This window comes from Lasioglossum baleicum, chromosome 4 (assembly GCF_051020765.1).
Source record: "Lasioglossum baleicum chromosome 4, iyLasBale1, whole genome shotgun sequence".
In the NCBI taxonomy this organism is placed as follows: Eukaryota; Metazoa; Arthropoda; class Insecta; order Hymenoptera; family Halictidae; genus Lasioglossum; species Lasioglossum baleicum.
Window position 1 is genome coordinate 12,108,636 of NC_134932.1, and position 204,311 is coordinate 12,312,946.

General features: G+C 39.2%; 10 protein-coding genes and 1 non-coding gene across 59 annotated transcripts; 7 read left to right on the forward strand and 4 right to left on the reverse strand.

The window, feature by feature from the left end:
* Positions 1–19,139: 19,139 nt before the first annotated feature.
* LOC143208305 (uncharacterized) lies at positions 19,140–38,234 on the forward strand. Its single transcript, XM_076422638.1, has 2 exons — positions 19,140–20,755; positions 37,111–38,234. The coding sequence occupies exons 1-2, from the start codon at positions 19,846–19,848 to the stop codon at positions 37,599–37,601; spliced, it is 1,401 nt and encodes a 466-aa protein (XP_076278753.1). The 5' UTR covers positions 19,140–19,845; the 3' UTR covers positions 37,602–38,234.
* A 650-nt stretch (positions 38,235–38,884) lies between these two features.
* Positions 38,885–39,847, forward strand: LOC143208310 (uncharacterized). The gene is made up of 2 exons (XM_076422645.1): positions 38,885–39,304; positions 39,421–39,847. The coding sequence occupies exons 1-2, from the start codon at positions 39,167–39,169 to the stop codon at positions 39,604–39,606; spliced, it is 324 nt and encodes a 107-aa protein (XP_076278760.1). The 5' UTR covers positions 38,885–39,166; the 3' UTR covers positions 39,607–39,847.
* Positions 39,584–42,304, reverse strand: LOC143208308 (mitochondrial import inner membrane translocase subunit Tim17-B). Of its 3 annotated transcripts, none has more exons than XM_076422643.1 (2): positions 42,158–42,304; positions 39,584–40,519 (listed from the first exon to the last, which is right to left on the reverse strand). In XM_076422643.1, the coding sequence occupies exon 2, from the start codon at positions 40,502–40,504 to the stop codon at positions 40,019–40,021; it is 486 nt and encodes a 161-aa protein (XP_076278758.1). In that variant the 5' UTR covers positions 40,505–40,519; positions 42,158–42,304; the 3' UTR covers positions 39,584–40,018. The 3 variants fall into 3 exon arrangements, with proteins under 3 accessions (XP_076278758.1, XP_076278757.1, XP_076278759.1); XM_076422642.1 differs by lacking the exon at positions 42,158–42,304 and adding an exon at positions 40,936–41,730; XM_076422644.1 differs by lacking the exon at positions 42,158–42,304 and adding an exon at positions 40,712–40,910.
* On the forward strand, positions 42,219–44,237 carry LOC143208307 (uncharacterized). The gene is made up of 4 exons (XM_076422641.1): positions 42,219–42,566; positions 43,174–43,386; positions 43,542–43,853; positions 43,934–44,237. The coding sequence occupies exons 1-4, from the start codon at positions 42,219–42,221 to the stop codon at positions 44,156–44,158; spliced, it is 1,098 nt and encodes a 365-aa protein (XP_076278756.1). The 3' UTR covers positions 44,159–44,237.
* A 335-nt stretch (positions 44,238–44,572) lies between these two features.
* Positions 44,573–44,645, forward strand: Trnav-aac (transfer RNA valine (anticodon AAC)). The gene has a single exon. It is a non-coding gene; the product is annotated as a tRNA-Val (tRNA).
* Positions 44,646–45,602: 957 nt separating this feature from the next.
* Positions 45,603–48,895, forward strand: Apid1 (apidaecin 1). 36 transcript variants are annotated; one of them, XM_076422595.1, is made up of 18 exons: positions 45,604–45,757; positions 45,889–46,023; positions 46,108–46,191; positions 46,271–46,354; positions 46,434–46,517; positions 46,597–46,698; positions 46,778–46,861; positions 46,941–47,042; positions 47,122–47,223; positions 47,303–47,386; positions 47,466–47,567; positions 47,647–47,748; positions 47,828–47,911; positions 47,990–48,091; positions 48,171–48,254; positions 48,334–48,438; positions 48,518–48,619; positions 48,696–48,895. In XM_076422595.1, exons 2-18 carry the CDS (start codon positions 45,910–45,912, stop codon positions 48,702–48,704), a joined length of 1,530 nt encoding a protein of 509 aa, XP_076278710.1. In that variant the 5' UTR covers positions 45,604–45,757; positions 45,889–45,909; the 3' UTR covers positions 48,705–48,895. The 36 variants fall into 36 exon arrangements, with proteins under 36 accessions (XP_076278747.1, XP_076278710.1, XP_076278721.1 ...); XM_076422606.1 differs by lacking the exon at positions 48,334–48,438; XM_076422600.1 differs by lacking the exon at positions 48,171–48,254.
* Positions 46,105–50,793, reverse strand: LOC143208306 (protein AAR2 homolog). 2 transcript variants are annotated; one of them, XM_076422640.1, is made up of 6 exons: positions 50,626–50,793; positions 50,255–50,533; positions 50,074–50,189; positions 49,795–49,948; positions 49,436–49,711; positions 46,105–49,361 (listed from the first exon to the last, which is right to left on the reverse strand). In XM_076422640.1, the coding sequence occupies exons 2-6, from the start codon at positions 50,440–50,442 to the stop codon at positions 48,953–48,955; spliced, it is 1,143 nt and encodes a 380-aa protein (XP_076278755.1). In that variant the 5' UTR covers positions 50,443–50,533; positions 50,626–50,793; the 3' UTR covers positions 46,105–48,952. The 2 variants fall into 2 exon arrangements, with proteins under 2 accessions (XP_076278755.1, XP_076278754.1); XM_076422639.1 differs by having other exon boundaries at positions 50,255–50,545.
* Positions 50,794–50,983: 190 nt separating this feature from the next.
* On the forward strand, positions 50,984–59,929 carry Ints1 (integrator complex subunit 1). Of its 3 annotated transcripts, XM_076422586.1 has the most exons (14): positions 50,984–51,303; positions 51,569–51,751; positions 51,834–52,315; positions 52,657–53,946; positions 54,017–54,192; positions 54,268–54,420; positions 54,616–55,293; positions 55,775–57,565; positions 57,701–58,015; positions 58,093–58,555; positions 58,612–58,736; positions 58,802–58,992; positions 59,321–59,593; positions 59,664–59,929. In XM_076422586.1, exons 2-14 carry the CDS (start codon positions 51,586–51,588, stop codon positions 59,777–59,779), a joined length of 6,219 nt encoding a protein of 2,072 aa, XP_076278701.1. In that variant the 5' UTR covers positions 50,984–51,303; positions 51,569–51,585; the 3' UTR covers positions 59,780–59,929. The 3 variants fall into 3 exon arrangements, 2 of the variants coding, with proteins under 2 accessions (XP_076278701.1, XP_076278702.1); XR_013008883.1 differs by lacking the exon at positions 59,664–59,929 and having other exon boundaries at positions 58,855–58,992; positions 59,321–59,461; XM_076422587.1 differs by lacking the exons at positions 59,321–59,593; positions 59,664–59,929 and having other exon boundaries at positions 58,812–58,968.
* LOC143208301 (nuclear RNA export factor 2) lies at positions 59,844–63,199 on the reverse strand. Its single transcript, XM_076422594.1, has 2 exons — positions 61,760–63,199; positions 59,844–61,677 (listed from the first exon to the last, which is right to left on the reverse strand). The coding sequence occupies exon 2, from the start codon at positions 61,633–61,635 to the stop codon at positions 60,019–60,021; it is 1,617 nt and encodes a 538-aa protein (XP_076278709.1). The 5' UTR covers positions 61,636–61,677; positions 61,760–63,199; the 3' UTR covers positions 59,844–60,018.
* Positions 62,362–113,962, forward strand: Cnn (phosphodiesterase 4D interacting protein centrosomin). 5 transcript variants are annotated; one of them, XM_076422589.1, is made up of 15 exons: positions 62,362–62,487; positions 77,318–77,373; positions 98,728–98,939; positions 99,888–100,059; positions 100,158–100,294; positions 101,019–101,429; positions 102,047–102,277; positions 102,967–103,275; positions 107,755–107,862; positions 109,129–110,370; positions 110,803–111,090; positions 111,381–111,605; positions 112,308–112,511; positions 112,927–113,158; positions 113,229–113,962. In XM_076422589.1, the coding sequence occupies exons 1-15, from the start codon at positions 62,438–62,440 to the stop codon at positions 113,438–113,440; spliced, it is 4,089 nt and encodes a 1,362-aa protein (XP_076278704.1). In that variant the 5' UTR covers positions 62,362–62,437; the 3' UTR covers positions 113,441–113,962. The 5 variants fall into 5 exon arrangements, with proteins under 5 accessions (XP_076278704.1, XP_076278707.1, XP_076278703.1 ...); XM_076422588.1 differs by lacking the exon at positions 62,362–62,487 and adding an exon at positions 66,449–67,511; XM_076422592.1 differs by lacking the exons at positions 62,362–62,487; positions 112,308–112,511 and adding an exon at positions 66,445–67,511.
* Positions 113,963–115,104: 1,142 nt separating this feature from the next.
* On the reverse strand, positions 115,105–200,264 carry Lim3 (Lim3 homeobox protein). 5 transcript variants are annotated; one of them, XM_076422633.1, is made up of 8 exons: positions 196,786–200,264; positions 184,547–184,591; positions 136,660–136,836; positions 131,088–131,294; positions 128,307–128,499; positions 124,998–125,164; positions 122,149–122,367; positions 115,105–121,471 (listed from the first exon to the last, which is right to left on the reverse strand). In XM_076422633.1, exons 1-8 carry the CDS (start codon positions 197,081–197,083, stop codon positions 121,290–121,292), a joined length of 1,488 nt encoding a protein of 495 aa, XP_076278748.1. In that variant the 5' UTR covers positions 197,084–200,264; the 3' UTR covers positions 115,105–121,289. The 5 variants fall into 5 exon arrangements, with proteins under 5 accessions (XP_076278748.1, XP_076278749.1, XP_076278750.1 ...); XM_076422634.1 differs by having other exon boundaries at positions 115,106–121,471; positions 131,088–131,287; positions 136,662–136,836; positions 196,786–200,263; XM_076422635.1 differs by lacking the exon at positions 184,547–184,591 and having other exon boundaries at positions 115,106–121,471; positions 196,786–200,263.
* Positions 200,265–204,311: the final 4,047 nt, after the last annotated feature.

Sequence of the window (204,311 nt, forward strand, 5' to 3'; positions counted from 1 at the left end):
TTCGCAGTCAACTAAACCTCGCTTTGAATTCAGAAACCTTATTAAATAAATGAGATTTAATCAAACGTCACTAACAGCTGAACCACCGGACGTGACATTGAACACTCTGTTATTTCGACGATTATCGAAAGAGTTAATGAATGTTCCATTATCAACGACAATTTCTGCTGTACATCGCCAATTAAATACATTAAATAAATTGATATGTATTTTTAACCTTATTTCTGATCTAATACGGTCATCGAGAACCTGCTCGAAGAAGAAACATCTTGTAAAATATTCATAAATAAGTTTTGAGCGCAGTACTAAAGACAGTACGCGTATATTATGCGTCCGTTCCAAGACGGGAAATAAAGCACAAGAAGAAGGTGTCTACAAGCGAAAGATACTAAAAGATAAACCACTTCACACCGCGGTTCATCCATTAGCTCTTTCATCATTTCGCTTGCGCATAAAATCCGTCTATTATAATTATTAAACCACGACCACTACTGTTTCCAATTAACAACACACCGATGGGACCGGAGTTACAGGAACGTGTTTACACCGTTCAGAATAGTAATAAATAACGCGAGACGCAAACGGGGTAACAAGCGTTAAATTAATTCCCATTCTAATCTCCGGATAATAAACTAATTCGAAGCGAAAGTGCTTGGTGCTCGCATAAATAGTGACCAAAGATTTATACAACGGATCCAGAATTAATGGCTGAGAGCTGTTGGGTCGCCGAGAATCGAGACGTTTAGCTCACAATGGAAGATCATGTTTTCTTCGTTTCGATACCGATCTGAACCGTCGCGTCGGTGCGGCTTTACAACATGCGAAACGATAAGATAGAAACGTGGTACGCGTGTATAAATCATAACACCGAGGGCCCGAGCGAAATCTACACCGAGGAATCGTAATGGCCGAATAAAATCGCGACGGAACACGTAAGCAACAATGAGAGAGAGAGCAACAACGAGTTTTCGTTATGCTAGTTGCTGCTAGCCACGCGGCCTATAGTTGCTTTATCGTCTGGCGATCGGCCGACACGCGTAAAGTGGCATGATTGATTCTCATTCACGGACAGCAGTCGTTACCATATTTACTAACGGCCGCGTTTGTCTTAATTAAAACATTACCGCTCGTACCCCACGGCCAGGAAACAAGAATGGCGTGTCGGCTCGCGGGTTTCCGTATTTTTTCCCCCGACCAGCTTCGCTTCCTCTTGGTCTCCCGTTTCGATGGGAATCGGGAAAGTTAATGCTCGAGCGAAGGGTGAAAAAATTTATTGAGAAAAACCGCGAGGAAGGTAAATGTTCGAAAGATTCGTATGGAGTTTTTAGCGTTCGAATCGCTGCGATCTTTCCTTTCACGAGTTTGATAGAATGTTGTTTCCGCCTGTGAACTTTCCCTTTCGTTCACGAGGACTTTCGTTCTAGTCGGGATGATCTTAAAATGTTCGTGAAAGGACATTTCTATGAGGATGTTGCTGAAAGAGAGTTCACTTAAAAAAGTTTTCGAAATGGATACTCTTAGACGAGTAAGGATATATTGTTCTTGTTTGAAGAACTCGTTTCGAGCCATCAAATTTAAATTCGAAAAGTTAAATATTGATTACAAACGAATCTAATTTTATTTCATAGATAAAGAAACGTGTAACGTTCACGTTTGTTAGACTTTGTTGAAGTCTTCGTCACGAATCTGACTAATGAAAATACAACACGGCGTTAAGGGCGACGTTCAATTATTTATTATAGGCAATTTCGTCGAGAATGTCAGAGTTCGGGGAACACGATCAAACATAACCGAAGTTGAGGAACACGTCCGACCGTCCGGTCCCCCGCCTGTTCCCAGAATGTAGGAAAAGCTGCGGAGGAAGGATATATCGAAAGCGAGGAAAAAACGAACGGCTAGACGACGACGGACGTACAGAATGGTAAAGGCAAAAGGAAGCAGTGGCAGCGCGAAGAATGTCATAGCTAGTTGTTTCTGGCCGAGGAGGGAGGCTGACACCTTCGTGATGGATGATCGCCGGCCGTCCGCTAAAGCTGCCGTTGCTGCCGTCGCCGGCGGAATGGCTGTTGCTGCTATTGCTTCTGTTGCTGGGAATACCGAACAAACCGTTCGGAAAGACTATATTCACCGCTCCTTTATTCCGTCTTTGTTTCTCGCTGCAATTGACCATTTGAAAATATAAATCGAACCGCGATATTGATCGCCGGCTATGTTATCTTCAATTGTTTCAGATTGCTTTGCCAGATTGAACCTAATTTGCAGCTGATGCTCGGCGAATGCCACTGTTATCTCACAACGCAAATATTTCTCTTTTTATACTGCAGACTCAAAGTTCATTCATAGTTTGTTCATATTGATAACAACGCTATACATAAAGGCGTCAATTCAAAACTCCTCGCTATATTCTTTGCAAAGAACTGGAGATTTTTAGTATCAATTTTTTATGTTAGGATTAGATATCGGTTAATTTAGTGGGGACACCTTCCCACATTATCTCACTAGCTTCACTTGCCGTTCTGCACCAAGGGGTCGGTGAGAAATAAACATAATCACTACAAACCTCTTAAAACATTCAATTGAGACATTTTCCAGAAAAGCAAACCCCTGAACAGTCGCTCCACATCATCCTACAAGCCTCGCCAGCCATGATGCAACAAAGGGTTGAGTAAAAATCAACATAACCACTACAAACGTCTTAAAACATTCAATTAAGACATTTTCCAGGAAAGCAACCCCTAAACAGTCGCTCCACATCATCCTACAAGCCTCGCCCGCCATGATGTAACGAAAGGTTGAGTAAGAATCAACATAACCACTACAAACGTCTTAAAACATTCAATTAAGACATTTTCCAGGAAAGCAACCCCTAAACAGTCGCTCCACATCATCCTACAAGCCTCGCCCGCCATGATGCAACGAAGGGTTGATTAAAAATCAACATAATCACTACAAACGCCTTAAAACATTCAATTAAGACATTTTCCAGGAATGCAACCCCTAAACAGTCGGTCCATGTCATCCCACAAACTCTACCCTCCATTATGCAACGAGAGGTTGATTAAAAAACCATGTGTTCGGAACACACCCTCTCCAAACATTCGAAAAACACTTTTCCCAGCGACGCGAACCTAGAAATCATCTCCGGAGGAGTTTTCCGCCGCGAGCATTTCGTAATTCGAGAGAAAGAAAATGTGCGCGAGGGATGTGTCGACTCGCAATCCCCCTCGCCCCGAAAAATCTTATTCCGAGGAGTCGTCAGCGAGAGGTAATAACGTTTCCCAGGCCGTCTTCCTGTTTGCCCGTGCATTTCCTCGGTGGTATCGCGGCGGTCTCGCATATTCCGCAGCCGCGGTGCGGTACAGAGGAGGAAGAGCGGTGCCCGATCCATCAAAACTGTGTGTCAGTAGCCATTAGCACGCTCCCAACGGCGCAGCATCGAGTGCCGCCGCCTATACACACCCCCAAAGCCCGCTGGATGCTCCCGGGCTTAGCGACCGACTCGTACTTTGCACGTACTTGCTCGCAGAAAAATCCGAAAAATTCGCTTCCACGTGGAAAACTGTCCGGAACACTTACCTCCGCGTTTTAACCCGTTGCGCGAATCTTCAGAGGATTTTAGGATGCTATCGCAACCCTGGGACGAGAACCATCTCCCATTTTCCGAAAGATTCTTGTGCTTCATCCATAGGGATTCGTTTTCAGGAGTTTGCATGTGATCACCTTGAGGACTACAGCAGCAACTTGTGAATTCCAACCTGAAAATAAAATGGGAAGATTAAATTTATCTGGGAGATTTGCTACATCGTTCCTCATCGAGTTTTCATAATCTCAGCAGGTAATTGTACGATATAATCGATCACGCGCGGCTGGCGGTAGTGTCGAACATGGTTAACAACCATCATCGACACACATTTCTAACATCGTGAATCGAAGCAAGACTAATAATCCAGCCAGAAACAGTCCAATATACATATTTATGTGCCTATAATTATGAAAGTGGCCTAAGTCATATATGTATTTCTTTCTTATTTCCATGTAACATTAAAACAAGAAGCACTACCTGAAGATTCATTTCTGACCACATGTAGTAAAAATTACATTGAATTAATTTAGTTTAAAATGATGTGATGTGAAATAACTCATTTTTTTTTAATTTTCACTTTAAGACAACTTTCATAATTATAAACACATATTCCCGGTGTTGAAACTTCTCGTTTTCACGTTTCAATGACACGCTGCTTAGGCTAGAGAGAGAGAGAGGGAGAGAGCAGTCGCCGGATGACGTATGAAAATAATAAAAGTTGGCAGCTCGGTGGTTCCGATGGGAGCGGACGTTCTCAAGAAAAAGGAGCAGTAGGAAGAGCGGAGGAGAGCGGGGCCGCGATAGGTAGATACGCTTTGGAAACGGATAGATACTAATTGGGCAAAGGAAAAGAAAAGAAAGGGCACCGCGGCGCGACGCGGGTTGAAGAAGGACACGGGTGCAGGAACGAACAGCGCGGCGACGGTATACGTTCGCGTTTGTCCGCGTTGTTCGCGGTGACGCATCTGTCCCCAAGGATACACAAGGATACACAAGGATACACAAGGATACACCCCTGATCCCGAGGCCTACAGGACCAGACGTCTGCGCACACCGTCGCCCAAAAATTCCCATTGACAACCTGTTCACCTCCGCACGCTCGACGTGCTCACCGCCACAAAGTATTCTGTGGAACCGCCGCGACGACACCGATACCCTAACCCGAGGACTTCCTGGGAGTCTAGGTCCTCCGTGGCACACCAGAAACCTGGGAACCTCGCCGAACACTCGGCCCAATTGACAGTGAAAGTCTTGATCTAGGTGCACAGTAGTGCACCAGCCAAGTTCTCGCACTATGTACCTCCTTTTACATGAAACAACTTAGCCGTTTTTGAGAGGCTTATAACTCGGCACTGGAGGCAGACGGAGAGATGTAATTTCATACACTTGTTAAATGCTATCATGTCTCAATATTGACAAAACATTAATCTTCCAACATTAATAGGTTCCGAGATATAGGACCTCAAAAATCGCTTTTGTCACTGACTGACTGACTGACAGATCATCAAAACTTTTTGAGTATGTACTTCCCATTGACCTACGAGCTTGAAATTTGGTACATAGGTCCACCATAACAAACACTCAAACGAATAATTATCAAAGTTTGAAATTTTACACCTTAAAAGGGTTGTATTGAAAAAAAAACATTTCGAAATAGGTACGTTGGATAGAACATAGCAGCATAACATACATAAGTATACGTTTTATTAGCTTCGAGGTCGCAACTAATACTGATGAAAAAATAATCGCTCTAACGTAAACAAAAGAAACTGCACCGAGCATCGTCTATAGCGGCGAGGGGCAATCGGATCCGAGCGTCGCGGCAGAGTGTTAATCTTCGATACATTGGATTTGGATTTTGTCTTGCAGATTAGAAAAGGATTTCTTTTCTTTGATACCTACTTGATAATTGATGAAATTTCAACAAAAATTGATGAAATCCCAACAAAAACATCCTGTAAACAGGAGATAACTTCCTATGGCCGTAAAAAGTTGTGAGATCAAACAAAATACGGCTAAGTCAGTTAGCTTAGAAATACCTCTTGCAATACTGAAAAAAGCGTTTGTCAAAATTAGTTTAAAAGAACGCTATTTAATTTTTAAAGAGTTACATGGAGGGCTAAATTATTCAAACTTGGCCGATACCTAACACCTTTTATTAACAAGAGGTATTTCTAAGCTAACGAACTTGGCCATATTTTGTTTGATCTCACAACTTTCTACGGCCATGGGAACTTGGCTCCTGTTTACAGGATGTTTTTGTTTGGGATCTCTCAGAACGGAAACAAAAGGCTGCGATTTTCGCCTAGGTGATCCTTCAAGTCTAAATTTTATCGAAGGCAGAAAAAGGGCTGCAATCTTGGAAAATGGTCCATCAGAAATTGAGTGGAGAGCAAAAGATCCTGATGCAATGATCGACAGTTTGTCATTTCGTACAATTTGAAAAATTTATCTGACGCGAAGTACAAATAACAATTTCAAAGTGACTTGTTCGATTATTAAACTAACTCCTATCCTTGAAATTGATACAAAGAATTTTTCTCGCGCACCACAATCTACGATCTAATAATGACTATCAGGTTTTGGTTGGTGGTCTCGTTTTTTTCGTTCGCTAGAATTTTTTTTGTCCGAGCACGAAACCAGCGAACTTTGGCCTCGGGTCTGAAAGGACAGCGAGCCGGTTGCATGTTTCGAGGGATTAAACGCGTGACTAGGAATACGAATCCTCGGGGACGTGACAAGAGGTCGCACAAAGTGTAGGATCATGTAGGTACCGCCGGTCTGGGTGTCTCCTGAGAGTTGCCCGTGTACCTGGCCTAACATGCCCACGGAACTGAAGAATTTCGGACAAGACTACAGCATTAAGAATCCATATTTCAGCGGCAGAAGCTGCCTGCCTTGGTCCGGGGTACGAGCGAACTTTATCTTCGAACAGGAGAACCGGAGAAACAATGATCTCGCTGATAATCCTGCGACTGTAATCTATAAATAAATCGAGGATTCATTTGAGCACTGTGCAACATTTCGATTTTTAATTTTCCTGATTCTTTCTATTTGCGGTATGGATTCCTGTTGGAAGATGAACGTTCGCCGCAGCCCACTTAAACCAAATGACGAATATTTTCATGCTGCCCGAAATAATAGATACGAAGACGTCGCACGCTAACAATTAAGGCAGAGCAACTCGTCGAATTTGGACGCTGATAGGATTCGAAGAACGCCAGGCACGCGAGACACAGCTCGTTCACCGATGACTCTCGAAAATTACGAACTTAAAGGTCCAAAACCGGATCATTATCTTCTCGACAGCACGGACGGTTTCTCGTGCAGCTTCAAGTGGGATTAATTAACATCTTAGATAATCATCTGGAAACGAGACCGAGGTCAGTTCGTCGATCCGATCAAGTTCTGTCTTCTCAAGATATACTCTAATCCCCCCTTTCTCTCTCTCTCTCTCTCTCTCTCTCTCTCTCTCTCTCTCTCTCTATTTTTAAACATCATCAATACTAGTTTCAAGCGTCGTTCAAATTTTTCTCCCTTCTCGAAAATGTGACGAACGTTCTGCAATTATCATTTTGCGATCGCGTGCACTCGAGGAACAACAAATTCAACGCTGATATCATAGATGATATCGTGTCAAGCGACTGTGCGTTGGTGTCCAAAGTTGTTTCACTATCTGAGAACAACAATCCGGATGGCTGAATAATAGCGTTTATATTTATCGTCCCCTTTGTACCGTACACACAAAGAAATGTTAATCTCGCTTAATCGCTATTTTGTCTGCTATTTTCGTCTGGTCAAAAATGACAGCGGAGAACAAAGTCTTCTTGAACTTTCTTCGAATGTTGCGAAGCATCTGATATTTCACTTCGTTCTGTATGTAGAAATAGCTCAATCCGAAACGATCTATGTGCAACACAATTTCTGGTACAACTCGTCAAGGACTTGTACAAGACTTTGCTCCTTTATTCTACGAATTACAAGATTGCATTTTCAATCATTAGCATCGTAAAAATGCTTCGATGAAAAATTGCAGAATCTTCGTTCTAAATAAATTCGTAGTAAAGTGAAAAATCTGAGACTGACTCAAATAGAGTAATCAATTCCCTAAATAATGAATAGATAATAATTGTTGAACAATTACTATAGCTTACTGTATTTTACAGACGCAAAATTTCTCTTGAAAATGGTCCACATTTGGATCGAAACGTCGAGAACAATTTAAATTGCAAAATTGCTTAGTGAGTAACATTTGATCGAATCTGTGGCGCCGAAATCATTAAATTGTTTATTTGCACTATCTACGATCGACATAAAGAAAAATTCATAATGAATAGACTGCGGATTTTGATGCATTTATGAAGAACTTGGCTGGGTGAAATATAAAACAGTGAGAAATTAGAACCATCGAAAAACCATCTGTTATGTTGTTGTCAGGTGTAAAAAACTGTTAGGGGATGAAATGAATTTGTATTTAACTCCTGCTGCCCACGATCGCTGCCGAACATTTACATTTTGTATAAAGATCCGCAGTCTAAATAATGAATAAAGTCTAGCAAAGAGTTGATTCGAAGAGCGGAGAGACGATACCTGTGGATCTGGTCCACAGGTATCCGGAGTTTTATCTCGAACGCGGGTCTAGTCGTATACATATCGAGTTGGCCGGATGCGTGCCGGTATCGTCGATCCCGTTGCCGGCACCGTGGCTAGTTAGAAGAAAGGGATCCGTGAAAGAGAGGAAGGGGCTGAATGACACGGTCACCGAAAATGACAGGTACACGGCTTCGAAGAGCCGTGGACGTGGGGCCGATATCGCAACCGCATCTGACACAAACCTTGGTCAGCCGGAGCCCCGTCTCTCGTCGTCGTCGTTGTCATCGTCGTCCTCTCGTCCCATCTCGTTTCCTGCCCGAGCCACTCTTTCCTCTCTACTATATCTTGGCTTCGCCTTTTTCTACGTCTCGTGTCTGCCTGCCAATATGCCTACCTGTCAACACACGCTGCATTCAATTAACTCGGGGACCTGTGCCACGCCTGTGTAATGACGCGGAAATCTAACTTTACCCACCCCCAAACCCTTCGTCCTCTTCGCGGAGGAGAACGACGACCTCTTCCTACGATGTGCGTTTCGACAACCACGCGCATACCCTCTTCGATCCTCCAAGAGATTTGCATCGTTCGACTACCCCTGCGGATGGATATCACATTTTCGGAAGGGGTTGTTGCCGAGGAGACTCACGAAGGTTCCATGGGGTTTCAGGAAATGGTGTTGATCTTCACGGAGTTGTTTTTCAATTTTTAGTACCGGCTTTTGCTGGTGAGAATCACTGGAGGACTCGTAGATCTGCGTCCTTCGCTTCTGAGCATAGAGATTCGAACATTTTCAGCAAGACCTCGCAGAGAAGGCTTCTGGATGTATGATATACGCTGCATACGTCGTCTACATTCATTTAGCCAGGTTACCCTCAGCTTTTATTGCGTGGATCGTCGTTTTCATCATTTCCTCAGCAATCCTGACACTAATTGACTTCTCAACACGGTGGCAACCACACGGTAGTAGACCCACCCTTTCCGTAATCTGTCACTGACTGATTGAACCAGAATATCTATTTCTATCGAGTCTCTCATTTCGAATTTTCTTCTATCTGTCGCGGTAATAGTCGACGAGCTGTAGGGTTTACAAGCTGTTAAGAATGCAATCTAACGTGGCTACGGGTTCTGTATTATCGGTAGAGTTTAATGAAGCCTCGCTCCGTCGCTCCTGTACACGTTTCAACGCAGTGAACATTTAAAAGGTAGTCATTAATTTCCAACCGCTTTGAGCCGAGTCCGTAATAAATTATTATCGTAAATATATTATTTGCTGACTCGAGAGCGAACGCTGTACGCACTATCGTTTCTGCGACAGACCTCCATGTCCTTTCAAGCCACCTGTTTAACCACTGTGAGACCAGGCATGAATATTCAGGATCGTTGCCCTGAAATTGTGTAGACAGTTCGAAATGATTCTTTGTCGCGAGATCATTTATCTACCTGAAGAATAAAATCAAAAGAGATCTTCCAATCTTCACGATGATTTTTATCCTGAAAGAAATTTGTCTGAAATCGATTGCCTTCATTCTATACAATAATTACACAACAGTGTACGATGTTCAACCATAATTTGAACGACAGTAAATGATTTTCTTGTTTATGTTTCACGGGACACGAAGAGCATCTTATTTCTGGAATTCGTTTCACACTAGTGCGGCCTGCAATCTTGGAGTAAATGTAAAAATAGAAGCAGTGCGCGGGTCGAAAACGACCCACTATGCAGATGGAGGGCCGGCAAAGTAACAGGAGAAGTTGCAACAAGGTTTTCAGAAGGGTTGAGGGTGTGTTTCCCATCGAACGAGGGGCTGCCCGCTCGATTTGCCCTATGACGCACGAGTATCATAGCACGGGCAAGGAGAGCGTGTATCCGCAGTAATAAAGTTAGCGCGGTAATTATGACAGGCTCGTTACCAGCACGTCGCAACGGGATATGAAGTGTTAATGAATGGACGCGTCGAACCAAGGGGTGGCTGGTACCGCCGTGTAATTTTCGTTCGGCCGTAAACAAGCCCCGAATATAAGCTGTTTGCCAGTTACCTGTCCGGCTAATAACAATTGCTAATCCTGTTAGCACATTTTCATTCGATTCACGCTGACTCACCCGAGAATCAAACACCTATCCTTTCAACACACGATACGCGCGACCTGAATCTTTAAAATTGATTCGTTCTCATTGAAACGTAACACAGAACAAACACTAGTCGCACGATTTAACGCTACACCTACCACTGCCGCTCGAGTGACCGGTTTTATATTTTTCATTTCACAATTGTTGAAATGATGAAGTTGCTCACGAGGAAATTGTTTCGATCAATTTCTTTATCCAAGCACATACTCGTACAGGATCTGCCCGAAAAGTAATGCAACCAAATTTTTTTTTTTAAATTTATTGAACATACGAGTACAAACCTTTAAAATTCTTCAAAGTAGGACCCTTGGCCGTCGACACATTTTTTCTAGCGCGATTTCCATGCTTCGTATGCTCCCTGGAAGGCGTTTTCTGGAACTTCTCGTAGTACCCTCGTCGCAGCCTCGTCGAACACTTCCAACTAAAATTTTTCCGTAGGCTACGGAGAAAACAGTAAACGCTACTTTTTAGGTGCAAATGCTCAAAAAGCTCAAACAAAGAGTCTATAAATCTCCTTTTGAGGCTAGACAAACAATAAATATTGTCATAGAAATGGCACAAACTCTAAATAAATATAGAACCTTGTCATTTTTCTAAACTAAAACATTTTAGTCGCTTTTAGTGCTCGGTAGGTATACTGTTAAAAAATACATGTTTTTGTTATACTTTGGAATTCGTGTTGGAGCACCAAATAACCAATTTTCAGTAACGATAATACTAGACGTAGATAAATAGCGTCGATTCAAAGATACACTAACAAAAATTTGTAAAAATCGTCGAAGTATCTTAAGATAGAAATAAAATGCGAAAGCGTCTATCTCAGGATAGGATAAAAACGATCAAATTTCCAAGGCATACACTATCAGAAAATATGTTCGGATTACCACAGTATAAAATTCGTTATTTGCTCTCGTAGCCAACCCATCTCAGAAGACAAATATCGAAGAATCGCACTCGAGAAGCTATCTGCCTCGAAAATCCAATTTTTCAAAGAGACGAGAACAGAGCGTCTGTCGGAAAGATAAATTTTCGAAAAATCCTCGGAATTCAGCGCAGTGTTGACCAATCGCGCGAGTCACGGTTAAGAAGTTCGCGGATTTCTTCGGGCAAACGTGCACACGTTATCGGTCAGCATCGAGAGATAACGGGAAAGTGCGCAGTGCCCTCGATAAAGACCGATTTTAATTTAATCTACGCGGGCTAAGCTTTCTCGATTCCTACGGTCGATAATAGGTGCAGAGATCCCGGAGTGTTTGCGGATAAGAGATAAACGCTATCTACGCTCGACCCGTAATCATCGGCGATCTGTTGATTTCGTGTTCCTCATGCTCGGTGCTCTCGGGATTATGTCTTCCGGGAACGACTGGGTTCTCTTCTCTTTTAACTATTTCATTCCTTTTCTTCAATCCTCTGCTCTGGTTCGGCTATAAACTGTGCAGCAAAAGTTACTTTCTTAAATTTTGCTAATCTTTTACTGTTCTATATCTCGCCCAGTCAATTTCTTCATAAAAAATCCGCAGTCTAGACATCGCAAATAAAGAAGACCCTGTACATTATTGCCTTGCTTCCAATAATGGCGCCTGTTAACACGTTCAATGCGGGTCAGTTCTGGAACTGACTTAAACTTGCAATTTGCAATGCATTTTTGATGATCTAAAAATCTAAATATTACCTCTGTGGAAATCACTTTTATGAAATAAATACATTTTTTTCTAAAAAATTTGGAGCGCAAATCGCTAGGTCCGTTTGTCAGTTCCAGAACTGACCCGCATCGAACGTGTTAAGTACCGCAACGTTAAGCATACGCTTCTTGCGGGAATACCTGGTTTATTATTTTCCGACCGATTAGGAATATGTATAATCGGAGTAAACGCCGACAGGAAATTGACTTCCTTTTTGCCGAGAGCGTCCGCTCGCGTTACAGAAAAAAGACAGTGTCGATGTATGATATAAAACGGTGCGCGTGTGTGTCGCGAAGGTGAGAAAATGTGCGCGCTGGAATCAGCAAAGGCGACGGACCCGTTCGTTCGATCGTGGAATGACGCTGCAATGCTCGATATGCCGTTTCATTCAACCTGACTCACGGCCCCGTGGGCTCCACGCTGATCCTATCACCGTAAATATTGAATAAATGTAATTAGCCATCGGGAGAGGCAGGAAAGCCCGAGGTCGGCCGAGAAACGGTAGCCAATGTTCGGGTCCCAATCCGATTAGAATTTCATTGTTCGTGCGCTGGCCCGACAAAGTGGACGCCTCCCGATCGCAAATTGCCTTTTTCGAGATCCCCGATACCGTCTAAAGTAGCTGCCCCTTTTTTCATGCCCCCGCGAAATTGCCGGCAATTTCGGAAAAAAAGCTTTGCGTGCCGCTTCGCGTTCCCCTTCCTCCTCGGCCGCAGCTTCGCTCGTCATTTCTTCGCGAATTTTTCGCTCAGATTCGTCGATTTCATTCGGGACTTCCTTTTCACCTAGAAATTGCTCCCTATGCAATTTTTTAAACAGAGAAGCGTGTACTACACTTCGTCTCCTTCTCTCCTCTGATGTTGCAAGTTCACTGAAAGAAAGAGAATGGTGTAATTCATACGTGTAACACGGGGTGAGGAATATTTCGTAGGGTACTATCGATTTGCCGGAGACAGAGGGAAGACAATGAAAAGATACAAAGGGCATTTGCAACGGGATCCCGGACGTATTCGTAAATACACTCGATTACGGCGGGCAAGAACCGGCACAGTTAGAGCAGCAATCGAGAAACTCTCATACGGAATGATCGATGACTCCATTGTGCGGGGTTTCCCATGTCCCCGGTACGATTCCCTGCGAGCCGCATACAAAAAGCCGAGCCGCCATTTCGAAAATGGGCGGAATTATGGAAAAATTCGGCCCCGGAAGATCGATCGGCAGACGACCCTGCTATACCACGAGCGCAGATTCTCCCTGCAATCCGATAGTTGTTGAATTTAGATCTCCTCACGTTCGATGACAGCCTCGGGAAACGCTGTCGAAAAGGAAACATCTGGATCACGATGGTACAGAGATCGGTGGAAAAGAGAAAAAGATGCGCGACGAATTTCGGAAATGGATTTGGGTGGCCGTGACCATTCCAGTGGAAAGTGAAGATTCTTCGAGGAACAACGTTGTCTCCGATTTTCTATCCGTCACATCGTACACGAACATCTTATAACAAAATTAAGGACGGGCTGTGAAAGTAGAGGTTCCAAGCTTTAAAATGAGCTCGAGCTCATCGTCGTACGATCATTTTTTTACGAAGTCATGGCATATTTCGAGTATCGACTACTTTTCGAAAATCGTTAATTCAGTAATTGAACGAGATACACTGGATTTACGACGAAATAGTGATTGATCTCCATCAAAATAGTTTCTCCTCCTCCGGAAATCAACCTTCAATTATTACGCATTCCACTTTCTACGTAACTGGTTATACATATAGAACATGACATCACTCCGACATAACTAAATTTTTGTTCAATGAAATACACTAACGAGCATAACTGATTCAACACACTTTAAATCAGAATAACTTTTTTATGAATGGACCAAACGACTTCAATTTCTCTGTAAGGCTAGAAGAATTAGTTTAGTGAATGACGTCTAAAAAATATTTTGAGCAAATGCATTTGGTTGGAATTGCGAAAAAAATAGTAAAAATTGATTTTTACTACTTTTTTAGCTGGGCCAATAACGAAAATTTAAAAGATGTGTTTGGTCAACTCGTATAAATTATATAAATTAGTTAATTGGTTTGCGAATTATAAACGATCAAAAGTGGTAATTTGTAGTGTACCATAAAGTGGCAAGTTTTACCACTTTTGATCGTTTATAGCTCGTAAACCAATTAACCAATTTCAATGGAATTTTCAGAGCGTATATCATCTATACGAGTTGACCAAACACATCTTTTGAATTTTCGTTATTGGCCCAACTAAAAAAGTAGAAATGTATTTTCTCAAAATATTTTTTAGACGTCATTTACTAAACTAATTCTTCTAGCCTTACAGAGAAACTGAAGTCGTTTGGTCCATTCATAAAAAAGTTATTCTGATTTAAAGTGTGTTGAATCAGTTATGCTCCTTACTAAGTAACTATTGACTTTAATGCAAAAGAGATATTTGCTAGCGTGGTCGACACCTTTGGTTATGCTTGAAACACTGAATTTCAAGTTTTGAGATTGGAAGTATTATGTGCGAGTAATTAAAAGTTAAACATCGATCACACGACATCCAGCCGGATCCATCTTCCGTTGAACTGCAGACAGTTTGAACGGAACGTCGCGTCGGATCGATTCCGACTTCCTGAAGGAACAAGGCCCTCTCCTGGATCCCGTTTCGGGCCGAGATTACAGGTTTAGAAGCGGGTCGCACGATTGTTACCCGATGAGCCGTGTGATTTCTCGTCCAAACAGTCCGGAGCGCGTTTTAATGGAATTTTCCGGGATCAGAGGAGTAAATTCGAGTTTAGCCGAGTCTAATGTCGGGATAAATATCAGCGATCCTCTCCTCCCTCGAAACCCCCCTCTGTTCGCGTCGGACACGCGTAAAGTTCGCCCCGTCGGCTAATCCTCTTAAACAATTACAAACCAGTCGATCGGTCTGGTACCTATCTTGTCGTGGCGCCACGCTGGGTTTTGACGTGGGATGAGGCACCTGCATTGTCATGCTAAGCCGCAGTCGCAGCTTGCTGCAGTTCCCTTTTATCTGCGACCAACAACATCCCGTCGACTTACTCCCGAACTGTCCCGTCCTCCTTCGTGAACTTTGCTTCTCGATTTTTCTTCCTTCGATCCGACGCCTCCACTCCTTTATTTAAAGTCTCGGATACTTCTCACACGAGCCTCGAAATGTGGGAACTCGCATCAATCCCTTGCACGGCAGATAGTTATTGCAGGAGTTACTTCGTCGATCTCGAGTACATACAGAAGTCATATTTTCTTCGGTGGCTATCAAATTTTATCAAGCAGTTTAATTCTGTAACGGTTCTGCGATCTTCTTACTTGTAAGACAATGCACCAGCCATAATACGTAGAAAATGGTGAACAGTCTGAATTTCGTGTCAGTGCCACAGCATAGAATAGTCATGTTTTCTTAGATGGCTATCGAATTTTATTGAGCAATTTCGTTCTCCGATCTTTTGACCCGGCGAGAATAGTTCGCTTCGAAAAACATGTAAGACAATGCACCGGCTATAATACGCAGAAAATGGTGAACAGTCTGAATTCGTGTAAAAGCCACAGCATAGAATAGTCATATTTTCTTTGAAGGCTATCGAATTTTATTCAGCAATTTCGTTCTCCGATCCCTTTATCCGGCGAGAATAGTTCGCTCCGAAAAACTTGTAAGACAATGCACCGGCTATAATACGCAGAAAATGGTGAACAGCCTGAATTTCGTGTAAGAGCGACATCACCGTAGGTGGTCAAAGTCAACATGAACGCAAGAATGATCGTAGCCGGTCGACCAACAAGACGTTTCATTTAAGCGAGCAACAATAATTGCGGTCGACAATGTCACGTTTTAAACATCGGCCACAGTGTCTGCCCTCTTGTCACTCAAACAACCAGTCACAACAATCCGGCGGGAGGTTGCTGACGAACGGACAGCTGTCTATTGAGAGGCTAGAGGTTGCTATTCTGTCAGAAAACGTGGTCTTCACAGCCGATAGCGACGTCTATAGAAGAGTCAACTCTATTCTGCGATGGAAAACGCAGAAAGTCGGGGAACCGCGTGAAATAAAGGGAGGAGAGGCGGAATACCAACGAGGCAGCGACGAGGATGGTCCCTGGAGAGATAGAGACCTCGAGAAACATTTCGGGTGTTCTGCTCCGCCCGAAATTTTTCAGAAAGTACCGCTTCTTTTTCGCGTCTCCCACGTTGACTGTACTCCCGACGTGCTCGTTGATAGTGGGCCGCGGATTTGTGACTTCTTTTGTCTTTGCTCGCGAGTCAATTGATTGTTAACCTTGAACCGGTGATGGGCGGGTCTCTGGATCTCCGTAGATCTCTTAAACGATCGATTGTCCAGCTGGTTTCGTCGCAAATTAAATGTGGTGTCATCAGATTCTTCGAAACTCTGCAGACTGCCTTAACAAGTAGACTGCGGATCTGCAATTGTCATATACGAGCGTTCAGTAAATGTTTCGTAAATCATTTTGTACAATCAAAGTTTTCAATTTCACTTCTTCATTCTTGTCACAAATTAATTGGTAACCGAGTGTTGTGTTTGACAAAGAATTTATTAAACCTTCCTCAAGGTTCACATTGTGCACTCGATAAATAAAAAATACTGGAACAATGCTCCGGAATTGTTTAAATGTTTTCTTCGCTGTTTCGCGTATCGGGCATGCTCATATTTTCGCGACAAAAGCAGCAAATCCACCGATAAGCGAAAGAGCAAAGTCCACGAAACCAGAGTTGCCCGCTAATAATAATTAGTAACATATCCTCTTAATCGTTGGATTAAAGCTGTGAAAGATGTACGGTATACACACGCATGAAATGTTATAAATCGTTAGGTAAGAGTGTTTATGTTCTTACGCGTCGTTTTTAGTGCTGTGACATTTCTATTTACAAAGTAATGGCACAAATTTTATTGCCCGTTTTACCGCAAGAAAATCGATCATAAATATTCAAGCTGGTTCCAGTTAATGTGCATTCATATTTAATATCCTTTTTCTACACTGTCGGACGCGCGTAGATGAAATCCTTGGAAAAAGTTCCTGTGGTTATTTATTTTATTTACGTAGTTAGATCTGTAAGACGATAGAAATGTTCCTGGCGGATATCTTGACCGACCAGTTCGCGGTAAAAAGTGAGTAATAAACGCGTGGAGACATTAATTTTCTTTTACGTTGACTTAACTGCTTGCGTGCCAAACAAAAATCTGCATTAACAAGACTGCTGAATAATAATAATTTGGTAAAAAATTGGCTTGCGATCAAATAGCTACAGTAGCCACAAATACTTGCTTATGTAAGAAAGCAATAATCGAGAACCAAAGTGGATCAGAACGGAGAAAGCTGCACGCGTTGGTAGCAAGCTCTCCAGCTGCCAATTAGTCACATTTTAATGCCGCATTAATTCGAGGGCGAGGAGCAAGTGTATCAACAGTGTGTAAACGGATCGTGCAAAGTGGGCCACGTCGCGGAAAGGTGCATTACGAACGGCACACACCGATTGGCCCAGGTGCCAATTAGCAACTTTATCGAAGTCAGAGGACATTGCAACCATAACGAGCACTGACGAATCAAAGGACCGAAAGGGACGGATGTAGGCCGGCCAGGTTAGGTACATGGGAAGAATATGTACGCGCGCGTTCAGGTGAAAAAGATTGGCCGACAGTGAGAATCAGAACTATGAAACTGTCAGGGAAGAGAGGAGTTCGATCAAGATGAAGATTTCCTGATCTTGATGCCACGGGGAACGGATGTCGCGGGTGGCCGCAGGTGGCGCCCTCGATATAAGCTCATCTGACTGAACCGCTGATACGGGGCCGCTCTCCTAAAACTTTCACGGCGGAATGTGTCATCCTGTCACTGAACCCACATGGGGTACCAGACGTCCCATGGGCCCGTCACGCGTCCTCCGGTCTGGCTCTTCCTCTCCGCCGTCCGTTCCATGGGATGCAGCCCTCCGACAGCACGGATCGCCTTTGCACGAGCCGCCCTTATGTAATGCTCGACAAATGCATCTTGCGAATGCAACTTCTGGGCTATCAGCGTCTGCACATGTTCGGGACGTCGGCGTCGGCGTCACCCTGTACATTAGATTATTGAGGGGGTAGATTCGTTCCCAGGAATGCAAGGGTGCGGGATATCAAAAGCGCTAGATGAAAGATCAATGTAGACCGCAGTCGCTCTCAAAAGTCCTATTTTTACATTTACGAGGCTTAATTGCTCCAATAGGGTACGTTTATGCGAAACGAACATTTTCTACCCGAATTGCGCCAAAATAGAAAGTGAAATAAAAAGTGATTTTCCTTTACAATATCGGTAATAAGCTGAAAATAAGAACGAAGCGTGAACCGCGAAACAAATTGTCGTTTCCCGAAATTCCCGCCGAAGCTCCATCAACCCCTAAACGGACGGCCCGGATCCAAGGCATCGATCCTGCTTTCAGGACTACAGATCACGCTGTTAATCCGCTCGGTACGATAGGTTGTCGGGTTACGAATGTATACTTGTCATCGGGACGCGGACCACGCGACCAACTTTCTCGGCGGCGGCGGCGCGGCGTTGAGCGCGCCGCGGCGTGGCTCGGCGGTCTCGCGTCCCGTAATTAACCCATCAACCGTCAGGGCTTAATGAAAGTGCAGGACGTCGCGTCGGTGCCCGTAGACAGGTGGGACACGCGTGTACACAGAGAGCGCGAGCTGCGACGACCGGTCGCCGGCTCGTTGAAAAAGGACTCGTAGGAAAAGAGGCTCGGTGGCAAAGCAGGCGAAAGCAGCAAGGCAGCCTGGTTAGCTGGTTCCACGGAGAAGAGGCGAGGTAGGTAGGAGGAAGAGGAGAAGGAGGGACGGTGATCCTGGAAGGTGGGTACGGAGATATAATACTCGACTACCTACCCGCCACGATAAGTGTCAACTGCAGCGTGCCAGATAAAAAGAACGAACGAAAAATAAAATTTCGCTCCGGTGATCCATCATGAGGCTACGGGCGCCGGACGCGCAGGCTCGTTCCTGATTGGCTGACTCCGCCCATAGAGAGTCACGTGTGCGCGGGGAGGTGCACGCCTACTCGACTGAAAGGCAGCGCCTTCCTCGGTTCGACGTACGGGGAGCAACGCTTCTGCATCGGAGGTTCAACGAGGATGGAGCGAGAGTGGTGTACAGGGGCAACGAAGACGAACAGAGAACTGGACACACGGTAGACCCCTGCGGCTCTCACCTGCGTGCAAGCCTTCGACCGTGCCGCCTTCTAGCTGCGAGTCTACCTAGCCAGTCCACTACAGCGACCCTCGTCGATCGGATCGACGGCCACGCGCGTCTCCGTTCTATCTCTCTTACCTTTTTCTCTCCGTCTTCGGTTTCCCATCTTCTTCTCTCCGTCATCCTCGCGAGTAACGGTCCGCGTCCACTGTCGCGACGCTGAGGTGCCTCGGGATAACTGGCGCCTGCGTCCGCGGATCGACACAAACCCACCTGACAGAGAACCCCTAACGTCCCATTGATAACGAGCACCGAGCTCCCGCCGCGTCGCGCGATCACCATGCCCACCGATCCATGGAACGAGGTTATCTGCTCGCGAAAGTGACTCGCTCGATCACACCTCTTGAACTTTGCTCAATTAAATAGTAGACAGCTGGATATAGCCTACAGGAGGAGTGCGTCAGTCTGTGATATCTGTGTTGCTTTTGGACTCGTTCGCGAAACCGCGTACATCGGACATTCGGTGGCGATGCCGATCGATGATCCTCTTTAGAAAGAAGTCCCACTCTTTTTATTTAAGATCGTCTCGGCAACGTAGTGATCAGTGAAGGACCCCGGTCGAAGGGACAATTTGATGTATCCGAACCACCGCCACGAGGATGATGATGATGGACATGGGCATGTACGGAACCTACGGCAAGCCTGACTCATACCCGAACTACGTGTGCACGGGACAGGGGAGTCATCATCATCACCAGCCCGTGTCCGTCGGCGGACACGTGCCCGTGCCACCTTCGCCGGAGCTAGCGCCGGCTCATTACTTTCCTCAAACAGCGGTCTCGCCGTATTCATCTTCCTCCTCGGAGAGTTTCCTTGCTGCTGAATCTGGAACACCTCCGCAAGGATTCTACTCGTCGTCCAGTGGGGTCCTGCAGGAGGATGGCACCACGACCGCCATCATCTCTTCGGAGAACGGGCTGAGCTACACGAACCTGGACTACGCGTCCTCTTCGTCCTCGTACGCCAGTCAGCCTCAAAACGGGACTCATGGCACAGTCGAACAAACCTACCATGTCCAGCAGGCAACTAGCTACAGGGACGAGCATCACCATCATCATCACCACGCGCCTTCAACCGGCAGCATCCACCAAAGCTCCATGGTGCCCGGCCACTCGAGGAACGAGCACGAGCTGCACCATCAGTCTTCTAGTCATCACCACCACCACCACCATCACCATCACGAGGCCGACTATCAGATCGCCGGCACCACCAACTATCTCCACCAACTGCCCCCCGCCGAAGAGTCCATACACTATCATTCTCAGATCCGGCAGAACGACTACTCGAATCATCCCGCTGGACATTATAAGGAAGAGACCCCAGACCCAGCTAATTACCACGTCCTGCAACAGCCAGGACATCCTCAACATCAACACCAGCACGCCCACGGACACCATCATCAACAACATCCACACGCGCATCATCCGCAACAACAACAACAACAGCAACAACCCCATGTTCCAACGTATAAGTGGATGCAGGTCAAGAGGAACGTGCCCAAGCCCGTCGGTATGTAGATTTCTCCGTGCGATGTATTCGGTGATGTATTCCGTGATGTATTCCCGGCCAACTACCGTGAAATTAGCATGCCGTGGGGGCGATCCGGTAGCCGCTCGTTAACTTCTGTTTAGCGGAGACTAGACGGCATAGATGCGGACGTCCACCGAGGCGATCGCTATCGCGCCGGGAATTAATGATCGATCGCAACGCCGGCGATCACGAGCGTGTGAACCGATCGAAACCGAACCGGTGATGAGTTCATTTCGGGACTTTCACAGGCCGTTCATTCTTCTTGCGGATGGACAGCACGGTCTTTGAATGATTCTTGGTGTCGATCTTCTTCGGTGGACAAGCTAGGAGTCGGTCTAAAATCAAATCCTGTTGTTTTGTGTCGCGTTGGTCAGACGTTCTTCGTTTTCCGCAAACTTCCGAAGCCGATCGGCGCCGGTAGCAATTCACGTGATCATAATTCGTCGCGACACGACCCAATTGTCGCTCGTTGAGGACACTTTACGCGATCTCCTCGAGCCACAGCGCCCCAATCGAAGTTCAGAGGTTTTCGCTTGGGTGGTGAATTCAATTAAGATTGACGGAGAACGTGAAATGTGACGTACCCGTTGGTCCGACGACCCGGTCGCTTCGAAACGAACGCCACATCGTAACAAGATTAATAAAACGTGACACGTAATTCCGGTCCGCGAGATCCACGATTCCCGCACGTGCTTTTCTGCCGATTAGGTGTCGCGGATCCATCTTCCCTCGCCATCTTGTTCCAGGTCTGATAAAATCGTTTGTTAAATATAGACGCGCTTCAAAATATTTTTACGGAACACTGTACTTTGAACGCGGAATCGCTCAATGGTCCAAGCTGGCGCGCTATAAGACCATTGATTAACGAACGACGATTGTAGCAGGATCATTATCGGGTAACCAGAATACCGGGGCGTGTTTCGCGAAATCTGGGGAATCGGTTTCGATAGATCTATCTAATTTTAAGATCAATAGTCTCTCTCTCTCTCTCACCCTCTACAATTTTAATCCAAAATTAACCTGATCTTCACCAGGATTATAAAAATGTGAGGATCTGCTTATCGTTTGATTGCAATTCCTTAATTGTTCAATCCCGAACAACTGTTAAATGATCAATTTACTCGAAGAATATTTGCTCAGACGTTCCCTTATCGGCAATATACACATTTGCAAACAGTGCACTTTATCGTGAAACGCGTCCCGAAGACAGCAGGGATAAACCGGTAACGGTAGCGAGGGAAAGCGGAAACGAGAGGCATTCAGGTACAAGCTGGTGGCAAGAAAGTTTTCGAAAATTAGGATTCGATGCACCGGCACGATAACGTTTCACGAGATAGAATGAACATTTATCGGTGTTTATACTTGTCCCCGGGGGAGTTGTTTGGCTTCTATTTACGCCTATGCGACAGTCGTAAACGCGACTGATAAGATTATGCACACGAAACCAGTGTAACGAAAGATACACGGGGGTTTCACGAGAATATCGTACGGGGGCGGCCATAAATCAACCTGGCCCTGCAACGTTGCTCTGCCATGTTGGTTATCTTTTGCCCGCGAACAACTCGATTACTTCACTCGATTAGGCATTCCGGAAATATTTCAATTTGGATCCGGAGATTCAATTGGAATCCGACGAGGAGTTCACTGATTCTCGAACACGTTTCGCCGATCGCTGGGATCACTGTTTCTGTCTTTGAATCATCTTTCTTGTTCGAGTCTTTCTTTTAAGACGAAATAAGATTTAATTATTTTGCAATCAATATAAAAATTTCCTGTTCTCACCGGTGAAACGATTAAACACGAAGAAGCTGTAATTATTGTTCCTTGAGGAAAGTAAAGATTGTTGTTCACCAAAGTATGCTTCCAGTGAAACATTTTCCAGACCTGATTCCAGTGACATATGTTTAATATTGCGCTGCGGCTATCTCCGATCAAATTTATTGCAATCCAGGAAAAATGTACTCTGCAGTCGCTCTACGAACATCGGCAAAATATAAATTCAGGATTTGAAGAAATTCATTTAGCTGAACGATACACATCAGCTTTATATTTCTAGAATAGTTGTGGCACGCCGCGCACCGAAAAATAGAAGTACATATACCGAAGAAATATCGAGTCTACCCGAAGGGGACGTTTCTCCCTTCGTAATAAAATAAGGAAGTTAATTGTCTCGAAAGTTTCGCACGCCACTATGTAAGCCGGAGGCGCAACGCTTTGATTATCTGGACAGCCGCGTTGAAATAGGACACGAATAGGTAGACGTGATACTACAAGTATTTAATTGTAACAAAAATTGAGCATGATCGCAAAAATTTTCGGGTTGGGCTGGAATCTGGTAAGTATCTGGAATTGTACACGAGATCAAAAGCTTCTCCCGATGTATCTCCGCCGTGTTTGAGTCGCGCTAATTATCTCTGATCGCAAACCGTACGAGAATGATTAAAATTCCACACGCATGTGTTCATCAACTGTTTCATTGATTTCTCCATGGGAAACTAGAAAAATATCTCGCTAATAGTGGATGCAAATTTTATCTGTCTGGTACATGTCATGCACGGCAGGCATAGGAAATATTTTCGCCAATGTCATTTTGATCGTGTGCGACGTCTGACATGCTATAAAGTCGATTCGAATCTGTCGATGTAAATTTATGAATTTGCAACGATTGAGAAATCGCTGGAGGAAGTTTACCAGGCTGAGATTTATATTCTATACGCCGGGGAATTCCAATATGGCGGACGCTGTTTCGCAAAGGTCGAGATATATTAATTTTATTGACCACTAGGAATTCAACAGGGGACCTTGGTTTGATTAGTATGTATCTGCCTCCAAAGAACATTGTAACTTTTGTCTTTCTTATAAGAGTCCTCGACAACATCCACAACTTAACAATTTTGAAACTCCCTGTACAATACTGAAGTGAGAAAATGATTAATAATGCTGAAGTATCTGCTAATAAATAATCAATTTATTTATTACTATGAATTATAGTGTCTGCTTCGATTCTGATAGTTTCAGTATTGTACAGGTAGTTTAAAGACTGTGAAAAGCGAGAATGTTTACAAATACAATGATCGAGAGTCGTGAAAAGGGAATATTGGTACGTTCAAACAAAATTTATCGGTCGGCGATCGGAATCAATGGTAGTTGCGAAGATATTGGTAAGCCCCGATAAGATTCGAGCTTAAGAACGAAATTTCTGCACTCGGAGTTATCAGATTATTTCGAGAGATTGTACGCTGATAGCGACGATAACGCGCCTTTGAGCTTTAATCGAAACGCGATGGACTCGCGAGACACGCGGCCGATCCCGAATCGAGCAAACATTAAAACCAACGTACGGTGCCTAATGTTAAACATTAACAATGTGACATACGTTAAATATTGTCTATTCACTGATAACATTCTGCATCGACCCGCATCATTCTTTTACATCGTTTCTAAAAAGTATTTCCGGATGCAAGATGTTAATTGGGTGATCGAGAAAATAAATTCGAATAACGAACATTTTGCCCCCGTTAAACATTACAAAAGTGGAGTCACATAAAAATTTATTTCCTTTCTTAATAGGTTCAATAGGTTGAAAATAATACAATGTGTGTTTTGAAAATTCTGACTCGTTTCCAAAATCTGAAGATCAATTAGGTCGCAGGAAGAGACTCGCTGGACTCAATAAACGAGCAAATAGCTGTCGACAGATGAGGAGAAGCTAATAGTTAGCGACACGGAAGAACATCAGTAGATTAGAGAACGTAATAGAGAAGCCGTGAACGTTTAGCAAAGGTAATTGCGGTTTGTAATTTCGTGGCGATTATGCGAACGACTCCGGACGCGTCGTCGTCTCGAAATTACACATTTGAGATCGGTAATCGTGGGCCGATTAGCATACGCGTATCTAGTTATTTGCGAGAGCTGGTTAAGCAAAAACAGAAAGAGAAAGAGAGAGAGAGAGATCGGTTCTCATCCGATAGGACAGGTTGATCGCGAACGAGTCCAGTTGTCGAACCGTTGAAAAAAATCTCATGAATAAGCAAGACGTCGATCGAAATCCGTTAATTTAGATGCGATTTCCGCGGAGGCCGAGCCAGTCATCGGGACATAAAGGCATTTTCCACGCGAACCGTCCCACCGCTGACAGAAATGTTCTACACACTGGTACACACCAGCTTAACGACCGTTTTACATAAAACGCGAATGTTATCGAGGCAGATTTTTCAATGATTAATTCATATACGATGGATACGCGATACGTTATCCGACCACAGGTGAACAGATATCATTTATTATTCATTTATGAATACGCATCGCGCTCGATGAAAATGGACGTGCCGGGAATTACGTTAATTCCCTGCGAAATGCCCTAATGTATTCTGCGCCCGTGATTCGTTCGACAGATTACCGTGTTTTTCGTTCGCACCGTTGTTCCCTTGTTTGTTCTAATTAGACAGCATTTATGACAAAAATGAATAGGTGAAATTCAAGATGGTATAAAAATATTAGAAGAATGTTAAAATAGTATAATATTATTTTCACTCCAGTTTGTTGCGATTTCGGTAAACAATTTTTATTTTGCTGTCAATTACTTCTCTTGGATTAATGGTTTGCGTAGGTGATACGTAAAAATTCATGTAAAATTAATATCAACCATTTGATAGATTACTGACAATGAGTAGCGTTCTTCCTAACAGCTGCACATTTGATCATTTTTAGCGAACCGAATTTCACCAGTTTCATCCCTTAAAATTGACAGGGAAAATGTCGATGAAATGCAGTGCGGATTTCACGGGAAAACAGGAATCTCAATTACACTCTCGTGTATCCAGAGCGTCGGAATTCGCGAGGTTTCTGCACGCGAATAAAAAACTCGGATGTCGCAGAGACTTGGTAAAGGGTTGATCGGCGGGGGCGAAACGACTCCGTTTGCATGTCTCGATGTAATAAGCGTCACCCTCCGTTACGTCTCGACTGGTGTTATTAATTTGATTATAATGAGCTATTAAGTGAAACGCTGGTAATCCTGACAAGCTTCATTCAACGGGCTAGGCTTTCGAGCCGCTCTCGGAACCCGGCGATTGCCTCGAGCCCCGTCGCTGTTAGGCAAATTACCACCGTGAGAGCTGGGGGAACACTCTTCACGCTGCCATTAAATACTTTCCTTTTCAACTACAGTGCTTCAATCATTTTGACCAGTGTATATCGTCCAATTACTAAATTTGCGATTTTCGAAAAATAGTCGATACTCGAAATGCTATGACTTCGTAATAAATGATCGTACGACAATGATACCCAGCTCATTTTAAAGCTTGGAACCTCCACTTTCAAAGTCCGTGCTTCATTTTTTTATAAGATACTTTGTACGATGTGGCAGATGGAAAATCGGAGACCACGTTTTTTCTATAAACTAATTTGAAGATTGAAGCTGAATGTATCATTTTCTACTCACAGAGGGTTGAAAGCTTGAAGAAATCGTTGCAGAAATCCAAAAATCGCCATTAAATTCCGTGACGTGAAAGAACGAAGCTGCGCAGTAGGTTTGAATCGAAATAACAAGATGGGCGGGGCGGTGTAGAGGGGCGATTTCGGTAGATTTTGGTTGGTTAGGTTTTTTGGTTGGCCGGGATCTGACAATAGCCCCCGTGCTTTTTCCCTTCGTGCCTCCATAATGTGCTCCATGGGGTCCAGAGTCCGGAGGGTCTCTATGGGGACGGACCACCCTTCTCTCTGGAACCAGAAGAGAAAAATAGGGGATGAAGAGGGGTGGTAGGTGGAGGGGTTTGACGGTAGTCGCGACGCTGTCAGCCCTCCCGATTTATCATACCAGACTCGATTTCTTCTCTATATAATCAATAGCGGGATTGCCGATAGAGCGGCGACGGAAAAAGGGCGGAACAAACAAGCAACCCTTATACCTCCGGTGGCAATCGTAATTCCAGGCATTCACGCCGGCGTCCACGGGAAAAAACGCCCTCTTGTCGCTTTGGAAATCTGTATACACCTTTTTCGATCGCATCCCAGACGAAAAACCGAAGCAATTGGAAAAATCACCTTGCGGAGAGTTGATCGATTAGAGATTAGCGCCCTTAGTTATCGTGAAATACGTGAAGAAACCATCAAAATCAATAGTGACAACTATTAGTTAGGGTCTATTAGTATAGAGTCAGACTCGTGATGAACACTTGAAATGTAATCTACTAAACACGAATGTTATGTCTTTCTTTTAAGACGAAATCATCAGTGAAATGATTAAAGGCAAAGAAGTTGTAATTATTGTAACCACGAAGAAAATACTGCGGCAAGAGGTTAACCACGGAATTTTCATTTAATTCCTCCGAAGCAGTGACCATGTTTGAAGATCACACGGAAAATCTGGAACACGAAGACGGTTCGTCAGGACACGCATTCCTCCAGATTCTAAAGTCGACATCAGAAACAGCGTCAACATCTTCAGTGGCAACGCGTTCGTAAAACAGCGTCAGGAAACACGGAATCGCGTCTAAGACGATCGTTAAACTTGATTTACAGCAGCGGCCGCGTCAAGATACCGTCACAATCCGGTCAAACATCATTCAACGCTCGTGAAATTGATTAACAACGTCTCCATACATTCAATAAACGGTCGACCGGTAATAAAGTCCGTTTAGCGTAAATTAAGGCGCACGCGAACGCATATACGAGACCAGTTATGACGAATTATGCTGGCCGTGTCCCGCAGGGTATTTGCGCCGCGCCGTTTCGCCAGTTTTACGGCATATTTCACGTTACTTATGAATAGAGCAAAGCAGAACCACCGTCTTGATTGCACGAGCAATCTTTCTCTCTCACTCTCTCTCTTTCGTTCTGTCACCTGGTTCGCGAAATGTTCGTTTTATACTCGAGCGTGTAAAGCCGCTTTACGGCATCGCGTCACGTATCCGTCGACTACAGAGTCGACCGTATCAATTCCGACGATTCTTTCCGCGATTTCTGTCCCATGGGATCGGAATTCGCTCGACACATCATGTCAAATATTCTATCACACTACGCTACACATATACATACATATATAATCCAGTACTATAAATTGTATTAGCTCTTCCGTGATCGCTACCGACTTAGCAATTCAATAAATACCTTAATAACGACCTTAATAAATAAATAAATAATTACAACCGGTCATCTTGTGACCCGAGCGTTAATAATGGAAGATAGGCAGCGAAGAAAATGATGCTAGCTACCATCTTGAATAAACAACGACGTCCAGCCGTGAAATCCGCGAGCAGCGTCCGTGTTTTCGGGTAAACGGAGTGGCAATAGGGTCGGGTGACTTGCGGGCCGGGTCGGGCTTTTTTCCCGAGGCGTCGCGCGGCGATATATCGTTCGGTGAAGTGCCGCGGAAATGAAAATCACCGTGAGCGAGACACGTGGACAGGGTCGGTGATTGTCGGAGCTGTTGGGGGTGAGTCTCGGGGGTGAATCGAGGGGGTTCAGGTCGCGCTAGCAGGCAAGCAGGGCTAGCTACCCAGCAGGCAAGCAAGCAAGCTAGCTAGGAAAGGCTGGCTAGTTGCTGGCGAGTCTGCAGCCTCGGGGGTAGCCAGCAGGGGAGAGTCAGTTACTTAGGGTTGTTGCGGGAGTTGCGGGATCCGGGGTTCGCCGTGGTTCGGCGGGTGGCAGCCCGGGTGGAAACACGCGAACGATCCTCTGATCCCCTCGCGAGATATCGGCCACTCACTCACGCGTCCGCCGACGGCCCTAGCCGAGCCGCAACACGCTGCTGCCTTGCTTTGCCTTTGCCGAGCTCTGCCTTGCCTTACCTTGCCTGCCTGCCTGCCTGCCTGACTGCCTGGCTGACTGGCTGCCTGGCTGACACGGCTCGGCTGGTCAGTTGCTCCGTTCTACCTACGCTCGCAAAACCGACCGACCTACCTCTTTCTCGCGCGAGCTCCTTCTTTCTCTCTCTCTCTCTCTCTCTCTCTCTCTCTCTCTCTCTCGCTCTCTATTCTCCGCACGTTTTATTTTCACTCCTCGATTCTTCTTTTTCAACCTGGCTCCTTACCTCACGCTCATTTTCACTACGCTTTTTGCCTGCCTCCTTCTAGATCCTACCACTTCGATCGCCTCGAATCGAGGTGATCCACCCCGCTATACGAATCTTTGCTACCACCTGATCGGTCTCCTACGCGAAGCCATCTTTTGGAGCAGTTCCGTTCTCTCAGTCCTGGGGATACATTGGAAGTCTTATTTATTTATAGATTGTTTTAATGTGGTCGCATCAACAGCGACGTCATTAGCGACCACGTGGTTTGCAATTGATTGTAACATATCTTGCACGTATAATAGCTTGCGAAGAGGGCTACGGTTAATGTTGACATTGGGATGAGAGACAACAACTCAAACTTACTAATTTAGAAAAGGAGGATGTGTGTTCCTGATGTTGTCCTCATCTAGATTCGACTTGAGGTCATTTTCGATGGAGAATCTGGGACGTTCGAGATTGGAAGTCTTGCTCAAGCTTTTGACTGGGGATCACGTGGAAATCGTACCCGGTAGATAATGAAATTAGACTTTCGAGTGCCGCGTACTCGCACAGACGGTCGCTTCGCTGAAAATGAAAACGGCGTGCGTAATACGGCGTTCGAGGCCAATCAAAATGAAATCGTTAATATGCCAAATCGACTGACCTCGAGTCCATAAATAAAGTTGACTGCACGCAATCGTTCGGGGTACGTGGTACACGTGTACGTTTGTCATGGCTGGAAATTCAAATTTCCGAGCAATTCTCCATGGAACGAAGAAAAAGTGAAATCAAAACGAAGGTTACACGTCCCGACAGGCGTGTGTGCGTTTTATCCGGGAGCTATTTTTACGGCTACGGAATTATATTCAGCCGGAGTTTTCTTTCATCGCAAGAAGTCTCTCGTGCAAGAGGGGTAGAGAGAATTGAAGAAAAAAGGAATCGCGGCAGGCAAATTCGCGGGAAGGAAGGCTGCAGAGGTTATCGACAAGCCGAATGCAAAGCGTGCCATGCCTAATTTCAGCGGGAAACGCTTCTAGTGCTGCTATGTCACGCACGTTGCCTTTTACACGTTCTCGAACACTGGCTGTGTGGATCCCTGCTGGTCTGCACGCAGACCTCTGTGCCGTACAATGTTGGTTTTTCATTGAATTTCCTCAGCTTCGGAATTCCTCATACAAGAACTCGACGAAACTTCGCAAGAAATACTAAGGAAAATAGTTTATATGTGCAAAATGACGAGCAACGAACGGAAGAATTTTGGCATCTTCAGCGTTGGCTCGTCAATGACGATCAATTTTCCATTATTGTCACGGCAAACCAGATTGGGATCTTGTTTGTCAAAGTCCGCTGACACTGACTCAGGATATTAGCTATCTCACCACTGAAATCTACATAGTTAATGGCGCGCCCTATCAGAGGGGTGGCAGTGACAGAAATTGGGCCAATAATTCCTACTCAATATTTCAAGCACCTGACTTCTCCCTGTAGTATCAAAATGTCGGGCGAAGTCGTTTCTTTCAGGACGTAATTCTATGGATTTTCGAACGAAAAAACCACAAATCTACCTCGAGCTTCTAACTACTGTGACATCGTCGAAAATGCAGTTCAGACCAATTAGCATCTTCAATGAAAATACTCAATCATTGAAAATCATTTTACAGCGACCCCCGACTAACTCTTTCGCTCTAATTCACCCCAGAACTTTCTCCGGGCCAATCACGTTCGGCGATGAAAGTTCGCACTTGTTCCTCGAACGTTCAGAAAAGCGCAGTCGAAAATAATTAGTGTGAGCCCATATTTTTCACAGCGGAAGAGAGTGAATGGACCATTAGCGCATCCTTGTCGGCCGAAACAGTATTTCAAAACCCGCTTCACGATGAAAATCGTGTTCACTGGTGGCGAAACAGGTTCGATTCTCGTTCGTTAGGCGTATCGCAATTTACTGGCCGTACACCGTGGCCAGCGTTTCCGCGAGGAGCGCGTACGAGCGCGCGGCGAAACTTTATTACGACGAACGTAAGTAACAGTAAAACACGATAGCGCCTATTGATGCCGTTCGAGTAACAATAACGGTTTTACGAGGCTCGTTAAACGTCCCGATATTCCTTATTACCGTTCACCGGAGGCTTGTTAGGCCTGCGAAACGCTTCCGCTCGCAGCGCAACGCGCCCCTGCTCGCTCGTACGTTTAATCATTTGAATATCGTCCGCGCGCGTGCTCCGCGAATTCCTGGATCCGCGGATCGCGGAAAAGAACTCTACCCGGCCGGGCCCTGGACGCTGTTTATGGTGTCGTTATCGTTCACGGTAGGCGTCGGAGGGTAGAGAAATTGTCGATGATTAAAGCCTATAAATCGACAATGTTATTACCGGACGCCGGACATAAACAACGCCAAACCTGAACCTCGGCCTGCGAACGTAAACTAGCCAAAGGGGAAGCTGAAAGCTACTCTTCAGGCTCGTTTGCTGTACATTGTTTTCAACAGGAAGCTTCTGCACTTTCGATTCTAGAAGCTGCCTTTGAATTCTGAGAAATTGGTTTCAGAATTTGTGCTCCGTTCCGAGCCATTTTGTGAAAAATGTTCGCTTTAATTCGCAAATAAAAACGTCGAGTAATTTCCGTAATTTGAGAGAAGGATCTAATCTATTGATATCGTTTTGAGGAATTGCCAGGGGAATTTCGTCGATGATAGACCAGTCACTCTGAATAGTTTGAATAAAATATGTTGCCCACGCTTTTCATGAGGGTCCACTTTCATCGACTTTTCTTGCGTTCATAAAAACTCCATGATCTACACTTACGACTCAAATATTTATCCACAAGAGAAGCTAGATCGCTCGGCGTTGTAGCGTGTAATCGGATGTGGAAATCAGATACCTTCAAATACAGCTGGATCCTGGCCAGCCGACATTTTTTCCCCGCTGAAAGGTGTCCTGGCGAGGTGACTGTACAACTTTTCGGTCGGTGGTGACAACAATAGTCTGATTAAACGTTCCCGTAAAACACGAAAATGTTCGTATGCCCGTATATGTGGTTGTACAACATTTTTTACAAATTATTCAAGACTTATTTCTGCGTATTTTCGTCATAAATGCATAAAATCCGCTGTCTGTTAAGAAGATTGCATTTGAAGTTTTCGAAAATTTGGATAATTAGAACCGGTATAAAAGTGGTGCCCCTATAGAGGACCGTCTTTCCTGTAACACTATACCGAAGGACTTGCTGCCCCCGCAAACACATTCACCCCCTATCCCCGTTACGTCATCTGCACCCTGTTGCCCCCTGGCTTTTAGCCTTTGAATAATATTTGAATTGCGTAATGTTCGTCTAAAAGGGGATCGTTACCGCATAAGGGGCAGATGATCCCGTGTGATCATCGGATTAGTTTCTCCGGAGATGCGATTTGAGAAACCCAAAGAACCACTATTAAACCACCGGGCCACCAAACCACTTTGCAATTGCTCAATAATTTACCAAATCAGCGCCGGTAATATCTGGTTTCGCAGCATCAGTGGTCCAAAAAATCCGTTTTCAAGCTTCTAATTATAGAAGTTTGTTTCCTTTTCGATGGACGAGCGTACGGAGAGCGGTTTCGAGTGTTCGGAAGGCATCCTATCTACAATGTGTTCCGCTCGAGTATTACAGGTTCTACCAGAAGCAATTTGTTGCTTCGTTTTATAGATTTTTCTGCAGTCCGGACTCTCTCGCACGAAGATTCTCTACCTCTCTCTCTCTCTCTCTCTCTCTCTCTCTCTCTCTCTCTCTCTCTCTCTCTCTCTCTCTCTCTCTCTCTCTCTCTCTTTCTTATTCTCTCGGTGTATCCTTTCTCGCAGGACGCATCGCGTCGAGCGATATCTCGTCCGGAAGAAAACGAGCAGAGAGACGGAATCGGAGGAGGATCGAAAACAGAAGAGGGAAAGATGAATCGAGATCGAGCCGTATGAAAACATTAAGGCTCGCCTGCCGGTGAGATAGAGTTCCTGCTCTCCCGATCCGGTTCTCGCGGGACGCGCTTATTAAACGCAGAACTCTAATTTATGCGCTCGCTCAAAAATACATATAACCGACTCGTGTACACCCGGTGCTCTGGTGCTTCGATGCCTCTCTTCTTCGATGTTCTCCTTCAGTGAGATTCCCTTGGAAAATTTACTTCAGTTCCGGGAAACACGGCCGTTCTTGCGGCAGTTTTCTTGCGAAGTTCAGCGCAATAGCTGAAATAGCGAAGTCATCGAGTCATACAGGACGGTGTATTGCAATTAAAAAGTGTTACTTGACGCAGTTTAGTATGATTACGATTATGTGTTTAGAATGACAATTTCATTCGTCTCCGGTTTCTTAGGAACGATGCAGACCATTTTTACTTTGCTGGTCTGGTTATAGTATTTTATGTTGTAGTTTATTCCGAATCGATCGAGTCAAGTGCTTCCCTGTGAATTAAAATGATCTCGTTGCATTTTATTTTGGACTGCTATGGTCGGATAAGCTTCTTCCTGGGAACAGTTTTAGTTCCAGGTCGGAATAGACGGTGGAAGCTCAGAAATCGTTCAAGTGGCTTCATTCGCTTTTATCCACGAGCATTATCTACGTTTTTCCCTCTCTTTCCAATTTCCGACCGGCCGTTCTAACTGGCAGGCGCCGCGTAAAATAATAATATTAAGCCAGGTGAGATTTAATCGGGGCTCTTTGAACGAGCCCGGTCTGGCATGCATGCTTCGAAACCCGGGCTATAGGTGTTGGTGGTGTTAACGCGAGCACATACGCCCACACCCGTCGTCGTACACCCTCGTTTGCAACCACCGGTGCACGACAATGTGTGCGGGAATTACATTCATGTTCGGCAGCGAGCTTAAGTGCACTTGGTCGATTCACGTTGACCCAGCAACTTGGGACACATTTCGCTTTTAATTACTTTTTCGGTGGACGCTGATCGCTTGACTAGCTGCTGTACTAGCATAATTCCCGTTGAAAAATCAACAGCTGACTTATTTCTGTAGGTGTGCCACTAATTTATTTTTATAGTTAATCTTTAAGGAAGTGGAATCACAAATAGAATGTTATTGTCAGTGACAATGGCCTTTGTGGGTACAAAATTAATAAAAATCGTACCAATTCTGTTGAAGTTTCTAGTCTAATATTTTATGAAAATTTTTAAGATTCGCAGTCTAATTATTAGAATACCTCCAGAAAATTTCGCAGAGAAAGAGATTTTCATTGAGATCGACTATTTTGAGTTTAGAGATTAAATCTTCACCGTTTAGAGATTAAATCATTAAATGTTATACATGTAATAAACAAATATTCGTAAGAGAAATTAACACATTACAGAAAATAATGATTCACATACTTGAGCGGTAACAGGAACGAACATTTGTCCAAATGTTTTACAATAATTACTAGAGTTTCATAGTTGTTCGAGCAACAAGAAAACCGTTAATGGATTTCCCGTATCGTAACGGAAGGGAACGGACATCAGCCTCTTTTCACCGAACCAGAAATGGCGCTGTAATTTACAAACTAGATGTAGAAGTCGTGTAATCCGCATTACTGTCTTGCCACTGAATAATCGATAAAACTCGCGCGATATACGTCGCGTACGGTCCGCCTCGCGATATAATCAGCCACGTCCGATTCCATTTCTGAAAAGACAAATCTCGAACACCGGCCGATCGGGGAAACGCTTACCCGAGCGGGAATCGGCGAATCACTTTCGATTAAACGGTACACCGGTCGCGCAGTAATTGGAGTTTCCTCCTCGAAGAATATGCGTAACAGTAATTAAAATCGTTTAGCCGACGATCTCTCCGAGCCGATACTATTTCCTTCGAACGAATGCTCAACTTGTCAAATTGAATGTTCACGATTGCACAAACCTTTGTCCACAATTTTTCAAGATAGAAATTTTCTTTACTATGTATGTACTTGTAATAAATTAAAGTCTTTTCATTTCTTCACTGCTTTAAATCTCCCCTGCTTGTCTTTGCCATAAATTTATAAAATGAGAAAAATTCAGTTGTGAAAATTGAGGAAAAATTAGTAGAAGCCCCATGACGAGTGGATGAGTTTCAAGAAAAATTAATTTCGAGGGCAGGACATTTCTGACACAGAGAAAATGACGTGTCTTTTAAGAGAAGAACGATGTTCCGGAATTATCTGATAGGTCAAGCAACTATCGATCGCATCGAACAATGAATCGTTCTGTCGCGGCGATGTATTTTTTGTTTTTGCCTCGAGATTGCTTTTTCTTCAAACTTGTTCATCATACCGACAAAGAAAAGAAGCTAAGATATTTCTTTGGACGGCAATCTTATCTCGATTCGACGATAAGAGGTTCGATCGCGAAACGCGAGTCTGCACGGAGACGGAGTGAAAGTCCTGGTGGCCGGAAATTATTTGTCCTGGAAGCAAATGAGAACAGGACGACGCGTCACGGGAGAGGGTAAGAGGTGACAGAATAAGGAATAGACAGATTAGGAAGGGTTAAAGACCGAGATAGCGTGGAATTAAGAGGGTCGTTCGAGATGTTAATTATTTTTCGCGAGCCCGGGACCCTGGAACACCATGATTCCTAAAGCCATTAAACAAATTTTAACCCATTCGATTTTGTACTTTTGCACTTCAAATTCACCCTTTTGCAACTCAAATACACCCTTTTGCACATCAATTCCAACCTTTTACAAATAACGTAATTTTACGTAAGTTTTTGTTAAAGAACCACTGGGTCGCCATTCGAGTTCTAAGGGTTAACCCTTTAATTCAAAAGACCTGTATCGAGCTAGAATTTCAGGGTGAACGGAGAGGGGGTCTATATTCCTTCTAATAAATACCATTTTTTAGAATCCTATTTTAACGGTAAAAACGTGCCGAGAAACGCGAAGGTGGTTTCGTCCAGCATTAACGACCGTCGGACGGAAACTTCGCAGCCCGGTGAAATGCAACGGTATAGAAAATCAGTCTGCGCGCTCTGTCCTCCCGTTAAGGCGCTAAATTGATGAATGAGTCGCGAAAACGAGAAACATTTCACTGTACCACGCCGGCCACGGCTAATAGAACTTGTCCAACTTGATTATTCGGGCTCGAAGATGTGCGGGCTTAATGGCCGCCGCGCCGGCCAAGTTCTGGGCCCCAGGATTTAAGTGACTGATGTTTCCGAATAATTCGGGAAAATTCGCCGAGTAACGTCCTCGCGTTTATTCGACGAATAGCGACCGACCGACTGGCAATGACCAATTGAAATATGAAAGCGAATAATCTAACGGGTAGAGCGGGGAGCAATACAGGCAAACACGGGTGAAAAAGAAGATGTGGCTCTAAGGCGGTGCCTCGAAGGGTTTCGTCCACCCTTCGCCATTAAGTAAATTGACTTCCACATGCCGGAGGACTAAATAACAATCTAATTTCCATAATGCGTAAACGACACCACCTTTTTTCCAGGAGAGCGCATCATTCTTTCCTCACTTCGCCGCGTTGTCTTCGAGTTCCACGAAGTATCGTGTGTCTGTTGACGGTCTCGATGCTAACAGGGATCGACCTCTACATTGACCTCTAGTTCTCTAGTCATCCCTTAAAAAAAGCACTATCTATCTCAAACCAGCGATTTTGGTAGTAGGAACCAGAGTCTCCCGTTTCTCGATTGATCGGGCACATGTCAATCATCGTCCATCTTGATCGCAGAGGTCAAATTAGACAAATTTTGCGGAGTGACCAACACGGAAGATCGATAGATACGGGCAAAGTAAAATGACGCAACTGCCCTTGACATTCGGCAACAGCTGATGCAATTTGATCCAGATTTAGGGCTCAACCCTATCGGTCCCGGACAGGTCCGTTTCTCGGGGCACTGACCAGCTGTGTTGGACAATAAACGGCTGCGGGCCGAAAGATTAAACTTAGGCTTAATTCGACGGATATTGCCTTTAACCTCCTGTGGACACGTCGGACACGTACCACGAGAATTAGAGGAAGAATCAGGGTTGTAAGGGACAGGGTGCAAACATGTGCCGCTTGGACAATTGAACTGGTTGGCCTTCTAAGCTCTAATTAGAGTATTTCGATATGTGTGATTAGTGGAGCTAATATAAGCTAAATATTTTTGTTTGCATCACACAGTTGTGCTTCTATTATATATAACTATATTTACTACATAATAATAATATTAATCGCAATCGCCAAGTTGAAAATGTGTATATAGGAATGACATCAACCCCCGAATTAAGTTTAGAAATCAGTAATAGTGGTGGAGAACTATCGATGTCACCTTACGTAACACGGGGAATCCCGATTCCCAGAATTTTGTACTGGAATAAAAGAAATTAATGGATGGTTAAATTTTGATTTGTTGCAGTAGCAAAGCCGAATCCAAATTTGGGAGAGTTCGGTGGCAACACGATCGGGGCCGGAAGTGCATCTACCTATACGAACGCGACGAACGGTCCAGTGAACTGCCTTACCGGCGGTCCGTTGGCCGGTATAGCAGGTGGCTTTAATAATACCGGACGAACAAACTTTACGAACAAGCAGCTTACAGAGCTCGAGAAAGAATTCCACTTCAACAAGTACCTGACCAGAGCAAGGCGCATCGAAATCGCGTCCGCGCTGCAGCTGAACGAGACGCAGGTGAAGATTTGGTTTCAGAACAGACGGATGAAGCAGAAGAAGAGGATGAAAGAGGGCCTGATACCGACCGAGAGCTCGACCGTGGCACAACTAGGAGGAGCGAGGAGTAACAGCAATTCGCCGACTAGTTCTTCGAGCCACGAAACCAGTGGACTCGGTTTGTCGAATTTTACCAGCGACAATAGTCGCGAATCGCCGCCAACCTCGTCGAAAGATTGACGGGTTCTTTGCTGCAGCAACGAACGAATTTTCGGCCTAAGATTCCACGACGATTGGTGAATTACGAGAGACACGAAAAACTGATTTCAAATCTCCCGCGCCTAGATGGCGCTACCAACCGAACCCCTTAGCTGCTGCAGCAAACCTTACACGATAGAACGAATGGGAAAATACTGTAAGACTTACAAAACCAATTATCAAAATTAATCGATTGTAGAATAGAGATTCGAAGGCGTTATTATACCTATTATGTACGAATTATTTATTTCGATTCCCGATTTTTGAATTCGTCTATGCCGCGACGGTAATATTCATAGAGTCGATCCGCAAGGTTACCATATACCTCAGTTTGTGTAAATGGTATAATGATATTTATATATGTAATTAGAAATACCAATGATTACATGCAGTATATCCTGTAAAAATAAACTGTGAAAATGCAACTTTCGACGCTGATCGCGTCCTAAGTGGTTACCCTTCTTTTTGGCGAGGACAATTATTGTTTAATGTTATCATCCTCGGTTTGTTTTTCTACAGGTTCGATCTTTAAATATATTTATGTGATACAAAGGAAATGATTGACACTTCTTTGTGAACCGCATGTTAGTGTGATAGTATTAACTAAGATTTAACGACCTTCGTAAATGTGGTGTTCATCATAACGAATTATATATAACTACTGTGTAATGATAGCATGATAACAGTAGTTGTGCTCCCAATTTGAATATCTTCTGTATGTATATGTACATAAAGTCTAACACAAATCTTACGTCAACGACAAATGTATATCGTGCATTATACAGTATATAATTAAAGATATATAACATTATAAGCGAAAGCTGGAGAACGTTCTAAACTTTTATAGATGTAGTCATTTGTAAAACGAAGAAATTGAATACTGTATAGTGAAACTGTGTTTGAATGCTAAGATTCGTGTTGATTCTATTTAACTTAACTCGACCACTCGAAAAATTTACAAATTAATATAATCATATAGTTCTATGGGTCGTAATGTGATCCATTCAAGAATCCTGTACCTAAATAAATTCAATTACGATACATTGTGATTAAACTGTAGTTTTACGTAGACTTCTGTAGAAAGAATAAAGTATTATTATATTACTTGTGGACCAGAGACTGGAGTTTCCGGTGTTCCCACATTTTCCTACAGCATCTTTATACATGGAACAGAACGCACATTCAAAAATCAAGTATTGACGGTATTGAAGTTAGGAACGAGTGAAGATGGCATGGATGGCAGCTGGTTTTGGTCGCGCATGCGCATGGAAAGCGCGCAATATGTCATCCTGACTGCGAACGTAACCTCAAGGCAATGTTTTGTAGATGTTGCACAATGAGTTCTTGCGAGTTTTTTGATTTTATATTGAATGACACTGGATAAGAATTGCGATTATAAAACAGAAGACTATCGTGTACAAAACAATTCTATAATAGGCGAACAGTTATGATTCACAAGAAACTATCGCGTCCTGTTGCATAGTGTGGCAGAAGTCAAAACACAACAGTAAGTCTTTACATAGAGATTGACAAAGAATTATAAAAAAATGGGCGACCATTCAGACATGCCTGAATTAAAAATCGGCGCGAACGAGTTGCTCGCTTTTCAAAGAGATCTGAAGCAGGAAAGGGAACTTCTGTTGAAGCTGTTGACGAAAATTGATAACCAAGTTCACAGACTGCAGGTAAGCACTCCGTTCCTAATGTTTACGTAAGTTAGAATCTATAAAATGAATTATTTCGTATATTCAGGCGAAATTCTTTTATTTTATAAAATTACTTTCATAACTAAATGTCCTAGGTGGAACAACTTAACTTGCTCGCGATAATGAACAAATCGTTGAAGGAACCAACAGACAAATCACCGTTGTACGAACCGGAACACGAAATGCCAGAAGACATGACAAACAAATCTTTGAACTTATCAATAGCTTCGGCTTTGCAGTACTTGGAAGAAGAGGATGATGATGATGAAGATGATATTTAATAGAATTAAGCGTTGTAGATAATACATTTTGTCTTATACTATCGACGATAATTTCATCAGCCCTGTCTTCGTTAGAGTTAATCTTTCTACAAGAGAACTAGATCGAAACATAATATATTGTCAATTTATTTTACCAATATATATATTATATATATATTATTAATACGTTTATATCGGCTGTGTCGTTTCATCTATTAACAGTTCAATAAAAATACAGAAAGGAACAACGTTGAATAGAAAATGAACTATTATTATTATTATTTCTTAATTCAAGGTGTTCCATTGTCTATACAAATTTCATGTACTGGCAATCGCATATCTTTCAACTACTATCGTTTCCGCGAATTACGAAACGTTTGTACTTAATTAGTCGAGTGTAATTTGAAATGTATCTAAAATATCATTACATTCTTTACGAAGGATTGCCGTGCGGTGGTGCTCCGAGATGTGGATCGTCTGAGAACGAGGAGGGTTTGAATTGTTCCGCGGACATACGTGTGAAAAATATTCCTACACCTTCGATTAAAGCCAACAATACACCGCCGATGATTGCGCTACCAGCCATAGCTGGTAAGCCATTTCTCGCTGCTAGTATACCACCAGTTGCTGCTCCACTGATAATAGAATTCCACGGGTCTTCCTTTTTCCTAATGTGAACCAATGTACAATCTATCGTCGAGAACATACCGCCCCACAGTGCGAAATTGCCTGCTATGATCGGAGAGCGTTGTTTAATAGCCATAAGACTTCCCAGAAGCCGTTTGTTAATTCCACTGGGTGCATTGCGGAAGCCTTTAATACTTTGAAAAACGCCACCACCGATTGCACCCATCGTGAATGCACCACCACAGTCATCTACTATACGCCATGGGCATGGTTCTCTTGTGTATTCTTCCATAACTTAATTGATTATCTGAAAAACATCAGAAATTAGATCGATCCGTATGACACAATGATAAATCCCGTGCACTTGCAACGGGTGTTTATGTAATAAATATTGGTTATCATTATCTTTAAAGAAACCGTGCAAAGCGTAACCTTTAACACCAATACATACATTAAAGTTGTAATTAAATATACCGATTATACAATTTCTTTTCCGTACCTACTTCGAACGATAAATCTATCGCATAAACGTCACCTTTTTTTTACGCGTCAATTAACAAAACGAGAAATATACGTGGAAAATAATATATACATCCGAATGAGGTTATGTACCGAATCCTCGTGCGAGATCGATCAACGTGTGCATAACAATTCGAAACGTTGGAAAATATTCGCCTATGAAAATCGTACTCGATCCGATAAACAGATTCTCTATTCACTTACCACAGAATTGATTGCGAATACCTCCTATACCGAGGTGCGAGATACCCCTTGCACGATACTGCGATCGGCGTGACTACGTTAATGAATTCTCAAACCGAATTTCGCATGATCCCGTCGAAAACGAAAAAAACTTTGTCGTGCAAATGAGAAGCAATATTTTCTAGACGGAACGCGAGCGATTCTTGCCGACGTTCCATACATTTATTTTCGCCGTAAACACTTTTATTGATCACGCCACAAAATTCGTTCGTATAATAAACGATGCATCGACTCGAAGCCCGCGTTGCGCGATATATGCATGCATGTATTTCCAAACGACAAAATCGTAGGCTCGACCATGCCCCTATTCGTGGGATTACATAATCGGTAACATCGTCGAATTCACCATAACCGAGCGGCAATTTATTAGAGATCGTGGTTTTGGACGTGTTATTTATACATGTGTAAATACTGAACTTGAAACTTGAAATTGAATTGAAATTGAAACTGAAACTTGAACTTGAAGAAACGTGAAATAGGGATCTCTAGAATTTAGGCATGGGGGTGGTTGCATATACGATGGGCATACGATTTTTAGCTTGTTCGTCGTTCGACTGGCGCACGTCTACGATAGTTTAAAATAGCATGAGCCGTAGAACGTCCAAAAATACACCAGACTTTCGGTTAGTACTGGATATCCAGTCGGCCCGCGTGAAAGTATCGATCGTGTTCTGAGAAAACATCGACGTGCGGTTCCTCTATCGAATCCCTCGGTAATTTCCAAATTCAATTCCTGGTGTTTGCACGGTTGCACATGGTGCGGGGTACGCGGAACTGTTTCCTACAATACGGGGCGATATAGGCTTGCCGAAATTCGCGAAGCGTTTAGTTTGTTGTTGAAGTATATGATACCGTAGCGAGGGAAGTTGTGTACATTTGCAGATGCTTTAGATTAGTCTTTGCTGATTAATAGACAGCGGATTTTATGCATTTGTGACAAAAATGAGCAGCTATAGCATAGAATTATATTGTATAATTCAAAACAGTAAAATGATTACAATTTAAAGGTACTACTGTATTAGTTTCAACTAGTTGGACATATTAAGAAAGAAAAGAAATTTCTGTTTCACTGCAGTTCGTTGCAATCTGGATAGAAAATTTTTCTTTTGCATAAAGATCCGCTGTCTACGTTGATTAATATTTGCGTATCGATAAAAATTGACACAGGGACATTTCCACGAACCGTTCTACAGCTCTTTTGTTTCTCCGTCATTGCAAAAGCTGACGTTTCTTCCAGTTAGAAAATGTCAGACGCGGAAATAGTGAAACAAGATGCGGATCAAGCTTCGAGCGAGCCAGCTAAATTGAATCAACCGGACAATGCGGAGAATGCAGTTCCGTGTTCCGCCGAAAATGCATCCGCCCCCGCGGTGCTCGAACAAATCTCCCCTCCTCTTGCTACGGAACCCGCGGTTCCAGAGGATGCAAAAGGTCAAGACGTACCTGAGAAAGAAGTAAAAACACCCGAGATCAGTAATGATACTGCGTCGACAAATGGGGTGGCGACGGAAAAAGAAATTGCGGTTGATTCTACGGAGAAAATCGTGGTGGAGGATGCCGCGATCGCTGAATGCAAACTGACCGAGCAATTGGTAAATTTTTAATTTCAAAAATAGCAATATGCTCTTGGATTTATTAAAATTCATCAACATGTTGAATGCCGCACTTGATCGCGAATACCACGCGATCATTTATTCATAAGTAGACAGTAGATTTTATGCATTTATGACAAAAATGACAAACATCTGTCTATTCATAAGCAATAAAATGGTGCCCGTTGCCGGTGACCACCATGACGTTTGACGTGTTAAACAACGTTGAAATGTAATAGGGTATCAAATTCATCGTGCGATCAAAATAAAATTAGTTGACCTTTCAAAGCTGTCTCACTGTGACTTTTAAGAGAAATTACAGTAGTGTATCATCTAGCTTCTAGTTCGAATTAAGAAGAAATTATTAATGAAGCGCATTCATTTAAAAAATGAAGTCTTTACGCAAAATAAAAATTTTCCACCTAAATTGCAACAAACTGGTGTGAAATAGTTGAAGATAATATAACAGTAGTCTTAAATTCTTCTAATGCGTGTAGTACATACTCGTATTTTAAATCACACCCACACATTTTTGTCATAAATGCATCAAATCCGCTATCTTGATTAACTTCATTTTTGTCTTTGAGTGTGATCGTTCTCTTTGCAGTTAACAGTAGCTGAAGTTACAGAACCAGCAACCGTAGGCGCCGGAGACACTTGTCTGTTGCCTAATCTAGACAAGAAAGATATCGAAGCTGAGAAGCCTACCAAGGACATCGGCGATCAATTGCCGCCGTCAGAAAATAAACCGCTTGTGGACGACAGTTTAAAAATCAGCGAGTACGAGCTTACAATAATGAAACTGAAGGACGAACTAAAGGTAATCAAGTCCTCTTCCAGGTGTGATTCAATTGGAAAGCTTCATGATTCTGATTTAATTTCAAGAAAACGACTGAGGAGCGTGCTTCGTGATTTTGGTATAATTTCCAGAAAACGAGCGTGGAGCGTGCTTCATGATTTTGATTTAATTTCAAGAAAACGACCGTGGAGCGTGATTGCAGTCAGAGGAAAGCGCAGATCATCGAGAAGAAGTTGTTCGAGTTGCAAACTTCGTACGATGCTCTGTTGAAAGGCGAAGGAAACGATGTTTTGCTGCGTCGTATGGTGGACCAGTTGAAGACCCAACTGGTGCAGACATCTTTGCAATTAGAAGATCGAAACCGAGTCGTTTCAAATCAAGAGAAACAGATCATTGCTTTGAATGGCCAAGTGTCTTCGTTGAAGGAAGTCGAATCTCTTACTAGGAGTCTGTTGAAGATTCGCAATTTGGAAGTGAATCAGCTTCAGGTATACCATCCGAATCGAATTAGTTTCAGAACAGCAATGATGATCGAAATATTTGTTAATGAATTTTTATGGAATTATAGACAGAGGTCACTGATATGGAGACAAGAATCGCCGAGGAACGCGAACGGAATACCACTATGATTAACAAAATGGAAGCTGCGATGAAACTGAACTCGGACTTGAAGAAGGAATACGAAACGCAGCTACATCTTTTCCAAGATCTTCGGGAGAAATACAAAGAGAAGGTGACTTTACTGTCCGAGGAGAAACGAGCTCTTGAAAATGTGCAGCCTGTTCCTGAATAAGCGAGCCTAACGAGAAACCGAATCGACTTTATAATTATCCTAATTTGTATAAAATAAAAAAAGTTTGGAAATAAAAGTATATACGCCTACGTTTTCACTTCTACCCGATGGTGTTTCCATGAAACACAGAAACTAATCGCGACAAAATTGATAGCCATTTTTGGAGCCGCTTTTATGGCAACAGAGAGGATATTCTCGGATAGCAGACTCCGTCGCCATTTTTAAAAATTTTTTAACAGTATATAATTTACTCACCAGCAGGCAACTTTCCTCGTAAGTAACCGAATCAACTGAAAATAAAACGAATAATATGAGTTACTTAATTTAGAAAAATGGAAAGTTAAACGTTTTTAGTGTTAAAAGTTAGTTAAAATCATCAGGTCTTCCAATTTTAAGAAGTTGCTAGTACAATCCGTTTCCGTGGTGTAGTGGTTATCACATCCGCCTAACACGCGGAAGGTCCCCGGTTCGATCCCGGGCGGAAACATTCTTTTTTTTCCTTGTTAGAATATTGACCTGGCAAATAAATAATGTAGATAAGAAATTCTGATGCAATAAAGTGCAATGCAAGATTTTTTATCGTTATAGCGTTATATGTGAGCTTGTAAAACGGAGCACACAAGTGTGTAAACAAAAGGATGAGTAAGTGGAACGCAGGTGGTGTGTCTTGCGAGTCGTCAATCCAAACATCTCAGGGGAATCCAAAGGAGGAAAACTCAGAGCATGCCATTTTTATTTTCTTTATCTGCGCGGTGATTCCCGGACGCGCGACGCACTTTCACATGGAAATGAGTTCTCGCTGACGACGCGCCGTTCTGCATGAATGAGCGATCTTTATGTATGTGTATAGAGAATGTTATCAGTATAGAATTTTCGCGCTCTGTTGCATAATAATTTGAATTTGGTGTGAAAATAATATTTGCATTCAAGCTTAAATTTGAATCTGAATTTAAATCTAAATTTGCACCTTTGTTTAATTTTGAATTGGAGTTTCTAACGAATGTGCTCCGCATTTTGTTCAATATACGTAGGATTAAATTTAATTGTGATTTGATTCAGCGTAACAGGGTTGACACAGTTGTCACTATAATGAATCTATAATCTTTTCAGTCCCCATAATCAATTTAATTAACGAAATTACATATCAATATTGTAAGATATTTATATATAGATGGTACCCCTACTGCGGTGACTAAAATATTAAAGATTTTCACTATTTCGTATGATTACTAAATACAATGAAGTATATGGAAACGATAAAAAATCTAAAAGTGTATGAAGAGATGCGATATTATTTTTATAATACGCAGTATTGAACAATAACAACGTATAGTAAATCATAATGTAATCACGGCAATATTTATTTTCACGTTAAATGATTCATCGATCACACTTTATTGAAAAACGACTAAAAAAGAAAGAACTTATCGAACATTTGTACTGCGTGCCCGGTGGTTCCCAGGCAAGCGGCCCAGAGCCTTGAACTCTCGCGCAGACACAGGCCATGTTGAACGTTTAGTATAAATACGGTGTGCTTCGATGTATCAGACATCAGTTCCTGCTAATCTGCAGCATCCACATATCGTGAAGAAGTGAGCGGTAAGTTACTACTAATTAATACCTTAACATTGTATACACAAGTTGCATATCAAAATTAACACTGTATTACCAAGAAGTAGTAATGTAACTTTCTCTCTTGCAAAGTAACAATTAATTCATTATTCCTTTAGAGGATCAAATATAACTGGTGAATGAAGTACACTTCAACAATGAAGACTTTCTTCATCCTGACAATTTTCGCCATCGCCTGTACGGCGATGGCAGCTAGCGAGGTTGTTGAGGGACCACCTGGCCCACCCCATACGGTAAAATTGCATATAAATCATAAAATTGACAATTTTATACCAGTACGGGTTCAAATATTTATGAAATTCTCGGGTGCATTGCAGCGTTTACGTCGTGAAGCCGACCCAGAAGCAGAACCCGGAAGACCTAAGCCAATATATGTCCCTCCTCCACGACCACCACACCCGGTAATTATTGAAATCTATACTGGTACTTATCAAATAACTTATGAATATTAAATTCACTGTTGTAATTTCTTTTGCTCAGCGTCTTCGTCGTGAAGCCGATCCAGAAGCAGAACCCGGAAGACCTATGCCAATATATGTCCCTCCTCCACGACCACCACACCCGGTAATTATTTAAATCTATACTGGTACTTATCAAATAACTTATGAATATTAAATTCACTGTTGTAATTTCTTTTGCTCAGCGTCTTCGTCGTGAAGCCGATCCAGAAGCAGAACCCGGAAGACCTATGCCAATATATGTCCCTCCTCCACGACCACCACACCCGGTAATTATTTAAATCTATACTTGTGCTTATTAAATAACTTGTGAGTATTAAATTAACTGTTACAATTTCTTTTTCTCAGCGTCTCCGCCGTGAAGCCGACCCAGAGCCTGAACCCGGTAAACCTATGCCAGTAAATGTACCAAGGCCAGTGTATATTCCTCCCCCCAGACCGCCACACCCGGTAATTATTTCAATCTATACTTGTACTTATCAAATAACTTATGAATATTAAATTCACTGTTGTAATTTCTTTTGCTCAGCGTCTTCGTCGTGAAGCTGACCCAGAGCCAGAACCCGAAGCATATAGGCCAGTGTATGTTCCTCCTCCGAGACCGCCACACCCGGTAATTGTTTAAAACAATAATTTTACTTGATAGATCACTCAAGAATATTAAATTAATTGTTGTATTTTATTTCCTTTAGCGTCTTCGTCGTGAAGCTGATCCAGAGCCTGAACCCGGTAACCCTCGGCCAGTAAATATACCTAAGCCAATATATGTCCCTCCTCCACGACCACCACACCCGGTGATTATTTAAATCTATACTTGTGCTTATTAAATAACTTGTGAGTATTAAATTAACTGTTACAATTTCTTTTTCTCAGCGTCTCCGCCGTGAAGCCGACCCAGAGCCTGAACCCGGTAAACCTATGCCAGTAAATGTACCAAGGCCAGTGTATATTCCTCCCCCCAGACCGCCACACCCGGTAATTATTTAAATCTATACTTGTACTTATCAAATAACTTATGAATATTAAATTCACTGTTGTAATTTCTTTTGCTCAGCGTCTTCGTCGTGAAGCTGACCCAGAGCCAGAACCCGAAGCATATAGGCCAGTGTATGTTCCTCCTCCGAGACCGCCACACCCGGTAATTGTTTAAAACAATAATTTTACTTGATAGATCACTCAAGAATATTAAATTAATTGTTGTATTTTATTTCCTTTAGCGTCTTCGTCGTGAAGCTGATCCAGAGCCTGAACCCGGTAACCCTCGGCCAGTAAATATACCTAAGCCAATATATGTCCCTCCTCCACGACCACCACACCCGGTGATTATTTAAATCTATACTTGTGCTTATTAAATAACTTGTGAGTATTAAATTAACTGTTACAATTTCTTTTTCTCAGCGTCTGCGCCGTGAAGCCGACCCAGAGCCTGAACCCGGTAAACCTATGCCAGTAAATGTACCAAGGCCAGTGTATATTCCTCCCCCCAGACCGCCACACCCGGTAATTATTTAAATCTATACTTGTGCTTATCAAATAACTTGTGTATATTAAACTAACTGTTACAATTTATTTTTCTCAGCGTCTCCGCCGTGAAGCCGACCCAGAGCCTGAACCCGAAGCATATAGGCCAGTGTATGTTCCTCCTCCGAGGCCGCCACACCCGGTAATTGTTTAAAACAGTAATTTTACTTGGTAGATCACTCAAGAATATTAAATTAATTGTTGCGTTTTTTTCCTTTAGCGTCTTCGTCGTGAAGCTGATCCAGAGCCTGAACCCGGTAACCCTAGACCAGTAAATGTACCAAAGCCAATATATGTCCCTCCTCCACGACCACCACACCCGGTAATTATTTAAATCTATACTTTTACTTATCAAATAACTTGTGAGTATTAAATTAACTGTTGTAATTTCTTTTGCTCAGCGTCTTCGACGTGAAGCTGATCCAGAGCCTGAGCCCGAAGCATATAGGACAGTGTATGTTCCTCCTCCGAGACCGCCACACCCGGTAATTGTTTAAAACAGTAATTTTACTTGGTAGATCACTCAAGAATATTAAATTAATTGTTGCGTTTTATTTCCTTTAGCGTCTTCGTCGTGAAGCCGACCCAGAGCCTGAACCCGGAAAACCTAAGCCACTAACTTTACCAAAGGAACAAGTATATGTCCCTCCTCCGCGACCACCACACCCGGTAATTATTTAAATCTATACTTGTACTTATCAAATAATTTGTGAGTATTAAATTAACTGTTATAATTTCTTTTTCTCAGCGTCTCCGCCGTGAAGCCGACCCAGAGCCTGAACCTGGTAAACCTAGGCCAGTAAATGTACCAAGGCCAGTGTATATTCCTCCCCCCAGACCGCCACACCCGGTAATTATTTCAATCTATACTTGTACTTATCAAATAACTTGTGAATATTAGATTAATTGTAATTTGTTTTGTTTAGCGTCTCTGAGCTGAAGCTTGAAGAACATTCTCTGGCAATGTTCACACGTTCTCGTGACCACTTCACAGTAACTAATCGTTGAGTGACTGTACTTAATAGCATAAGCAAACAATTGCATTTAATATTGTTATGTATCTTGTTTTAATTGTTCTCTGTTATATTATATACTTAATAAAAATCTAACTATTTACAAGCAACAAGTATGTACATTTGTGATTGATACCTTTAATCTCCTTCAAAAGTATATATCCTCTGTTTTATTCCAAAAACACGACTACAGGCGCTTCGTCGTCGTCTTCTTGTTGTAAATTAGAAAAGTCCCACGAGAACTTCGCCGTTAACCGATTACGAAACCTCACAGCGTACGTTTTCAAACGACCGTCTATATACGAATTCGCTTCGATATTCGCGAACAGTTTCCGAAGGCTTTGATAAACAAAATTATTATTAGCTACGATATCGCAGAGTACATCTTCAGGTACGTGAGTCAACTGGACCTCCAACGCTTTCATAAATTCCATAAAAATGCCGCGCCGCTCTGGGATTACAGAATCGGCGCCGCAAATCAGGCATACTAGCTGTTTCCAGTGTTCGAACGCGTCCAGACTTTGTCCGACGAGGAAACAAACAAACGCCAGTTGCATTTCACCAATAATGTCCATAGATCTGACGAAATTAAACCAATACATTTCTACCACATGCAAATATGTACGAATAGTGAAAACTACCATTATTCTTACTGTGTGAATTCCTTCAGAAACGTGTTGAGAGCATAGCTAGAGTCAAGAGAGTGTTTTGTTACTTCGCTTGGCGATGCTCCATCTGGATAATTTTTATCAGGCAACTTGGATAACCGAAGTTCTGTGCCTGGCTTAGGTTTCAAGTCGGGAAGTAGCTCTTTCTCCTTTTCTTCCACAGTAATTCCAGTTCTTTTTGTTCTTTCTGGGTTCAATGCTCCTCCTCTTGGTCTCATTGCGTCGCTACAGTGCTCTAACTCTAGAGCTGATCTTACAAAACTGAAATAAAGTAAGAAAAACTTTATAATATCATCCGATAAGTACAAATCAGTGAGATTCACTACTTTATTCTTCCTACAGACCCACATACAGGCGAACAACGCTCAACAAGGGAAGAGCTAATATGATTTGTTAATTCAATCCATTGTTTCCATGCATCGTAAGGATAACAGCCTAGATGTTTATCTAAATCCTTCAAGTTCTCCTTTATTCTTTGCACCATTTCTTCTGGCACAGCTAGATGAAAAGCATTTTGTTTTATTGTTAATATTATAAATGGGCCAAAAGTGAAAACCTAATATTATGCGCGAGCCGCAATGAACGCAATATTAAATACTTTGTTGTGTGTAATGTATACATACCTTCCGAACTAAGATCTTCTGCTTTGGCATCCCACTGTCTGACTAAAAATTCACATCTGTTAAATGTGTGAAGGAACCCAACTTTGGGTGCTGGTTCTCCGAACTCATTTACAGCACTACATGAAAAATTGATAAGTAAAAGGGCAATTACTATACAGAGAAGGGTATTACATATAATTACCTGTAATGTACATAATGAAATCCTGGTGGAATCATTTTAATACCCTTAAAACGATCTGCTGTGTTCCACGATTTTAAATCGATTCCCAGCTCAGTACCAATTGGAACATTTAACATAATTACTTTAGCACCCTCGACGAAAAGTCTTTGTGCTAAATCTTGGTCCATTTCTATACATTCAGTTGCCATGATTATTTCTTTATGAAACGGTAAATAATTAATTTTTGTCAAACGAGTTTACGATGTAAACACTTTTCCTCGCGATCTCGCGTTCCTTTGACTGTAAATTAACCTAAACATGTATAGGAATGTTTTGACATTTGTTGATAAAATTGCTTATAAATGTCGTAGGTGAATATAACATTATTTTACAATTGATAGTATGATTTATTCTTCCCAATCATTCCGCTGAGAATTATTATTTTATTGATGAATGAAAGATATATGAACAGAATATGAACAACTCATTTTGGGTCCATTCCGTTGCTGTCCGTTGCACGTTGCACGCATAATGCGCATACACTATACACTGGCATACACTGTATAGTGTAGTATAAGAGTCTCTATGCATACACTATACAGTGTATATACACTATACACGGAATGGACCCTTTGTATATTCTGTGCTGCTATTCAGCCAATCACAGCAGTGGTGGAGAACAGTGGAGAACCTTAGATGGTCTAAAATGGACACAGAGCTTCTTCCTTGCTTCTGCATAGTCCGTGGTTGGCAGTAATCGATTACCAACTTCATTCTATCGAATCTCGAAGTAGCGATATCGGGAGCGAATCAGAGCGAATCAGAGCGAATGGAGCACGAATGGAGCGATAATATGTTTGCTACTGCTCTGCTACCGATTACATAGGAATCACGAATCGAAACGCGCTGTTTATAAAACTATAATTTGTTGACATATGGAACGATTGTTGCATCTCCATTGTCAGCTGTATTAAGTCATTTATAGAACTGATGTCACCAACAATGTACCATGTTAGAAATACTTTTCAGAAGATCGCCTCCCGGGAATCGGCTTTATAAATGTTGAATAGGTTAGAACGTAATACAAACCATTTTTCGTTTCACCGTTTTACACGTAATCTTTCATATATTTAACCATCATGTAATTATTGAAACTAAAATTACTGAATCAAAATGACTGGTTCCAGACTCTTATTTCGCAATCACTGAAATTGTAAATACTCTTTCGAATTATTGCATTAATGCATTCAGATACACATTGTAATAAATATTTGACAAAATTGAAATAAATACAATATTGTCATGTTTACAATTATTTCTTATTTCTGAATTCAGGATAGATCGAAGTTATAATGGACCGTGGAAAAGCAGGAGTTGGTAGAGGCGCGAAGAGTAAAATAGCTCAACATCCTTCGGACTTGTTTGCGCTTGGATCTAAAGGATCCCGCAGCGAAAGCTCCGATGCTAAAAGACCAGGGGTTATTCATTCTAAACCGAGCACTAGCTCCTCTACTTCTGGTAAAAGATAGTGTACATTTAATATAACAATTCATCAAAAATTACACAACGAATTATTAGCACTGTTATTTAAAATTTATAGGTAATGATAGGAAGAAAGAAGCACCATCGGGATCGCTTCAGTCGTTTCAGTACATTCCACCGAAGAAACAGAAGCTTGCCACTCATGTTCCCCATCCGAGGCCACCATTCTCAAGCGCAGAAGCTTGGGAACTGGTAGCTATAGACAGCGATCCAGCCGATTTTGTTCCGATGGTTCTAGAAGCGAACGACAACGACGAGGGTGACAAAGTTATAGGCATCATTTGCGGCGCTATAAAGACTCTGAAGAACCAGAAATGGAAGCCAGACACGTTGATCTACATGGGATTATTGTATCTAGCGAAAATACGCGCGTCTATTTTTTCACACGACTGTATATTACACGCGCTATCGTCCTTGTTGAAACGAGACCAGGCACACAATTACAAATCCAAGGGTAACCCGTTAGTTCCTGTACTCGCTGCTAATTTATTAATGAAGGGATTCCACGAGAAGAGAAATTGGCCAGAGATTTTCGTTAAGGTTGTCATAAGAGAGTTATCTTATAACTAGACTGCGGATCTTTATGCATTTATGAAGAAATTGGTCGGGTGAAATATAAAACAGTAAAGGATTAGAAAAATTCAAGAATATCGTAATGGTGTTTTTAACGTAACAAAATCATTAACGGATGAAATCAATTTTTATGTTACTCCTGCTTCCCACAATCAATGCAAAACATTTTTATTTTGCATAAAGATTCACAGTCTACTTATTAAATTAAGTTGTTTTATTTCAATACGAAATCACGAACTTTTGCACTGACTCATACATTCAACTGAGACTTAGAAGTGAGTTTAAACTAATTCTTACTTCTCTCACAGTTGTACATCGAGGATGCCCTCGGGGAGAGAGTGTGGATCGACCACGAAGAGTGCAAAGGCTTCGTGGACAATATTCTAACGGGCTTCAACACGCGGCATCCACCGAAAAGCGTTCTGCAACCGGAACTATCCGTTTTAACACCACGCGATTGTCACAGTCCCTCCACGATAGACGACGAGGACCCAAACTCCTCATCGGCACAGTTTCCTGGTGACAAGGAGAAGATAGACTTTCCCGTGACTCCTAGATACGCTCTCTGTATAGAAAGTATAGAGTTCATCGTGCTCGAAGCTATAAAGGAACAGCTGAACAGAAGGCAACCGGAGTCGATCACGAAAAACTTTCTGAGGCTGTTGTCGTCAGCCTGCGGATTCGTGGAGATTCGAAACATAGCTGTCCCGAGACTGGAAATGTGGCTGCACAATCCTAAACTGATGAGACCCGCTCAGGAGTTGCTCAGCTACATCTGCTACAACTGCACTTCCCACACGCAGAGGGACGTGGAAGTTATAAGTCAATTAGTGAAGATGCGACTGAAGACCAAGGCTGTAATTAATTTGTACTTGAACGGCGTGAAAGAACTGATCGGTCTGCATCCGGAGAATCTGGCTACCATTTTGAAGCACACTATTTACAACGAATTGTCGAACGCGAGGAATCCGAACAACATGCCGATGCTGGGTGTAATGTTCCAAACTTTGCCGGAACAATCGGCGAAACTGCTCGCGGAGATATTCCAGGATTTATTGATGAACCGAGAGGACTATCTCAGGCCTCTGCGTGCCTTACTCAGGGAAATAGTACGCGTCTGCAGACACGATATCAATTTAATTACGTTCGCTCGCACCATGATGGCCGAGAGACAAGACATAGCGCAACAGTTGCTCAACTTCGAGTTCAAAGAACGAGTCTTCATGGCCATCGCGGACTTGTTATGCTTGTGCATGTTGCTAGCCATCAGTCCGCAAATCAAAGAAGCCGCGGCGCTCGCACAAAGAGGCGACAAGAAGGACGCGGCGTTGTTACATCAATTCCAGAACATGGTGGCGACCATACAATTCGAAGCCGTGATGTGGCTGCAGAATTTGGCGCCGCAGATGTACGCGATCGGTAGAAACGAACTTCTTCATGCTTTGCATAAGATATTAATGCTCGAGTCGCCGGAGCAATATTACAAATTGGACAATTGGCCACCCGAGTCCGATAGAGTGTTTTATTTGCGACTGATCTCTGATGTACCGCTCTTACAAAATACGTTATTGAGACTGCTGTTAATTGGTTACTCGAAAGTGGGTATCTAGAATGTTTAGATTTGATCTTTTCATAAGTACAGGGTGTTGTAGAGGTTTTACGTTTCAGGATAACGGTATTACTCATTCAGAAACGCTGGACTTGGTGGACCAACTGATACGGAGAGCGGCGGCCAATTCGTCTGAAAGTTTTCCAACTTTGCAATCGGATAAACTGGATGTAATCGAACTTATCTTCAATCTGTGCATCTACCAGCCTCCTGGAACTATAAACATACCGTCAAAGTACTCTTCACATTTTAAAATCCGATCATATGCGTACGCAACAGTTTCGTAAATTATTTGTTTCTGTTTTTACAGTTACGTGCCACCGACATTGGCAATATCGAATTTATACTGGAAAGGATGGATTATGTTGTTGGTACTAGCTGCTCACAATCCCTCGACTATCGGTGCTGTCGTGTGGAAGCGGTATCCTATTCTAAGAACTCTCATGGAAATGTGTATCACTAAGTAAGTTCGTAATTAAGGGAGTAGTCTCGTTTAATTTCTCGATAATGCAAAGATGGGGTTCCTCCCTTCGCAATCGCCCTCAAAAATCCTATTTTTAAAATCCATCTTTGCATTATCGAGAAATGAGAAGGCGCATCTCGCATCCTTGCAATCCTGAAAACAAGACTATCCCCTTGTTAACACTATATTTTACAGTCACTTCTCGTACCCTCCACCAACGATGGCTCTGCCAGAAGTGATAGAACAAGAGCGCTCGAAGGAACTGCAAGTGGAAGCGATCGAGAAGCAAGAGATCCTCGAGTACGAGTCCCATTTAGCGGCTGCTTCGACAAGGATACAAATATCCGAGCAGAACAGCTTGCTGTTATCGCAATTAATCACCATGGAGCCGACTGGCATCGCGAGAAGACCGCCTCCAGCGGTGTTAGAACAAATACAATCGTTAAACGTGTCCCATAGATTAGGACACTTTCTCTGTCGGTCACGGAAACCAGACTTCCTGTTGGACATAATTCAGAGGCAACAGCAAAGTTCCTCTCAGAGCATGCCTTGGCTGGCAGATCTTGTACAAAGTAGCGAAGGATCCCTTAGTCAATTGCCTGTGCAATGCCTCTGCGAGTTTCTGTTGTCCACTAGCACACAAGCGGTGGAAAAACAACCGAGGCAACAACAATTACTGGCTCATCTTCAAATGTTGCTGACCGACCCTGATCAGGACCGACAACACGCTTACGAAGTATTAGAGTACTTTTTGAGAAGATTAAGCAGCCAGCAGACTAACAGCCGTCTACAAGCGATTACTGGTTTGAAAATGGTTTTGGGATCAATACCTACCGAGGAGGAGCCCATGGACATCGATCCGGAAAATGAGAAGTAAGATCTTTCAAGTTTCACGCCGGTACCACAAGAGTAATTTTAATGATTTACCCTCTTCTTCATCCGTTTTGCAATGTTCTCAAGTTTGATCAGATTTTTTCATAAAGTGCGCTCGTAGTTAATAAAATAAAAAATCGATTTTTCTTTAGTTTTCTGTAGGTACATTAATATCGAACATTTCTACATAGTCGTCCACCTAAATATCTCCTTTATTTTTGATGATTAGACTGCGGATCTTCATGCATTTATAGCAAAATTGAGTAGATGAAATAAAAGATTGTTGGAAATTTTTAAATTGAACATGTCAATCTATGATTTCTCCTTTATAAAATCATTAAGGGGAGAAAGTACATAACATTCAATAGTTTCTATTTCTTGCAATCGATGCAGACAATTTTTATTTTGCATAAAGATCCGCAGTCTATTGATGACATAACAAATGTTTTGGGTGTAATGATTAAAGAATGGTTTCTTTCAGGGAGCTCTGGCTAGTCCGCAAACTACCAACCATTCCGCACTTCCTATCGGTGAGGACCTTGGTCTCCACAGCTCTTCGTGGGGCTTGCCAAGTGGAAAACAATCCTGATCTCGTTCACGCTTACATTTCGTACCTCTCCGCTCACACAACCGACGACGAGCTACCAGAGCTAATAGATCTCGCTAACGAAATCTCTCAGCTGGTAGTTGAGCGGAGCACGATCATAGCAGCGATCTTGCCACAGTCGGAATGCGACAATCAACAGGCCAAGCAAACCCTGCACGCGTTCATGGCGATCTTCTGCAATTATTTAGAGAAGGCACGGTCACCTAGAGGAGAAGAGTACACGTGGTCAGAGAGCCAGGATCAGATCCTAGTCCAATGGAGCTCGGGAGAAGAATGCACGATGCACATTCTCGTGGTGCACGCTATGATCATTCTGTTGACCTACGACTCTTTCGACGACGACGTCTTGTTCAACGTTCTCCTGGAGACTTGGTTCCCTTTGAACGCAGAGCCTCCGAAAGCGTTTTTGGTCGACACCAGCGAAGAGGCTTTGTTGATACCTGATTGGCTGAAGCTGAGGATGATCAGGAGCAACGTGCCGCGCCTTGTGGACGCAGCTCTGAAGGACTTGGAGCCTCAACAGCTGGTCCTGTTCATCCAGAGCTTTGGAATCCCAGTGCCTTCGATGAGCAAGCTGCTGCACACACTGGACACGGGAGTGCAGATCGATCCCGACTCGGTCGGAGAGGCTGTGCTAGATAAAACGTACATGGCACAGTTGGTGGAAGTGCAACACAGAAGAGGAGCCACCGGCGGACTAGTATTCGTACAAGTCCTGCAGCTGATGGAGCCTCAACTACCCGATGAGAACCCGGTGACCATCGGACAACTGCAGGAGCCTCTGCCTCCTAGCGCTATGGTCCAGAAACAATCTGTCATCCAGTGTTCTGTGAAGACAGACGTTCCTCATTTGATCAACAGGCTGTTCATAGAGAACATATCGATCAGCCAGAAGGTGGACGCGTATCGTCGCTTGCACAAAACCCTGGCGAAGGACCTGCAGAAGTCCTCGAAAGAAAGCGGTGCTGTTGTTTTAGCCATACAGCACATCTGCAGCGTTCTAAGCTCGATGCAGGTGAAGCAGTTTCTGGCTTCGCTCGTTCACATGCCGCAATACTCGTGCACTTTGATGAGGATTATCCTGCTGCCCTTGAAGAAATCGTCAACGTCCAAACAGATCGTCGAACTGACTCGCAACATGTGCTTGAACTTGATACAGCTGATAGGGGACGTGAAAGCACCGGTTCTTTCTATTCTAAGAGACTTCGCTAACGTACAATTGACCAAGACACCGAAGAGCATGGAGTTAAGTATGCTAATGCAGACTCGCGACCTTGGATCCATTTTGGAAACCACGGATCCTGTGAATCTCGAAGCTGTCGGACGAAAATTGTTAGATATTTGCTTCAAACAACAAAAGACCGATGTACTTGTCGAAGCTATGGCGAGGTTGCTGGTTAACGATAGTAACGAAGGTGTTAGGAAACCGAGGACAGGGTTATTGATCGACTGGCTGGCTTCCGTGGAACCAGAGTTGATCGGTACTTGTCCCAATCTGCAGATGAAGCTTCTTTTTGGGAAGACGAAGATACAGATGAAAGTTGACAATAATGTAGTCAGTTCGCACTCCTTCAGGCCCTATCTGCTGACCCTGTTAACGCACAGAGCGAGCTGGGCTACCTTGCACAAGTGCGTTGGACACTTGTTAGATAAATGCGACGATGGGTAAGTTGTTGGACACTTGAAATATTATGACAAAAATGAATAAGTACGCTTTGAAGCAGCGGATAAGGTTACAAAGCATTTCAGAACATTAGAGGAGCGCAAAGAATTTTTATTTTGAAATTGTTGTAATTTCAGGTACGACCCAACAGCTGTGTTAGATTTTCTGTGGGCTCTGACGTGCAATCCGAAGCTGTGGCAAGGCAGAGACAAATTCACACCGAAGCACTATGTCCCGGAAGATATTTTACTATTGCACGAGAAGCAGTTGTTAACGCTGGTGGCATACATAGTCGCAGAAGCTGTTATCACTTGTAATAGCAACAGCAGAACCACCGCGTTGGCCAGGATGGATTCTCGTTTGGACTTGTTGTTGCATTGCATCTCGACAGACGACCATTTGGTATCCAGTGTTGTCAGATATTTGGCTGATCGTATGATGAATGATCCAGAGTACGCGATGCGTTTCATCTACCATCTCCTTTTCTTTTTCTACACGCTACAAGCAATTCTATGTTATAATCTTTTAGCGTGGAATCCGACATGGCGCATCAATTCTTGTTACACATGTACATGAAGATACCCAAGGTGATCTGTTACCTAGACACCTTCCAAACGAAAAAGTTCGTCGAGGGAGCAAAGATCACAGCCTGGACCGGTTCCGTACTGGACTGCATGAGCCACTCTTTGCTAACAGCGTTGGCAGCGACGCCCAGACAAAAATCTTGGAATTCCAGGTCCCAAGAGTTCGAGATGTGTGCTAGAAAAATGGCCGCCGTTCATCCCATCCTCGTGTTGCGTCAGCTTCCGATGTTAGCGTCGTCTTTAATGGGCAGATGCTACTTAGACTTCGGTCAATTCCGTTCCGGTCATCACTTGAATCTTTTCACGCAAATTATGGGCCTGCTCGAATTGCTGCAGCCGCATTTGTTTCGGGAAGAGCATCGAGCTGCTTTGGAAGACACGTTGGAAAATTACTTCCAATGCTTCCAGGTACTTCGAAACACTTGTATAATTCATGTCAAACGCCTGATTCATTTTCTCCGCAGAATTACGGCCCGATAAAAGAGATCATACCGCTCCTGAACAGATTCATCACGCTCCTACAGTCGTACATTTCGTACGATCCTCAAAAGGCTTTGAAGTACTTGCAGAAGCACGCTCAGCCTCTCCAGTAAGTACTCGGTGCCTTTGGTTTTCTATATCGAACTTCAGACGTCAGCTTACACTTACATGTAGTGAATTACAGGTACACTATCCGAATCTAGTTACACTTCGTACACTTGTATCAGGCATCCCAGTACCAAGGGAAGGGGAAGATGTGGAGGAAGTTCTGATCACTGTGCCTCCTACACCGCCACCAACTGAGACCATAGTTCCTCAGCATTGGTCCTCGTTGCTGTCTACCCTGGGCAAGATGCATGGCGATGGTACGCTATCTCTTCACTCTAAATAATGTCTCAGTCAAGAGCATTTTTCCAATCGAGACACTTCATTTTAAGGAAGTAGACTCGTTTCCAGGATTGCAAAAGTGCGGGATGTGCCCTCTCATTTCTCGATAATGCAAAGATGTGGCTTTTCAGTAGTCAAAAGTGCTAGATAAAAGGTCAATCTAGGCCGCAATCGCCCTCAAAAGTCCTACTTTTACGTTTACGAGGCGTAATCCTGGAAACGTGGCTCTGCCCCCTCAACTCGAACTTTTAGATTAATTTGAACTTCAACGAAGAATTCACAACCACACACATGTTTCCATTTCAGATGTGTTCAACGCTCTTCAGGAAATCGAGCACTTGTCGTCTCGAAAGCCTTCGGTCCTAGAACCGATCACAGACAACATAGCCGAGCTACTGGTGTCTCCTCAGGGTAACATTAGGACTCTAGCTCACACCTTACTGGCAAGAGCACTGAAGTATCGTCCAGCAACGAACGCGAACATTTTATCCGCCTTTCAAAGATGTCTGGACAGTCCTAGAGCCGATGTGTTAATGTCGGCTCTAGAGAAGTTACCAGAAATTGTACTTTGTATGCAAGGTAAACATTATCTGACATCGAATTTTCATTTGTTGCTCTCTACGTTCTAATCAATCGCATTTCGTTTCAGAACATGCTCTACCATTAATGCAGAAGGTGTTTGAATTAGGAGTGAATTCGAATGTGAATACTACGCCGTATATCAGTAAGACCATCACCCTGTTGAATACACAGCAAGGTTGTTAGTATCATGGAAATTGTAATTTTTATATTCTGTAAAATAAAGTCAATAATTTCTAATAAAACGCGGTTCATTGCACTTAGTTTATTTTCTTCGGAGAATAGGTACACTGTCTTACCGGAAGCTTTGCAGGCGATAGAAAATATTATGCTATTACGATGAAAACAGACAATAGTTCGAAATTTCCTTAAGACTTTCCTTACGCTACAAAAACGGATACGAATAATACATATTATGCAATCGATTATAACATAAACGCTTCCGGCGGTACATTGTTAACAGTGTACATGTTCATAAACGTCGTGATAGCAGACCTTATGTCCCAATTGGCTTCTTCCAGGGACTGATGGCAGAAGTTCATGTTCATTGTAGTTAGCTCGTGCAAGAATGTCAACAATTGTTCCTTCTCGGAGCCGCTGAACACTGTCGGCTCGTATTTGGGTACAATCTTCGAGTCGAATCTTGCCTCGATGCTTCCCGATTGATTACTGTTAGCGGGTGATCCATCTAGATAGTATTGATCGTTGGTGATACAATATTCGTTGTCTTCTTTTTGGACGATGATGAAAGTCTTGTTGAAGAACATTGGTGGACAAGAAATCTCTCTGAAAGAGAACACGCCTTGGACAGAGATGGCTAGATGACTGTCTTCTTCGTATAATAGATCTACGTGAAACGATTTAAAATTATGTACGGTGGCTGGCTGACTTCTCAAGGCGGAAATGATCTTCTCAGGACCTCGCAGTAAAAATTCTTGACACTTGGCGTAATCGACGAACTTCAACAAGTTCCTGTTCGTAATGAATGATTTAGTTACTTGCTTGTGGGTGTAGTTCGACAGTGGCCCGACCGTCATCGAATACAGCGCATCCCTATCGTACAATCCATTCATCACTTGCCTATCATCCTGATCGTACAATGTGAAGTAGTGCTTCACAAACTGTTTGATCAAGCTAGTTTTAGACCCATCTCTCAAGTAATTGCTCTGTATGTTTGGAATGAACTTTTGCTCTGTGTCTATAACGATCCCGTCCAGTTTCTGCAGATGTGGAAAAACGCTTTTCACAGCCTGAACGTAATCCTGGCATTTGTTATACTTGGTGCACAGCGGATTTCCATCGAGCCAGAGTTCGCTTATCTTGAACTCGCTGAAGTATCGCAAATAGTCCAGCTCGTTGATGCAATTGTACCTCAGATCAAGCTTAGTCAAGTGATAATTGAAGAACTTCTCGAACAAGACGATAGCTGTAATTTTGTTATACTTCAAGCTCAGTTCGCGAATGGGTAGTCTGGAATCACGGTTTGTGTTCCAGATTCCCATTCTACTGCATCTTAAGACGGACTGTAATACTTTGGGTAAAGATACAGGGCAATATACGAGACCCAACGATTTCTCATTCTCAAAGTTATCGAGATTCAATACCTTCTTGGTAGACTCGTACCTGAAATACAGAGCTTGAGCGATAACTCTATTAGGATTCAACGGTAATTCTTGGGAATCCATGAATCCCAATACAATATCGATGCGTAACTCTTGCCCATTCTGCAAGCTCACGCATAAACCTTGCTTCACAAGATTTTCTATAGCATTGGCACTACACTTTGCCAAGAAGTGACTTTTGTTCGGGCTTTCCGCTTTGTACCTAACAGGCAGTATGATCTCAGGATCGCAGGCAGTGATGATCTTCTTCATAACCTCCGTCGCTTTGTACTTTCCTACACCGTAAAGAATAAATTTGTGCCATAGATCCTGACGAGCCGCGAGGGCTGATTCTTGACTATTGAAGGATGGTTTAATATGTGTCAGTCGTAGCGGTTCCCAACTGGTTCCTGCACTTTCGGCTGCTTCTGTTTTCGCCATTGCTCTTGATGCGGCATATAACAAGTTCTCACGAAAACTAAACTATTCTCGAGTAACATAAAATTAAATTACGAACTTTATTCGATCAAACAACATGACATTAAATTACGAACGATTGACTTACGAATTTTTATTTGTAAACGAATTTCGGAGCTAGCGAAATTTCGGTAATTTGATCATACATGATAAATAATCATTCAATTGTATCCTTCAATAAGATTTCGGGGCTATACAGCATTAGCAAGCATTAGTATGCGGAACCTTCTGGCAAAATTGGTGGTTAGATGGTTAGAAGTTTGTCAACCCCATGTGATTCTCCAAATATAATTTTTGGTCTCAAAACACTGCAAAACACCTGAAAACACCTGAAAACACCTCAAAGATGCCTCCAGCCTCAAAGTTTAAATATACCATGAATCATGAATTTCAAAGATGGTTATAGACCGCAGAGTTACTCTCTATATGTCTATGAGAGTTACAGACTCTGATGATATTCAGTTAGCATCGTCTATGTATAGTCTACGGTAATGCCTAACAATGTTGAACAATGTCTGACAATGTCTAATGATCGTGAACCAATTATAATTTGCCCTCGCTAGGAACATTTTGTTGCATATAATAAATTTGAATGTAAAATGTTGGCAGCACTAGCATATTCTACGTGTTTATGGCGCCTGTACGGATGCATAGCGAATTACGTAGTATTTTCAAATGTGGCAGTTTTATAGTACGCTTGAGGTTTGTGTAAATGTGATTTCTTGTGTTTTTAATGTTATTTTATTATTGTAAATTTCGATAAACCATGGGGGACATCTGGGATGAAACAGCAGCAGGAAAAAGTGTTTTCGAATAGTAAGTAGATTTATATTATAACATCCTGAGGGTTGTTTGTTATTACTTTTATCTCATACTTACGGCAGGGGGTCTGGCTTCTTCTTAAGTAATCACTTTAATACTGTTTGAGAAATTTTAGTAAGCTATGTCTTGATTGAAATGTATTTTTTATTCAATTTATATTATTGAGCTTGTATATACATACAATATCTGTATACATTTAGGAGAGAGAGAGAAAATTGTTTTTTAACACAAATTCGATTGCGGTTTTAGAATAAAATTTTTATATTTCACTGATATCTTTGTTAAACCATTAAAAGAATTGTCGTCATATAGTATTTTAACATAATTTAAATTTCGAACGATATTATTTAAGGAATTACAAATTACTATTAATTGTGACATACGTATCTATATAGAAGAGAATAATTTTACCGACAGTGTTTTTGAAACTCGTAATCAGTATAAACAAAACACTTCCCAAATGATCAAAATTGTTTCTCTTATTTTAAGTTTGTAAATTTATTGGATAGTGACGTTGAAAAAACAATGCGTGAAATATTAAAAGTGTTTCTTATTTTTTCATAAAATCTGTGAATGTTAGATTTTTAGGTTAAACAGATTTCGAACTTGTAGATTATTTATAGTTTATACATATATTAAATATACTTATTATGCTCTTCTATAATTTTTTAATAAGATCTTTATAAAGAAGGAAATTTTAATCATTGATTATAGAATTATTATAATAGTAGTACTTTATCAAGTAATAATTATTATATTGTAGCTATTTCTTAATTTGTTTTCAGATAAATTGTTTATATTGAAAGCGTATAGATTAATCTAAGCAATTAGGTAATTATCATTCAATGCTTTTCAATGTTGATAATTTTATGCGAAATTTTATGAATAGTCTCGTGTATGTACCTAAGTAAGGCACCTAAGACTTACACCAAACATATCTCTATTGTTTTTAGTAATACAATATATTCTGACAAATTAAGAAACAAAATACTAATGCTCTAAACTATATAATTATAGTATATTTTAAATATGTATAAAAAGTATGAAGCTAACATTATAAGATAAAACCGTAAGTAAGAATTAGAATGGGTATTTATAAACAGATTTGACAAGAACTAATCAATACTTTCTCTCCGATGTATTGAATTCTGTATAACATATATTGTAATATTATAATTATATATTCAATATTCGAAATAATGTTGCTTTATTTTATAAAGTGGATTTACAATATCTTATAGTTTTTATGCGAGACTCACAGCTGATACCAACTTTATCTTTTGTTTACCTAACCAGTTCCTATCTTCTATGTATATTGTATATTATAGTGGTTCTCAGCCCACGACATTGAAATATCAGAAACTAGACTTGACAATTTTGTATTTGTAAAATTGGTACAGGAAATAATTTACTTGTTTAAATTTTATCAACAAAAATAGAAACTTGTATAGACATTTGTACCCTATGGATTACAAAGCTTTATAATTTGATGAAATAATGAAATGATTTTAAAATAATTTTTCCTGTAATGATTAATAAGTCGCGTATATTTTTCTCAGTACGATGGGATAACAGAATTTACTTTACGTACACGGTACTCATAAAACAGGTGATATGCCGGGCAATAACGGATGAGTAATCTACCATATGTGTACACGTCAGAACTTCATGAAAATCCTTTGATTCATGAAATACACTTTCTGGCTACTTCAACAATTGCGTGTATGAAGATACGATATATGAAATTATTAAAAGATAATATTTATAAAACTTGACTGATTATAAAGTTAAGGAGTTATTTTAGTACTTGCAATATTTGATAACTGATAAAAATATTCAATATAGATTTAAGTATTAATTATAACATAAAAATAATTGGAATCTTCAAATATTAACTTTAATATTTGAATTGTAATTTGAGTGAAATTTTGTAGAACTCATTATAAAATTTCAGTATTTCTTGAAAGAAAAGATCAGAATTGAAGATTCATTCAACACTCTCGTTTCAATCTGTTAGAATATTAGTTCTTTTAAAAATGTGTACAGTATTGGAGTGCATAAATAAATTTAAACATTTTTTAATTTATCCAAATTGTTCGAAGTGTTTCGCTAATTTTAAAAATAATGTGTGTATTAATTGACTATTTTATAAAATAAAAATAATTATTAAAATATAAACATTTTCTTATCTCTTATTAGAATACCAAATTCTCGTATTCAGATAAGTGCAATAAAAGAATACCAAATTCTAGCATTCAAATAACGAAAGCGAAATCAAACTTACATTTTGCAAAAATCTTGAAAATTTTTTTTTAAATATGCAGTGGTTTAGTATAAATGGTATATTCAAAATATAACTTCGAAAAAATGATAATTTTGGAAATCCTTTCTTTCTGTTTGTTTTTTTTTTAGATACAATCTTTTTTATTAAAATAATCTCTGTATGATTCTGTATATTTTTCAACTATTAATTCGTGTCATTGGTTCATATTTATGGAAAGAGTAAGATAAGGTGCCGTGTTGCCACCGATTTCAAAGCATCGGCCGATCCTTAGCCGTACCTATAAAACATCGGCCGATCGACAAAAGTACATATCGGCTATCCTGACTCTCTAGCAAGAATATATTACGGTAAAGCCTCAATCTAACAATAAGCGCGACGGAGGTGACCGTTCCAACTCAGTTCGCCTACCCATCGCCTACCACTGGGGGGCAACCCCGCGAGGGACCGAGAAGCTCGAGCTGCTTTGGTCGTCGAAGCACTACTAATCCAATTACAAAACTCCTTTATTTTTCATTATTTTTTGATGGGACTTTCGCCAACTTATTTGTGTGGCATTTTTCTAATTAAAATCACACTAAACACGATATAATTTCAACTGTATTTAGTGGTATAATTAACGGTATGGAGTAACTTTAGGACATAGAAGAAGATAGCGAGTGAAGAAGGAAGAGAAACAGCGATGGTCGACAAAAATTCAAAACTGTATTGTTTAAAATATCAACGCAATGCTAACTTTTTTATTTTCAATTTTCTTTTTATGCAACTTTTTTCAAGATATTCCTCACATTTTTCTGATTAAAATATAGACGTTTAAAAACCTCCAACGGGTTGTAGCTCCGTTAATTTCCAAAAATCTAGTCTAATTCGTTGAGAACATATTTTCGAGATGTTAAGTCATTTATGTAAACATATGCTATGTATAGCATATGTAACAATTAGACTGCGGATCTTTATGCGTTTATGGCTGATGGAAATTTTCAAAAAATACTAGGATATAAAATTCGAAAGAATCTAGTAAGATATTTGTTTGTTTCGGATCTACAAAAATCGGATTTTATTTCATTGCACTTCCTTAAGAATTGTCTATAAAAATTGGAAATTGCATAAACATCCGCTGTCTAGTAATAATATATGATAAATTATAAATTATGCTTCACATGTACAGTAAATATGGGCCAAGTTGTATCTTGTTTGGTGTCACACACATTTTAAATAATTAAAAAATAAAGAAGTTTCATTATTGCACTAGTATTGTCTCACCGATACGCCATTTTTGGTTGCACCTTCGGCGCGGTCCGTGTTTACATGTTGTCCTTTTCTACGTGCGGCGCAATCGACGCGGTCACAAAAAAATAGTATCCGGACCTGGTGAGAATCGGCTTAGATTGGGACTTTACTGTATTACTGTACTCTTGGTTCGAACTTCGAACTTTCGCGTAGGCTGACGGCGAGGGCACTAATTGAGAGACACTGTGTTGGACTGATATGCTGAGCGTTCGTTGCATTTCGTTTCTCGTCTGCTAGCTATCCTGCTCCTATCTGTTTTTGTCATACGATTGATCTCGGCTCCACTCGACTCTTCCTCGGTGCACGTACGCCGTCTGCTCTTTATCTCGAGAGAACTGGCGTTCTCCTCTCGTTCTCGCGGGCGCATGGGGTAGGTCCGTCGGTCTCGGTCGCTCCGCACTCCGTGGCTACCCGAATCATCCCGACCTTAAACCCTCGACTGCGTCTCTCGATCTCTCCGTCGGCTGTGTGCCGCCCGTCTCAGTCGCGTTCAATCCGTCGCTGAAGTACAAGGTGTCGTCGTGTAACGTCGAGCAGGATTTTTCGTGTGAATCAATGTGTTCATCACAGAACACGCAACCCGACGACTGATCGATCCAGAGACCCGGGTCGTTTGATTCTTTTCGCTTTGTACCAATTTATGTGACAATCGTGATACAGAATGGGGAACAACAGACCTGCAAGAAAGCGATCGCTTTCCTCCAAGCGGACGGTGTTCAAGTACAAACTGCTGATTCAGTGACAGAGTGTGCTAAGTGTGAACAGTGAACCACGAACGTTGTATTTTACCGTCGATTTTCTTAACATTGTCAAGTTTCTTCGGAATCCAGAAGGGATAACGTGATTGTACGAACACCAGTGACCGAGATCACGATACAGACCAGTGCATCATCTAGCGTGCCGAGAGTTATCATCACATTGATCGGTCCAGGAGCATATACCGTGCCCGTGCTAACACAGATTCGGTTTTGCTCGAGATTTTTCGGCCGTCCGCACTCTGTAGCTATAGACGATAACCGTTGGAGATTGCTTTCCAACAGCGATAACCATAAGACTGACAGGACTTATCAGAATCGATATGATAGTTTGATACTCCGAACTCTATTGACATTCTGTGCCAAATAAACGTGCCAAAGTGTTTCATTGAAAGTACAAGTCTTTTTAGTATTAATCCTAGCGAGTCTACTGTTACCGTTGTTGTTGATCGTTGTTTTCCTTTTTATACTGTTTCGTTTTGTAAGTTTGTTTTTTTATATTATACGCGTTGAGACACGTACGTGGGAGATTAGTGGTATTTTGTACAGACGATATTTTTAAACGCACTAATGAGGAACAATTACCGCAATATGTTTTTCGCCGGCTACGGATGTTCCAATCAGCAACAGAACAGTTCACCGTTGCCGACCAGGGCAGGCCTGTGGGGTACTGTTTACAGCCCATTTCGAAAGTGAGTACTCCCAGCCTCGTCTAGCTACATAGGTCGATTACGCTACTTCTCTGGCAGGGGTGTAAAGCAAGTCCCAAAGTCCAACTGTACCAAACATTTCAGCTATTTATCATGAAAGTGGGGTAACTTCGTTTTCTCCATATTATCGAGATATACTCGTCACTATTACATTATTCCGGAAAGTTATCCTTCTCGAACAAGTAGCGTTCTAGAATACCAATGAACACAAAAGATATTTCATAGTCATTGGACTTGTTGACACGAAAAAATTTCTGAGAACTTTTCTATACAAATGCACTGCGGCCAAAAATACCGTATGTAAACAAACAGGGACTCCGAATTCTTTCTACGCTTATATCCTTGTTTTTTACTTTATTGTGGCGGAACCGTTAACGAATGCTATCTCATTGAGCTCTTTAGAGTAGTCCAAAATAAAGTCACTGATGTATCTTCATCAACAAATTCTCGGTAGATGATGCAATTACTCTGCAGAATATTAAAAATTAACGTATTAACACTAAACCTACCACCACCGGTCAAAATGACCGGTTCCAGATTTTTTATTTTACAATTATTGAAATAATGAAAATGATTTCATAAGGAATGGTTGTGTAGATATCTCTTTAGTGGAACACGTACTACAATAGGGGCCACACAAAGTGTAAAGGAAATCAATCTTATCATTTTTATATATCTTTTTATATATCATTTTTATATACCTTTATTTATAATAAAGGTAAAGTGTTACTTAATGTTTCCTAGAAAAATCTTGTTTTACAGTATCTTTATATGCGAAAAAAGAATGTTAGGCTTACAGGTTTGCACACCCCCTTGAAGGAACAAGAAAAGATCTTCGTGGCGGAAACGAGACGTTAGATCAAAAAGGCTACAGCGACATAAAAGATGCTTACTCCCTTCGTTACCTAAATTTAGATTGTTTGTCGTGAATATTTCGGGGCAAACCATGGTCTGTTACTTTTCCGATGCGTGACGGCTGGTCCCGGTTTGACAGCTACGAATAACAGTGAAAACTCTTTTATTGTGAGGATGAATATCAAAGAAACCGCCTAAATATATGCAGTTTTCGTTGCCTCGTGCGCGTCTTATGTTCCACGAAACTTGGAGTCATTGCACTAATGAAACGCATTTCTTCCAATTTCTTATCAAAATTAGTAAGTGTATTTACGTTGGCAAAATCTAATTAATAGTTGAACAGTTAAAGTACAAAGTAAATTGGAATTGTATACATATATACAAGATGAGTCACCTAACGTTCCACCTCAAATATCTTTGTTGCTTTAAAGGATACGTCAAATGTCTAAATTTTCAATATAGGCCCACATAAAAAAGTTGTAAAATGCAACTTTTAGTATTTTTTCCAGAATTCCGATCAATTGTTATTTTTGGAAAAAAAATTTTTCACATTCTGTAGTAAACTAATTGCTCTAGCTTCCCAAAAAAACACAACTTTTTATTTGGCTCCTGTGTCTTGCAATCAATTCAAACATTTTTTATTTTGCACAAAGATCCGCAGTCTAATAATTGCAGAGAGATAATAGGGAATGAAAAATGTTTATAATTTTGAACATGTTAATCATATTACCTACGTTTACCGGGTACTATCCAATAAGTCTTTCAAAGAAATGATTTTTATAACAATATCGCTGTAACATTTTTTGGTTCTCTCTTTTCGTGTATAAAATCACGCATTCATCAAGAGTGCTACTACTAAAAGTACCCACAGGTTTATGAAATTAGGAACTCCTTTTATGAACATTATGCATAAACTTTTATAGAATTTTCTTTTCTATTTGCGAGGTAGTCAAATATTTCAGTGACTAATACCTTCGATACGAATGGTTTAATGATTTAATTGTGACATCCATTTCGTCCAACCTAGACCTAACCCAAACCACGAATTATGTTTGTACAAACGTTGACAATGAGTCATAAGCAAAGCTGCGATGAATAACAGTTTGCTTAGTTGAGCTATTCACGCAGAGTGTATCGGATTGGAATATATATTCTCTGTCTATCTCTTATTCCATTTGAATTATGTTTAGCCAGATACCACTTCCTTGAATATTAACTCTAATTCAATGCATTCATAATGAACATATGTAAATGGTCGTTTATTTAAGAGATGTATGAATAAAATAACAGTTTGAGTTTATTCACACATTATAGGTCATACGATTCAAAGAAGAAAAGCTGCTAGATCTTTAAAATTTTCTGTTCCAATTTAATAAAATTTTCTATAATTTAATGAGGATTATTTTATTGAAATTAAATTTTAAGTCGGTAAAAATAATTTCATAGAAAATTTTAGTCAGTGAGTGTAGTTGAATGAGAACTTGCACGGTGACATACTGCATGAGAAAAGAAAAAGTATAACTTTTCGCAGAAAAAACGTCGAGAAAATTGGTTTTCATTATTTTTTTTAACTACGGCGCTATAACTGTTTTTCCTTCTATGCACTACCATGTTTCCCCTATAATAACGGGGACTTCTGAACATCAAATTTAGATGTATAAACGACAATAAATAATTTTTTTGAGAATTTTTCACCCAGAAAAAATAGTCGTAAGTTTTCCAACCTGTGTGTGGGCTCGAAAAGTGCTATGGGGTTAATAGAGATATATTTTCGAGATTGTAGGAAACTTAAAAAAGATTGTTCTTCTGGTGCAGTTCAAGTACGGAGACTCCTCAAGTTTCCCTGTTGGAGCATGCCAGAAAAATTCCATTGTCTTCCCTGCCAGGAAATGTCCATTTGTGTGCAAGCCGGAAATCTGTTGGGAAAGAGAGGGAACCTTCCGATTTATCAACCAGAGGTCGTGACAGAACGATCGAACGACCGCGACACGTCAGACTGAACTGCATCGATCTACATACGCACAAGTTCTGTAGATGTCGTCGGCATTAATTGAAGCTCTAATTAATTCTTCTCGCCCACTGGACACCCACGACGCAAAGAACAGAGCGGCGAGTCGAGAATCGCTTGATACACGATGTTTCCATTCAACAGGGCCGAACTAATTGTTTAACTGGACAAGTTAATGCATTTAACGATCCGGTAATTGAGGGAACTTTGCACGTCAATGTGAACGCGGTCGTTCCACTACCGTTCGACTCTTTCCAATATACTGTGGGCGACATGTACGAAATTATACGTTATTGATTCAAGATAAAAGTTAATAACGGGTAATAAGTTATTGATTGAAGATAGAAGTTAATAACAGATAATAAGTTATTGATTGAAGATTAAAGATTGTCTGAAGAGATTTGCATCCAATCAGAGTCGCCAGACGAGGGGAGGAAGCACGAATCGAGGGGAAAAATTTACATTGCGACTAGTCATCGCAGAATCACGATCACGTTCGTGTTTTTAACTTCATCACGCCGTAATCGTAATTTTTTTATTTAGAGTAAAGCTCACTGTCATCCTCATTTTTCATCTTGATTAAATTAGTTCTTCTTTCATCAAAAATATGAAATGTACTTATTGGTAATATAAAAATTTGTTAGAGCCGTAGCGTGAAGAATACATTTATTTTTAATAGTACGTTGCATACAATGTAAAAAACTAAGAAAAATTCGTTGTAGGTTTTATTTAACATTTGATCGTATTAACGTCATTTTTGTAAGTGGTTTTTATAATTTAGATCCACTGTGTATTTAGATGGAGAATTGTTTTTCTAGAATATGTTGAAAAATTATTGTTTCGTGAAAAATTTGTCTCTGGGTTCTGAAAATATTGACAGCAAAAAGCAACTTGGAAAATGGCATAAACTAAGAATAATGCTACGGGGCGAACGTACCCTACAGATCGCATTATAGTTCTTACTGCGTGCTCCTGTTCGGTCCATGCCACCATATCTGCTCTCGAGTATTGATTACTTACACAACCACCCTCCATCTTGCCAGTTGGTGGCAACTCTGTGCGTCATTCTATGAAATTGTTTTCGTTCGTAATAGTTCCTCTCCATGGTGAATCATTTCATCGAGTCGCAAAATAAGTTTTGCGACATTTCAGACTTATTGCGATTGCAGGGAACTATGAATTTTTAATCATTGCTCCAATGAACGGATTTGAGAACAGAGTTGTTTACTTCCAAATAGATTCATGCAGTTGCTGTGTTATAAATCAATTTTTGAAATGCAGAAAAATCAATAGGTGAAACTTAAAGCGGCAAAAACATTTAAGAAATCTACAAATACGGAGACATTATTTCCAAACAATTAAAATTATTTACACAATGAATAAATCTATATTTAGCTTCATTTCCATGCAAATGATGTATAAAGATTTGATTGTGCATAAAGATCCACTGTCTAGTAATTAAAATGTTAATTAATTATTTAAAAATTATTATCCAGTTAACATAACAAGTTTCATCTCCTTTTATACCTCATCTATATTTTTCACGTCCTTCTTATAAATTTTAAGTTACTTCAAATACATGAATCGCACCTTTCAAAGAGTAGCAACATTTTTGGTACACTCTGTATATTGTTAGGATCTGCGAAACCCATGGAAGATTTATTCGACAATTAGAAAATTGCCATAAAGTGTTTGAGAAGCGTCTTCAAATAAAGTAAAATAAAAATAAACTGATTTTTGTTATTATCCTTTTCGTAGAATGATGAGAGAAATAATATATGTAAATAATTGCATTTCCATTAAAAAAAATGCAATTGTCGAATACACGTGCACTACTGCACTTCTAAAAAATATGGTCCTACGGATGTAATACTCTTTCAACCATTCATCTCTTTTTTTTTGCCATTTTTCTATAACCATGTGTATTCCTACGATTGAGAAAGTATCGACTGCCAAAGGAAAGGTGCATTTCGCGAAATACATTACGCACCGGGGGCTTGTTTTCACTTAGCTCGAGATTCCGATTCATCGGAAGCGATTCGTTATAATTAAAGACGACCCAGATTTTGATTGCGATTTTCATCGTTCTAACGAATGGTGAGGTTGACGCGATGTAAAACCGTTTGCGTGACATCCCAGTGATTTATCACACGTCAAGCTACTTTAACCTGCGCGAGAGCAATAAGGAAATACAGAATTTCCAGAAAGGTTTAATTTAGATTTCATCCAAACGCTATTCCTGTTGGCCAGTGTTGAAACGTGAAATGAGTAATTAACGGGATAACGTCCCTCCAGCCGAGTTGTCGCGCCTTAACAAGTTCTAAGAGTTCTGCTATTATTTGCAAGCCCCGTGCTGTCTGGAATACCCTATGCTGTGTCGCCTTCTGCGGCGCGGCGCACACTGGGGTAAACCGATGAACTTTGTGTCAAAATCAAAGAACTTTCGACAGAAATGAGATAGAGTAATCATTTTTTTTTTAAATTAACCCTTATTACTCGAGTGGTGACTCACAGTCAAAGTACATTATTAAATATGTTGGTATCGAATAAATCACTGCACATTCAATTATTGTATGAGGTATTGTATCAATTTCATATCTACAAAATGAAAAAAAAAACATATCGAATGGAATTATTCTAGGTCGGAAAAAATATTTCATTTTCGAGTTAAAATAGCTCCGAGTGCAAAGGGTTAAAGCTGAACTATCGCAGAATATGCCAAAAATAGAGAGATGTGGTACGAATGTTTTTAACTTTGAAAATCTGTGTTAAACTTGCAGAATTTCAAGAAAATTGTAGTTTATGCAATACCACGGATACATTTTTTTCTTGATATGCTATACATCATTTCCGGTAGATTTTGTCATGCTGATTTCAAATCTTGTCGCAAAATTTGTCTACCACCTCAGGATTTTGCAAAAAATCGATTTTTGTGAAAAAAAACTAATGAAATCATCATTTTTTCATTGAAATAATTCGATAACCCACTGGTTTGAAGGTGTATTGTATTCTCGTACATGGAACACAATAAGAATAATGAAGTATTTGAACGTTTCGAGTTACTTACAAAGCATGAAGCACAGTATCATTTTTCTGTAGAGTTTATGCCACGATTCATTTGCATCTTCTAAATGATAAATGGATTGCGGATCTTTATGCAAAATAAAAATTGTCTGTATCGATTGCAAGGAATAGAAACCAAACAGAAAATGTTATTTCTTCCCTCAATAATTTTAATAGATGAGAAATTGACATCTTCAATTTTTAAAATTTTCCTACAATTTTCAATTTCATCTACTAAATTTTCCTATAAATGCATAAAGATCCGCAGTCAATGGAAACTGTTTTGCTACAGAACAAATATGATACTGCATTCACGACAAAATAATCGAAAGAATAAATTGCTAGACATTTTCAATCTTGCAGTATACTTAACAGGCCCGAAAATTTCAGTCATATCAGTAAAAAATCGATTAAATTGAATTTACTTGTTTATGATTGCGGTAGAACCTTGGTTATCTGTACTAATGGGGGATGAGTGTTCGGATAATAGAACAGTCACCTTGCTGCAATGCTTAATAATCGAGATATTCGGATAATCGAGGTTCTACCGAAACGTCAATTAAACAAGTTAATATGTTTCAAGTTGCGTCTTGTTTCGTCTCGTTTCGTCTCGTTTCAATCAGAAGAGTGTCAAGGATATTTTGGTAAAGATATCAGAAAGTTTAAATTGTTTATTATAAGAATACAGTTATCCCATAACTATCTGAAACTTTTAACAATTTTATTTGGCCCCTGGTTCGAATGATTTCATTGCTGACTATACATATTTAGATACGATACGGTATGTTACTGCTACGCTTATCAAACGTCTCTTACGTATTTCCGAGCAAGTTGACACGTGCAGTGAATTTCACGGTTAACATCTCTTTTGCGTAAACCACAACCTAAACGCTCTCGTAAAGTGTGCGATAATAATATCGGTCGCGTGTCACCCTTTGCTCCCTCCGCAGTCGTGCCGAGCGGCTTTTGAGGCGTCCGGAGATTCCGGGAAGTCTAGATCCGGATTAGTTAAACGCGGACGTAAGGATTGAAAAGAGTATGCTCGCGGTTACATACGCAGACTGTTGCCCGCAAGGTGAACGCATCCCATTTTAGGGATGGCGACAACTGCTACTTTTTTCTGTATCACTCGTGATTCGATCACGGTGATTTTTCATAGTAATTTGAGATTTTCATGATTGTTTCTGATTGGCGGAAAGCATAACTGTTCTTCGCGCAAGTCACAAAGCCATAACCTGTATATTTTATATTAACCCCTTCAGAAATCTTCAGATGAAGATTTTAACAAAGTTTAACAAACATGAATGCTGCGTGTTTCCTTTTAAACGAAATAAAATTTGATTCGTTTGTAATTCATATTTAAGCATTAAAATAAATGTAGCCATACAGAAAATGTAAATTTTCTTTTCTCTTCTACGACGTTTATGGATAAAGAGAAAGAGAAAAGCTTAAATGATAACAAATCTGAAATAAGTACGTAATATCTGTAGTTGTCAGGAAGAACGCCGTATGTTACATACTTTCACTTTCGAGATATTGCCATTTAAAGTGCCATTTAATGCTTCGACATAGGACACCGGTTAAATTGTATTATGTTTTTGACTTTTTCTGGTAAATACGTAAATCCTATAATGTAAAGTTCAATTAATGCATAAACTCGAGTTTTTTGAAATTGTGACATGCGGCGTTTTTCCTGACAACCACAGATATAATCGTGTGCGTGCCTGAAGCCAAACAAAAAAAGGGAAATTTAAAGGTCGATCGGCCTGTACCAAAAAATAGTGACCATCTCCCTGCCCATTCGAATCATAAATTTGAAGTTGCAAATGTGAAAGAATACGTTATATCCACTGTTTACATATAAGAATATTAATCCTGGGTTACAAAATACTAATGTCTAGGTACTTAGAAATTTTTCAGAATCTTCTGTTCCTCTGTCGGATCAAGTGGACACTGCGATTTGCGCGAATACCTCTTATAAACGATGAAGCACAAAACACCACACTTCTACACAATCACTGAACACTACACAACACACTTTCCGAAATCGTGACAACTAACGGGAAGAACTGACTCCGACCACGTTCAAAATAGTACATACTGCGGTTGTCACCTCAGTTTTTCATTAATGGTTAAAGGTGGGAAATGTTGCGTTTGGTAATTGGATGGGGGTGTGTCGGAAGGACTTTAGGTTGAGAAGTGGTGAAACTGTCAAAGAAATTCCTTTTGTTATTGTCTTCGGTCGTCAATAACGTGATTTATGATCGGCCGGTTCGGAGCCGATTCGCATGCGTTTTTTGCTTACTATAACGTCCTTCGAGATGACAACCGCAGCACATACTATTTTGACCGTGGTCGGAGTAACTTCTTCCCGTTCGCTGTCACGATTTCGGAAAGTGTGTAGTGTTCAGTGATCGTGTAGAAGTGTGGTGTTTTGTGTTTCACCGTTAATAAGACGTATTCGCGCAAATCGCTGTCCAATCCACTTGATCCGACGGAGAAGCAGAAGATTCTGAAAAATTTCTAAGTACCTAGACATTAGTACTTTATAACCCAGGATTAATATTCTTATGTATAACAGTGGATATAACGTATTCTTTCACATTTTCCAACTTCAAATTTATGATTCGAATGTCCCTTTAAATTTCTTTTGTCTCGAGGCATGTACACGAGCATGTTCTGTCTCATCGACACGATCGGTTGAACTGTAGTAGTAGGCTTTTAAACTTTAACAGCTTATATCTCGATAACTATTTGGTTGCGACACATGGCTTCTTTCAAACTTTTTCTCATCTGGATGAGTGGAAGGTGTTGATGTAAAAAAAAAACTTGAACAACAATTTTCTTTGTTATGAACAATTTGGCGGCAAGTTTCTCTTACAAATATCCACCGATCCGGAGGTGTAGATTCACCGTAGAACGGATGACCATTACTTTTTATACACCCTGTACATATATGTATAACATTATTTGTCATATCGGAAATAAATGTTTCACGCTGCTGGTTCTAATAATTTAAAACGAGCTTTTCCGAAAATAGATTTGTTTAAAGAAAAGCAACAAGAAATCATATCGGTAAGTGAATCCCACTACGTTATCTCTGGTTTACGATCTGGGGTACAAGACTATCTCTTCAATAGCAACGGCATTGTCTAGGTTGCCGCCGGCTGGGCTGATTAATCTCCTATGCACGCGAAAACTTCGTCCTTAACGGAGCGATGTTTTGGTCTCACAGACGACCGTCGCTCTGGAAATAGACGGCAGCCTTCATCTTGATCCTTTTTAAAAGTTTTATCTAATTTGGTCTATTCGTAGTGTCTATTTCCTGTGGAATCAGGAGGCACCACGTGCCTACGCGCCATTTCCAGCCCTATACCAAAAATAAAACAGTCTTTGAGCGCCGATAGCGCCCTTACGTTACCGCTCGACTAAAATGGACGAAAAAGTCTTTTGTCTCCCTCCGCTTGAATTCTCTTTTTCCATTGTTGCATTGCTGAACCATGAATACGCGTTTTATATTAATAGATTCATACGCTTGAAACGCGAAGTCGAGTCCTCGGGGTACATTCTATTTTGTGACCGCGAACATAAGTTCTATCCGAGGACAGACTGCTTTCCTAATTTAATGTTAATAATTTTGTGATGATTAGACTGCGGATGTTCAACATTCGATTTAGTTTCTGTTTCTTGCAATCGATGCAGATCGTTCATTTCAACGGTGATTGACTGATGAATGATTAATAGACTGCGGATCATTATGCATTTACAGCAAAATTAAGTAGATGAAATTCGAAATTGTTGTAAAAAATTCGAAATAACTTGTCGAATTAAACATTTTAATGTATTATTCTTTTTGTTACAGTACCAACATGTCATTACAAGACATCACAATGAATTCAACGGTGCATGTAACCCACGGTGAGTTTATGTATAGTATTGTGTGTTTATTATACGTTCGAAAATATAAAAATCAATATTTACATTTACTTACAAAATCAAAACTGTATTGTAGTTTAGAAAATTATTTAGGCTATATACGATACGTGTCATAGTAAAGAATTTGTTAGAACAAGGCTAATTAATATTGGTCTGGGTCAAGTAAATAATTGTCAACAAGAATTACCAGAGATAGAACATGAAGATTTCTATGTAACTCCACAATTTAATTCATTACTGATTACCTTAATTACTTTATTAGAGTGTAGAAGAAAAATTATCAAGAAGGTTACGAAAATTCACAAAAGTTTATGATACTTTTCAGAATTTTTACGCTCAATACAGAAAGATTCAAACTTTTAATATAATGTGTATTTAGGTAACTGAATTTCCTTTTTAATTCTCTATATTGCTCGAAAAAATATATTTCGAATATTAGGGCTGTTTTTATCTCTTCAATATGAACAATAAACAATAAAATGTACATATTAAATGTATAGTATTGGCACGTATCGACATGATTTAACGAACGATGTTTCTGTACAAGCTACTCGAGATTAAGAAAAGTATTTATCATTTGTGTTAATATTCTTATATTTTTACAAGATTATATATAATTAAAATAAATAAGATTATGTATAAGATTGGCACTCACTTATGCGGTCATAGTCACTGATGGCAATTGTCAGAAAGTTTTAAATTAATTTTAATGAACACTCATTGTTCAAACATCTTGTCACTAAGATTGTTGCATTTTCAAAGGTTGGTTATCGTCGCATAAGAAAACATCCTCATAAACATAAACATAAACATAAAATTGACTTGTTTACGAACGTGAAACGGAAGAAACATGGATAAAAATGAAAGATATTTTTATTGTATTTCAATTACAATTTATTTCAATTATTGGGTTGGCAAGAAATAGAGCCGAATTTCTTCATTCAAACATTGAACTTTAATATATAAGATATTTTCCCTTTTGTTTGATGATCATTTACCAAAAAGAATAAACAAGAAAATGTTATTGATTAAAGTTCATCGCTTGAATAAAAAATTCGGTTTTATTCCACTTTAAAATACCGGAATTACTTTCTTGCCATCCCAATATGTACATTGTATTTCGATTACACTCATGATTCGCGTAATTAGCAATTAAACGAGTTCGAATTATGTAATGCAATTACAATGTAATTCAAATACTGTGTATATTCAATGTTCATTTCCCTGAACTTCTCTGTATAAGTGGACTTCTCATTACTCATCCTGTTGATCGCCTTCTTCCACAAGCCCATCCGAGCAGAATGATACTTTCATCTGAGTAAATGATCCGTTAAAAGTTATATTATGCTTGAAGGATCGATAGAATGATTAACGTTTTTATATCGCTAATCAAGATCAATCGATCATCAGCGTGTACCGGATATAATTTTACGGTCTATGATCGGGCAGATCACTGCGTAAGATTCGCTGACGAAGACATATTTATTACGTATAGTCCTGTCGCGGACAATCCTGTCACGTGCAGATGTCCCATTAGATTAGTTGATTGCTTAAACGCCAGGTCACCGATATTGCGGCTGACAATGGAACGATCAGTTCCACCTTCCCTCTTTCCCTGGTGTAGTCATCCTCATTGGATGTTTCCCGTGGACAATTGTCCCCCTATCGACGGGTCCAGTGGACGATGAAGGCTTAAATAGCTAAAAATAAGACTACATATAATGTCAGGTAACTTTGAGAGAATTCTTTGAGAAATAATAACTAGAGAGTCAATTTTTTGCAAAATAAAAATTGCCTACATTAATTGCAACTTGTAGGAACTACAGTGCGGCCAGAAAGTATTTGAACATACCCCTTGCCATATTTTAACGAGTCAGTCTCGTCATGAAGATTTTAACAAAGTCTAACAAATATGAATGTTATGTGTTCCATTTTTGTCTAACAAGGGAAGCTATTGAAACTGTAAATTAAAAAAATTATGAAACTTTGTACACAAATTCTAATACTTTCCTTTTCGCAAACGAAAGTTGCATGGTATTATTTACACAATGTCGTAATTGTTATAAAGAACGAAGGAGAAGTATGTTGGTTGCTTGATGCATGTAGTATTGCTTATCAATTCCTCGCCAACAAGCAACTTGATTAATGCGGTAACGACGAGTACACAGATATAAAAAATTAAATTTGGCATTACAAAAGTTATCCTATCATTTTGACTTATTTTGAACTCTTTACCCCACTTGTATCGTGATTTATTGCTCATCTTTTATGATAAAAATATAGACATAATACAAGATATCCAACGTAGCAAACAAGTATTTTACAAAAACCATTCAAAGTTGGACTTATTTATTTGTGTGGGTAAGAAAATGAAGTGAATTTATTTGTAGAAGGGAGTTTGTGGAAATGCGTACTGTGACTCCCATTAATATTCCGACGCTCTCAAGAAAGCGATAACTTTTTTAATATTGGACCATACGACTTAGTCTTTTTTGAGAATTAAGAACAATTGATTTCCTACAATTGTTCATGATCAATTTTTCACGTGTCTTTTTAAGAGTGTCCGAATATCAATGGGAGTCGTTGTGCACCAGGACATTACTGTATATTTGAAGTGAGAATCCCATTGGTGGTTGAAAGCACCCCGTTGCGGTGGTAGTAACGACAACTATAATTATGTCGTATAATGCAGACCGCTAGGATACGAATCCGCGTACAAACGCGGTGGCGTCTCAGCAATTGCATCTATCATGACGAAAACAGGGCAATGAACCTGCTTCCTCGTGGTTACAGCTATTTTACGTCCACGCCAACGCAGCAGACGTAATCTAACGTCTACGACCGGGGCGATCACACTATGCTGCGTTACAGGCGTTAGCTTCTCTAACTTTGTGTGTCATAAACATCTTTGACTTGCATAACAACAGCGAGCAAAGCGCGTTTCAACTGATCCTACCTTATCCGTTCGATATGTACCTTCGGTGGTAGGCATATACTTATGAATAGACAGCGGATTTTATGCATTTATGACAAAAATGAGGAGGTGCAATTTAGAACATTAAAAATATTAGAAGAATTTAAAAATAATATTACATTATTTTGAACGTATTAAACATATTAAGAAAGAAGCAGTTAGTTTGAAGCAGTTTAGATTGATTACATAGATAGAATGATTGAGCAATACTTTCCTACTATATGTACATATTACTATAAAAGCTGTAGCGCAAAGAGATAGTGGCCAATGGCCAGGCCGTGGCTAGACTAGCCTGGGCACCTCTGTTTTATAGCAACGCATAAATTTGGCCCTAGGTAAACGTATCTGTGCCAGAATCCGGCCGACGTTTTGCCCCGGTTCCATCCACGTTTCCGTGATCTAAGATCTATAGATACGATCGTTCGTGGCTGCCGTTCCATCTGCCAACGCTGCGTTACTTTCCCCACCGCGAAATACAACAGCTGCGAGTGGCGCTCTTTTAATTTCTCGACGCATTCTACAGCGATTCTCTTGTTCCACGATTTCGAAGTCTCGAGATCTCTGCGATCCTCGACCGCCGCGCCGGACCGTCGGATTCATTTAGCGGGACTAATTAAATCGCACAGGCTCACCGCTATGAAGAATCATCGGGAATTGAAACGGTATTGTGCGCGAAGAATTTCGCGAATTCTATTGTGCATTCGAAAATGTTAATGAACGTCTTTGAATAGGATCATTGTAACACCTTGTAACCTCGAGGAATGGTCGAATTGAAAATTCAAGAGGAATGTTCGGACAATGCGTGGATATTTTCGAAAATAGAGGACTGATAGAATCAACTATTCGAAACTTGTTGGAACCAGACTTGCAAGGTTTTGAAAGTGGAGGTATGATAACATCGACAACGCAACGCGGAATATCGAGTCAATCAGCAGTCTAGTTATGTATACATATTATGGATAATACATAATATCAATCATACTTCCACGAGTTGGAACTATTCTCTAGAAGGTAAATGTTTTATTTGATTAATTTTATATCACCAGACAGAGGATCCTTATGCAAAATAAAAATTTACTACCTGAATTGCAACAAACTGGAGCAGAATAGAAATTTATTTACTTTCTTCATATGTGTTTGGAAAATTCTTTCGAAGTTGTGACTGTTTTAAATTACACCTACTCATTTTTGTCATAAATGCATAAAGTCCGCTGTCTATAGGTACTTATATCACTGACCACCAGTGACCGCCTTGATAGGTCATTGAGAGTCAATGTCTACCGATAAAAATAGTGCGTCGAACCGTCGAACGTCAGGAATGATGTTAATTAAGTGAATGTCACAACACACTTGATAGAGGGCTAATCTGCGCAAGTGCGCGGTGCTTATTCATTTCAACTGTTTTATGGACAATAGATCGACTTTCAGTGATTTTCCATGACGTCTAAATGTTTACAATCCACACATATTGTGCGCATCAGCAGATTACATATTTCATAGTTAATTAGCACCACTAGCAATACTGTGCTACCATGCAAGATTCGAACCGCAATATTTAATCAATTAATACTGTACTATTAACTCCTGAAATATTTTTCTTTCTGAAAACGTGAATATAAAAAACATGGTGGTTCCACCGAGGTGTTGGCCCAAATTAGACTACTCTTCTTTAATACACTATGACACCAGTATAAAGTCTAAAAAATGTGTAGTTGCAATTTAAAACAGTAGGCTGTCATGTAGTATTTAGTATAGTATAGTATGGTATAATATGCTATGATATAGTACAGTATAATAGTACAACTACTATCTATTGCAATTGAAGCAGACAACTTTTATTTTGCATAAAGATTTGCAGTTTAGTAGTAATCAACGTACGGTTACATTTCACAGAATATAGAGAATTATGATAACTGAGCTGGGGAAGGGCAACGTTCACAAGTTGCTCATTCACGGACCGTCTTCCGATGAGAGACTGAAAGGGCTTTCTGTATTCGAGAAAGGTGTTTTTCGCGATCTCAAATTACAGGAAGCGGTGGTCCATTTATTTCGGTGGATCCGCGACAAGAGAAGTCGGGATACGCGCGGCGACGTGTCGTGACTCTGTTCTGTATTTATTTCTGTAACTCGTTGCTCCTCCGCGGCCCTCTGCGGCGCGACGCCGTTATTCGCCGCCAGCCTTCGCGAACATTTCGACGCTCTCTTACCCGCGATACTATCTGACAGATATCGGCACACGGTCTGCATTGTCCAATCGAACTCGCTGTTTGTTGCTTCAGCTGGTCCAGCTCTTTCGTATCGTCTAAACTTTCCCGTGCAGTCCGGTATGCGAAATTTGTATTGAATACCATCGCCCCTCCGAGACCACTCGACGATCGTAGCCGAGCAACACTTTTCACCATCTGCACGGGAATCCCGAAATGGTTCCGCATAGCTGCGCTCAAAAAATATCGTCTCTTTTCCCTTTTTTCCTTCGTTGAATTCTGTCTACGGGGTGTCCGAACAATCTTGCACATCCTTGAATGAGGTCATTTGAAGTATTTCTTTCCTTTACGAAAATGTCTTCCGAGGCTTTATCAAGGAGTTATTAACGAGAAACACGGACCAACCAGAGCGCGGTTTCTGTGGACGGAGTCCAGCTCGGCCAATGCCAACGCCAAGCTCAGCTGTAGCCGCGCTCTGATTGGTCCGTGTTTTCCATTAATAAATTCTGAACGAAAAAATCACTTCAAATGACCTCAGGAATCGCCATTTTCAAGGAAGTACATTTCTGGGACCCCTGTCTTTGCGATCGTTGCAAATTATTATTAGTAGTTCTCACCACGTCCTACGAGGTACTCGATGATTTCATCAAATCATATAACCAAATTATAATGTTAATGTAAAATGATAATTCCGGAAATGTTGTTTATTTTTCTCTTTGTTTTGGTTTTTAATATTGCTGATTTATAAATAATGCCTCCTGCTAAGCTGATACCTGAACTGCGGTTCTTTATGCAAAATAAAAATTGTCTGCTTCAATCGTAAGACACAGTAGCGGGAGAGAAATTTCTTTCTTTCTTTAATAATGTTTGTAAGTTGAAAGGAACATGTAGATGTACATTAAATTCGTTTATCTTGTTTAACTTTTGACTAAATTGTTTATATTATTAAATATGTTGGCATCCGATCAATTACTAAACATTTAAGTATTGTATGAGGTATTATACCAATATAGCGGGTTTACGAGCGGGCACAGAGGTACTTTTAACGTACAAATTGTGTTGTGGACACTTCTTAATAACCTATTATATCAATTTCATGTCCATAAAATGACAAAAATCATGTAGAATGGAATTATTCTAGGTCAGAAGAAATGTTTTATTTTCGTGTTAAAATAGGTCCGAGTGCGAAGGGTTAATCTTTTTATGGTTTGAAATTTCGTGCCCCCATTTTTCTTATAAATGCATAAAATCCGCTGTCTATGGACAACATCTTACAATTAGCGCCATGTGCCTATGCAGGTTGCAGCGTCCAGCGAAATAATGGTCACGGTGTAAAGTTAAAATTAATAGTTCTTCTCTAGCCCGCAACCACCGTCTCATTTTCATTTATACTTTGACATGATTGGGATCGAGCCAGCCGCCTACACGTCTACTAAAAGCTGGTGTCTTTATAGCTGAATGATAATTCAGGCGCGAATGCTATTTTTACGTGTTAACGCACGTGCCGGGGACGATAAACTCAATTTCTCAAAGTCTTGGATTCCAATTGACTAAACAGTGATTCTGCAGTGTTCAAAATTCGATAACAACGGAGACGAAACATTGTAGCAAATCGCCACCCCCGAGACATCAGTACTTTTGGTAAAAGTTCGATGATTTGTTATTCATTATTCTTCTTATTCAGGATCGCGTGGCGTAAACGTGGTGGCGTACTGTCAACCGTTAGTTCTTTTATACTGTAGACGCATCCCGCACCCTTGCAATCCTAGGAAAACGCGTCTGCTCTCTTTAACCCTTTGCACTCGGAGCAATTTTAACTTGAAAATTAAACATTTTTTACGACCTAGAATATTTCCATACCCTATAATTTTTTAAATTTTGTGGATATGAAATTGGTATAATAGTTCATACAATACCTAAATGTTTAGTAATTGATTAGATACCGACATATTTAATAATGAAAACAATATTTTGAATAATGGTACAGCTACTTTTAGTGTGGCGCCTCTCTCTCTCTCTCCATTCAAGTGCTAAGGTGTTAAACTCTGTTAAACCAGTTCGGTGTGGGTTATTTCTACCATAAATACCGCCCGCTCCAACAATTTCTGTAAGATGTCGATATACTATTTATAAATTGGTGAAGTCCTTCAGTCTATAAATGAGATTCCGTCGCATACCGACGTTAAATAAATTAAAGAAGCATGAACATAGATTTAGAAATGGTTAATGTGTACCCGTAGTTGTAGTCGACTTTCATCGGTAATTTGTATCATTATTCTAAATTTCGTTGTCTCTGACATTCGTGTTACGCTTTGGATCTAAGATTAGAAGAAGCTGGCGTGAATGCCAGATAAATGGCCGTGCAAAATAAAGAAAGCAGGAAGGGAGTAGAGGTGTCATAATTTGTCGCGTACTTGTTTCTAATTCTAGGAATCTTGAATGTGCTCAAGAGTATCAGATTTGCAGTAGAACTACTTGAACTACGCGGAGATATACACTGACCGTACCGGCTACAAAATGTGTCGGATACACATTGTTTGACAAGACTGACAAAAATCGACAAGACTGAATTTCAATTTTTCACAATTTTGATTTTTCAAATTTATTGAATAATTTCTGATCGAAGCATCCTTATAATTTTGTTACGAGCCAGGGCCGCGAGCAGCACGAGTGGCCGACGAAGGGTTGTCACCCTGGGAATATGGTCTCAATTTGTTAGCTAAGGTACGCGGACGAACCCAATGCGAAATTGGGGAACCGTTAGGATTATAGACAGGGAGGACGAACCTGACGCGAAGTCAGGGAGCCTCTAGGAATGGAGTAAAACGCAGACGAATCTGATACGTAATCAGGGAGCTGCTAGGACAATATATTAGGTCGGAAAGAAAGTTCTTACGGTTTTGCATTTGAATTTAATAGTTAAAAACCGCAAGAACTTCCTTTCCAACCTAATAGTTTTTGTGGACGAACTCAATGCAAAATTGGGGAGCCACTAGGGTGGATAAATCTCTGTTTGGACGATTGGTATGTCGCGAACGAACCTGATGCGAAATCAGGGAGTCTTTAGGATTGTTAGTGGGCCTCGTAAGTAGTGTTATTTAATTGATACAATCCGAGCGATAACATTGTATCGTGTGGGGACGTTCAATTACTCGATTAGGATATGGGATGATAATTATGGGTTTAGTGATTTGCACGAATTTACCAATTAACACAAATATATTCTCTTTATAAGAAATGTATTACAATTGCAAAATTGTCGCGAACGGATTGAATTGAGAGTGTAGAGAATTGAAAATACTATTACCCAAGATGCACGGTGTTGACGCACTGGCAATGCGGGGCAAATAATTATAATGTTTTTACTATTTTAAATCATATCTACTCATTGTCGTGATAAATGCATAAAACCCGCTCTCTACTCGTTACACAACCTAACAGTTTCTGGTCTAAATGTAACTTCACATAACAAGATATATAAGCAGAAAAGGGATGCTTCATTCGAATGCGTGCTCCCATAACTCAGCGGATCGTCAAGCGGTTAAAATTACGCTGCACGGTAACGCTTTCACAAATCTCAACTTAATGGAAAGGATTATTGTTCGCATTAGATCGAAATCGGTGTCTATTTTCTGCTCGACTAGAATCCGCAGAAGTGAATTAATTAAAACCGCTATCGATCACGGATGTCCCGGCGACTCGGGCACGAACCCGATGACACGGTTGCTACCAAAGGGTAGCAATGGCGCGAGCAGTGCAAGCGAACCCGAAATAACCGCGAAGATGTCTGACCGTCGTCCGATCCTGACTCGTCGCCTAACATTTAATAGACCGATGCTAGGACCCAGCGAGATTACAATCGTGCGTGATCATGTTCTGAACTCGGACTGAATTCGGTGATTTAATTACGGAGTCAGGTCGGTCGGGCAGACATCGGGAGACTGGAGAGAGCGACCTGCCAAAATAAAGACAGTCGAAACTCCGTTCTGGCCTAAATGTGTCATCTATAAATACGCGAGCTTCGCTCGGGAGTTGCTCCTAGCCAGCGGACTCGACTCGCTGCACTTGCACCGATCCCTGAATCAAGGAAAACAGCCGATCGATGATGCCCGGAAACGCTGGATCACGAACCACCCATCCACCTTACGTCGCGTCGCTTAATGGCTATTAAACTTTCACGCTAGTTTCGCGGATAGTCTTCACCCCGTGCGAAAGCTTTCGCTTCAAGTCGGACCGAGCTGAGAGGTTCAAACAGAATTTTACACAAGATCTGAGCGTCTGTTAAGAGTTCACGCGAACGAGACTGACAAGACACGCTATGGCGAAGTGTAGATTAGTAGGTAGTTGTTTAATTGCTTCTTCTTCTTCGTACTGGCAGGACTGACTAATTTGGTCAAGTTTAGTTTGGCGTTTCGGATTTGCTTATTGATCGGCAACGAGGTACAGCAATGCACCGATATATTGCGAAGAAGTTATCCTCGTTACCACAGACATGTACTTCTTCAGAAGTCTATAACAGACCTGAGCAGTAGGGTCGAATGCAAAAAAAAACAAAATTGTCCGATTATTAACTAATAGCGAAATAAAGTTGCCTTTTATCAGTTCACATTAATTAACCAACTTTGACACAAATTGCTACGTTGATTCAATCTCATGGCACAATTGTGAAGCTTTTGAGCCTTCAGTACTTAAAAATATCACAGAAGATCAATTACTCGAAATAACATCAGAAGACCACATTGAACATTTACCATTTGAGTTTCTACGCGGTAGTACTGTATGCTTCTGAAGCAGAAGAAGCCGTGCTTTGACCTAAACAATGCATAGTTACTTTTGCAAAATAGTCTGAATAAATCAGTGTATCCAGCAAGTGTCCATCTCGAAAGTCGTCTTAACGGCTTCGGTAGTTCCGATGTAAAATGTTCCGTTCGATGCGTTCGATTCTCGCAAAGATTTTTCTGAGGAAGACGTTGGTTGCTCCACGTGGCGGTGGTTCGGCGAATCCTTGAAACGTTTGACTGTATCTACACCGCGAGACGATATATGCCCGGTATATAATTTTAACTGCGGGTTATTGCGATGTAAACTTTGGCGCTGCTCCGCCATTCCCCGCGTCACGTCAGTTGGTGTTTGCGCGGCCATCGCGGACAGATCTACGAATTTGAGAGGCAACCGCGAACCGTTTTCACTCGTAGCTTTAGGTTTAGGTGTAAGCTTTAGAATAGTTTGCAAGATGTGATCGTATTGAGTGCGTTACACGTGGCATGGGATGCGGTAGGTCACGCTCAGAGGCTTCGACCTTAACCGAGAACACCCAGGACAGACGGACACAAGATCAAGACATGTTCGGTACAATCTGCTATTTTAAGTACTAATCGACCAGTGTGATCGGTCTGGCTTCTCCTGCACAATTCATTTTATCCATGGAAAATAAACCAGTTGAATGTTCAGTTTTTAGATTGCACTTGTTTACCAGATAATCAGAATTCTAGGCCTCCATTTGCATTAAAATATTAATCACTTGCACAATACACAGTCAGTGTAAAAAGTATACACTCTTCAAAAACGAATAACTTTTTTAAAATTTGACCGATCGGCTTACATTTTTTTGAGATGTGTAAATAATTTTTTTTTAAAATCGTGACCTTTACTTTTTTCTTCGCAACTGCGATTAATAACAATTAAAAAGAATTATTTACACAGTATCCGGTAAATTAATCCTTCTATGATAACATATCAAGAAAACTCAATCCGTTTGGTCCAATGTTAAAGAAGTTATTCGTTTTTAATGTATGTACGAATATTTTTTACACCCACTGTATATACATATACTATTTGCAAAAAGAAAGTAGTGGTATAATAAATTTCTATCTATATAAGATAATGATTTTAGGCATCCATTGTGGTAAAAAAGATTTGGCATCATTTGCGTTGTACGACTTTCTTTGTCGTCTAGAAATAATTTGTGCATGATTCTTTTCTGTGGATCATACTCTTTTGTGTGCTTTCAAGAAATAACAAACACAAATAAGCGAATATGTAAAACAACAATTATTTGTCCACGTCTAATATCCTTTTTTATTTATTATTATTTCCAAATTGTATTGGTCAGTGCAATAAAGGCGAACTAGACTGTAAATAGACTGTGCATCTTTGTGCATTTATAGCAAAATGAACACAGATGAAATTCAAAATTGTTGGAAAATTTAAAAAATCAAGATGCCAATAACATTCAAGAAGAAATAACATTCAATTTGGTTTCTATTTCTTGTAATCGATACAGACAATTTTTATTCTGCATAAAGATATGCAAGTCTACTAGTAACAATGAGTTTAATTAAACTTATGAAATTTGATGAATTGCAGAAATGTATGCTGAACCAAGCTTTTGTGTTCGTAGTTCTTGACTTCGAAGCTTGTTGTATTTTTAGCTCATATTGCTGCCTACTAAATTTTACCTCGTTAGACGTGATTATTTGAACTCTGCAGGATCATTTATTTGAATTGTCTAAACATATCACGAGCACAATAACAATAAATGAATGTTCTACAGTCTACAGGCTAGAAGAAATTGGCACAGTGTTACGTAAACAAGTTACTCCGTCGATAAGGCTAATGTTCCGTTCGAAATTATCAACACTCTTCGAAGATACATATATCGATTCTTATATTCAGATAAAATGTCAGAGTAAAAATTGTTTGTAGCGCAAATTAATTGGAAAATGATGTAAAATACATACAATTTTAGGTCGTAATTTCTGTTTGCTAAACTACATTTCTTTCAACAATTTGTTAATATACCTCTAAAAATATTATAAAATTTCTCTGAATGTCCATTCTTAGCTTGCTAATATATTAATTTATAATCTTGAAATGAGAATTTGTGCAAATATGTTAAATGCAAAAGGTTTTAAATAATCTATACATTTCGGTTGGCTACATAAGGGTTAAGCTCAGTAAATAAATGAATAAATGAATTAAATATGTTAACTTATCTTATGGGGGGCTGAACTACAGATAATTGATTAGTTATGTTCTCAGGAAACGATTCTACATGTCGAAGTAAGACGAGGTTTTTGTTACGGGTTTATTTGTACATCATTCATAATTCGAATTTCGATAATTACGGCGTTTAAGTCTGTTTAGTTAAAGCACGAAAAGTAACGTACCATGCAAGAGTTAGGAGCTTACCTTGAAGCGTTGATCCGAAACTGTCGAAGCTGCAAACTCGTTCGAACCAGTTTCTGCGAGCCAAGTGCCAAGTGCCAAGTGTCGCGATCTATACCTTGTCCAACGAGACGAGGCAGCAAAGTACCAGCGTGCATCCTTTACTGTTTACCTGGGAAAGGTATCATCAACTCTGTCGCACTCGAGCGGCTGTGTTTATGTTTACTGCCTCGTCTTGTTGGACAAGGTACAGTCAACCCTTTTAGTGCCGAACGATATGTATATCGTCGTTCACAACACTAGCGAAAAGTGCGATGGCTCCTCACTACATATTCGCAATCCGAGAGAACTCTATATGTATCTCAAAATAAATTTATAAAACGTTATAAACGGTTTAATTTCGTTGCAAAACAATTGAAAAGATTGTTTATGGATTTAACTTTTCGTTAACCACACGAATTAATAACTTTTAATTCTTCTGACGCGCGTGCCGTGCACCATTTAGTTTTGTGGTCCGATATTAGTTATGTTGTTACAAATGATTGAAAATGCAATATCTATACATACTTCATACTACGTGATCTATATAAAGCTATGGTCAAACGATGATTTTTCTTATGTGCACACAAATACTGTTTGTAAAAGAGAATTGATTTTTCTCTGTTTTTCATAATGTTTTATATTTATGTTATTCGTATGATTTTCTTTTACTTTATTCTCCCTTTATTTCGTAATATTCTCCTTTTTGAATTTTGTAAATATTATTCTTCTATTGTTTTTTATGAGCTTATCCCAAGCCTTAGGTCGGCACTTAGGTCGGTATTAGAAGGGTCAAGCTACGCTCTACAGGAGCCATAATCTCGTGTATTATTGGGTTGGCAAGAAAGTATAATAATTACGGTACTTAAGGTGAAATAGAGCCCAATTTTTTACTCCAAGCAAAATCTACTTTAATGAATAATATATTTCCCCTTTTGTTCGTTGGTCTTTTGCAAAAAAGGATAAATAAGAAAATATTTTATTGTTTAAAGTTTATCGTTTAAATAATGAGGTTTGGTTTTATTTCAGCTTAAAATACTGAAATTACTTTCAGGTCATTCCAATATATGTATAGTAAAGTCCCAATCTTTTTTTTGAAGGATGTAAAAAAATGCAATTACGCACACCCCAGAATGGGGTGGAGTAGGACTCACGTGACAGGTGATCGGTCACGCATACCCACTAAAAAACAGTCCACCCCTATACTTATCTCGCTGCGTCCGGTATAAGAGATGAGTTCGAGGGCCCGCTTCCCGCATTTCTCCTGAACCCTTGAACCTGGGCCCTTTTCCACGCATGTTTTTGGCCGTTTAGTAAAGTCCCAATCTAAGCCGATTCTCTGTCTGTGCTGCGACATACATAGTTCGGGACCGGATATGTACTATTTTTTTGTGGCCGCGTCGACCGCGCCGAACGTAGACACATGCCGCATGTAAAAACAGACCGCACGGTCGAAGGCGCAACAAAAAATAACGTATCAGTGAAACAATACTAGTGCAATAATGAAACTTCTTCATATTTGACTTATTTTCAATGAAATTCTCTCTACCAATATATTTACGACATTTTTAGGATTGAAATGACACCAAACAAGATACAATTTGGCCCGCATTTACTGTATGTATACATATGTAAAGCATAATTTATAATTTATCATATATTTAACATACGCTATATATTAGCATATGTTTACATAAACAACTTAACATCTCGAAAATATGTTTTCAAAGAATTAGACTAGAATTTTTGCAAATTAACGGAGCTACAGTCCGTTGGAGGTTTTTAAACGACTCATTTTAATCAGAAAAATGTGGCAAATATCTTGAGAAAGGTTGCATAAAAAGAAAATTGAAAATAAAATAAGTTTTGAATTTCTGCCGGGAATTTTTGAATTCTCTTTTTTTTCACTCACTGTTCTCTTCTGTCTTCATTCCCGACGTTCCCTTATTCGATATTTCTTACAGCTACGTGCCATATGGTCGACTATTTTTGGCCAATCTGCCTTTCTGGAATCTATTGTTGTATGCAGTTTTGTGGAGCAGAGGACATTTTGTTTGACCAAAGGTTCTTTGTCCCCGATGCCTTTCAACTGCTGGGACAAAATGAAAAAAATGAACCAATTAAACACCTTATCCTTTGATCTGATTAGCAACTATGTTCAATCATGTGTATAATCAGGTTTTTGAAAGAAGAGTCTCAAGAGTCCTACACTACTGATCATAATTACTGTCCATCATTCCAATCATCTTAAGCTTAGGACATGTGGACGATAGAAGCAGAGTGACAATTATAATTGTCCATTTACTCGGGTCCTTTTTGCAGAAAGAAAGCTATTGGTTATAGCTTTAGCTCTTCGCGCAAGACGCCACTTTACCAGCAAGCCTGTAAGAGGCTCTTGTCCATAAAGCCCTCGTTAAACACGTTCACTCTCCCGTGTATCAGATGTTATGCATAGTGCTCTGTCTCACTACGTCTCGCGCATTACATGCGTAGTATTGCATTTGATGTATGGTTATAATTAGACTGCAGATGTTTATGCAATTTTCAATGTTCATAATAAAATTTTAAGAGTGTGGAATCAAATGAAATCCTGGTTTTAGTGGAAACAGCCATTGCAGATCCAAATAAAAAAAATTTTTATTGAAATTTTGGGGGATTATCTTTCAACTGAAAGTATTGTCGTGCTCACGGTTTCAATAAAAAATGTCGCAGGACTGCCGGACCATGCTTATCTTGCTAGATCAATGTTTATAATCGTACTTTGTGAGCAAAAGACCGTATTTGCTATGAATTTGTCACTAAAACATGTCGACAAATTGCTCGTAAACAGATGGCTCGGAAGTGCAAAGTTTGCAGGCGCAATTCCATGGCAAATCCATGCCAAATCTATGCCAAACCCTGTCCACGTGAAGAGGGCAGGTCGGTAAAAACTAGTAGTATTAGTCGATGATGGGAGGTACAATAGAGAAATGGTAGGCGGTCGACGATAAGTGGACGTTAAAATACATAGAGCATTTTAATACTTCGTTGGCCGTGTGACTGTAGCTTATCCTAACCGCCTGGACAGTGTACGTATTAAATGAGCCTCATTTAAGCTGTGGAAACCAGGCGACCAGTTAGAGAAGGGATAAATTGACTACTGCAATTTAGGGGTTCGGTAGCCTAGCGTTAAGGTAGTCCTTGTGACAAATTAGCGAATGAGAAGAGGAGGGGGGTGTTGATAGTTTAAACTTGGTCTAGACTTTGAACTCAGGTACTCTGTAATGCAAAAGGACAAATATTCAGGTTAGGCGGCCATCTGAATAAATTATAATTGCGGAACTAGAGAGAGAGAGAGCAAACCGAGGAAAATGAGTTTTTACTAGCTTATAGTGAAAACATAAGAGTATCTACTAAAAAAATTTATTAATTTCTACTCAACATTTATTCTTCATATTATGAATATTTTAAGAAATACAGAGAAATTTATAACCAAAGACGTCGGTGACTGAAATTATCTGAAAAACTACTAAATAAGTAACAAGTAAACAATTTTTAATTTTATTCTAAGACAACAAAATTTAAAGAATTAATTAAAAAATGATTACAATTTAATTAAATCAGAACGTAAAGATCAGTTTTTAATGAATTTTAGTGGAAATTTCATCCCGATATCTCTTATGGTTGAAGAGTTATAGTAAAATGTTACGATCCAGCTCACTGTGTTCTTCGGCCGTCCGAGATTGTACATATGTATATCGCGGTGCAGCGTTCACTTTAAATAATTTTAATTTCGTCGATTTTCAAGTGTCCATCTTTTCCATGGAAGTGTAACGCTCCTAATAATCTAACCTTACTTAATAAGTAGACTGTGAATCTTTAAGCATTATAGCAAAATGGTGAATAGATGAAATACAAAATTGTTGGAAAATTAAAAAAATTCAAGACATCAATATATGATTACTCCTCTATTAAAATCATTAAGGGAAGAAATAACATTCCATTTAGTTTCTATTTCTTGCAATCGGTGCAAACAATTTTTAGTTTGCATAAAGATCCGCAGTCTACTAAGAAATATCGAAATAATCGTCAGAGTCAGTATTGTGCACAGACGATGACCGTGGAAGGGTCATATGTATAATACATCAGTGTGTCGACCTGTCTCACGCCCATTGTTATTAGCAGATTGCAGATTTCAGGGTAGTTACCGCAGAATCTTGTTATCAAAGATGGCCCATCTACAATCTAACATCCTGTGCACAAATGCTACATAATGAATTAGTAATATTGTTTAAAATTTATTAGTAATATTATTTGAATGGATGTAAAAAAATGTATTGGATATTTTCCATGTTCAATATTCTATTCATGAAAACAGGATCATCCTTTGTTATGAGTTGTATTACTGTCCTACAGTTTTCCATTCTTTTCTTCGGATTCTATTATATATTTTTGAAAATGTATGTTATGCAAAGAAAAAGCTTTGGGTACAATTAATAAAAACTTTTGAGTAGGTAGTTCATGTTTTCATCAATGAGTTTCTATGGGTCTGCACATAAGAATGTCTTTTACATACTTGTTCTCATCCGAAGGAGAATTATAATAACAATCAGCTGGTGTGCTAAACGTTTACCTCTGCTCTGCTGAATACATATACCCTATGTAGTAGATATGTCCCCTTTGTGCTGAATTATCTCGCATAAAGAAAGGTCGTGTCGCGAGCCACCGAGCTTAATAGACTATATTAAAGCATAAATGGCAGATGCATTTGGGTAGCACACCGTAACAATCCAACAAGCTATCATTCGTGATATCTCATATTCACTCGACTTTTCTTCTTCTTCATTATTTGAATTACATCTTATAAGACTGCTTATTGTGGCATAATACAGTGAAAGAACGGATAAAAAGATCTTTTTTTTGCATTTATGACAAGGAGTGTCACCCTTTTTTCATTAATTTTAAGACGAGCACTAAGAAACCGATAAGAATGAGTTTTCAGGAGCTTATAGTGAAAACATAAGAGTATCTACTCAAAACGTTGTCATTTGAAAAGAAATATCTTTTTCATCATTTATTTTGCAATCATTTTAAACAAATGCAACGTTTTCATAGCAGATAACGTTTTAAAAATTTGAAAAAATGAAGGTGTAGCCCCAAGTATTCTCTTTACGGACCTGATTTTAAAAAGGCGAACACACAGTGAGCTGTATCGAGACATTTGGTGACATTTAGTAAAATGTAGTGCAAAAATCCCGATATCTCTTATTGTTCAAGAGTTATGGTAATAACTATTCTGCGGATCTTTATGCAAAATAGAAATGTTCTGCATTGATTGTGCGAAGCAGGAATAAAATAGAAATTGATTTCATCCCTTAATGATTTGGTTACATTAAAAACAGCATTACGATATTCTTAGATTTTTCTAATCCTTTCATAAATGCATAAAGATCCGCAGTTTAGTAATAACTCTTGGCGAATAAGAGATATCGGGATGAAATTTGCACTAAATTCATTAAAAAAATGATCCCTATCTACCGATATTTATCTTGAAACTTTTCTTTATGGTATCACATCATTCAGGCGGAAAAGTCCGGAGCTTTTATGCCGTTCTTCTTGGCTTCGCGATTTTAAAGATGGCAACCCTATCTGCAAGCTGAAACAAACATAGGACGTCCTATCTTTTTGCCCCCGTTCTACATATCTACATTCTCGAGGTGGTCGACTGCGATCCCGGCGCGTCTCACCTTTCTCAAGAAGAAAGAGCACGACACGGGAATACGCGAAAATAACGAACAAAAGCAACAGCGAAAGAAAAACGTGGAGAAGGCTCGTAAAAATGTTGGTCGAACGACGCGAAGACGGTGACACCGTGGATCGTCTGAAAGGTTTAACGGCGCTTGGTGACGCGCCAGAAAACATTTAAAGGGAGCAAGACGCGCGGCGGCGCCCGTTCAGCATCGCGAAACTGGCATCCGTCACGTAGCTCGGATGAATTCGAGAATAGGATCGATTCAACGTTCAATCATTGCAACAAGCGCACCTGGAGAAAAACGATATCGCGTCGGCGCGCGTTTCAACCTCTCCTGCGCTATGTTACGTCCGTGTTAGTCACGAATGTGTCGTGGAGGGTCCTTGTCTTTAAATGGAACGTCATCACACCGGACTTATCTTTAGTTTCGCGTCTGCGAAGTGCTGTACGAGGTGTGTTCAAAAAATAACGGGAATTTTGGAATTTTGCGGGTTGTATTAGCTCGACTCACGCTAGTTTTTGTTGTTGGTAAACGTGTCTGAAAAGTTGTCGTATTCGATGTTTGATCTATTGTCAGCATTCGAGAAGGTTGCATGTGTTTTCGTACGTCCAGCGATTGTTCGTAGCCAAACAATTCATGGCTTTTGCACCACGATAATGCACCTGCTCACACTTCATTGCTTGTTCGTGAGTTATTGGTTAAAACCAACACTGTAATGACGCCCCAGCCTCCATATTCACCAGACATGGTCCCGTGTGACTTCGTTTTATTACTAAAAATATAGGGTTGTTGCTTTTCAAGTATAGACGAGATTAAAAACGCATCGCTGAAAGAGCTAAAAGCTATCCCAAACATCGAGTTCCAGAAGTGTTTCGGGGATTGGAAGAAGCGCTAGTATAAGTGTGTAATATCCAATGGCGACTATTTTGAAGGGGATAACATTCACGTAGATGAATAAATAAAATTTTTGTCCGAAAAACGAAAATTCCCGTCATTTTTTTAACACACCTCGTATACAGGATGGTCCAGTACATATTAGCACATCATTATCTCCATTGTTTTTAAAAATATGAAAAAACCTAATCTAACCGATGTGTGTCAGTATAATAGTCTTTCTTGCATGTGAACAAGTTTCAAAAATTTCAAAGTCACCTTCATTTTTGTCTATAGAAACATATGTTTTTCTATGCACTGTTCGATGAACTTCGTTATTCTTTATAGAAAAGTATTCAAAATCTCGAAATATGCAGAAATTCGTTTTCTGAAAGTTTAGACAGTTGCGTCCCTTTAAGCCACGCAGGTTCGAGACTTCATTACGAATATTATCGAAGAGGTTGATGAAACTTGCCGGCTGCTATCTGTCTTCGCTTTGCTCGCTTCTTGAGTGCATTGAAGACGAGAGAGTGTGAAACGTTGATTGCGAGTGAAATAAACAGAATGGTTTGAGCAGTTCCAAGAAATGGTAGGAATAACATCTCTGGTATCGAGCATGGGTTCTTGTCCAAAACGATGTAGAAATAGTGTAGTACATATCGTGAAATATCTCATCTGAAAATTTTCTCCAGTTTTCAGTGTGGATCCGTAAATGAGAAGAAGTATCGTTCTATGGTTCACGCCATATATTATTTTGATATAATGATATGAATGAAAATATGTTTTAACCTAAAACGTTACATATTCCATAAGAAAGTAATAAATAGACTGCGGATATTTATGCAAAATAAAAAATGTTTGCATTGATTGCAAGATACAGATTATTTAAGGTGAAACTAATACACTGGTGGCCTTAAATCTTCTTAATATGCCCACTGTTTTAAATTGTACGTACCTACCCCTTTTTGTCATAAATGCATACAATCCGCAGTCTAGTAATAAAAATCGATTTTAGTCACTATTTCGGCGTTGCTATTACACATTTCGCAAGTGTCCACATACTTTTGAGCGGTAGCGTGCGTTCTAACTTCCTATGACTTTATTTTTAATGTGGATACACCAATTGCTCTTTATTCTTTAATACCAATTGATCCCTTTCATTATCCTACGTATAAAAGTACTAACCCCAGGTCATCGAAATTTGAATACATACTTCATGAGATCCAGAAGTATATGACGCGTCATATAATTTCGAAACACCCTATAATCCAAAGTGAAGAAGTCTAAACTCGCCTTTATTCTTACCTGTGAACCTCGATTACACGATCGGGCAACTTCATCGATCGTTTGTCTTCTGTCGGCGAGCTCTCGGTGATTTGGTTAAGTTCAGGCGAGAATTCAGGGGTGTACGGGTTAGGGAAGACGTGAAGTGTCACAGCCGAGTAACGTGATCGCGCAAAATTCGGGTTCCCATTTTCAGCACGTAAATGTTAAGGTTAAAGGTAAAGATACCTGCACTGGATCGATCTAATCGCGATTGGCGTTTCCTCGACCGAAACGGCGCATCCTCGGAAAGTCATTAAGCGCATCCCCGCGTTAAGAATCGAAATTCAGGTGGTAGATAACGATTGGGCGTTCCATTGGAATTCTTTCATCAGAGATGACTTAACAGGAGCTCGAGCGCCGGCAATAATACCAGATGGTATTAAGCATCACCCGCAGTATTAATTATGCAAAGTAAGAGTTCGAGTCCAATGTTAAAAGAGTCGTCGTGCTTTTAAAAGTGTCCGAATATTACTGTGATTCATTGTATGTATATGGATATAGGAAGGAGTTGATACAAGTAATACAAGTAAACATGATTTTGTTTCGAAATTCGTTGTAAGATACAATGAGTATTACATTATTATAACTTTTCTTATGCGGGCAGAGGTATTTAGTATCAGAGTCGTCAGATGAGGGGAAAGAGTTGCCCCTTCTCTCTGCCAGTACTGGAGATACAGTCGGGCACAATATTAAGTGGACACTCTTAAAAATTGCATGATTTTTTAAAAATCAGTCCAGAGGACTTGAATTTTTTTAAGATGTTAGACAGTCTAGTTTGCTAGAGAACGAGTAAATGATAATTTGTTTAAATTGCAATTGATAGGAGTCATACAATATTTAATGTTATGTGAAATTTTGTATCTGAGCCTGTAACGATAATTTAAAAAATGCGCTTTGTAGACTCCTGTAACTCCGGTAAGCAGAATATACAACACTGTTGACAAATCGATTTGTTCATTTTAGCAAACGTTTGTAGTCCCTTAAAACACGGATGTGAATACGATTTATTTTTATGTTTCAGGTACAAATGCAAGATCACCTGGCAAAACCTCCCAGGCGGGGGCGATCGGGGCCAGGGACAGAGGGGGTAGGACAATGAAAGACTACGAGGACCAGTTAGAAGCCCTTAAAAAGGAAAACTTCAACCTGAAGTTACGGATTTATTTCCTGGAGGAACGAATGGGCATCACATCAGTGGATGAAAATGCGATAAAGAAAAATATTGAATTGAAGGTTCTTACTTTTAAAACCTTGTTTCCGCCAAATTATAAAAACATGAACTTCTTCGGAAGTTTAACTTCCCCTTCAAAAACTAAAATCTTGTACTTCTGGCACTTAGCGCTAGGCTTTTTCCCTTGATGTATCTTGAGAATCTCTTTATCATTTCTTTCAACCCCGCCTTTCCTGTAACTAATACATAATATTATGTCATCCGCGTAATTCAGGGAGTTCCAACTTGTAGCTCGCGAGTCACACGCGGCACCTTCCCCGTTTAGGTTCTTCCCCCACTCTTACAAGGGAAGGAGCCCAAGTGTCCGACTTCGGTTTTGATAATAATTTTTTGTGAGATGATGGTATATGGATCCCTAATTATGTATGCAAAATATTGGGTGTAGTTACTCAATAGTTTTAAAGATATAAACAATTAAAGTTTCATACCTTGTTGATATACCATGATACCATGATAGGTATGAGACTTTAATTGTTTATATCTTTCAAACTATTGAGTAACTACACTCAGATCCATATATGTACCATCATCTCACAAAAAATTATAAAAATCGAAGTCGGACACTTGGGGTCCTTCCCTTGTTAGACTTCATCGTAATATGTATAGTAGAACACGCATACATTCTAACCGTCGAACTTCGTCCCGTGTTTACATGCTGCACTATTTTTTTACGTTCGTCTTCCTTTGTACTTTCGGCGCGGTCGGTGCGGTACGCAGTCATAAAAAAATAGTGTCCCTCTACACGATATTTCTCCCTGCTCGGAACTGGCGATGGGAAAAATATCGCGACTGTAGTAGTCAGAAGAGGTTGGAATGGTGGGGGCCTTACGGATGTCAGAGGGGGAATCAGTTGGAACTCCTTGGCGAAAATCATAGCCCAGACCCAAAAGAGAGTTAAAATTGTAAATTTCTTAATTTTAAAGTGACAAGAACTGTCTGTCTGCTGTTAGGTCGAAAACGAATCACTGAGGAAAGAATTGGTGGAGAAGCAGGAACTTCTTAGCCAAGCAGCCAAAGCAATCCAATTAATTGAAGAGCAGAAAGAAGTATGCTCGCGTAACGAGATTCAGTATCAGCAAACGCTGGAGGCAGAACGAGAGAAGATCCGAAAATTAGAGAAAGGTCTGTGGGAGAATTATTTCAAGGCACTTGTACAGGGTGTTCCAAAAATTCCTTGAAAGTGTGCATTGACATGTTTTGTCGTTTTCCGTTTGAAATAGAATTAACGGATTACCAGGAAAAGGCAGATGCATCCATATACTACAAGCAAGCATTCGGGATCACGTCGGAAAAGGCAGTGGACACCGAGGAGAAGTTGCGACAAATGGAAGAAGTTGTTGCGTCCCTGGAGGCCGAGGTAAGATACACGATTTTAGACCTTAAGAGATCGTTTATTATTTTTTTTTTGTCACAGTAAAGACATACAATCCAAAAGACATACAAAAGACGGAAAATCCATACACTAAATAATACATAAATTAAACAAAAATAAAATTATTATATTACACATCATTGCGGAAAAAGATGTAACATAAATTTTGAAATGAAATTGTAGAACCACTCATTTTCATTGGTTTGACTTTTCCATCCAGACATTCCTCGCTACGTATCAGTACGTAGTTACTAATATTTTCTAAAATTAGTAAAGAATTCAGGGTAGAAGTTGATAAGCAAATTCAACAGTGTCCTACTTATTCTCCTCTTTACATGTATCAATACGGCACTATCACTGTTCACTTCCTTTGGTCACCGCGGAAAAAACCCCACGGTTGATAAGAAGCCGGCTATCATGACTCAGAAAAAAAAGAACAAATAATCAGTTTGTCTCCAGTCGTAGACGAGTCCACTTTAGTATCATGTCCCGCTATTAGAATATTTAAAGTTGTTCTTTCCCTTGTCTTATAATCAGCAAACAATAATAACGCTATTCCATTTTTATCATAAGTGGTATAAAGTAAGAAGTCTAACGAAATTGAATGTACAAAATTCGATCCCCTTCCAAATGCAAAACATTGAACAATTCGAAGCGAAAAGCATATAGTGCGGATAAATTCAATGGTTTTACCCTGTACAATATACAGGTGGAACAGGTGACATCAAGCTTGAACGAAGAACGTGGCTGGACGCAAGAGCTCGAGACCGAGAGGGATGAGCTCAGAGATCGTTTGGAGGTTGAGGCGCGTGTGAAAGAAAACTGGGCGGCGGAAAGGCTGCAAGAGTCGGAGAGTCTGCGGGAGAAGGTGAAAGAACTGGAGGAGGAGCTTCTGAAAAAGGACGTCGACCTGCAACAGTGTAGAAACGATCAGACCGAGACGAAAAGGTTGAACAAGGAGCTGAACGCGCAGCTGGAGAACAAGTGTCAAACGTTCGACGAGCTGAACGCGGTTGCAGAGAAACGCAAGAAACAAATCGACCAGTTGAGGACGTCGATAAAGAGCAGAGACGACGCTTTGACAGACCTTAATAATAAACATCGCTCCTTGCTCTCTCAGGTGATATTTCACTTCTTTCTGTCCGATCACCATTGACCCCTTGCCATATTTTGACGAGACAGACTTGTGATGAAGATTTGAACAAAGTCTAGCAAAAATGAATGTTACGCGTTTCTTTTTAGATGGAATAAAATTTGATTCGTTTGTAATCAATATCTAGGCATTCAAATAAATGTAGCCATACAGAAAAAATATAAATTTTCTTTTCCCTTCTACGACATTTTTGTGGATAAAGACTAACTGTAAAGAAAATGGTACGGCAAGGGGTTAATCACTACATATGTACAGTAAACTCTTCGCCATATCAGCATACAGGGTGAGGCACCTAAGACTCTCTCTCTCTCTTACACCGAAAATATGTCATTCCACTTTTAAAAAACCGACGATGACCTTGAAATATCGGAAAATATGACCTAAAAAAACTTCTCCCCACTTCGCTCCACTGAACCAAACATCTTCTGCCTGAAACGTTTTCTTGTATTACTAGAAGCAACGGAGATATTTTGGGTGTAAGTTTTAGGTGCCTCACCCTGTAGATATTCTATGAATGATGATTCGATACGTTCAATTGGGTGTCTCGTGACTTTTAACCATAGTCCAATCGATTTTGATTGCAGTTCGAGAATGGTTATGTCAAACGATCAATACCCAGCAGTTCGTCGGGAATGAAATTAATTGACGAACCATTACAATCGAGACTAGGACAGAAATTGACCAACGCTGATGGTTTGACGATAAGAGAGAACGTTTGTCTCGATTGGGAACCGAACAGGGAAAGGTCGCCGCGGTCAAAGTCGCCGACAGACACTCCCAATGGCGAGACAAAATCCGCAAGGGATCTAGTGAAGGTTTGTACCACTTAATAATTATCATTAGTCTGCGGATTGTGTGCATTTATCATGATTTGACTTTGATAACACTTTGTAGACTTGTGAAACAGCAAAAACAATAGTCACGTATTTTTTTAGCTGTAAAAATGCAATTTTTAAAGAAATGAAACCCTAAAAAGCACTAATTGGGAAACGATTAAAGATAAAATAGAATGGCCCACATTTACATACTGTGTTTAATTTAATTACTACAATAATTAAGATATTTGTTCACGATATAAGTACAAAGGATTCATGAAAGAAACATTTGAGGAATAATATTGTTATAGCAGATAAAACAAGTTAGAAAAAAATATTTACGATAAAAATGCACGTGATATTATGGCGACTTTCTTATAAGTTGCGTCAGTAGGGTATACAGAAATTGTTTGATTCGTCAATAATTCGTCAACAATGAAACTTACAATTTTTTGAGATATTTGACTTCATTTATCCAATTGATTTTGCTATGAAACATAATCTGAATGCTATAAAGAATGATGAAATATGATCATTCATTTATCGGAATTTATCGTATTGATTTTGCTATGAAGCAGAGACTAAATCAAGCATAAAAAATTGGGCATTCAATAGTTTGTTCCAGGATAGACCACCGTACATGTTTTTAGGTATTAATGCGATACGTTTGTTCTGTATGTTTGCTGTAGGAGCTAGAAGAGAAGGATAACGAGATAAAGCGTCGCCAAGAGAAGAACAAGCAACTTGTGCTAAAGCTGTGCAACATGCAAAAGCAGGCGGAGAACGCGGACTATAAGCTGAAAAAGTTAGAAACCGACCACGAGAAGGCGATTAAGACTATCCAAGGCTTCATGGAGAGGCAACAACAGCTAGAACAAAGCAAACTAATGAAAGAGCAAAAGATCATGGAATTGGAAATTGAATTGAACCGGCTACAGGAAGGGGAGAACACGGGCATGCGAAGGGACAGAAGAGACGATTACAATCCCAGCAATCAGGTCGACATCATGATTTTTCATTTGTGCTCCATTGTCTCTGCGTTTCTGAATCCACCTCCTGTAACTAGAAGTTGTTCCATTGCTTCGAAATTGGCTGCATTGCACTGTGCATACTCTCACTTTTTTTTCTCTTACTAATCAATGGACAGTGGATCATTATGCAAAATAAAAATTTTCTACTTGAATTGCAACATACTGAAACAAAATAGAGATTTATTTTCTGTCTAAACATGTTCCTAAACATGTTCAATAGGTTAAAAATAATGTAACAGCATTTTTTAATGTTTTTACCGCTTTAAATTACACGTACACATTTTTCTCATACGTGCATAAAGTCCGCTGTCTACTAATCAAAAATAAAATTTGGCCATAGTTTATGACAAAAATGAGTAGGTGTAATTCAAAACAGGAAAAAGATTAAACGAGTTTAACAATGCCGATATACTATTTTTAACACATAAAAATCATTAATGAGGAAAATAAATTTTTACTTAGTTCCTGTAGCTTGCAATTGATGTATAAAAATTTTATTTTGCATAAAGACCCGCAGTCTAGTTATAATCGGTATGAAAACAAATTTTACGAATCAGACTGCGAATTCAGAAACGCAAGGACGGGATCCTTGCCTCTTTACAATGCGTTCTACATAGAATGATAGCCAAGTCACGGAGCTGCTTAGCTTTATTATCAAGCGTTTCTCTTTCTTTCAGAGTCACTGAATTCACCTAACATCTACTTCTACTTCTGCTTTTCTGCTTTACTGACAACATCACTCTCACTGCATGACACCTATCGCCTTGGGGTACCGTTGGCTATTCTTTTTTTTTTTTGCATATCTTGATGACGTACAGTACAGTTACGACAATCATTCTGCATTTTTAACGAACTCGACTAATATTGTCAGATGTACGGAGAGAAACTTTTAACCATGATTTGTCAGCTTCGAATAACATATTTTTTTTTAATTTTTGGCAATCATACGTCTTTCAGTTTGATTGTTTTCTAGACTCCGTCCGTTTCGAAGAAACATTACGCGATTCCTTTCTGCTTTTATTCCTTTATTGTTTTCTGTTATGGAGTAACAGATTTTTGTGTATATGTATATATTTCGGCACGGATTTCTTGTGTTGGTGCATGTATATAAAACGCAGTTTGTATATATATAATGCAGTTACTGGTTATGTATAGGGAAGAGAGAGATGGCAACTTCAGATTTTATATTTATATTCATTTATTTATATATATTAGTAGTCGTAAAATACAATTTCAGTTGTACAAGTGCTCTGTCAACCCTAAATACATATATAACCGTTTCTGTATAGTGTTTCCTAGAACCAAATGAAATATTAATAAATTTTTATACAATCTTTTACAACACACAACGTTGATTCACAATGATATATTCGTTCTCTGAACCGTCTGACCACAACACACTTCTACATCTTCCAGTACACACCTAAATGAACGTTCTGTCACAATTGAAGATTGACGAGGTAATCAGTAAGATGTTGTTAAAGTTTACAATGAATAAATGAATGATTCATTTTGCGTCTGTGAATTGTCTGATTGTCTGATTTCGCTCGAGTCTTGGTAGTTAATGATGAATTCTTGAAGTTGTGAAATTAAAAGAATGCATTCTGTTTCGTGCAGATTTCTTTATATCAGTATACATAGAAGTATTACAAAGGGTCTTGAACACAATTTTAGACTCAGATGAGTCTGCTTCATGGACCAAATTATTGCATATACGAGGGTGGAACGGAAAAAACAAAATTGTACGATTATTATTTAGTAGTGAAATAAAGTGGACTTTTATCAGTTCAGATTAAGTTTGCACAAGTTGGGTTGTGTCAGATAAATTTTTCAGAGGCCGGAAGAGACTTGAACGACACCGTGAAACACAAAGTGTTTAAGGATGTTCCGGAGGTACAATGGGAGACGAAAGTACAAGAAATTCAAAATCCATCGATATATTGGCAATGAAAGCCATTCATGAGTATATTTTTTTTTGGAGTTTCTAGTTGCATTTTTTCAAGGTTTAAATAGGGTTTGAAGTGGAATTTAATGAATTCTCCATAAGAAGACGTGTTAAAATGTGCAAACTTTAAGTTGCTATAATTCTTAAACGGTGCAGTGAATCGAACCCAAACTTTGGTAATCGCATTAATTTAGTAAGAATTATATCTTGTCAAATTTCCAAAAATTTTGTTGCGTTTTTATATACCTCCAGAACATCCTTAATGCAGGTACCTTTCGATTACTGTCTCCTTAGTGGTTAATTAGACGAATACCATTTCCTAGGCGCTTAAAGGTCGTACACCCGCTACGTAGGTCTACATACTTCCATTAAAATGCATTGAAGAATATCTGTCTGGTCTAAATCGTATAAATAGTATAAATCGACGTTAATCCTGCAAAATTGAGTTTCATTGTCTGAAAGAAGGAAGTGCAGCATTATTCCTTGAACAACAGCACCCTGACTGGCTAATAGTCTTCGGCCTCGAGAAGACTATGGCTCGGGACTGTCGGCGACCGTCAGCGTCGTTGAAACCGGCCCACACGAAAATTCCGTTTTAAACGAGCGCGAATTGTCGAACACACTTAATAAAATCGAATGAGGAGTTGGGCTCGGCTCGTTAGGGATCGAGCTGTCGAGCGATTTTCGTGGAAGACCGGGAGCACCGGCGGCATCGTATATCCCAGAGATACCAAACCGAAGACATGCCTTTCGTCTAATAATAGAGACAGTCTGCTCGCGAAGTCTACGCGATCCGTTCTCGGCAGTCTTCGCACGAAAATCCACCTCGACCGGATCAACCACCGTGGTCTCCGCCACGACGAACGACAATAACATTAGAAAAAAGAAAAGGAAACACGACTAAACTTCGATCGACACATTTCCCGACTCTCGAGCACGCATCGAGAGACGTTCTTTGAATTTTTCTTCTGATTTTTCGACTTGAAACGACACTCGACTTCCCTCGGTATTATTTGAAAGAGAACTGTCACGGTTTTCACTCTTTTCGAAAGTAATTTTTCCAACGAAGTAAACGACCCCCGACGAGATTTCCACGCGGAACACGTGCGACTATTTCACGAGACATAGCTGACAGAGCGACGATTCTTCGCGATCTCACAACCGTTCGATCGAACCAGAAGAATTCGGAGATTAACTCTCGAAGAGACACGTCGCTGTTGTGCTTACACGGGTATTCGCCAGTGCTAACTGTACCGTAGCATTCGAGCCGAGTACACCGGGTTCAAGTTCAATTTTCATTCGTTGTATCGAACGGATAGCGAACAATCGATAACAATGTTCTCCTGTTTATGTGCTTCGGTGAGAATGGAGGTAGGTGTTGATATCTCAAGTGTTTCGTCTTCGAAGGTTCCGAATGTGTGTCTGTCCCCCTGTGTTTCGTAATTTCCGGTGCGATTCAAGCGATAGGAGAGCTTTTCTCGGAACCAATCGATAAAGCAGTTGCGAACCCCGGCAGAAAATATTCTGTAAAAATTGCGAATGTGATTGTTGAAAGAATTATTTGGGCATATATAGGTTTTACCGTCCAAATTCACCATTTTGCAAGTCAACTTCATTCGTTTGCAAATCAATTTCACCGTTTTGCAAAGCAAACTCAACCTTTTGCAAATCAGTCTCACCCATTTAAAATTAATTATTTCTTTTTATTTAGATTAAATTATGTACTTATTTAGACACACACGTGAACGGTGTCATCAATACTCAATACGCTTCAATAAATACGTAAGTATTTAATCTACATATTTGCTATACATCAAATTTTGAAGTTATAAACAGTTAATTTACATTTGATTCGATTCTTTTTTACAGAAACTTAAAAATACTTTATTTGCAAAAGGTTGACATTGATTTGCAAAAGGGTGTATTCGACTTACAAAAGGGTGAATTTGGAGTACAAAGCCTGCACCACTCGAATGGTGACTCTAGGTTGATAACAATTAATATTGAAAAGAACACACTTTATCATTACATCTTCTTGAGAGAAGGACCGTTCACTCAAATTTCTTATCCTGTAATCTTGCTCTGTAGTTCTGCGATCACTGTGATAAATCACGGTTAGTGATTTTGCACGCCATCGCTAGTTAAGACTAGAATGAAGTAAAGTTACAAACTCGATCTATGTTTTTCCTTTTAGGGGCCAGATATCGTTACCCTTGTATCGCCGCGCAGTTGGTCAAGAAAACCGAAATTCTAATTCCCTCCACTTCCCTCCTTCCCGTTATAACCCTATATATACATACCTACACACCTAAATATCACGCATACACGTATCACATTTCTAAATGTCTAAATTCCCTGTCGTTTAATTCGCACGCATTATAAATTTGTATATACCTATACGTATACCACATGCTTTGTAATCACAACTTTGTCTACGAATAAATCGTTCTGCCGATTTATTGCCGAGTTTTATTGACGAGAACAATACTTTATATGTGCAGCAACGATTCGACGAAATGGAAGCGAAAATAAACGACCTACGAGACCAAATAGAGACCATCAAGGCTGAGAAGAGTCGTTTGGAGACGCAGATACAAGTTGAATCACAGGTAATTCTCCTTATATCTCTCGTGGGCTCGATTTCCAGTCGGGAATTTGGAAGATACAGTATTTTATCGATAATTGTCCCCAACACGGGTCTGCCCAGGGATAATTATCCGTCAGGGATACCATTCTTTGACTTTTGCCGAATGTAGAAAAGGGCAGCGGAGATCGAGAGGCCTCCCTCGCCGAGAAGTCAAACAAAACTTCTTTATTTAGCATTATTTATTTATGGGACTTTGACTAACATATTCGTGGCATTTTTATAATGAAAACGATACCGAATATGATATAATTCCAATTATGTTTACTTGTGTAATGAACGTTGAATGTTTTCGACGCAAAGAAGGACAGCGTATGGGAAAGAAAGAGACGCGGGGAGTCGCAGCACGCCGGCACAGTTCAAAGAACTTCCCATACGCTGTTCTTCCTTGCGTTCGAAACTTTAGTAAAGTAGCAAACATTAGTAAACTTTAAAATAGGAAGCGAAGCATTCAATTATAAAATTTTATAAAATAAAGTTTTTATTCAAATTACTAACGAATAAAATATCAATTTTTTATGTTAATTAAATGTGGCTGTATTTATATCAAAAGCGAACAAGCCTGCGATCTTAATACTTGCAACTTATCATTAAGTACGGAAGCATGCCTGTAATATTCATACATTCGTCAGTTTTAAAGTGTATACAAATATAAAGGAAAATTAATGTTTTCTACTAAAAACTTGATTTGCAATTGCATTAACTGTACAAAATAAAAACGAACATAATCAGAGGAAGCAATGTTTAGCAGGCCACCATTTAACCCGTTATCTAAACTGATTTTCCGGTTATGATTTTTAAATCATTTTTCATAGAACCGTGTTCAATATATTTAGCTGAAAATATAACTTTAATGAACTTCTGCTAAGAAATGATAGCAATAATTAAACTGCGGATCTTTGTGCGAAATAAATATGTTTTACATTGAATGTGGGAAGTAGGAAGAACATAAGAATTGATTTTATCCCCTAATGACATTGTTACATTAAAAGCAACATTAAAATGTTCTTGAATTTCTCGAATCTTTTACTGTTTTACATTTCGCCCAACCACAATTGGTAGAAAGAAAACAAGATAAAACAAATGGAAATTGTACAAAATTATATCGAATTTTATAAGTCTAGCCTTTTTTGAACATTTTCATAAGGCATAAATGCATAAAGATCCGCAGTCTAATCATCAATAATAATAATCAAAAAAGCTCGTTCTAAAAGTTTATCTGCCTTGACAGGAGCTGCTAGGCCGTGTGCAAGACAGGGAACAGAAGATCGAGATCTTAGAGACCGAGAAAATGGCGATAAAGGAGCAGCTGGAGGACAAGGTTAACGAGTTCCTAAAGCTGAAAGAAACCACGAAAAACGAAACCGAGAGCCTACACGAGAGAGAAGACCTCTTACGCAAGCTACAACTCCAAGACGGTGAAATCGAGGAGAAGAACCGAAAAATCGAGCAACTGACGAAAGAATTGCAGGTGAAGACGCAAAACCTGCAGCAGCTGGTGAACACGGAGCTGTGGAGCAAGAATAAAGAGATTGCGAAGCTCCACAACCATATGACCGCGAACAGTAGTCACGAGAGAATCCGAAACAAATCGGACATCATGCACGAAAGCGCTGGCACGCAGCTATCTGCGTTGATCAAAGAACTGAACGACATTGGTATAAAGGTTACGTTTACCAATGAGGTGATCCAATTGAATTACGTCGACGGGAACGAGCCCATAGACGTAAAAACGATGACGGACTATGTACAGAAGCTGTTGATCCAGAAGAATGAGTTGGAGAAGGAAGTCGACTATTTGAAGTGGTTGAAGCTGGTATCCAGACCGGACTTCGCTACGGAGATGGATGGATACGGGGATAATCAGACGGAGAAAGACAGAAAATACTGCGAACTGTTGCGTACACACTTGAAGGAGTTGGTGAAGTTTATGAAGGAAATGTTGAAGAACGGAAATTACACCGACACCATCGGCAACGAGCACAAGAAGATCGTTCTCGATGTTCTGACCAATTCGAGGATACTGTCCGAGGATTTCCTGAACGCCCTCGAAGGAATTTCGACGTATGATATACCGATCAGCGTCGAAGCGACGAATGTAAGGTCGATCGACGGCAGAGTGAAGAAAAGTCGATCCGAGAATTTGCTTAGCGCTACGAAGAATCAAACATCTACACAGTCAGATTCGGAAGCGTTCTCTGAACCAGACAGGACGGTCTCTATGGCTAGGATTGGACTCCAGGAAATGCAACAGAAATCCGTGAACCGACCCAGGTTCTCGAAATACACGAAAACGTTCACCGATTCCGAAGACTCTCTTGAATACGTGCCTTATCACAAGACTTATCAAAATGATTTGAACGACACCGAGGCTAACCATCAAATACAGGAACTGAAAGAGACGAACGCCTTCCTGTACTCGGAACTCAGTGCTCTGAGGAACGAATTGACCGCCAAGACCTCTTTCGATTGTGTAAGTAGATCGTGAACAGCATTTATGAAGAAATAAACATTCTAAACAGAAATTGACGGTTCAACGTACCTGTAAATTACTGTTGAAGAACTACACGCTTCGCAGCTCTTACGCTACAGTCTAAGAGGATGAAAATTTAACTGTTTACTTTTTTAAATACACTGTAAAACGATTGATCCCTTTATGTCTGTGTTGCGATGCCTATTTCTTTCATATTTTAATATGACGCTATAAATGAAGCATAATTTGTTGGGTTCAAGTATAGAATAATGGAAGATTAAAATAATTGAAGCGTATCAAAACATTATTTAAAAAAGACCTTTGCGTCTGAAGACAATTTTTATTTCGCATAAAGATCCACAGTCTAATAATAAATGTTCGCCAGTTAATGAATACTGAGATATTCACTTAATTAAATTTTATATTTTACAGGCGTTCGATGAGAAAATATCCCCCTTAATCGTCAAGCTAGAAAAATCGCAGAAGTTCTGCGAAAAATTGCAAACGTCTTTGGAAAGGAGAGTACATGAAGTTCACACTCTGAAGAAGGAGAGCAAATTGAACAATGCGCGCAGAGCACAGCTGGAAAATAAACTGGTCGATCTGGAAAGCATGGCCGCAGAAATGAATAAGCAGAAAGCTGAATTGTTGCATTACAAAGAGAACGCGGAAAGAAACGCCGCGGATGTGCTTATTACGCTTAACAGAGAAAACGACATGGTAACAAATCATTCTTTTTACGTTAACATTACAAACACGTACTTTATATAAAGTTCCTATACACTTAAATTACATTACGTAAAGACTGTGAATTTTATGAATTCATAAATATATGTCAGCCTTTATAAATTTGTTGGACGAAATATAAAATTTTATTCAAGCTTTTATATTATTTCCGTCAGTTCAAATCGACTAATGCAAGAATCCAAAAAACCATTTTCGTGTTGTTAAATCATTAATACTGTTATACATTTTTACTCCGAAATAATGGAATATATAAATAATTTCAGCTGAGGACACGAATTAAGAAATTGGAAGATGAAAATGAAGTTGCTAAGGCAAACATGACGACTTTAACGAAGGAGTTGGACCATTTGACTCTTTCGCACAGCCAAATTCTTGTGGAAAATACCAAATTAACCAATGACAAAATACGGCTAGAACAAGAAGTTCGAAAAACGGAAAGTAGATGTGACTTGACTGTCCGCAATATTCATGACAAATTTAACAAAGAGGTAAGATTTTATGTTGACATTACCACGTTGGTTACTGATTCTAAAAGTTCAATTAATATAATTGTTTTATTACTTGATATCCCCTTGTATTACATACATCAGTTACTTCATAATTTTCATGCATGTTTGAAATAAATCGTATTCAAATAGATCGTATCAACTCCAAGCATTGCCATTCACGCGGGATCCAAACATGGAGGTTCTCGGTAGATAAAATCGCTAGATGGAAGATCAATCAAGGCCGCGAGCGCCCTCAAAAGTCCTATTTTTACGTAATTTGCATTATTTGGAAGTATAAAGCAGCCCATGTAGCATTTTCATAAAGCTGCGACAACTACATTGCTGCCGAGTAATGCAAATTACGTCTGGTAAACGTAAAAATAGGACTTTTTACACTTTTTAGGGCGATCGCGGCCTAGATTGATCTTTTGTATATCATTATATCACACACACACACACACACACATGTTGTATACCATTTTAAAACTTATTTTGTGCCTCATCCACCTGATTGTAATGGTTCTTACTTCAATTAACAAAGTTGAAATTAAAATTGCCGTTCAAATTATAAAATAGTTTCTCTAATTGTATTACTATCCAAGAACATTATTTTGAACATAACTTGGAGACGAATCATTCATTGCAATTTCATTAGTCTAAAGATATGTATTATAAATATATTTTCATGACATCCATTTTCAGATCTCTGATCTGAATCAAATTAACGAATCTCATCGAGCACGAATGCACGAATTGGAAGTAGCTAACAAAGAATTGAGAAGGCACGTTGCAGTTTGCGATGCTAGCGACTCAGCGCCAAGTTCCAGCGGCGTATCTTCGATACCTGCGGATGGTATACTGAAGCAAACTTGTGAGGACATCATGCAAGAGTATCAAGCGTACAATGTCAGTGTCAAACATTTATTGATAAGACCAGACCATTTACAAACGAATATCTGAAGTCGTTTTTATTTTAATCTTTTAAAACAAGTCGCCTAGTGGCTAGTAATTCATATTTAAAGATCAAAGTAGCGATCTGCTACTTTAATCATTATATTATTGCTATTATTTAATCATAATTACTATTGCTGAGACTGCGGATTTTATGCAATTGTAGTCTTTTCAATTCCCTAAAGCTCAGCATCGTAAGATCTTTAGAAACGTATCTTTCCTTTGAAACTCAAATAGAATAGAATTCAAATAGAAATCAGTCTGGTTTATAATTGGAATAGGTCTGCACTAGTATTTATTAGACCCATATTTAAACATTGAATTCCCTACTTAAAGATCAAGAATGATCAAAAATGAAAATGCTTTTCAGAATTCACAGTACTGGTTTTCCATGAATTATCCAACGGCCGGTGGACGAAGCAAATCCAGTTGTTCACCAGATTTAGGGATTGAAAGTGATGCGGCGGTGACAACAATGAGGCCGTTGAAAGATACTCTGAAGATTACAGAATCCATGACAAATCTTTTGAGCGATGAAGATAGCAACAATGGTAACGGACCAATACGAAAAGCAGGCAGCGAAAGTCCGTTACCAATCGAAGGTAAGGTCATTACTATTCACTATAGTAATATAGAAAGTAACTAATATAGAAATGACATTTTATTTCGCAGGTTTAGACGAAGTAGACGCGTTGAAGCAAGAAAATGAAACACTGAAAAGAAGGTTGATGAAAACAAGAAGAGCACTGGAGGACACTTTCCAGCATCTGTCTGCGTCGAATAAAAACAAAAAGAATGTCGAAAAAGCAATAACAAAGCAATTGCAGATTACCAAAAGTATTTTAAAGAAGACAAGGACGTTCGAGGAGCCCTTGGATAATTAACAGAGATAGGCGGATTAAACCGAGCCGACAAGATACTCCTTTTTGATAAAGGAGAACGTAAAGCCGCTCGTTAAATATCGTGGAAACAACACCATCGTTTATTTTTTATAATCGCGCCTTTATCGAATCTCTGCCATTCGCGTGTCGTTCAAGTTTGTAATATTTCGAACGGTTCTTGTTAAAATTTACAAAAAGAAGTATTTTCTTACATGCACGAGATGTCAACACTAAACAAGTACACGTAAATATGACACGACGATAAATAAACAAATTATTACTTCGTGAAATATGAATGGAACTGTACATTGCGAATTTTGTATATAATCATGTAAACGTACTCGAACCCTTTGTAGATTGTTTGACGCGACCTTGTGGTCGAAACGAAATCTGTGCGTTTGTCATGTTTCGTTTTCTCGACAACAGAAATTCGCCCGCGTGTACATAAAAACACCGATGTATCATTACACAGCATCTGTACATAGTCTTCACCAATAAAGTGCCATTAACATTTGAATGAAATAACTGACGTTGAATTTCTTTTTAATTTGGGCTATCAATAAGAATCTTTCCAAGTCGAAATATTTAGATAAAATTTAAATGTTTCGTTTGGGCGAAAAGATCAGATCGAACAAAGCGCAAAAAACATTGTAAATGGTAATCCTTACACGAAATTTTTTATACTAACTCAAACTTAGTTTTACAAATTTTTTCTATCTGCTTTTACTTAAAACCATATCGTTTAGAAACATATAAATTAGAATCACATTTAAGAATATAATGTGTGATGTTATTAGTTCTTTAAAAATTTCGAAGTGTTAGGTAAGTGTGCATGCAACCATTGATTCTTTTTGAGACTGATTCGATACGTATCTACATGTATATTTGGATATAGTAGAGTTGTGTGTGATATGTGAAATAACAGTTTTCTGTATGCAATTATGTATAATAACAACCTTCTTTGTATAAGACTGCGTGTTCGTTTTACTTTTATTATGTATTGGGTTGGCCAAAGTCTTATTATATGTATAGACCGCGCATCCTTAAAAATGCTAAAGTATAAAATTTGACAGAATTTAATACGATTTTTATTTATTCCAGACCTACGAAGGCTACTACCACTAAAAATAAGATTTTGTTTGATTCCACTTTCTCTTAAAATTCGTCTGCAAAAATTAATAATTGTATAAACATCTGCAGTCTACTTACTACTTTGCTTGAAGAGATATTCCAAATTTCATTTCATTAACTGTGACTATTAAATTCATTTTATTCGCTAAATTTCCACAAAACAGTTTCCAAAACTCAATTTTCGAGGTTTCCGAGAATTTTCGCCGATTTTCGACCGTGTGACTTGTCGTTGAGAGATCATGACATTGAAGGAGGTGGCACGAAATTCAGTAATACAAAATCTCGAAAATTGAGTTTTGTATTAGAAGAACATGTTGTCCAAGGAGGTGGCACGAAATTCAGTAGTATAAGTCAACGACAAGCCAGGCGGTCGAAAATTTTTGTTTTTCTAAGATTCGCTATTTTTGCAATCCCAAATCAGGACAGTAACTCAATGAGAAGTACATTTTTGCGGAAATCAGTAATATAACTCGACAGCAAGTGGGACGATAGGAAATAATTGGTGGTTCAATATATAAATATAATACACAGATATTCTTTGTAATACATAGTCTTTATTTATTGCAAATTCATACATAAAGTGTTTGTATATTGTACTAGTGTAATGCTGCAGTACAGGGAGGTACTGCCAATTATATTAGATGATCATCAGTCCACTGCTATACTGCTATACCCCGCTTGTGCTGCGGCAGCCGATGGACAAAACCCGGTAGTACCACTTGCCGCAAATGCTCGAGACGCTGTATTGATAATCAGCAGACTGCGGATCTGTGTGCAAAATAAAAATTGTCTGAATAATATCAAGAGATAGTGGTAATTGCCACTTGATTAATTTTTCTCTATTGTTCTCGATCTCATGTTTTTTCTGCCGCTAATACTTTGCGTTATTTTGTAATTGAACTGTTAAGGATAAATGTCACTTAAAGTTTCATTTTATGATAAAATAAAAACTATAAAAACCCCCTATAAAAAATCACTAAAAAAATTATATAAAAATTTTTTCTTGCATTTGATATATGATCAAATAGATATGTATGTATGTCAAAAAATTACGGACTCTATAAAAATGTTTTTTCATTACTTTATCAGTCCTATAAAAATGATTAAAATTTACGACCGAAAAAGTCAATGTCCCCTTAAACTATTGTTCATAGCTACCCAAAAAAAAAGATTGTGAGCGAACGAGGTAGGTGGTGAATAAAGCAAACTTCTAAACAAATGCGCACAACACGTTATAGATTATGATAGAATTTTTATTATCACTCGATGACTAGATAATAATATAAAGATCCGTAGTAACTCGTGTCGATGAAGTTATGAACTGCGCCGGTCACGTGAATCTTTTTCCTTTCTTATGTTTTTTTTTTCTGTTTGCGAAACCCGGTGCGAGAAGCGCACGTATTCGGTTCTCGTAACTGTACAACATACAATTCTCCTAGCCGACGAAACAATACTATTACGAAATCGTAATCGAATTTTCGCGGTTAAAACGAATCAGGGACGACGCGACATATATACAATTCTACAGTGATATCCTTTTTCCTCGACCTCGATCCTTGTTTTTGTGTCGCGTAACGCATAACGCGACATCGAGGCTACTCGTTCGAATAATACGAGGCAATACAATTTTGTTTCTTTAAAAATAGTTCGGTGGTGTTAACAACTTTTGCGGTGTGTATAGTGTTTCAAATGATTCCTGTTGTCAGGGCTATACACCACTCGCAGCAATCAAGCGGCAAGAATTAGTTGGGCAATCTGTACAAACGTTCGAAGCGAACCTCGCATTATTACAGGCAAATACACGCCGTTTAGCCGTCGGAGATCGCAATCGGTCGATCGATACCGCCGCTTTTGATTATCGATTTCCATATAAATCTAATCCTGCTTTCGCATGTTCTGTATTCCGCGTTTATATATACATATTACAAATTATACACATCGCGCATACTATATTCGTCGAGACGAGGGTACAATTGACATCGTTATGACATTGATTATACAAGTATCGTTAATACCTTACGGACAAGAACATAGCCGAACAACTGTTTCCGCAGAATCCGAGAAAACAGAATTGTCAATCATTTTTTAAAATAATACATATGTACACGATTTGAAGACTATCATAATTCACGCCGTTCTCCGTAAAGTGTTAACCGTGCAATAGAACATTTGCTCAGAGTTAGATCGATCGATCGACCTATCCCAATTGACAAGGCTAGTTAATGTTGCAAATCGACAGAAAGAGAGATAATTCGAAGTTTATACGCATCAAGATTTTACGGGAAAACGGCCGAGTGCAGAATTCAAGAAACCAAATATGGAGCAGGCATTTAATACTATTTCTTACGTCAAAACACATGTCTGTAGAAGTTAAAATCGACAATTTTTGACAAGGTTGTAAGTAGTAGTATGAAAAATAGCATCGAAATAAAGGACATCCTTTTCACTTGTTATTTATTGTTTGGAACGTTAATATTGATTCTAATTATAGTAACAGAAGCATTAGGAAGATATAGCAATAAAAGGAAACAATTTTTCGGAAATGTTTAAATAATGTTTCTCAAGGAGGTTTCAAGAAATTAATTTCTTAAGTTTGTTGAAAATTTTTGCATGAATATTAGGAATTGGAATATGCACTCGTAGTTCCCGTGGAAATGCCAATAATAACGCGAGCTAATAAACCCAAAAAGGTTGACTATTTTCAAAACAACTTTACGACTATTCTGTAATAAAATACGATACCGTTTGAACAACTCATAGCCGACTGTCATTCGATTACAATTGGAGATCGCATCTCGACGCTCGGTTCCCTAACTTGTCTAAGATGAGTGATTGAATTTCTTCTTGACCCTTCCGCGTCGGAAAGTCGAACGCGAGCGATTTACAGCGAAAATAGAGAAACCCCGGGATTGCTTTCGATCGGTAGCGATGCTGGTCAACTCTGCAGCACTAAATTTCAACGTGCCGAATATTTCCATGCAAAAGGAAACGTTCTGTACACTGTGAAAGGAACTTGTTGACAAAAAAGAAACCGCGAAAAATCTTTCGACTGCATTGCCTGGCGAGCTAGATGGAAAAATGATTAGTGCTTCAGGGTTCTTGCAAGATAAGCGTGGGTAATCGGCCCCGTGCCATTTTTCATTTCTTTTGGCTAAAACACTAATTTCCGATCTCCACCCTTTCGTTTAACCCCTTGCACTCGGAGCTGTTTTAACTCGGAAATTAAACATTTCTTCCGATCCGGAATATTTCTATTCTCCATGATTTTTTAAATTCGGTGGATATGAAATTGATATAATACTTCATACAATACTGAAACGTTTAGTAATTGATTAGATACCAACATATGTAATAATGTAAACAATATTTTAAATAATGATACAGCAATTTTTAGTGGCGCCTCAGAATCACCACTCGAGTGCTAAGGGTTAAGAGTAATATGGGGGTGAGAAGCCTAAACTTTACCTTTCATTTTTTCAGTTATTTCCGAAGATATTCACTTACACGAAAGGAAAATGAAAATTAAGCTACGAGGTAGCTTTATTTTGTTCGAATTTTCAATCACTTATTAAGGATTGAGAAAACAATGATTTATTTTCCAAGGGATCACCTCTGAAAATAAAACTGTTTCCTTCGCATTATAAAGTTTAGGCTCTCCAGCCTCATATCTACACTTAAACCGATGAGTAGAGATCTGAAATTTTACAGAGTAGTGTTTTTCAGGCATAGAAAATTGTTTAGCAGACGATAAAAAAGAAAATAAAAAATGGCATGGGTACGATTACCCATGCTTATCCTGCTAGATCAGTGTTTCCCAACCTTTTTCGTGCCATGCCCCACCTAAGCCTTCCTAAAATTCTCATGACCACTATGTAACTCATAGTTACATTTTAATATTCAAAAATTGAATTGTTCACTGAAGAAACTTAACCCTTTGCACTCGGAGCTATTTTAACTCGAAGATGAAACATTTCTTCCTAGTTAGGATATTTCCATTCTCTATGATTTTTGAAATACGATGGATATGAACTTGGTATAACACCTCGTACAATACCTAAATGTTTAGTAATTGATTAGTTGACAGCGGATCTCTATGCAAAATAAAAATTTTGTACCTGAATTGCAACAAACTGGAGTAAAAATAATGTAACGGTATTTTTAAATTTTGCAATTAGTTTTATATAAATTACACCTACTAATTCTTGCGATAAATGCAAAAAATCCGCTGTGTAATAATTGTATTTTAAAATTCTCCTAATGTTTTTACTATTAGGTCGGAAAGAAAGTTCTTACGGTTTTTGTTATTTTGATTTTATAATAAAAACCGCAAGATCTTTCTTTCCAACCTAATATTTCAATAAAATCCGCTATCTATTGATTAGATACCGGTATATCTAATAATGTAAACAATATTTCGAGTGATGGTACAGCAATTTTTAGTGGCGCCTCGCAGTCACCGTTCGAGTACTAAGGGTTAAACACTGGGTCTCAGAAAGAAATCACTAATTAAAGATTAAATTGCCGCCCTGTGGTGCGTGGGCCCTACGTTGGGAAACACTGCTAGATGCTTTGCGTGTTGAGTTTTATTTGCGGACGGCGTCGCTCGTGCGAAGATCACTGTACGCCGATCCTCTCTCCCTCCTCTCTCGATCCACTTCCGTTTGACTTTTCTTATTAGAGTACGATAGAATCTAATCTGAACTATTTACAATAAAACGACACCCGAAACTTGTAACGTCACATAAGCGCGGTATACCACAGATACGCGACCCGTTGACGTTCACGACGGTTAACGATCCCATCCGAAGCACAGTCGCAATTCTACACGCGTCCGGTTCGACGGAATTCACTGAGAAAAAATGAAAAGTGGGCCCTCGCGACGCGATACTGTCTTTTCGAAATCTCCTGATGGTACCGATCGCGGCCAAAGGATGTATCTTCGAAAAAGCAGACCGTTATCGTTCACCGTTCTTCCAATCCGTTGGAAAGCATCGGTTGCGACGAACGTCCGGCTGGCGGCACGCCTAAACTACCCTCTAGTTTTTCTTTAATCGACGATTAAACTTCATAGTACCGGGAAACGAGGAACTTGTACATAAATATATTAAGATTAATCGTACTATCGAATTCGTAGCGTACGTGCAATAGAAACGCGAAGCTACATACCCACCAAAGGAACATCGAACAACATTATGCGCTGTTGATGCCTGCTTGTTACTCTCAGAAAACAGAAACTTTCTACGAGTCTGCCTGTACCGAAGCAAGTCTTTCTCAAGATCAGTTTCATTTTTCTCTCCTGACTTGCTTAATCCTTTCATTACCGTCGCGAAGATATCTCGCTTCCACGATGTCAAAGAAACGATGCTATGGACGAGATATCTCGTGTTTCCTTATCCCTGATACGAAGTGTTTTTCACTGTAAGTTTGACACGAGTAATCGATTTTGAAGACATGTCATCATTGATCGAAATACTTAAATAAATATTAAATACTCCATTTGATACAATTAAAGTTTTTATTGTGGATTTTGTACGGAATGCTTGAAAGCATGGTGAAATTCATAATCTGAATTTTTACAGAATATACCTGGTTTCCTTTCGTCTCCCATTTTCTTTGCAAACTACACATTCTATTGTTGGATGAGATGTTTCTCTGCGAGTTGTGTTTTTGTATATTAGATCTTCTACATCGATTACAATTATCCCTCTGCATTCCATACAAAATAAACAATAAAAAGCTAAAAGTATGGAGTATTTTGGATGTATTTATAATCTTTAATATTAGGTTTACCGAGCTCTAGAAATAACTATTTCACATTATTGTAAAGACGTAACAAGAATGTGTCTATCCAAATGTTTGTCCATTTTTCCAATAATATACAAGAAATAAATTTGGCAAATAATTCCTCAGGGAAGCATCTTTACAATCTTAGCAATCGCAAGTTAAGAATATTAGAATCCGTCATTTTGACGGGTCCCGTAAACCTTAAGTACATTCCACCAATGATGACATGTCTTAAAAATCGATTACTTGTGTCAAATTTTCAAGTAAAACACTTCATATCAATAAGAAAGATACGCGAGATCATGGTGACGAGGTATCTCGTCCATAGCATCGTTTCTTCGACATGTGGAAACAATGTATTACGTCCATTGTAGTGAAAGAGTTACATAATGACAAACTGCTAAAGTATAGAACATTTCCGGTTGTGTCGGACAGCGTGCCTTGGCGAGAGAGGCACTTTGTTTTCATTTTCATTGGCAACGTGGAGTCGTTGAAGAATCAAACGGGACGTTTCAAGAAATAAGCAGCATCAACAGGAAAGTTGGTTCTTTGTTTATGTGATGGATGGTATAGCTTGACGCGACGCGACGCGACACGACAGCGACATACGGCATCATTCCGATGACGGGAAACCGGCCGGGACGGTGCAAAGTACGGTGTAAAATCACTCCCTGGCTCGAGTTCGGCGTTCGATCGACGACGGCCGATCGATATCCGCTCGGAGATATCTGCTGGTGGTTTAACGAGAACACCGAGATCCTCTCAAGGCTCGAGGATTTAACGTCGTAGATCCGACGAAGGAGGACACGGCTTGTCTGATGGAGGATTCTCGGTAATCTCTCAACAGAGTCCTGCCTCGTCGAAGGAGATGTCAGGTGAACGCTTTGTGCCGATCCGTTCTCCCGAACGGTATTTGGCGACGCGCACGTCTGCCGGGTTATGTGCCGTAGTGGGAATGGTGGTGAGCGTGCGGGGGTGGCGGTTCGCCGAGCCATGAATCGGGCGAAGGTGGAAAGTCTGGGTAACCACCTCCGCCGCCGCCTCCACCGCCTCCGCCGCCTCCGCTTGATTCGTTGCTCAAATCGGACGCCGGTCCTGGTACCATGCTGCCTGCACCACCTGCAACATACATATATCGTTCAATAGAATGCTCCTTTGTCGTTCGACAAAGCTATCCTACGGAAGATGGCTTGCGCAAGGATGCAAGTCATATCTCATTCAAACGATATGGTTTCGCGGCATATTGCGCCAAGATTATTCTTGGTGAGCTATCTTGTTCGTAAGCGAAAAATTTCGCGTCGTTTCATCGCCGGGTACCCAACATTATTATACCAAACATTATTATTTAACACTAGAACTACCACGCCAGTCGAAATGACTGGATTTACAATGTCATTTAAAAATTTTTAAACAAAGTTTTCGATCTCGAGCGGACCGAACGTGAGATATTTATTTAGACACGGTTCGCTGCGATAACTCGAAACACTCGAAACACTCGACGCGATGCGATGCGACGCGACGGTCCCAGAGTTTGGGTGTCATCGGACACCGCTTCGGGACCGTCTCGAGAGCGAACCACGAACCATTGACAGGGCAATCTTGTATAAGCAACACTTTAGTTTCCGTATCGTACCCATAGCCTAAACTTACGAATAATTTACGAGTTATTTGAGATCGTCACGTCACGAGACTCACTCTATAGTAGTGTATTGCTTCAGTTTTGAAATGGGTCCGATAGACACTACTGTTCTTTTGTGGGTTAATTCGAAATATTAAAAGAGAAAATGTTGACTTACTGAGGGTAGTGTAGACGGAGAGGCCAGCATCCGGTGGATATGGAAACTGGGGTGGTAAGGACGGCGATCTGGACGTTGTTGACAGATAAGGAGGAGTCGTTGCACCTAAATATCCTCGCGGGGGTCCTCCACCTGCTCCATTTCCACCCCCACCTGGACTCGCACCTTCGCCATCTAATCCCATGTTCACCACTGTTCCGTAACTGTCGTTACTCAAATCTGAATGCAAATATTCGTTCAGTTAAATCACCGCAATCTCGAAACTTTCATACAAGCATATTAACCCTTAGCACTCGAGTGGTGACTCAGAGAGACCATTATAGTATTGTTTAGATTATTAAGTATGTTGGTATATCAATAGACAGCGGATTTTAAGCATTCATGACAAACACGAGTAAGTGCAATTTAAAACAGTAAAAATATTAGAAGAATTTGAAAGTGCTATTACATTATTTTCCACTTATTAAATCTATTTCACTGCAGTTTGTTGCAATTTAGGTAGAACATTTTTATTTTGCTTTTAATTTCATATTCATACAGAGAAAAAAATTAATGTAAAATGGAGTTATTCTAGGTCGAAAGAAATGTTTAATTTTAAAGTGAAAATAGCACCAAGTGCAAAGGGTTAATATCCATTGAACTAAAACGTAGATAAAAAATGGAAAATTCCATTGAACACGTTGAAAATGTTTACTTTGCAACATGATCCGCAGTCTAGTAATAACAGAACACTTTGACATAATTCGGAATGTGTACAGAAATACTTTCACTTTGTTGCTAAGAGCTTTCAAACATCTATTGCACAAACATAAAATGAAAATTTCATTCTTCGAAGAACAAATTACAGCGAGTCACCGATTTGAAAAATACAATCGGAGACTGATTGAATAAACCAGTTTCTATTTTCGCTATGAACGTCTGTTGATAGATAAATGGGTTCTCGGTAATGAAGAGCTTTAAAATTTAAACAACGGTGGAAGTTTGCATGGCTTTACGGGCGCGTACGGTTAACGATAGGCATAAATTCGTGGATGGCCCGCAATCTTCCTGAAATCTCGGACATGGTGAACTGGCAGTTAGCCTCCACGAACTCTTGAATAATTGACGAGATCGTCTTCCCCTCTGCTAAACGCTCGAATACACGAAAGCTTGGATGTAACCAGTACCAAAAGAAGAAGACAACGCTATCTCAAATTACTGTATCCTTCTCTTTCGTTTTGTTTTTCAATTGAACATCAAAATTGTCTTAATTGAACATTCAATTGTCTTAATTTAATTGTCATAATTCTATCAAAATTGTAAATACAGAAGAACCTCGATTATCCGAACCATGAATGATCTCGAAAAGACAGTCTTAAAGATTGCTCTAACAAGAGTTGATCGAAGCGTTTTATAACATTCTAAAATGGGACATTTCGTATGCAACAACTTAATAATAGCATACGAAACGTACTAGAGTTTCTTTATGATTAGGAAAATTCTTTTAGCCGCCGGCGAAAGCATATAACAGAAACGTATTTCTTCATAACAAAATGTTTGCTACGTGAAAATATTCGAGGATCCTTTACCACGCTTTTCACATTTTCTCGTTTCATGAATCGAAGGGAATGCTTGCGCATACAGAGGGGAGAAGCTGCGTACATTTCGCGATATTGGAAGTACAAATAACGCGTTATTGGTCGCTTTTCAGCGCTATATCTGACAACGCAGAACGATTTTTTGAATACGGAACCATTATGGACACTGGTTGTGATATAGATATACTAGTTCTGTGGATCGTAGATTCATATGCGCCGACGAGCAAATTGAATTAATCTCAGTGGAATAAGCAGGCACATATGTGTGTAGGTGAACGTGAAAATACGAGCGGATCGAGAATCGACCAACCAAATAATAAATTATTCGATGTTATTAGTTAAGTTTGCTCGAGTAATCATATTTATTTCATAAAATTTATTGAAACATTTACTCTACTATATTGTATTGCAAACTATACAAAGAGAGAGAGAGAATTGCTCTTCAGAGAATTAATAAAATAGTTTGCACAAATCACTTACAAAAATATTTATTAAAATAGTACCACAATGTAATTTTTTCAATGCTACTATTAACTAATGCTCGTATTTTTGTAAATACATGTTACGTATTTTACGTATTCTATTGAAAGAACCAATCTTTTAGGCATGTTTTGATCGTGACGAAGGTTTTTAACAAAGTCTAACAAATATGAAAATGTTACGTGTTTCATTTTAGATGCAATAAATTATTTGCAATCAATATTTAAGCATTAGAATAAAGCTATACAAAAAATATAAATTTTCTTTTAACCGTAAAAGAAAAGGTACGGCAAGGGGTTAATTATACTTTGTTTCCTTTAACACTGTACCTAGTGGAAGTAATGGACGATTTCTAAATAATTCTTTAATCATTTTTGAGACTTTTTTAATAAGTAATTTCCAAGACTCCTAACCTCTAAGAATTATCACGCATCGAAAGATGTACGATTCTGTGGATTTTAAGCAGAAGCTGATCAAAAGTCGTGAAAACTTTTTAACCGCTTGTAGCTCGTGTGTATGTCAATCGATTTCGATGAAATTTTCCAAATAAAACAGTTTTAAAAAATGCTTTTTTATTATTTTTGCATGCAACCTTTTCAATTGTAATTTTTGGAAAATCTTTTTTGCACATCATTTAGTAAACCAATGCTTCTAATTGCTTACGAAACATCAGGTCATTTGGTACAATTATAAAAAAAGTAATTCTGTTTTAAAGGGCGTACGAATACTTATATGACTGGCTGTATACATATGTATACACGTAACAATTGAATGAAACAAGTGGTGACATACCGTGATGGCCGAAAGTGGAATCAAGGTCGACTTTAAGTTCGTCTTTATCGAGGAGTTTATCATGCCTCGGTGAGTGTCCACCAGGTCCAGTTCCTTTCATATTTCGGAAGAAGTTGGACCATCTCGTTCTGCCCGCATCTTTCTTCAGTCTCTTCTCCTTTGCTCTCCTGCAAAGGAAGAACAATTAATAGGTGATGTTTTGTATCACTTCACAGAGAAAAATATAAAACTCAATACAGGATGAGGCACCTAACATGATCAGCTCGAATAATGACTTAACGGTACAGTTTATGAAAATGTTGAAACATGGAATTTAAGAGGTATCACAATAACAAAAAATTAATGCTACTTTCCATTTAAAGCAATGTTGGTGGCCCCCTTCCCCCTCCTACCGCCAAAATAATCCCACAAAGTTTAATATATAGATACTAAACTATTAGCCCTCTTAACCATTTCATTTGCAATAAAACAAAGTCTGGTACACCCTGTATATCCCCCAACATCTTTGCAGAGACAAACAGAAAAGAATAAAACATACAAAACTTTGAATTGATTAAAAGACAATTTTATTGCTTTTCGAATCAATTTTGTAGGCGAGCAGATATTATGCACGATATTACAAAACGTTTTCTTTCTATGTGCAGGTATTTGTACCTCGATAATTTATAGATATCTGCAATGAAATTTACACAAGTTTTATCTTTGTATGCTTGAAGTAGTTCTGGTCATGTTGGAAATTGTCAGAAAAAAACTGCTACAAGTGTTTTGGAAGAAAAATTTGCAACACGTGTGTACTTTTATCGTCTTCGCACATGTTTTATCGATGCCTATCGATGACAGAAATAAACAACGTCAGTGATAACGTCATCAACAGTTTTCAAAATCCACTGTCGCATAGATGAAGTTTGAGATTAAGTCTAGAGTTAGCACACATTCGATACTGATTGTGGTAGACGTAGGTGCGATATTGATACAGCAATTTTTACAACGACGTTTATGTTGACCACAATGTACGCGATTTCTAATGCTACACTTTCTTGAGAAAGGGAAGTTCGAAGAACACAAGTTCGAAAAATGCCTGAGGCCTTAGACCAACAAGATAAATGATAAAACTCAAGTGAGAATCGTGAACTATCATACTATATTGTTGCAGAAACATGACATGACGTATTTCAGTCAAAAGTTGAACGATCAAAAGGATTCTTCTACATCAGAAAACGCAAGAAGATAATAAAGAGATCTAAACGATTATCTATCAAATAAAAAACATTATCGTGTAAATTTTAAATTCACTATTAATGCAGCTTTAGAATATATGTATACTTTGCTCAAACACTTTACCTAAACCTAATAAGTTATTAATGAATGTAATTCTACACTAAACAGTCATTTACGAATAATATGAAAATAATGAAATAAAAAGTATATTAACGATGTTCTGGAGGTACAATGGGAGACAAAAAAGTACAGGAAATTCGAAATCCATCAATATATTGGCAATGAAAGCCATTCATGAGTATATTTTGCATTAAAAAAATAGATTAATTTAAAAAGCTTTCGTTTAATTAGTGAATTTCATATTATATTTATTTTGTAATCAAATTATCTTTATATTATAAAAAATTGTAAGTGACTTTTGCGAATAATTGTACCCTCTGATTGTAGCTATACAATACAGTGGTCTACACAGTTGTCGCGTTTCCATGCTAGTGAGAAGGACAACACGATAAATTTGACGTTTTGTAACAGTTTATAATTTTTTGCTCTGTAACTGTTTGGTGAATCCTAATAAATTTGAACATAATTAATTACATAATTTTTATTATATATAAAAAAACTGGTGTTGGTACTTGTGTTTTTTCAAGGTTTAAATAGGGTTTGAAGTGGAATTTTATGAATTCTCCTTAAAATATGGAAACTTTAAGTTGCTATAATTCTTAAACGGTGCAGTGAATCGAACCCAAACTTTGGTAATTGCATTAATTTAGTAAGAATTATATCTTGTCAAATTTTCAAAAATTTTGTTGCGTTTTTATGTACCTCCAGAACATCCTTAATAAGAAGCGTAAAAATTGTTATCAAATTGCTTCAGAAGCCAGGTTTTATAGACGAAATGGAAATTTTAATTTTAAAGGAGAATACTATAATAGATTCCAATAAAAAGTCGTGTTTATGTGCGGCTCGGTGATGAGACAAGTTGCTGTAAATGGCTTCGCAAGCCCATGTTGAAACTGCCTTTCTATGGTATCGTTGGTAATTCGGGTTCCCTGATATCTGAATTCGGTGAACGATACTCGCTGAACCGCACGAATTTAACAGAATTTGAATGCTGCTGAAATTGTTAGCGCGCGAAAGCTTTCCGTCTATGCAGAAATGTCCTTGGTCGCTATGTATAATCGTTTTCGCACGTGTGGTTTTCTATCTATGTAATCCATTTTATTCAAAAGGTAGCCCACGCAAAGATAAACCGAAACATTTATTTCAACTGAAATAATTAACCGATTAATCTACGAAATATGTTATTAATTTCTTTTAAACCGAAATCAAATTCTATTTGGATTGAAGTTGAAATTTCTGCATACGAGTATCAATAACTTCATCACTTGACGGTTCTTCAAATGTTGATAACAGTCATCTAATCTGGGGCATCCTTGCCACACTGTACGATATCAAACTTCTTTTATTTATTCGTCTGTTTTGTCCGCTGCACGTGTCGAGCAAAATGGATTGATGCGCGTGTGATTGTTTTTATTGTATATGAGAGTTGGGAATATGAACAGTATGGAAGAGCGAAAGTGATTTATCACAGTGATTTTTTAATCTAAAGTAAATTTGCTCACTGTCATCATCATGATTAATCTCAAAATTGAATTATTCCACACGTCTACAGGGTGTCTTGAAATCGTATAAACGTGGAGGGAACGATTCTACACGGGAAGATAAGTCATTGCTTTCACCGTCATTGCACGCAACATGGCGGCGCTAACCTGTCAAAAACACTGGAAATAGCTCAACTTTAAATACTTGTAACTTTTGAACCGTTGATCCTCTAGGATCGAAACTTGGATTCCTCGCATCTTCTTGTCGAAATCTACAGATTATCGTAGGGAAAAGGCAAAAATTTATAGGAGAAAGGCAAAAATTTCTGGTTATGCAAGGTTTACCCAAATTCAATAATGTTAATTCACCAAAAGAGAATCGTAAGTGGGTCTTAATGAAAGTTCGATAAAAATGCGCAAATATTCTTGCCTCTGAGACTATAATATTAAATTAATTTCAGGAATTTGTATTATTAAATGATAAACGTACCTGTTTTGAAACCAAACTTGAACTACGCGCATGTCAAGCCCTGTGTCGTTAGAGAGTTGTTCTCGCACGTGTCTCGCAGGTTTAGGGCTAGTGTTGTACGCTAATTTAAGAGTCTCCAATTGTTTCGCGGTTATGGTTGTCCTCGGCCTTTTGTTCGGTGGTTCGCCGTCTATACTGCCACCATCGGCCAGTTCTGTAAACCGAAACGTAAACAAGTTTTAATCAGTACTGATCAAATCGTACTACACCTGGCAGTAAATATGAAACCAAACGTAAAGATATGGAATTGATGAGAATATCAAATATCAATGTTTCTATTTAAAATGTAAATTCCAACGGTACACATATGAAGCGCGTGGACTATTTTTGTGTGGAAACACTAAAATAATGGAGAATTTCGTTTATTACGTGATAGAGAATGTTGGTTTGGAAACAAGTATGGAACCGTCCGAAGTTCTGGGAAAAAGTATGGAACATTATGAACTCACGAAGAAAGTAACGATATAATTGATTTAATATTTATATTACCTAGAGTTTTGCGACATTCCCACGTGCATGTATGTATCACAGCTTGAATACGGTTTGGCATTGATGAAATTAAATGTTCTCACTCTTTGATGGTAAAATATCTTTCCGTGACAACTTAATAGCTTCTAAAAGTTCGTTTCTATTTTTCAATGGGACTTAAGTCTGGTCTATTCGGTGACCATTTTATGGTTCGGACGCCTTGTTGTCGTGTGAACATTCCTGAACTATTTTACTTCGATGAATACTTGCACTGTCGTGCTGGAAGGAGAAATCGTTCGAATCCTATAAGAAAGTTTTCTAACACAGAATATACGTACAGTGGATCCAAGATGGATTTCGACACTAATTTTCCGATTCTGGAAAAACTGTCGATATTTAAACAGCGGTACTTTCAAAAAAATAATAATACAGACTTATGTATAATAACATAACATTAAAACTTGAAATAACGTTACAATAGTTTTGCAATAGTTTAACATATGACGATGGTTTCTGAAAGTAGAAGTCTCAAGCTTTAAAATGAGACCAAGTTCTACTATTTTCTTAACGAAATTATCACAGTTTGACTATCGACGATTTTTCGCAAATCAGTAATTTAGTGTTCCAATACCTTTAGCATCCACTGTACATTTCAGGGTTCACATTTGTAAACAAAATGCACAATTGTCCAATTCCTCGAGCTGCCTTTTCAATTCAATCTTCACTAAATTTTTCTATTTATTTTACTAACTGCACTTTGACGGCAATTCAAAATTTCGGCAACTTTTTATCGAGCATTCTTTCCATAATTCAATTAAACGAAACTTGAAATCGTTCGATGAATGCTTGCGTGGCGGCGTGTTGTTCGATTCGCTCGTTTATTGTCTGAAGATGCACTTCGCTAGATTACGAAAACTTATGTTTGCGGCACGTGATAGAGACTCGCGAGTATGCGAGAGAGCAATCAACAGAGACAACACTTGAACGTCGGAGTAGGTATCAAATTTCAGAGTGCTAGGTATTAGGGAAAGAATTCGGCAAAAGAGAAAAACAAAATGAAAACCAACACGTAACCAGTTAATAACTGATGTTTACAGTTGACAGATGAAACAGTTTTTACGTACAAAAATAACAAATAAGAATGTGTTACTTAACCGGGTTATTTTGACCCAGAGTATCAAAATCGTCATTCAATTGTTTAGTTTCTGGTGAGTTCTTGAACAAACAGCTGTTGCATTAGTAGACAGCGGATTTGATGCATTTATGACAAAAATGAGTAGTTGTATAATTTAAAATAGTAAAAATATTAGAAGAATTTAAGAATACTTTGTTATACAGGGTGAACCTAGAATCGTGACCAGTAGAGATTGCTCTGTTATTCGCAGTCCGATCGAAAATGTTTTTATCACATATGTATAGCATGAGTTCAAAAGAACTTCCACGTGGTTATTGCAAATTCTTGCAATTTTTTTGTTATGATACTTACCGAATTCGCCTTAAAATCCTATAACAGATAGGCGTAAAAAATTATAGGTGTGTTTGCAAAAAAATTTGCTATAATCACGTTTTCAATCGGACTGCTAATAACAGAGTGATCTCTACTGGTCACGATTAATGGTTCACCCTGTAGTTTTGAACCCACTAAACATTAAGAAAGAAAATAAATCTCCATTTCATTCCAGTTTGTTGCAATTCGGGTAGAACATTTTTATTTTCCATAAAGATCTGCTGTCTATGCATTAGAAACAATAGAACGATCAACAAAGAAGTCTACGAGAAATACCATTAACACATGTTTGAAATTTTTTTAAATAAAGCAGTGGGTAGTCCTAAGCATTATCAACTATATACAGTCACTTCAGTCGGTTCCATACTTATTTCCAGCTATTTTTTATTATCCACATAATAAACGAAATTCTTAGTTATTTTGTTTTTCCTTTAAAATAGTCCAATTTAAAGTTAGTTATCATATCATGTTCCTCGATCAACAACAGAGATCAATTTGCGCCTCTCATATTTTGACTGTTATTAACAGCAAATACCAATTGGTACCTTCTATTTCTCGAATATCAGGAGTCTGGGAGGGCAAATGGCTGAGACAGCGATGTCAAATTTACCATATTGCGGCCAGTACTAGAGACGAGCGTGGTAAAACCCGCTAAGCACTATTCATTTCATTGGCTCCAGTCAACAATACAATAAAAGCACAAATATCCGAAATCTGCTTGACACAGTATCTGATATCGTTGTTGAATCATCTATTGTAGTAGTTACCTTTCGCCTTTGCTTCGTAATCAGGCTTGCAAACGAGCTTCCTGTCCTCCATGAGGTAATATTCGTCTCCTGTGTCCAGTTGCCGGGAGCAAAGGGCGCACGAGAAGCAGGTCAGGTGGTATACCGACTCCTGTGCCCTTCGGACAACTTGCGACGGCGCCAATCCTTGTAAGCAGCCCGCGCACTTCGTCCCGAAACGCCTGCCACACCAACAACATACAACATTTTCACATTACGTTCGTGCATTGGCATCAGCAAAGTGTCGCCATACTACGGCGACACTGTTTTCAGACAGGAAACCATCACACTAGACCTATCGATAAGAAAAATTTCATTGTTGGCAAAGATCGACCGGACGGTACAGGGACAGCGAGATAAATCCGAAATTTTTTCGGGCTGTTCCACGTGACTGTGAAAATTATCTTTTTTAGAACTTTTTTAAATTTAAAACTTTACGGGCTTTCGAGAGAATCGTACGAACCTTATATACATTGGTATACTAATCCATGGAACGTTACAAAGCGTCTTGTTGGAACAGTATTACATATTTCGGATTCGAACTTGAATTGTGAACGGGAGTTGCGAAGTAAAACTGTGAAGTGAACTGTGAACTTCTCTTCTGAACTTTTCTTTGAACCTTTCTCTTAACCTCCTATGAACTTTCTATGAACCCTGTGGACTTTTCCTACGAAGTTTACAATAATCTTTTCCTATGAACTTTCTATGAATTCATCTATGGACTTCTGCTATGAAGTTTACAATAAACTTCTCCTATGAGCTTTTCTATGGACTTTTCCCATGAAAAGTTTACAATAAACTTCTCCTATGGGCTTTTGTATGGACTTTCCCTATGAAGTTTACAATAAACTTCTCCTATGAACTTTCTATGGACCATTCTTCTAAACCTTTACTCTGAACTGTGAACCTTGGTCTTTCCAAGAGTTCACGATAAGTGTTCTTGTGTTACGAACGCGAACCTACAAGTTATTGTGCGAGTCGGAGCGTTAATTGCCTCTAACACAGCGGCAATCTTGTATTGGACTACGCTCGAAACATTTTTAGGAAATTATGACCCACGAAAAAGTTCTAATCACTGATACCGTAAAATAAAGAGGTTAACAGAGCCGCGAGGTACATTTTTGCAAAGGAAAAAGTTAGTTCAAATGACCTCGGGAATCATCCCTTTCAAGGAAGTATTTTCCAGATTTCACTTGACGACCCTGTACATAAAAAGATTAAGAGCGAATTAATTAGGTGGCGAATAAAGAAAATTCGAAACGAAAATTAACGCACAACACATTATTATGTTAATACTCAAAAACAAAGATATACAGGGTGTGGCCGGACGGGAGGTACAACCGAGCAGGGGGTGATACTAAATGGAAAAATAAGTCGAATAACATTTTTTCGTTTGACGCATCGTTTTCGAGAAAATTGAGTGTAAAGTTCCGCCAGGTTCGCGTGCTGCAGTATAATATATGCACAAAGTAGAATTGGTTGATCACGGTCAGACGCGTCAAACGATTTCTATGCAATAGCACGTGTATTCGGTGCATTTTCAAACTCGGCTTTCTCGAAAACGAGCTTCCAAACGAAATAATGTTATTCCTTTTTTTCGACTTCTTTTTGCATGTAGTATCACTCCTTGCTCGATTGTACCACCTGTCCGGCCACACCCTGTATAATATATGTATATTTAAGTTTTCATTAAAAATATTATTACCGAGGTGACTCGATCGTCAAGCAGTGTAAAGGTGTATCGGTGTGTACCACAAACTTCTTTATTTTTTTATGGGACATTCATCAACTTATTTGTGACTTTTTTATGGGACATTCATCAACTTATGTGTGACATTTTTCTGATTAAAATGACACTCGACACGATATGTTAATAGAAATGATAGAACCGCCGTATCTAAGAAACAGCACGGACCCGAGGGTTTTTCTTAAATCAAGATTTTACTGTATTTACGAGTTCTAGTTTTTGAATATGTAAAGTGAAAATTCGAACATATTTTCTGCGAAGCGTAATACTAACAATTAGATTGCGTATGTTTATGCAATTTTCGATTTTTGTAAACAAATTTTAAGAAAGTGGTGCCAAATAAAATTCTGTTTTAGTTTCGTACTAACCTCTAAATTTAATACTCCAGTATTTTAAAAAAATTTTTATAAGCAGTCTACTAATAATCATTGATAGCAATCCGAATAACACTGGTAATAATAATTAAAACGCATTGCAACAAATATTCCAACATTTTTCAAAAATGTGCATAGTAAGTTTTGCATAGAAAGAAAAATACTATTAATTTCCTTAATAAACTGCTTCTAGTACTTTTTTGCGAAGATGCCGTAAACGCGTGAAGATCCGCAGTGTAGAAATAACTTTCAACGAGTGATTAAATGTTCGTCACGTTTGGCGCTACAGCTAATAAACAAGCCATGTATCAAACTGGCGAGAAAGTAACAAACATTTACAGTTTCGGAATGCGTTGTAAAGGTGGTTGTTCCGTTCTCGAGAAGATTTCTACCCCAAGAAAAGGGCGAGTACCCGGGAAAGGACAAGACGAAGGGGAAGGGAAACAAGTTCCTTCGATTCGGCTAACGGAAGAAGAAAAATGGCGTCTCGCGGTTGCGGAGGTGTGGGTGGATGAGAAACGGCACGCTCTTCTGACACAATCAATACCAATGGTGGATCTGTACATGCACGTTTCATCTAACTTCTGCATCGGTTTCACTACCTCCTTATTAGACTGCGGTCTTTTATACAAAATCAGAATTTGTCTAATTGTAAGAAACCTTAGTTAAATGAAAATGTATTTTCTCTTATAATCATCTTAAAAAGTCGAACATAATATAACAATATTATGATTAAAACGTAGAAAATGTTTATTTTTCATAAAGATCCGCTGTCGAGTCTCTTACTACAATATTACACTATTGTGTCTATGGAATTAATACTTCAATGAAGTTTACTTCATTCATTCAAACAACTAGTATTATTATTAGAAGTATGTATACTAATAAGTATACATATATATTAGAAAGTAGCATTAACAGTGAATTAAAAAATTTACATGATCTCTATAATGTTTTTTATGTAATAGATAATCGTTTGGATCCCTTTACTATCTTGTTGTATCTTTTACATACATACAATTTCGATAATGTTAATATTAATAATGAAGTATTCATTGTTTATGTTTTACAGATGTGCAATAAAAAAACACTGCTCAAGGTAAATTAATAATGTAGATCGTAAAATATTTACTAATGTTTGATCATCAATGTTTTCTACACTCATTTTCGAATTAATTAAATGTAATATGCTTCCTTAGACGCCCAAAAATTATGTTCTAGACATTTTAGAAATTCTAAAACAGAAACATGAATTTGTTGTTGCTTTTCTCATACCTAATGTGATGCAGGTAATTGTCTCATTACTACATAATACATACAAGGTGTCTCAAAAATGTTGTTAATCCTTGAAGGGGACGATTCCTGAGACCATGTCAAGTAGCTTTTTCCTTTGCGAAAATGTTCCCCGCGGCTTTGTTAAGAAGTTATTAACAAAAAACACGGAGTATATTTTCTCAAAGGAAAAACTTCCTTTAAATGACGTTAATCCGTTTCAAGAAAGTACAATGGTTTCGGGACATTTTTCATCATCTACTCATTTTGCCATAAATGCATTATGACCGAACTACACAGCTTCGAGGTTAATACAAAAATTGAAAAGAATTAGTTAATCGATAGCTAGACTGCGGATCTTTATGCATTTATGGCTTATGAAAATTTTCAAAAAATTCGGTAGTATTTAGTAAGATTTTTATTTGTTTTGGATCTAAAGAAGCTGTTCACATTAAAAATGGGATTTTATTTCACACCACTTTCTTCAAATTTGTCGATAAAAATGGAAAATTGCACGAACATCTGCAGTCTAATCATAACACTCTGATTTCCGTATTATCCCCCCACCTTGTAGATTCTAATGAAAGGTTTATTTAATAAGTTGCAGTGAAAATTGATCTTGAAATTTGGTAAAAAGATTATGTCGGTCGTATGTGATCGACGTGGCACTCGAATATAGACATAATTGGAGAACTCGACACGATATTCGAATGGAATTGATTCAAATTAAGGCATCCTGTACATTTATATTTAATACGAAATTGATAATCCGTGTTACATGCCCTGCGGGTAGAAGATTAACTTTTTCTTGCAGATATCCGAGATATGTAAGTGATCGATCAACTATATTACGCGAATAGAAATAATTAACTAGGTAGGGGGAGTTCCCCTAATGCCGGACGGCACCTAATACCGGACAGTAGATACATGTTTAACATTTAAAACTTTATCGAGCTGTGGTGTTGTATAAGTTGTGGAGGGACGGAAACATATGATAATCACGTTTGCTAAGGAGGCCAAATAAGTATTCGCTTCAGCTTTGCTAGCTATGGAGGTTAGTTGCGGCTGATAAGAATCCAGTGCATCATACAAAATGTAAACTATTGTATCTATTAATTTTCATGGTCAGAAGTCGTATGAGTTGTGTTATTATTGGGGCGATTCCTTGAAATGATCTTTCTTGTATCTATGAATGTATATTTCTTATATGATGTGTTGGTTTTAATAAATAAATGTTTCTTTGATGGATTCACAAATCTCAGTCTTGTATGTTCCAGTCTATAAGAAGTTTAGACGCACGCTATTATTTTATCAAAAACGTATCCTCTGATGAATTTTCGATTGATTTTTTTTATCGTATGTTTAGAACACTTTGAAAAAATATATCATCGTGTATCAGAAGTTCAGACGCACTTGCTTTTCTTGTTGTTTGTAGATAGCGGATTTTATGCATTTATGACAAAAATCGGTGGATGTAATTTAAAACAGCCCAAATGTTATTCTCGATTTATTAAAATTGTTGAAAATAGAAAGAAAGTTTTATGTGGCTTCTGTGTCTTGCAATTTAAGAAGACAATTTTTATTTTGCATAATAATCCGCAGTCTACTAATGACTTTGCCGACCACTGTCATATATGAATAGTTTTCTAAAAATATACTATAAAAAAAATAAATCGATGATTCATTAGAGGGTACGTTTTTGTTGAAATAATAGGGTGCGTCTTCTGATACGCGCTGTACTTTTTAGTGAAGAGCTAAAAAGATTAACGGAAAAGTTTGTTGAATATTAGAACAGAGATTTGTTGAAATAATAAAAGAATGGACACACAAAGAATGTACCTAAGCTAGTTAAAATGGGCCCACGGGGCTTGTGGCAATATCCCGAAATGTTTCGCCCATTATGTAGACGGTTGCTGGGAATAAGTAATTTTTATCGTGTCCGGTACTAGGGGCCACTTCCTCAATTCTTAAAATCATACAACCAAAGTATAATGTCGATACAAGTTAGTTATTACGGAAATGTCGATTATTTTTCACTTTACTTTTGGTTCGTAATATTGTTGATTTACATAATAACGCAGAATAGAAAGAAATAAAATATTACAGTTCTTATTTAAGAAAAAACCTTGAGCGTCCGGTACTAGGGGAACTCCCCCTACTTACTTGAAGAAGTCGTCTTTACAGAAAAGGTGGCCGTTCCTCGCGAAACACTTGTGGGTCAGCCTAGCACCGCAGTCCCGGCACGTGAGACACCTTGCATGCCAACACCTTTCGAGGACTCTCAGGACGTATTTGTCCAAGATAGCTTCTTGACAACCGCCGCACTTCGGTATCGAAGCTACAACAAACACAATTATTTCATGCGATTATGGTGAGTGTTCGTAAGTTTCAACGGACAAGTATAAAAACGAGAATTTCGTATGGTTTCAACAGTACAGTCCCTAATAGTATTTATGGTTCGCCAACGGTTGAGAGTTAGTTGGGATATGGTTAATAGTTTTGCCTACCAAACCCCAACATAGAGCCCACGACGAAAAATTATGCCAATTATTATACATAGTCGGTTAACTAACGTGAAATTTAGGACGATAATACAATATTGCCTCAACGAAAATCTGGCAACATTTAAATACACTACCGGCCAAAGGTTTGGAATCACTTGCTGATTTTTGTAAAAATAAAAATTGAATAATATTTCTAAACAGATTTCAGCAGTTTCTTATGTCCATAATTATCTTGCATAGTTTATGCACGTAGTGTAAGACAATGTTCGTAATGCACTTTTCTAAAGGGACATATTTGGCAACTTCTACAAAAAGTATGGAAAAATATCAAATCAGAATCGAAAAACTTTTCCAGAATGCCCTGAATATGTCAGGCTCTTATTAAAGATAAAGGCGGTTTTTTAATGAAAGAGCAATTTGAAGAATAAAATACGCATTCCCTGATGAAAAAAATAATACAAAATGTAAAACATACTGCTCGTAAGTTTTCTGACAAGTTAATTCTTCCTTGGTTGTTCTAAAGGCATTCAGTTCTCCTTATAAACCTTCTGTTTCTCTGAATTTACGCCGTGATTCCAAACTTTTCGCCGGTACTTAATATCGTCTTACAGACGCCAGAAATGTTGCTGCAACCAAACACATGTTATATTTCAAATTGATTTTTTTTCGTATTTCTGAATAAATACCTCACAATTTGTATTTTTGCGCGATCGTTGATCCACCAAAGTTTTATTGCGAGAGCAGCATTGGAATTCATTAGTTTCTTTAATTTTTCCATTTTCCAAGGAGTAGGCAAGTAGTGTGCTCATGTGGTATAGGAAAACCCTTTTGGGTTTCTTCAGAATGGGCCTTTCCTTTTTTAGATATTTTGATTAAAATTTGTTGACGTATCTAGTAGCTCATCAAGACACCTTTATAGGTTCAGCCCGTAACTGTATGACTCTAATCTTCCTATAATGTTTAATGTACACATTAGTACCTTTAGAAATAAAGTACCTCTGTTAAGAAAAACTTTCTGTTTATTTTTATAGTTATTGTAAGAACAGTTAATATTGTTGAAGCTCTCTAAATAACTTTAAATTAAATAAAACCTTTGTAGGTTCAGCGGCGGGACACCAGCTTACTACATACTTCTTACTACGCAGGCGATTCGGGTTCAAGTCCCACGTGGGTAGTAAGTTTTTTTTCATTTTTCTCTCAATTTTTACCGTGTAAATATATTGTTTCTATGTACAATGTTGTGTATGATTAGACAGCGGATTTGATGCATTCATGGCAAAAATGAGTAGTTACAATTTAAAATAATATACACATTAGAAGAATTTAAGAATACTGTCATATTATATGTATTATTGGATTGGTAAGAAAGTAATCTCGTATTTTCAGGTGAAATGAAACCCAATTTTTTTTATTCAAACAATGAACTTCCACTAATGATGACCTGAAATCGCACTTGGATCAGTTTTTTGTCGACAAGGACCAGAAGTTTTATAACCGCGGAATTGTGAAGCTACCATAAATATGGCAAAAGAACATCGAACAACAAAATTGGGTTTTATTTCACCTTAAAATACCGAAATTACTTTCTTGCCGACCCAATATTTTCAACCCACTAAACATAGTAAGAAAGAAAATCAATTTCTACTTCACTCCAGTTCGTTGCAATTCAGATAGAAAATTTTGATTTTGCACCAAGATCCGCTGTTTACTTATGATATACTGTAAAAATAACCGTAAAATGTTCGTATTGTACATAGTAACGTGGGAATGATCGTTGCCAACCAATACCCCAACGAAGACCCAACAAAATGCCAACCATAAAAGCTACTAGGGATAGTGCTCACAGTTTAGGATCTGGATGTCAAATTCTTGCGTTACAATATCATTTCCGTAACTGTCGAAAAGGTCTCTACCGTAACTGTGCAAATTTTATCCCCACCACTGGGGGATTCCCCTAGGAACCAGTAAACACGTACGACGACCGAGTTAGCGAGGAGTCGAGTATCGGTGAGATTCACACTAATGCAAACGATACAAAAGATAGCAGCATTTACCATCGTATTGGTCTCGTTTTTCTAATTAACCCCTCGCCTTACAATATCGTGTCCGACTCGTGACGAAGATTCTGTACAGATTCTGATAAAAATGTATGTTAACAATTTCCTTTAAATCGAAATAAAATTCTATTTTAGTTTTGTTAATCTAAGATGAGAACATATAGGCATACAATTGATATAAATTTTCTCCTTTTTTATGAAATTACGATGTAAAAGTTCGTATCACTGAAACCGTAAAATAAATCGTGGGGCTTACAATAGAGGATCTCAGGAATGTGAGCCGGTAGACCAAGATCGACCGCCCTCTGATCGAGAGGATGCATATCGCTGTGGGAAGCGTCGTCGAAGCTGGAGATGTTCGCTGGATGTCCAGAGTTGCTGCTATTTCGCCGGACGTTTTGCGACTCCAAACTGTCGTGTGGCGGTGTCAAGACATCCTGACAGGCGCGTCGATACATCCCTTCCAAAGGCATAGCCTCCCGGCCCAGCATTTCCAGGCTTATCATAGTCATGATTCTGTTTTTTTAGCCGAACTTTGACGTGTCACTGTCTCATCGTTCCCAACAATTCAGTGTCCAGAAATTGTTGCGTTATCTCAACTGTCCTGTATGTAACTATTTCAGTATCCTTTTCACCTTCCACCACAATTGCACCGCAAATCCCATCGTTCGATTGTCCCTCTTACAAATTATATAGTTTCAGTTAATCCAAGTATATCCACGAGACCAACTCTCTTTCCCGGTCACTGTCACTTTCTTCGGAGATCACATACTTTGATACAGCGTTCCAGATCGGCCGCACCAACTGTATCCGTTAAGTAACAGCCAAACTTGATCAACTACACGGATCTAAATGTTTATATCCACCCGTTAAACGGACGTCGATTACGATTTTCACTGGCGGCGATAGTTTGTTTTGAGAACAGGAGTTTAAGAGTAGATAAGTGAATTCAGTGTGGCAGCACAGACATGCCAAGCGTCGAAGCGACCGCAACGAGTGTTCGCGGAGGACTGTCCCAACGATGTCGCAGCTGCTCGTGCGCACGTGACACTCGTGGGTGTGGCGGGCATTCTGGTGGGGAATACGTCAGGGTTATTGGGTGTGGTCCGCACCCACGCTTCTAACGCCTCGGTGCCGATTGGTGGGAACCTCGACCGCCCCCAATATGGCGACTGACGCACTACCAAGCGGTTTTCAAACAACCGATGCTCCGCTTGCTGATATTCCGTCTAGGGTGCTGGTGATACGCCGTTGACACGGTGATGATGTGCCTTGGCTGCGCGAGTCAAGCTTCCAGAAAGATGGAGCCGATATATCTCTATCCCTCGTTGACCATGTGCGTATGTTTCTATCGAGAATTTTTTGGAAAATTTCTTCCTTCGATATTCGCAGAGAGGTTCTACTCGTTTCGTATTACTGATTTTCGCTGGCCGACCTCGGATAACGGGACTTCGGTCCATTTTGCACGCGAGGATACAAACGTCGCTTTTAAATTCTAGGCTTTTTAGTAGTCTTTAGTGAAAACTAATTTAAAAAACGTTTGTACTGACAACCAAACGAGACATTTCTACATACGGGTGGGTCAATAAGTACACGTGTGTTAGGGATGAAAACGCAAGTTTTTCAGAAATTTTTTTTTAATTTTTCAACATAATCTCCTTTTAGGAGGATACACTTTTCCCAACGTCCCTGCCATTTTTTTAAACCCTCTAAAAAATACGATTTGTCAAGCTCTTGAAAATATGCTTCTGTCTCGACGTTGACCTCCTCGTTTGAGCAGAATTTTTCCCTTTTTTAGTAGCAATTTTCATTGTATAAGAATGCGGATAGCCAAGTACAAGTTACAAAACTGTTCATTAATATTACGGAAAGCAATTAAGTTAAATGTATTCGTGTATTGATTTCATAATAAAAAGGTACGTTGTGAGAATGGAATTATTTAGTTCTCCTCTCGCATATTTACGATATACAGTGGCTCACGAAAGTATTCGAACGCTCTTTAAAACAGAATAACTTTTTTATAATTGTAACAAACGACCTGATTTTTTATAATCAATTAGAAGCACTGGTTTAGGAAATGATATGCAAAAAAGATTTTCCAAAAAATTATGATTTACAAAGTTACATGCAAAAATAAAAAAGGCATTTGTTAAACTTTTGTATTAGGGCCCTTAATGAAAATTTAAAATATATGTTTTGTAGATCTATGTTAGTTATACACATGCTGAAAATTTCATCGAAATCGGTTGACGCAAGAAAAAACGACACGCATCGAGAGATGTACGATTTTGTGGATTTTAAGCAGAAACTGATCAAAAATCGTGTAAAACTACGATTTTCAACATCTTTAATCGCTTGTAGCTCGTGTGTATGTTAATCGATTTTTACGAAATTTTCAGCACGTGTATAACTAACATACATCTACAAAACAAATATTTTAAATTTTCATTAAGGGCCCTAATAAAAAAGTTTAACAAATGCCTTTTTTATTTTTGCATGTAACTTTGTAAATTATAATTTTTTGGAAAATCTTTTTTGCATATCATTTCATAAACCAGTGCTTCTAATTGATTATAAAAAATCAGGTCGTTTGTTACAATTATAAAAAAGTTATTCTGTTTTAAAGGGCGTTCGAATACTTTCGTGAGCCACTGTAATTGCATCACACCTGATAGGTTCCAATTTTCTCAAACATCTTTTCAATTTATTCTAATTACTCGTTTCACTTGTAATTTTTTGTCATACCATATAACTTTATAAACAATATTTTGTAACACGTAACATGTGTATCCACATCCATCAAATTTCAAAAATCAAAGGGAATGGAAATATTCTAGCTCGGAAGTAATGCTTAATTTTCGAGTTAAATAGCTCCGAGTGCAAAAGGTTAAGTTTCTTCAGTGATCAATTCAATTTTCGACTATTAAAAATATAGCATAAGATTTTTTGAAAGGCTTAGGTGGTGGGCACGGCAGAAAAAAGGTTGGGAAACACTGATCTAATCATTGTAGCTGTAAAATAGATGGTGGTGCAAGGCGTAAGGAATTAATATTGAACACCTGAAACTGATTGCTTTTCCTTTCCTCTTGGTGCGTTGTTAAAAGAAAGCCAGTTCCTTTCCGAACCGTGAACAAAATTTCAGACAACTTCGGCCGGCTTCTTGTTCCTATTTCTGCCTCGTCTTCGTCGATCAGCGAGCGTTGCTTTCGAGCATCCATTTCCAGAGCCCTCTCGGCTACGGTCCTATTCATCAGAATCGTCACGTAAAAGAATTCGCTCCTGTACTCCTTGGCGAGTTCCTTTGGCAACGTCTAGAGAGCCGTGTCGATTGTGAAAGCAAGCGTCGTGGAAAGGTAAAGAAAGAGGGCGGCTGGTTTGGGGGCGGAAAGAGGGTTGAAAGAGGGTGGTAGCGGAGTAGACAGGGAAGGGGGAGGGGGGCGAGGGAAGTTGGGGGACAGCAGGCGAAAGAGAAGGAAAAAAAGGAGAACAAGTAGAAGAAGCTGAGAGACGAGGTTGGGTGGGAGGAGGAGTGTACAAAAGGATCCGAGAGGCGAAATTAAGAACAGCCGTGCAAGTGGGTGGGGGTGGAGGTGAGGGTCGCCATTTTATAATCTTAGTCGAGATCAGTCGTGTATACTCTTTTCTCGTCCCTCAGTGATTTTCGCGTGCGCCTATCCACACACCGAACCAAATAAGTCGAGGGTGTAGGTCGACGTGTACATAAGTAGACGTATAGATACGTCCACCAACATCAGCCGGTATGCTTTTCAATATACGTCTTTGTTTTTCTCGGTCGCGTCAGATGGCACGTATCCTTTTTGTCGTTACATGTTGCTCCCCTTTCACCTTCCAAATGAAAACTCCCTCATCCCGCTCTCTTTGAAACACGGAACACGGAGGGAGACTCAGGATTTTCTCTCTTGGCTGATGACCTCCGATCGGGTTAAGGGGCTTGCCTTGTGTCTCGGCTCTCTCGACACGAAAAAATCAAGACCACTTCAAATTCTCCTCTGCAGAGGCGAGTTCAAGTATGATATTGTGGCGCTACCAAGCATAACAGGCTAAGGCAGTGTGTCCCAACGTGGGGCAGTTTAATTGTTACGGGGGACAATTCAACAACTTCGTGTACAGTACGCATACTTTAAGTATTTGCTATTTCAAATTCTATTTTACCCAGCTCTGTGTGAACAATAAATATCGCCTTATAGTACACAAATTTGAACGATAAGTGTCTACATACTTTTGAGCGGGGGTGTATATCAACGTCGAGTCATTCAAAGGAACAAAAAACCTGTTCTATTTCGACCACTGGCAAGCTCCCTTATCTTATAGCGAATTATAAGCAGATACTCCATTCGACACGTGATTGGATAACTGTGTCCATTGATGTCCGACAATTGATAACGCTTGAAAAATCCATCAAGTTGCGGACAAGAGTTGTGGCAGCAGGTGGACTTTTGAAGTGATTTCAACGATTGTTACTGCATTGTTCGGTGAATTTTTTAATATTAACTGAGCCGGGGTGACTAGACTAAAAATAACAATAGCGAACTTCATCCGAACACTAAAGATACTAGTGTCAGGTTTGTACAACTCTCAACACGTTCAGGATCATCGTCATATACAAGGGAACCGGTTTCATGTATTATCTTTAACCCTTAGCACTCGAATGGTGACTGTGAGAGGCGCCACTAAAACTTGCTGTACCATCATTCCAAATATTCTTTGCATTATTAAATGTGTCGGTATCTAATCAATAGACTGCAGGTTTTATACATTTATGACAAAAATGAGTAAGTGTAATTTAAAATAGCAAAAATTAAGAAAATTTAAACATACTATTATATTATTTTCAACCTACTAAAAACGTAATAGGGAAGAAAATAAATTTCTATTTCACTCCACTTTGTTGCAATTCAGGTAAGAAATTTGTATTTTTCATAAAGATCCGCAGTCTACTAATCAATTACTATACATTTAGGTATTATATCCTACTAATCTTGTTCTCTCTAAGAGCAAATATCGAGCAAAATCGGAGTAATCCTAGCTGTAGGAGGGAAAATATTATTTAAATTTCTAAATTAAGATAATTTAAATATTTACAAACCTTTTAAAATAATGACAATACTAAATTCGCGCATTGATCATACCCACCGAACAGTGTCGGGAGGTTCGTTTATACACCCGACGAAGACGTGTTCACGGGAGACGCTGGAGTTCATGAGACTTTAATCGGCCGTGAAAACCGAGGATTATCAGCGGAAGTCATCCACGCGTTTATGATCACGCTGCGGAACCATAATCGGTGGAACGGGGTTGCCGTGCGCGTCGCGTCGTCGCCTCGAAACACGAAGAATGCAAAATTTTCCACCTGACCACGTGGACGGGGCCACGAACAACAGATGGTTCGACACTTTTGCATATACGGCGATGCCCATAAAATCTGTTATGCGTGTGCGTCACCTACCCCAAGTCTCTTCGAAATGACGGGCCAATAAAAATGTTTGATACCCGAGCGATTTTGCTAAACACGGTATGGCGCAGTTTTTCGACGGCAGATCACGCTGGTTAGTTACGCGCCGTTGCACCTTCTGACTCTCGTCCATTGATTGAATCGAATTTCTTCTTTGTACGGTGTTAAACGAATCGCGAAATAGTCCGTGTCCGGATTTGTTACGAGTAACGCGAAAAGGAGCATGCTAAAAAGTGGCCAAATAGAATGCCAGTTTACGACATTAATTATTCATTTTTTTAATTATATTTATAAGGGGTATTCCTTATAGCAGACATGTCAAACTCTTTTACCACCAAAAGACTCATTAAGTTGTGGTGTATGTATGAGTGAATGAGTGAGAGTGAGCGAATGAGTAAACAGAACGAGTGATAGGTCGAATGAGGAAAGACGAGAGAATGTGTGAGAGAATGAGACATATTTTGTGGCGAATTCGGCGACAGGTGCGTCGCAGTAGATCGTGAACGACAGACAAAGTGGGCAGACGTACTCTTGAGCGTATTGTAAATCGTGTGGATTGTGTAAATGGTTCGAGCTGTTCAATAAAAGTTACAACAAAGTGTTATAAATAGACCGTGGATCTTTATGCATTTATGTAGCAAAATTGAGTGGATGAAATTCAAAATTGTTGGAAAATTTTAAGATATCAATATATGATTTCTCCTCTATTAAAATCTATCTAAAATCCAACAGTCCGTTTCTTTATTGTCCATATCCACTCAATGTATATTATTCTGTATCCGCCACTTTCGTCACAAAATCATTTAGGAAAGACATTCGATTTAGTTTCTATTTCTTGCAATCGATGCAGACAATTTTTATTTTGCATAAATATATCCACTGACCAGTTAACACCTTTAAACCGAGATAAAATCTTATTTTGTTGTAGTCGATATGCAGCCTTGGGACAAAACAATCAATAAATATAAACTTTCTTGATTTTCTATGAAATTTTGAATTGTGAAGAATTTCTATATCCTTCTCTCTGTGTATGGGGTGTAAATGCAGCCCAAGAAGTTGACGAATGGAAAATTTCCAAAAATTATCTAGGAATACTAGCTGTAATTTTCACAAATACTTATGCAGTCAAGTTTTTTCTTCTTTCATTTTGCTCGAAAAATGTATGGGCTCCAATCCCCACCCCCTATATATACAGTTAACCTTCAATTACTTGCACTCCACTTTTTAGATAACTGGGTATGACGACTGGCAATGAAACAACTACTTTAATAACTACTTTAATGCAAAATAAATAGTTGCTAGCGTGGTCGACACCTTTATTTATGCTTGAAACTTTTAAAGTTTTGAGATTGTAAATACTATATGCGAGTAATTAAAAGTTAAAATTAGAGTAGTAGTACACAGAGAGAAGTTTAACCACAAAATAAATAATAGTGACAAGGGGTTGAAGGGACTCGCTGAATTTCTACACATAATAATTGACATGGATAATGTCCAAGTCCGTTCGACACGTACGCTAACCCCTGGTTTCCATCGCGAAGATTCATTAAAAGGGTGTCTTTGCGATTGCGCGACCCCGTGATTTCCGTGGGCGTCCTCCTCGGGCTTCGATCACGCGAGCCCACCCTTCGTCGGCTCCGTTGCACATGTCGACACGCCTCCAGGAGTCGTTCGTCACCGTAAAAAGCATCAGCGCCGAGGTTTATCGCGGCTCTATCCGAGGGTGGAGGTCTAACTTGCCCACGGGGTACCTTCTGTACTAGCTCGTGGCAAAACTAACGACGACGGGACAAGGCGAGAAAGAAAAAAAGGGGGTGCGCAGCCGGAGCACCGGTTCGCCAGCCCGGAACGCATCCCCCGTTCCCCAGTGGTGCACACTTGACCCGGCAAACGATGACATTTCTATTTTTCATTCCGCTTTCTTCGAGGATATCATAAATATCAACCGGACCTGGTTTCGCCGCCTGAAAGGTCACCGGATGGGGGTCAGACCGGGGTCGTTGTCTCTTTCTAGAGGCAGGCGATGATTAGACTGCGGATTTTATGCATTTATTACAAAAATGGGCAGATGCAATGTAAACCAGTTAAAGGGATTACATGAATATAAGAATTTTCATGTATTATTTTTACCATGTTGAAATTAGTGAAAGAGGAATCACAGAGGATACAAATAATTTTGTTATTTTGCAGAAAGATCCGCAGTCTAGTGATGATCTTCTTTTGTTTTTTAACCATTTATCATTTATTTTACAGCCACGGTGATTAGAACTTCTTTGTTTGCATTCCTTTATTGACACTCTCACCGCACAGTGTGATATTTCTTTATTCCATTACTAGTTCAAATTCTGAATTTGAAAAGGAAAAAGTTGTTCGAAATGTCGAAATCTATAACATATTTAAATTTCATCAACATTGGAGAGGAGTGCTTCTTTCTAAATAATTACCAAAACTCTAGTCATCATTAGACTTCGGAATTTTAAGGGAGTGGACTGAAATAGAATCTTATTTCTAGTGGTAGTGGCCTTTGCAGATCTGAAGTAAATAAAAATTGTACTAAATTATTTCGAATTTTATATTCTACCCTTTTTTTGAAAATTTTCGGCAAGACAGATAATGATTACGTAAAAACTCGGGAACCGCGTTTCCAAGCCGGTTATTCGCGAAATTTATACGGCGAAAGAAAAATCGCGTGACGTCGTCGTCTCGGCGATATAGGTACATATTATATTCAGCGACGCGCAGGATAAAGAAGCAACGATGACGTTTAACGGTAGACCGTATATTCTCGCGGAAACTGCGCGAACAGAAAATTCCGCGGATGCGAAAAAGGACGTAGACGATGAAATATGCACGCTTATGTGCCCCGTATGTTTTTTAATTTAACTCTGTTTCCCCGTGGCGAGACGGGAAAAGAGGGGTTGGGAGTGACGGGGGAGGAATCGGAGGCAAGATAGAACTGCATATAATCGAATTTGCACGGGCAGATCTTCTCTATGGGCGTTCCCATTACATCGGCGGGTAATAAATTATAGCACCCTTACCGCGTAAATACGTTTGAATTTATACTGGCCGGTTGCTCGCTTGCCCCATTTACGCATATGGTTTTTCAGCTGAAGAGAGAGAGGGAGAGAGAACCATCGCATTGGGAACCCCGTTTGTGCGGGACCGCGCGTGCTGATCAAATTAATATTCGGCCAAATGCGAAGCCTTTCAAATTTGCCATGAATACACCATCGCGCGGTCGCAATCCCCAAGATACCCGATTCTGCAAATAAAATCAATCGACGTCGAAACGAGACTCCGCGTGGACACGATCCATTGGCTGATGTTGAGCGCTCCACCTGCAAAGTTTTGCTTCGCGTTGCGGATAAGGGGGTAGACTCGTTTTTTCAGGATTGCTAGGGTGCCGGATACAAAGATGGGTTTTTTAGTAGTTCAAAATCCTACATACATATAATCTAGATCAATCTAAATCGCCCACAAAAGTCCCATTTTTAACCGACTTCGAAAAAGGAGGTGACTCAATTCGATCTGTATGTGCCTTTTTTTCGTTTTTTTTTCTGTGTATGTTCACCGATTACGCCGAGATGGATGGACCAATAGGAACGAAATCTTTTGCATCTTGTATAATAGATTGTAGAGTATATCCCTGGGGTGGTCCCGTGAATAAAATGTTGCATTTTTTTATTCCTTACGATTTTATTTGCAAAAAATAAATTATTTCCCCGATTACTCCGAGATGGATGGACCAATCAGGACGAAACCTTCTGCATTTTGTAGGGTACGTCTTGCAAATAACCAATAAGACTGAAAAACCATCCTACGGTGTTCTACAAATTCTGCTCGTTCCACTAAAAAGTGTGACATAAAAAAAGTTTATAAAAAAAAATTAAACCGACCTCGAAAAAAAAACGCACTAAAAAGTATGAAATAATTTCCATTTAATTGATGTGAATACACACGAACTTAAATACAATCTTTTCGCAGGCGGTGCAAAATTGAAAATTTTCGACACTGGAAATTACGAAAATCCTTAAATTCTTCTACATGCTTTCACATATTAATGTATCTTCTCTTTCCACCTACTGATTTCCAAGTCCATCATATTCCATTTTGCGCCGCCTCCGAAAAGACTGTATTGTATTTAAGTTCGTGTGTATTCACATAAATTAAATGGAAATTATTTCATACTTTTTAGTGCGTTTTTTCGAAGTCGGTTTAATTTTTTTTTATTCTCCTTTAAGTGTACGACATGAAATTACAAACAACAAGAAAAACAAGTGCGTCTAAACTTCTGATACGGCCCTTTTTCATATTTCGGTCAAAAATTCTTCCCTGCAGTGCCATATATGAAACGGTTTTAGTAGTAATCATGATTGTTCGAATTGTTCTAAATATGCGATAAAAAAAAATCAATCAAAGATTCATCCGAGGGTAAGTTCTTGTTAAAATAATAGTCTAAACTCCTGATACGCACCGTAGTACCGTTAAAGAAATAGTAATCGCTAAAGAGGGAGGAGCAAAGTTACCAAAAAAAAAACAGCAATTCGCGTTTGAAACTAATTTTCGGTGAATTTGGCGCGTCAGACGGTAGAGGCAGCGAACGCTCGGAAGCCCAGTTCGAAACACAAGCGTCGCTAAAAGGATAACATTGTCCAGGGATCCGTTCAACGCGCACAAAGAGCCGTCAACAGCCGCGACGTTGAACGGGAACAAACACTGGAAGTTGCGACTGCAACGAACCGGCTGGCGACAGTGGCGGCATTCGAATGCATCGCGATTCTTCGGCGGCGGAAAACCGAGAGCGAAGATCGGCGGAGATGTTCTCGCAGCGCTCGTTCGGCGAAAAAAAAAGCGAGGCGATTTCTCGTGACAAGCGCGACGACCAAAAAATAGAAGTTAGCGCCAGATGTGCCATTGTGCCGTGAACGTTCACGTTCACGTTCACGGCACGGCGGAAGCGTGAGCGGGGAGAGCCGCAGGAAAATCAGACCGAGACGGACGTGGATCCGAAAAGAGAATATGCGTACCGGGTAACTGAAAATTGGGGAGAAGAGCGGTGAGGGGGTGTAGGGGTGTTGTAGAAACACAGAGAACGATGAAGGAAAAAAGACGGAGAGAGAGAGAGAGAGTTACGATGTCGAGATGGGTGGAGGAGGTAAAGGTATATATAGTTATCAGTACCCTGTTGGTAGTAAACAGAGTGAAGGGAAGGGGTGAAGAAGGGCGGAGAGGGGTGTAAGAGAGACAGCACGAGGGGTTAGGTGAAAGGGGCGCCTGCGTGGGTGTGTCGTCGCGGCAGTATAACCACCGCCTCGCCAACAACCCCTTCTCCGACGCTTCCACCCGCGACTTCGTCCCGCCAACCCCTCTGGCTACCACGTCATTTCGAATTCGGGTCCGTGCAATCCTCGTGTAACTCTCCATTTCTCCCTTTCTCTCTCTCTCTCCCCCGGCTCGCTCCCCACCCTCTTTCTATGAAAAGCAACCCCCGACAAAGCCCGACGACAGCTTCCTCTCATTGTCTCCTCCGCACCGGTCGTGATCTCTCAAACGTTTGTACGGTTAAATGGGCTTAAACGACATACGCCCGCGCATTTGCGTGCACCGGTCCGTGCTCTCTCGCAGGAACCTTTCAAGTCCCACGTCGCTTTCTCTCTTCTGCCCGGGATAATCAAAAGTAACGCGATCCCCGGAGACCGCCGCGACGATCCTCTGTACACTCCAGTTTTGACTTTGTCGCAAATCGCGTTGCTGTCGCGAGACGCTGGACCAGGGGCGCGCAAGGTTTATTCTCTTTTCGCAGACGCCGCTCAACGCGAACTCCAGCGGCGGCGTTTCAGTCATTTAAGTCACCATTAGGCGCAACGACCAGTCAGAGAGACCGGAGCTGGTTGTCAAGTTTTTGCAGCTAAACCGTTGCTATTTTGTTGGCTTGTTGCTCATTAAAAGCTTGCCCATGGGTTACAGCCCCAGTCAAAAAGGTAACATAAGCGTGCTATAATTAACCCTTCAGATACCGGCTACCTCGCTCACAAAGGGTCACCTTCAAATCGCCAACAATTTTTTACGATTTCATACATATGTATATGCGTAATGTGACAAAATGTGTTCAAAATTATTTTACTAATAAACTTGGAACAGAATTTGTGATGAACCTTAACGAAGCTCAATGAAGATTACGCAATAAAGTTTCAAAACATTTGCACATTCAAGAAGTTATAGTGAGATAAGACAATATACATAAATATGTATACATATTTTTGTGTGTTGTGCATGCTTTTTGTGTGTTAGAAAAATATTAATTTTTGGTATATTATAAAGAAACTGTTGGGAATTGGTATCTCAATGATTGAAAAAAAAACGCTAGAGAATTCTTTTCAAAACTGTTTTATTAAACAGCGCGGAAGTTACTTGAAATAAAGAAAAACCCAAGGCTGCATCGTTTATTGCCCTGGCCCTCGGGTACGACAAATACCAGGCCTATGGGTCCAATGACATCTGGTCTGTTATTCTAAGATAGAGAAACTGCAGTGTTTCTCATGGACAAAACACGAAATTCATTTTTGCTCTTTTGGCAGTTGCATTTTTACTGCTAATAATCCAACAGAAACATACAATTTTCGTAATTTGGCCTTTCTCGATTCTAAAAATGCAATCGTATTTCGTGATAAATTTTTTGTAATAGCAATGATATACGAGTATAATGGAGGCAGAAGGCCACTACTATTCCAAGGAGACTGTAATTAGGTAAAGTGCCCAGGAACTAACGCTTAGCGCGACGAAGTGGGTAACTTTAGCACAACGCGACAAAACGAAATATCAATGATTACGATCGTGGACGTTACAAGTGGAATATCAGAGTATCAGAATATTAATGAGAGTCCATGTATTTTAAACTTGAAGATGTTAACCTTTTGCGTACGGAGCTATTTTCACTCGAAAATTAAACATTTCTTCCTATCTTTATAGATATGGAATTTATAAAATACCTCATACAGTACTTAGATGTTTAGTAATTAATTACATACCACCGTATTTAATAATGTAAACAATATTTTGGATAATGGTACAGCAATGTTTAGTGGTGACTTCGAGTCTAAATTCTAAATCGGACATTGTAAAATCTAAAATCGGACATTTCATATGCAATAAACTAATACTTCGTTCGCCGTATTTGTACAAAAACAAGTTAAATGGAGGTCAGAAAGTCTGCAGACGCATTACTAAAGTTCCCCGAGATTCCAGGATAAATATGGCCAGGAGTAGGTGACTGTAGCGTACAATAAAATAAATCCGACCTGCCTAACCAGCGACATTAATAAATCCAATATCTTCCGACCGATAAAACGGCAACCGAGCCGTCGAATCCGTTTTCCTCCCTTCTGTCTGGTTCGAGCTGGCAAACAGTTGGCCGGGACAACGAAAATTCATCGGGAATTGTGCAAACACGTATAAAATGCGCACAATGTGTCCGCGGGCCCGGCTAATATGTGATTGGCTCGTTGTGGCTCGGAGAACCCCGATAAAAAGCCCGTGGACCTGTCTCTCCCTTCTTTGCTTGGGGTGTCCGTAAGGAGGAAACTGCGAGTCACTTTAATGGATCATCGTCGATTAGGATCGGCGACTAACGTGATTCAGCCACTCTAAACGTTTCTACTTGTCGCACCTAACCCTTGACCGGCGGACGTTGGCGGCCATTTTGAGCCGGAGTTACAAACGTCCCTTCGAAATTCGAATCTTCTGACGGCCACTTGAAATGATTAACTATTTAGTACAATACAAGGTCAACCCTTGTCTCAAAGAAGTGGATTGAAAAATATATTACAGAAAATTGATATGTAAAGATTTGGATGGGTCTAATTCAGTCAATTGTTAATCATTAGACTGCGGATCTTTATGCATTTATAAAAGACATTGGTTGAGTGAAATATAAAACAGTGAAAGATTAGAAAAATTTGAGAATACCGTGATGTTTTTTATTGTAGTTGTAGTCATCCTGATTCATCAACACTGATTTGTGTTTTAATAACTCTCTGCAAGTGCACAATTTCCAGTAAATTCAATTCGCACTGAATTACGAGGCGATGTAATAAAACTCACTTGTTAGTTCATTGAGCTATCAAAATAGCAGGTTAGCTAGGTACACGCATGACTAAAACCAAGCGCTACCTACCCCAGACCAGACCCATTCGAAATGGGGTTCCTCGCAAGGATGGATGATGGGTCCAGGGCTTAAATTATTTATGCGCACCGCCTATTGCGTGTCCTGCATATCCACGCGCTGGCTTAGGCATATGGGGACATTAGCTACCCCATTAACCATTTTATCCGAGCGTACCGTCTAGATAGAAACTGTTCCGATCCAAAATGATCCATGACAGCGCACGCAGTGATCGAAACGTAACGTAGCTTGATTTATGTGCGTCGCGAGTTAGTTTAAGCGCAATGAATATAAACGAAAGTTTGTCAGCACATTCAGTACAGTGGCAACTTCATGCGGTTCACCATTCATTTCGCATTAGCAACTGAATAGCGCACGTTACTGCGTTTATTATGTAATGCATATTATTAGACTGTGGAAGATAATTCTGTAGATCTGCTGCAGGCCTGTCAAACTGGCGGCCCGACCAAAAACTTTGAAACTGTGGATCACAATTAACTGGGATTAATCTAAATGCAGTGTGATTCCGTATTAAAACAGAAATATATAGGTTTCGCACTCCAAATTCACCCTTTTACAAATCAATTTCACCTTTTTGTAAACCAATTTCACCCTTTTGCAGATTAAATTTAACCTTATACAATTAAAGTATTTTAAGTAAATTAAAAAAAAAAATCAAATCAAAGGTAAATTAATTATTAAGAAATTCAAAACTGTCTGCATCGATGGCAAGGAATAGAAACTAAATTGAGCGTTAATTTTACAATTATTGAAATAATAAAAATGATTTTATAAGAATTGATTGTATAAATATATTTAGTATAGCACGTATTATGATAGGAGCCGCACAAAGTTTAAATAAAATGAATCTTGTCATTTTTATAAGGGAACATGTTGAAGGATTGTAAGAGTTTATAGGGAAAAATTGTTTCAATGCATTACACTGGAAAAAATTGACTTCTGGTCCCAAGAAGCGGGCTCCTGGCCCACTGTGAGTCGGTTCGATAGTTGATAAATACATTCGAATTAAAAAACGATCTGTAACTACATACATGTCCATCGGAGCATATGCGATGATCGGATAGGTGGTATGTATGTATCTTCTGTAATCGATAATCGCTTCTATTATGACACCCACTCGTGCCCGCTTAGCCTACTTCCTTCGAGCGTTCCACGTGTGACCGCACACCCTTGTCTCGAAGGGTGTCTCGCGTACACATGGCGCACCGTTCCTCGTATGTATCACGTAATGCCGACTGGTATATGTATCGGGTGGGGTTAGAACATTTAGCGAGTACATTAAGGAAATTGCGTGGACTCTTCGCACCGCTCCCTGTCACAGGGAGCCCGGCCTCGCATTCTTCCGTATTAACCGCACGCGCGAAGGGGAGCGAGTAAGGGTTGCCTTTTTCCTACCAACACGGAGAGCTTTCGCTTGTGCGCAAGCTGCGCTGTGGACAGACGAATAGATGGAACTAACGATAAATTGGGAAAGATGCCTCGCGATGTACAACGAGCTACGAAAATATTCCCGCGGCAGAAATTAAGAGAATACTCAATCACGTGGGAGGAGCTGAAAATTGATTTCTTGAAAGTAGCTAAAATTAGCAAAAGTAAATAACCAAGAACAATGCTTAAAAATCACTTTTTCACCGAAGTTACGGTGAAAACAAGTTAAACATTTTCAGTTCTAAATATTTGACTATTTACTATTTCAAATTCTATTTTACCCAGCTCTGTGAACAATAAATACCGTCTAATAATAATCAAATAGTACACAGATGTCAGCGATAAGTGTCCACATACTTTTGGGAAGTAGTGTATGTATACATTTTCATCCCAGAAGAGTCACAAATTTTTCAAAGACGCCTATTGTTCGTTGTTCGGAGCCGAGACGAGCAGTAAAGAAAACGGAACAATCAACTCGGAAACGTTAGAAGTTCGAATACCTCTAACAAGCGACGAGCGCCGGTCGAAAGAGATGGATGTTCGTGCACAGTACACAACTCGAAGAAACCGAGGGACAAACAGTTAATCAAAGGCGTGCGAAAGAGGAACGGCGCCGAAACTAAACGCGAGCAAGTTCACAGACACGGAGAGAAGCGGAAGGCGAACACGGACAAAGAGACTGAAAGCGAGAGAGAAAGAGAGACAGCGGGAGAGAGAGAGAGAGAAATAAAAATTCAGCAGGGGTAATAGAAGAGATAGAAGCGGAACGAGACACGACGGAGGGAGAAACGCACGGCACCAGACCCTGCTGGGACAAGTAGGGTCAAGTGAACTAAAGCAAAACTACCGGGATAGGGGTGTTAAGGGGACAATATACGCTCCCGAGCAGGGGTGGAAGATGGCTTTAATCTATTACTGGTCGACTCAGTGGAAGTGGCTTCTTGTTACACGCTCGTTTAGACGAAACGAACTCTAAATTGATCCTGCGCTCCCGTAATGCTAATAAATTGTATGAACTGGAAATGATAACGACGGCTTCGACTAAATATTTGCATCTACCAGTTCAACTTACAATTCCAGACATTCACTTACAGCCATCTTTCGTCTTTCAGTCGATTGGCATTAACTTTTTCTTGAAAGTAATTTATATTTTGATTAACATATCAGTTTTTTTATTTATTCATAATTACATGTAGGCTTTACGTATGTTACAATCTTTGTTTAGAATTGCACACGTTTAACATGTTTACTTATGCACAGGATGTAAAGAACTGTGTGGTCTTGACTAACATACGCGATTCTACACGATCGGATCGATGAAGATCTGTGAAAAAAGGTTACCCTAAAATTGTCCTTGACCTTGAAATTTAAGGTCAAAGACAATTTTGAGGCTCCTTTTTTAAATTTCTTCTTATTTCTCTTATTTTCGACTTTTGAATTTCATTTATTACATACAACAAACGATATTCGAAAAAATTGTGAAAAATGTGGGACCAAAATCCAACAATTTTTCCTGGAATTTGAAAATTGAAGTGTGGTTTCATTATCTTTTATCAATAAACATTAGCGAAAAATGTGTATCTTTGAACTTGCGGAACTTATTTTCTTAAATTGCTGTTGACTGAACTGTAGACTTTCAAAGACGCCGGTGTAATATAACGTGTGAATACATAAATAGCATACTGATAATGTTGTTTGAAACTATCGGACCGGAAAGACAGATGTCTCTTACGTAGCTCCATCATATCCGCGATTGTCAAATTATCCGTGATTTTCACGTGAAGCGCGTCGTTACGGAGTCTTACACACGGACGTGGCTTCCGGTAAAGGCCGAGAACCCGGAAATCAAAGGGTCGCAAATTGGACACCGCTGCGGCTTGTTATTAATATTTTTTTCGTTTGCCCCGACGAGCACAGCTGCCGGTTGCTCTTATTTTCTTTTACTTTTGCGCGTTACGACTCTAGGAGGGCTTTCTAATGAAAGTCCATTCTGTGTTGTTCCTTTGAGGTTGTGCATTAAGGGTGGTTGAATCGAAAAGCACCCCTGCGGAACATGTTTTCAATCAAATCTCTCCACCCGGTGATACGATAAATAAAGGAATAGCAGACGCGAATTACTCGGTAGTTTCGTCGATTTTAGTTTTCGAGTATATTTCGTAGCGTTGCGCCGTTTTGCATTGTCTAAACTCGGTCGATGCGGAAACAAACGACAGGCATTGGAAGATGTAAGAATCCTTAGACTTATTGCAGTTTGAGGCCGAGCATAGTGAAAATCTGAAATTTTTACCATCTTTAAACGTTTGTGACTCATTGCAACGTCGACCGATTTTGACGAAATTTTCGAAACGTTTTTTCTAAATTTTCTCTGCAATTCCGACGACTTACAATTTTCTTCAAAAATTTTGATCACGTTGTGTAGCAAACCAATTGTAACTTTTCAAAACAAATCGTATCGTCCAATATTAAAAATGTCATATGTAGTGACTATCACAGCGAGATTCTACACCCTCGTTTCGGTGGAAGTTAATGTAACAAAGGTGCCATAAATTTAACTTTGACCTTGCAGTCAAGGACTTTCCATCGGTCAAAACTTAATCGTTCACTTTTACAAAATCATGGTGAAGTTTTTTCATTGTCAAACTGATTTTATTTTCATGTCTCAGTCGGGTGGAGTTTATATGTGTAGAGTGCACGATGACCACAATGTAGCCGTATGCCGATAAAATATTAAACACCTAGTGAAAAGATCATTCAATCAATCGTTTAACTGTTTGATCGCAAATGACATAAAAATGATACGCGTATACATATTTTGCACTCCCGTAAGTATGCACACCGTATACTAGAAATCATGTGCATGTGCACCCCCATAGGGTAAATATTTTTCATTCGAAATATTTAGCAGAAGGTCAATGTGTGTTTACTCTCCTGTAAATATACTGTTACGCACATATTGTGACCGACGAAATGTTTAATGTTTCGTTTCTGACAGTGCGGTCCAATTTCTGACAATGAGCATAATGACACGCCTAGCTCTGACAAGACTGCTTCATAGCGACTGTCATCAACACCACCGGTTTAGCTATCGTGCGGATATCACGGCGCACAATGGTTTTTTTGTTGGAGCACACCACGGCGAAGGAGTTAATTTCGAAAAAATGTTTGCAGGTGTGACTTTCAATTTGATTTTTGACGAACCATTTACCATGAATGGTGGCAGGGGTGAGCAGGTAACCATGAGCAGCACGATAGAAGCACGTGCTCTGGAAGCCAGTGGTGTCAAATGGAGTAACCAGACACCAGACAACTCGTTCACGTCTGAGATCACTCAGGAACATAGGTCAACTTCTTCCGACAGGAAGCACAAGCGATGTTAAGGAAAAAGGCTTCACCATCTGCCTGTTGAAGCGTGCTAACTTTCGATACTTGCCAAGTTTCTGTTAGTGGTTACGCAGCCGTTTACACATCTATGCACATGGCAGCCATATATGTACTTAGGTACAGTCAATAAAATTAAACGTTCTATTATTTCCTGTACACTTATACGTTAACCAAGTATACGAAAATCAATCAGACTTTTTAGAAGTTTAGAATATACATAATAAGATATCAAAATGGCTTTCCTTAATTTACTATAATTAAAAGGTTTTTTATATTTTTATACTGAAGTGTCAAATTTTCTGCGGACACATACTTAAGTACATATCGAAATGCCTATATTTTCTTTAACTCATAATTATAATAAATGACTATTTCGTATGTATTCGGTCGGAAAGAAAGTTCTTGCGGTTTTCATTATAAAATCAAAATAACAAAAACCGCAAGAACTTTCTTTCCGACCTAATAGAATCTTATTTTTGACAATTGCAGCACACCTTCGCGGCATGGATCCGATAAGCCGAGCACATTTGCTAGCAGGAACCGAATTCCATGCTTCCCGTATAACAGTGTACAGTCCCTGGTCATCGAATTAGGACCACTCCACCACTACAAGTTAGTCATAATTTAATTTCAATGAATCTAAACATGAAAATTTGATGAAGTAGTTTCAAGGTGCTGTGGTTTTGAAACACACAATAAGAGAACAATACTTTCCCTTCAGCCTTTGTTAGCTCTTTGACAAGACATTTAACATGCTAGTTCGATCAAAGCTCGCGATCATCTAGCAAAAGTGTAAGCTCCGACCGGTCGGTCTCACAATCGAACTCGACCGAGTCTCCAGTCTCGCGATTCTCACATTATATTAGCGGCGCGTGTCCCCAGAGATGTAACAAGCCTAGCGAATTCACGGGGGAATTATGGGAACGGCACGGCAAACAGCGAACCCAAGAGTATCCGATATAGTCTGTAGCATATTGCGCTAGGCGGCCCACAGGGCCACAGGGCTCTCCGTGCCAGAAGTCGAGAACGGACGACAGGGTGAGAGAACCAGAGGAACCGGGACGGGACGAGATCGGAGGAAGCGAGAAAGAGAAACCAGAGACTCGTTTATGGGGCAGTATGCAAGTGTTACGACCTGCCATTGTGTTCACGGTCGTTGTTCATGCTGTGTTCTTGCCACGCACTTGACACGTTCCACGATGGTACCCATGGGTCCAAGGACAACTCCGCTGGATCTGCTATTTAGCCGGTTTCTCACGGTGCAGATCGAAAAATACATGCTGATAACCCGCCGTCGAAACTCGATCAGAATTTTTAGTATCTTTCTGGATAACGGTACGTATACGTGTGTACAATAAATTCAGTCCTATTGTTGCAGTTCTATGATTACATACGGTGGCGGACAAAAGAAAAGTTTGAAATTTACACATCCCTGTTTATGTATGAATATTAATCATTTCAGCACTAGATGGTGTTTCAAATGTTGATAATATTCACCTAATCTGAGACATCCTTGCCACAATGTACTACCTCAATATCAGTTTCTGATATTGATGAATTATGGATTTCCAAGTGTCTATGTATTTGTTACTAAATACTACGGCAAATTGTCTGAAGACAATGACAAAATGACAAAATAAAAATTTCGACTTTTCACCAGCTTTTCGAGACAAGTGCTCCACTGTCTGTGATGACGTGCGACGCACCGTTGTGCATAAGTTTAAGTCTCTTAATTATAATAGCAATAGTAACGGTCATGTAAACAATAACAATAATAGTGACAACTCATTGTACAAGACAACTAGGGTTGCCAGAAATGTTTTATCCAAATATAGAAGAAGTAGTGAAAACTGCAATTATGTATACATATATGAGATAGGCTCGAAATATAGGAGTTCAAGTAAAGAGGTACACAGCACATTTTAAACTTTTTTATTCAAACAAAGATTTTTGAAAATTATATGCTATTCAAATATGATATAGGAGATCAAGTTCAAATATAGAAGATCTGGCAACCCTAAAGACAACTCATTGTTAAAGATACAGAGAAGAGTTGAAAAAAAACACGATATTTATACGTTTAAACTATTATATTCAGTGAGTTTCAAATAGCATTGTTGTTAATTCTAATTCTAAGGGTTAATACAATAATTCTGAGCAAATCATTGCAATGAAATCTTGACTTACAATGAATCGAGTGTATGCTATTCTGACCGAACTTTTATAAATGAAAGTGAACACAAAATTGTGGCAGCACAATCGTCTTACACGGTTTAGTCGCTATCCGAGAAGTGTGTCAACGCATTTTCTAATTGAACTAGCAGTTCGTAATTTTTTCGTGGGGAAAAACTAGAGAATCTTTACTTTGTTTCCTGAGCGTGTGTCAATACATCGGAGGTGGCTTACTGGTCGACAGAAGGATAACAACTCTTGTAAATGGATTAAACACCGCCCGCGCGAACTATGGGAATTATCGAAGATCGATACGGTAAGCTTGGGTCGACCTGGATTTCTGTTTAACTTTAAGCAACGAGAATCGAGGTACACCGGATGATCGGTAAAGTCAATCAACCAAGAAGGATTTTTTTGTTGTGGCTGGAGAAACAAAGTTGACGTATCCTGCATCGCTAACAACGGATGTTTATCATCGGGATGAACACTTCTTTTTTTTTTCAAAATTGACGGTGGAGTAAGTCTCAAGTTAAATTTGATGAAAACTATTGGAACAATCGATTTAATTCTGATGCAGAACTGATAAAACTTATTATACACCGTTCAGGGACATCGCACTACAAACAAGTGGCGAACCATCATTACTAGTGATGGCGTTCAAAATCACTAACAGTGATTTATCACAGAGATCGTAGAATACGATCATGGTCGTATACATATCATACAGCGTACATTTACTTCATTTAATGATAAAAATACAAAATATTCAAGTTTCATTTCCAAAATGCCAATGTATTACTTTACAATTATAGTCCTTTTACGTTCTATAAGAACTATTAACTTTAATTTACGTGTTCAAAAAAACTTGTTACAATATTCTTCAATTTTTCTAACCATTTACTGTTTTGCATTTCATCCAGCCAATTTCTTCATAAATGCATAAAAATACGCAATCTAATAATAACTAAATAAAAGTTTACAAGCAGGCAGTAATAGATATACAAATCTAAGTTTCATCAACGTCATCGAACACCACGAACCTAACCAGTAAAGCAGTTCAGCCGACTGAAAAGTAGTCGATAGTGTTCATAACGCGTCTTTCTTACAACTCGTCCTCTTAATCCAAATTCATTGAATAAATTTGGTATTATTTCTTTATGAATGTCAACGACTGTCTTAAATCTATTTCTTGAATTGACAGCTGACTGTTCTCACATTAATATTTTTATCAAGAGATTCGGTAGTATTTCTTCATGAACGTTAACGGCTGTCTTAAATCCGTTCGCTTCGGATATAATCGATGAATAATGGAATCGGTTCTGCCATCCGATTTTCGTGTCCTATTTTTGCGAGTAATCTATATATACATGATTCCACGATGCTTAATATTCCTAGCCGTTTAGCAATCTCTTCTAAGGTTTTCTAGGTTCACTATGCATGTGATTTATCACAGCGATTGCAGAATCACGATCACGGTCGTAATTTGTACTTCATTCACGTTGTTATCGTAATTTTTTAATCTGAAGTAAATTTGCTTAGTGACTCAATTTGCCCAAACTTCACTCACTCGATTGAATTAGTTCTTTTTTTAAACATTACAATTAGCTTGCATAAAAATATCTACATAATAACGTGAACTTAAAATTACGTTACGTTTTCTATATACTTATAACGTAAATTTACTTAATTGAATGATAAAAATAAATAATTTTCTTTTCCGTATATTATTATATTTCACTATTGAAAAGAAAAATTAATTCTTTCTCTAGATTCTGGAAATCGTAATACATATGTATATTCTTTAAATGTATAAAGTTTTACAAAATGCCAATGTATTACTTAACAATTATAGGTAGACAGCGGATTTTATGCATTTATGACAATTCTGAGTAGGTGTAATTTAAGCCAGTAAAACATTAGAAGAATTTAATATGTTGGAATCTAACCAATACCTACTACTTAACATTTAAATATTGTATGAGGTATTATATTAATTTCATATCCATAAAATGTAATTTTTGAGATAAAATAGCTCCGTGTGCAAAGGGTTATACAACGCGCACACTCAATCTTGCGACTAGCTGTAAGTAAATGGCCGCCACTGTAGATCGAACGACTGGAAATTCGATTTTGCATGGTGGACCCACTGATACATCGGATGCGTTGGTGTGTGCGTAACAACAACAACAAGAACTCGGCTAATGTCAACGTTCATAAAGCCAGAAACGCATCCTTGAAGTGTACGCCCAGGACGATCCATCCAGAGCCTAGACGCGGCGCGGCGGAGAGTCCCATGCCTCTCTGATTTCCCCAGGGATTCGTTGGCGCTTCGCTTCCAGAGTTCTACACCCTCAAACAGAACCTCTTCCCATACATATTCTCTCTCCCATGAAAACCGTGAAACTCGTTGCTGCACAGCTCCGATGATTACCGTGGCATGTGATTGCACCATGCCAGGAATTTCATCGAGACAAAATTTCACTTCTTTAAAACGTGATAAACTAACGCGCGAGGGAAACTGAGATCGTGGAGTTTCGAAAGAGACGAGTGATCGCAGAATCACGACCACATCGTCATTTTAACTTCATTCACGCCGTGATCTCACATCCTTAAAATTCGATTTGATTTCACGTCCTTAATTTTCGTCTACAAAAATTGCAAATTGCATAAACGTCCGCAGTCTAGGGATCAGAGTTTAAAATTCATGGATATTCATTCTGTATAGCATAACGAAGAATAAAAATATTATACTGACTAACACGTGAAAATATTTCATTAATAGCTATCTTTTTTAACCGTATAGGTAATCATGATTGTTTAATCCGTGATCGAATGACCACTGTTTTGTGCAGTCGTTATTACAACCGGACCATTTTGTAATTGAATACACAATGTTAAGTAAGTCTAACAGCGGCATTTAATTAATTGTTATTTCAAATTTCATTTAAATATATACGATACGGTTCACTGTATCCATATTGTACAAATTAAACGAACAGTTATTTGAAAAAGTTCAAAATGATACTGATACACATTTGTTCCCTAAATAACTTTGCACGGTGTCTCCACGTGAATCGATACGAAGGATATAAAACAAATTCAGGAATTAGAAACGTGAAGCACTATTGCGATTCTTACGTTGGTAAAACGATCGTTGTGAGAATCAGATAAATCAGATAAAGTCGTTTAAATGACCTGTTTACATTTGCTGATCCACTGATTCAACCGAGCGTCACGTACTCGACACGTGTCATGTTTGCGCGAACGGCTTTATTCTTCTTCTAGGTACTTATTGTCAAAATGTCATCTCTGTCAAACATTTTTGGTCGTCAACAATGCTACAAATATTAAAATTATTGCACAAATATCAAAGAAGATACTGTCACAGAAATGACAATTATGAATTTCTCAAATATCGCACCACGTGATTTGCGCATTGAAACGAGCAAATGAGCAATGAACAATTACTACGAATACTTGATTGATGCAACATGCACAGAGTAAAGGTAGAAAGCAAATAAATAAACAACATGGCCGAACAGTGTGTAAATACAGATGAATATCTGCAATTGTTAGTTTACCAGTGCATATAACGAGACCTTTATCAAAATTGTATGAAAACTGCATGGCGGCTGGAAACGGAATGGCTGCCACGTGCGCGACATATATCAACGTCGAGTCATTCAAAGGACCAAAGAACCTGCTCTATCTCAACCACTGGCAAGCTCCCATATTCTACAGCGAATACATATAAGCAGATACTCCATTCGACACGTGACTGGATAATTGTGTCCATTGATGTCCCGCAATCGATAACGCTTGAAAAATCCATCAAGTAAGTTGCGGACACGAGTCGTGGTAGCAGGTGCACTTTCCAAGTGATTTCAACGATTGTTACTGCATTGTTCGGTAAATTTTTTAATATTAACTGTGCCGGAGTGACTAGACTAAAAATAACAATAGCGAATTTCATTCGAACACTAAAGACACTAGTGTCAGGTTTTATACAAGGGAACCGGTTTCACATATACATATTATTTTTAACCCTTAGCACTCAAATGGTGACTCTGAGAGACGACACTAAAAATTGCTGTATCATTATTCAAAATATTGTTTAGATTATTAAATATGTTGGTATCTATTTTTTTGCATTTATACGCCTTTTCACTTTCTTTTTCATTCTGGTTCGTACCATAATCACAAATAATACTAATCAAGAATTCTTTTGATTTTTTCTGTCGATCAGTAGAGCACTTTTTTTAACGAATCTTGTTCAAGGGCATGTAACTCCGTCAATTTTGATCATTTTCACTTAAAAAAAACTGTGAACATTCGTAGAACATAAATAAGTATGTATGCAAAATATCAATATTAAGAAACTTATATTTTCTTTGTAAAAAAATTCAGTAAAAAGATCAGAAAATGAAAGTCTAGACTACAATACTCCCTTAAAAAAATGAATTTTTCACATAAGTAGGTTAACATTTTCTTGTGAAGAATATCAAGATGCATTAACTGGTGCAGTAAAAAATCTATTAACGTCAGAATGTGCTCCTCGTGATGCCTTTCAACCCCACACGAACCATTTTCCACTACGAATAATAATAGTCATATATGTATAGACTTTTATGCATTTATGAGAAAAATCAATAGGTGAAACTTAAAGCAGCAAAAACATTTAAGAAATGTACGAATACGGAGATGTTTTTCTCACAACCAATTAAAATTATTTCCACAAGAAATAAATCTTTATTTATTAAATTTCCATACAAATGAGGTATAAACATTTTATTTCGTATAAAGATCTGCTGTCTAGTCATGTATATGCCATATTTGTGAAAAATGAAAGCAATATTCACTTACGGGTCCATTTAGACCCAATATCCGCCCTATGTGTTAATAAACTAACCCGCCGTCGAGAGTTACTAAGTATACATAGTTTGTAATCGTGTAATAGAAATGTGGCTTTAATTAAGATCATCATTCTTGTAAAGTGCCGAATCATTCCCTTTAATTATCCGATAATTAAATATGCAATTTTGCAAGGTACTTCGGCAAGTGTTCTTAAATTTCGTTTTAATTAACTATATTAATTAACCACCGGCGCAATTTATGCTGAAAAATATTTATGCTGTCAGATTATTGAAATTTGTTGGCAAGTGTTGTTAACGTTATTGGAGACCCGACACTCAACTGAAATAAATTGTAATTATAAGTTTTATACAAATTTTTACGAGAACTTATTACGGCCATCACACTGAAAAAATTGAAATTCAAATGAGTATTTGGTTATGCTTCGCGTATGTAAAATGGCAGTAAGGGGCAGGAGCCAGACAGATATTTTATTCTTACTCTGTAATCATTTTAACAAGTTGAAAATAATACATTGGTGTTCTTAGATTATTTGAATCTCTCTACTGTTTTAAAATGCACCTGCTCATTTCTGCTATAATAAATGTAATAACAACTCCTTAACGAAGACACGGAGAACATTTTCGTAAAATAAAAGTCACTTCAAATGACGGAAGTAGATTTTTGGCACACACTGTAGAATAATAAACTTCTCCTAATCGATGCTTATAGATCGTGTAACGATAAATACGAAAAGATAAATGGTATTATTCGAGAAAGCCATTGCCATTTTCATTTGTTGGAGTCTTCTTCCTGGTTCTTATCCCCCCCCCCCCCCAATTACCGCGTTCGGCAAAGGTCAAGTTCTCGCAATTCGCATCTTCGCGGTCAAATGTAAAGGCTCCACCGGATTAAGTTAAACTTTAATTACAGAATTTTTCTGCTTCTGATGATAATCGCCTCGCCGGATGCCCCTGCTGGTCTTAATTATTCCGCCGGCGATAAAACGCAGTAATTAAGGGAACATCCAAGCTTCCCCGAGGGATAGCGCAGTCGGATGAAATCCAGATCATTCCCTTTAACCCCAAGGGATGCGGAATCCCCCGATCAAGAAGCCCGCGCGAATTCTGCGATCGTATCTGGCGGCCGGACAGATTCGAAATTGATAATAAAACAGTTTTCTTCCATCGGGGTAGATGATTATCGGCGATACTCGTGGAAATTTCGGGGGAACTTTAACAAATTCTCACTGCATCAAATCCAGATCGATTTTGTTTTATTGCTTTATGTATTAACATTCATATAAGCTTATATTAACGTTATTATTAATATTAAATTAATTAATAATATAAGTAAACGTATTCATTTGGGGATAATCTAAAAATGTTTCGTCGTCAGTATCGAGTATGTTTTCATTATAAGCCGTTCTTTTTTTTTTTTAATGTGGTCTAAACAATGGATTTAAACTGGTTTTAAAACAATTTTTTGGTCGTTCCCCTTCCTCATTTTTATCATTCAGCATTCAGAGCTTTTGCTATCATTCAACATTCAACATCATATGTAAATAGAAATTGAAAATATGTAGGACTTAAAAGACCAGCTGAAATGGCTCCGAGTGCAAAGGGTTAAATATTTATTATAATAATTATCAAGTGGTACGAGCTGATGAATTGGCTACTACGTCTATGTTCGCAATTGTCAAGAACATATCAGGAAGTTGCGGATATTCGAACAGGTTTGAAACTGCGGAAAACTGGAATAAGTCATTGCCACGATTCGTATGTATGTACCAACACTGCCCGACGCGCAAGATGAAGTTTGTCCTTCGAATGGAACTCTGGATGGCGCGCGAGCTTTCCACGTTGGTCTCGCAGGTTTGGCAAACCACACCGTGAATGTAACCGTACGAACGGGGTATTATACCAGTTCACTGGTAGGTTGCGTAATCAAGCGTAATGCTTTCGTGTTTCGGGCGCGCTCTATTTGCACCACGCATGATAGCCAACGCTAATAACGTCCCATGAGGACCTAATGTCGAGCCTCGCTCAGCTCATAATCCGAACTGTGCGTGCGCGCCCGTTCCTAACTTTTCGTTCCCTTTTTGGCCGAGCATAAGCATGTTTCTCGAATTCGCCGACCGCTGCAACTATTCGAATCATTTTTCACCTGCTCTTCCGTTTACTTTAACTTGTCACTTTACTATTCCCCGAAATAAGCTAGTCTACGTAGAATTTCCGTAATATTCGAACAATAATCTTTACAATAAAATAATGTCTGTCAATACTTTGCACTCGTATTGTAACGCGACATCGAATGTTAAAAGCGACGCTAGGACTTTAACGCTGGTTTCACAATTTCATTTTAAAATTCTTACTTCGTGTCACACTTTTTCTCCCGCAATGATGTGATAATAATGCCTGTGATGTATTATTTTTGTTTAATTGATTCAAAATCAAAATAATTTTGTATCATGGCTACTTATACCAATACCAGTCATTCTGACTGGGAATTCTCAAAGTGGAAATTGTTTAATTTTAATTTAGATAGATTCATCGATATTAAAGTTATTAAGGAAAGAAATGATGTTCTATTTGGTTTCCATTTGTTACAATCGATGTAGACAATGTTTATTCTGCATGAAGATTCGCAGTCTATTAATTAGCATTATCTTAAAAGGGATGTTCGGTGTTATTCGCTCGAAATAGTTCCCAAGCCTGCATAATTGAATAACAGCTAACGGTAGGCGCCATTTTATTTCGGGGTGCATCGTTAAACTTAACCAACAGGGTGTGCTCTTGTTAAGCTCGTATCCTATCCCTTTTACGATATATCCTTACGATTCTGTATGTTCATTAACATGGTCGGAAATTATACTCGTTTTGATCGGATGACCTTCAACATCTATGTATGTATATACTAATTATTCAAATACATTGTTGTGTTGCACTAATTACATTGTGACGAATCACTTACTAATAATAAAAGATGAAAATGTTACATGAAACACACTGTTATATCATAAAAATTATATGAACCCAGCATCATTTCGACCATTGAACCAAGCATCATTGCACGAATCCTACCCGAATGTTAGCCAAGAGTCGTAGAAAACGATGCCAACTACTGTGGTGATATAATAAGAAGGTCCCCGGGGCAAGACTTGTGTTCCCACTCTACATTCCCCTTCTACGACGATATTCCCTCACACCTCCGCCACGGCCTGGTCACGTGACGCGTCTTGTCTCTGTCGTGTACGTGTCCGGCACTGGCATATGGCAGAGAGAGGGTAACTTTTCCCCTCAATTCGTACTCCCTCCCCTCATCTGGTGACACTGCTGCTAGGGATGTTCTTGTCGTCTCATCACAATACTAAATCGACTGATCGTAACATTTTTTGTAACAAAGAACAAATTAACCATTCGCACTCGAATTAGCACCACTCACCACACAGTCACCATTAAAAATTGCTGTACCATTATTCAAAATATTGTTTACATAAGTATCTAATCAATTACTAAACATTAGGTATTGTATGAGGTATTATACCAATTTCATATCCACAAAATTTAAGAAATTATAGAGAATGGAAATATATTCTAGCTTGGAAGAAATGTTTAATTTTCAAGTAAAAATTGCATCGAGTGCAAAGGTTTAAAGATAAACCGAAAATCATATCAATACTTTCCTGATGACTAGACTGTGGATTTTTATGCAATCTTCAATTTTTGTAGGCTGTTAAGTAAGTGGAATCATGTAAAATGTCATTTTCAGTGGTAGTAGTCTTTGTAGATCTGAAATAAATAAAAATCGTACTAAATTCTGTGGAATTTTATATTTTTAAGCATTTTTGGAAAATTTTTTGAAGCCATAAATGCATGAAGATCCGCAGTCTACTGATGATCCAACACTTACTCGTTCGAGCATCCCGACGTTTATACATATGTAGAGCGGATTGTCTGGAAATGATGATATATATAGGAAGTAGATAAATCCGATAATTCCCCGCAAATTACGTAGCACGTGCCGGGTATTCGTTTTCGTACAAACTAGAGGTGCGTGAACCGTAGAAGTCACGCGACATTCGCGCGTTCCTGTTTACTTATGCAACGCGTTAAAGAGTGGCGTTACACGTAGATTGAACGTCAATCATCTTGATAAGCGAATACACGTGTGTGGCACTCACGTGTAATTATAATAATGAACCGTAATTTAGGATTTATCGTGCATTCCTGAGTAGCTACTCTGTCACGTGTCATGGCTATCTGCAGGAGAGCTATGTTAGACATGTTCTATCGAACAGATGACCTAAATATTACACATGCGAAACATGCATTTAGATATTCATTTGCGAACTCGCGGAATCGAGCAAATATTTCTTCGAAAAAGTTTCTTAGAATTGCACTTCATTACGAATTGCAGACTAGTTACTTTAATATTATTCCTAATTCAACAGTCCTTCGTTTTAATTACTACTTTATTTTAATATTATTCCTAATTCAGCACTACTTTATTTTAATTACTACTTTGATTTAATATTATTCCTAATTTATCATGAGATAATAATACGTACGTCTAAGCATTTTATGCAAGTATGTGTTCTGACAACAACAAAATTGATGGGCTTACAAACCTAACACAATACATGAAATTATGAAAAAATAAAATCGATATCATAGTGCACGTATTACTGCGGGAAAAAAAGAGTCACCCACTAATTACTGTGTTCCCATTAGTATCTAGGTATTAATTTAAATAAATCCTGGGTGCAGTAACAAAAAATTTTTTTATTTATTACATTTTAAATGAATAAACTTTTCATTAATTTTAACACCATAGGATATCACATTTTTAACATTTGATTTTAATATTTAACATTTGACTTTTAATATTTGAGTAATATTTAATACCATTAGTTTGAAGCTGTTTTACATTAAGAACATTGTGAATTTTATAACATTTCACAATTATATTTACAATGTAAAATAGATACAAGCGACGAGAGAAGCCGTATATTCAATTATGTGTGTCGCATACGTATAATTACATAACTAATCTTGATTGCGACGATTTAAGTTGATGTCAAACATTGGTGATACTAAACACCTTATCGAAAAACTAATAACATAATCTGCGACCGTATAATTATGGAAATACAAAAGTGGCCACAACTTTCAAAGTCGAATACGTAGAACAATATTCATATAAACTTTCTTTCTGCATCTCGTGTATAATATACAATACCGGCCAAAAGTTTGGAATCACGGCGTAAATTCAGAGAAGCAGGATGTTTCTAAGAAAAACTGAATGCCTTTAGATTAACCGAGGAAGATTTATTTGTCAAACAACTTACGAGTAGCATGTTTTACATTTTGCAAGAAATTAACGAGGTGGTGTAAAGTATTCCCTTTGCTTTATGGGGAGAAATAGAGTGGACAAGACTCCAGATATTTTACCGATGATTCATCAGAAAAATGTGAACATTATGGCCAAATTTTTCGAACGGATGTCTATATTTCGCGAAACATTGGTGGATATTCATCCAGGCGAGCACACGTTCGCAGGCAAACACAAGTCATGGGCATCTCTCGTCTCGTAGATTCTAATCAAGGGCTGCGTGTACCTATTAGGGACAGTCATTGTGCGTGGGTGTACCGTGAATACAAGCGAGGGGGAGTAGAGGTTCTCCCCTCGGCGTCGTAACGCTCCGACGAAAAGCAGAGGGGCTGACTTACTGCTCGGCCAGAACGTCACTTGTCACGTCCGATTATGCGTGATTCCCTTATTTCCAGGTTCCAGATACCGGTATCCAGACGTGTTTTGTGCGAATACCGCACACCCTCTTCTCTACTTCTAGCTTAGCAGCCTGGATTATCTGAACTCACTCGGTTGCTGCCATTCCGCGTCTGTCGTGCTATTTTTCTCCTTTTTCTTTTCGTTTCTTTCCTTTTCTTTTCTTTTCTTTCGTTCGCCTTTTCAAAGGGGCGCTTCATTGTTTGCTCGGCGTACCGAGAAAAATAACGGACTGAAATTTCGTAGTCGATGATCAAGAATAGTGACGCGTCTCGTCACCATTTTTGCAAGCATGTTTCGTAGAAATAGAAGCGCGTGGAAACGTTATGATTTCGTCTCTACTGAATAGTAGAAGAGGAAACGAGTTTTTTACGGTTGTTCTTGAAATAGTTAAGAAATAATAGTTCTATTAACCCATTGCCGTATTTTGAAGTCATAAAGATTTTATACAAAGTCTAAAAAATATGAATGTTAACGCCTTTCTTTCGAAATTAAATAAAATTTTAGTCCTTTGTAATTAATATTTAAGCAGTGAAATAAATGTAGCCATACAAAAAATAGAAGTTGTTTTTTCTCTTCCACGACATTTTTCGGGATAAAGGCGTTTTAATCACTGTATCTGTAAAGAAAATGATACGGCAAGGGGTTAGCTGAGTCTCATCTAGGTGCCTTAAGGTGTACCTTACCTTAAGGTTGATTACAGCTTAAAATAAATGTCAACTTAGTCATAGGGCACCACAGATAGAGGGGTCTCTTGACCTATTGCTCTCACTTTGAACATAATGAAAATTACAACTTACAATTAGACTCAGCTAAAGCAATCTTCAAGACTAAGTCTGTATATCTAAATAAGTATAACAAGGTACAAACGATTCATTTTGAAAGATGGAACATGTTTAAAGTTAGTCAAAATATTGTTTAGAATTAAATATGTTGGTACCTAATCAGTTACTAAATGTTTGAATATCGGAGGAGCTGTTCCATCAATTTCATTTCCATAAAATGAAAAAAAATGATTATATAGAATGGAACTATTCTAGGTAGGAAGAAATGTTTCATTTTCGAGTTAAAGTAGCCCCGACCGCAAAGGGTTAAAAAGTTGAACGTTCACATCCCCATCCGTTGATCAAGTTGAAGTGCAAGGGATTAAACGGTAGCAAGACGTTTTGGAACATCGGTCTGACGAAGGGCGGAGAGAAAAATCACGCGAAAAGATTTCGTCGAACAGAAGCCGAGATGGAGTTGAAAGTCATCCCGTTAATTACAGGGATCGTTCTAACAAATCATCGCAGGGCGACCGCAAACCCCATAATTGCAGGCCTTATGGTTTCACCCGTGGCACGAGCGCTTCCGCAGCTGACCATCGAGTACTCTGAAGTCTATAACGGGAACGCAATATCCCGGAACACCCGTGGACTATGGAAGCCATAATGTAGAGCAGCGCCCACCGTCGATGAACGGAGTGATTCACCGAAACGCGCGACAGATGCACGATCTGGAAGATAGCTGGCGAATATAACAGTTAACGTTCGGAAGTAGCCCGATAACTTCTGGAAGCCTACACGAGGTTCACGTTTCTTTTTATACTGGTACCCTATCTTTGCCTCTTCGTTGAACGAGGCAGAAAGATGGTCTCAGGTTCTCTATTTAGGCAAATATCCAATAAAAACGATTTCAAATATCGATCAGTATAGTTTCATTATTTATTTAATCGTCTTTAATCGAATACAACATTAACCGAACAGTAACCGAAAAAATAACTACAAACACAAACTAAGAAATTGAGATTTACAATGTTAACACTAGAACATTTCATTTTTCATTATTTTTTTATGGGCCTTTCAACTTATTTGTGGAATTTTTTTAAAAATTAAAATGTCATTAAACACAATATCATTTCAACTGTATTTAATTGTTTAATTACACGGGATCTAAGAAACAGCACGGATCCGAGGGTTTTTCTTAGATCGAGGCTTTACTGCATCTGGTTTGAAGCTTTAATAAGTAAGTGTTTATATGTTACATTTATGATGTTCCTCTTATGTATAATGTGTGTACAAATTTGTCACTACAATTAGAAGTATAAGACATAAGATTGTGAATGCAATAAACAATCTGTAACTAATCTTGTTAAAATTGCATTCAACTGTTTCTAAACTTTTGACGGTAGTGCACGTCTGTATACGTCATTGTAGACAGTTTTATGAGAACGCACGATGACTTTCCGAAAACGCAATGGAAACATGAAAATCCACATTAAACTATCGATATCACGTTATGGAAACAAGGACACTCCTCGAAACTTCTCCAATTCAATTATCAGTCTTGTGACCACGGAAACAGCAGCGCGGAGGGGTGCGTTGAAGTGTTTAAATTTAGACGAATGAAATAATAAGATCAAACGGTAAATATCCCCGATGAAAGGCACCGCATGCAAACAAAACTTTTGAAACGAGGGTGTGCTCGAGCAGCACCGCTTCTGAAAATACATATCGCGATTCTCCGGGGATCTCCGGTGCTTCATATCGATTGTCGACTCTCTGTACAGCGGCGGCGGCGGCGAGTTTTGGTAAACAGTTGCCGCGACACAGGAATTAATATTGGAGCAGTTAATTAAAATAAATACCGTGAATCCTTGCGATACGCACAAGCTGACTCGTTTTTCACCATTTTCATCGAACAACAGGAGTTTCATTTAAAACATGAAATATATAAAAAGCGGTTTTTAGGATAATACTCGGTTCCTATTTTGCACGAAACGCGGGAATGAATGGCCATACACGAAAATTGGAAACCATGCATGACGCATCGTTTTATATATCTGACGTGTAAGGCATTTTACATGTGCGTATTATTTTAAGAGACATGTGAGATGAGCATTGCGCGTCCCCTTGTTTCGGGTGTGCGTTTTTTGTTTTTTTTTTTTGTTAATACGTGCTTTTCTCATATTGTCTGATTAATGGAACCCGATGTTTTCGTGATGATGAAAAAGCTTTCTAGGCTGAAACGCAAATATTAATAAGAAATCATTGTTCTTATTAATAATCTCCTGTGTCGTACTATTAAATTATGTGGTTACACATTTATCAGTAACAAAAATAAATGAACTAAAACACTACATTTTTCCGTACCCCAATAGAGACTGAAACATGAATTCATTTTCAAAAATGTATTCCCTATAAAATAAAAATATTCTGCATCGATTGTGGGAAGCAGTAGTTAAATCAAAATTTATTTTATCCCTCAATAGTCTTTTTACGTTGCAAAACAATATACAAATATTCTTACAAAGTATTAAAGTTTTTTCCAATTATCTCGTAAACTAATGCCTACAGACAAAAACTTCAAAGGAAAATGTTGTTCAGAATGCTGACCTTGACAACACATTTCAAGGTCATTCAAATCTGAACCCTCTTGTATAAGTTCACTAAACTGTCTGCATCTTCTCTTAATTATTTTAAGTTGTAAATAATATACCTGTAATATTACGTTTATTTGATGTTTCCTCCACCTTGTGTGGTGTGTGTGTGTGTGTATCCCCTCCCCTTTGTGTCATAAATGCGTAAAATTCGCAGTCTAGCTAATAATTAATGAGATATTAACGAAAGTTTGATCCGCGTAAGATCGCGTCGAAAGATTAATGTCTTGGAGTGTGATTCGCGAAGACGAGACGATGTTTATCTGATAATGTTTATCAACATGTCACGTACTCTTATTTCAATTCTGTCGTTTAAGATTCTCGTGATAGAATTCCTGATACATATAAGGTGTAATAAGAGCATTAAGAGCTCAAATTGTTTATGTTGGACATTTTAATCTTTATCAAGTGTCTTATAGTAGATTGTTAAAATGGTGCCCGTTAATCTTTTAACGCGATCTTAGCGAATCAAACTTTCGTTAATATCTCATTAATTATTAGCTTCAGAACGAACAATGTATAACAGCTTTTTACTTGAAAATTAGTGTTACACTCCATTTAATAAACAAAGTTAACGTGTAAATCTCTTAAACGCATCCAGTTATAACGTACTCGTGTAAACCTCATCATGTCCCCCTGGATACTACGTAATATTTGTATAAATAATATTTTCATACAACCCGTAATAGACGTAACCCAGACCATCAAAATCATACGAAATCCGAGCAAGTTCAATTTAGTCATAATTAACACTAAACCTAAAGACCATCGACAGTGACTGATGTTTATAGTATTATAAAAATAACAAGATTAAATTTATTTATATTTTGTGCGACTTTTACTATAATATATAATGGAGTCAAAAAAAAACCTTTACGATTTTAATAATTGTCAAATAAAAAATCTAAAATGGATTTATGACAGAGAAATCAACTGGTTGAAATATAAAACTGTGTGTAGATATTAGAAGAATTTCAGAGTATACCGTCACGCTATTTTCGAGATACTATCATTACTAAAAGGAAACACTCATTTTTATTTAACTGCTGTTTCCTACAGTTGACACAGAAAATGTTCATTTTGCGTAAAAATCCGCAGTCCATACTTTGTCGAACGAGACGGGGCAGTAAACGTGAACATAGCCGCTCGACTGCGACAATTTCTCGTAAGACCTTTCTCACGAAACAGATGAAACGATCGTGGACCATTCTATTTGTCTCTCTCCTAATTTTTGGTAATCCCCGTATCGGTTACTAAGCAGCGTGTATCGCATTGATGACGTCGCGTCGCGCGTCGGCGTTGGGTCGCTCAAGCATCCTGAACGTGTCCTTAGCCGAATCGAGCGAGGAAAAGCGAGTTAAGCCCCGGGAAAAGCAAACCGATTCGTTAACCACGTTACAGGCACGCCGATATAAGCCAAACCAAACATTGACATGTTCAATCATTTCGATCCTCTCCACCTACCACCGAGCCCTACACTCCCTGGCTGTTGTACACTCACGGGAACCACGAAGAAAGAGAAGGAAGATAGTTGGAAAGGGAAAGAGAGCGTCAGCGTCCGCCATCTGGCCTCGAAAAAGGGCGCAGCGACCAAGGGGGTAGGAATTGAAATGAAAACAGAAGAGTCTACCCCCGAACTTGTCTACGGTGCTCTTGTCAATGAGGGCTATTAGGGGACGATATATTTTTCTTCGCTCACAGATTTCTACGCGAGGCGTTGACTTTCGACTTGTCAGCAGTTGATTCGCTTAACCTACCCTTACCCGTCTAAATTCTATACGTATAGCGAAACCGTACAAATTTCGTTTGACGATCGCGGAAACCTTTTCTACATCTTCCATGGACCCTCTTCACTAAAATTTTGAGCAGAAAGGTTTCAGAACCGGGGATCAAAATACACTCGAACCAAAAAGTATTTAAACACTGCATTTTCGAATCTTGAAAAAGTGTCGACACTTAAATTGTGATAATTTCGTAAAAACAAATAATACAACCATCAGCCTGACCAGTGTACAGTGGGCCAGGAGGCTGCTTTTTGTGGCCATAAGTCAATTTTTTTCAAGTTCAATGTATTGAAACAACGTTTTCCCTATAAACTGACAACCCGTTAAAACTCCAAAATCCAAAATATTATTCCTTTCGGATGATTCTGTGATGAGATTCAGCGTTCTAAAGACAAAATCGTAAAATTCAAAGTAAAATTCAACGTGTTCCATACTAATTTGAAGTATCAGGAAACAGATTTTACCGGTGGTTTTTTACATTTGTATCATTTGTACCATTATACATTTTGTAGATTGAATAACAATAAATTCAATAAATTAACAAACTCAAAAAATCTAGCCATAGTTGTGCTGATTCTCGGCATTCTATTAATTAGTTAATTCATTATTACGCGGAGAACATTTTTTTTATCATTTTACGAAACTTCTGGACTTTGACTAGCATTATTTAACTTTCTTATCCAGGTGATCCCTTTTTCCAACAATAGTACATAGAGTACCTTTTATATTCTTGTAAGTCATAGTTTGAAGTTTACTTTCTTCCAATACAGTTCCGAATGTATTCGATCTTACCACTGACCAAGGGAAAAGCGATTCAGCATGCATTTGGTTTCAATTCACAGACGCACGAAGCCCGAGAGCTTTTAATTTTTTTGAAGGAATTGCTGGAGCTTCCGCTCATTGTTGCGTAACTAATCATCCAAAGCCGATTATTTCGGGTAAAGAATTATTGATCTAAGCGTACTATGCTTGCATTCGATTGGGAAATTCCTGTATTATCTCCGAAGTGAAACATTAGTTTTCGAATATGTTGATTAACAGAAAACAGTCGGTAAACTGGAAGATATTTCATCCCACACAGCAGCATTACCACAAACAAATTCGTTCGTTCTATGTAACAGTTCTCCTAGTTCCAGAACACACTGTATTGCGGCCGTAATAGAAACGCGACGATCCATCACGATCACCGGTCCGTGGTTTTGTCAACGACTATTGTGCACAAAAACAGTTTTACGCGACAATACTTGCCGCGCCGCACCTACGAGCGAGCGACAACGAATGTGAACGCTTTCAGAGGAATACTTCGCCGATGTCCATGGAATGCATTACAAATTACAGGTAGATTTATGGGTGAATCGGGACGTACCGTAGCCCAGTTCCCATGCTCTCATCGCGTAATTGTCCGTGAAGATGCATACGCACGCTTTTCTACGAGTATTAATGTTTATACATCCAATTATTCCTTGCCATCGTTCTACAATTGATAAGGAACGTTATCCAATTATGATATGCCAATTCTTTAAAAACAACTTGGCCGTCCAACAATGAGGCCGTATATGTTAGACGTCAAACTGAAAGAATGACCTAACTCGCGAAGCCGTAGGATAATTGAAGTAGAATTGCATGGCTTAAATGAAAGAAATCGAAGTTAGTATTGTAGTATCGGTTAAATTATTGTGATAAGATATTATGACTAGACTGCGGATCTTTAATAAAGATTCTTTATGCATTTATAGCAAAATTCAGTAGCTGAAATTCAATTTTTTGGAAAGTTTAAAAAATGATTATAATCATTAAGAGAAGAAATAACAATTTGGGTACCATTTCATTCATTCAATCATTAAGAACACGAATTCACGAAAAAGACGAACCAATGAGAGCACGGCTACCGTTAACGCCACGCTGAGCGGGACCTGTGCTCTGATTGGCCTGTGATTTTCGTTAATAACTCGGAAAAGTTACTTCGAATGACCTCATCAAGCCTTCCTAGGAAGTACAACATTTTTGGGACATCCTGTATGGTATTTATACGTATGCTGTATATTTCTTTTACAAATGAAAAATGAATAGAGTGTTACCATCTTTTAAATGTAGTTCTCAATCAATAAAGTTGAAGTTGAAGATATCACAGTGTAAATATTATCCGGAAAGTTTACTTTCGATTTACAGATAAGAATACCTCGTGGCAAGAATGATTCAGCTTTGTCTTTCAATCGACTGGCAGATGTTTACGTTTTCAAAGAACCCATCACGAATTCTTATAATGTCCTATTATTCCAATCGTCCGTGTATGTATTTGTATGAGCAACACTCGTTTAATTTATTTTCAAATTATTGCAATTTCTATACAAATAATTCTTCAGGAAATCTTTAAGCACAGGTTTATGGGTCCAGAAATACGATATAATTTTTACTTGAACCATTTTCTGATATCTTTTTCTATTTACGCAGACAGATAGGTTGGGACAGTAGGGTTGATTCTTCCCTTAAAAAAATTAAACATTTCTTCTGCGACCTCGAATAACTATTCTATACAATTTTTTTCATTTTATGGATATGAAATTGATATAACACCTTACATAATACTTAAATGTTTAGGAATTGATTAGCTACCAAGATATCTTATAATTTAAACAATATTTTGAATAATGGTAGAGAAATTTTTTAGTGGTGGCTCTCTCCGACTCACCACTCGAATGCTAAGGGTTAAAATTAATAGTTTGACAATTTTATAGTAAGTATTACAGAGCCAATGGAATGAAAATTTGGTAAAAGAAATGAAGAAATTGCAAATTATCTTGAGAAAGAAAAACATGTCTTTTAAATCTATTCGTACTTGTTAAAAAATGATGGATTTTATAGAGTCTTAAAAGCTAATACAATTCCATTGAAATAAGTTCTTTCATATCTATTTGCTATTAGATATGATACTTCTAGTGGGGTCTGCTACAAACTTGCAGTACATTTATCTTGATACTTAGCTATCACTGATAACTGTGTGCAAGCTTTCTAGAGAATTTTTCTCGAAAGTAGAAGCATTACTGTTCAACTATTAGAATCGTTTCGGATTGACGCGAATGAGCGAATATTATAAAAAATAGTGTACAATATTTTTATATTCAACACTACAGTTGAACTTGATTTATGTGAATCTGTCGGGGAATAATCAAATTATAGAAATCCAAATAACACTACATAAGAAACATATTTTTTATTGCACCGTTTAATGCAAGAAAGTGTTAATAAAGTTTCAACAATAGAAGCTCTCCCTTACTAACAATATAAGAGCAGTTTGATTTAATAAAGTACAACCTAGTTGTCTTAACAAACATGGATTAGCGTTAACAAAACCGATCTCGTTTCTCATGGCACGAGCTTGAATCATGCGCGTCGATCATTTAGGCGGAAAAAGGAAACGCCCATGGCTTTACCGTGGAGTGAATGCTCTGCAAAGGAGGCGTTAAATGTAACAAAACCATGACATCCGGTGAGCACGGGTCGACACGTGACTCGTTCAATGCTCTTAAGCCAAGTGCACGATGAAGATGACATTCCCGGCATTGTTAAGCTGCTAAGGCGCTTTGTCCACGTCAGTTTTCTCTCGTCCCTTAACAATGCTATTCGCACTCCGTGCTTAGCAACTATAATTATTATCCAGAATAGCGAGCACCATTTAGAAATCAACATCTTTTATGTTTGGTATAGGAGGTCTCTTTTTTTATTGTCAATTGTAAAACGTCGCTAAATGTAGGTCTAAATATTATGATAGATTTGGGAACTTGAATGAGTGTTTAATAGCTTTGTTATATGTATTGTAACTCTGACCATGAGATAATTAAATCTATTGAGATTTATTATGCGTTTTGTAGATTTCGGTAACTTAAATGCATTTTTAGAATCACAGTAATTCTAAATTAAAAAGTATAGAACCTAGTGCTGAACACTGCAAATTTAAGTTATGTATTTGTGATACATATGGCTGTAACGTAATGGCTGTAACGTAAAACAAAATAGTTTATTTTATAATGCAGAAAGTTTAAAGTTTCAGCAGTTTCAGGTCTTGCTCATAGAACTCGATTTTCTATCTATGTACATACTTCTTTCTATCTGGTATTTAAGTTCGCTTAAGACCGTTATACGTAAAGTCGTACCGGTAGATGGAAAAATGAACGAGAAAGTAAAACGGCCACACAATTATCTTAATGGAGTTGTGGACACCGGTGAGCACTATCGATTCGATGCGTAAATGCGGCTACGCCACTGTTCTAGCGCGTAATTCTTGCGCGATGGGTAACTGAGAGAAATATCCTACTGGTACAACGATAGGAGCTTGAAAAATAATGGCGGCCGCACTTAAGCGATCAGTTCGTACAGCTAAATTGGATTTTATTTTTACGCCAACTCCTTCACTCTTATTTTTTCTATTCGTATATTCTGTTGTTTAACCCTTAGAACTCGAATGGTGACTCTGAGGCGCCACTAAAAATTGCTTTATCATTATTCAAAATATTGTTTCCGTTATCAAATATGTCTGATCTATCTAATCAATTACTAAACATTTAGGTACTTTATAGGTTATTCTTATTCCAATTTCATATCCATAGACCTTAAAAAATCATAGGGAATATTCTAGGTCGGAAGAAATGTTTCATTCATTCAAGGGTTAAAAAATAAAGTTTTAACGTTGTTTTAACACCGAAGATCATTCATAACGCTCTGTACGTTTGTTCAACCATTTCTATTTAATTGATCAGCAATTGCATTGAGCTTATAAATTGGGCGAGATTCGTTGTATTCGAGATTACGAAATTTTTCACTAAATAGTAGCACGAACTCGACTTGATAACCACTTCGGCTTGATTCGGAAACTTTCGGGTTGCTTCGGCATCCCAATCATATACATACATGTATACAGAGACTACTTTCCTTATAAATAAAATGCATTTGCACGAATTTCTGCATGTATCTAATGAACAAGCAAGTTATTAATCGAATTATTCAATGCCTAAAATGTGAACATATTTTAACGTATAAAATAGAGTTTGTTGTAAAAACTATTAAGTAATTAAATCTTTACATGCGCGGGATACACCACACGCGACCATCTTATTACTCGAGCACTAACCACGAACCGCTTTGTTTTGATTTGGAAACTCTCGGGCTGCTTTGGCATCCTTCTCATACGTACGTACTTACAGAGATTACTTTCTTTACACCACCTACCGGATGAAAATCTTACTGATCAGCTTCGTCTACTGACTACATATGCACTGACAGTACTGACCGTTCGCAAAAACTACAACGTGACGATCGACGATCGACGATCGACTCCGTCAAGGTTAAGTCTACTCGGCTCCTACTACACCAGTCAAAATGACTGGTTTTATAATTTCATTTAAATTGAATCATTTCATTTTCCGCAATAATGTGACGACTTTAACAACGATAACTAAAAGTGTAATATAATGAATTTTATTTTTGTTTACTTTAATCAGAATCAAAATAATTTTGTATCATGTATACTTATACGAATACCAGTCATTTTGACTAGTACTTTTCAAAATGGAAAAGTATCCCACAATCTATAATCTGTTCACCGAACCTGAAATCGTTTATTAGATATTTAAGAAGATTTATCGATGTTTTGTAATGAAATTTTATCGCACGCAACGTCATATTCAGGTGGCACAACATAAACATAAACATAGCCGCGATGTAACGTAACATACATAAATATAAATAGTCATCGATGTTGTTTCACACTCGGACATTTTGTATCCCATAGTGGTTGGAATAGGGCCTAATTCTTTTTTATACATATAACGATATTTTACAAGCCCTACAAATGGCAAAACGATTGGAAATCTCTGAATTGTTGTAAAAAGTGAACAATATGTGTACCAATGAAATACTCTGATATGGAGAATGGCGAGCTGTATGAGCATGAAGAAGGTGAATCAGAAGAAAATGAAATTGAACCGTATAGTGATAATTAGACTGCGGATCTTTATGCAAAATAAAAAATATTTGCATTGATTGCTGGACATAGGAGCCAAATAAGAATTGTATTCTTCTTTTAATTATCCTATTAAGCTGAAACTAATACATTGATGTCCTTAAATATTTTTAACATGCCCACTGTTTTAAATTGTACGTACCCATTTCTGTTATAAATGCATAAAATCCGCAGTCTTGTGGTAATAGTGATGATGTGATAATGAAGTGATAATGAGATTATAGACGAAGAAAATGTTCAGGAGTCCTTGGTAAGTGATTAGTTATTACAGTAGTTATTATTAGTATAATTATATTATTATAGTTGTCATTGTATAGTAGTTATAATTCCATGACATGGAACTCCTCTTTTGTAAGAAAATGAATATAAAAATATTCTATTATTGCGTATTTTTTAAAGACTGGTTTTAATAGAAATAGCTTCGTCTTAACTGTTAGTAGTTCTATTTAGTGTTAATGTTCATTGCCGTATTTAAGACGGCATTTAATGTAGAACTTGTTTCACTCTCATACAGTGATTTATTCACGTTGGTCTCTGTTTTATCACTTATTTTCTATTATCGCATCGGCGGGCGTGTTGCAACAAGGCCGTTCAGTTGGTTCAGGTTGTAACAGAGGTAACGCACAAAATGAACAATCCACTCATCAGAGACGCCACGTGAGCCGCACGTGCCAGGAGCGTGCCAGAACAACTGGTACCCCGTCGCTTCTGGCACCATGTGTGCCGATGAATATGCACGCGTGCTACCCAAGCGTTTCCTCTTTTCTACTATAAGATTATTCTGTAGATCGTAGGTGTTACCCTTTCCTCCTTGTTTTCAGTTAATTCTTTTGTTGACCAACTCTATGCAAATGATTTCCACTTGTCCTAACTCTGGAATGTTTTTTCAGAAACCAAAATCATTATTAACGTACCCAAGAGCTACAAGTGGTTAAATGTGGTGAAAATCATAGTTTTTCGCGACTTTTGGTCAGTCTCTGCTTAAAATCCAGATTCTTACATCTTCCGATGCGTGTCGTTTTTTTCTGCGTCAACCTATTTCGATGAAATTTTCAGCATGTATACATATAAGTAACATACATCTACGAAACACATATTTTAAATTTTCCACGCATACGAAAATGTAGGAGTAGTCTTTCAAAACTGAAAGTTCATCCATATACAGTATGTATGGTCAGAGTGAGCAAGCAAAATGTAAACAAATGGTGGGCCTGTCCCGGCTTACGTTGCCGCAGAGTGTGCAGAAATACGGAAAATTCAATACAGTATTAGCGATAGTTTTTCGAAAATATCTCGAAAACTAAAATCGAGCGGCGCTAATATGTATAGGAAAAAGTTGTTCAGAATGATGAGTTTGACAACATATTTAAATTTCATCAAAATCGGTGAGGAAGCCCTGAAAGTAAATAATTACCATCAATTCTTCTACTTGCTCAAAAAAAAGTCAGGTCATTTGGTTCGATCATAAAAAAGTTTTAAAGTGCGTTCAAATACTTTCGTGGTTCACTGTATATCAGAAATAGTATGTAGAGTATTAGAGACACGTGTATTTGAGTTAGTATGTTACCATATGCATAGACAAATCACGCAAGTTCGAAATACTTTTATACAATTGATTTATGTGAAGCTATGGTAGCTGTGGAGGAATTTTCTTGAAAAATACACAAATTAAGATATTCTAAATGAGTCGACGATTTGCAAAAATGATTTGGACGAAAGCTATTGAAAACATTCGGAAAGATATTGATGACAATGATGTCTTCTGTATGTCCGTGGATGTAGCAACGGATGTAACGGACGTCAACGGATACGTAGGCAAGCTTTGTGAAAATGAAAAAACGCAACCTCATTTGTTAGCTTGCAAACAATAAGATTTAACCGATAAGAGGCACAATTTTACAAGTGATAATTTAGAAAAAACAATTGTTGTACTCAAGTATTGTACTTTAATTTACAACAGATAAATCTTTCGCATATATCTTACATGTTTCCACATATTATATCTAGATAATAATTCGCTGTCGAATGATAATCCTAAAAATGTTAGTTTAAAGAGCCGCAGGACGAGGACCAATAAGGGTCGACCCGCATTTTCGACAGAAACCCTGCCACTCAACTTTGAAACTTTTAAAGATACAATGATAAACAACTTGAAATACAGCTTCAAGTCATACATAACAGTGCGACTGGACAATGAGTGCGACCAACTGCCGAGCTGACACCATGTCCTTGATGGCATATGGGGCAGAGTCGATGATCTTGTACTTAATGCTTCATGCTTTGTGTCCCCTGCGCTATGAACTTCGAGGGTCACTTGAAAAAGTAAAGCCGCTGCTTGAAATGGATCGTCGGTTCCGATACTTATCCGATACCGTAGTTAGCCTAAAATGTTAGCCAAAAATTGCAAATAGTAAAGACAGTATTGAGCAAACGTTACTCAGAATGACAAAGAAGTTTTATTATTTGTTATTCGCGAATAGTGCTAATTAATTTATTCATTATTTCATTCGTTGTTTAACCCTTTGCAGTCGGAGCTATTTTAACTCGAAAATGAAATATTTCTTCCTGGCTATTCCATTCCCTATGATTTCTGAAATTTTATGGATATGAAATTGGTATACCTCGCACAATATCTAAATGTTTAGTAATTACTAATTTTTAGTTTTGAATTCGTTTCATCCTCTAAATATGGTAACAAAAAATATGTGTTCCTATTTGTAAATCAAGGCGACCTCGATTTCGAAATGAAAACAAACTGTTTTCGAAATTTTTTTTCACTGATATCTATTGTGCACTCCATACCCTGCAACTCTTGTTGGTAAACTTTGTTTAGTCAGATGGCTGCAAGTGGGTGAAAAATCGTGCGTCACGTTAGAGGGAACATCCTGTATAAATAAGAAAAAAAGAAAAAAGAGAAAAAGGTAACGAAACAAAGAAACAATATAGACATGAAAATGAAAAAGAAATATCAAAATTAAAAGGGACTCACGTTCTTCCTTGATCGGAAAACATCTTGGTCTTTCAATCTTCCGTTCTACAACAAAAGGAAAAGAATGAACTAATTAAGTCGATTAAAATAAATCGGCGTACAACATAAATATAATCAAACAAAATATAATGAAATTTGCATGAAACAAATCGAATGTGAAATAAACCAGAAAGAAAATAAAGACAGGGAGAAAGAAAGAGAGAGAGAGAGAGGATAAAATAAATAATAAAATCTATTAAAATGATTGTCTTGAACGGAATAAGCTGTTAAATCATATTATTCCTTAACCTGATTATTATAACGTGTGTTTTACTGTCACGTTTAAGTTTCTATCGTCAGATTTTAGAAGTGGTTGAACAACGTACTGTTTGACGTTTGTGAAACACCATAACGTTTTTATAGGACATCCTGTTAGTCGTGTTTCAACCTTTCAGTACACTTTTCTCGCTCGGCGGTCCTAAATAATTTACCTGCGAACAAGTTTACCTCGTTCAACGTGACCCCACCTGCGCAATCACAAATTATACCTGCGTAATATAATATAAACGAATTGGTGCTTTAAACATTACAATTATTAAACATCAAAGTTATTAGTGTACACAATATTTGAATGCACGTACGAACAACGATGTTTTTTGAGGGGGTAAACTCGTTTCCAGGATTGCAAGGGTGTGGGATCCGCCTTCTCATTTCTCGATAATGCAAATACGGGGTTTTTCAGTAGTCAAACACGTTAGAGATAAAAAAGATCAAAAGTCCTAGTTTTACGTTTACAAGGCGTAATTTGCATTACTTGGCAGCATGTAGCAGTCGCAGCTTTATGCTTCCGAATAATGCAAATTGCACTGTCTCTGATTATGTTCACCGAACAATGTAAATCGTCTCGCTTCTCAATGTTAAAGTAGAAAATTGTTCTTTATTAATGTTTATTAAAGAACAGTGATCGCTTCAGTGAACGGAATAGGTGAAACTTTTGCGTGCACAAAATTCACGCGACATTCAATGTGTTAAAAAAGTTATTCCGTTCTAAACAATGCCCGAACACTATCAAGAGTCACCGTATACGAAATTGTATGTTACTTGAGCTGCTGTATCGCCCTGAAAGTCACCGACATTGTTCTCCCGTTTGATTGTAAACGTATTCGAACGTATTTTTTCCGGCAACACTGGACCCTCTGTTATCGACCACACACGTAATCGTAAGTTTGTATGAGCGCGGTTTAAACGGTGTTTAGTTCCCATCAAGAGCCACTTAATCTCCGATCGCGTAAACTCGCGCAATAATGGGGAACGCGTGGCCGAGAGGGGCACACGTGATTACGCCCGGCGAAACATCGGTCGAGGAGTCACGTGGCGTTGGAAAAACGGCCGGAACATGAACGCATGCCACACGATAGATGGCTCGCCATCGAAAAACCGAACCGCAGACCCGAAAAGACCCACGAGCACCACCGACCAACGAAAACAACCCCGAGTCACGCGTTCCCACGTACATGCAACGCGAGACCAGCTCCAACCCCTACGAGTTTTCGTATCGTTTCAGATTACACGTTATTTTGCTGTTACATATTGCTCTTATGGCTGCGTGTTTGTCGAGGCTCGTGATCGAATCGACCAGACAGCTCGAGATTTCAGAGCTTTCTCCCATCGAAACGTTTATCATTGAATTATTTTTATGTTCAAACTCGCACAAAAGTATGTCGATACTTATCATTGGACCGCGGATTTTATGCTTGACAAAGATGAGTGGGTGTTGTTTCAAACAGTAAAGAAATGTCTTTAATAATGCTGTGTTGTATTATTTGCTGCCTATTAAACATATTAAAAATGAAAATAATTTTCTACTTCGTTCCATTTGTTGCAATTCGGGTAGAAAATTTTTATTTTACATAAAGATCCGCAGTCTAATTATCTCTCTCTCATCTGTATGAGAAATCTTTCAAGTATAATTTATTTTATCATTGTTAAATCTTGTTACAAGTATACAGTCAGTCAAGAAGGTCTCTTTCTTTCTGAGATGTTAGAAGGTTCGGTTTACTGGCTCGTGTATAAAAAAGAACTTTCGAAAACTTGCAGAAAACATTCTATACGTTGTTTGTTTACAACTTTTATATATAAAACTAAATATATAAAAACTATTAACATCAGAACGTCAGAATTAAAATCAGAATTCTTGATATCATTCGACCCTACATGAACCAACTTCCGCTACGAACAATAATAAATAAATAGTTTTTAAACTAAATCGATATTCCGTTCATACAAATCTACATTTACATAAATAGGCTATTAATTAACCCTTAGCATGTGTTGCTATTTATCTAATCAATTACTAAACATTTGGGTATTGTACGAGGTATTATACCATTTTCATATCCATGAAATTTTAAAAATCATAGGGAATGGAAATATTCTAGGTCGAAAGAAATGTTTAATTTTCAAATTAAAATAGCTCCGAGTGCAAAGGGTTAATTTTCTGTTATACGTTCCACGTTTACAGTTATTTCTTACACTTCTAGTATGACGTTTTACAAAATATTGGTACTTTGTAGATCGTACACAAAATACGTAATCTTATCGAGAATCAGCCTCTTCAGACGCACTGTAGTAGCTATTATCTCGCTTCAACCGGTGTGTTAACTGGAATGGAAACTATCGAAAAGGAGGTCGACTCTACACAGAGCACGTTATCAGATAGAAAAATTTTGTAACTTATGCGTCTACCGTGATTCATTGTGTAAGCAGTTGTTCTTGTTATTATAAATATAAGCTATCAAATAACAATCGGAGAAATCGTTGAAGAATCATCAGTTCACGAGTCAAAGAAATGACAAATAACGTTTATTTATTTATTACTGTTTTTCATTAAAATCTTCATCACAACATTTTTATAGTAAGAAACAGAAATCGTATTTACACTTACACTTCTCCATTCTTGTCTTTTGATGCTTTTTATGTACCTGCCTGTGTAAGTGATAGTACAAATATTAAATATTCACCAAACTTATAAAACTGTCCTTAAGGGAGTGTTTCATTATTTTGTACATATTGTTATCAATACTAAATGTGTAAAAACACAATCTCCTTCTTAAACCCGTACGTCATTATGCAACATTTTAAGAAGTTTTATAAAATTGTAATTGTCGGACTTTTTATTGCAACATTTTAACCCCTTGTCTCAAAATGGCGCTTCACAGACGTCGTGGGTTTCTAAATATCAGCAAAAAGTTCATTATTTACTGTTATTGTTAGTGTATTATTATAGTTATTAGTACTGTCATTACTATTACTATTATTTACGATTGTTATTATTGTTAGTGTGCACTATTATTGGTACCACGCAATGGGAAAGTTAAATAAGTTGACGAATTTTGAAAAAGGTCAAATAATGGCACTTTCCTCCGTCGGGAAAAGTAGGTAAAAGAGGAATAGCCAGAACCCAAAAGCGATTGGATCATGTTGTTCGAAATTTTCTGGCGAATCCAGAAAAATATGGGAAGACAAAGGTTCTTATATTTTCCTGTTTGTAACATGAATAAACTTTTATTAAGTGGTTTAAGATTTTCCGCCCCGTTACGTGAAACGGGCGGGGTTCTACTGTATACATATAAGAATTAATATTATAGGAAAATCAGTGTAAACCCCGCAATATTTCCTCGGTAAGCGACCGTTTGCCCGCGTTTAAGAAATTAACCTCTTCCTCGCAATGGTCCCACGAGTATACCCGAAAGATTAGAACAAGGGAAAAGGATAAAGAGCGAGCGGTCCAGGTAAAAAATGGGACTATCGATCAAACCTCAAGTTCGAAACATTAGACCGGAAATGGACCGATTTCAATCGCTCACGAGCGAGAGGAAAAAAGTCGTAACGCCGTAATAGCGACGGGGTGAGATAGCGGTAACTTGATGCCGATGCGCTCGACGCGTGCCCGAACAGCCCTGGAACAGGAACAGTAACAGTTCCTTTCCCAGAGATACTTTACGCGCCACTTGCCTTCTTCGTGTGTCCTCGCCCGGTGCGTTTTATCGGCGCATTAATTTTCGCGGCTGTAACGTCTCTCGCGGTGAAAAGCCACTTCGCGTCCCGCCATTTGCCAACTTTTCACGCGACGACGCTCCGTACCTTGCATCGCGACCAAGTTACGGCGCGGCGCGGGCGCCGCAACCGTCCTGTCAACGTACACCGGAATGCGTCCGACCCGCTGCTGCCTTGAATTATTCACTTAGCAACCCGATGACGGATTTCACCAGTCCCGCATTCAAGGAATCTAATTGAGAAACTTACAGTGTTGCAGTTCACACACCCTGTGCTATGTCAAATTCACGTGACTCGTCATCCACGTCGAATGGTACATCACACAGTGGGCGAGGAGCCCGCTTTTTGCGGTCAAAAGTCGATTTTGCAAGTTTAATGTATTGAAACAATTTTTTCTCTATAAGCTTTTGTCAATGAGGGCTATTAGGGGACGATATATTTTTCTTCGCTCACAGATTTCTACGCGAGCCGTTGACTTTCGACTTGTGAGCAGTAATTTCGCTTAACCTAGACTTACCCGTCTAAATTCTATATAGCGAAACCGTACAAATTTCTTTTGACGATCGCGGAAACCTTTTATACATCTTCCATGGAAAATTACTGGACCTTCTGAGGACAAATCTGTACAAATGGATCGTGCTTTCAAAATTCTCCTACATCCTAATTCTTGAATATTTTTTCGTTTATCTGGAAGATAAAAGGTAACTCTTTATGTCACTATTAGATAAGAATCGTACAATTTTGTTTTTTTCGTTCCACCCTACTCTATAGCGTTTGAAAAACCGCATTCTTCACGACCGTGTCACAAATTGCCGACGATTCCTACCAATTGAACTCGAAGCAGGGAAGAATGATACATCGAGCCGGCATCGATACGTGGGCGTCTAATAATTTTCCCTCATAAGGGCAGAACCTGGTCATAGCCGGTCGATAACCAGTATTTAACGACGTTACCGGGCCGATGTATCAAACCGAGTGGTCGCTCGGGGCGAAGCCGTGGCGAGAAAACGAAGAAAACGAGAGAAGAGAGCTGGCAGAGTTCGTTCCACAGCTTTTGGGTGTGGGTGGTGGAGATGCGGCGATGCCGTAAAAAAAAAAGAAATAGGAAAAACCACCGCCACCGCAGAAACTTTCGACTTGGGAAGCAATTCCCTCTCGCCGGTCCGCGAGCTCTCCGCCAAGAGAAATGTAGGTGGGAAAATGTTCCTACTCTTTTATACAGAAGACAAAGGTTCGGGCAACTTTTTATTACGTCGCGAGATTTACTATACCCGGCCGCTGTAATCGATTTGTGATGAAACCGCCATGGTTGAATAAATTTTCGAAACTTATGCTTCCAAACGCAGCGCAATTTTCAGGACTTAAAAATTCTAAGGGTCCTAAGGTTCATTCTAAAATGTATAATTACTTGAGGTCAGAGTGAACGGTGGCAATATGGCCGCGAGTTTTGTGTATATTTCCTCATAAAATCTAATTTATATAATATATTAATCTGCTCGAATTCATAAATTAAACCACTATTTACATTGCTAAATTTGTAGTCATTTCATAATAAAACTAGGCTGGAATTCATATGCATAAACAAACAAAATGATTTCAAATGTAAATATTCTAGATCAGAAGATACGTGTTGGTTTTGAATATCTAAAAGTAAAAGAAAAACAATTTCATTGAATTTAATGTAAATTATGAGAATGTGTAGGTGATTTAGTTGTTCAGCTTGAGTTGTTTAGTTCAACCACTCAAGCCTGCCTTACCGTTAACACCCTTACTGTCAAGGTCATGTGAGGATCAAAGTATACTAGGCCGTTGAACTCGTCTTGACATAATCTACAATATTATGTGTACCTACTGAAAAATGTAGGAAGAATGAAGTTTGCATGTGACTCCTGTTACTGGTAACTAACAATGAACATTTTTATTCTGCCTAATGATCCAGTCTAGGAATCACCCATAGAATGTATTAATTTACTATTACGACAGTCTTTATTTCGTAATAACACTAGAACTACCAACAGTTAAGACTATTTCTACCAAAACCAGTCAAAATGACTGGTATCGGTATAAGTACCCATGATACAAAATTGTTTTGATATTGAATCAATAAATCAAAAATAAAATGCATTATATTACACCTTTAGTTATCGCTGCAAAAGTTATCACATCATCGCGGGAAAAAAATGTGACGTGAAGTAAGAATTTTAAAATGAAATTGTAAAACCGGTCATTGTGACCTGTGTGGTAGTTCTAGTGTTGAATATAAATAAACATAGGCTGGGTAAAGTATGAGTAAAAGCAGTTGATTCGGTATTGGAACGAAAGAACAATAGTTCAGGCAGTATCATACTCCTAAAAAGCGGTATACATATAAACTCGACGAGATCCTTAAAGTTCAGTCCTTTGAAAGGGGCAAAGCCGATCCGTCGTCATCCGCAACAAAGACGCAAAAATCTTCATCTTCATTTTCCCGCCGGCTCTACCACACCGCATGCGACTGCTACGCGCCCGCTAACCAGCCGCCATTTTCTTTCCACCCCATCCCTATCCGACATCTATTCGCCATGAGCCACCGTTTCCTATGGTTACCATTTACTCGAGGGATGCTTGACATCTTCATTGGAGCTTTCTACTCCTTGTCAGACCGCGGTGCTCTCTTTGACTTCATGCCCAAAAACTTTATTCTAAATGCAAGTCTTTTCGTGCATTTTATCTATCAAGCTTAGCCGTCTAATCGCTGCACGATTTAACCCTTTGCCCTACGAGTCTCACTCGTGACGAAGATTCTGAACAGAGTCTAATAAATACGTACGGTGAACTACGAAAGTATTTGAACGCACTTTAAAACAGTATAACTTTTTCATGATCGGACCAAACGACCTGACTTTTTTCAGGAATTAGAAGAATTGATTTACCAAATGACATGCAAAAAGATTTTGAAAAATCGCAATTCCTAAGAATTACATGAGAAAGTAAAAGAGACACCATTTATACAGTTAGGAGCATAACTGATTTCACACACTTTAAATCAGAACAACGTTTTTATGAATGGACCAAACGTCTTCGATTTCTCTGTAAGGCTAGAAGAATTAGTTTAGTAAATGATGTGTAAAAAATATGTTGAAAAAATGCAAAAATTGATTTTTACAACCTTTTTAGCTGGGCCAATAACGAAAATTCAAAAGATGCGTCTCGTCAACTGGTATAAATTATATACGCTCTGAAAATTTCATTGAAATTAGTTAATTGGTTTGCGAATTATAAACGATCAAAAGTGGTAAAAATTGCAACTCCTCAAGATTTTCGACCTTTTTACCACTTTTGATCGTTTATAATTCGTAAACCAATTAACCAATTTTAATGAAATTTTCAGAGCGTATATAATTTATACCAGAAGTCGTTTGGTCCATTCATATAAAAGTTATTCTGATTTAAAGTGTGTGGAATCAGTTATGCTCCTTACTGTAACTGTTTTATTAGAGCCCGTAATGAAAATTGAAAATATGCGTTCTGTAGATGTATGTTAGTTATACACATGCTGAAAATTTCATCGAAATCGGTCGACGCAGAAAAAAACGACACGCATCGAAAGATGTAAGAATCTGTGGATTTTAGGCAAAGACTGACCAAAAGTCGCCAAAGCCTATGATTTTCACCACATTTAACCACTTGTAGCTCTTCTTGGGTATGTTAATAATGATTTTGGTGAAATTTTCAGCATGTGTATAACTAACATAGATCTACAAAACATGTATTTTAAATTTTCACTAAGGGCCCAAATAAAAAAGTTTTAAAGAAAGTTTTTAAGAACTGTGGAATCCAAACATCCACATATTTTAGTTTCAATACGGAATCGTACTGCATTTCGATTAATCCTTCGATTATTATTAACTGAGTAGATTCTGTAAAATGATCTACGGAAACGTGTGGGAACATAAACATTCTGAGCGTACTAAAACTGCATTGTAGAATCGATGGTATCTTCGGTGGATCAGGATCGCGGTAGAAGTGAATCTAATGGTCAGCCGTTTAATCGACGTGTTTAACGGACGCGTTTAATCGGCGGACAGGACGCGTAAAAGGCTAACGCGCAGTTTAAGTCCTGGTGTTTGGGCCTAAGTTTAGATTTAGGTTTAGATTTAAGCACATTCGCTATCGTGCCCGAAGCAATACCGTATTGATTGTGGGGTGGCCGAGCCTCCGAACACATTACATGATTAAACCGCCCCAATGGCATAGCAACCGGCCTTGCAGCACTTACCTTATTAAAATATCCACCACCCTCACCGCGCCCTTTTAACAAAACCTTCACGCGGACCCGCGGACTGTTCTATCGCCTATCCTTTATTATCGGGGAACGTTCAACCAGCTAAGTTGTTCGAGTCAGCTTACCTTGTTCCTCGATCTGTTTCGAAACACGTTAATTAGCGCAAAACATTCGATCTTTTTATCATACTTTACGCTCACAATTTCTATCTGTGGCGATACCGTTGTATTCAGTCGGGGACAAAAAGATAGGGCGCTCTATTAATTTTTTAATGTTTATTTAACAGTGTTACGGAACAGAGTTTAGAATAGCCTTTTCATTTCTTATGTTTTTGTATAGAAATATATTCCCATAGGTACACCTGGGATATGCAAATCAATCTTTTATTCCAAAACTACGTAAAGCACACAATAACAACGAACAAATCAATTTATTCGTTAAAAATAATCAAATAAAATAATGCAATTTATTCGTTGTTATTTTATTTATTATTCTGAATAACATTTGTTCAGCACTCTCTGTCATAGACATCCCACATTTCTCATTGCGTTATTCAGATTTCCATTAAACTCTATTAATACTGCATAAGCTCGGATTTATGTATAGCTTACTGAATGATCGATTCACAGTTATTCGCATCTGTGTTTATAAGACGAAACCAATATCTAAAAATAACTAATTTATTTTAAACGAGTATCTATTTCGATGTTTATCAAATATATTGTAACGAAATTGTGAATGATAAATTCTGCATCGCGTGGCAATTTACTTATATTTATTATGTCGTATTACTGCCGACCCTCTTTTTTTGATATTGTAAAATTATAAACGTTCTGCACTTCGTAGTATACGCAGACCATTTTATCAAACAATATTGCAATATCAAACTTATTTCTGCGTAAACTTGATATCCATTTTCAAAAAGATCAGAAGTACATCATGACAGTTTTTATATAAACAATGAATTATCCATCGATACAAAATTTAACTAAGGAAGCATTCGCAGAAACCAATTTATAAATTCTGCAACTGCACAGTTTTGCATTTACATTAAGGTGGTAGATCTATGAAAACAGGAGCTTTAGGATCTAAGAAAATTGCTTATCCCCTCCACTGTGGGGCATACACCACGGGGGGCTAATCCAAATAACACTTCATTATTTATCATTATCTTCCGATTAAAATGATACTAGACACAATATAATTTTTACTGTATTTAGTGGTCTAATTGGCTGTCCTATCCTATGTTCAGCGCGGTCGGCGAGGTCACAAAAAAATAGAATCACGGGATTTAAGAAACAGCACGGACCGGGGTTATTTTCTTTATGATCTTTATCATTAACCGAAGTAAATTTTCGTTATATGCAGATATTTTTATGCAAGCTGATTGATGTATTTAAAAAAAGTACTAATTCAATCGAGATGAAGGATTAGGATGACAGTAAGCAAATTCGCTCTAGATTAAAAAATCGCGATCGCGGCGTGAATAAAGTTAAAATCACGTTTAGTGATTTTGCACGCCATCACTAATCGCTAACGTGTCCACTGAATGAAAGATTAAATCGCGCGTGCAGATATCGAGACGGCATTAAAAGTAGTAAATGTTGCACCGGCAAAATTATCAAATATAAATCGTCAATAGTATACAATAAAGTCGTCTCTCTTTCGCGCCTAATCTGTACTGGAGAGATAAAAAGTGACGAGACTTTTCACTGATAAAAAAACGATCGTAATAAATCATCTCGAAATAGAACTCTCGATACTGTCCTACTTCAATAGCTTTATACATGTTTCGAACCTGCATAACCTAACTGCTCTCTGCACGATTTGAATTGACTTTGTTTGTCCGGTTCAGAAAGACTGAATCTTTCGAGATCGATATAGCTACCCACTGGCCCAAATGTGACAATCACGCCGTCTCGAAAACGGACGTTAATCTTATCGATCATTCGGATCGAGTTACTTATCAAGAGCCAGCCACTGTTCGCGTAATGTGGCACAAAAATTTCAACCTGACCTGATATCACAAGAACGTCGTGATAGCAACGAAATCATCGAAACTAGTGCTCCCCGTTTCTCGAGATGGTTCAATGAATCCACCAAGGTAATTGCAACATGCTCCTCTGGAAAATTATCCTCTGCTAAATCTGGTTCTCGTCAATTAATACCCGTTCAGTAATTGGCTTTGCCGCCTTAAAGATTCACGACAGTGAGCGAAGACATGAAATCGATACTAATTTCATAGCCGCAACTACATTTTTTAATTTCTCCACGAATTTTAATACCCGTCGAAATGCTTCCGCTTCGATTTCGCACAGACTTATCCCAGATCATTCTCACATTTTCAACACTAGCGCAACTAGCGACAGCACATGTTCTGACATTTATAGTAATTATTAGATAAACTACAAATTTTATTTGTGCTTACATTACAACTAGCCTGCGGATCTTTATGCATTTGTGGTAAAAATTAGTAGCTGTAATTTAAAACAGTGATAAGCTTAGAGGAATTCTAAACTACCGTTGTATTGTATTCAACCCACTAAACATATTAAAGGCAGAAAATAAATTTCTATTTCATTATAGTTTGTTATAATTCATGTAGACATTTTTTATTTTGTAATTTATGTTTTCTTTCGTGTTTATAATTTAAATTGTTTATATTTATTTGTTTGGCAGGAGCCTTTTGACCGAACGGGGTCCTGAGCTGCAGCTCATAAGGCCCATGCCTAGATCAGCCAGTGTGTTCGTCCTTACATTATAACGTTCATGTGATATTTTGGTCGTCTCTCGTTACATTTTCGTATTAATGCAACGTTAAAAATTGTGAGTCACTATCAGGAGCTTATTACAATTGCCTTTTCCGTTGTCTCAATGAGAGCTGGCGGCTTATGGGTCGCACACTGTTCGAGGGGAAAAATTTACCCTCTCTCTGCCAGTACTGGATTAGTCACGTGACATATTACTTAGACCATATTACCTATAGACCCGGCTTCGCATAACATGCCGTGTTTCGTCGTATTCGACTTTAAGACAGTGTAAACATTATTTGATAGCGAAGGTGTTACTACTAAATATTTCACATTTCCACTACTGTTTTGAATTCGTCTCGACGTCCTCTTCTAACACTAGCCGTACCACAACCGGTCCAATGACCGGTGTCACATCTTTTACTTTATAATCATTGAAGTTGCAAGGATAATTCCATTAGAAACTATTAAATGAGTTTCTTCATTGAAGCACGAATTGTTATAAAAATTGCAAGAAATTTAAATATTATACATTCAGTGTTGTCATTTTTAAATTGCATTTCATGTAATCGCGAAAGAGATGATTCTTTAGACAGCGGATTCGACGCATTTATGACAGGAATGAGTAGGTGTAATCTTACATAGCAGAATATCGTTACATTATTCTCAATCTACTTAACACATTAGCCCTCGCAAGGTAAGGTGTAATTTCACATAAATAGTAAAGTGGGGTGTCTTAGACCCCGACAAATGAATTTCATAAACAGCCTCGTTTTTAATAAAATAAAGAATAACGCAGGATAAACAGTAAGAAGCTGGGGTCTCCGAGACCCCACATTACCTTGCGAAGATTAAGGAAGAAAATAAATTTCCATTTCGCTCCAATTTGTTGCAATTCAGGTGGAAATTTTAATTTTGCATTAGAATACTCCATACAGGAAACGTAAACAGGTGGATTTTCACCCGACGGAACGAGGAATGTAAACACGACGAAGCCCATGTTACAATGAATACAATCCCAGCTGCGCTTTCTACAGAATATTGCTTGCCGAATAATTCTGAAAAGATCTCGGCACGGTTCCCTAATCGACGGAGCCGTGTGTGCCAGTCGATTCGTTGGTGATCGAGGGATCGCTAGCAAAGCCGCGAGTCGGAGGGTACGGCGCAAAAAGTAGAGGAGGAATCCTTACCTTCTAGTTTCTTGTTCCTGACGAGGATAGCGCGAAGGACGTCCTGGTTGGGCGCCTCGGCATCCTCGGCCAGGTCGGCGGCGTCCTGATGCGAGGGCGGCAGAGAGGGTCCCAGGGGTGGCATGGCGGTGGTCGGTGGTCGCGACATCATCACCGGCGCCGACCCCAACGGCGGCGGCAACGGCAGGTCCCCAGGTGTATGGTGAAGAGGATTATGCGACGGTGGGCCGCTGCTTGTCAGCGTCGGTAGCGTCGGCAGCGTCGGCAGCGTCGCGACCGGCTGCACTGCCGCCGACATCGACAGATCGACGCCACCCAACAGAACCGGACGACACCCTCCTGAAGCGGGACCGCTGCTCACCGCCGGGAGGATTCCGCCACCCCCCGGCAGTGGTGCGTACGGCAAGTACAGCTCCAGTATAAGAGCAAAAACCAACAGCCGCGAGAACACCAACCGATCCTAGACCGGTCCTCCACGTCCTTCACAAGTCCACAGGATCCGAGTGCAAGCTACAACCTTTCACTCGAAACGGTTCCTACGGTCTCTGTCAACGAAAATCGAGATTCAACTTCCAGGTCCAGGCTTTACTCTTCGCTAACAATTCAGAGTCCACTGAAGAACACTGTGCACACACCTTTCTACGTGTACCAAGTATGTATATGTGTACGCTCACGGATCCACAAAACCACATTCACTCCACAACGTCACTGTGCCAGTTCTTCCGCGGGATACAGTTAATAATTCCAATCAACGGCCATCGCAAGTTCGATCGGGATCGTCGCGAATTCACGCACGCGATATTGTTCCAGACATACAAGCGCTCGTTCGGTAGCTCGCAATTAGTAGACAAGCAAGGTCTGGTGAAAACACAAGTTTTCGTGTTTGTTCTTCTCTCTCGAGTGGTTTCAGGTCGCGCTGTTTCGGTATCGTGGAAAAAAAGAGAGCAATCGGTTCTTTATCGATCGATCGTCCAAAGTTCCGTCGTAATCTCGTCGCGAAGTAGACGCCGATGACGATCGGTCCTCAAGGAGCCTCTCACTTCTCCGTCACCTTCCAATGACTTTGCCTATCTGGATGACGAGAGAGAAAACGTGCGACCACTTGTCAGTCGAACGCGATCGTGTATGATCGCGTGCAAGGGAGGCGGGAACGTGTCCGCGCGGTGTGGATCACTGAGCGTGGCGGGCGAACGCTTACGAATGTTTACGAGCGCCGCTAGTAGGAGCCCCGGTTGAATGGCTTGTTTGTAAATACATAGTACCGTCTGCGGGCTCGCGAAAAGAATCGCCACGGTTCAGCATGAGTGATTCAAGAACGCCGCCGGCTGCGCCGAACGATCAATGAGATCGAGCTTGTCCGACGACGTCCAACGGTTCGTGAATTCGGTGCCGGTGTTGTGTCCCGTCGCAATGGCGGAACTTTGGGAAATCCTTCGGCGATGTGGATGCGCCGGATCGAGATTATTCGACCGATAAGTAACGTGGCGTCGCGTTAAATCATCCGGCGAAACAGGAAACTGTCACTCGAGAGCAGACACGAGCGTCGATCGCGACGGGTGTCCGGCATCGGTGAAATTCTCCAGCGGAATTTTCGTCGCTTCTGCGCAGCTCGATCGTGGCGGATCGAATCGACAGGTGGAGATCGTAAATCGAACTGGATGTATCGGCCAATACCTCTCGACGAGATCCGAGCGGATCTCTGACCAGCCGCGCACTCGTTCGTCCCTCTCGCGCGCTAGCTTCCGAAGCGGCGGCGGCCGTCCGCGTCTTATCGGACTGTTCACAAGCCCCGGTTTATCTCGACCATAACCTTGGTTATGTTGCTGCGATCGCGATATCGCTCTAGCGAAACAGCGTCCTCCACCTCGCTCGGGATTATCTCCGGTCGCCCTGACACCCTCTACTCGGCAGATCCCTCATGATTCACGCGCGACAATTTCGTAACCGGCTAATACAAAGTGCATCGGGAAGCTTCCGCGGTTGCATTACAATTATCTCGAACGATTCGAACAGCTCCAAATAGTTGGTCTCGGGGCCGGTAAAAATTCTCTTAAAATAGGACACCGATAATGCGTTTCGTTATCTCGAATATGTCTCCGTGCAGCAGCGCGACGTTTTCGATTTCTAATCGCGGATTGAATTGTTGTGCCGTTCCGGCGGAACGGGAGAATATGGTTGTGCCGGTCGGGGAATCGCGATTCGACGAGCAGGGACGCCGCTAAAGGCGATGCATTTCTTACGGCCGTGTCCCGATCCTAATACGAATTTCAAAGGTTGCAGTTGAAACGAACGTGGTCGCGTCGCGTCGCGTTCGATCGACCGGCGAAGATCACCGATAGGCGTGCACGCACGCTGCTTTGTTAGCCTCTATCCTCTAATCTGCAGCGCGTCTATCTCCTTCGTTCTCCTTTGATCGGCAGCCGGGACGGCCGTGCGGTTTTTACACGCGTGTCGATGGAAATCGTGGCCCGGCCCGATGTAAATCCCGAATGCCGATAGAGAGAAAAACCCCAATGAATCACGTTGCGGCGATACCTCCTCGGCCGATCGGGCCGAGCGTCGCGTCGCGTCGGTTGTCGCCGGGGCCTTCTTTTCGTCTGGCGATTCGACCCGAATACGCTCGACCGCCGACGACCGGTAAGAAACGGCGAATTCCACGGCTCTTGAATCGCGATTTTCGTCCTGCCACGCTCTTCTTCTCTTTTTTCTCTCGCATCGGTGCAACAAACCCGTCCGAGGCTCGTCATCGGCCGGCGGTCGCGTCCATTCAGCCGACTATGATATTATCTGCCGCGCACTGTCAACGACTTTCTTTCACCGTGTCTCTCTCGTACGAAATTTTTCCTCCCGGAATCTCAAATTCCTCGTGCCCCCGCCGTCGTCGTTATTGGTGTCTTCCACGTCGAAGAAACTGCCGCCGCTGAATTAATCTTCCTCTCCTTTTATAGTCTCGGTGCGGGTACGGAACACGCACGAAAACAAATGGAAATCACCGGTGGTATCCGTTCCGGTGTCTTGTCCTTGGTGATTTATCGTCCTCTTTCGCTACAGCGTGCCCGGTAGTTGTCCATTCGGGATCACGGTTACGTCGTCGTCGTCGCGAATCACCGTCGTTCCGCGCGACATGCGACCGTGTGACAATGGAACGTCAACATCTCGATAATCGTGGATGATGCGCAACATACGGAATTGCGATAAAAGGAGGAATGATCGAGGCCCGACACCCGAGGTTTGCGGGATGGAAACGGGACCGGAAACGGGTCACTACCGCGAGATCTCGGAATGTGCGATTTGATTAGCGGGTACCGCGGCACTATGGAGCCGACTTCGCGGGGTTCCTGGCTTCAGCGACGAGGATCAGAGACCCGGAGGGACCTTGGAGGGACTTGGAGGGACGCATAGAAAGGTGGAGGTGGCTCTGAACGTTCTGTGAAACCGTGTGCATCGCCCTGTCGGAGGAGAGGCTTCCACCCTACCATCGACGGCCACCACCAAGCCGTCTCGTACCAGCTCCGCTGTAAAAGGGGGGAAACTTTGGTGGGGTATCGATGATGGCACGCGTGCGCCGCAACCTGTCTCCCTCGTGCGAGAAACCGCGCGGGGGACATCGGACGCCGAGCGCACACGCTGGTGTTAGAAGATTTTCGAGCTCGAGTGATTTGCGGTGCGCGCTCGCTGAATCCAATGGAACGTAGAATGTGGAGAATCCCGTAAGACGCTTCTTTACTTTTTCGTCGTGTACAATGCGTATCATATGTTTAGACGCACCCTATTATTTGAACCAAAACCCTCTGCACCCTCTGATGAATCTCCCATTGATATTTTTTATTGTATGTTTAGAATACTTTGTGGAAAATTATGATCACTATAATAACTATTCAAATATAGGGCACTGCAGGGAAGAATTTTTAACCAAAATATGAAAAACGACCGTATCAGAAGTTTAGACGCGCTTGCTTTTCTCGTTGTACACCAGTGGCTAATCTTGTAAACTTTTGTAATTCTATTATATGTTTTAATCCGTTATTAAACGCGAATTCTTCTATTGTAATCATACAACATTCACAGTTTGTACGCAACGAATAATTCACAGAAAGTAAAGCATGAAAACACTCTCCATACATACAGGGTGGTCCATTTATCTTGAGACAGTCAATTATTACGGGAACCAGCAGTAATATGAAAAAATGTTTTATATAAAATATTCTTTTACATTTAATGGAACTGTGCACATTTTTCCATAATGGTCCTTTAAGGGTCAGATGAAGGGCAACTTCATGTTTTCTAATGGAAACCCACATTTTTTATTTCATATTCTTATTCTATATCGAAAAATAACAATAGTTCGTATAAAACATTTTTTCCTAGCGAGCACGGTTTTATTAAACAAATTGTGGTGAATATCCCGATATTTGTAATGACAAAAAATACTGAGTTTGATCTGAAGTCATAAAAATCTAGTAAGCGGTGACAGGAATACGTGTGTAGTACATTGAGAGTCGTAGGTGGCGTTATTGCCGCCTACTAGATGAAGATTCACAATACATGTTGTATGCCATTATGCAAGCTTTGCAACATTTATCATGATGTCGTTAGAAAATGGTAAGTTCAGGAAAAACATGTTTTATACGAAATATTATTATTTTTCGATGTAAAATAACAATATGAAATAAAAAATATGGATTTCCATTAGAAAAAATGAAGTTGCCCTTTATGTGACCCTTAAAGGGCCATTATGGAAAAATGTGCATAGCGCCATTAAATGTGCCCCTTCATATGAAGAATATTTTATATAAAACATTTTTTCATATCCCTGCTGGTTTCCGTATTAATTGACTGTCTCACGATAAATGGACCACCCTGTATATACAATGTATTTATAGTCTATAGTTCTCTGCGGTAGCAGTAGGAATCAATTTATTAAACGCGTGTTAAACAAAGTCTTCGTTATCGAGCGCATATTTCATCTTGCCGTTATTAAAGTATTTCGCTTATCAGGAGTTTTAATTAATAAAACTATATAATTTTAGCACAGATTTGAGAATCTGGGTTATACATCATTCTAGGACACATTCCCAGGCGCCAATTAATAAATCTTCATATCGTTGGGAATTCGCGCACTTACTTAACAGAAGATGTTCCCATTAGTTAAGCGTGCTACGGCAAGTATCTTGAATAAATAACAAGAATAGCGGATCGGTTCTTTCGGGTTAGATGCGCTTGTGCTTGCGCTTCGAGGAGCAAGCAGAAAATCTTCAGGCAAATTCGCGTAGAAAGTGAAAGAAACAAATGACAGGCAAGAAAAATGTACCATAGCGGAAAGCTCGGCGACGTTCGGAGGATGTTGAAGGTTGCGAAGCGAGGGAGGCAGAATAGTATCGTCGTGCTAATCAAGACCGATGGTCAATAATGGCGGCCACGGGTTGGTCGGATCCAAGTCCAACCTACCCTTTGGGCGTCGGGCGTATACGGGGGTGGTTTAAGCCGGCACTTCGACTATCTGAACTCGACTGGGCTTGATTCTCAGGGATGGGGAGCGAGACATATTTTTATTGTAGCTAGGTGAATCACTGCTACGTGGCCTATATTGCTCAATGTTTCTTACTCATGCCGGAGAACTACTATTATTACTAGACACCGGATTTTATGCATTTGTGACAAAATAGGGCAGGTGCATTTTTAAACGGTGAATGACATTCAAAGTATTAATATATATTTTTACTGTGTTCAAATTATTACAGTGCTACAACCATTACAAGCTACAAACAGCTACAATGACTAGACAACGGATCTTTATCCAGATATAATACATGGAAACATGCAAAAGATTTGTTTGTTGTAATTTAAACTACAGTACGTGGCAATAGCTTTATCTAGATTATCACTTGTAAAATTGTGCCTCTTATCGGTTAGATCTTATTGTTCGCAAGCTAACAAATGAGGCTGCGTTTTTTTATTTTCACAAAGTTTGCCTACTATTACATTTGCAATATATCGACCGGTTACATCCGTTGTTTCATCCACGTACATCCAGACATCATTGTCATTGATATCTTTCCGAATGTTTTCAATAGCTAAACTATAGCATTCGTCGAAATAATTTTTGCGAAGCGCCGACTCATTTGGCATATCTTTGACTTTTCAAGAAAATTCCTCCACTGCTACCATAGCTTCACACAAATCAATGTAAACATATTTCGAACTAGTAATCATACGTTTATTTTATGATGTTCAACTTCACCGGTATATCTGAATATTGTTTTATTTGCGATTTTCTTTCGCATCGAATTTGCTTATCACATACTTTGCAGAAGACGTCTTTTCCCTTTGCAATAACGCAGTAATCCTAGTACATCAATCCAGCTGGACGCTATTACACGTTTGGAACTTTTCGATTTAGACATCTTCTTAATATCTTGATTCTTAATTGCGAGTATTTCACTGTTACCACTGACCAACTCGTGTAGCTGATTGTGAGCTGTTGACATTCGCTTCTGGACATAGCTTCACACAAATCGATACAAAAATTATTTCGATATCAACATCTACGTTAACATTGAACTTTTTCCAAATGATAATCGATAAAATGATTGACTCGACTTGCGACTTCTCAACGGACTATAATACTTTACCCACATCCGTCATCTGGTAGATGAAGTAATCTTGGAACACGGCATGTTATCCGAAGCCGGGTGTATAAGTATTAAGATTTGAAGCATCCTCGCCATTTCGTTGAAGCGGCGCCACTATTTCGCGAAGCATAGTCTCCGACAATGAACACCGAACAGCACTCAAAACGTTAAGACGGTGGATTTGCTTGAATATCAACCGGAGGGGTACATTGAATACCCATCGCTATTACTCGCTCGCGCGGCCGCACGCGCGCGTTCGTATAACGACTTACATGCACATGTTCCTGAATAGACACATATCCAGAGGGTAGCGTCGACCCGTCGGATCACCCGTTGGATGCACTCAACGAAATTAAACCTACGTTCCTCGACCTCGGACTGCCGTCGCAGTCACGTCCAGCCGTGATATCGGCAACGTTAGCTTTTACCACGTTTTGCGCGGGCCACTTGAAAGTTATTCGCGCGTAATTCGGTGGCTACGAATCTTAGAAACGGAACCCTCCCACTCACCCCGCCAACCCACCCAACCCCGAAGCTGTTCTAGAATTAACCTAAATTTCATAAAACGCTGCATCTGTCTTTACGACAACCGTATCTTCACCAAGGCTCGAACGACACTGTTCACTTTTGTGAATAAAAGCTTTTTTAACCGTGAATCATTTCGTTTCTGTTTTCAATGAACGTTTTACATTAACAATTCAACGAACAGAGAGAGAGAGAGTGTCCGATTTCAGAATGCATATGTATACTGTCAGTCACATAAGTATTCGTACGCCTTGTAAAACAGAATAACTTTTTTATAATCGTATCAAACAACTTGATGTTTTGTAAGAAATTAGAAGTATTGGTTTACTAAATGATGTGCAAACAAGATTTTCCAAAAATTACAATTTA

Excerpts from the sequence above, each read along its gene's own strand:
- LOC143208305 (XM_076422638.1), top strand. The coding sequence starts at position 19,846 with ATGATGATGATGGACATGGGCATGTACGGAACCTACGGCAAGCCTGAC. Across the intron at positions 20,756-37,110 it reads GAACGTGCCCAAGCCCGTCG|TAGCAAAGCCGAATCCAAAT; the intron begins GTATGTAGATTT and ends GATTTGTTGCAG.
- LOC143208310 (XM_076422645.1), top strand. The coding sequence starts at position 39,167 with ATGGGCGACCATTCAGACATGCCTGAATTAAAAATCGGCGCGAACGAG. Across the intron at positions 39,305-39,420 it reads ACCAAGTTCACAGACTGCAG|GTGGAACAACTTAACTTGCT; the intron begins GTAAGCACTCCG and ends TAAATGTCCTAG.
- LOC143208308 (XM_076422643.1), bottom strand. The coding sequence starts at position 40,504 with ATGGAAGAATACACAAGAGAACCATGCCCATGGCGTATAGTAGATGAC.
- LOC143208307 (XM_076422641.1), top strand. The coding sequence starts at position 42,219 with ATGTCAGACGCGGAAATAGTGAAACAAGATGCGGATCAAGCTTCGAGC. Across the intron at positions 43,387-43,541 it reads AACTGAAGGACGAACTAAAG|AAAACGACCGTGGAGCGTGA; the intron begins GTAATCAAGTCC and ends TTTAATTTCAAG. Across the intron at positions 43,854-43,933 it reads TGGAAGTGAATCAGCTTCAG|ACAGAGGTCACTGATATGGA; the intron begins GTATACCATCCG and ends ATGGAATTATAG.
- Apid1 (XM_076422595.1), top strand. The coding sequence starts at position 45,910 with ATGAAGTACACTTCAACAATGAAGACTTTCTTCATCCTGACAATTTTC. Across the intron at positions 46,699-46,777 it reads CCCCCAGACCGCCACACCCG|CGTCTTCGTCGTGAAGCTGA; the intron begins GTAATTATTTCA and ends TCTTTTGCTCAG. Across the intron at positions 48,439-48,517 it reads CTCCGCGACCACCACACCCG|CGTCTCCGCCGTGAAGCCGA; the intron begins GTAATTATTTAA and ends TCTTTTTCTCAG.
- LOC143208306 (XM_076422640.1), bottom strand. The coding sequence starts at position 50,442 with ATGGCAACTGAATGTATAGAAATGGACCAAGATTTAGCACAAAGACTT. Across the intron at positions 50,190-50,254 it reads TTTCATTATGTACATTACAG|TGCTGTAAATGAGTTCGGAG; the intron begins GTAATTATATGT and ends TTTTTCATGTAG. Across the intron at positions 49,362-49,435 it reads TTTCTGAAGGAATTCACACA|ATCTATGGACATTATTGGTG; the intron begins GTAAGAATAATG and ends TAATTTCGTCAG.
- Ints1 (XM_076422586.1), top strand. The coding sequence starts at position 51,586 with ATGGACCGTGGAAAAGCAGGAGTTGGTAGAGGCGCGAAGAGTAAAATA. Across the intron at positions 58,737-58,801 it reads AAGCACGCTCAGCCTCTCCA|TGAATTACAGGTACACTATC; the intron begins GTAAGTACTCGG and ends ACTTACATGTAG. Across the intron at positions 59,594-59,663 it reads AATTGTACTTTGTATGCAAG|AACATGCTCTACCATTAATG; the intron begins GTAAACATTATC and ends ATTTCGTTTCAG.
- LOC143208301 (XM_076422594.1), bottom strand. The coding sequence starts at position 61,635 with ATGGCGAAAACAGAAGCAGCCGAAAGTGCAGGAACCAGTTGGGAACCG.
- Cnn (XM_076422588.1), top strand. The coding sequence starts at position 67,390 with ATGAGGAACAATTACCGCAATATGTTTTTCGCCGGCTACGGATGTTCC. Across the intron at positions 67,512-77,317 it reads GTTTACAGCCCATTTCGAAA|TACCAACATGTCATTACAAG; the intron begins GTGAGTACTCCC and ends TTTTTGTTACAG. Across the intron at positions 110,371-110,802 it reads CCAAGACCTCTTTCGATTGT|GCGTTCGATGAGAAAATATC; the intron begins GTAAGTAGATCG and ends TATATTTTACAG.
- Lim3 (XM_076422633.1), bottom strand. The coding sequence starts at position 197,083 with ATGTCGGCGGCAGTGCAGCCGGTCGCGACGCTGCCGACGCTGCCGACG. Across the intron at positions 136,837-184,546 it reads TTTTCCGATCAAGGAAGAAC|CTTCGATACCGAAGTGCGGC; the intron begins GTGAGTCCCTTT and ends TGTTTGTTGTAG. Across the intron at positions 125,165-128,306 it reads CAAGTTTGGTTTCAAAACAG|GAGAGCAAAGGAGAAGAGAC; the intron begins GTACGTTTATCA and ends CTTCCTTTGCAG.